Raw genomic sequence first — 252,500 nt, 5'->3', positions numbered from 1 at the left:
TCTGTATCTCGGTATATTGATCAATATAGACTCACGAAATGCTACTCTAACAATTCTGTCACATATCAATAAACTTGCAGTGTTTATAAGTTTGCCATATCAGCATATGGATCTCTTCACATAGATCTAAAATAGTTTGTGCTTCTAAATTTTTTGAAATGAGGATTAATTATTCATATCATTTGGATTCTTCAGACTACTGTTCTCATCTTGAGTGTTATTTTCATAAAACTTCGGTTGATGCAATTTACAAGCTTCTCCAGGTGTATCTTGTCAAACTCATGAATTTTTCTGTTGAGCTCTGCAAGGACCCGTGGCATAGTGGATAAAGTACTTGGTAAAATTCAGTTGTAAACTATATTCTTCTGGAGGTCGAAGGTTCAATCCTCAGTGCGGGCAACATGCAAAATAAAATTGTGAATTACTTATAACTTTTACCCAGTCATGGCTGATAGAATAAGAGCATGCTACCCCCATGAATTAAATAAATTCCTTTGGAAATTCTGTGTAAATTCCAGAGAAATTCAAGAGAGCATCACCTACTAGATTATGAAGTCGGTTTGGAAATCTGTCAAGGTAGGATAGAGTGCTCTGAACAACTTCTGTCCAAATGTGGCAACAATACGACATAATGTCTTTAAAATAGAAATTAGAAAAAGAAGACAACGCACATAGGTAGTGCATGAATAGAAAGTAAAGAAGTAGTTGTGAGGGAGATTGTCAATTTGTGGAGAATTAAAATGTTTTGCTTTCTTCAAACTATTGTCCTCATCTAGAGTGTTATTTTCATAACGGTTTGGTCGATATTTTCGTCCGACCTTCTGCATGTATATTTTGTCAAACTCAGGGAATCTTTCTGTTAAAGTTGGGAATCTGCACAGAATTTTAAACGAAACCCACGGGGGTAGCGTGCTATCATTCCGTCAGCCATGAATTAAATCCAGAGTTAGCGTTTTTCAATTTGAAAAAAAATGCTGATTCATTTCATGGTCCGTATTAATACATAAGATTAAAGATTATGTTTAATGCTTGATAAAATTCAATGATACAAATGGCCATTTGATCCCCAAAGAATGAATCTTTCTTTTTTTTCTAAATTTTACATATTATTTTTCCATTGTTATGCTGATAAAAAAAAATACTAACATTGTAGGGTTTTGTTGTGTATTTTTGCAGTTTTAGTTAAACATACAAATACACAGACAACTTCCCTTTATATAATAGACTAGCAGAGCTACCCGGCATTGCTCAGGGACGTATAAAATTAAATAGAAATGAAATTATGTGTGTAGCATATTTATATTAAAATCTGTCTGTCTGTCTGTCTGTCTCTCTCTCTCTCTCTCTCTCTCTTTTAAAATCTCAGGTGTTGGAATCTAACATTTGAGTTATTAACTTTACAGACAATCAGTTTGGGCCATTTTCCCCTCCAATTTTTGTGGAAGTGAAAGACTTAAAACAACGTCAACTTATCCTATTTGGTTGAACTTTTTCTTTTCTTTTTTTTTTTTTTTCAACTCGTTTTCCTTTCATTTCCTGCCTTCATTTCAAACTCGAAAATGACATGAATAATTTTAGCAACTGACAACAGGATGAGCACATTTACCCCTTCCTACCTACTCATCATGTGAGTAGAATTAGAACTCCATCTTTTTTTCTTCTTTTTTTTTTATACCCCAAACAAATAATATTGCCACTTTGGATGTGAAGGGTTACGAATTGGGATCATGTCTACAGGGAACTATGTGGGAATTTGAACTGCAAGATGTCTTTCCGCATTACATTTAAACTTGTGCATGTTAGTACAATCAGGGAAGCAAGAAACAGGGAGAGAATTTCAAAGTCCATCAGTATGTGGAAAAAAAAAAAACAATTAGAGTAGATTTACCAGAAACTAGGGAGCTCAAAAATGATGGAGTGTGATTTTCCTTTGTTACGGAATTTGAACACAACATGTACATCTTTCCAGTCAAAAGTTACAATATCTCAAAGTTGGTGCTTTGTAGTACAAGGATAATTAAAGATAGAAACTGTGTTCAAACACTATTTTTCCTAAAATTTGAAAAGATTTAAATAAAAACTTATGCACGAATCCATACAAGTAGTGACAATGGCATATAGTCATGAGAATTTTTGTGTGCTGAGACACGCACAAAAAAAAAATCTGTGAACAAAACGTTTGTTAACGTACTTACGAACATAAAGTATTCATTCTATTTTGTTATTATTTAGAAAACATAAGTTTTAATTATGGACAGGAAAAGAATGTTTTGAAAAAGAATAACCGACAATTAACTTTTTTTGTTGTTGTTTTTTTTTTTTTTTGTTTTTTTTTTGTTTTGTTTTTTGAGTCGCAAATACATCTCAAAGTTAACGCTTTGTAATAGAAAAATAAATATAGAAACTGTGTTCAAACGCTAGATAATAGCGAATATATTAATTTCTTTTGTCCTAAGATTTAAAAAGAATTGGATAAAAACTTATGCACGAATCGATAGAAGTAGTGACAGCCGCATATAAACATGAGAATTGTTCTGCATCGTGACACGCACAACAAAAAAATCTGTAAACAAGTTTCCGTCAACTAATTTATTAACATAAAGTATTCATTTTATTTTTGTTATTATTTAGAAAACATAAGTTTTTAATTATGGAAAGAAAAAGAATATTTTTAAAAATAAATTCTTTGAAAAAGAATAACCGACAGTGGTCCATGCTTTTAAATGAGTTAAAACACACAAACCAGTGAAACCACTTATCCAGTTAAGTAAAAGAATAACTTTTATTTGGTTTCTTTTACAATCCACAGAGGTATGAAAAAAAAAAAACAAATATATAACAAATAAATGTTACCAAAGGCAAGTTACTCTTCTACCTACTTCGATAAATTTTTGGTGTCGTAAATGTTTATTCTATTCAAAAAAACAAGTAGTGTCGAGTGTTACATGAGAATAAGACAAAATGGCCGCGATGCCTCTTGAAGTCTCGACAATGACTTAAAAATAAAAAAAATTATACAAAAGTGATAGAAACTCACCTGATAATTGTCACGGTAACTTGAAGCTGTTAAAATGAAACTTAATTATCCTAATTAGTTTAATGTACTTGAAAACAATTCTAATCTGTACAAAATTTCCTTTACTTTGATATGCTACAAGCCATATTTTGTTAATAATTTCTTTGAATCGTGTCATGGTGGCCACTTTGGATTTCTCGGTCGCCATCTTGGATTTCCTGGTTGCCATCTTGGATTTTTCATGATGTTATAATGATAAATGATAATGTTCATCAGAATAATACTTCCTATGATGATAAAGCCTTACTTACCATTTTTTCTTAGCTGTTTTTATGATGTTTCTACTTAAAGCTGTTAAAATAAAACTGGAATATGCTAATTAGTAAGTTACCAAGTGAGATGGTTGTAAATAACGCCAACTGAACCTTCATGGTATTATGATAATATGTTCAAAATTTCATCATAATATCTTCAAAAGATCTGAAAATACAAAATACAGCTTTTTAAAGATGGGTTAGTCTGTAAATTGTACGAATGTCATACCATTTTCAGTCACAAGCTTATATGCATTTGAATAGGACTGACTTAAGTGAACCACACATTTTTTTAATATTTTGAATTGTCATAAATCCAGTTCTAATGGGCCGATTTTAAAAAACTAAAGATATTATCTCTTTGTTTTTTATGCTCTTCAATAATACTTGATTTGAGTTTATTTGATCTAAAGAAAAAAATGGTGTGGTATTGTTACTAGAGTTAGATTGGACAGCTTTTGACAGAAATAACCTCGGAGCTAAATTTGTAAGTATTATCATTGAGATGGTCTGACTGGCGTCTGTGGTGATTTTTTTCAAATGGACTCAGTAACTGGACAACTTTTTGAACAAGTCCCCATTGGTAAGTTGTTAAGGTAGGAGTCTTATTATCAACAGCATACATTACAAGAGCTTTTTGTTGTTCTAAATTTCTTTTTAGCATATAATATTCTGAATTCCACTGCAGTCACATTTTAAATGTGTTCGTTTTTCCAAATTAAGTTGATCCTGTATATCAGTTAATTTGCTAATTGCTAATGGAAAGTGATTAAAGAGAGACACTATATTTCTGTTAATTGTAATGATTGTCTTAACAGCCTGTTAGGAAAATATTGAGTCATTTATTTGCATTTAGTTGCAATGTAGGTATGAGGCATGATAGTGATTCTAAACCACATTCCCTGACAGCAGCAACCATATTTGTTTGTGAATCCCGCAAAACTAAGAAAACTTTGAATATTTTATACTCATCCAGAACGTTGTGCAATTCTTCACTTATTTGTGCATCTGTGTGTATCAGTGAATGGAACAACTATAAACACAGTTCTGCACTATTTTAAGTCATTTGAAAGCTAATGACCTGTCAAACTCAGAAAGGGGGCATTATTTATAGCAGCTGTCCAAATGTCTATAGTCAAAGAACTACTGGTAATTTTTATCAAGAAATGATTGAATTTTTTGTTTTTACTGTTGTAAATATATTGGGAATTGTTTTTTCAATGAAGTATTTTTCTAATCGAATACTGTAATTTGGACAAAGTTTTTGGATAAAGCCTTTTTAATCCAATGTCAGATGTTAACGAATATGGTTGAATATCAACAGCAATCATTTCTTTCAGATAATCAATCTCTTGTGACCTATGCTCATTAATATCCCAAATTTTCTTCTTAGCCATTATTGATTATATAGTAATTTGGTGTTTTGCTGGAGGCTCATAGTTGCTGCCACTTGTTCCTGGAATGTCTGTCCTTGAATATTCATTGTGTTTTCGTTTTCTTATTTGCAACTTGGATGAACCTTTCTAAGATGATTTAACATATGAGTCGTTGCAAAGTTTTTGCTGATTTTTCACTCCTTGATATCGTGGTTTGACATAACTTGCAAACAGCTGTATTATTATTCTAGGGATTGACATCATGATAACTTCCAGCAGAAATTAGTTGTCATAATGGTTGAAGATTGTTAATATTTCATTTATTTTTTTATGCATTTAAATTACTTATGTCTGTTATTTAATTAGCTATTTATCTCAATAAAATATGCAGTATCTAAACTAGAAAAATTAAATATATATGTAATGGTAGCACAAGTTCAAAATGAGGAGCAAGAATATAACTGATAAAGAATGCTTTATTTTTGGTTCACACATCATCGCTATTTACTGTACAATTCCTCAACATAAAAACTGAATGATTAAGTAAATAATTTTCTTTCACTGATTTAAAATACAAAATAATGTTAATTCGATATCTACAACTGTTGCTTCTTCTGGATGAACATTTCGAAGATGGTGTAACATGTTAGTCATTGTAAAAGTTTTTGCTGAATTGCCACCCTTTGATACTGTGGTTTGACATAACTTGCAGACAATCTTGGGATTGACATCAAAATACTTCCAGCAGAAACTGGTTGCCAAAATGGTTGAAGATTGTTAATATTTAATTAATTTTACATATATAAATTATTTATGACTGATATTTAATTAGTTATTTACCTCAATAAAATATGCAGTATCTGACAGAATAATAAAAAACATATATGTAATGGTAGCACAAGCCCAAAATGAGGAACAAGAGTATCACTGATGAAAAATTCTATATTTTCGATTTGCACATCATCGCAATTTACTTTACAATTTCTCAACATGAAAACTGAATGATAACGTAATAATTTTTTTAGACAAATGATTTCAAATACAAAATAATGTTAATTCGATAAGAAGATAAAGTAGGGAAATTTTCCATCTGTTTACATCTATTTGCCTCAAAAGTCTACATGTCAACAGCACGTCATGCCTGTTATTTGATAATATAGTGGAAACGATATATGTCTCTTCGATAAATTTTCACTAGCAAAAATGGGAGTTAACTTGTCTTCATTTACAATATAATTTAATTAATATTAGAACCATTTATGACAACAAAAGTTGCTGATAAATCGACATTAGGAAACTTATTAATCGGCCAATTAATCAGTAATCAGTCGTTTATCAAATGTCGATTAATCGGTAATCGGCTAATTTGCATGTCTAATTCATTGCATGTTATCCATGCTGCAATAACTAAGTTTAATGTTATTCCTATTTATAATTTAGAAATCTTATTGGTTTTAGGGAAATTTTTATTATCTTAAAAAATATTTTGCCAAATTGTGTTTTTATGTTTGTTATATGGGGGATAAAACCAGATTTATTTAATTTTTTATTATTTTTGTTTTATTATTAATTTATTAAATGTTCATTTATCATCTGCTGTTCTTTTAAGCAGTTTCATATTCTTTTTGTATTGATTGAATATATTTATATTGCTTGAATAAGTGGTCTAAAATGTGTGTGTGTATGTATGTATAAAACAAATAATACTCCATTATGTATTAGTAAACACTAACCATCTACCTACAATTTTCAAATGGATTCTTATTTATTATCCCCTTTAAGAGTTATTAAAGTTGAGCACTGTCTGAGAAATAAAAACAAAAAAGTAATCAACTAGCATTATGCAATGTTCACGATTTCAGCTCGTTTGAACCCTCTCAACTGCTTACTGTTGCGCCCATATGGCATAGGTGTTAAATTTCCCTTAATTCTCATAGCAATTGTTAGTGGCTCGGAGGTAACATTTTAGCAAATGGAATCAAAGGCAAGTTTGTGGTTGGGTTTCAATCTCTTGACCAGTAGGAATTGTCACTTCCTGCACTGATGATTGCAAAAGCATGAAACACTAGTATCTATAGGTATAAAAGTAATATGTATATAATATATATATATATATATATATAGCCAGCAGTTAGTTGAACTGGTTTCCTCCAAAGGAGGAAATCTCAAGGGAATAATAAATTCAAAAGTGCTCCCCAATTAAATATATATCCAATTTAGGAGAGATGACAATGTTAGGTTTTTGCAGTTCTTACATGGAGGTGTCATGTGCTCCTACATACAGTGCCTGGTATTCTCAAATGGTTACCTATCAGGTACTGACCAAGCTCAACATTGCTTAACTTTGGTGTATCAACCAGAATATGCTATAACTATATATATATATATATATATATATATATATATATATATATATATATATGGCTTAATCACATTGACAAAGCAGTTCTTGTTAGAACACCAAAGTTAAGCAATGATGAGCTTGATCAGTACCAGATGGGTGACCATTTGGGAATGCTAGGCATTGTATGTACTGCACCTGGACGTAGAAATTTCTACATTTATACCTGGGGGGTGCATTTGAAGACCACTGTGAGAGATGCGCCCTCAGTCTTCATTAAGACATGAATTTAGGAGAAGGAAAAAACTCTGATATAAAACCTGTCTGTAGCATTTAATTGCACTGACTGAGATGAGCAGTTTTTCCAAAAACTGTGGATGGTTTTACATAAGCCTTAACAACTATAAACAGTTCATCTGTGTGGATTTCGGACAACTTAATTGCTGTGTGAGCCTCATACGTCAAAATCGATGGGAGAATCTGTTTTTTTATATAATATATATATATATATATATATATATATATATATATATATATATATAATGATGATGTTGCAGCAAAATCCTACACTTGACAAAAGGAAATGGGCATAAGTTGTACCTGCAGAGATCCGACAGTTCATTTAGAAATATTGTTATATTTTGTTTATATATTTTATAGATGCACTTTTACAAAATATATATACTCTGACGATCATGGTTTTTGTAATCAACTACAACTTGTTAAATCAACAAAGTTTTATTTATTTTACAAAATCATAATCTGACAGGCGAGAGAGTTTGGGTCGGTAGGGGGAGTGGCAGCCGATTATATGACAGCAGAAGTGTGTCACTGGCTTTGCTCCTTCTCTCTTTCTGTTTCCTTCAAACTCTAAACACTAACTAATTGTTTATAGTGCTTGTAGCTAGTCGGGTGTTTTTTGTGAAAACTTGGCAAGGGGGAACGATAGGTTGGAGTTCCATTGAGCACTTGCCTTGATAATAACAATAAAGCAGAGACAGGCTTGCAACGTCTCTTCTGTGGGAAAGAGGTTGCAGGAAAGATAAAAGAGCATCACCTACTATGTTTTAAAGTCGGTTTTAAACTCTATTAAGGTTGGACAGGGTGCACCAAGCAGCTCCGGCCCAGATGTGACATTTTAAAGCGTACCTGGCTCTTATACAAATAGATGACTGCATTGTCAGTAAGATACCTGCTGGAGCAGTAGAGTGATCTAACCATTTTTCCAACGATCTTGGTAACAGATTTGATGTATGTGTTCCATTTCAGATCAGGAGTGAAGGTCAGTCCCAGAAGCTTGTCAAGACATGGAGCTTCCCCGAGAGCCATTCATTTCAGTTGGGGTGTGATGTGGATCAGTGATTATGATGAAAGGAGAGAAGCTTGCTTTTAGATGCATTAAAATTAATCAGCCACCTTTTTCGCCATTGAATCATGTTCTCAAGATCAAAAGAGAGAGAATCAGGAAGATCTTGGTCATTGCTGACCTTTGAAGTGTTGCCATAGATTGACATATATTTTAGCTGACAAAACTTTTTGGTTTGAATAATCATAATAATTGTTGACTAGTACACCTTTTGGCATTGCCCAGTCAATATGCAACAATAATTAGTTACATATTACTAGATTATTTTTTAATGTAAACACAACTGTTGGAGATGACCATCTCAAGGTATGTATGAAATGTGTCTGACTTCTTGAAAAGGGGGTAAATAAAATGACATTCAAGATAAGAATAATCCAAGTATAAATAATAAGTCATGAATGTTACTTTATATATTCATTTCAGGCACAAATTTTTTTATTAAAGTAAGGATTTCCTTCTTTCATTCTTTTTGCAGGTACGGATTGGACATTTTTGTGCACATTCATCATTTCCTTCTTGTTCAATTGGATTGGATTCTTGCTGTCTCTCTGTATCACAAGCACTGTGTCTGGCCGGTGTGGGGCCCTTGCTGGGCTAGGACTCTCAGTTGTGAAATGGGTTGCCATTGTCAAGCAGAGCAAATGGGCCAGTGGATTTGCGGAGGAAGAATCCTGGCTTTGGTGGAGCCTCATGGTCTGCGGATTATTGCTCTTCATTCGTGGATGCGTCCAATACATCCACATCAAATATGAATGGAAAAAAATCGCAGCTCGAATCCAGCAGTTTTATTTTTTCTGATTTCTTCAAAACTGAAATATATTTTTTTTATACACAGACACACATAACTCCACATACATATGTATACATATATACAAAAGTTATCTTGCTTGCATTCACTATACAAATGGTTTTGCATATTGGTTTCATCAGTCAGTAAATTGAAATGTTGTTAGATGTAAGCAAAATAATTTATAAATCGATTAATATCATTATTAGGAAGGAATGCTAATCATTTTATTACTATTCATGAGAAAAAAAAAAAAAAAAAAAGTCAGCCGATCAGTTTCACCCTCACTTGTCAAGAGCTGTATCAAGGGATTTTTTATTATGATTATTATTAAAGGGAAGAAATAAAATAAAAATGTTTTTACCGCTCCAAAAATCATGAAATATCTTAAGGCTAGGTGCAACGCAAGTTTAATTTAGAAATTAAACTCTGTCCTCTTGGTTAAGAGTAAGATAAAATCAACATAAGAAAACATTGATGCAATTCTGAATTTTTTAGATGAGATGTGAATGCTTGTGTTATGTTGATTACTTGGACTATTATTCTCATCTTGGGGGTTTCAGTCACTGCAACCTGTGACCTTCTTCGGGTGTTGAAAACATGCTTCTTTTTCTTTACTAAAAAAAGCGGGTCGGCTCTGCATTACAAGAATTCGAAGCGTGGGTTTGAGGGTGTGTCCGTAATCATAAAGAAGGTTCAATCTTCAGGAGTCACTAAGATATTTTTTAAAGGCTTTCCTATGACTCGATTTTTCAGGATATCTATAACAATTGTTAATATTAGTGAAAAAATGAATTCTTGTAATGCAGAGCCAACCCTCTTTTCTTTAGTAGAGAAAAAGAAACATGTTTTCAACATGTGAAGAAGGTTGCAGCGACCGAAACGTTGTGCTAATAACGTCCAAGATGGGAATAATAGTTCGATTAATCAACACAACACAAACATAAGAAAACATTATTTGTACATTCTTACAGGAGTAATAATGTATGTTCTTTTATTTTCGTATTACTTGGTTTCATCAGACTACTGTTCTCATCTTGTGTCGACAGGGCTCAAAATCACATTCAAGATGAAAACAGTAGTCTGATGAATCCAAATAATACGAATAACCAATCCTTTTATTTTATTTAAAATTTTTAAAAAGTTACACGCATGGCATAAAATCAAGAATGCAGTTATCCATAATTTCTTGGACAAATTAGCATTAAATCTCAAAGTTTAAGAATAAATATGTACAATTATGGAGGGAAACAGTGAGTGCTCTTTATTGCCGTGATAAAGTTCATTTTGCATGGTATGTTGCAATTATACAAGAATGTGATCATAAAAAACTAGTTCTTCAATTTAATAAACTACAACATTTAATATAGAAAAAATTCTGTTGTTCCACAAACCCAAATGTAGGCAAAAACATCCTAAATTTATTCTCTCAGAAGTAGTCTTCTTCTGAACTTTTTGTTTTGGAATTTTGTATTCCACCTTCTAGTGTTAAACGCAAAGAAGTATTTTCAGAATTTAAAATTCGTAATTCTCAAGCAGTGTGACTCTCATCTTTTTTTGTGACTAAAATAAGGGACCTAAAAGCAAGATTAAATGAACTTGCTCACAGCTATGCGAGTACACGGGTATTTCATTCAGAGTTTAAATGGTGTAACGGACATTTTGCTGTTATTAAAACTGTATGATAAAATAAGTCTTTAGTAATAATCAGATTGGATAAAGGTTCAAGGATTGTTATACTAAATCATCAGGATTATATCAACAAAATGTTGATAATATTAAATGATACAGAAAAATTTGTTAAATTGAGCCCTGTCAATACTCATGCAACATCTATAGAAATTAAATTTCAAAAACAATTGTTTTAGTGTTGGGACAATTAATCAGAAATTGAAAAAATCAGAACTCTTGGGAGTATCGGAATTGGAAAAATCTGTGCATATTTTCCAATGCCAAAAAGGATTCTTTTATCTTTTTTTATTTGATTTTATTTAAAACAAAATCTTCCATTGCTGGTAAAAAAATATTTATTGATTTTTACATGACCAGTAAAACTTAAATCTATAGATCACTCCCCACAAGTGTGCTTTTACATTTGAAAAAAATATATACACATGTAACATGTGTTTTTTATGGTAATTGGGACAAAATAACAACTTTATAGTTGAATATTTAGAGATTTTATAAAGAATCGGAATCTGTAATTGCATTGGAATCAGGAATTTAGTACAGAATCAGTAATTGTATCGGGGGAAAAATATTGGAATTGTGCCATCACTAAATTGGCTAAGTGGATTAAAGCAGTCTTCTTCCTTCTGATATAGCTAGTGAGCTTTGATCCTCAGTCTCTATTTACCCAAAGTTATATGGTTTAATCAAGACTCCTCAAGTGGATATCCTCTGAAAGTCCATTCTTTCTATGATAGGATCATCACAATATAAAGTTGCAAAATAGATCTTCAATATCCTACAGCAAGTATTAGAGCATTATAGTAAATACTGCTTAAAAGATTCGATTTATATTGTGAATTTCATTAAAATTCTAAGGTTGTTAATAAATTTATATGTTGTTATGATACCGGTAACCTATTCACTTGTATCCCTATTTTAGGAACAATATATATTTGAGTTGATTTTTTTTTTTTATATATATATCCTAGCTAGTTGTCACCCCCTCCATTCCTGAAAACATTTTCGTTGAGTTGATGAAATTTTGCCACTACATCCATTCAATTTAGTTTTAATGATGTATACGGATGGAGTTTCCATGGGCTCATACTAAGACCAATAATGGCAGACATTTTTGTGGGTTTCTATGAGAAACAATTATTATCAGAACTCATGAAACCTTTTGGCTTCAATACATTTTATCTTTTCAGTGATCAAACTGAGGCAAATAAATTCTTCTTACTTAATAACATGCATGCTATGTTAAAATATACTTACGCAGGAGAGTATGATTCTACTTTAGCTTTCCTCTATGTACTATTAACAAAACCTCAATTGAATTACCTTACATCAATTTACTGTAAACATATATTTACAAGACTGTGAACATGCTGAGATTCATTTTGTCCTAACAAACAGAAATATAATTCAATTTAAACCCGAACACATTTGTTCTCAAACAAAAATGGATGAAAAACTAAAAACTATTACCAATACTTTATCCAATAATAGTTACACTCCTGATGTTATTACGTCAGTCGTCAAAAGAAAAAATAACTGATTTTTTCCAAACAAAGCTTAATATGGTATCTAAATGTCTAATTTAGATTCGTTTGCCATAGTTAGGGAGAGTAAGTAAGAAATTTGCCAAGCAAATCAGCTCAACAGTTGAAAATTGCTATTTTGCTTCTAACCTACATAGTTTTCTCTACGGAACCATTAATAGAATCCTCTTGAAAAGACGTTCTCTTCTCCCAACCACCAAAAAAATGTCATTTATCTATTCAAATGTAGTTGTAGTACTGACTATGTGGGTAGAACAATGTTGAGATTGAATAGTAGAGTGCAACAACACATACCTAGCAAAGTCAGGAATGGAACCCACCAACAAATGGATGTTCTAAGTAACACATCCGGATCTTTTATAACAGAGTATCTACTTAAAAACATGCCATGTGCAACAAATTTCAGCATTGACTTATTTTCCATTTTGAGTCCTGCTCATTCAAAACATGATTTGAAGATTTTAGAGGGAGTTCATGTTTATTTAAAGAAACTCTCTCTTTGTAAACAGAGGGAGTGTCTCTTGGGTCTGAACATGATTAGTTCCTAAGACAGTCCACCATTGATATCTAGATATATAGATATATATAAAATCAAGAAGTAAAAAAAAACTTTAACGATTCAAATTAATCTTTTTTCCTTGACTGCTTGCAAGGAGGATCTTTTTACAGACTTGGGTTACATACATTTTGGATTTTTAATTTGGATCTATTTGTCAACCTTATAAATCCGATTTCTTATGAAAACATTAACTCTTATGATCATTACATCTTGAAAATACCTAACCACTTCATATCCTTTCATCTGGATTTTCAATCTTTAATTTTTAATTCACTTTTTTTATTTTTCATTTCTTTTCCACATTTCATAAACTCTTTGCACTAAAACATTTTTGCATTTATGATTAGTTTTCATATAATACAGTTCCAATTTATGCTAGTACTAGCAAATTCATAGCTTTGCTATAATATTCATTTGCTAATATCTTTGCCCTGATGAGAACACATATCTTTAAAAATCTGGGGACTAAGGAAATATTAATATTTCTTATTTGAATATCCTGTTGAATAATAAATTCATGTAAAGTATAATTTAGAATCTTAAATTGTGTTTTTATGTGTGTGTGTGTGTATATATATATATATATATATAGTTCCCCACTTTTATTTTCTTCTTTAATAATAAAAACAAATCCCTCGCTCGATACAGCTCTTGACAAGTGAGGGTGAAACTAGTCGGCTGACTTTCTTTTATGCGCTCCTCTATTGCTTTTAATGATGAATACTAATAAAAAAATGTCTTCCCTTCCTAACTACAATATTAAAATTTTGTACCCTGCCCCACCAAAAAAAAATCATGAAATCTATTAATATAAATTTTAGTACTGAGTACTGGTCGGATATATACCAGCTTTATTGCTGAATTTACCATTTTATGTATATACACATGCACACACAATTATTTTGGTGTTATGAATTCTACAGCAAGCTCAGATACGATAAGGAAAGTGCCATCAAGGGACAAGCTGATTATCGTTAGTAATTTCTGTGCAAGAGTAGAAACTTAAATAAAGAAAAAGCTTGATGCTGTAAGCAGCTGTGTTATGAGGCAAGTACATCTACAATGGTGAACTTCTTGCATTCTGCGCTGTTTACGAACTGGTCACGACTTGCACAATCGTGACAGTGACTAAGTGTTATATATTATTTATTATTGGAATCCTTTGAGATGAGTAATTTGTGTATTTATTTATTTGCAAACTGTTATCTTCATCAATAACTCTGAAGATGAGGATAACAGTCCGCAAATAAATAAGTGGCTAATGGCACAGACTGAAAACCTGGATTTGCCAAGTTCGAATCCAGTTCACTCCAAAGAAACACTTTCAATTAAACCCATACTTGACCTTGTGTCTAACCTCTTGAAAATGAGATAGATAAAATAATCTTCAGGAACAATCAACATGCAAAGTTACATAACTGCACTCACACTCAAAGCATTGGCACTGCATTCACTAAACAGAGAGATAGAACTTACATTTAAAACACTCAAATTATGAGAGAAGCTGACCAGATTTTGAGATTTGGATGAAGCACGACAAATCTGAATGCTGTATTTCTGCTGTACTTAAAAAATGACACACTGATATATAAAAATATAACAATATATCTTGATTGTCGGTGACGGATGTTTGGTTGTTAGAAGGTATATGCATGCGCAGGAATTCAATGGGTTGATTCTTCTCTGGCCCAAATTGGCAATCAACTCCTAATATAATTTCAGGTTGTTATTATTTAACAATTTGAGACCACCTCAAATGTCTCCGTGGGATGGCATTATTGCCGCCATGCCTATAAGGCATTTTATTCGGTGGCGGTTGTTTCAATCAATTGACGATCTAGCCCATTTATTCTTTTTCCTTATGGAGGATACCAACAATGTTATTAAATATGTAAATAAATTTTCTGTTTGTTTGAAGAAAACAAGTATTGAATACAATATGATTATATTTAAACAATATCACTTATTTTACTACATGAATAAAAAAAATCACAAACATATTTTACAAAAAAAAATTTATTTTACTGCTAGAAAAAAACAAATTACTAGAAATTTTCATTTCAGTTTAAATTTTGATTTACAAAAACAAAAGTAAAACACGTCTTAAATAAGAATTTGAATTTTGACACAATATATACAACTGTCGCTAGCTTGGGTTGTTTAAATTTATATTATGCTCTGAGTAAGGCCAAACAAAATTCACTCAAGGGCTGGATTTGGCCTGTGGGCTGGAGGTTGCTGACCCTTGTTTTAGAAGAAACTAAAACTAATAATTTTCAATGCAGTAGAAGAAGTAGAAGCAAAGAGAGAGGAAATACGAAAACTAGTTCAATGTAAAATGAAAAGAGTGATTGGAAGTAGAATTGCTGCGTGTGAGTTCTACCATGACATCCGACACAACACGGGATTGAAGTTGAATATGCAGAAGCAAAAAAACTAGAAAGATGAAAACTGACTGGTGGTAGGAGCAAGCAGCATGGCTATAATATATGGCAAACAAAAATGATATAAAGAAATTCTATTCTAGATTGTAATATACGGACCGAGAGCAAGAGAAAGCACCCAGCTGCTGACTACAAGTAGAAGAACCATGTTACACAAGGAGATACTAAAGATTATTTGATCACTTTAATCAACTCCTGGTTATGGAAGTCTGTAGAAAAATACAGCAAAGAATAATCATCACTTGATATAGAAGATATAAGAGAGGTTATTAATTTAAAGTCTCTAGAGTGCATTGGTACACCAGAAGTTTAGAAATCCCAACGAGATCAATTCAACAGCTACCTTCACGATTTCATCCTACAGATATTGGACAAAGTGCCACAAGATTGAAAAGGTACTAACCGTGCTCCAGTGTTTGGGGGAGACAAGAAAAATGGTGTGGCAACTATATCCCTTCTGTCTGTGGCTTGTAAAATCTTGTGTTCTTCCAAATATGTTGACCAAGAACATCGCACCAGATGTGATCTGAGAGAGACAGTGTGGTTACAGAAGTTGGATAGGTACCGTCAACATTGTCTTCTTTTTCTGTTATTGTTCAAGGATTTTCTCAATTGTCAGGTTCCATCACTCGTGTGTGAATTTTATTCTTGTTTTACTCCTTGTTGTCCTTTTCACAAATTAATTGTCTCTTGAAAGAAGATGAAGATGTTGCTCAGTCAACATCTAGGGTGTCCTGAGAGTAACTATTGAATGTGTATATAATTACAGATTGTTACACAAATTCGGACCTTATTCTATATCTCTTGGTTTGCTTTCAGGCATTACATGTGCTGTCTGTTTTTTGTTTTTTTTAATTAGTTTAGGTTTGTTTGTGTTGAAGCAAAACTGCACAAATAAAAAAAAAAACAGACTCCGTGTCAGAGGCCGAGATCTAATATCCAAAGGATCAGTACCTAATTATTTAATTTTATGATTTGAAAAAAAAAACAGACTCTGTGTCAGAGGCCAATATCTAATATCCAAAGGATCAGTACCTAATTATTTAATTTTATGATTTGAAAGAAAAACAGTGTTGTGCAATCAACATGTGTGGTCCCACATGTAACCAAGTGGGATGGTTACAGTTAGAGGAAGAATAACATCTACTATTGGTGATGGTAGTGGTAGGGGTCATAAATAGGCACCTTCACATCTTTCTTACACAGCATGTGCTGTTTTTTTTTTCGAGATAAAATGCACAACATAAAAATGAACGAGCGCATAAAGAATATGACTACTTTTCTGGATTCAAAGGCCAAAATTTAATAACACGAAGATCATTAGATAACATTACTTCTGCTTGTATGGCATCTTAGATCGAACTGTTATTACTAGCCAGTGTCTGGTTAGTGCATATTATAATGAACAGCTTAGAACTCTTTGTTGTAGTTGCATGGCCCTAGGACCAGGTTTACATACAGAATATTGTATTCCTAAATGGTCAGCCATTCAACCAGGCTAAATATTGCTTAACTTCTATGATTTTATGGGAGCCAGTGTGCCAATGTGAATATAGCCATATATAATGTATAATTGACTAATCAAAAAAATTGAATAGTAAATAGTATGGCATGAGAAAAAAAATAATTAATTTGATATTCTTTTCTTTCTTTTCTTTTTTCTTTCCTTTCTTATTCCATTTTCTTTTTCTGTTTCCTTTTTTCTTTTTTGTTAGTTTTATTTTTAGTTTTACCGATGTGCATCCGTGTGTGTAGATTAAATAACAAGAACTCTTTGATCAAGTCAATTCAAATAAAACCTTCTTTTTTTTTTTTTAAAGAAACCAAAAACAAATAATATAAATATCTATATATATTTATTTATATATATAACTCTGTTCATAGATGTAATCACCCACTCAAAAGTAAACTTCAAATACAAGAAGAGAATGAAAGAAAAATGTACACTGTATGATTTATTTATACACATGTTAAAAAAAAAAGTGGCTTTAGCCTTGAAAAAACCTATAAGAGTTGATTTGATTAAAAAAAGAATTGATATGCCACAAACCACAACAAACTTGGCAGTTAATCATCTGCATTTTTTTATATTTCATTTCGTTGAGAACTAAATATTTTAAACAAAGCTTTAAAAAATTATTCACATAAAGACAAATTTAAGAAAGTCTTTTTATAAACATGTATAAAAAAAACAGTAGTATTTTAAGATACAGCCACCACCCTTTTAAAATACTTTCTGAACTACCATCACCAACATGCTCCACATTAACCATTAACAAATCTACAAAAAGATATATATATATATATATATATATATATATATATATATATATATTGTCAGATAATTTAAATTTTGCATACCTTTCTTACAGGTTTATGTGTTTTTTGAAAATTTGAATAAATTTTCAATCATAAGATTTTTCTATTATATATCTTATATATATCTTTTATATTTTAGATTGACTCAAAAAGATGTATGCACTCTTCGCATCATTAGAACACTCATTTAATTTACTGACTTTAAGTTGCAAACAAAAATGATAGAGTAAAAATACACATTTAAAAATATTGACAATAAACTTAACAAAAACATTAAATATTATCTGTTAATAAACGTAAAGGCTACTTAAGGTAATTTTAGAACATATATATATATATATATATATATATATATTATGAGAATTAGCAAAAAACTCTTAGAAACATCTTTAATAAAATTAAAAACATTGAATAAACAGACAAACTGTTTTGAAACGACGTTAAGAGGCAAATATTTTATTTAAAAGAAATCTTGCATTCTTTAGGGTTTTTTGTTTTTTTTAACCTGAAATGGATTTTTATTAATTTCAGATAGTAAAGTATTTATCATCAGAGTTGAAAACTTTTTTCTTTTTTTTTTTTTTTGAAAATAAAATGTCCGTGGCCTCATTTTGCTGTATCACGGCTGTGTGCTGGTGTTCTTGCATGCAGTACTGTTAAAAAGAACTCTTCACTTTAGACATTTTTAGCCATGCGAAATATATTCATGGCAACTAAAGTACACAAAGGTATCTAGGTTACATAAGAAGTATTAAATAAATAAATAAATAGTAATGATGATATGTGTGTGTGTGTGTGTGTGTGTGTGTGTGTGTGTGTGTATATGGTATCCCAAAATATGTCTACATCCTTTGAATCGTTAAAACTGGTTAAATTTACTGATTTTGACTTGCAAACAACATTGATAAAAAGATAAAGGAGTAAGAATAAACCTGGTTATAATGTACTTCTGGTATACTATCACTATCAGCCAAGCTTCAACCTCTGTCCCATCACCGCAATGTTGCATCATTCTGTTTTACAAGTACTTTAATGGAATATTCTCTGATGAACTCGTAACACTTTGCCCCCCCCCTGGACGTATATGTACCCGACAAACCCTTCTAGCAGCAAAATCCCACCGCATCACTTTTGAGATCCCTAGATATTGGAAAGGATCTACTCTAATAGCTTCTTTCTTAGGACTGCTATACTTTGGAATTCCCTCCCTGTTTCCTTTTTCCTTGATTGTATTAACATGCAGAAGTTTAAATGTAATGTGAACAGACATCTCACTCATCTCTTCACATAGTTCCAAGTAGACCTGATCCCAGAGAGTAGCCTGTATGTCCAAGTGGCAATATGTCTTGTGAAAAAGAGTTTAATAAAATGAAAAAAGAAGAGTGCTCTGAGAGGCATCTTTAGATCTATTTGACTCTTATACAGGGAGAAGATTACATCAGGCGTTGAATACTTTCTGGAGCAGTAGAATGATTAAAACATTTTTCCAGTAACCATAGCAACAGATTGGATATTTAGATCTGGAGTGAAAATAAGTTTGAGAACAAGGGTTTTCTTCAAGCAAAGAGCCATTTATTTCAACTCTAACAAAACAATGATCTGAGTATTGGCAGTGAAAGGGGATAATCTTTGCAAACACATCCATCAATTTGCTCGATTCACTGTTGATGACCACCTGAATTTCAACGATAAACTCTGGCGATTTGATGGTAGTAAATCATGAATCGTGCGTTTTTCACTCTGATGTCATTTCATAGTCAAATCCTGAATCTTTCAATTATTTTCTAACCTGTTTTATCATCCTCTTGCTGACACTGAAGAAGTCTGAAATCTTTAGTATTTGTCCAGAATTCTTCCTATATTAAAAAAAAAAAAAAACAGTAAATAATCTGTATTATGTATACACTGAAAATCCTGTAAATTGGTCAAGTAGTTTTATTTTTAAAACAAAAAAAAATCAGATTTTGTAGCTATGCAAACAGTGATAATATCTTGATGCCATCTTGAAAACAGGGGAGATAACTCCAAATAATTCATTTTAGAAAGCTATTCTTAACATGGGGACATTGAAAAAACTGAAATTCGCTTAAAAATGATTTCCTTAATAAAAATAAAACTACTTGATCAATTTATGTGATTTTTTGTTTTGGAATACATTTTCTTTCTGTCACGAGTGATAATATCTTGATGCCATCTTGAAAACAGGGGAGATAACTCCAAATACATATGATATACAGATCTTTATAATTTTTTATTTTTGCTTTTTGATATAAATGAAATTTTGGACAAACACCAAATCTCCTTATTTGTCCTTTTGCCTCAGATTCCAAGATCTCCCCCTGTACAAATATAGACTTTCAAAAATGTTTATAATTATTTTTTGCTGCAAAATAAAAATGGAAATATTGTCACTGCTTTTATGAAGACAAAACTGACAACGAAAATAAAAAAGAAATATGCATAAAATTAGTATTTAGAAATTAAAAATATCATCTGCACCTTGTATATATTATATATAAAAGTCAATGTTCGTCTGTGTGTTATAAACATCAATATGTTAACAGGACGTTTAAATAAGGGTTGAATTATTCATAGAATCTAAAAACATTAAAATGTATGGTTCTTGTTCAGAATTACCCTTATATTAAAAAACAAAGAAAAATCTGTGTGATGTACATACCCATGACAGAAAAAAATGTCATATTCCAAAAACCATATGAATTGATGCAGTATTTTTTTTTTTTTAACTAATAAAATCAAATTTTATGAGGAAGCAAGGATAAGATGTCTTGATCCATTATCTTGAATAAACAAAGGGAGATAACTCAATTCAAACTTCCAAAATTTTTGTTTATTTGTAATGGCTACGATTTACCATTAATCACTTAAAATCATAATAAAATGATTTTCTATATATATATATATAAAAAAAAACCTACCTGATCAATTTACGTTATTTTTGCAATATGATCTTTTTGTTCCGTGACAGGTACATACATAAAGATTTTTCTGTATTTTTGTTTTTTAATATAGAAGGAATTCTGGATAACCACCAAATTTTTCTTTGATTCCATCTGAGTTTACTAGGGGGAATTATCAGTCAGGTTCATAAAATAACTGGAATATCTTAGAACGTAAAGAAATTAAATTAATTTGTAAAAGGTAGATGTACTTCATTTCATCAAACCAAAATAAAATTAAAGAATATCTCCGTAAAGAAATAGCATTTAAGTAATTATTTTGACGTTTCTGAATTTTTGAGATGAAGATTGATTATTCGTATTATTTGGATTCATCGGACTACTGTTCTCATCTTGAGTGTGATTTTCACAACGTTTCGGTTGATGTAACCTCCAACCTTCTTCAGGTGTATCTTGTCGAACTCGGGAATTTGAACGGAATTTCGAGCAGAAGCCTTTATTTACTTCACGAGGGTAGTGTGCTCTTGTTTCGTCAGCCATGACTGGATAGAGGTTCTAAGTAATTCATAATTGTATTTTTCGGTTGCCCACACCCAAGATAAGAACAGTAGTCCGATGAATCCAAATGATACGAGTAATTATTTGTATTCAATTATTTTAAGATTTAAAATAATTGAATACAAATTCCATTTGATTTGTTAAATCCATTTGCTGTTTTACAGCTACAGGATATTTTTTTCTTTTCTTTTTTTTATTTTCAGGTAAAGTCTTTGAAGACGTTAACTTCTTGTACTTTAAATGTGCAAGAATTTTTTTTTCAAAATAAGCCTTTGAACATGTTTGTTTGTTGTTTATTTTTTTTTACCTAATACTTGTGCTGATGACAAATGATAAATCGACTGTTACTGTTGGATATAAATTCAGACAACTAGCAAGATTTTTTGTTCTCAAATTAAAACTTTGAACTCATTCATTTGTTGTTTTATTTTTTTAAGTAACTCGCAATTACGACAACAGTAAAATGTTTATTCTTTTTCAGTTATGCAACACTATTCTCAGTCCAAATATTATGCACAGTTGGGAGGCGTGTTAGAATAAATATATAATATACCACATTATAAAGACTATTGATGACCCCCAAAAGATCTGTTTGAACGTCTGCAGGGAGACCCTTAAAGTCTGTATACATAGACAAGCGCTCCTAATATATAATTTAGTAAAAGTGAAAATGGCCATTTAGGCAATTGTAAGTATAAAAATTAAGAAAATTATGGCTACCTTAAAGAATACAATACACATATATAAAAACAAAAAGACTTAAGAATTAAATAGCCTGCATACCTCCCCTCAACTATTATAAAAAAAATGATTAATTACCTCCCTTGGACCAACTGAAACATGTATTACCTCCCCTTAACTAAAACAAAGAAAGAAGAAAAATTAATAAGATAAATTAATTACCTCCATTGGACCAGCTAAAATTAACAAAAGGCAGACTGGAAACCATGTAGATCGGAAACAAAACAGAACAGTACATATTTACTAAAAGTGCATTAATTAAAAAATTAGAAAATTCATATTAGAATAAAATAAAATATACAGAGATAAGAATAAGCTATAGTTAAATAAAAATGAACATCATTATAAACCATAAATGTGGCTCTACTTTTTCCTCAGACAGAAACAACATGGCTGACGAAAGCCTAACATTATTTATGATTTACCATTAACTGGTCTCCTTTATGTTGGGCTTGAAACCGATGGTACCAATGTTTTTCTGAACTTCTGTACGATTAAATAAATAATTATACAATATATATGTTTTTTATTTTTTTTATTACCGTTTTATCTGTTTGGTTATATATGTTTCAGATGTTGGACCATGTTTATGATCTAACAGCCTCGTCAGACCTAACAGAAGTTGTCTGACGAGGCTGTTAGATCGTAAACATGGTCCAACATCTGAAACATATGTAACCAAACAGATAAAACGGTAATAAAAAAATAAAACACATATTTGCTCGGCAATAGTATTGAGCACTCTCTTCAGGTTTTTACTAATTACCAGTTTTACCATATATATATATATATATATATATATATATATATATATACTAGCAGGGTGCCCACCCCAGTCATAAGATACACATAAATATTTTAATTCATGCAGATTACACATTTATCAATTCTCTATCGATTACTATATTAAAACTAATATATAGAAGTGAGATCTAAACTAAAATATATATATGACTTGGGTGCCATCAACTAGAATCGAAACTGTAGCATACAACCTTCCACCCTTATTCCTTAGTCTCGGAACCATGCCTATATATATATATAAATACATATATACTTTCAATTTGGTTTTTACATAAGCAGTAATGTGTTGCTACACAATCATGAGCATGTTTCGGTCCTCTAGTATTTAGTAACTAGAGAATCTTCAGGCAATCACATTTATATTATAAAGATAAGTCTCTCTCTCTCTATCTATATATATATATATGAGGGGCGTGCAATAAGTAATGCCCCTGACCCACAGCAGTAGAGCAACGAAACTTTGCACAGTTATTAGTCTTTCTCTAAATAGGAACCACCCAGAGTTATGCATTTCTCCCATCGTTTGATGCAGCTCTGGAGGCCATTTTTGTAGGACACCCCAGGTTGGTCCTCCAACCACGACTGGACTTCAGAAATCAAGGCTGCATCATCTGGGAAACGCTTTCCTTTCAAAAACAACTTCATGGATGGGAAGAGGTGAAAGTCAGAGGGTACAAGGTCAGGAGAGTAGTGAGGATGGGGGAGGATTTCATAACCACACGCCCGTGCTTCTGATCTGGCGACATGCAAGTTGTGGACCGGAGCGTTGTCCTGCAGGAGGAGGGTACCTTTGCTGATCTTGCCCCGCCTCTTGATTTTGATAGCTTCCCTTAATTTCCTCAAAAGTGAAGCATAATAGGCTCCTGTAATTGTAGTACCCTTTGCCAGGAAATCTGTCATCACTACTCCTTCCTAGTCCCAGAAGACTGTGAGCATGACCTTGCCAGCAGAGGGCTGCACCCATGCCTTCTTTGGAGGTGGTGAGTCCAAGTGCTTCTACTGCATTGACTGGGCTTTGATCTCTGGATCATAGTGATGGACGCAGGTTTCATCCTGTGTAATCAGTCTTTTGAAAAACTTTGACTCATCTTCTTGGCACATCTTCAAATTCATCCTCGAGCACTCTACGCGTTCTCGCTTCTGGAATGGTGTGAGCAACCTGGGAATCCATCTGGCAGACACCTTATGCATATGCAAATGGTCATGAATGATAGTTTCCACAGACCCTGTACTAATCTTGACTTCTTGGGCTATTGGCGAATAGTTATGTGCCGATTTTCCAAAATGGCAGCCCCAACTTGACGGACAGATGCCTCATCAGTGGCAGAAGAGGGGCGACCAGGTCTGGGAGTTGTTTCCACAGACTTCCGGCCATGTTTGATTTCACAATTGCAGCGTTTTACAAGGTCATATGATGGGGCATTATCACCATAAGTTTCTTTCATTTCATCAAAAGTCTCCTGTGGTGTGCGTCCTTTCAAATACAAAAACCGGATCACTGCTCAACATTCAACAGGCTCCATTTCACACCTGACTCAGTTGAAACACCTGTAAAACAGAAACCACAATTAGTTCAGAGCTGTAATTTGCCACATAACCCGTAGAGATATAAATTATTGCACATGCAAAATTTCAGCTAGATCAGACAACTGGAAGTGGGTCAGGGGCGTTACTTATTGCACACCCCTCGTGTATATATATATATATATATATATATATATATATATGACTTGGGTGGCATCAGCTAGAATCAAAATAAAACTCTCCATCCACATTCCTTAGTCAGTGAGCCATGCCCACACACACACACACACACACACATATAATTTACCTGTCATCTTTTTTTAAAAATGGGATCATTGATTATCGAAGGCAAGATGCAAGAAAGCAAGTAAGGGCCAGATATATATATATATATATATATATATATATATATATATATATATATATATATATATATATGTGTGTTAAAATATGTTAAAATGGCATAAATATCATAAAAGTTTTTTTAAAGTTAATGAGTTTTTATTCTTCTGATTATCAGGATGGAAAATATTTTTTTTAAATTTGGCATAATAATTATATAATTGCTTCTGCGCTATGAAACAGGTGCTATTGAAAATTGAACATTTTAACATGCTGAAAGAAATAAACGGTAAGATGAATAACATATTGGAATTTGGAAATATAAGCTTTTATATATATATATATATATATATATATATATGTGTGTGTGTGTATATCATCATCATCATCATGCAGTCCGTCAATCTTGACGATGACTAGTTAGGGCCTCAGTGCTTTATCCCTTGATGTTGGCGTAGTCTCACTCCATCACTACAGGACTTTCCACCTTTGCTCCAAACTTGCTTGCGCAGTTTAGGTGCAGTATCTGTTGCACATCAGATAGACACCCTCCCAACCTCCAATGTTCATGTCCAGTGGAGCAAACCCACAACGACTGGCAGCACAGGAGGCCGAAAATAATCTCAGTGAGGTAAACAGTCGCCCTATCATGTCCACTACTATGCCTTTTCTTTCTGGATGAGGTTCCATAGCCTTTTAAGGAAAACTGCAAGGCAGCAGTAGGATTTGAAGTAAGAGTTCTCATCTCTTAACCTTTTGCTGTGATAAGGCCCACAAGGCAGTGGTGTTTGATTTTGGGGGTTGCTTCCCCTAGTCTTCGCCCAACCAAGGGCACCCACAAGACAGTGTAGGGGTTGGTAGTGTGCCATATCAAATGTAAATTTAAGGGACATTATGAAGAAATTAAAATTCATGAAATCTTGTTTAATTCATATCTAATAACTGTGGATCAAGTTTAGTGCAAATCTAATATATCTATATATGTTATATTCTCTCTCTCATATATATATATATATATATATATATATATGAGAGAGAGAGAGAGATTGTAACAAAAGTTTGGGAAAATTAAAACTTTATATTAGTTCATTTCTAATGTTTTACACCATTCAGGATATTTTTACAGCTAGTTAAAAAATTAAAATTTTATCAATGAAATCTTCTAACAAGTACATGTTTTTCTTATGTTTTTCTCAATTGTGTTTGAGATTAAATGTTATTTTTAATATTTCATTTTGCTCTTACTGCGATTTGGTTACTGACCATATATGGACCATATATGGAATTCTTTATCAAGAATCAGATATAAATAGATACAGTTTAAAAACTGTAAAAACACTGATCTATTGTGAAAGATTTACAGGAGAAATTAGACATCAATGAATAAATATTTCCTAAATTACAGATTCTTTGAAGTCTTTTAAAATGTTTTTAACAATTAAAATATTGAAACAACCTCCAATTTGCAAATTCAGATATATTAGATTTTCACTAAAGTTGATCCACAATTATTAGATATGAATTTTAATTTCTTCTTAATGTTCCTTAAATTTACATTTTAGACACTTTCTAGAATCGAAATCATTGTTTCTGAATTTTGGAGATGATAAATCATAGTATTTGGATTATTAGGATTACTGTTCTCATTTTGTTTTATTCGACTTACTCTGCCAAGGTCAACTGTTTTGTTTTCAAATTTGACCGGTTTTTTTTGTTGCTTGTTTTTGTTTAGTTGCCTCCCCATTAGGGCAGAGTTAGACCCAAGGTTAGTTTTGACCCTGTTATAGCGATCAAAGGGAGGATAACTCTAAATAAAGAGTTATCACTCTTTATAGATCCTTAAAAAGATTAGAGAGTTCCAGTGAGGAACCAGAGGAAAACATGGTGGCTTTGCTGACACATGAATATCATTCTGTAAATAATAATTTAAGGTTTCTGTCGTGAATAAATTGTATTTAAATTATAATGAGCTGGGTTACTTATTCTTTGAATATTCAATGATTCTGATATCCCATTCTCCAAACACAACAGACTCCTTAGCAGCAATTTTTGCCAGCTGAATCGAAAGTGTGCCAAATAATCAAATTTAAACTCTGTAGTGTAGAACAAATATATATAGTTTAAAGAAGCTTTGAATAAAAAAATGCACAAAATAAAAATAAAGAATGCAGTTTAAATTCCCAGAAGGAAAAAAATATATTAACTTTAACCTATCGCAGACTTAGCACCTACATAATCCGACTTCTAAAATATTTATAATGACAAAAGAGAATTCATTTATATAAGGATGAAGAAAGAAAGAAAAAAAAAGCCTTTACTAAAATTGTTAAATAGAAATAGACTTAGTATTTGCATAAGCCGATTTCGCAAATGTCTTCAATTTTAAAACAGAATTTAACTACATGAGGATGAAAAGAGAAAACCTTAACTAAAATTTTGTAAATAGAAAACGGGGATCATCAGCTGCTTACCATGTAGCTGTTTCGGAGATTTAAAAACAGGACAGCTGTTAAATACATGGTTCTCCAGTGGATAATACCATTTCCCCAATAAAAAAAAATGTAAAATAATACGGTTACTATTTTTACTAATATATGAAAAAAATAGATGAATTAAATAAAAAAATAGAAAAAGAAAAACTATTAATAAGTAAGTTTAGGATTACAAGATCCATTCTGCGACATGTTAACTAGCATATAAAAGCTATGAGAATAAAAATGCATAAAAGCTTAAGTACCTTAGGTACCAGAAATATATATATATATATATATATATATATTGTTTTAACAAAAACCAAGACTTCAAAGAATGGGTTGACAGCAACAAATGGTGTATTTCATTATTAGTTACAATTGTTTCAAGACTATTCGGACAAATCCAAACATTATGGAAACCATTTCCCTCATAAGGAAACAAGCAAAAATATTTTACCTAAATCGCTTCCTTGCAAAGTATATATATATATATATATATACTTTTTACTTGTTTTACATAAGTATTAATATGTTGCAACACATGAGCATGTTCCGGTCAGCCAGTTACTACAGACCTATTCAGGCAATGTTGCTTATACAAAAGCTTAGTCCGTAATAAAAATATTCAGGGATTCAGCAATCACAAAAAACAAATTTTATTAGGAGTTTACATTATATGTTGTTAAGAATGAGAAATGGCCATTAATATACGTGAAGAAGATGGGAAAGAAGGGGTAGGAATTAAGGTTTGTGTCGAAAAAGAGAAAAGAAACAGGAAAAAGAACAGAAAAAGAAGACAGGAGAGAATGAAAAAAGGGGGGAAGAAGTGCAGGTATAAAACAATAACATCAATTAATAAAAAATACATGTACATAATATAAAAAAAAAACGATCGGTAATAAAAAATAAAAGGAAAATAAAAGACTAGAAAATCACACAGCAGACGGATTTAAAAATTATTCATAACTTGCTGGGCCTGTGAAAATTTCACAGCGGATTCTTTCTTATGTAATATATTAATGTTGGCATTCTGTGAATATTCAGCATAAATAGAGATGCCCTGATATTATTGTAGCTCTTTTGTTAAAACTACAAAAGTATTTATCTAAGCAAGCAGGGATGCCTGGCATAGCCCGATTGTAAAATATGCTTAAATATGATATTTTAATTCTTGCAGATTTCGTATATATTATTATAGTCAATTTTCTATTGGTTCTTATATATTATAAAGTTGTGATTTCAAAAATAAAAAATATATCCGTATGACTTGGGTGCTTCAGCTTGAATTGAAACCGAAACCAAAATTTATGAAGAAAAAAAAAATATATATATAATCTGGTGATTCTCCTGATAGCATTGTTAATATTCTCCTTTAGTTGGTCTAGATTGTGAGGATTATTTGCATAAACTTTTTATCACTCACAGATAAAAATCACATGATAACAAGTCCGGGGAAGGTGGTGGCAATAACCTTTTGCATATTGTTCTCTCTTCCGTAAACATGTCATGAACTCATGTCAGTGATCTATGAGAAGTGTAGCATGTAGCGCCATCTTTTTGGAAAAAGAATTGCATTTTGTCTTGTGGTGTCAGTTGGTCGTTAAGAGAAAGATTAGAGAGATCGGGCTATTTTTAAGTGAGCCATCCTGTATATATAACTTGAGTTCCTTCAGCTATATTCGAAACCAAAACTTATGAAGAATTCTTGGTAAAATTATTTTTAAAAAGAAATAGATGACTTCAGTGCTATCAGCTATAATCGAAACCAAAACCAAAACTTATGAAAAACTCCGTACATTGTCGTATATAAATCAGTTGTGCTCTGAATGTGTATGATAAAGAATCCTCGAACATTGTCTGTTGAGGCGTCTTTGTCGTCAGTTGATCAATTCATTTCCTCGTCTGCTAAAATTGTACCCAATCTGACTCCAATCTCTCTCGGGGAAAACCTTTGAGCCGCCAACTGTGCAAAACTGGAAACTGTCCATAAAACTATCTCTGACGTCTAATTTTATTGACTTAAAATCAAAGTAGTGTGTCCGGTGTTTTGTCTAAGAGTGACCAATATGTGGAAAATGACTCACTTTTTCGGACACATCTAGCTGATTTCCGACCACTTTTGTTTGCCTCGGTCATTTACTTTCAACAACTTTTTTATGAGTATCTTCCTAATGCTGCCCCGAGGTGAACATCCATACTATCACCTCGAGAGAATGTTTTATTTGTGTTCCTCAACAGACTACAGTTTAAACAAAAATGTCAATCTCATAATTTCTCACCAGAAGCCATCTCATTATCAGGGAGAGAGTATTCAGGGAAGGTCACTCACATGGATTAAGAATCAATATATTGCTTATATTTTTTCAGCTCTTACGTTTTACTATCGGCTTGTTATGCTTTCTTTTTTAAAAACAAAAATGCTTTAGGAATGGAAAAAACATTTTTGAAATGTGTCGTGAAGATGTGATACTATGGACATCCCTCCACCAACGTGTTAAGAAATGATTTTAAGAAAGACAAAAAACTATAGGAAAAAAGGAAATATTTGATCAGCAGGACAATGGTATAGAAAGTAAGATTAGTAGAAAGACAATGAGGAGGAAGGTGGTTATGAAGGCACACAAAAGGCAGCTGATATAGGATTTGTTGTGAAGGAACATAACTGGCTATACACCGGTTACAAACTGTATATATATATTGGACTGTTTGGCAGACAGCGGCAGACAGCGGCAGACAGCGGCAGACAGCGGCAGACAAGCAGTCGCAGTAAGACGGATAGTCTTACGTGTTGATTATCAGACTTTCTTCCCCATACTTGTTACTATGTACTTCTATTTACCTTAGGCGAGCAGCCTTACGTTTCTGTATTATAAATAAACCCCATTACACATACCACTCGGTGTAACTCACGTTTGTCTTTATTTCCTAAGTATTTAGGAATATAACAGGATTGTTAATCAAGGTGTTGTAGTCACTATGACAATGAATCATACAAAGTTGTCAATATATTTAGAGTAAGTTTTCTGACAGTTTACGGTTAGTACCAGATCAAGAATGCTTTAAGAAACCAAGAAGAGCTAATATTAGTTGATGACAAAAAGGTCTTGGCAGATGATTAAGATGTGGACATTGGTGCTAAGAGGGTCATTTTAGGAGTGAGAGTGAGTTTTGCAACAGTTAACAATTTATGGACAATCTTGAGTTTGTGACAGTTTATGGCAGGTTGGAGCTTGGATCAAATCGGAAGAGCTTTAAGAGGACTAGATGAGGAAATGATTAATTGACTGATGACTATGGCCTTGACAGAAAACTAAGATGTGAATGCTAGCATTTAGAGGGTCGATAGATGGTTGATAAATGAACATTAGCATTTAGAAAGTTGATAGATGGTCAAAAGATGAACATTAGTATTTAGAGGGTCGATAGATGCAGAGTACAACAAATTCTGCAGAATGTATTCGAGTTGTGTTTTCTCAATGAGTTCTCTTTGTTTATTTGTTGTACTTGTCAATCTATGCTCATCCTTGGCACTCACCAATGTATGAGAGACGACATCCTGGCTAGAATGATAATGGAAGATGAAAGAAAAAAACCACGGAAACAGCATTATGGTCAGCGAGTATTGAGAAAGAGAACATGGTTTCACAAAGTTGTTATACATGAATCCATGTAACTTGCAGATCGTTTGTTAAATATTGATTGGACAATGCCGAAACGTGTGCTGATCGATGATTATTACGATTATTCAAGCCAAAAAGTTTTGTCAGCTAAAATGTTTTCGAATAATCAAAACATTTAGGTATTTATTTACATTTAATAGTTACCAGGAATGTTAACTTTAAAATGTTATAATAACAATTTAATTGAAAACTTAAAAACAATGACATGTAAAAACATCAGGTGATTATCTTAGTGATGTATACTAATGACGTCATTCAGAGGGGGAAATTGTCTTTCTGAGATACGTGGAAATTAGTTAGTGGTTACAGTTTGAAGGAGAAGACAGAGAGTTGAGAAACCGACTGGTCATAATGGCTCAAAGCACCTGGAAAAGCAAGGTGTCCAACGCCTTTCAAATGTAGGAATCTGGGATCAATGTTGCCACTTTCAAAAAGGGAACACACTCTGGAATAAAAAGTTGTCGAAAATAAAACCCTAGGCTCTGTCGTTCTTGGAGAGAATTTCCATTGCAGTTTTCCATCAAGACAAGATCAAAGATGAACCAGATATGTTCCCAATTGGCTCGATGTTAAAACCCCAAATAAGTTATTTGTACTTTGTGTTGTAAAGGTATTTATGTATATTATTGCTCTGTCATGAAATGTATTTAAATGTACATACACACACAACAAACTCTAGATTAGACAATCACAACGCAAGGCATATATATATACGTATACATATATATATATATATAGATAGATAGATAAAGAGAGAGAGAGAGAGAGAGAGAGAGAGAGAGAGAGAGAGAGAGAGAGATGTTATTTGTTTTTGTTTTTGCGATACGTTTTGAATGAATTCAATTATTAACGAAAAATGCATTTTTACCTAAATGCGAGTTGGGAATAATTTTCCCTTTAACCAATTTGGTACCCCCACATGGGGAGCAGTATATATATATATTATTTTATTTATTTTTTTTTTAAATATAATTATCCACTGACACGTGTTTTATCGTCTACGACTCATCAGAGTGGCTGTATCTAGCTAGATACAGCCACTCTGATGAGTCATAGACGACGAAACACGTGTCAGTGGATAATTATATTTTAAAAATAATATATATATATATATATATATATATATATATACACACATATATATAATGGAAGTTTATAAAAGCCGAGAGCAATGCGGAAAGACTGGAAAAGTGAAAGAAAAGAAAGGAAAAACAAATAGGTATGTTCGAGTAGAGAAATTTATAAATATCTATTTATTAATCACTCCTCCTCTCATTATATAAACATCTGCAAACCAAGTTGTCTTGGGTATATAAAGCCTGTTAGTGGTATAGAACTTTGATTAATTAATGTTTTCGCTTTTTCGGTCTTTCTGTATTGCTCTTGGCTTTTATAAAGTTCCATATATTTCTTTACCAGCAATGCTTCAAGCAAATCACCATTTACTTATATATATATATATATATATATATACTAGCATTTCAGCCCAGCGTTGCTCGGCTGTTTGGAGGTGTGTGTTGAGCAACAAAAAAAAAAACAAAAAAAAAACGGTCAATTTTTTTAACTTTGACTCCTTTTATGACCTCTTAACATTTATTGTTTTGGGATCAAATCAAGTTATTAAGTTAGATCCATGTCCAAGGAACCTATATCTAAAATTTCAAGTGTTTAGACCCAAAATTGTCGGAGGAGTTTGGTAGAGTTATCAAACGTCAAATCGTTGAACTTTGACCCCTTAACAGCCAAATTTCTGGGCGAAAACCGATCACAAAGATTTTCTCAAATCTCAGTACTCTGTATATCAAATTTCGAGTCTGTAAACTTAAAATTAACACAGTTATTGCGTAGGAAAATGGACATACACACACATACAGACAAACACACAGACACGTTCACTTTTATAGATATAATAGAGTAAACAAAAATATATACGTATACATATATATGGAAACAATTTTGTGTTTACTGTAAACTTTTTACGCAAATATTATGCAAGTATAAATCAAGTAGAATATCAGCATGAATATAATTACACGTAATAAAGATGATTATCCCATAAGAAAATATAGGGTTTTAATATGAAAATCAATACACACAAAAGAAAAACGAATTTATAGTATATATATATATATATATATATATATATATATATACTCTTATAAATTCGTTTCTCTTTTGTGTGTATTGATTTTCATATTAAAACCTCTCTTTTCTATTTATTTTAAAAGAAAATACAATTTTCTTATATATGCGTTGTGGGATTGCATTCACTAGCAAAAGATCTAACTAATTTTCATATTCTTTTAAACATTCATTTTAATTAATTCCCTATTAGTTTTTTCGGTTTTCTTATGAGATGATCATCTTTAGTTAACTATTACTTGTAATTATATTCATGCAGATAATCTATTTGATTTATACTTGCATATTTGCGTAAAAAGTTTATAGTAAACACAAAATTGTTTCCATGTATATCTATGCATACGTATATATTTTTGTTTAATCAATCCATCTATCTGTCTATCTCTCTCTCTCTATATATATATATATCTATAAATATATCTATAAAAGTGAACGTGTCTGTCTGGCTGTCTGTCTGTGTATATTTCCCTACGCAATAACTCTGTCAATTTTTAGTCTACAGACTCGAAATTTGATATACAGGGTACTGAGATTTGGGAAAATCATTGTGATCCGTTTTCGGCCAGAAATTTGGCTGTTAAGGGTCAAAGTTCAACGATTTAACTTTTGAGAACTCTACCAAACTCCTCTGAGAATTTTGAGTCTAAACACTTGAAATTTTAGATATAAGTTCCTTGGACATGGATCTAACTTAATAACTTGATTTGATCCCAAAACAATAAATGTTTAGGGGTAATAATAGAGGTCAAAGTTAAAAAAATTGCTGTTTTTTTTTTTGTTTTTTTTTTGCTCAGCATACAACGCCGGGCACCCATGCTAGTATATCTATAAAAGTGAACGTGTCTGTGTGTCTATGTGTGGTGTGTGTGTGTGTGTGTACATTTTCCTACGCTCTCAATTTTAAGTCTACAGACTCGAAATTTGATATACAGGGTACTGAGATTTGAGAAAATCTTTGTGATCGGTTTTCGCCCAGAAATTTGGCTGTTAAGGGTCAAAGTTCAACGATTTGACCTTTAAGAACTCTACCAAACTCATCCGACAATTTTGGGTCTAAACACTTGAAATTTTGGATATAGCTTCCTTGGGCATGAATCTAACTTAACTAGATTTGATCCCAAAACAATAAATGTTAAGCGGTCAAAGTTTTAAAAAATTTGACCTCTGCAGTCTCTACCAAATTGCTCAAACAATTTCTTTTTTAAACATTTGAAATTTTACATAAAGGGTATTCAGAGATAGGGCAAGCTTTTTAATCGGTTTGGGTTGAAAATTTTTAGTTACCAATATATAAATGTATGTACGTATGTTTGCATATCTGCCTAAAACTTTCGACAGAGGTGACGGATTTTACCAAAATCAGTATCGTTTTGAAGTTCGACTATTCAGACGACAAATATCGAAAAATTGGCTAAAAACATTAATATCTTCACCTTCAACTAGGCTTTTTTCAACACGGGGAGGTCACTTTTTTTTGGACAATATTTTTGAAAGTCATCCTCTCCTTTCGATTGTCTAGCCTTAATTTAAATCTACGTCACTTCCGGGTTGGCGCTGGTCGTAACAGCAAAGATGTCAGTTTTTTTCCCCGTTCTTTTCCTCCTTCACGGTACAGGTTCGAGCCTGCCTTCCTACTACCACTTTTTTTTTCTTATTTTGCTCAACATACACATCCAAACACCCGATTAACGCCGAGCTGAAATGCTAGTATATCTATAAAAGTGACGTGTCTGTGTGTGTGTGTGTGTGTGTGTGTGTGTATCTGTGAGTGTACTGTGACGTAATCCATGACTTCGATTACATAATTAATTAAAAATTGAAACATTTAATTTTGGGCCAACGAGAAATGTATCGTTTTTTTGTTATTTTATGTTATCTTATCACTGAGGAAAATGAACGTAGTTTCCAAAAAGAGAGAGAAAGAGACAGTGAGTATAGAAGAGAGGGAGAGAGATGTGAGAGGATCTAGTACACAGGCTAGCAGGTGGCTAGTGACCATGCCAGTGTCTAAGCGACAAATAAAGAAATGATTAAGAAAGATATTGAGAAGAGAAGAAGGAGAGAGAGAGAGACAAGGAAAAAAAAAGAGAAGAGGCCTTTTTGGTACAACAGTCGCCGCTGGGCCATAGTGCCAAGTAGATGTGCGAAATTCCCACCTCAGCGACAGAGGCAGCGATGTAGTAGAGATAGGATAGGGAATAAACTCAGTAAATCATCTCTGTGAATATTTCCCTCTCTCATATATTAAGATACTGAATTCATTTTGCTATCATTTGTTTGTACTGAAGATACATTTTTTTTGTTTTGATATATTTCTCGTTGGCATATTCGAATAGTAGACAAAAATACCCCTCCCCATCTTTATAATTTGTTCTTTTATTATAATTTTTCACTTAATTGCATTATCTTCTACCTTCCGTAGCTTAGTGTTTATAATAAAATTTAACTTTGAAAGTTACCATTGCGTGTCGTGTTTTCCGTTATTTTCATATGCTGTTCGTTCATCTATTATATATTTCTGGTTTTGAAAGAGTCTCTCCACGTTTTCTATTCCAGTGAGATGTACCGAACACAGGACATATACGTGTTTTAATGTTCATTGTATTTAATGTCTTTTATTATTATTTTATTTTATTACGAACTCACGAATATGTTGTTATTATTGTCTGTTTGCATTAATAATAATGGAATTCGTAATAGTACATTTCCCTACGCAGTAACTTTGTCAATTTAAATCTACAGACTCGAAATTTGATATACAGGGTACTGAGATTTGGGAAAATCTGTGTAATTCGTTTTCGGCCAGAAATTTGGCTATTAAGGGGTCAAAGTTCAACGATTTGACCTTTGATAACTCTACCAAACTCCTTTAACAATTTTGGGTCCAAACACTTGAAATTTTAGATATAGGTTCGTGGGAAATGGATCTAACTTAATAGTCATCCTCTCCTTTCTATTGTCTAGCTTTAATTAAAACCTACGTCACTTCCGGTTTGGTGGTGGTCGTAATGACAAAGAGGTCAGGTTTTTTCCCCCATTCTTTTCGTCCTTTGCCGTATGGGTTCGAGCCTGCGTTTCTACTACCACTTTTTTGTTTTGTTTGCTCAACACACACATCCAAACACCTGGGCAATGCCGGGCTGAAATGCTAGTATATATATATATATATATATATATATATATATATATTAGCATACAATCATACACTGGACGGTCATAGATACACTAGATAATAATGAATCTCATAAAAATATATACCATTTACCCCCCCCCACTCACACATGTTATACAGACTCCTAGAACACAAGGCCCTGTCGGTGGGGCATTAGAATACACCGACTGCCCCCTGCAGAGGGTAAAAGTCCCTCAATGGGGGTCCTGGATATGACTTTAAACTATATCCAGTGGTGAGGCCCCAGCTTGTGGGCTTTGGGGAATGTGGAGCCACCCTTTAATTACCATTGCTCCCAGGTCCACTCTGACCTGGAGTGGTAGTACCTGTTAGGGTCCCAACTATGGGTTAAATAGAAAATGACTTGAAAACAACAAATATATTCTATTAAAAATTTTTTCTTCAAAATCTTTGGATTCGGCCTTAAATAACCCAAAAAGGATTGATATGCCGTAAAACAAAAACAACCAACCAACCAACCTAGAACACAAACATCTGAACGCAATAATTACAGTTTAAACGATGCCAGTTGCTCCTGAAGATCTTCAATGTTTTAATAAAGATCTTTTTTATTTGGTTTAATGTCCATTTTACAGGTCGGCATGTGTTGAGTGATTTATAGAAACTGCTTTCCAAACTAACCTACTTCTGGTAGGTCCTTTTTATATTTCTTTCTTTCAAGTTCATCCTTATTTCATCTAATGTTTTCCTTGATTCCCCCGCCCCCGCCCCCACTGTGAACTAAACTTTCCACACTAACTATTCTACATCATCCAACCCATGAATTCTCATCTATTTTTCAATATGACCAAACGTTTCTCACCATGCAGTGGATATCCTCAACCCTAACTGGCCAGCTTTCACTTTCATACATCATCAGTGCTTAGATTCTTCCCTGCTTAACATCTATAATGATTTGCTGATTAGTAAAGACAGAAGTTCCCTGAACTCATTCCATTCACGCTTAATTCTCTAAATTATGCTCTGTTTCACTCCATCTGTTTCACTCGGTGCGCCAATCATATCAAGATAACAAAACTTTTAAACAATCTTAACAGCTTCCCATGTCACAGAGGGCAGACGCGTGCATGCAGATCAAAACAAAATGCGAAATGATGTCACTGTAAGGAAATAGACTATAAAAAGGAGAGAAAGTACATGAGAAAACGATCACAATAGAGAAGTGGGTAACGTCATATCTGTAATGAGAAGTCACACATGGCGGGAGAATGAGGAAATAAATGTTGTTACAACACGAAAAAGTGAGTTTGAGTTATTCTTTGTCATGGTTTCCTTTGTGATGTAGACTGCATACAAGATGTGTAAACGTGGGTAACATTACACCCATCCAAATATACTTTTTCTACATCTGAGTTCTCACCTGCCTCCATTGACTTATATTTTTTACACACAAACTGGTTATCATTAGGGCTGTGACAACAGTGTATTATTTTCATTGTTTTGACGCTTGAGTATATATCCGTTTTATATAGACAGATGTGGGTCTCACTTGACTGACTGTGTCTAACTGCGTTAGATATATACTTGAGAGTCAAAAGAATGAAAAGAATATTCTGTTGTCACATCCCTAGTTATCATCTCTCAACCTACCTGTAATTCCATTGCATTTCTTGTGTATCTAATGTTTACAAGCACCACAAATGATTGAACTGCTCTCAATTCCATAAACTGAGCAAACAAATTTTCCTTTTACTAAGGGATTTTCAACACTTACAACCATTGATCATCACTTTGGTCTTGGTATCCAGAATGCCCCTTTTTGGGGAGCTGGATTTTCCCCACATTAAAAACCGACCTTGTGTCTTCCTGTGCTCTCGTGGGGAGGCAAGTAAATAGGAACATTCATTCTCAGGTCTTTTACTTTCTATGGCATTCTTCCAAGTCTTTAACAACCTGTTAAAGACTTGCTTCCATGATTTCACTGGGGAGTATTAAGTTAACATAATGCAGGATTTGTATGAAACAAACTGGACAATGCTTTTAAGACACAAATAAAAAGCAACGTACAGTTCTCTGATATAACCTGACTTTAATATTAACGTTGTCACTAAATGTGATATTATGATATTATTATCCCCCACTCCCCTAAAATTGTTAGGAACTGAAAAAAAAAAAAAAAAAAGCGAAAAATCTGAGGAAATAGTTGACCTAGGTATAGGAATGTTAGTAGAAAGACACTAGGGAAATTGTTCACCAAGGCACGTAAAGGTGGTCGGAAATAGGATTGTTAATCAAGGTTTGGCAGTGACTATGATAATGGACAAGATGTCAATATATTTAAAGTTAGTTTATGGATAGTTTTAAGAGTGGGAGTGAGTTTTGCAGTAGTTTATGACTGTTAAAGATATTTTACAGTCTTGAGTTTGTGACAAGTGATGACGGTTTCCAGTAAGGGACAGTTGACAACAGGTTGCAGCCTCGATCAGATCGAGAGAGTTTTAAGAGGTTGAGATGAGCTGACATCAATCAAGGACAAAGAGGCCTCGACAGACAATGAGATGTGGATGTTAGCATTTTCTGCGATGGTGCCACTCACACATCCAAAGCCCAACTGATATCTAGGGAATGTGTCAGAGTTTGTGTTTTGGTGCTTTGGATTGTGAGAGATAACCACACCGCCAAAAGAGAAGATGTAAGAGAAGAAAACGACGGTGCACAGCATTGGGTTCAGCAATTGTTGTCACGTGGGAACACATCATCTCACATGAATAAGCTGTTAATTCTTACATGAGAATTTTTGTGCATTATTTGAATCACATTCATCAACCACTTGCTTGCTCCTAATTTACACCAAGTCCGCCAGATTTCTCTTTGCACTCTATCAAAACCTTTCCCCAAATGCACAAAAAGCAAAATACATGTTCTTTTTCTTAGCAAGGTACTTCCTTTGCATTTGTCTCAGGATAAACAAAGCACCAGTGTTACTTTGTTCATGTATAAATCAAACTGGATTTCATCTATGCTTATCTGAATTCTATTTGCTGCTTAACTATTCTCTCAATCATTTTACAGAACCTGACCAATCAACTTCAAACCTCTCCTTATTACATTGACCCAGACCTCCTCATTTATCTTTGTTCACATTATACGGCACAATCATGTTGACACACCGGTTCTCGCCAGAGCACTGAAGTTAAGCAACATTGAGCCTGGCCAGTATCAAATGGGTGACCATTTGAGAAGGCAAGGTGCTGTATGTACTACGAGGTAAAATACCAGGTTGGGAAACTGGCGCGGTCTATCTTTCTCTCAAGGGTAGATGGGACTCTCTTAAACCGTGGTAGGCCCCCCCATCTAGTGTTAGTATTAAAAAAGTACCCTTGATAGCCCTGGCAAAGCATCAAGTATTCAGCTACAGACAAGATTTGAATTACAATACAAACTTGCTGGATGGATGGACAGTTGTACTAAGATTTCAGTCTTTCAGAACAACCTTTTCTTTTATGATCTGATTTTTCACGTATGTAATCACTTGCAGCATTCAACAACATCATCCTTTTGATGATGACAAGTAACTAAGCGACTTCTACTTATTTATTCAGTGACTTACATTTCTTGTACATCCTTTGTAGCATTGTTTTGTTTCTTTTAAAACCAAACCAATTTTGAATTTGATTAATCTGGCTTTACAGTATTTAAAAACAGAAATGGTTTTATAAATTATTTAATTGGATTCATTATTGAGATGAGTATTATTTGTTTATTGTGGACTATTATCCTCATCTTTCTTAGATGACAACTAAAAAAGATGAGGATAATAGTCCACAATAAATAAATTAATAGACATGGTTTTTCCTTGCAAAATTGTCATTCAGTAACTAGCATTGTGACATTTTAACATTTACGTAACAATATAGTGATTTATTACGTTTGCCATGATCGTTGCTGTGATGGCGATATTGCATAATGCTGTTAAGCTTGTTAGCATGTCATGTATAAAATGAGATTAAATTTCTGTCCAATTTAAACTTGAAGAATTGCTTGTTGCTTTCAGTTATAAATTTAACACCTGATGTTACTGGTTTGGTGAAAACAAAGCAGAACCAAAAGTCACATTTAAGCTATGCAGTTGTTCATATGTTACTACTGATATTTTCTAAAATAATTAAAACGATCAACAAAAATTAAAAATGTTGTGTAGAAAATATTTCCTTTCCAAATGCTACACCTGTCACCTTTAATAAATTGGACAATGTTTGTTTTTATGTTTGTTATATAACAAAGTCATAGAGCATATATTTCTCAAATAAATATATGTTGTTAGAAGTTCAAAATATGTCCATATTACGGTACATTCTGAAAGACAAAAAGGAAGTGGATGTTTGTGTGGCACATTAGAATTGATTGTAAAAATTAAAAAAATACTAACGCATGGAATGAAAAATTCGGTCAGCCTTGTTTTGCATAACCGTTCATTAACTTCAATGACTTTATTTCCCAAATTCTCTGCAATAAAAATATCAACTCCACCTGTTCCCTTTTCATTTCCAATCTAAAACAACTTTTCAAAACGGATTTACTTTTCCATCTTGGTGAATATCTATGTTGTGTTCAGGAAAAATCTCTCAAGAGGTCATTCAAGGATAAGGGTTAATGAGTGTAGAGTGGTCAAAGGGAACATGTCGTAGTAATCGTTAGTAGTGGAAATTTGGTCAATTGGATTACTTAATGGGATGGCTCATCAAGAATTTGTTTACATTGGACTTTAAGATAACCATACAGTAATCAATTGAAAAGCAGGAAAACGGAACTGAGTTCCACAGGCGTACAGTTCTAAGAAAGAAGCTTTGTTCATGGAATCTATGTTTAGGTTTAAGCAGATAAAGAGTGGGAGAAATTATTGACAGTGGTTTCAGCTAGACGAGTGTTTTTCGTGAGAATTAGGACGGGCGGGGGGGGGGGACCATAGTTTGGAGCTCAGACAAGCACTTGCTATGAAAATAACGATAAAGCAGAGACAGGTTCACAACGTTACTTCTGTGGGAAAGGGGTTGCAGGGAAGAGAAAAGAGCATCCCTCACTAGATGTGGCAACAGTACTCCATCCTTAGACGTACTTGGCTCTTATAGAGATAGAGAATTGCATCAGCAGTGAGATATCTACCGGAGCAGCAGAATGATCCCACCATTTTTCCAGCAGCCTTGACAATGGATTTGATGTACATGTTCCATCTCAGATCAGGAGTAAAGGTCAGACCTAGAAGTTTGTCAAAACTAAATTTAATAGCATGAAGCAGTAAACGCGCCTTTCACTTCCTTGACACAATTGACCCTCAGTCACCACCTTCTAGTGTTTGGAAGTTACAAAGGTATGATGTCTGATCGAAGAAAGATCGAGTTGAATAATAAAATCAGACTTTTTCTTTGCTAGGGTATGTCATGATCAGCTGCTTGGTTGGATCGAGCATCACTGACCTTCAATCTAACTCAAGTATGGACCAAAGTAGTGTAGTGCTCCAAATTACGTCACCGTTTAGGCAAGCAGGACACAGAGTGCTCAGTCACCAGGAACCCATCTTTAGACATCACAGATTACCATCCATGACCAATACATAATCTTGTGAGTGGGATGGAGAGATGCAGATCTTAACCTTCTACAGCTTTACAAGACAGGACATACACAAATAATCAAATCCAAACATGGAGGGAAAAACACCACAATATAATAGATAAAAAAGAATACTCAAGTACAGACAGACATTATACTATCACCATCTCTCTTAAGTATACATTTTGAGATATAAATGCATAAATTTACTTATTGTAGTGAAATTAAAATTTTAATATAATGTTAACTTGGATACAATACATGGTTTTTAATAGCTATCATTGTTATGGATAACACACACACATATATATATTATATATATATATACCCATACACGCAAGAGGCATTCCAAAAATAATACCTCCTATTTTTTTTATTTCACTTAAATGGATCAAAGGGGATTGAAAATTGCATCGTTATGATAACTTAACTTATGTATTCATGACCTGAGAGCTTCATCTCTCTGTTGAATATATTGACAGTGTGAGACTCCAAGAAAGGAACCTTTATTATGGACGTGTGCCATGGAGCAAAGATGTGTCCTTGAATTCCTGGCAAAAGTGCACTGAAAATGGCAAAGACTATGTAGAAATATAAGTTCTGGAGCAGAAATAGTCACTTGTTTTAATTGTACCACTCCCGTCTTCATAGCTATTCAACTTTTTGATAAAAAAAAAAATAGGATACTTTCTTTTTGGAACAACCCTTTTATATTATTATTATTATATTGAAAGCATTGATGAAGGCAATTAAAAATACATAACTTTAATGGTAATAGTTGTTTCTGAGTATTTTGAAAAAAATCACTTCCTCAATAGAGAATTAAAAATTGGGTGCTTGTTAAGATAGAGTTAACAGATCGATTTTTTTTTAAATAATGTTGTTTGAAGCAAAAACAATATTACATACTTCACTGTCATGTGGAAAATACCTAAAAATTATGAAAATACATCGAGTAGAAATTATTTATAGTTAAAAGTAATTTTTATGGAAAATTGTGTAAAATTGCATTTTTCTTAGACATTATAAAATAGACTGAACAGGTGACATAACTCCGAACGAATATTTTAGATTACATGTTCATGGCATGTAATATTTGTTGTCTATTTCAATAGACTTTTTTGTACTAAAAACACAATAGAAGATTTTTACTAAAAACACAATAGCGGTTGTTCTACTGTTTGATGAATTTTCGTAATTTTTGGATATATTACTATTTTTGACATGACCATGAAGTATGTAATATTGTTTTTGCTTGAAATTACATATTTAAAAAAAAAAAAAAAAAAAAAAAATCGATCTGTTGACTATCTTAGCAAGCACCAAAGATTTTCATGGGATTAATTAAAAAAAATTTTCCTCTTCCCATCTGCTATTGTTGTTCCAGTTTTTGACAATATGGTATTAATTCTTGTTTAAGGCAGCAGAAATGGGTACAAAAATCCAACTTTCTTAAAAGCTGAATCAACATCATGTGGCTAATATCAAAACTACAAGATCAGACGTGAGAAGAAAAATCTCTAATAACAATTTTTAACCATGCTCAATACATGAGTAAAGGTTAGTAGTATGAGAATATTTGTATGGCAAGTAAGCTACACAGAAACGTTCATGTCTTATTTCTGCAGTAAATTAACAGGTTTAAGAAATGATTTCCAGCAGTAATCAAACAGGAACGTTTCTGCATAGCTCATTTGCCATAAATATATTTTCATGCCATGATAAGAAATAATGCCCTAAAGCCAGAACATGAAAACAAAAGGTAAATAATTATATAGCTAACCCTATAATGTAGGGTAATGTGTACAAATTAAGACCAGTCGCACAGAATACTGCAGAATATATAAGGTGTTGTTCGTAAAGAATCAAGTAATTGCTGTAGAAAAATCTCAAGTGTGAAAGCTCAATGGGGAGCATAAGGATTAAAAGAATAAATCTAACACAAACTTAGTCCAATCTCATTATAAATTTATTTCAAATTAGTGGGAGCCTCATCAGACGAGACGAGCTGTGTGTCAGCTGCAGACCTGACCTCTGATGAGGCTCGCACAGGGTTGAAATAAATTTATAATGAGAGTGAACTAAATTTTTGTTGAATTTTTTCTTTTAATCTTTATATATATAAGGATTAAAAGAAAAAATTTTAATTGGCTATAAAGCAAGGCTCGCTGTTTGTTTGTAAATAAACAAGCAGCTCGAGCACTGTAAAAGCAATGGCTGAGTATCTATTCAAATGGATATTTATTAAGTAATTAGTGAGCACCGATCCCATGGGCTAGAGCTTAGAACTATGGACTATCAATGCAATGGCTCTAGGTTCAATCCCTGGCTAAGGAAAGGTGCTGGTGTAGCCGCACTGATAAGCTGTGATACAGCGAAACAGTACTGTATGTGGATAACTAATATATGTATGTATGTCATAATTTATTATTATTATTATTACTAGTATTATTAGTTTCCTTTGTTCTTGGAGAGTTTCCTTCCCTGCATATTCTTCATTTTCAGAAATGTATAAAAATATACACACACACACACATATGGATATTTGATGTTTATTTATTTATAGCTGAAACTATTTTATCTATATAATAGCATTACAGACAAGACAAAGCCATATATTGGTATACATACATTTATTTGTCGATGCAATAAGAAAAAGTTATGATTGGAGGGGGGGTATAAGACCATATGCACCCCCACCCTAAATTATAGCTTTTCCTTATTACATCAACAAATAAATCTATATTTACCAATATATGGCTTTGTCTTGTCTGTAATGCTATTATTATATTTAAGCTCCACTGTACCTGTCGAGCTTTACACATCTTAATAGATCCTTATTTAAAGAAGCTTCCAATACTTCCTTAACTAATTCTCTAATTTTCAATATATATATATATATATATATATATATATATATATAATGTGTTTGTATGAGAGCGAGGTAGTTATATAAATAAAAAGTTTTTTTTTTCTTTAAACTTTCTATGGTCATAATTCAACATGAAATTTTTTTTTCCATGAATACAAAAGACAATAGAAACTTAAAAACAATGCTCTTTACCTGAACATCAATATTAGTCAAAAAACAAAAAAAAAAAAAAAAAAACAATTTTAATTTAAAAAATTATTTACAGCACAAAATCTGCCATGACACCAAGATATAAAAAAATGTAAGCTTTCATTGCAGAGAACAAATAAAATAAAAAATAAATCAGATTTCTTTTCGTTTTATCTTAAATCATCAAATTGTAATTTTATAAGATAATTCTCAATTTTGGATAATTTCAATGAAAAATCTTGTACTGATTTTTTTTCTGTTCTGTAAATTTCTATATATATATATATGAATTTAAAATAGAAAGGGAAAAAAATGATTCATCTGTTCAGTGATTTTTATTCAAAGGACAGTTTTCAAATGTAAAGTATATCACTTTAGCTTTCAGTTAGTGTTGGATATTCGAAATAGAAATATGGATCGCTTTATCACCTTATTGTAATTTTTCCATTCGTAAATTAGTTGTAGGCTCTTTTCAATTTTGGGATATCATAGTACGGTTTCCAGATAATGTTAGCTCATCAAAAGAAACCGAACTATAATACAGCACAATAAAACACAGCCTACAACTAATTTACGAATGGAATAACAGCAATAAGAAGGTAATAAAATGATTCATATTTCTATCCTGAATATCCAACACTAACTGGAAGAGATATACTTCACATTTGAAAACTGTCGTTGGAATAAAACCCAATGTTCTGGATGAATCATGGAGAATTTTGTTTCTTCCTTTTCATTTTAAATTCATATCGTCAGATTCATTATCATATATAAACATGTTTTATCAACTACTTGTTCTTATATATATATATATATATATATATATATATATATATATATATATATATATGATAGAGAGAAATGATTATAAACTTTGTGGTATGGTTCACCGTTCCAGGCATTAACATGAATTGAATTTTTGTTTTACAGCACATCAACCTTGACTGGGGGTGGGGGGAGAAGGTGAGTCTGCGTTTTATGCAAATGTTTTTTTTTGTATAGTCATTGAAGAAATTTTCAGATTTTTAGTTATTTGCTTAGTTGTTTTAGATTGCACAATGTTTTTATTTTCTTTAGCATAGTTTTCAAAGTAGTGTAAAAAAACAGAAACAAAAAAAAAGGGTTGGGGTTGGGCTATCATTCATATATTTTATTTTATTCATAAGAGTTGGAATTTTTTCTGTATTACAAGTACCCTATTATTTAAAAGGAAAGTATATTTTCAAACAGCTTTATACATGGTAGTTTTTACTGCAAGTTTTCTTAGTTTCTTTAATGTCTGTTAGGATATGCTTCACTGCAAATGAGTGATAACAAGAGAGAGTGTAGCTTATGTTTTGAATAGGTGCATGCTTGATTCATAAAGTACTTAATGCAATGTTCCATCTTTAATCAAGTCATGGTTCTATGATTCCCAGCCTATCAGTCAATTGAGAGGGATGGCGTCATAGACAAATGTGATTAAAAAGAGGCGAAGAATATGGCAATTAATTTTGAGTGGCATGCTATCATGGTTGCAATTGATTTTTGATTTGACAAAAATCAATTTTTACTAAAATAAAATTTTTGGTGTTTTTGCAAAATAGGGAGATTTGAAACCAATGCATTTTGGATAAAACACTACTATATACTTACGTATCATGTTGAAATTAGTATACATTCCAAAGATTATGAAAAATGATCCAACAGATGTGCTAAATTCATGTTTTACAAAGAAAAAAAAAATCACATACAACCAATTGACATTTTGTATTTTTAAATAGCAAATTTTAATTGAAAGCAAGGGAGATAATTCAGTTTGTCATACAGAATTGGTTGCAAAGAACTATTTCCCATTAAAACATAAAACTCTAATTTGATGAATTCTATTTTTAATTGTAATTATTTTTTCTACTGATTAATTTTTCAAAATTTTTAGAATGTATACTAATTTTGACATGATACATAAGTACGTAACAGCGTTTTTACCTGAAATGTATTTGTTTCAAATCCCAAATGCAAAAAGCACCATTTTATTTTTTTTTAAATTGGTTAACAATTTTACTTGAGAACCAATTCTTTCCTTTATTACATCCTGTTTATTTTTTTTATTTTTTTTTTCATGGGATATTTTAGGCAATGAGGCATCATTGGTTATGATGATGAAGACAAATGGTTAAGAATGATTAAGAAAAAAATCAAACTGGATTCTTGTTGTGCTAGTGTTTAGATAATGTAAGTAACCAGAATATTGTTTGGGAAGGTCAGGGAGTTTGATTGATATAACCCTAGAGTCAGTGTAGTCAAAAAGTTATCAGATTGGTCAATCAAATCAGTTAACTAAACAGAAATAGATATTTGAAAAGATATTTAACACACATATAATCCGTTTAGATGTCATGTTGGGTTCTTGTTCACAATTTCCCCTATATTAAGAAACAAAAAGAAAGAAAAACTTATATGATGTATGTACCCATGATGAAACAAAAAATATATTCCAAAAACCACATAAGTTTATCAAGTAATTTTATTTTTTACAAAGAAAATCACTTTTCAGTGATTAATAGGAATTAATAGGCATTACAACATAAATCTGAGTATAAATAATGGCGGGCGAGACAGTCATTTCTCAAATACTCATAAAATTTGATTTTCCTATTTAAAAATAAAACTTCTTAGTCAATTGACATGATTTTTGGAATACAATATTTTTTGTTTCATCGTGGGTATGTACATCATACAGATTTTTCATTTTGTTTTTTAATATAGGAGGAATTCTAGACAAGAACTTTATGTTGAGTATGGATAGATAGGAGTGCTTCAACTCCTTCAGTCAAGAAATAAGTGCAATTTTTTGTTTAGGAAATGAATCCGATTTGATAAGTGAATAATAAAGTTGCAGTACTATCGTCTCCATTTTTCCGTGTGTCAACTTTATTCCAGCTATCAACTGAGAAATACGTTGCTGAACCCCAAACAAAAATGGAGGAAAACAACCAACAACCATGCTCCTCCCCATCTCTACTAATGAGAGAAACAACAAATAATGCCCACCACCACCAAACGCCAAGAAGGAGCTATGTAACATTATGTAGTGAAAAAATTACAAAAGAAACTGGAAGGAAGGAATAGGAAAGAAAGAAAAAAATAAAGAGAAAAGGATGAAAGGAGTGATTTGGTTTATCTGTTTTATGGCATATCAAGCGTCTAGGATTAAAAGCAAAACAATAATTATTATAAACATTTCATTGAATTCAGATTACTGTTCTAAGCAATAGAGAAAGGGTTTGGAGCTTTACCAACAGTATTAGTTCAGTTTGAATGTATTACGGCATATCAACCCTTTGGAAGTTGTCCAGGATATCTCTGTCTATTAAAAAACAAAAATACATGCCCGTCTCAGAATGAAATGATATTTAAAAAATTACATAAATTGACCAAGTAATTTTTTTTTATATAGAAAAATTTTTTTTTTAACAATTTTAAGCAATTAATGATAAATTGTAACCATTAAAAGGCTGAAAAGAAACAAACAAACAAAAAAAATTGAAGTTATAATCGAGTTATCTCCCTTTGTTTATTCAAGATGGCTTAGCAAGACGCTCCATCCTGACTTCCTCATAAAATTAAATTTTCTTAGTTTAAAAAAAAAAAAAAAAATAAATAAAATAATTGATCAATTTACATGATTTTGGGAATATGACATTTTTGTTCTATCACGAGTATGCACATCATAAAGACTTTTCTTTATTTTTGTTTTTTAATATGGAGGGGGGGGAAATTCTGGACAGGAAGCAACTCTTCTTTTTCAGTCATTTAAAAACAATGAGAAATGATTCTTTGTCTATGACTAATTGAGCATCATGTTATTTATTTTACCAATGATTACAAGGTAATTGCGGATTAATTACTTCCCCCAATAGTATTAGTGTAAAACTGACCACAATAGATTCAATCAGACTTGGAGGCGTACATCGTTGATTCTATTGACTCTGGCAACATTCATTAGGCCAATCATGCATCCTCAGAAAAAGAGGAAAATAAAGAAGGTGAAAAAGAAACAAACATTGTATACCACGCTATACACATTGAATAATAGTTGTACTTGAATTGGAGCAATGGCATACGCACGTATAACATTTAAATTTCATTTAAGGCAGTATCATAAAGAATATAATGATGTTTGTTGTCGGAATGATAAAGACCATCTGATCATCCTAGAGATGATGGATTACACACGCTAGGAGTTTGTTAAAAGTGAAGCTATTTGTGCAGCTTCTTTCATTCTAACCAGACTAATTCAGCGACAAAATAGGATTGAGAGAGTTAAAGGCCAGATGGGATGCAGGAGCTGCAGGAAGTGTCAAAATCCTCCAGGTATTTCCAAATGGTCACCCATCTAGTACTGGTCAGGCTGAATGTTACTTAACTTTAGTGAGCTAATGAGAACCGGCACATCAACATGATTATGCTGTATATTAGAGAAATATGTATGACATCAATCATAAATTCAATGTGGATATTAAGGGGAGTTTCAAGCATGGTCTCTGCAAAAATTGGTTTTTACATTTTTTTTTGTCTGTTGATAAATGAAATAAGCAAAATCACAAAGTCTAATAGCAATTAGATATTTAACATGCAAATTTATGGATATAAAAGGTCAATCAGTAAGTTTTGAAAAAGAATGTAATATTGATTCATTAGAATATCATTATAAAGAATTGTTCATTCCAGATAAATAAAGATAATCTTTTGGTTCCACAGAGAGGATGACAATGTCTTCTGAGCAAGAATCATCATTATGGCACCAAGATATTCAGATTAGATTCAGTCGAAGGTTATACATGGAGTATGAAAATTTAGTAAAGTCGTTCAACAACTGCTGAAATGGAGATTAGATTAGCCAAATATATCTACTGTGAACTAATGAATCAGTTCCTCAACAAACAAAGGACTTTGTACATCAATAAATTTTATATGCACTATGAGCAGTACAAAAAGGATTTTAAAACAAACAGAAATGGTGTCATACATAATTGAATGACATAACCATAAACAAAAACATTTTCATGGCGGACTACAGCATTCAAGCATGTAGAATGCTTAAACTTTTAGATTTTAAGATTTCGTTGTAAACAGTAAGTTTGTACATAAAATTGTTAACTTAATGGAAATTAAAAGGAAAAACTTGGATGGCTGCAGAGTAAAAACTTGGGAATTAGTTTGGTTCTTATCCAGAATTCTCCCTATATTAAGAAACAAAAATAAAAAAAAAATCTCTATGATACATGCACCCATAACAAAATAAAAATAACATATTCCAAAAATCATATCAATTGACAAAGTAGTTTTATGTCTAAATAAGAATATCAAATTTTATGCATATTGGAGGAATGACCATCTCATTAGTCATTTGGAAAAAAATCTCCAAAAAAAAAAAAAAAAAAAAAAAAAGATAAATAAAATAAACAGGGTAATAACTCAACAATAATTCATACTTAATAGATTTATGTTGTAATGCCTACAAATTTCTATTAATTATTCCAAAATTATTTTTTTATGAAAATAGAACTACTTGATCAATTTGCATGATTTTTTAAATATATTTTCGTTTTATCACAGGTATGTATATCATACAGATTTTTCTTTACTTTTGATTTCAATATAAGGGAATTCTGGACAAGAACAATTAGTTTGCATTTAGTATTAAAGGAAAAAGCAAAATCCACACTATACATCCTCGGCCAGGATAAACAATAAAATATCAGCATCTCAATGTTTCATCTTTATATTTTTGGTTGGAAAATAAACATTAATACTCGCTCTCCACAACAAATGAAGGAGAATTGTTATAATTACAATGTTTTTCCTTTTGTGAAGGTGGTTTTTAAACATGAAATTCTTTTTTGCCATCCACAGTAGGGGAGCGATTTTGTTTTTGTTTTGTAGTTTTAGATTTTATGTATAAGTTTGTTTCATTTTAGAAAATCTGAGATGATATTTGCATCAGTCTTTAAAAAAAAAAAAAAAAAGAAGGCTTTCACATTATGTACTTAGTAACTTTTCTTATAAATTTGATGAAGGTTGTTGCAATTTATGAGGACATGTTTTATTGTAAGGTGCAAATTGATGGGGTTTCATTTTTTTAATTGAACAAGCGAAAATGAGATGAACATGTCTGATGCAAACAATCTCATCAAGATGACTTCTTCCTTAGATTTTTTTGTGGCCCGCCAGAAGCACTTACTTTTAAACAAGCAATAACACCCGACATGAGATCCTTAATAGTATCCTGTAATTTTGCAGTGTAGTGAATTTTCAAAGAGGTGCATTTCAGGTAAAAATACTATTATGTACTTTTGAGTTATGTCAAAATTAGTATAAATTCTAAAAATTACTAAAAATGATTCAGTAGAAAAAATAATTACAAGTAAAAAAAAAAAAATTATCGAATTATCACGTTTTATTGTAGATTTTAAAATATTAAAGTTGGAGAGTTCTTAGCATCTTATTTATGACAAACTAACTTATCTTCCTTGCTTTCCTTGAAATCTGCTATTAAAAAATAGAAAACGTTTGATTGCTAATATATCATTTATCTATATCAAATAGATCTAGCACATCTATTGGATTATTTTGTTTTGTTTTTTGTAATTTTTGAATTTCATACTAATTTATGTTTTTACCTGAAATGCATTTGTTCGAAAACCTGGTAGTATACTGCATAAGCACCCAATTGAACCATGTAAGTGCGTAAGTTGGCAGAATAATCTGCCTCCTATGATCAAAAGAGCTGACATCAGAAGGTGGGAATCAAAAGGTCAGTGCATAGGAGGCCTAAAAAAGAATATGTTTAAGCAGCTCCCATCAACATCACTCCGTAGAGGTGTCTCAGGAGGTTATCAATAGACTAACCACTTCTCAAAACGATAAGGTAAAGCCTAGGAGAGTGGACCTCCTAAGATAACTCAAAACCATACGTCAGCCTGACAGAAAGAAAACCACTACACTCATAATGGCCCACTCTTTGTCGGACTGATTGTCAGGAACTTACCTTTGACTGGTATTTTTTAGGCTCCTAATATACATCATAAAATAGATTTCAAACAGTGTTTTCTTTCAATAAAAGTGAAAGCTAACGAATGAGAGCCAATGGTGGACTTGAGTTGTTTTTTTTTTATTAGCCTTGTAATTCTTGCTCCACTTATTTTTTCCTTTTAGTCGTCACATTTTATGAGCGACAAAGGGGAAAAATTGCAGTTTTCTGGATCAAAATCTAGCTATCTAACACTTATCATTGGCTGGTTTTTGATCATTAAATGGTATTTTTTTTCCATAAAAAAAATAAGGAAAAAGAAAAAAATTGAGTGCTAGATATTGTACTTTTTTTTTTTTTTTTTTTTTTTTAAAGTTATCCCAATTTTCCTGCCATTTGCTGATGATCGAATTACAGATGTCTGATTTAGAATGTTTGTAAAATGAGAATTACAGAGATTTTGTGGCAGCTGGTTCTGCTCTTTTCATATTCATGAATATCAACATGGCTCAGAATCCAACAGCAGATGATGTTGGCACTATTAAAAAAAAAAACAAGTTCATCAATTCTAGTTAGCTGTTTTGCAATCAATTAGTGTGTACATACATGTGCTTGTGTGAACTGAATGAACCCTATATATTAAAAAAAAAAAAAAGAAAAGTTTGGGTTCAATTCTTTCATATCTGCACAAGGATAGAACAAAAAGACAGGAGTTTTAATTTCTAGCTTTATGAGACAAGATATTGTTACAAATGAGGGCATTCATTTTTTTGTTTGTTTTGACAAAAAATAAAGGCTGTCGGTCTGAAAAGGTAGATACACTCTTCTTAGATGGAAAAAAATAAAAATTAAAGAGGTGAGCGAGTGAGTGAGGTTAGTCCAGAAGTTTTTTTGTACTTTTAGAAATTGGGAAAAATGGCATCTTCCAAAATATGGGAGAAGAGAGTGTTTGAATAAAAAGAGAATTTTTGGAATCAAATATTTAAAGTGATGAAAAAAAAAAAAAACCAAAAAAAAAAAACCCTAAATTGTTGAGCTTAATTTATTTAGAAAAGAATTATTTTTTAAATATTCACTATTTTACCAATTATTAATTAGAGAATGAAAGGGCAAAAATAGAATTTATACTTAGTTTTGACCGGAGAGAAAAGAAATTGAGTCTATTTTTCAAATAGATTTCTTTTATTCTCTTTTTTTCTAAAAAGTAATGATGAAAAAAATAATAATGCTACAACCAATGTAGTTTATCTAACAATTTTATAATTTTGTGTAGAAAAAAATCTTAATTGTTAAGAATAAATAAAAATAAATTTAAAATGTAAAAAGTTAAAACTAAATAAATAAATTTATGATTGCCCCACCCTTAACATTTAGCTTGGTCCTCTCCCAGGCCAAGAAATTTGTTTTTTTATGGCAGACCACAGCAATCACAGAACTACAAAGCTCACCAGTGACAAGTTGTTTGCCTTTCTCCTGTTTTCATAAAGCTCCCCATCAGCGATCAGTGGGAGGTACTGCCAAACTGAAGGACAGTCAGTATATCATTTATGGCACCTCAACAGCACGCAACTAATCGCCCAATGGAAAGAAGTGAACTAAAGGGGAACAAAAAAGTCAAAGGATCTTCACGGATAGTTTCGGAAGAGCTCCGGTCGGGGGGGATCTTTTCATTTTCTCAACGCATCAAGTTTACTGTTTTAAACTCTTTGTTTCTAAAAGTGTTTTGGTTTGTTTATTTTTTAAATTTTACTTTTTTTTTATGATTTTTAATCGATGTTCCCCTATGAAGACCTTGCTGACTTTGAATAGTAATTTAATCACAACTAATTTCTCAAGTGTCATCAATTCATTTTGGCCCTCTTGCGGGCAATGGCGTCTTCAACAGCCTTAAGCTGTTTGAGAAGTTCCTCCCTTCGTGAGGATGTGCTCTTTTTGGCTTTAGCTGAACTAGCAGCAGCAGGTGTGACAGATGCCCCAGTATTTGCAGAGCCCGTAGCAGGAGTTGTAACAGCTCCGGCAGCCATGGCCCCGACAGAGGCTTGTCCTGGTCTGGCCACGCCACCACTGGCCTTGGCTGCCGATGACAGACCTTTGCTAGGAACCTTTGATGGAGGACTTGACGGGACTGGCAGAGATGCAGCAGACTGAGAAACAGATGCAGCTTTCATTCGAGGTAGAGGAATGTCGGTCTTTTCTATTCGGGTTGAACCAACTTTCACGGATTTATCTGAAATGTACATGAAACAAAGATTTTTAATAGAATAATAAAGGGATCAAAACACAAACTGAAAAGTTATTTTTTAAACAAAATTTAAATTTCTCTTTACATGCATAAGAGTTAAACATATTTCACAACAAGATCATCATATTCAGTTTTATGTCTGTTTTACATGCTGGCATGTGTTCGACAACTTTAAGAAACTGACTTCTAAACTAGCCTATCTCTTTTCAGGTATTTATTTATCCCTCTTTCTCTCAATTCCATTTTTATCACCTCCTTCTACATTTTTGCTGACTTTCCCTTGTCAATGAGACCTGTTCCATACCTGTTCTACACCTGTTCTACATCTATCGACCCCCAACAACTCATCCATTCTTTAAATGTGGTCAAATCATCAAAGTGCCCCGTTTTGCACACATCTCTGTATATTGTTCAGATTTCATTTTCATCTGAGATCATCAGAACTAAGTCTGTCTTTAAGATTCACCTTACACAGCCATTGTATAATTCTCATATCATTTCTTTCTATGCAATGCTTATTCTCCACTTTTACTGACCAGGTTCATCTAGAGGAAAATGAGTGATTAATGAAGGTTGTGCGAGCTATGTATAAAAAGGCAGAAAGTTGTGTTAGAATTAATGGCAAATTTAGTGACAGCTTTACATCACACTGCACACACACACATCTGATAATCCCTTTGTCAATAGTGATAATGCTTTGCTGGCTAATAAAGGCAAAAGTTTTGTAAACTCACTCTTAACGCTTGCAATCACACTAGCACCTGCTCCACGCTGTGCTCCAATACTATCACCAAGTTAACAAAACTTTGATAAACTCAATATTTTGTCGCTCAGAGTTCTTATCCATCTTTGTTGTCTTATACTTCCTGCATATAAATTTGGTTATTTTCTCTCAACTCATAATTCCACTGCTCTTCTTGCATATCCAATGCTATAAAAAATTGAATTGTACTTGACTCCGTTTCCACAAACTGAACAGGGAAACTTTTTTCTTTTGAGAAGTTTTCCATTACAATCATTGGCCTTAGTAACCTTCACTTTCAAATCTTTACTTTCCATAACATTCTTCCAAGTCTTTTAACTTTACAAATGGACCCCCCCCCCATTGTTTCATAAGCAAGTACTAAATCAACATACAGTATCTCTTCTGGATAATTGGTATGAAACAACCTGGACAATACTTCTAAAACACAAATGAAAAGCAACTGACTCAGTATAGAACCCCAATGCACTCTAACTTTAATATTAAAGCTGTCACTAAATGCGCTGTGAATTCAAACAGGACTTTCAGCATTTCTGTACATTACTTTAACAATGTTAACTAACCACTGATTTGCCACTAGTTTAAGCAAAGCCCACTAGACAACCTCTCTTGACACTTTGTTAAAAGCTTTCTTTAGATCCACAAAAGCAAAATATGGGTTCTTCTTACCAAGGTACTTGTGTAATGTTGTGACCCTTTGGCTGTAATCATAGTGTAGTAGCTGTGTTAACTGTAGCAATTATTTAATTCAGGTTTGTGTAGTGTTATTTACATCTATTAAAAAGAACTGTTTGTCTACAACTGTTTTGATACGCCCACGTCAATCGTTTCCTGTTAGAGCTGTTGCATAAATGTTAAAATATACACACTAGATGATCAACTAAATGATATGACGTACACACGTATACATGCATTTACACGTACATGAATATGCAGAAAAAGATAAACCAAACTATTCAACATGTACGTTGTTATGGAACATACTCACATATACACCCAATATATAACATACCCACCTTTTTTTAAATTTATTTATTTATTTTTATTTTCAATTATTTACAAACATTTATTTCCATGATTTCAGCTGACATCTTCAAAGATTACGTTTTTACATCTTGGCTGCCTGAGATGACGCCGCTCCCCGTATCATGGAGAGACCAACTCCCCTCTTGAGTCGTCTGTTCTCTCTGATGTCCAACTAATGACTGACTAGAATCTCCCCAAATCTACATCTCATTACGTGTCTCAGACCAACAGCTGATCTAACCTCAATCTAATTACTTGTTTATGCAAACCAAAATCATGTTTACATCTATTTTCTATTTCACATTCCTTTTGTAGCAATATCATTATTTCAGCTGTCAATTACTTTTTCCCAATCTAATTGTTTATTTCTCTAATCATAATAATCGATCCAGCGACCCGCCGTCGCTCGAATCAATTAATAATAATGTTTTGACCCTTGGCCCTGTTTGCCACAGTTAACACAAATACAACACTATGATCACAGCCAAAAGGTCACAACATTACACTTGTACATTTGTGTCAGAATACATATACCACCAGTGCTACTTTACACAGGCATAAAACTGCATTTCACCTATGCTTATCTAAATTTTTATTTGCTGCTCAATTATTCTATTATTTTCAGGGTTATATATGGGCCCTATGTCAGTAGGAATTTAGTTAGCTAGTTTGAATTTTGACAAGGAACACATTGAGTGCATGATAACCCAGATCAGTAAAACAGAATTATTCCCAGAGTTGAATAAAAGATGGATGACAAGGCAAAGGTCAAAAGTGAAACACCATAGACAAAACAGACAAATGATATGAGAATAAGACGAATGAGTCACATTTTTGAGTAACAGAAAACTAAGCATCTACTAAGTTTTCTTAGTAGATTCCATGCAGACATGACACAGACAAATGATCTGTGTCATATATTTCTAAAGCTAGGTAGTTAAGAATGAAATAATTATTTAGTTTCGCTCTTCAATTTAGTGTATTATCTCCAAGAAGAAATAAATGTTGTGAAAAATTCTTACCTGAAGGTTTGGCAGTGGGTGGAAGTAGAGCTTGTCTTTTGGCTGAAGAAGAAGTCAGACTTGATTCAGCTGGTCTTTTTCGACTTGGAGCCGGAGATTCCTTATCTGTAGGCTAAACAAAAAGAAGAAAAAAGTTTATATTTTAATTAGCAATTATTTAATTGGTTAAAAAATATTAAAAAGGTCTTATTCAACAACTTTTTATCTGCATCTTACCCAGTATTTCAAGTAATTTTTTATAATTTGTCGAAATCTGCATAAAATCTACATAATGAAAATTATGTTTTTACTATACTAACTTACCTCCCTTAGAGACAAAAGAACATGGTGTTTGTTTACATTAGTGATCTTTTAAACAAACATATTTCAGGTGAAAATATTATTACATACTTATGTGTCATGGTGAAATTAGTATAACTTAAAAAAAAAAAAAAAATGATTCAGTTATGTGCTAGTAGTATTTTAAAAAAAATTAGTGACAATTACATTCCAAGATATCGTTTAAAGATAGTGGCCCTTAATTTAAGTCAAAGGTTATCTCCTTTGTTTGTCATACTGAATTGGTTGCACAACTCTTTCCATTAAAATATATAATAAAACTTGATAATTTAATAACATCTATTTTTATTTGTAATTATTTTTCTGCTTTTTTGTAATTTATACAATTTTGCCATGACACAAGTATATAATAATGAAATGTATTGGTTTAAAAGATCAACGATGTAAAAAGCCCCAAGAATATATATATATATATATATATATATATATATATATATATGTGTGTGTGTGTTATAATGGAATAATTCCAGGAGGAAATCCGGGTATGAGAACTCTCAATGTGGTAAACAGAGCAATAACATAAAAATATAACACGGAAATTACATAATTGTCGATGCAATAATTAGATTAGATTAATTAGATGCTTGAAAATACCATAAGGTTGAAATAAATTATTGCATCGACAATTATGTAATTTCCGTGTTATATTTTTATATATATATATATATATATATGTGTGTGTGAGTATACATGAGTGTGTGTGTGTGTATGTACTTATAGGTATGTGTGCATAAACAGATATAGATAAAAATGAGAGAGAAGTAAAAAATAAATTGAGTGTATACATGTTATGTGAATAATATATGTATATATAGGTGTTAATTATTCTTAAAAAGCTGGTTGAAGTCTTTCAACAGACCAAATAAATTTGTTTTTCTAGAACAATTTGTCTATAAAAATAACTCAATACAAATATTAATAAAATTTTCATAAGACATGCATGACTTTCTTCTTTCCAGCATGCCATTGATTTTTTTTTATTTGCTTCTATATTTAACAATATTTTAGAAACAAAATTCTGCATAAATCGCACAAATACTGGTAATCCGGTTGTGTTTTTTTTTTAAACAATTTTAAATATTTCTGTATTCATTTTAACTAAAATTTGTTGCATCTAACAAAGATGGCTTCCATCTGAAAATGTTTGTAGCAACCGGGCAACATCAGGTAGCACATCTAATTTATTGTTATATATAATTTGGAACTTCACTCTAATCCAGTCATATCTTGAATTGCAGATGTTTCTGGACTTTACAGGGTATACATTCATTAATTGGTTGATTATTTACTTTGACACTTATTTTCCTTAATTGTATTGAGGATGCCTTTTAATTCACACAAAAGGTTTTAAATATATTTTCAAATTGTGCTAAGCAGTAATACAGCTTTTTTACTCATTTTTATCCTCTGATGAAAAGAGTCTACCTTTGAAAATACATTTAGTTTCTTGTTTTAATGGATTAATATATATTGCAATTCATTCAATTTTTATTTTCATCATCAATTTGCATGTTTAATCCCCAAAACCTCTGGCCTTGATGGCGGGGAGACAAAAACTTGTTGCCATGGTTTCAAATGATCTGAAATAACAACAAAGGGAGACTTGATTCCAAATATTTCTCGTATGTTATACCTCCCCTCTTTTGGAAATAAGGCAAGATTATGAATATCTCCAGTATAAAATAATACACATGAATTCACTTTGGGTTTGGAAACCAAAGAGGGAAGATATAACATAAGAGAAATATTTGGAATCAAGTCTCTCCTTGTTATTTCAAATGATTTGAAACTATAGCATCAAGTTTTAGTCTCGTCTCGTTTCCCCTCCATCAAGGCCAGAGGTTTTGGAGAAATATCAGATATTTTGTAATTCATATGCAAAACTAGGAAAACAAATGATTATGATTGAAATATTTTATGGCTGTAAAAAAGTGCCAAAAATAGGCTCTGAATTATAGATGATCCCCTTAATGTGCAACTTTAAGGGCAAATATCATATAGTCCACTACACAATTCTACAGGTCATTACCTTTCCAACAAATCATTTGTTAAATTCTGATCAACAGTCGCTGAGATTTGGAACTTATAAAATTGCCAAAAAAGATGGTATATATATATATTATACACACATACATACTGATAGCCAAATTGAATATTGGAATGTTCATATCTTTGGTTCTATGGGATGAAACTATATTAAATTTTGCAGACTTTTTGAAGATTATAATACTATTCTATGGTTAAAATTTTATGACAATTGGTAAAAAAGAACCTTTATTTTCAAACCAATAAAATATGCTCAAATTTGCCTACATATGTATACATAGTGTCTTGCAGACCAGCTTCAGTTTTGCTGCTCTGGCTGTCTTCCTTGTGGCCTTGCCAGGTCATTAATATATATATATATATTGTTTGACAGCAGTATTGACTATATGCACAATGAAAAGTATTTAAGATGCTTATGGAAAAGTAAATATAAAAATTTGCCTATATATATATATTATACACACACACTTTTCAAGCAATGTCTATACGTAAAGCCTTTTAAGTGAGAAGTGACCACAACGATTGAAACGATCAAAAGCGTTTATGTAACCAAACATGCAAAGAGAAGGCACTTTGTATGACCACACCAAACTCTATTGTTAAGTATCTATTATTATACTAAACAAGAGTTAATCAACATTTGTTTCTCTAAGGCTTTTAGCTATATACTTTAATAGCACAAAAAAAAAATCCTTTTAAACTGTTCTAATTAGTCGCAATTTGCAATTAATTGAACAAGTCATCAATTTTTCTCTTAGCCATTTATGAATTTCGTTTGGTTCCTCTTACTATTTTGATTCGATTACTGTCTACTATTTCTTAATGTTCGAGGATTAAAAAAAAAAAAAATTATTTTCTCAACGATATTAGTCAATTCACATATGCATATTTGTGCATACCATAAACACATATGTAAATTAGCTGGCAAAATAATAATTTTCTTTAGCTCTATAAAAGAATATTACACTACAATACTTTAATATAATAATACACACACACCCAAGACATTCACCCTAAGCAAGTTTAATCAGCTTTCACCTGAAGTAGGAAATGTTTAGGGAATATCAAATTCATATGTAGTCCCCAGTCGCATGTATGTCCTGGGTAGGGGAGATGACTATGTTAGGTTTTGCAGGGAGTTCCTGATGTTCTCCAATAAATTGCGCCTGGGATTACCAAATTGTCACTCATCTGGTACTGACCAGGCTAAATGCTTCTTAACTTTTGTGATTTAATGAAAACCGGTGTGTCAACGTGATTAGGCCATATAATGATATCATAATAGAAGTAAAGAGATTTATCATTTTTAGTTATGCAAGAAGGTCTTAAAAGACATGTCACAGTTTATTAAAATTTCAACTAAAATCCAAGTGGAGTAAATAGTCGCAATGGTTGTGCCACAACTAAAGGACATGGTTAAAAGATTCATAATTGCAGAATGGGATGCTTTGTTTATATATATATATATATATATATATATATATATATATATATATAGTTACCTTATTAATAAGAGTCAGTTTAATGTTGGACTTTTGTCCAACCAATTTCAAAGGATCTTTAGTTTTGGAAATGACCGCTGATGTGCTTCCGCCCCCGCCAGGTGGTCCTGCATTGACTGTTCTGGTGACGGAAGATTCACCAGATTGGTTATGGTGGTGGTGATGGTGATGGTGGTGATGATGATGCGGTGGATGTGACGACTGTTGGCTACCTCCCTGTCGACTGTCAGGTTTAGGTGGTTTGGAAGGTAAAGGGGGCAGAGAAGAATGGGGTTTGGAGGAAACTTGACTACTCGACGGTTTACCACTGCTGGTGCTGATGCTGTTGTTGCTGTTGTTTGTGGTGCCACCGCCGCGTACTGCTTTCTGGCGTCCTCTCTCTTTATCTACGAAAAGAAAAATACAAATATGACTTTCTGAAATTCGAGAACAAATGTTAATTGGACAATTCCTCTAAATGGTCTTCATTTCAAAGAGGTAAATTTTATGGTTCTTCTGCAGAATTTCTCCTATATTAAAAAGTAAGAATTAAGAAAATTCTGTATGATGTTTGTACTCGTGACAAAATGAAAACATCATATTCTTAAAATCAAGTAAATTTTAAAAATCTTTTTGATCAATAAGAAAATCAAATTTTATGAGTAATCCGATTACCATGGCTAATGGCAGCTTGCCTGAGAGTTCAACATTCAAATACCCAGCCTAACATTCAGATAATATCCATCTATAGCCCTTGAGCCCATGGAGGGGAATAGGCCATCTACAACTTTTGTAGATATTTTTGTAGCAAGTTCTTTTTACAGGGTGAGGGTGCTGGCCTCATGCCCAACCTTCCCAGAAGGTACATACAGCGCCTAGCCTTCCCAAATGGTCACCCATCTGGTACTGGTCAGGCTCAATGCTGCTTAACTTCGGTGATCTGGCGAGAACCAGTGTGCCAACATGATTGTGCCGTACATCAGATAATATAAATTGGAACAAATATATAGAAAATACTGCCAAGTCTGCTGTAAGAAAAGTGGGCTCCTTCTACCATGCTAGAAAACTTTTCATTCATACCTGCTAGTATTCAACACCACTACAAAGCCACTATGCATGGAGCATTGTTGTCACATTTGGACTGGTACAGTAACAACTAGTCTCTTTCTCTTGGACAGTGTTAAAAGTGTTTCTAATTTGATAGCTTACACATTGTCTATTAAGCTCAACTCCTGTCTATCGCACCCTTGTGCTTGTTTTGGGATGTGCTTTGACAAACTTGCTGCTCTGATGTCCCCCTCAGCATAAATAAACCTGACAATCTACTAAATCTCATCTATTCACAGATTCCCAGATGCCAAAAGGTTTTCTAATCTAATAATTTGTCCTTGACTTGATAACATTTGGAATTCCTTCTCTGCTTCCTGACCGATTTAAATGTAATGTGAACAGACATCTTGCTGCACAACTTCCCACTTAGCCTGCCTCTATGGATACCCTCCCCCCCTTATTTGCAGTAAACACTTACCTCTCAATGACAACATGTCTTGTTTGGCATGAATCAAAGTAAATAATAAAAAAGAAAATAAAGACAAGAAGAAAAGGAAGAAATGAAACAAGAAAAAAAGAAACAAGAAATTAACAAAATAGCTAAAAGAATAAAAGAACAAGAATGAAACAAAAGAGAAAAGGAAACAAGAAAAAGAAACAAGAAACACAAAAAAAGAAACAAGAAATAAAAAGAAACCAGAAAAAACAAGACAAGAAAAAAAAAATAAAAAACAAGAAAAGGAAAAACGAAAAAAAGAAACAGAACAAAGAAACAAAAAAGAAATGAGAAAAGAAATAGAGACAAGAAAAGGGAGAAAGAACAAAGAAAAAAGGAAGAAAAGAAACAAGAAAAAAGAAAAGGAACAAGAAAACAAAAAAGAAACAAGAACAAAAAAAAGAAAGAAAGAAATGGGCCTAAGAAATTTTTCTATCTGAGAGGTTATCTTCCCCTTTGACATTTGAATGTTTCCTCTTTTTTTTTTTTTCTTTTGATAGAGAGAGAAAAAGAAATCAAAAGAAAATAATAAGTAAATGTATACCTTTAGGTCTGTGTGAGGGTGACTTACAACGTGAGCTTGCAGGACTAGCAATGTCACGATAGAGATGCTCCGAGTCTGCACTTCCACTGGAGGTGGAAGAACCCGTGCTACTAAAGGAGCTGACGCTGCTGGCACTAGGGGAACGAGAGAAGGATGATGATGATGACGACCGGCTTTGCGATCGAGATCTGGAGCGCGATAAGGAACGAGATCGAGATGGTGAATGCGAGAGGCTGCTGCCACTTGAACTTCCACTCCAACTCCTCCGATTTGGCCGACTGACAAGAGAGAGAACGGAAAAAATTATGAGTTAACAACAATGTAAAAAATAATTTTAACATCCAAATCAAAGATTAAATAAATTTTTTATTATATGAGCTGATTTACATATAACTGCTGAAATGTCAATTATGTTGAGCATAAATTTTTTTAGTCAAAAGTTATTCTTGATATTGTAAATTATTTAACTTTGGAATTAATTCATAATCTATATACATAAAAGCGAAAATGTATATATGTATGTGTGTATGTTTGAATGTCTGCTAAAAACTTTTAAACAAGCTGTATTAATGGAACTGTGTATGGGCTAATATTGTACAGAAATCCAATTTCGCTACCTTGGAGAAGGACGCTCTTTTCTTCGCCCTCGATCTGATTGTGGCGTAGATTTAGGAGGTGCTCCACCTGTTGACTGTGATGCAGGCATTTTTCTCTTTTCAGGACTGGCATGCAGTTTGGGTCTTACAGTTACTGCACTCTTAGGAGCTTCACTGTAACATTTAGAGAAAGAAAAGAAACAAAAATTATTTCAAATAAAAAATACAACAATAAAATTTCAGAAAAAGAATTATGAAAACAGAAAAGAGAAACAATTGCATTTTTTTTCTTTCTCTTTCTACAAATATTTCAAATGTATAGAACAAAAGGTGGTAATTTTTTATAAAGCGGTCGTCTTATGAAGAGGAATTGTTTGCAATAAAACTAAGCATTTTAATTGTTGCGATATCAGAATTTTAACTTTGATATGATACTAATATAAAAACATATTCAATATAAGTTTTGATGTCATGGCAAAGATATAACAGCACTTGTAAATGGCCAGATATGTTGCATGCCAACCGTTTCATCTTAAATTTCATTCACTAGACATGGGTTGACCTGTCATGAGTTTTCACACACATATACATATAACTAAATTTTATTGTAGGCAAGAGTTTTATAGGCTGGATGTCCTTCTTGACACATACACAATAGTGATAGAGGAGTAGGGCTTTTATCAAGACACCCTCTCTAGGTGATTGCCTACTAATGCTAAAGAACGTATCACTTGCTTTTATCTATAATATAAATCTCACCTGTCTAAATGTATATATGTATGTATGCGTAAAACTCTCAACAGAGGTGACGGATTTTCACGAGATCAGTATCATTTTGAAGCTCGACCTTTTGGACAACAAATATCAAAAAATTGGTCAATAACATTAATTCCTTCACCCTCAACTGGGCACTTTTCTACAGGGAGGGGTCACATTTTTGCCAATATTTTCGAAAGTCATCCCCTCTTTTCGATTGTCTAGCCTTAATTTAAACCTATGTCACTTCCAGTTTGGCAATGGGCGTAACAGCAAAGACATAACATTTTTTTTTCATGTTCTTTTCCTCCTTCGTGGTACGGGTTCAAGCCTGCCTGCTACCATTTTTTTTTTTTTTTTTTTGCTCAACACACACCTTCAAACACCCGGGCAACGCCGGTCACCCAGGCTAGTTATTAACTGATTGTGTTCCATCATGCCCCACGGAGTCCAACTTCTGTGGAGAATATATCAAGGAGGAATTCCGAACATCTTGGTTGAAACAGATATGCAACTAGTATACTTGCACCAAGAACAATTTTGAGTTACTGCTAGTCTCAGAATTAGTATCCAAAAACTAATTCAGTAACATGGAACAGTGATCAAGCCATTCTTTTCTTCAGTACAATTGACCCTCAGCCACCATCTACAAGTTATACAGCCACAGTAAAGGAACAATTGAGAGATTAATAATATTTTGTTTTATAACACATCAAACTTATAAGTCATTTTGTGCCACACAAAAAAGATAAATTCGTGAAAGTTATTTAATTGTATTTTTGTTTTCTCCTATAGGAGTTGAAAGTGATTGATTTTTTTTTTTTTAAATAATTTATTATTTGAAAGATAAACACATTTTTGAATGGCATGGCGAGGTTTGGTATAGAATAGTATTTTTTGCAGGTATTCCATAAGTTTTTATGGTCGATTGAAATATGTTTGTGTATGTTATAGAATGTGCAGTTTCCACTATGAATAATTTTGTTAGATATATCTGCTCAATTAACTAATTATGGAGAACAGAAAAAGAATTGATGAAGCAGAAGAATAGTTGACACAAAGTCCGCAGCAAACAGTGTCAAAGAAAAAAATTATTTTATTTTTCTTAAAAAAAAAAATAAATAATAAATATTTCACGGAATAGTATATTTTTTATAATACTAAAAACAAATTCAAACTAATGAAACAATAACATTTTATTTATTATTTTATGCGAAAAATATGTATATATCTATATATATAAAAGCGAAAATGTATGTATGTTCGCTTTTCCTCGATGTCCACGAAAGGCTTCTTTCAAAGAAGCGCTTGCTCGCTTCACAACTTCTTAAAACTGTTTATATCATCTATAAATTGTAATATCTCAGAGTTACCCACGGAGCTCGCCTGTCTATTTAATTTTATTGACTTTCAAACGTTAATTATTCCACATATTTCAAAAGCGAAACTCGACTCTAATCACAGGCCGCAAGCCAGTTGTCTCAAGAGAGCTAAGTAACGTTTGTTGAATTCGTCATATCAGACTGTAGCTTTCATTTTGCTCCTCCTAATAAACAGGGAGCGAGTTTTTAAAAACAAACAAACCGATTTATTCAAAACTGTCCCGCACAAAATCGTAATTGCTGAATACCTATCGCCGTCACGTCAATCAAAAACGCACACCTGTTTGTTTTTTTAACACTTTACTATTTTCCAACTGTGCGTCGTCAACGCTTCGGGTTTTTTTCACATACCCCGAAAAACACCCAGGCAACGCCGGATACCCCTCGCTAGTATATAAATAAAATGCAAATTTTTTCTCTGAGATTGTTTACTACCAAGTTTGTGTTGTCTATTCTTCTTCGTCACCAAAGAGTCAGTAAAATTATGCCTGCAATATTTGATAAAATTTTTTACCTTGATTTAGAAAGCAGCAATTTCTTCTCAGCATTTTGAGGCACCGGTTTCTGTGAAACAGGTCGTTTAGCAGATTCTGGAATACTTCGAGATCTGGATCTGGAGTTAGAAGATCTGAACACACACACAAAAAAGGAAAGGAATTGAATAAAAAAGCATAAAACTTAACAAATATCAAAATAATCAGAATCAAAAAGAGTAGATTCATATCTATGAACCTTTGAACCTAACAATAGTTTTTTTCACTTTTTTTTCATGGAAATTGCCTTCAGACAACATGAAGCTACTTGATGTAAAAAATACTGCTTTTAGATCAAAACACAGCCAACAATAAGTGGGAGATGGATAGATTCTGGCTGCTCAGAAAACAGCAATTCTTCTCCCTTTGTCAGAAACATCGCTCATGAAATGTGAGGGCTAAAGGACAATATAAGAGAAGCGAGAATTACACTAACTATGATGAGTTAGTAAACACTTGTAAAAAGAACAGAACAAAAGCGTCAGAGAAGAGGGAGAGAAGGCAGAGGGAAAGAAAGAGAAAGGGAAAAAAGAGGAATGAGGATGGAAGAAGTTAAAAAGGAAGAGAGCAAGGAAAGGAAAAAAAATGTATCTTTTTATTAGTTCATTAATTTTCTGTTCAATTGGATCATCTATTCTAAGAATTGCAAAAAGAAACTGCTTTTAATTGTTTAATTATTCTTATAGTCTTTTTCCTATATCTATATAATACTAAAACACCAATGACCTTGTATGTTTGTTTGACAAACGAAATGGGAAATAACCTATTGAAGAATCATCTCCCTTGATATCAAGTACAATATCAAAAGTCAAGGCAGAACCAATGGAAGTCAAGTCATTCAAGAGTTAACTCCCTTAACACAAGTAGAAGCTGGTGATATAATTCATTGAATGTGTTTGGCCATTTTTTTTTAATGCTTAGTTGATATTTTCAAAAAATGGAAAATCTTTCTCAGTCAGTTAGAATGGATATTCAATTTTATCTATAAATTGAAAATTATAGAAATTAAAAAAAAAGTAATAAAAATAGTAACAAGGGAGCAAGAGTGTGCTTGGATCATCGTTTATTTATAGAAAGAGAATTTGCATTTTCATTTTGTCTTGATGTGCACAAATACTGCATAGAGGCTTTTCAATCATAACACTGAAGTTATCCCTTTGTTTCAGCATTTTATTTGCTGATAGAAAGTGAACATATATCGTCTTCATACCAACATATCTGCTGAAAAGAGATCAACAGAACCTTCAAGTAGAGGATAATATGATAAAAACGTATATCCTTAAGTTACATCCATTCAGCATACATGTTTAGAAGTAAAATTGCTATTTCAGACTGAAATGTGGCAGAGTAATCAAAGACGCTCTTATACAGATGTGTGGATGCATCTAAAAAAAAAAAATGTTTTTTTTTTTTTTTTTTTTTTTTTTCAGAAACTCTTGTTGCATATTTCAATTTTTTTTTTTTTTATCAATTCAGCAGCAGTATACAACAAAAGGTCAATGGAGCAATCAAAGAAGTGGACTAACTGCATGACAAAAAAGATTGAAGTATGCCATCTCTGAAATTGCAACTGTGCTATATTTTTCATCAGGAAGTATCTTTGCAAAGAATATCAGAATTCCAGCAACACAGGAAAATTGGATACAAAAACAAAAGTGCTGGTTTGTTTAGTTTATTTATTTTTAACCTTTTCATAATAATTGTCATCTATATATAAAAAAGCAAAAATGTGTGTATGTATGTTCGCTTTTTGTGTATGTCCAAGAAAGGCTTTTTTCAGAGAAGCGGTTGGTCGGCTCACAACTTCTTAAAACTTTTCATATCACATAGAAATTATAATATCTCCGAGTTAACGGAGCTCGCCTGTCTATTTAATTAGCTCGACTTCGGGAAGATAAATATTCAACATTTGTCGCTCGCCGCATGTGGATTAGTCTTTTTCCTATAATAAAAGCGACACTAATTCTGGCGGTATTTTCCGTCTATCGGCGGAAATGTCTGAAAGCAATCAGATTTGATCAATGTGGAAATATTTTCCTTATATCAAACAATTGCTATTCAAATTGGACAATGGGGAGCTTCCCCCCCCCCCAACATCTTGGGGAAACAAAAATTAAAAAATGCTTTCTGCAGTAAATGAAATACTATCCCGCAGTCAAAGTTGACCTCATTAAGTCATTAAAACGTGCACCTGCCAAATCTAAGTAATTAAATAAATTCAAACGTGTTTCCGTTAGTATCTCGCGGTGGGCCAATGGTTAAAGTCGCACACTTTTTTTTTTCACACTTTAATTTCCAACTTCGCCTCATAGGGTTCAGGTTCGATCCTCATACTCACCTACCAAAACTTTTTTTTTTTTTTTTTTTTTAATTAAGATGATGTTACAGAGTCTTAGCTTTGTACGACAGCTAAATCTCTCTCTCGGTTCAAAATGTTGAGATCCAGCAACAAGCAACAGCAAGATAGCCAGCAACAAATTAAACTGCAGACCAGCTTAATGCGGGTATTGGTCTCTCACTTTATGGTTTTTTTAAATCAAAGATTTGCTTCTCCTAGAAAGCTTGCCTTCACCACGGCTTACGGGAGCTCTTTCCACCCCAACACATATATACATACACACAAACACACATGGTGCTAGTTGGCCATTGACCCCGAAAAAAGGTTCATTCGTCCTTTGAAAGGTCTTAGGTTTTAATCCTTCAGGGAGACTAGCCGCTTTCCTCACCAAACAAGTCTAGTGGGGGAACCAGTTTAGTCGCCGGTGACCCAACCATGAGGCAGGTAGTACTGGGTTGGTTACATGGTACCAGTAGTATATGACATGACCTGACATTTTATATATATATATATATATATATATATATATATATATATATATATATATACACACACACACACACACACACTATAAATATATCTATCCTAGGATGGGTTAAATTCTCTAAACAGATTAGTTTTGCACCACTTTTATGAACAAGGCTTTACGTTGCGAGTAAAACAGTCGCATTTGCAAGTGATTTTTCCAAGTGACGACTAGAAATAATGAAACGTTTATCTTTTGGCGTTTGTGCTTTTTTCCCCCCACACCTTAATGGAAACCCTTATTTCTAGCATGCCCCAAAGAATTTTTGAAGTCATCAAAAGCAGTAGAGGTAGAACTCATTATAAAGTTTGATTATTGAATGTTTTCATACACTTTTTGTACAATTTAATAGAATTTTTGTCTCTGGTCTTATAATTTTTGATCATGTGTAAAAAGCCTAATTTAATAAAAATGTAAATTTTAAAAATAAATCTTTGGAATGTGGCTTTTTGTTTCCATAATCTTTTAGATTGTAGTATTGGTAACCTTAAGTCGGAAGAGATTAAAATCTATCCTAAAAAAAAAAAAAAAAGAAAAAAAAAGGGTTTTTTGTTCAAAGATTTTTAAGTGGTCTTAAATTTTGGATCAGCAGTGTATCAACATCAACATGGAAGAATTCGACGAATAGTACCATCACTTCTGCTTAGCCCTCGAGCATTGAAATCGTCGAACAATGTAGAGAAGATAACACAAAGGATAATTATTGCTACTTTCAGTGGTAATCCTGCTTCTACTGTGACTTGTTGCTACAGTTTACCAATTCAAGTGATCTTGAATTTCTATGATGATCTCTCAGCAGTAGTGCGCTCAATTCCAAGACATAATTTATCGGTTATCAGGAATGACATGAATGCGCGCATAGAACGCAGCAACAAGCAGTTTTTTCCATGATTCTACAAACCGAAACGAAGAACATCTTCAAACTTTTCTCTTCGAAAACAACCTACACTGCATGAATAACCCATTTTCAGAAAAGATCCGGTAAGCTCTGGACCCATCAATACTCAAATGGAGTCAAGGCACAGTTGGAAGATATGACCTTTTCTTTCTTGTTAGAAATCTCTAACTGGATAGATATCCATCCCTTTTATGCGTGCAAAGTGTGCCGTTTTGAATCGGCTCTGTTCTGATTTGGAAAAGTGGATTTTTATGAAATCTAATGAAATCATGTCGTAATCCAGAAACATTTTCTAGTCTTATTTAAATTCAGTTTTGTTTTAAATATTTTGTCTGTTCAACAGTTTTCTTTGTTCAGTAATTTCAGTGTGAAAGTACCGAGTAACCTCCTCTCAACTCTCCAGTAACAACAAGATTCGTACAGATTTTCAATGTCCTTTTTCAAGGCCTTCTCCAGACAAAATTAAAGTTTCAAGAAAATTTGGGGTTTGTTTTATAATCTAGTGATTCGAAAAAAAATAGTAAGAAAGAGGAATTCGCCATTCAAGAATCCTGTCCACAGAAAAAAAAAGTTTGTTGGGGGAGGGAGATATTTTTATTTATGGCGACCGCTAAGGAATGCTAACTATTATTAAAAGATGAAGAGTTATTCCTGTAGCCAATTTATTTTTTTTTTAGGTGTGATGAAAAAAAATCTCCATATTAGCTACCTGTTGAACCAGATTAATCTTTCTTTTTTTACTTTCATAAGCAGACTTTCTGCTAGAAAATCCACAATAACAAAAGGGGGATTCAACTATATATAACGATTGAATTAAAAAAAAAAAAAAAAAATTGTTAAATAAAAAATGAGGATCATCAGTTGCTTACTATGTAGCTGTTTTGGAGATAAAAATTATGTATATATATTTCAAACATGGTCGTGTTCTGCTAAAAACTTTTGACAGACAGAACAAAAATTAAACTCGGTATCATATTGAAGCTCCATCCTTCGCCCGAAAAGTATCGAAAAATGAACCAAAAACGTTAATTTTTTCACCCTGAAATCGACAATTTTCTACAGGTGGGGTCAACAAAAACCGTCCTCTCATGACGAAGACCAGTTCTACGCATGCGTCAGATGACATCATGACCTGATTTAGTTTAAATAGTTGAAGAACTGACTAAATTTCATGTACGTCGTGTTAGCTCAGTTGGTTAGCGCGTTGGTTCATTATCTAAACGATTTGAGTTCGAATCGTGGTGTGAGACGTCTTTTTTTTTTTTTTTTTTTTTTGATTTGTTGAATTTAAATATTGAACCAGCGTTATTTAAGCAATTTTTCACGTAACGTTCGTTTTTCTGGGTTTTTTTTTTTTTTTTTTTACTTCGTTTATTCTTAGGTTTTCATTAACCCTCCTCCCCCCGTACAAACACACACCCAAAAACATCCTGGTATCCACCGATTTTTTTTATTTTAATATCGAAACAGGCCATTTTTCACATTTTTTTTTTTTTTTTGGTTTTTAGTTTTAACGTTCGTTTTTCTATTTTCTTTTTTGTCTTTTTGATTTTTACATTTAATATCGTTCGTTTGCCTTACGTTAGTTTTTTTTGTGTTTTTTTTTTTTTTTTTTACTTCACTTTAATTTACCCGACTTTTACAAGCTATTTTCGAGATATTTTTTGATCGCTGCGTAGCGGGGAAAACAGAAACTGGCTTCCAGCGCAAAACTAAGTCAAAGATCACTCAACTTGACGTTGTCGCACCGGCTAATTTCGGTTTATAAACATCAACTTAACGCACTTATCAATTCATCTGTTCCCGTGGTCAAGATGGTTAGGTCGCAGGTTTTTTTTTTTCCATTTCTTTTCCACCTCCGCGTCAAAGGTCCGGGGTTCAAGCCTACCTTTCTACTAAAACTATTTTTTTCTTTTACACCTCCAAACAACCGGCCAACGTTTTTTTTTTTTGTTTGTTTTTTAAACAGGGTTATTTTAATCTACCTACCAACACACACCTCCAAACACCCGGGCTACGCCGGGTACCCCCGCTAGTCTATTATATAAATCTCACCTGTCTGTTTAAATGTATGTATGTATGTTTGTATATATGCCTAAAACTTTTGACAGAGGCAACGGATTTTCACGAGATCAGTATCGTTTGGAAGCTCGATCCTTTGAACGACAAATATCGAAAAATTGGCTAAAAACATTAATTCCTTCACCCTCAACTGGGCAGTTTTCGACAATGAGGGTTTTTTTTTTTTTGCGTCACCAAATTTGTTAAGTCATCGTATCGGTTGGAATGATGTTACTAATTTCAATGTTTCAAACTTCCGGTCGCATCATGGAGTAGGGGTAAGACGTCAGGTTTTCTCTCACTTTCTTTTCTGCCTTCATGTCACGGGTTCAAGCCTGCCTGCCTACAACCACTTTTCCCTTTTTTTTTTGCTCAACACACACCTCCAAACATCCAGGCAACACTAGGCTAGTCAACTAATAATCTATCTATCTCATTAGTCCTTATCCTCAAGTAGTTTTTGATCTTGATAAGTGATAACTCATTAAAAAAAAAAAAAAAAAAAACTTTATAAGGTAAGGACAAAATCAAATGCGAAACTGGACAAACTGCAAAATCTAAACGACAAAATCACAAAAAAAAAAAAAAACATGCAATAGACTAACTTTTTCTTTCTTTTATCGAACAGAAACTTTATCAGAGTTATAAAAGGTAGTATCAAATATACCACTGCTTCACGCTGACAAAACTTCTGTTCGATAAATGAAATGTTAATCTCCTACATGTCTTTTTAGTGTGATTTTGTCTTTCATATTTTAACTAGCAATTTGGTAGGTGAGTATGAGGATCGAACCCAAATCCTTGATGCAAAGTTGGAAATTAAAGTGTGAAAAAAAAAAAAAAAACATGCAACGTTAACCATTGGGCCACCGCGACATACAACGGAGACACGTTTGAATTTATTTATTTAACTATTAAAAACAGGTGGCCGCAATAAAAGTTAACTCTGCTGCTTCCATTTGACCTAATTAAGAAGGTCAAATAGAAGTCACACAGCGAGGCACCGTTTGGGTTTGTTTACCCAACTTTGACTGTTTTTTTCCCCAACAGATGTTGGGGAGGGGGAAAACAGCTCCCAATTGTCCAGATTGAATAGCAATTGTCTGATATACAACATTGATCAAAGCTGATTGCTTCTGGACATTTCCCGGCGCGATGCCGAGAAGATGGCGTTAGCTTTGAATTAGTTTCGCTTTTTATACGAAAAAGCCTAAACACACAAGAAGCCAAAATAGCAATAATTTTGTAAAAGTTGATGTAAATAAATTTATACGCAATGCGCTTTCCCAAATCGTAGATATTATTATATAGGGGGTATATAAACAGTTCTAAGCAATAGTAACCTCCCCGAGCGTGTGCGAGAAAAGCCTTTGCGAGACATACACGAAATGGTCACGCACATTTTGCCTTTTATATATATAGATACTTTGTGGTTTTGCTAGATAGTGAAGGGAGTTTGACAGAAGGGCACTCCAAAAAGGGGAATAAGAAATCACATAACTTTTGTCCAAAAGAAGAGTTTCCTTCTCTTTGGCCAATGACAACTGAGCAGAACATATGCAAAGCATTGTTGTTTAGCCTCAGGGAGAGATTGTGTGTACAAGTGGCTAAAAGTAAGTATGTATAAAAATATGTGGCCTCCCTCATTCCAATTCATTCCTCCTGTATCTTTGTCTCATACAGATGCAATTCAATTTTCTGCATTTGTTCTAATAAAACAAAACAAGTATCATCATGATTTTCATCATGAGTTTGGCAGAATCAACAACCTGAGCAGATGCACAAGTCTATAATGGTTATACACCCACAACAGTAGGCAGTATCTTACCGCTTGTACAGTTTTGTATATTTTTTTCATACATAAAGTTTTGTAGTTGATGATTGGGAAAAAAATTGAGGAGGGAAGTGATTGCATTTCTCCCCTCCCCCATTACTCAGAGAACCATTAAACTAATGAATAATAATGCCACTATGACACTTCATCCAGGTTTCCAAATGGGAAGATTGCTGAATTCATGTACACGGAAGAGATTACACGACATTTTGTTTCCAACCTATCAATAGGTTGGTTGTTTTTGCTTTACGGTATATCAACCCTTTTCAGATTATTTAATGGCAAATCCAGTTATTTTGAAGAAAATGTTTTTAATAGAACATATTTTTTTTTCAAGTCAGTTTCTATTTAACCCATAGTTGGAACCCCAACAGGTACTACCACTCCGCATCAGAGTGGACCTGGAAGCAAGGGAAATTAAAGGGTGGCTCCACACTCCCCAAAGCCTGCAAGCTGGGGCCTCACTATCGGATATAGTTTAAGGTCATATTCAGGACCCCTATTAATAGGGTTTTTATGCAAGCTGTAAAGATTTGTAACAGAGACAGGGATATGGTCAACAGTAAACGGACAGAATCATATCACCATCTTGACAAGCATAATGAACAGATCTTATTACACATAATTTAGACACATTTCTCCACTTATGCTCGATTATAGAAGATGAAGAAAAGGATGGCGACAGAAAAGATGATCTTTTGTAGGATTTTTGCCTCTATGCACGGGTGATAAAATAGATCCTAATTATTCTGGGAACAGAAGGCGGAGAAGGAGGTACACATTATGAAGTAGATATCTATACATGTTTTTGGAACTTCAGTTTGTTTATTAGTTTAAGTTTAGAAATGTTTATATTGAGAATGAAAAATATCAAAAAGTTTTGTTAACTTTAGTTAAGTATTAGTAAGATGTTAAGAAATATTCCAACTGTAGACAAACATATTTGTTGTTTTTTCTTTTTCAAGAAAATTAAGTTAACCTTTTTGATATGGAATCAGTGTCCAACTGTCTGACTAATGGATCATGACTGGAATGCGTTTCTTCATCTTGTAAATAAACCAAAACAATTTATGAGCCAACAACTCCCTAAAATTTTGGCTAACAGAGATAATAAATAATTTTTGCAAATTTAAAAAAATATTTTAGAAAATCCAATGCTTAAATCATAATTTTTGTAAAAATATTGAATAAAAAATTTGTTTAAGTCAATGACAATAGTTGTTCTTGAATAGCAATCTAAAATCCACTCAACCAAGTAGAAATTCTCATAAAGCAGTCTTTTTTTTTTTTAAAGTGGTGGTGGTGGTGGAGAGGGAGGGCTAAGAAGTAGATTATAAACACTTCTGCAAAAACAGTATTTCAACATGAAGTTTCTCTCTTCTCATTTCAATGAATCAAAAGCAGTTTACATTAGATCACCATAAATGGTTTGTGAGAGGGAGGTAAGGCTAACTTATGTTAATTGTATAAAAAGTTATTTCAATTTTAAAAATGTTTCATTAGCCATCACATTACCAAAGATATGGATGGATAAGTTAAGCCATCACATTAACAAAAATATGAATGGAGACACTTAGCCATCATATTAAAATATTAATGAAAATGCTTAGCCATCACATTAAGGTATGGATGAAGATGTTTAGCCATTACATAAACAAAGATATACTTTGACAAATTAAAGGATTCTGCAGCTCAAGGATCATGAAGGTGGGAGTCATGAAATACTTGTCTTCTAAAGATTTTTACTTCTTTAGAATTTTTTTTAATATTTAGTGAAGATTAATAAATATCGTGTTGAAACAAAATTCATTTTTAAATGTTACATGTTGGGTTGGTATTCATTATACATATTTGGAAATTATCATTACAGTTACTTCTGAAATATATATTAACAATCTGAGGATGTGTATGATGACATTATAAAGGATAAATAATGGTAGTTTTATGTTATCCATTTTCAAGTATATATATATATACACACACACACACACACACACAGACAGACACACACTTTGTGATAAGTTATTTTATAATCTTTTTGTTTTAACAGATGACATAACTGTGCATTGCTGTTCCCACATTTGTTTTAGTGGACTATGTCATTCCATGTGCATGGTGACAAACAAGATCCACAGAGTTTTAGTTGTATATAGATTCAGTAAAAAATTATGTAAACGAATAGACAAGAACATTTTTTTCTTCTTGAGGAAAGAATGACAATCCAAACATTTTGATATATATTTAAAAAAAATTTTTTTTTTGGTTTGGTTTTGTTTCATGGCATATCAACTCTTTATGGGTTATTTACTGCAGAGTGCAGCAATTTAAAAAAAAATAGTTTTTATGCTTCAAGTTCTTTATATTTTCAAATATTTATTCATGATGTTTTGTTTAGTTGTTTTGGAGAAAAAAGTTGTTTTTGGCTTTCCAGAAAATGATCAAGTTTTGTAAAGGTAAGGGTAAAAAAAAACAAAAAACAAAAAAAAACAATAACATTAATGTTTGGTGCATTTAAATCAGGAAGCAGATATCCTTAGACAGCCTGATCTGGTAGCACCATATTTTATATTTTACAAGGTTAAAACTTGTGGATGAGTCTTCGGTTTTATGAGAAAAAAGTAAATGGCAAAATTTAAAGAGGTTAATCAGATGTTAATTCAAAATATATTACACTGATCTGGAGGGTTTGAAAATACCTTCTCCAGCCTCTTCGACTCCAACGACGGCGATGGCTACTCTCACTTGACCTCCTCGAACGACTTTTTCTTGACTTAATGGATCTAAAGGTAAACACGATCAAAAAATATCCAGTGGAAAACTACATTTGCAAGCATTCAATGCAATTTTAAACAACAAAAAAAAAATTTCAATATAAAATGTGCCGGTGTTTGCGCATTATAATTGGATATCAAAAAAACGTATTTTAAGTAAAAACACTCTTATGCAATTACATGTCATGTCGAAATTAGTAAAAATTCCCAAAATCATGAAAAATGATTGAGTAGAAAAATAATTGCAAGAAAAAATAAAATTTATTGAATAATGCAGTTTTATCAGTTTAGTCTATTTTGTATGACAAACTGACTTATCTCCCTTGTTTTTACTTATTTTTCACTATTTTAAATTAGAAAATGGTAGATCGATAATAATGTCTTTTTTATAAAAAAATAGTCCTAGCAGATCTATTCTATCTTTTTTGGAATTTTTACTAATTTCAACATGACAAAGTAATTACATAGTGTTTTTACTTAGAATTAAATGCTTGTTTTTAATGTTTCAGATATCCAATTATAATGCACAAGTACCTATATGCTCATAAAAAAAAGTGAAGAAAAAATTTCTAAAATAATTCAAGATTCTGTAAAATTCTAAATAAATCATACATTAGCTTTCTTCCATTTTAACATGGGAAAAATATTTGACATAAAAAGTTATAGGAAAATCGTGGTAAGCAAAATATAATTTATTCAATTCATATGATGTTTTGCTACAATTTATAAGCTCTTTATATATGTAAAAAGAGAAAAAAAAGTTTTTATATTGGAGACTGCACTATACACACAGTAGCTATAACTACCCATGTACCCCATGGATCTTTTACTTTCATTTTTGCTTTGCTCCCTGTTTTTTTCCTTTAATTTCTTTTATGAAAATATTTGAATTTTTGGAAAGATAATCCAATGAAAGAATATGTTATTTTAAAAAAAGAAAATTTGGTTCTTATCTAAAATTTTCCTTATGTTAAACAACAAAAAGAAAGAAAAAAAAAACTGATGTACAAACGTGTGATGAAACAAAAACATCATATTCCAAAAACCATATAAATTGATCAAGTAGTTTTATTTTTAAATAAGAAAATCAAATTTTATGAGTAGCTGAAAAGCGCCGGTCTTGCCTGCTATTTTTAAAATACAAGCAAGAAACTCAACAATAATTATAGATTTATCTTGTAATGCCTACAAATTCCCATTAATCGTTTAAAAAGGATTTTCTTTATAAAAAATGAAACTACTTGTTCAATTTACATGACTTTTGGAATAGATTTTTGTCTTGTCACAGGTGCATACATCATACAGATTTTTCTTTATTTTTGTTTTTTTTAATATAGGGAGGAATTGTGGGCAAGAACCAAACAATTTGATTGCTTTAGTAATAAAATCAATTGGACATTTGAAAATTCCATAATTTAAATTTCTCCTCTTTAAAAACAGTGTTTCATTTAATTATTAAGGTATGGCTTGGCACATTAAATTATTAGTTCAAATAAATTGCTATAAAACTATGACTACAACAGAGAAAAGACAGGTTTTCTTGTCTCAAAAGATTGATTAAAGCAAAAACAAAACAAAGGAATGCACTTGCAGCTCTTAATAAAGTCGAAAGTTAAAGCAGTTAAGCATAAGGTTTGGACTTACATTAGCAGATCATTCAAAGTCTGAATCAGTTTACCTCATCCCAAAAGACTTGTATTTGGAATTGGCATAGATTTACAATTAGGAAAAGACAAAATATCCCAATCAAAAAACATAATGCAGTTAATTATCTTAGACTGGCATGTTCACAAAATCAGCCAGCAGGCAGATAAAGGAGGGGGGGTGTTAAGTAAGCAACAAATGCAGGGAAGGAGAAACTGGCTACATGCTATCAATCTGGTATGCAAACGAAGGAAAGGGGGAACATTTTTCTAACTTAAATAAATTCTGGTAAATTTTTTATAAAACTGAGTTTTATTTTTTTTTCTTTAAATATTTTTTAATTTTGTGTTCTTATATTAAAAAAAAATCTGATGTACATATCAGTGATGAAACGAAAATATAATATTCAATAAGTCATGCAGAATCAAGTAGTTTTATTTTTAAATAAGAAAATAAAATTTTATGAGTATCTGAAGAGTGACTACCTCATCTGCTATTTATAAAAAAAATAAAGGGAGATACCTCAACAATAATTTATACTTATTTATGTTGCAACGCCTACAAATTCCCATTAACCATTTAAAAATGATTTTCTTTATAAAAATAAAACTAACTGATCAATCTACATAATTTTTGGAATATGATATTTACGTTTCATCACAGGTACATACAGATGTTTTTTAATTTTTGTTTTTAATATAGGGGGAATTCTGGGCAGGAATTAAATTTTATTTTATATCATTGCATTTTTTATTTCAAATATTTGATTAAAAGTAAATTTAAAAAATTTTAAATGTAATTATCAAAGTTACATTGAGGCGAGACAAACATGTTTATTAATATATAGATATATGAATTACATGTGGCAAACAGCAAATATATGAACATACAATTATGTAGAAAAAAAGGTATACTAATATAAAGTAGCAACAAAGACAATGATGCACTATGTATTAATTCTTTTTTATATAGATACGTTTTTCCTAATATTTTGGGAACTTGAAAATCCATTAAAAAACCAAATAACATGATGCAGGATTTTTTTGCAAATAAATTAATTTTTTCTTTTCTTAATTCAAATTTTTGGCTCTATGAACCTTCCTCAGGGGAATACAGACAACTTTCCTTTCTTTTTTTTTCATTATCATTGCTAAAGATTGATGATTTCTTCTGGTCTTGTTGAAAAAAATTGTTTTTTAATGTCCAATAACAGTAGTGAAATTAATTTTACTACAGTAGAAACTTGAAAATCTGTTAAGTAAAATTGAATTCAATATTTGTACATACTAACTAGCACACCTCATCATGGCTATTGGACATTAAAAAACAGTTTCTTCAACAAGACCAGAAGAAATCATTGATCTTTGGCAATGCCATGAGATGAACTCAATAATAATAATAAAAATTGTCTGCATCACCTGAGGCTCATGAAGCTGAAATTAGATTAAAAAAAAAATTTTTTTTTGCTTGTTCGCTCCTTAGGCTATATGTTATGCTTTGGCCAAATACAAAAGAAACCAAATTTACAAAATTTGGCTTTAAAAAGGCCAATCTGCCAACCCTGGGTAAAAGTATGAAAGTGACTTCCCTTTGATGTATCCTTGTTTTCAAATATCATAATAATAATATACACAATCATTGCTGTAATGGTGTGAGAAAAGAACTTGTAATTTTGATATGCAGTATTTCTTCACCGAAAAAAATTAGTGAAAAAAAAAAAAGAAAAAAAAAAAGGCAAAAACGAAGAACATTGTTTGCCAAGAGGTGCTAATCTGAAGGAATAAATTAAAGATAGTCTCTTACAATATAATTTTATTATTTATATGCATTATATGTGGAAAATATTATTTTCTGAGTATTTATTAGTATTTATTAATTTATCTCATTTGGGTCAGTTCTATATCTAAAATACAATGGACACTATTTTCATAGAAATGTTAATAAACTCATATTTGCCATGTATTATTAGGTTTTCTGTCCAAAAAGCTTATTTTTTTTGTACTATCCAGAAAAATATCAGCTTTATGTTGATTGAATATATTTCTCAGTCCATGGAATTCTCACAAATCCTGCTAGTAAATAAATGATTTATTTGGGGGGAAAAAAATTCTGCTTAGTGTTATCTGGTTTTTTATCAGATTTTCCAATTTTTCATTAAACATTTTAAGGATGTGCAAGGAAGAAGCAGTTATTTACAAAAAAGAGTAAGGATACAAATAATAGAAATGCATACTCACCGTGACGAGAAAGATGATGAACGGCTGTAGGACGATCGACTTGTGTAGGAAGTGAAGGAGGAGGAGGATCTGGATCGAGATGAATCAGAATATGAACTATAAAAAGTGAACAGAAAGTTTCTGTTAATACCTCATATTGCCAATAATTTTAGAAAAATATCCTACCCTCAGCATATTTGGACAATAAGGATTTTAATGTCATGCAGCACCTAGAAGGAAGAATTTAACTTAAATAAACTCTTCTGGTTTTCAACAACTGTTGATAACAGTTGCTTGCAACCATCAAATTAACATTTTTAGAGAACATTATTCACCTCTGTATATAAATGCATATATATATATATATATATATATATATATATATATATATGTATACTTTTGTTGTAAGCTAAAATGTAATTTCTCCACATTTAAAAAGTTTAAAAAACAAAAACTTGTGGAAAAAATGTAAATTATTAATCACTATAATTTCAATATTTAAGACAGTCTGTATCTATTTTTCAAATGTGAGAAAACCTTTCATTTTTATTAAAGATTAATATATATATATATATATATATATATATATATATATATATATATATATATATATATATATATATTAGACTACCTGTTGGCCTTTGGAGAGTAAAAGAAATAATGTTCAAAATAAAAAGTGATTTTGAGATTATATTGTCTTTTATCGTTTTGAGAAAACATTTTTTTTAAGTGATGAAGAAAAACAAAACTCAGTAAGCCTCCAGAGCACTACTGCGAGCACTAATTAAAATTAAAGAGGCCCCTAGATCACTACTAAAACCAAGTTTCTACCCCCAGAAAAGAAAATATTTTTTATGTGACAACTGAAAAACAGTAAAACTAAAGAGGCTGCAGAAAAAAAAAAAAAAAACAAAAAAAAAACACTAAATAAAAGTAAGGAGGCCTTCAGAGCATTACTTCAACCAAGATTAACCTCCATTTCTAGAACAGAATTTATTTTTGAAAAAAGAAAAATAAATAAATAATAATAAATAAATAAATAAATCCCAAGAGGCCTTCAAATTGCTACAGGAAATTCTAATTAAAATTAAGGCGACCTCTAGAGGACAACTAAAAGCAAATTTTTACCCACCCCTAAGAAGTGAAAATATATTTTAAGTGAGCAGTTAAAAATAAAAATTCATGAGTACTCCAGAGTGTTACAGAAAGCACTAAATAATAGTAAGGAAGCTTCTAGAGCAATAATAAATCAAACTTTCTAACCCCTCCCCATTTGCTTTATTAGATATTAAAATATGTCCTTAAATAATGTATACACTTTGCCTATATCATCTTTTGTCAGATATTTTTAGACTCCTTCAAATATGATGTAATGACATTAAAATTTGAGACAGTGACATCATGACAAGCAAATTCAGGGTTTTAGTATAAAATATTTTTAGTATATCTATAAAAGTGAAAGTGCATGTCTGTGTGTGTGTCTGTGTGTGTACATTTCCCTATTCAATAACTCTGTCAATTTTCAGTCTACAGACTCGAAATTTGATATACAGGGTATTGAGATTTGGGAAAATCTTTGTAATCCGTTTTCAGCCAGAAATTTGGCTGTTAAGGGTTCAAAGTTCAACGATTTGACCTTTGAGAACTCTACCAAACTTCGACAATTTTGGGTCTAAACACTTGAAATTTTGGATATAGGTTCCTTGGACATGAATCTAACTTAACTTTATTTGAGCCCAAAACAATAAATGTTAAGAGATCATATTAGGGGTCAAAGTTAAAAAAAATTTGACCTACCAAATTACTCAGACAATTTCTGATCTAAACATTTGAAATTTTGCATAAAAGGTATTTAGAGATAAGGCAAGCTTTTTAATCGGTTTGGGTCGAAAATTTGAGTTACCAATATATAAGTGTATGTATGTATGTATGTTTGCATGTCTGCCTAAAACTTTCGACAGAGACAATGGATTTTTATAAGATTAGTATCGTTTTGAAGTTCGACCTTTCAGGCGATAAATATAAAAAAATTGGCTAAAAACATTAATATTTTTACACTCAACTGGGCACGTTTCTACAGGGAAGGGGTGGGTCGGTTTTTTTTTGCTGATATTTTCAAGAGTCATCCTCTCCTTTCGATTGTCTAGCCTTAATTAAAACCTATGTCACTTCTGGTTTGACGGTCGTAACAGTAAAGACATCAGGTTTTTTCCTGTTCTTTTCCTCTTTTGCGATACGGGTCGAGCTTGCCTTCTTACTACCACTTTTTTTTTATTTGCTCAACATACATATCCAAACACCCGGGCAACACCGGGCTGAAATGCTAGTAATAATAGATATATGCATATATTAAACATATACACATACATGAAATTCATTAGGATCAGTTAATTACCTTAAACACAAATCCTATCCATCCATAAACATATATACATATAAAAATCTCAATGATCAATTAATTAGTTTAGGCACAAGTCATATCCATACAAATTAATAACCATATACACATACATCAAATTCATAATGATTGGTTAATTAGTTTCTGAATGCATCCTGTTCCTACAAATATATAACAAATACACATACAAAAAATTCATAATGATCAGTTAATTAGTTTAGGAATGAATCTGGTCCATACAAATATATAAGCATATATGCATACAGAAAATTTATAATGATCAATTAATTAGTTTAGAGAACAACCAAACAATGACTGGTGATAACCAACTTATTAGTATTGTGATCTCCACCGACAAAACACTGGCTGGCAATAACATATTCGTATTATTGTTGTAATTTGCACTGAATAATCGATGGTTCACCAACCAAACTCTGGCTGGAGATTAATTTGTTTTTTCTTTCTCTCTCATTTCCCACTTTTAATCATAAACATTAAAACGGGTCTTCCTGTCATGATAGCAATAATTAAATTTTGTACTCCGCATAAAATTATGATGTGTGGGTATGGCTAAAAGGCTAAGGAATGAGGGTGGAGAGGTGTATGTTTTGGTTTCAATTCTAGCTGATGCCACTGACCTCATATATATATATTTTTTAGTTTTTTGTTTTTTTCTTATCTTCCTACAATGTATTAGATTTAATATAATAATCGATAGAGAATTGTCTATATAAATATATAATCTGCATGAATCAAAATATCACATTTAAGCATATCTTATAACCAAGCAATATCGGATGGCCTGCTAGTGTATATATATATATATATATATATATATATATATATATATATATAGAGAGAGAGAGAGAGAGAGAGAGAGAGAGAGCTTCTTTTCAGCATTGACAAATAATGGATACTCCTGTAAGGTTGCAATGCAGGGAATCTTTACTGAACCAAAGACTGGGCATTTTCCAACCACATTTCTAAACTGATATTTCGAGAGATCAGCGACAAAGAAAAGTCCAGGACAATTGAAAACAGTGGCTGAACCCAGGGCACAGTGGTTAGAGTATTTAGAAAAATCAATTATAAAAGTAATATTCTCCTGAAGGTTGAATGTTCAATTCTCGTGAGCGATTAAAAAATGCAATTATGAATTACTTAGAACCTCTATCCAGTTATGACTGACGAAACGAGAATATGCTACCCCCATCAAGAAAATAAAGGGTTCTGTTTTAAATTTTGCCCAAATTCTAGAGTTCAACAGAAACATTCCTGAGTTCAACAAGATACACCCGGAGAAGGTCGGATCTTACATCGACAGAAATGTTGCAAAAATGACATTCAAGATTAAAACAATAGTATGGAGAATCTAATATGAAAATTTGATGACTTATGATAAATATTTATTGACATTGGATTTGAAGATGCTCATGTTATAGACCACAGAGAAACAATCCTATGGTAACATATTCTTAGAAAGAATTAGGTACATAGCAGAGAAAAATTTTTAGCGGTTGTGGAAGGTAGGTAAGTTCTTGCTGCGAATGTCTTACAAAAAGGAACAAGAGATTGAAACTTAGTCAAGCACTTTCCATGGAAATATTGGTAAAGCAGAGAAAGACTAGCAATGACTATTCTAGTTGAAAGGAGAGCATGTTACATATATGAACGAGTTGTAATTCAGTTTTTCTCGCCCGTATCAACAAAGTTATTTTCGTTTTAAATGAATACGAGACACTTTTTACGATTTCAACTATGGCTTTGTTCATTTTACACTCGTCAAAATACAATAACAATCATACATCAGAGCACGGTGGAGGTTAAGTGGAGTAGGGTGGGTTGCAGAACTCTCTCTCGGTCTGTCTCTCACTCTGTACCTCTGACCTCCCTCTTTGACTAGTTGCTTGTCCTTTTATATTGTCACTCTGACCTCATCCTTTTTGCCCAGCTTTATGATTATTGTTTTCAGCTGGATTTTTTTATTATTATATGGGTCAGAATTTCCGCTGGCGATTGATGTCATCACGACGCATTTCTTTGGTGATCCCGGCTTGTTCCAGGCACCATGAATATCAGTCAGCTTTCTCCTGAGATTATGACATCATTATGTCCTGGGTATTCCAGGTTTACCTTGCTCTCTCTTACAAGAAGCTTAAAAATCAAGTTTTTTCTCCATTGCACAATGTACTTGAGAAAATATGAAAAACTTCTGTCCATCAATAACTACTTTTATAAGCTTATTAGAGAGAAAGTATTTGATAGTTGAGAAAACATTGACAGATATTTTATAACTAGAAAGTTTGTTAAAGTTAGAGGTTACATCATCGATCAAACATTGTGAATATAACACGATGAGAATCATAATTTGAATAATCCAAATAAAAAAACTTGGTAAAATTTTAAATTAACACCCTCTGCTGCCTATCTCCCTCCAAAAAATAATTTATTCATTTTTAAAAAAAATTTTTTATTTACATTATTACAAGTTAACACCCTGAAAAAAATTTTTTTTTTTCCTGTGGGGGAACAAAGAACTATTTAAAATTTACAGTTTTGCATAAAAATTTAATGTAAAATCTCTACCTCATTCTAGGTTTTTAGGGCAGTTAATCAAAATATGTGATCAGCATTTATAATAGAACAAATACCAGACACAATAAATCTTCATAACTTTTACATATGAATATATTCTCCTTTTCTCGGTAACAGCCACTGGTTTTATTATTACTTTTTTTTTTTTTTAAATTTCAGATGGTCAAATTGATTAGATAATAGTTTAAATTGTTTCATGAAATTATTTGCTTACTGAAGATGAATACTATTATTAGGTATTGGGTTTAATTTAATATTTTTAACACTTTTTAATCAAATTTTTTATTCAACTTTTTAACTGGATGCTTTCGTCTAAGCAAAAAATGATTTTACAAATAGTTTATATGTTTGTGCTTTCTCAATTTATGCAATCAAAATTGCTGGGAAATCTTGCAAAATTTATTCGTTCAGTCACAGTAAAGTGCCACTCCATGAAAGTAAGCAATATGAGGGGTGTGCAATAAGTAATGCCCCTGACCCACTTCCAGTTGTCTGATCTAGCTGAAATTTTGCATGTGCAATGATTTATATCTCTACGGCTTATGTGGCAAATTATAGCTCTGAACTAATTGTGGTTTCTGTTTTACAGGTGTTTGAACTGAGTCAGGTGTGAAATGGAGCCTGTTAAATGTCGAGCAGGGATCCGGTTTTTGTATTTGAAAGGACGCACACCACAGGAGACTTTTGATGAAATGAAAGAAACTTATGATGATAATGCCCCATCATATGACCTTGTAAAACGCTGCCATTGTGAATTCAAACATGGCCGGAAGTCTGTGGAAACAGATCCCAGACCTAGTCGCCCCCGCCCTGCTGCCATTGATTAGGCATCTGTCCGTCAAGTTGAGGCTGCCATTTTGGAAGATCGGCGCATTACTATTCGCCAAATAGCTCAAGATGTCAAGATTAGTACCGGGTCTGTGGAAACTTTCATTCATGACCATTTGCATATGCATAACATGTCTGCCAGATGGATTCCTAGGTTGCTCACACCATTCCAGAAGCGAGAATGCGTTGAGTGCTCGAGGATGAATTCGGAGATGTGCCAAGAAGATGGGTCAAAGTTTTTTTAAAAGACTGATTACACAGGATGAAACCTGGGTCCATCACTATGATCCAGAGACCAAAGCCCAGTCAATGCAGTGGCAGCACTTGGACTCACCACCTCCAGAGAAGGCATGGGTGCAGCCCTCTGCTGACAAGATCATGCTCACAGTTTTCTGGGACCAGGACGGAGTAGTGATGACAAATTTCCTGGCAATGGGTACCACAATTACAGGAGCCTATTATGCTTCACTTTTGAGGAAATTAAGGGAAGCTATCAAAATCAAGAGGCGGGGCAAGATTAGCAAAGGTACCCTCCTCCTGCAGGACAACACTCCGGTCCACAACTCGCATGTTGCCCGATCAGAAGCACGGGCGTGTGGTTATGAAATCCTTCCCCATCCTCCCTACTCTCCTGACCTTGCATCCTTTGGTTTTCACCTCTTCCCAGCCATGAAGTTGTTTTTGAAAGGAAAACGTTTCCCAGATGATGCAGCCTTGATTTCTGAAGTCACATGGTTGGAGGACCAACCTGGGGTGTTCTACAAAATCTGTCTCCAGAGCTGCATCAAACAATGGGAGAAATGCATAACTCTGGGTGGTTCCTATGTAGAGAATATAATAATAACTGTGCCAAATTTTGTTGCTCTACTGCTATGGAAAGTGGGTCAGGGGCATTACTTATTGCACACCCCTCGTATATTAAGACACCAGCTTCTCCAAGCCAATGACAAGGCGGATAAAGAGTGTGAATATAAAAGATAAAAAGAAGAAAAAATACCTTGAAGAATAAGAAGAGACACTGTAAGAGCGTCGAGTCCGTCGTCTGCCTCTAGACCAACTCCGAGGTGGGGAGCTACGACGTTTACTCTTGGGAGATTTAGACCTGGAAAGAATAATTTTAGAGTATTTTTTTAATGTTGAATACATAAACAAAATTAGTCATTCTCATAAAATTAGAGGAGGACTCAAAATTAAAGTTAATGTTTGCAAGCAAAAAAAAAAGAATTCTTACATTAAAAACAAAATTAAAAAAAAATCTGTACGATGTACATATTCATGACAAAACAAAAATATCATATTCCAAAATTTATGTAAATTGATCAATTAGTTTTATTTTTATAAAGAAAATCATTTTTAAGCGATTAATGGGAATTTGTAAGCATTACACCATAAATCTTGCAAGTTTAAATTACTGAGTTATCTCCAATTTTTTTTAAAGATTATTTTCAAAATAGTGACCAAGACAACAGCTCTATTGTTACTCATAATCAAACATTATCAATTTATGTGATTTTTGGAATATGATATTTTCATTTTGTCATCGGTATGTATACCATACAGATTTTTCTTTACTTTTGTTTTTATATATGGGGGAATTCTGGCAAGAACCAAAAAATACTAATCAGTTAGGATCCTTGTTTATTGATGTAGGAAAATATGTAGGACTCCTTAATGACATTTATCTAAGATTTGATGTGTTTTCTGCACAAGTTGCAATGGCAGTGAAATGAGTTAAAATACAAAGTTATTAAAAAAGAATGAATCATTTTTATTATACAATATTTTAATAATGAAAAGCAAGCATAAATGTTCCTGACCAACCCAACAATTAAGTCCTATTCCTTCACTGTAGAGATCCCCCAAATGCTGGAAGGCCTTCTACTTTATAATAGCTTCTTTCCTTTAACTGCTAACCTTCGGAATTTTCTCTCTGCTCTGTTTCCCTGACTGTATCAACATGCAAAAATTTATATAAAGATTTAAATATAATATAAACAAATATCTTAGAGCTCAACTTCCCACTCGGGTGCCTCTATAAGTCTGACCGTTACATCACAGTACCCCCCCCCACACACACACACCCAGGTCTCAGTGACAGGTTGCTTTGAGATGAATTTAAGTAAAAAGTAATTTTTAAAAGATACATCGAAGTCATTCATATTTTGCTATCAACTTTTTTTACTTCTTGTTTTACAAGTGTTTAATGTGGCAGGTGTTGTGATATTATCACTGTTTGTCCACAAAATTTGATTTTCTTATTGAAAATAAAATTACTTGATCACTTTACATGATTTTTAGTCTACAATATTTTCTTTCCGTCACAGACTTTTCTTTATTTTGATTTGTAATATAGGGTGAATTTTGAATAAGCACAGAATTCTTCCCTGGACACATAACAGCATATCACAAGAGTTGATCACTGTTGGCATTCAATGTTTATAGTCGAGATTAGTGCATGGCAGTTAAATATAAACATTTATGCATTCTCATAAGAAAGAAAGCAAAAAAGAGAAAAATTACACCTGATAATATCTAGAGATCGCACAGGCCAGACATAATGAGCATCAAACTGCAAAATTTCATCAGTTTCCTCTTGTTGCCATTGGTAAGTGCTTGAACGAGCATAGTCTCAAAGCACATGCCAGATAGTGGAGTGTTGGGAAAAACAAGCTCATTGGAATCTGTATTTTCATAAACTCCTCTCAAATGCGGCACTGATTCTCTTGTTCCTCAAAAAATTGAGGTTATCTTGGACTTTTTTCCTTTACATCCATTCTCAAAACCATTTAAACATCTATTGAATGTTCTGAAAAATGTCAAATTGTCTTCAAAAAGCCTATCGTACCATGATAACCAAATCTATTTTTGCAAACTCAAGATCGCTGAGGAGTTGCCACTTCAATGGAAAATAACCTAACGTCGCCAGAGGAACAATTTGTCGACAGTATTCACTGTGGTTCAAAACATGGAAAGCTGCACTTTCAAATGGTCACCGACTTATTTCCATAATGATGTTTGAGAACTAAAGCAATGCATCATGAAATCAGTTCATTATTTTGGAGTAACCTTGCATTTCTAAATTGTTAGTAATTTATTTTAGATTTTATAAAATGTGTGTTAAAACTATTACTGTAAGTAAAAAGATTAGTTTTGGTAAATTGTTGAAAAAATATGGAAAATATTTTGTTTGGTGGGGCTTAATTAATACTGCCATTACATTTGGATGAATTTATGGTGGAAACTACCATACGGTCACATAGAGAAAGATACATTTAACATCAATTAGAAGTAAAATGTTAAAATTAAAACAAACATTTTTATTTTAAAATTAATACTACATAAAACAACTTGCATTCTATTGCAGGAAATAAATATCAAAAATAAAATTACAGATTGTTGTAATTCCTTGTTTTGTTTAACAACTCTGGCTGTGTTTTTTTAATTAGATTTAATGAGTTGCAGTGATTGTGAATAAATTCTTAAGAATTCAATTAAAACAATAAACAAGCCGAGCACACAAGGTCCCCCCTCCATGAGTGAAAAATTTATTTTCACCATGACTAATGTTTGGGTAATTTTTTAAAAAATTCCAGGAGTGGTTATTGCGAAAAGTGTGAACAAATGAACAGGAATGAATTACTAAGTCTAATCCCTCCGTTGTCAGAGGACCAACAACTGTGTGTCTATGTGGTGATGGGGGGGGGAGGTCATCATGTACCTCTTCTCAACCTTTTCTTCTTCCAAATCGATGATATGGTATAAACAATTTAAACTAAAATTTAAAAAATAAGATTTTAATTTTATAGACTTGTTTTTTTATTTTTTGTTTTATTTCTTTTTTTTAAATTTTCCCATTTTCTAGAATAAAGTTGTAAAAATGATAGACTTTTTACCATCTTAGTTTCTGTACATAGAGTGAAGCAAAATTTAGAGTCTCGAAAACCACTTAAATTAGGAGACAAAACTGAATTTACACTCTTGACCCAAACTCCAGCATTCTCAACCGTCATCCAAGACACACAAGGTTAGTATTAATGAGGTGCATATTTTTGTCTCCATCATCAAGGAAATTTCAGGTTCATCATAAAAATGATAACATATTCTCAAATATTATGGTACTTTGCTTGGAAAGCTAGAAACATTTGAAAATCTATTATATAAAAGGGCAAATATCTGTATGTGTAACTAACATTTGAAAAATACATAACAAGCATCCACAAAGTTGGTATGATCATTATTTTGTTTAAATTGGCATCATCTTAAATGTACAATAACTAAACTAAAAAAAATAAAAATATCTTATTTGGAGGTCAAATAACTATTTATATCATTTTATGTTATCAAGACGTACACACATCTTTTAAGGTTATCATATAAAGGGAAGTAATTGATGTTTTTCATAGTTATTTTCCTCTGAGGCCAACTCAGGTTATATGTGTATTCGTCCAGAGAGAGGAATTGGCTGAGCAAATAATAAAGAGAGGGGGGAAAGGGGAAATGAATGAGGGATGAAAAAGAAAGGGATAAAAGTTATGTTACCCTTTTATACTGGGCAATGTTGGGTAGCCCTACTAGTCTTAAATAATAAAAAAAAAACCCTACTTGTTTGCATATATGCTAAAACTTTAAATGATACTTATCTACACAATATCAAGATTATATTAGTTTAAATTAGAATCTTAATTAAAACTTTTGATTAGCAACTTATGTAAGCCACAAAAATTAAGAATAAAAAATGATTGTTATTAATTTACCGGCGCCATGGGTCTCTCCATTCATCTGCTCTAGGTCTTTGAGAATTGACATCTTCTGAATTCCTTTCATCACCTCTTCGATCATCTCTCCAGCGCCCACCAGGCTCCACTCTGCTATCTACTCTGGGTCCAAGACCAGGTCCATCACGTATCTCTCGCATTTCTCTGGGATCTCCTCGCGGATCTCCCCTGGGATCTCCTCGCGGATCACCTCTGGGATCTCCTCGTGGATCACCTCTCGGATCTCCACGTGGGTCACGGTTTTCTCGCATATCACGAACATCTCTCACGTCTCTGACATCTCTCACGTCCCTGACGTCACGGACATCACGCATATCTCGCATGTCTCTAGTGTCCCTGACTTCTCTCGTGTCCCGGATATCTCGAATCTCTCTTATATCACGTCTATCATCTCGTCTCTTGTTTTCATATCTAAAAAGTAAAAATTAAAAATATATAAAACACAAATAAATAGAAAGTTTACAATACTTTAGAAAATAAAATGATTAGGTTATTACAAAAAGGTGCTCACCTGAAATGCTGAGTTTTCAAAAGTTATTTTAATATTGAATTTATAAAAATTTTAACATAATAATTAATGATTTCTTAATAATTTGTAAAGTATCTTCAGATAGAAAGTATTTTTGAAGCATAGTTCAAACTTGAGCACAATGTCTTTGAAACTTCTGCCAATATCAATAGAGCATGGGGAGATTGATTCAGAAATTCTGTAGAGGAGATAAGAGCACTGAAGATGAAGTACAGAACAGCGGTGTAATCTTGATAATGAACGATGCAAGTTGTAAAATCCACATCAAAGTGCCAAAGAAATGTTTTAAAACAGTAGCTGTCCGCATTTCAACAGTTTTATGTCATTTAGAAAGTATTGAAAAAAAAAAAAAAAAATGAAAAAGCTCAATAAATAGGTTCCTGATGATCTCAATGAGCATCAAAAACTCACATTGTGTAAAGTATACTGAATGTTCTTTCTGCGAAATACCAATGACTCCTTTAAAAGATTTTGTTGCATCACAGCCAACAACTTTTTATCAATGAGGAATAAATATAATCTCATAAGCAGAGATGTACAACTGCTCAAGGCTCATATTGTAACTAATTTTGACATTTCTACTGTTAATTTTTCATGAATAAAATGTATATTTCTGAAATCGGCCATTATTTTTGCAACAACCTAATAAATACAAAACACACTTCTTTTTTCTCCTTTATAGCAAATGGGCTATTTAATGTGAAAGTATAAGTTATTGTAAATGATTGGTTGAACACAAGTTGCTATTTTCACCCATAATTAGAGAGAAATTGCTATTTCATTCAACAATATATGAGCACAATTGATCCCAAGGGATCCATAAGGATTGAAACTCTGCATAGACAGCTTCATAGTAAGACAATTTATGCTACAGGTCAGGAGAAAGAGAATCAGTAAGATTTTGATTACCAATGCTCTTCGAAATGCAGCCATAGACAATTGTATAATCAACATAAATGTCAACAAATGACATCAGAATATAATTTGAAAGATCATTAATGGAAATCAGAAAAAGAGTTAGGTATAAAATAAATTCTTGAGGCACACCAGCATAAATATTATCAATGACTATTTTAATAAACCTATCAGAAAAAAGGATTTGATGACTATGAAGACCTAGCCAAATATTCCACAGTTACCAAGTTTGTGAAACAACCCTTTGTGTTGGACCCTCTGAAAAGCTTTTATATGTTGACAGCATTTACCCTAGAAACAAATGTCCCATCAAGAGATTCACTAATCCTATGTGATATTACAGCCAGCACATCAGCAGTTGATCTTGCAGGACAAAATGGAAATTGCTTGAAAATATGTAGATTGCTTTTGTTGAGGTGATTGGTGACTTCTTGATTCATCACAGATCCAAACAACTTAGAAGACATAAAAGACTTAATGGGAGAGATGAAAAAGATGTAGCACTGCATAAAGAGTATCTTTACTAGTTTGGTCATGTCAATCAAAATGGTATGCATAAACAGAACCTGCATCTTGAAAGTTGAAAGCTTGTCTAGTATTGACTGCTACTGCAAGACCTGGGTTGCAACTATCAAGGCAGTTCAACAACTTCATGAGGGGGATACCATGGATTGACCTAAACGCAAATAGCTGTCTGAGCAGCAGCTAAAACACAGACCTGTGTAAGCCATGGAAACCTGTCATCTAGACAAGTGTCAATTGTATTAGACCATGATCTGCAAACTTAACCTGAATCATAGGTAAAGAACAGTTACCTATGCATAAGCATATCTATCTATATAATTAAAATACTCAGATCAGCTTGCTTGCTGGGCATTTAAACCGTTTATTCGGTTTCTGACTTCCAGTTAAAAAAAATTTGTCTGCTTACATATTTCATGATTGCCCTGTTTAAAAGTCCGATATTAAAAGCCACTGTTGCTATTCAAAACATACACAAGGTCAACAATATTTTTTGTTTTAACTTATTTTAACGTGTTTTCCTTACAAATAGATGTAATTTAATCCCGTTGAGTTAAAAAACCTATTTAAATATAAATATACAATATATCACTATAATCATATTTATAACCATATTTACTGCTTTTAGTAGCGCTTTTAGTAGGACCTTCTTAATTTTAATTGGTGATTAAAACAGTGCTCTGTAGGCTTCCTAAGTTTTATTTTTTTCACTCATCACTTAAAAAAATGTTTTCTTAAGACAATAAAGGACAATATAGTCTCAAAATCACTTTTTATTTTGAACATTTTTCATCTTACTCTTTAAGGGCCAACAGGTAGATTAGTATTAAATAAAAGGGTTACAGAAAAAGTGTGTCAATTGAAAAATAAATATTTGATGATGCTAAACAATTGCAACATTGCTTACCTGTCCATTCTGTCTGGTCGGTCCATGCGATCCATTCTTGTATCCATGCGATCCATCCTGTCTGGTCTGTCCATTCGGTCCATTCTTTCAAAAGGTGAAATGTATGGTTGTCGTTGAACTTCTCGCTGAGGAGGCAACAAAGCAGGATGCCGTTCGCGCTCTCGTTCTCCTCGGTCCTGAAAGTCAAACAGCATTAACATTAAAAGATTGTAGCCAATAACATTTGTTTTTGAAGAATTAAATTCAAAAGACCAAAATAGATGGTAATGTAACTGCTGTGAGAAGAAAAGTGGAAGTTCATTTTAAAGTGTTTCAAATCTTGTAGGTGATTTTCTGCAAACTTATTTACAATTTTGAGCTTTCCAGTTAGTTTTAAGTTCAACCAATTTTAGAATTAGCTAAACCACTTTTTGAAAGCTTCATAAAGAAGGAAGGCAGTATGTACTATGAGTTGCAGTGCCGGTTAGGTAAGGCCTCAGCAGTACTTAACCAACTCTGTAAAATCTGGAGAAACAAAAAATTTAACCTCAAATAAGATTTTATAACAGCAACATCTTATTCATGCTGCTGTCAGTTTCACTTGAGATGTTAAGTGAAATTTAACATCTCAAAATCAACTAAGAGAAGCAAATAAATGCATTTGATTTCAAGTCTCTTAGAAGGATTCTAGGGATCAAATAGAATGATCAAATTACCAACCAAAAAGCCAGAGACTGCACTAACCAGCAGGTAGCATAGTCAATAATTTGCAAACGATGTCTAGGCTGGCTCAGTCATACTTTAAGATTAGCCCCAGAGAGAACTGCCAACCAAGTGCTCCAATGCCCCCCCCCCAAAAAAAAAGAAAACGGAGAGTTAATATTAAAAATGAACTGGAAACAAACAATCAAAAGAGATTTGATTACAACAGGAAGAAATTGGAAGGATGTTGTGCTTCAGATCGAAAATAATGGCATACTTTAACTGCCTCATGTGTAAAAAAGATGTGGGAATTTTAAAATCTAAGTAGACCACCTTTGGGTCAGTATTTGTTATATACATTATTAAATCTTTGGAAATTCGAAATATTATATTAAAACATTTAAGAATTTCAAACAGTATTATACTTGACTACTCATGATTCATTATATTTTTCATATATATATCAAATATTGCTCTCACATGCAAATAATTATCATCAAAATATATATTGTTTGATTTAAAGATTCAATCATTGAGCTGATTTGAGTATTATCATAATTTTATTCCATTTTCCATTACATTTGAAGTTGTTTTTTTTTTTGACCATTTATACTCCACCAAAGTATATACTTTTGACTTTACACACACACACACACACACACACACACACACAAAAGATACCTTCAATATGTTTCCAGAAATTTTTGGTATGGGTACCTTTATTGATAGTACACACAAAAAAATCTTCTTGTTCTTCAAAGTAACTTCCTCGGACTGCAATGCACTTATACCGTTCCAACAACTTCTGGAAGGCCCCCATCGAAGTCTTCTTGTGTGAGCGTGTCAATTATCCTCATCACAGCCTCTTTAATCTCAATTATCACATAACAATAGCTCCAAAGGTTTTCCTTCAGCTAAGGGAATAACCAAAAGTCACAGGGAGCAAGGTCTAGACTATAGGAAGGGTGAGGAACTGTCTTGATGCCCATCTTGATGAAATAGTCTGCGACAAGGATGAAGCACCTTTAGGACAAACCTTCTGCATCTTCAGTTTCTCGCGAATAATTATCTGTACAGTTCCCACACTAACATCAAACTGTGCATTTATTGTCTCTATAGACACACAAAATCCATGAGATTTTTTCATTTGGCCAATAAACTCCAATATTCTGACTTCCTTACTCCTCCCACACCTCTCATCATCCCTCACAGACTCCCTGCCTTCCTTAAATCTCTTATGCCACTCAAAAACTGATGCTCGATTAATGCAAAATGTTTCAAAAGCAGTTTGAAGCATTCCATAAGCTTCTGTGGCATTTTTTTCAAGTTTAATACAGAATTTTATTGCATAGCGTTTATCTTAAGTGTCTTCCCATCCAGATTGCATCTTTGAAATTTACCAGCTGTGACAATCAGGCTTTAGTAGGGTGTATTCCAACTCCTGCTGTAGCTGTTCATTTGAGCCTGAAATCATAAAAATTAGTCATTTCATAAGATGTATAACAATAACATACTGAATTTTCAAGAGTCTACAACAATTTTAAATGCGTGTACAAAAAAAGTCTGCAAACTTATTGAAGGCTCCTTGTGTATATACATATATACATGCATAACAAATATGAAAAGTCTTTTTTGATAATTATCTGCAAGAATTCCTATGGCAGCAGAGAATCAAAGCCAACTATTTAGGGAATATTATGTATTGGATGTTTTTATATGATGTTTGAAATTTCATGTTGATTTCAATATTTTAATTTTTATACTTTCATAAACATATTTATTATATTTTAAAAAAATATGTTGATTCTTGTAATTCTATAAACATATATTTCCTATAATATTTTAAATAAAATAAAAACTTATGTTTTAAATTTTGTTATTAAAAGTGCAAATAAAGACTAATTGTGTTATTTTTATTTGTATAATTTTGTTAATCTTAATCATATACTTTTCAATGATGTCCTATTCTTATATTTTATTTGAATAAATCGCTTTACAATAGAAATTCTGAAGAATAATAAAAGTGAAGGAACTTTCTGGTAGCATTATGCCGGAATTAGGAAGTATGTTAGCTGACTATAACCGACAATGCTTCTATCTAATATCCAATCAAATGCTGTACTATTTGTGTGGGTAGAGAAGTGGGTTGCAGTGTCTTACCAATCGATATGCATTGTTCGTATGTTCAGGTTCTCGAATCCAACGCACTTCAAAGTTTTCATACTGCCCCGGTTGCCACCCATGAACATGAGATTTATAATAATCATCTTCATCTCTGAATAAGAAAAAAATGAAAACAACATTTGACATCATTCAATCAATTCCATCAATAAAAATAATCATGAAAGTTACAAAAGTTGGATATGAAACAATAGATTTTTCTTTTTCAAACTTTCTATAATTTGTTACACTTCCAAGAAAAACAAGGGTTCTTGTCCAGAATTCTCTATAAAAAGAAAAATTTGTATGATGTACGTACTAGTGATGAAATGCAAATTCCAAAAGTAATTGATCAAGTAGTTTTTATTTTTTAAATAAGAAAATCATTTTTAAGTATTAATGGGAATTCATAGGCATTACAACATAAATCTTGCAAGTTTGAATTATTGAGTTATCCCCTTCTTTTTTTATAAAAAAAGATTATTTTCAAAATGGCGAACAAGACAGACACCCTTATGTACTCATAAGAAAATAAAACTTCATGAGTACCAGAAGAACGGTTGTCTTGTTTGCCATTTTGAAAATAATAAAAAAAAAAAAAAAAAACAAAGGAATATCACGCAATAATTCAAAATTGTGAAATTTATGTTGTAATGTCTATAAATTCCCATTAATTGAAGATTGGCTTTACATTGTTTTCAAGATTACCTTATCTTAGCCTATTCCATAGATGTTGCATTTTACCAATACACCAATTAACTGTTATAAAATGACAAAATTGTTCCCAATTAACTAAATTTCTTTTCAGCAACCCAGAAATATATCTTGACTTATTGAATTTAATCATTTATTAGACTTCAGACTCAAGTGGAAAAAAAATAAGAAAAAAGGATTTTCGGTTAAAATTTTTGCCAATTTATGAAACTATAATCCAAAATTTAATTTTTTTTTTTCAGCGAAAATTCAACAGAAAACCACAAAAACTTCAAAATGCCACAAGCCAGATTTGCTTCAGAGTATATCTTCTGAAAATATAGGTTTCAGAAAATCTAAAACTTAAATCTGATTTGTACCTATTTACTATGCCTCCCCACGGGACAGAGTTAGACACCAGGGTCGTTTTTTAACGTGGAGAAAAGGTACAAAAATAAAAAATTGTCTCAGTCGTGAAGGACCGATCCTCCACTGAAAGAGAACAAGAAATGGAAGTGCAGCATCTGAAGAACAGACATCTTCTGATTTGTAGCAGAAAAAAAAAAAAAAAAAAAGTTATAAATATGTTCTCACATATTTAAAGTTTTGTTCAAGTTTTGAGGCTGAAAATTTGCACAGGTAGGTTTTTGAACCTGAGAAATTAAAAAAGAACCTGAGAAATTAAAAAAATGCCACCAGAATTACCCTAAAACCAACCCTTTACAAAAAAAGTGATACAGAAGCAAGTCAAGGTGATAGGAGAGACGTGAGACTTCCCTGATGAAACAAACAAAGGAGGAATCTCCACAACCGAAAACGATGCTAGACATAACTTGTATCATGGTGGAAGAGAAATCATCATCTAGATGTTACTCGATTGACTTCAAAATATAATGACACAGATTCAGTTATTTAGACTAGAAAGTAAATGTCTACTGAGTTTTGAGTTTTATGTAAAAACTGAAACTGGAAGAAATCTTTACTCCACATATAAATTATAACAATAATATTTGTAAAAGTAGAGTTCTTTGTGTTGAATGACAAAATACATCTTTTGAACATTTCCATCTCTAACCATCAACTGACTGAATAACGATTCAATGCATATAGTACATTAAAGATTACACACCTTCAAGAATTGGCTATTAACTGATGCTTGGCAATCCATTTAATCATTTTGAAGTTGTCAATCAGCTTCATGACAAGTCAGATTATTGTTATTTTTTCAGTCCACCTGAAATCATTGTCATAAATATAATTCACCAGACTTATTGGGATGCACTCTAAGAACTCAGCAGCCATTTTCTTTCTAGGCTGCTGTCTACACATTTCCCTTTTTCCATATAAAGCTATTGAAAAATATTAGGGTATTAACTATAATCAAGGAATTCTTTCATGTTGCTAATGCTTTAAAATATTTCTGTTGTAAGAAATAGATAGAACATTAATTCTATAATATATACAAAATCTGCAAAACTTAAAATATCATATTTAAGCATACTTTATGACTGGGCATTGCCGGGCATTTGTGCTAGCTTAGATAAATACTTTTGCAGTTTAAAAAAAAAAAGCTACAATAATATCAGTGTCTCCATTTACGTTGAACATCTACAGAACGCCAACATCAATATATTACATATGAATGAGTCCCCTGTAGAATTTCCATGGGTTCCGCTAGTTGAAAACTATTTCTATATTATCAGATGTTCAAGAAGGACTACATCAATTTTTAGATTATCTCTTAGAAAGATTCATTATTATAGTGCCAATAAAATATAATAAATGAAAATGAGGATCAAGGTTTGATATGTCAGCTTAAATGGCATTAAGATCTAAATTTTAAAATCTCAGAATATAACTTATAATATATTTGATTTCATTACTGACAAAAATGTCACCTTTACTGTTGCATACTTATGTGTCATAAAAATAGATTTATCAAATTATGAAGTTTTAGTATTTATTAATTTCGAAGGGTTCTTAAAATCCAGGAGAAGTAACTGTAGTCTATAATTTTGACAAAATATTAAAATCAACCATTTGAAAATAGAAAGTTGTAGAATGCCAACATGTTTTTTTTTTAAATAGTTCTAGCAGATCTACTACTCTCATCATTATTCTTTTTTTTTTTTTTTCATTTTTACTAATTTCAAGCAGACAGGTTAGTATGTAATAAAAAAATCATAAGACTGCATTAATAGAAGCAGCTGATGATGTTGACAGCATCATGGACATTTTTTTTTAATGATAACCACCATTTTAGAATAGCACAAGAATTTTGAAAAGCTGAGAATCTCAAAACTTACTCAAGATCATAATACGGATCTTTCAAGGCCCTTTTCTGTTCATTCTCTTTATTTTGTTCTCTTTCTTCCTCTAAACCGAGATTCAACCGCTTCTCTTCAAAATTCGTTTCTTGCTCTTTTCTTTGATTAGCTTTCTTCATTAACTAAAAAAATAAAATAAAATACATCTTTAATAAAGATATACAGTTTTATTATTTTAATCTTTAAAAAAAAAAATGTCAAAAATGTTTATATAAAAAAATAAATAAATGAAATCTATTTCTTGACTCATCAATCATGATAGGATGTGGCATATTGGTATCTATAACATTTACACAATTTAGATTTTTCTACTCATATCGATTGTTGCTATTCTCACAATGTTTTGTCTATTGAACTTTCTCACCTTCTTCAAAACAGTGTTATTGGCATATTACAGTTTTCCTCATTTTTGCTGTTGCTACATTTGCAATATTTCAGCTTTTGTATGATTTAATCATATTCAGATAATTTTTATTGAAGCCAGAAATCAGTCATTTCAAAACAGAAAATTGATGAACAAAACTTATCAAAAAATAACAAATACACAAGTTAAATTTTTAATTAAAAAACAAATAAATGGGTTGAATTTTACTTTAAAAAAATAAACAAATTCTAATTCTGCCTGCCTATAGATTAATCCTTATTTTAGTCCAAAAAATTATTAAGAACACGGGAACTTCTGTCTATTAAAAGTGAAAGAAATTATTTCCTTTATTTTCTACTAGCAGGATTATCTGGCATTGCCAGGAGCAAAAGTGTAACCTATTTACATTAAAATTTCTATCTCTATATCTTTCTCTTCCCACCTTCCTTTTTTTCTTTCACTCAGCCTATTCCTCTCTAGTTGGAAACACACACATTTTCGTTTTTATATCTTAGATTGCTTGAGGAAGAAGTCAGCATGGCCAAATTAGTCCATAATGCTGAAAAACTGCCACCCCTGATAAAACTTGACCTAGCTAACCCTCCAGAGAACGAATAATGTTTTTCTAAATTTTAGATGTTATTCATCCAACAAAATGCTGATCAAACATATCAACTTTGTTGGTGTTTGCTTTGTACTTGTTTTACTTTTAGCTGGAAATATACACACAGCAAGTTCTGGGAACATGTTTATCAGAAAGAACAGTTGGAAATAAGTCATACACCATCCACTAAGTTAGTGTCCTCAATGATGCTTGGTTAAACAGAGCTGAGAGGGGAAAGATAACAAAATACCAAAAGAAAAGAAACTGGAATCTTAAGATCTCTATTATTTTAGTAATTTTAGGAGCAACTGAACTCATATAAAAGAATTTGAAATATATCAGGTGAACCAAGTGCAATAGAAATACAAACAATTGCACTTAAAGAGACGGTTAGAATCTTAAAAAGATCTCTCGGTGGGATGTCTGAGATAGTGAGTGAATGTTTGGCATCCAATAGGATGCCTCATCCCCAGCTAGAACAAAAAAAAAAAAAGGAAGTCTTTTATATAATAAACTAGCAGGGCATTACCCAGGGCTATATAAAACTAAATAAAAGTTAAATAATATATGTAACATCTTTAAATTAAAACTTTACATTCTCTATCTCCAGCCTTCTCTTTATTTTCCTCTCTTCCCTCTCCCCCATTTTTCTGTCCTTCTCCTTAACCCCTTTCATCTTCCACCCAACCCATTCCTCACTTTTTTTTTTTAAATGTGCTGAAAATGTATATACATAATTCATATATTGGAGCTATCCCTTTTAAATAAAGCTAGTAGACAGACCCGACATTGTCCGGGATTGAATTAAAATCAATGAATGTTCCAAACTTCCAATGCTTTTATTGTCATGAAAATCGGTGAAATTGCCAATTTTTTTCAATTGAATCAATTGATTGCCTACTCTAATCAGTGACTCATGATAACTGGGAGGAAGCTTCACATGCCTCACTGTAGTAACTTAGTCCACAATACACTATAGTCTACATTGCACTGTAGAAAACTGACTGTTGATTTGTTAAAATTATTTTTATATAATTGCTTGAATTACAGTTTAAAATGCAAAAGTTAATTATCATGGTTCCATTGTGCTCTAAACAGAAACATTCATTTCAAATGCGCTCCTGTCTTATCAAGGAACCTACTGTTGATTTTATATGCCACACTCTTCTGCTTATGTGGAGATAAAAATTCTGATATGTACTTGTTAGGCTGTATCAGTATTAAGTTTGGACTGCACCTTCTTTAATCTAATTTTTTCAATTATCGATTTTTTATACTTATCAGGACATTCGGATACAAAATTTATCAGGCATTCACATTAAATTAAATTAATGTGTCAAGCAGAAAAGTTTGAAAAGTGATAGTAAACTGCTTGAGTCAGTTAATAAATTACATAATTTATTGAATAAGTGCAAGATAATTCTCAATTTGGATGACAAAAAATATTGACAAATTTGTTCACTAATAATGGGCTGCCATACAATAGATTGAGAGGATAAAAAATGCGCCGTATATATTTAATGTATGTAGCGATTGAAGAGATCAATCTTAAAGAGGTAAAACAGATAAGCACTAACCTCTTTAGCATAGCGTAAACCTCTTTCCCAAGCTGATTCTGCAGGTGGCTCTTCTCGAGGAGGAGGAACATCAGGTATTAGAGGAACCTGAACAAAGAAAAAAAGGATGTAATTTTTACAAATACTAAAAAGGATTTAATTATGAAAAGCAAAGCAACATTAATTCAAAATATATATTAGTGCTTGTGCATTATAATTGGATATAAAAAAGTACATCTTAAGTAAAAACACCATTACGTTTCTGAATTTTTGAGTTGAGACTGGCTATTTATATTATTTGGATTCTTCGGACTACTGTTGATTTCGATAAAAATGACCCTCAAGGTAGGAACAGTAGTCCAAAGAATCTAAATAATACAAAAAAGAACACTATTACGTAACTACGCTTTATGCTGAGATTAGTAAACAATTACTAAAAATGATGGAGTAGAAAAATAATTATAGGAAAAAATTAAATTTATTAAATAAGTTTTATTAGTTTCTCCTATTGCGGTCAATTCCATATGACAAACTGACTTATCTCCCCTGTTTTCACTTAACTTTCACTATTTCAAATTAGAAAATGGCTGATCGAGAATACATGGTAATAACAATGTTTTTATTTTTGTAAAGAATAGTTCTAGCAAATCTATTTAATCATTGTTCATAATTTTTGGAATCTTCACTAATTTCAACATGACACAATTATGCAATAGGTTTTTTTTTTTTTTTTAAAACTTAAAATGCATGCCTTTTTTAATTTCCAATTATAACGCATAAACAGTTATATATTTTACTAGGACCAATTTTTCGCCTCAAAAACAAAGTGTGGTTTATTATACAAGAAATATTTTTGAAAGGAAACAAGGAAAATTTGACATTTCAAAAACATGTGGGATCATGGATGACTGTTATTTTCGAGATGAACAAATCATTTTAAAAAGGTTCTTTCCTATTAATATACACAGGATTTTTTAAAATTTAATAAATTAGTGAATACATTTGAAAAATTCAAGGTGTCTTTATGAAACTTGGCATTAGAGCATTTTAATGCAAGCCATTACAAATTGTTCCCTACTGAAATTACAATGAACATTTGTATCGTTTTTATCAATATTCATGGGTGGATAATTACAAGAAACACTTAGAGTTGGGAGAAAAAGACATTAATTTGCATCATCTTTGTTTATTCTAAAAAATACATTTTACTGAAAGAGGCAAAGAAGACACACAATCGAATAATAAAATAAGAAAGGGGGGGGGGGTTATTATATATTTTTAAATATACAAACTTGGTTTAGCCAACGATACTGGGTTAAACCCATGCATTTTCAGCTCGACACTACCACCATCATTTTCTTATAAAATCATCTCCTCGTATCAACTTCTGCCTTTTCCACTTTAGCAGATTTTCTCTTGATGGTCATGGGACTACATGTTAAATGGCTAGTTTTTAGATTCATTATCATTCAACATTGTGGTTTCAATATTGAGCACTTATACTCATTATGCAACTTTGAATAAGGCCAATTAATACATAAGAAATTGTACTTAACATGATGCTTTATTAAAGTTTCAGAGAATTATCAATAATAATGTAGCTGACTGGATCTCTCACGCCTGGCATTGAAAAGCAAAATCCAAAAATTAACAGGATTTATCATATGTTGCATATTTTTTTATCCTTATCTAGTAGTGCAAGTTATGTTGAGCATTTTTATTTTGTTTTATTTAATTAGGCAAGTAAATGGTTATGGTACTTGTCCAGAATTCACCCCGTATTAAAAAAAAAAGAAAAATCTGTATCATGTACATGTTAGTGACAGAAAGAAAATTGCGTACACCCAAAATCACATCAATTGATGAAGTAGTTTAATTTTTAAATAAGAAAATCAAATTTTGTGGCTAAGAGAACAGCAACACTATTGTGATACTATCTTAAAAACAAGCTGAAAATAAGAGAGAAAACTCCACATAATTCAAACTTGCAAGATGTTAGAAAGCGGTTTTTAACATTGGGAAAACTCGAATTCACTTAAAAATATGATCGGATCAATTGACATTATTTTTTTGATGTCTGATATTCATTCCGTCACTAGTACATACATTATACAGATTATTATTTTTTTTTTTTAATATAGGGGGAATTCTGAACAAGCCTCATAGCGTTTTTTACATGTCTGCATTTGGTTGCAAGTCCTTTTTTTATTTAATAATTTAATTTAGTTTTTAGATTTTATAATTTTCTATTTTTTTCTTAAAAAGGAGCTAATTTAAACACTTCTCAACTTATAGTTGATGTTTATATTTTATTTATGCATAAGATTTTATGTATTTATTTTCAATATTTACTTCAACAGTGCACAATATGAGAGTAGTGCTAGATAGTAAGTTATGAAAATATATATATAGCAATTAAGCTACACAGATTTTTTCCGCATTTCATCCTTGTGAGGAATCATCAGGCTATTGCATGGAATTGATATTGTTTGTTTATATACAGATGGTGTTAAGTTTGCTAGTTAGCCAATCAAATTCTTTGTTATTCCTGCTCTCTTTGCCTAATAATAAACGTGCGAATATCGCAAAGAATCTAGCAAACTTAATACCACATATATCTTTATGAGGATGAAACGAAGAAAATTTTGTGTAGCTTAATTGCCATATATATATTAAATCAGTAAATCACAATTTTTTTTTTTTTTTACTTTCTACATTTAAATGTTGGCATGAGATGATCATAGAATCATATACTCAGATGAGAGAGCACATAAAGGTTATCTCATTATTTCTTAAAGTTATGCAGAAGTTCCAATAAAAGAAAAAACTCAATGTGGTGCGCCAATTTCAGTTTGTGTCGGTAAGCACTAAACTATTGCCACATCCTGTTAAAAATGGTCAACTTATGTGCGTGTAGATGGGGAAAATTTAGTGGCCGATTTATTTTCATTTAAAGCTGATAAAAAGGCCATTTCTTGATACACAGAAGAAAAACAAAAAGCAGACAAAACAGTCGCCAAGTGCATTGGATAAAGAATTCAACAATGTATTGGAAATAGTGTATACCTTGGTGTATTCATGCAGTTGTTTCTTAACTTTAGGTTGAAACATCTTGAAAGAAAAGATTAAGAAATTTCAGAATACAATAAGGTGAGAGAGACCCAAAGTCTTTCTCTCAATAAAATACAGTAAAAAAAATAAAATAAATGAAAATAAAATCAAGAAGCAAAATGGTTTGCTACATCAAAAATAGTGCATGCCATTCTTTGAAACAATTCATGCAAATGTAATTTTATGAACAATCAGCCTTATCTGCATGGAAATCTTTTTGAGCCTCCTACCTCTTAAATAGAATTTTGAAAATTCATATTATTTCAATTATTCAAACTACTGTCCTCATCAGGAGTGTTATTTTCATGTTTCATTCAATGTAATCTCTTACCTTCTTCAGGTATATCTTGTTGAACTCAGAGAATCTGCACAGAATTTCTAACAAAATCTTTATACAATCCACGGGAGTAGTATGCTCTTGTTCCATCAGCCATGACTAGATAGAAGTTCTAAATAATTCGCAATTGTATTTTGATTGTCGCCTGCAACTAGGATTGAACCTTTGATCGCCAGAAGAATGTAACTTACAACTGAATTTTACCAAGTACTTTACTCCCAGAGTTCAACAGAAAGATTCCCAGAGTTTGAGTTGAAGAAGGTTGGAGGTTACATTGACTGAATCATTATGAAAGTAACACTCAAAATGAGAATAGTACTCTGAATAATTCAAATAATCCAAATTATCAATCCTTATTTAAAAAATTCAGGTTTTGGAGAGTTAAATTTAAGTATTATAGTATTAAGAGATTAAAGTAGTTCGTCATTAAATTATTAATTGAACCAAATTGTCAACTAATTTTGTTAAAGCAATATTTTTTTAACCTCCATTTATAAAATTATTGGATGTAAACTATTTCCAATGCTTTCATTCATGCAATACATAAGGATTTGCTAAGAATTTGCAATTTTTATTTGCCAGTTTAAATGCTTACAATTTACTAAAGGTCACTAAATAATGCATTCTTTGTTTTATTTTGTTTTTCATTCATAAAAAGATTAAAATGGTTGATTTATTTACAAAAACATTGAAATGCATTATGGTTGATTAATTTTTGTAATTAAATATTTTGTTGAATAGGATTTTAAACAATGTTTTATTTTACCCAATTGTATTTTTTATTTCAATAAATAATTAGTTAATAGTAAATAAAATATGGCATAAATCATGTAGATACAAAAAAAAAGTGGTCACAATTTTATTGATAGAGATATAGATCTTTATGTATAAATGTGTAAATATTACAAAAATTTTACATCAATGTGTGATCAAAATGGACAGTATTATTTTTAAATAATTACTCTAAATTTAATTAAAATATTCAAATCGTATTTAAAAATGTGACAATGTTGACAGGTTAAAAAAGGTTGATATGCCATGGAGACAAACGTCAAGATTCAGATGATCGAAAAGAAAAGTTTGAACTGTGTTAAATGCTTGTAGGGTCAAAACAAAACCAGGATTGATAACAAAACCTGTTTTTTCTCAAAGAAAACCTTTGAGTTATTTTGGGGCAATAAAACTAAATGGAATTTGATAATGGAAAGAAGAAGAAATTCACATCTGTGAGGATTTATTAAATAAAAATTGACTGACGTTTTGATAAAAAAAAAAAAAAAAAAAAAAAAATGGTTTTTATCGAGGCGTATTAAATATTTCTTGTCAAGAGTGGTCTTGCCAGAGAATCATGTCCAAACACAAACATAAAGATCTTGATCTTGATCGATACCGGTTACAGGGGTAATCAATAGCATGTTATTACTCAGACCCCGATTAAGGGTAAAATCAAGCTGAGCAGACCAATCGGCACCGTTGACAGAGTTTTCTGAAATATGTCAAGTGATCAATTGCAAAGCTGAGAATGGAGGATCACACTCAACGACGCCAATAATGGATAACTGGATTTTATGTTAAAGGACCCTTATCTGTGGTTGAGGTTTTGATAACAAATTAAACAAAGGGGGGTTATATTTAATGCAAATTAAGGAAACGCATTTATCATCTTTGGAGAAGAAAATCTTCCCATTCATGGTAGCAGATAGAGATGAAAAACAGATGAAGAAAAGAGGGGCCTGGACCTAAAAGTCCATTGGCAACTCATGATCTGATAATGTGTTCAAAGTTGGGAATTGTAGATCATGTATTATTGAGAATTATGAGTTGAATTCTCAATATGTCAGTGCAGGAGTAAACTTCAGTGACTTCACTCTTTTCATTTGCCGAACTCCATGCCGTTAAGAAACTGATCCTTGGGCATGAATATTTAGAGCTTAAGTTGATGATTCACAAATCTCTAAAGTTATAAAGTCTTTCTATGAATAATTATTGTTACTTTATCCAAAAATATATACATCAAAGTGTTATTCTTTCTTCTTTTGGCTTGAAATGACATTTGCTTCCCATTGATACAGATTTTAGTGACCAGTGCCAATTTGCCCTTTTGATCTTTTCACAACTTGAGGGAAGTTCGTCGAACAGGACCTTAATGACCGCCGAGTGCCAAGAGACTAACTGGGACCCAGAACGTCCAAATTCATGACATAACTTACTGGACTTCATTGAGGAATAAAAGGGGTACAAAATATAGAATGAAAGCTACATCTCATTTGCATAAAATATTAAAAAATCAAGAAGTTTTTTTTTTTTTTTAATTCTTAGGTATCCTATTTTGTGATTCAAATTAAAAAAGTTAATTCAATTTTGTTTTTAGAGTGGAGGGGCTTTGTAAGGTGAATATGACCCTATGGACATTTTTTTTAATTAAAAGCCACCGAGAAGTTGGATTATTTTGTGCTAGTGTGTGTATATATCTGTGCTTATATAAAGTTATATGTGCATATACATTTACATATTTGTATGCAAACATGATACATCAATAAATGAAATGCAGGAGAGACAGGATGTGTGAAAAACGACAAAATGATATCCACTAGGATGCTTTATTATTTCTTAGGCAACAAGCCAATCATTTTAAATATGATTTGAATTTGAATTTTATGGCTTTAAATTACTTTGCTATCACTCACATATTAAAACATCAGAAATTTAATGCACAAACTATGAAAAGTAAAGACAGCTAATTATAGAATTGTTAAAAAAGAATAAACATGGTGACTAATATGTTCCCCATTGTAGAACTGATCGATTTTCCAATCTAAATATTAGACACTGGCTTTAGATTGATCAAAAGTAAAATACTTCTCGTTTAAAATCTATGTAAGAAATAAAATTGCTTTTTCTCTCTTTTTTTAAATTTTATTTAGCAAATATTTGACTTTTCGCATTAAAATGTATAAATTTACTTTACATTTCAATTTAATAATAAAAAACTAAATTTAAATAGACACTATCTTCATTGTCAATATGCTTATGACATTGTAGCACAAATATAATCAAATCTGTTTTGTATCTTTTATATTAACAAAAAATAATTATCAATAAATATTATTTATTTAGTAATAAGTAATTCAACATTAGTGTTTTTTTTTTATGTGATAATTTTTCAATGTAGTCATTGATTATGTACATTACTCCTATATACTTTTTTTTTAAAATTTCAAATCATGTGTTATTCCTAACATTTTAAGTAAGTTTGACCAGTCAACTTGCAATAACTATGTTAAACAGTAAATTTAAAACTCGGTTACATTAAAAAAAAAAAAAAAAAAAAAAAAAAAGAAAGACTTCTGAAATTTCAAAGATTGCAAAGGAGATCAATATGAAATCATAATTCTAAAAAAAAAACGGAGTTAACCAAACTATTATTATTTAAAAAACACAATATAACATTAATGTTCTAGCTATTGTCCTGAGGTGATGACTTCTATAAAATGCTGGCAGCCATATTGAAAAGTTATAAGTTGCAGACATGGAACAATAAATATCAGAACTTATGAAGGATTCATGATTACATTATAAGAACTGACATAATAAAAACTATAATTATTCAGTATAAACTAGAAAAAACATTCTAAAAGCATTTAAAGCATTTTTTAAATGCAAGTTTTTTTTTAAACTTTTATTTTTTCTTCTAATTATGAATATATTTAAAAAATTATAAAGATCATGGTTTATTGGTTTATTTCACTGCAAATTAATTTAAGAAAAACACTTAAATGTTTGTAATTTAATATTTTAAAATGTTTGTAATGTGTGTTGTTTTTGTTTCTGAGAGAATACAGGAAATTAAAATTAAGTTAATTAAATAAATGTTGCAAGATTAAATAATTCAAAGTCAAATGAAAAAAAAAATTAAGTTTTTAATTGTATAAGAGATTTTTGCAATTTCAAAGAATTGGAGAAATGAAATCAAGAAAACAATTTCCTAAGTTTTCTGCCAAGTTTCATAAAGTAAGCCTTTTAGTTTTACAAAGAAAAAAAACATTGGCTGAAACAAATAAAGTCTCTTAATCATTAGGCAATTTTATTTTTAAAATATTTAGACAACATACATGTCAATGAAACAGAACAGTTGCCACTTAAGGAATAGAAAATTTACAAAAAGGTAGTAGTATCTTTAGACAAAAAGGATATCACGTTTAATTTTATTTATATGACACAAGGAAAATCAACTGTTTTTCAATATTTTGTAAATTTATTTTTGCTGAGGTTGGGAAACATACAAACTTATTTTCAAATGCCTCTGAATGTGCCTAATACCAAAAGATAGACATGCTTTCGCTTGACCATGTTCTTCAATTGATGAGTTTTCCATTCAATTCATGCCAACAGATCCACTTCAATATTGACGAAAGCATCGAACATGACAGATTAAAATGTGACTGGCAACAGCGAAAATTGATTCTAAGGTGATCATTAAGCTTCATATTTACAGAGTTCAACAATGGAATCTTGAGTAACTGGAGATTGCCAGGTGAGATGTCAAGCAGGAGCATCACTCTAGATTAGAGAAGACACACACTCAATCCATAGGTGATAGGCAATGTGATAGAGTACTAAACGAGCTTGCTTGATATTTATTAGTTTGATTCTTTTGTTTTACATCCTCTTAACCATTTTTGGGTTATTTAATGCCAAGTCCAGTAGTTTTGGAAAAAGGTTTTATGCTTCAAGTTCTTTATATTGTTAAATATTTATCATGGTGCACAGTTTGGTTATTTTGTAGAGGAAAATTCTTGTTTTGATTTTGACTTTGCAGAACATGATTGACTTTTGCAAAGAGAAAAAAGAAAAATAGCATCAACGTTAGGTGTATTTTAGGCCAGGAAGTCAATATCTTCAGACAGCCTGATCTGGTAGCACCACAGGAGCACTGGGTTGAATTAATAATAAAAATTTTCAGTCTAGAAGGATCTTTCCATTCACCAACCAACAACAGAAAAGATGAATTGAAGCAGCACAACAGATACTACAACTTGCTCCTACCCAGTGTCAGTTAAGAAGCCAGTATCTTCAGACAGCCTGATTAGTAGCACCAGATAGATTAGAAAAGACACCACTGACTCAATCCTTAGGTATAGGCAATGCAACTGAGTACTAAACGATTTTGTCTGATCTTCCTTGGATTTTCCTCCATAACCCGAATTCCATGGTTTTAGTTCCACCTGATATTGCTTGACCATTGAGGTTCTTGAAAACCCTACTGTGATTCATCTTTCACATAACAATTGTTTCTGGTTGCTTCCTGAAATAGACCACGTTGCACATTCATCTCTGCAGTTTTTCACATCACTCAGAATGAAGCAATACGAATATGAGTGCAACGATTACTATATGACCAACCATAGCAAAGACACTAGCTCTCACCACTACTCAAATTGTTTCAATCATGTGGTAAACTTGAACATGTATATATATTGTACAATTTGTGATTCGCCCTTGTATAATTATTATTTAGAGATTAATTTAGTGTTCAGTATTTTGTAATTTTCCAAATGATTTATCAACAAACACTGAAATTAGTTAATGAATGAGATCTCTGTCCTAAACAGTTTCTTAAAAAATTCAAATAAAATTAGTGTAAACGAGATTTTTTTTTTCTTTTTTAGACATGATCAATGTTTTGTAATTAAAATCAATTTAGTATTATGTAGAAACAAAAACGTTTCAACATCAAAAATCAACCATGGTTCCATGAGCAATACAAAAATCTGAAACGTAAACAATGTGTGATGAAACTTGTAGTCAATTACAAAACTAATTTATTTAAAAACTTGAAGTATTTATAAAAATATTTCTTCCACAATGGTTTTTATAGATAATTTGCAAAAACTTTGTATATTATCTCAATCAAAAACAAATATTAACAACTTTCATTTTATAATATTTTGGAAATAATTAAAATTGTTTTCTAGGATAACCAAAGTACTTACTTCATTTCAGTTAACAGAAAGTCAGTTTGCTTTTTACATAATACCCTACTTTCTGTTCCCACAAAACACCATTTTGTAAAAATCTTGATTATGTTGGCATATATATATATTTATTAAACATTTTTTTCTTCAGATTTCATGCATAATACTAAATGGATTTCAACTGAAAATGATTAATGTAATAGTATATAAAACAAAAATATGAAACCATTTTATGGCATCTGCACAATTTTTGATTGCATTATGTTTAGGACAGTGATCTCATCATTTGTTGATTTGTTTATATGAAAATATTTTTTATCAAAAAATTAGAAAAATGTATAACACAAAAATGGAGACTGAACAAAATGAATTTGTGGGATAAAGAATCATGCACTAAATCATGATATAAAAGAAAGAAGCCAATCAAAATACAATATGTTAAATAAAATCATTCAAATTAACCATGGAATGAAAGCAATGTCAAGTTTTATGTTTGAATAATAAAAAAAATATGCATAAAATATCAAAACTTCATTCATCCCCGACACAAAAAGATGTTGTTTAAGTACACATCCTGTAACAAAAATCTATGTAGCCATACACCAATGGAACAGTTATGAGATAATAGCTAAAAATTATCAATTCCTTTTTACTAAGTAAACATTAAACATGGATGTCAGTTCAATGATTTGTGCATAGACAATTTAAAATAAATTTTATAGCGTCTGTTGACGTTAGCATGAAATTTAAGTAGAAATGTGCAAAACTAAAAATGTCATTCATTAGCAATAACCACCAACTATAAAATGCTTTGGATAGTCACAGATTTCAAGGTAGTTCTAAAATAGTCATATTTTAAAAATCAACCATTTTAAGTCCTCAAAATATCACCATTTTGCTAAAATGGTCCCAAAATGGTGGATTATTTTACATGAATTTATATATATATATATATATATATATATAACTAATCCCTCACTCTAAATTCTAAAATAATTTTACTTTTTTTGCCAAGTTTTCAGGGTGTTCACATATAATTGCCTTAAAAAAGGTAGAACATATTTTAGGGAAACAGGTGGTGGGGGTGTTACCGGAAGGTATTAATCTACAATAATATCAAAGAAACCTTGCAATATATTCTTTTTTAAACAGCCATAGTATTAGATTTCAATTTCTTATAGATAAAGTGCATTACAATTAAACTTTGAGTTCTAACTTCTATTTTTAAGGATACGTGGATATTTTAAAGGTACTGCAGCATAGTTATGTGCATTATTTGCAAATCATTAATTTCTGGTGATTTTCGGTGGCATATTCTCATTACTTGCACAAAAAGTACACTTGTATGGCAAATTTCATTGCTAATCTTGTGTTTTAAAAAAGTCGTGCAAAGAATGTGACAAAAGACATGATTTTAAAACGGGAAAATATCCAAATGTGTGAGGCACAAACAGTCAGAACTTCTTTATTTTTAGACAGATTTTAAAAAATTCTTAGATCATCAAGCAGTTTCTAGGTATGCCATTATTTAGATGTTTTAAGCCATTTCAATTTTTTCATGTGTATTGCTACATTTATTATTTAGACTACTGCTGTGATATTCATATTTACACAGATTTTATGCTCGACCTTGTTCAGGTGCATCTGAATCTTTATGTCGAACACAAGAATCTATATTGAATTTCAAACTGAGCCCTTCATTTAATCCACAGGACTAGATTATTCTGAAGAAGATTGGAGGTTATATGGTTGAAACGATGTGAACACAACAACCAAGATAAGAATAGTAGTCAAATAGAATTTATTAATCCTTATGTAAAAAAAATTGCGAAACACAATCTCATTTTCCTACTTCCAATCCTGCTTATTGGCCATATATGCAAATGAATATAAGTTTTTATTAAATTATCTTATCTTGAAGAATAAATTGTTTTTAAAAAAAAACTCTTTTTCACCCCAAACAAGGTGTGTTGCCATTTGGTATCATGTATACAGCGACTATGTGGGGAGTTGAGCTGCTAGATGTCAGTTCGCATTACATTCAAACCTGCATAAGTAAGAGACAGAGAAGGAATTTCAAAGTCTAGTAGCTGTCTGTGGAAAGAAACTATTACAGTAGAACGTTTTCAACATCTAAAAGACATCCACACTGAGAGGGTGGGATTTTGCTGCTTGTCGGTTTAGTTGGGAGTATGTACATTGAGGGAGCAAAAGTGATAGGAGTTCATCAGAGCATATTCCATCAAAGTAAAATTGTAAAATAGGCTCAAGGATGCAACATTATGCCGATAAGACACAGGCTGACACTGATAGTGAGGGATGTATTAGATTGGAGATTCTTTTTTGTATCCTGTCTGAAAGAGAGAGAGAGAGAGACTAGTGGTAGATGTACCAACCCAGATATGGCAACAATACTCCATGCATAGGTGAATGGTAGCTTTGTAGAGATGCAAGATACTTTCAGGTGTGAGCAATTTTCTAGCATGGTAGAGAGAGCCTGCCTTCTTTGCAGCAGCCGTAGCAATGTCGTCAATGTATTTATTCTGATTCAGGTTGCCCGTGAATGTTAAGCCAAGGAGTTGAAGAATAGTTCTAATTCTAAAATATATTCCAGTAAAATTACTAGTTTTTTTTTCAATTTATTAATTTAATAACATCTTTGTAAACTAAGAAACAAACTGTATAATAAAATTTTATTCTGGAGTCATGCAGTTTAACAGTAAAATTTATATAATAGAGGTCAACTGAATTTGTTAAATACCCAATAAATCACCATCTGTGGTACTACATTAAAAACCTATCAGAATCACTGCATAAATACTATTAAAATAAAATTTCATTTTTGAGTGATAGATGTTTTAAACTTTTCAAATATATATAAAATATTTGTCATCTAAAAATATTACAAATGTTGAAATTTATTTCATTTAATAAAAATAATAATTAAAACAATTCTTTTAGTGTTTTACAACTTTACAGTTTTGCAATAAAAAACTGAAATATCAAAAATCAAACTTACTTCTGACCCCCACGGAGTTGGTCCAAATGGAGGCCTGCGTCCCCGTAAATTAGTTGTTATACCAAATCCATTGTTAAAGCCAGGACGCTCAATTAATCGATAATTTCCTAGAGAGAGAGAGAAGAAAAAAAAATGAGTTTATAATTAATAGGCAGTATTAATTAGAATTGAAAAACACAGACAATCATTAAATTAAAATGCTGGTTTTCTGACAAACAGAGTTGGAAGGGGAGGATCATTACTCTGTACTAGCATTAGTGAAACACTCTGCAAGAACCACTCAGTTCTGCAAAGCTTGTACTTTAACCGAGACACAATCATACTGTTGCAATATTTTTGGCATTCTCTAAGGGTATGATCACAAAGATTTGGACAATTATATGTATAACAAGGGGATAAGAACGAATCAATCAGATATCAGAATTGTTTTATAAAATATACTGAATTTCTTGGAATTTCTCAATCATAGCTTTCTTGGCATGAAAAGGGAACTATGCTCTGCTGATCCTGACTAGATTAAGATCACTGCATTTTAACCTCGAATTCTTTACAATTCAAAGCTTCTGACTGGATCGATGCTGTCAATTTTGCTTGGACAACTACATTTAATATTCGCAATTGGATAATTTTCTTTTCTCTATGATAGTTATTTCTTTTGTCATCCCTTTTTAGGTCATTTTTCTATTACTAGAATGGCTCTCCACTCAATTCTACCCGAATTCATAATAGAAGTCTCCCTTAAATATCCCAAATACTTCCTTTTAAACTGCTAGAAAAAAGGCACCCTTCCATAACACAAAATCCTCCACCCTCCTAGCAAACTATCACTACTTTATAACATATAACAACCACTTTTAAACCGTCTTCACCAGATACGATTTTAAGGCAATACAGTCTACCTGGTTCATAATTAAAAAATCCTGGCACTACACAAGCAGACATATACACAATTCTATGTGATGACTAACAATTTCTAAAGTGTGAAAATCAAACCATCCTTCAACAAAAGAATAAACTAACATAAGAGGTCCATAAAAATAAGTGACCTACAAAATACTTTATGTTTGCACATGTTAATTTTTAACCACAAATTTAATGATTAAATTTGCATATGATGCAAACAAATGACGTTGCTTAGAATCAAACTTTATCTCACAATTCGAAAGTCAGATCAGCAGTGTACCAGTTTCTTTCAGTTTTCCAGCCTCATTGCTAAAAATATAGTATTGGATTACTTTTTTGAATTCCAACTATGGTTAAACCAATCTAAATTTTCTTCAAACTTCACTATATACACATTATTCTTACACATCAACCTCTTGACTACTCTCACATTTTTATTCCTTTGCTACTATAGCCACCACAAAGTTCCCACTACCATACCTCTATTTACAAACGCATCTCCCATTATGAATCTGTTATCATGTGATTATGCTCCTAACCCCTTATTTCCCACCTATCTCTACCATCTACTCCCTGACAACATTACTAGCAAATTGCTACAGAAGTTTTTTTTTCAAGAATTCCCCCATATTAAAAACAAAAATAAATCTATGATGTACATATCCATGACAAAATGAATATATCATATTCCAAAAATAATTTTATAAAGAAAATAATTTTTAAGCCATTAATGGAAATTTGTAAGCATTACCACTTAAATCTAGTAAGTATGAATTATTGTTTAATTATCTCCCTTGTTTCTGCAGATTTCTTTTCAAAATGGTGGGTGAGACAGTCACTCCTACAATCCTTATTAAATTTGATTTTCTTTTTAATATTTTTATTTCATCACAAATAGGTACACCATACAAATTTTTCTATATTTTCATTTTTTTTAATATAAGGGGAATTCTGAACAAGAGACAACATTTTTAACTAACCACCAATTTCATGTTAAAGCATCCATCACATCAACATTACCCACACACCAGTCTTCAACTCTAACATTCTTCCCTATCTAGCTACCTCGCATTTGAACCTGTTAATCCCTTAATGGTATTGAATGCATTGATTGATTGTTATTTCATCACAATTATTCTTGATAATACTTGTACTTGGGGCAAGATATTAAATCAAACTATGACTGTTTTAATCTCCTTTTGTTCAAATAAATCTTTCTTTCTGGGTTTTCCCACTATCTTTATGTTTATTTATATATAATGTTGGATTATCATCCCCTAAAGATATCTGACATGCACACAGAGGTACTTCTACATTATTAGGACAAGATTTTGTAGTTGATAAATGGAGTTGTCAGATAAAAAACAATGGTTTCAACTGATTTTTTTTGTCAATCCTAATAAGTTACAATGGTAGCTTCCAAGTTATGCAGTAGAAATTACCTGAATATTACTGAATTATTAAAAAAACAACTTTAATCGTGTTAGCAGGTGAAAAATTGCTGCCATATTTGTTTAATGTGAACGGAAAATTACCTCCCTGTTGAACTTTCCTGTGTTTTACGATTGTTTTCATTAAATTCTATTTTTTTTCTTTAATAAATAATTTTCTACCTCATCAATTTTCGTAATTTTTGGATATAATCATCTTAAAAATACAAGGAATATGTAGATAGCATTGTTTTCATGTGAAATTCAGTTTTACGATTTCCAAAATCTCGTCCCAATTCTGGAGAAGCACCAATATATATAAGTTATGAAAATATATAAGGAATTTAAGCTACACAGAAGATGAAAATTCTGCTTAGCTTAATTGCCATATATATTTTTATAAGTTACTATGTAGCTCTTCATATATTGAAGTAGATACTGAAAAATCAATAGAGCAAATATATCTCCTTATAAAATTTTATGTGAACGTATGCACAATCTCTATAAAATTGGGCCATCTACTATATAACTAACAATGAAATTAAAACTAGTGTTGGGACGATTAATCGAAATTAAAAAAAAAAAAAAAAAAATCGTACTTATTTTCTGATGCCAGAAATGATTCTTTTTTATTTGATTTTGTTTCAAACAAAATCTTTCACTGGTGGTAGAAATAATAAAAAAAAAAAAACAATATTTATTGATTTTAAACTCCCAGTAAAACTAAAATCTATAGATTACCTTCCCACAAGTTTATTTTTATGTTTGAGAAAATATCTGTGCATTTAACATGTTTTTATACTAATCGAGAAAAAATAGCAACTCTATAGTTAAATATTTAGAGATTTATAGAATCGAAATCGCTAATTTAGTACAAAATCAAGGAAAAATATTGAAAGTGTCCCATCACTAATTAAAATGTCAAATTTATATTCAGGATAAAACAATAGCTATCTAATGTATTAATCAGGAATATGGGATTAAAATCTTAAGGTTAAGTAATTTGCATATTGCATTGCAAAATAACATCAATAATGCACTATTAGTTCTTATTGTTTTCTACTGCAATGATTTCCATTTTATTTTAACAGTCTTTTTATGCATATTTCTTATATTGTAAATAGAAACTTAGCATTTTCAATGAAAGGAGTCTTTCCAGTCCTTTTCAGCTCGTGTATTTCGCTTGTTATGTCTTTATAAATAAATAAATAAATATGTCTATATAAATATATATATAAATAAATATATGTCTATATAAATATAAGTTTGTACTCAAATATTGTTACCTTTATCATTGACTCCTGGGTGTAGAAATCTACAAGAAGCACCCCAGGTACAATGTCCTTTGGAAAAAAAACGGCAAAGGGGTTTCTGAAAAGGTTTTTTACTGCCTGGTTCTCTGATTTCTCCTTCCTCACAGTCATCATCCTAGATTTAAAAAAAAAAAAAATAATATAAAGATAAAAAAGTGTGGATTAGAGAAATTTTAAAACTGAAATTGTGGAAAACACATTTTAAAATACTTCAAGACATGAAACAAAAATTTAGCGTTAATTTGTAAAATTATACTATATTTTTTTATGCATCATTTCTAAAAAAAATTTGAATTAAGTATTTTTCTTGTTTAATTTGAGAAAAAGTTGTTTTTTGTTTTGAATTTAATTATTAAAAAACAATGGTGCTTGTGCAGTATAATGGAATTTCGAAAAATGCATTTCAAGTAAAAGCACAATCACATACTTGCATGTCATGTTGAAATTACTATAAACTAGCAGGCCGCTCGGCATTACCCAGTCGTAAAATATGCTTAAATATGATATTTTAATTCATGCAGATTCCATACTTTTTATTATAGAGCAAATTCTCTATTGATTATTATATAGTACTCAATATATAGTAATGATTTCAAAATTAAAAAAAAAATGACTTGGGTGCCAGCAGTTAGAATCGAAACTAAAACATTTACTGCTCTAGCCTTGGTCGTTACTGTTTGAACTATCGACAGATGGATAAGAAGACATTAAGAATTAAGCAAATTTAAGGTATAAATGTATATTTGCACATGTGTAGGAGTAATAGCTTCAGTCAACCTACTTCTACCAATTATTATTGTTTAAGATTTTAAAAAGTTTTCTGGAAAAATTCTTTTAAAAGGATTTTAAAAAGATTTTTGTTATAATAAAATGCCTGGTTGTTGCTTGTAAGCAAATAATGATAGTTAAAAATGGTACAAACTTCTGATTTTGTGCAACATATAGAGTCCAGTCACAGATAAAAAAAAAAAAAAAAAAAAAAAAAAAAAACTGCTGTGTGTGTGTCTCGTGAAAAATAGTTAACAATTTATTATTTAATCACATATGGTTTTTGAAAAGATTTTAGAGAAATCTTTTGAAGGAGATTTCATTTGGGGTGAGGTGATTTTCAAGTTTTCTAAGAATTTCTTTTAGAAATTTTTGAGTTTTGGAAGATGCTTTTGAGGTTTTTAGAAAAGCCTCTTTGGAAAACATTATATATATAAAGAGAGAGAGAGAAAGAGAGATACGTCTTTCCCTCAGATAAACTCTCCTATAATCAAACTGTAATTGCCGATAATGAAAATCTGAATACACCAGGAATCAATCTGAAGATTGCCATTTGTAAGTTATTACACCTTCATAAAAATATTGAATAAGAAAAATTTAGATAGGCCAAAACAATTGTATGCAAATAAAAACTGTCATTTTACTGAATTTATGTAAATTTGTTCCCTGAATTTGTTAACGCTAAATTAAATGAGCTCCATTTATACACCATCAAGTTATTACATGAATCTTTGTTATAAAATTATATAATATCATCTTAATATTGAAAAGAGAAAATTTTGCCTTTAAATAAATTTTTTTAAAATTTTGTTTCTTAGTTTACCTTTTGTAAACAATATATTGCACACAATTTGTGGAATAAGCTGCTATATTATTCATAGCATTTGAGAGGGAAGTTAGAGGTTTATACCTTTCCTAAAAGCACAATAAATTTTATAGGAACTCAACCACGGCTACTGAGAAAGGAGGCCGGTGAACATGACAGCGTGACGTCATTACCAGTACGTAAAGGGTGCCTAAAGTTTCTGGTGTTCAACCATGTGGCCATAAACATACTTTTTGTTGCCTTGAAAAATGGCTGGTAATTTTATGAAACTAGTCCAAACATGCATGTTTTTTTCCTCCTAAAGAGAAAAAACAATTCTCCATTTGGATGATTATATAATTGCACATTGGGATAATTTTAATCTAACAAAATACAACAGTAAATGGACTTGTTTTTGAATTTTTATTTCTATCGAAGAAAATTGCATATTTCATTTTATTTATGTTTTTAAACTGCAAAATAAACAATTTTTATATGAGAATATTTTTCATTCCATTTTTTAAATAATAAATAAAACTTTTCATTGAGTATTTCCAAATATTTTAAAGTTACACGCATTTTTCACAACAGTTTTTTTTTTTAACTAAAATGATCGATGAATTCAATATTTTAGCACAGGGCGTAATTTATTTCTTTGAGATATATTTAAAGGTTTGTTTGTTTGTTTTATAACATTTTATCTGTAAATAATTTACATGACTGAAATGGGAAATGAAATAGGAAATTCTCTATTCTCTCCCGAGACATACAAACACAAATTCATTAACTAATCACTTTTAATTAAAGTTTTGATATGAACTAAAAATAAAGAGTACATTAAATTTGAGGAAAAAAAAGGCCAAAAGCATTATTTGAATATGTATGAAATAATAAATATAACACAAAATTTAAAATATTTAGTGTGGGAAATATAATAATGAAAATAAAATAAATAAAAGTATGAATCAAATTTAATTAAAGAAATAAAAAAAATTTAAAAAATTAAATAAATACACGCTCAATTACAAAAAAGTGTATGAAATATATACGAAGAAAGTTAAAGAAATCCTCAGGGAGCAGCCATCAAATCAAAACCCGTTTACGTAGGGTCCACGCTCCCCGTGAAGTGCAAAAAAAAAAAAAAAAAAAAAAAAAAAAACTGCATATGACATCAACTGGTGCCATACCAACTAGTTGTGAAGGGTCAGGGAAGATGGAAAGTCCGAGGTGGAGATCTCCATTGGAAATGTGCAGTTCAAATCTGGTACCTTGGGGAAGCATTTTGTCCCCCCCCCCCAGGAAACAACAATGGCCAATGCCAATGAGAAATCAATGGCAAACGGCTGTTGCAATAACATGCAATCATCTGCACACATGGTCAAGAGGTGAAGAACACTGGAAATCTGGGGAGACTTGTCACTCGATCTCCAGCGAATACCACAGGTTACTGCCAGTGAGTGATCACTGATGATGGCCTGTGAGACAACTAGTGAGTGAAATAATAATAATAATAATGTCTCCTCCCAAATTTACCACCATCCTGATTTAATATCGTACATGTTTACTATATTTTTTTAGTTTTTAACCAATGTTCACATTATGATATGATTGTCTTTTAGTAGTTATGTGAACTTCATTTCCATATTAATGTATTCTGCATTGATATAAAAATGAAGACTATAGCGGAGTATAGGATTCCTAAACATGTAACTGATGAAAATAAGCTTATTTTGATGAAAAACATGGGGGAAAAATGGACATAGAAGAACAGTATACCAAAACTTTAAATGTAATTTCTGTATTAAAAGTAATAGTCATTTAAATATTTCAACATATAATCTTGTAGGGAAAATCTAGCTCCCCAATAAGGGGCACTCTGGATAGGAACAAACTTCTTCACTATCCATGACAGCATCCATTAATCCAATTATGACACCTTCACCCCAAATGAAAGATAGTACTAAAAATACTTACATCTTCAACTTCACCATCATCTCTATCAGATAAACCATCATCCTAGAATTTAAAAAAATACATATGGTTGCATTATATTAATTTAGTCTTTGACAACAGAAACATTAAATTTGTATTTACTGCAACTGATTTTCTATACTCTGCAAGTGCTTACTCAACAGAAAAAAATAATATCATTAGCACTTTATTAAAACCTTTCTCCCAATCGGTAAAAGAAAAATACAGATTCTTCTCACTAATACTTCTCTTACATGCCTCGGGATAAATACAGCACCAGGAATAAAACCAAACTGCATTTCACTTATTTGACTTCAATAGCATATATAAAAAATACAGAACCAACAGGTGATCTATTAAATGCTGATCAAATTTTGCTTATTTTAAAAGCCATAATAATAGCTCAACTCCACATTAGTACAACGTTTTTAGATTCATGTTCTTTATTTATTAAAGCTCTATTTGAGTCAGTGATTTCTAAAAAAAAAATCCTTATTTACTTGCCTCCCCCAAGGTTTGGTTTGGTTGGTCGTTTTGTTTTGCAACATATGAACCCTTTTGGAGTTATTTAATACCGAATCCAATAATTTTGGAAAAAGTTTTTATGTTTCAATTCTTTATATATCTTCAAATATGGTGCTTGGTTTGGCCATTTTGTAGAAGAAAATTTTTTTTGTTATTGACTTTGCAGAACATGATTGAGTTTTGCAGAGGGAAAAGAAAAAAAGCAATAGCATCAAAGTTTGGTGCATTTTTGGTCAAGAAGCCAGTATCTTCAAACGGTCTGATCTGATAACACCAAGCCTCCAATGAGGGAAAAATTAGAAGTCAGGATGGTTTTTTAATGTGGGGAAAATCAAGCTCCCCAAAAAGAAGTACTCTAGACAGGAAGAAAAAAATGCTTTAGTCTAGATTCCTCCTCCACTTCCCCCTTTTAAGATCAGAATAAGATTAGTCAGCTAACATACTTCCTAACTTCCGGCGTAGCTGCTACAGGAAATGGTGACAAGGCAAATCAGTTCCTTCGTTTTTTTTTCTCTCGCGTCTATATCTCCCCTGTGCATGTACCCTTTTTTTTTTTATTACGTTTCTCGATCATCGTTTTTTATTTAATAATCATTGAAAAGTTTTTTCAGTCTTATTTTAATTAAGAATTATTGAAATTAGTTTTTTTTGGGGGGGGGGGGGGAATTATTAAAAACTCTTTTTTAAATCTTTTAAAATTATATGAGAATGTTTTGTATTGGATAGGTTTTTGTTTTACAATGTTTGAAATTTTGTTATTTTGATTTCAATAATTTCATTTGTTATTTTGATTACAATAATTTTATTTTTATACTGTCATAGACATATTTATTGTATAAACTAAAACAAAAGAACTTTTATTTTAGAATAAAAAAAAATGTATATTTATAACTTTATAAACATATTTTTTATAAAGTTTCAAATAAAATAAAAACTTTTAAATTTTGTCATTAAAAGTGCAAATAAAGACTAAATGTGTTATTTTTATCTGTACAATTTTGTTAATTTTTATTGTATATTTTTCAACAACGTCCTTTCATATTTTATTTCAATTGATTGCTTCACAATAGAAATACTAAAGAACAATAGAAGTGAAGGAACTGATTTGCTTTGTTGCCGCTTCTGGTAAGTTGCCATGCTGGAAGTTAGGAAGTATGCTAGCTGACTACAACATAGAATGAGTACTACATTTTATTTTAGCTCAAAAAATATGAAAGTCTGGAGTCTTATCAATGAAGTTCATGAAGACAACATGATAAAAATTACTTACTTTTCTCTCCTCACCCCATTCTCCATCATCCTTATCATCTTTGTCTGTCTTTGCTTCCATAGAAACTGTCCGTGTGGAGGGCTGCTCTTCCATGTCTTCCTCATCATAATCCAGTTCAATGTGTTCTTCAGACAGAGAACCTTGAGGCAAATTGGCGCTGTCTCTTATTTTGACCACTCGCTTTTCAGTTAGCCGCTCTTCAATCGGGCTAATCTTTACTTTGTCCTCGATGACTGTCCGTTCGCATTCATCACCAAATTCGGGCGAATTATTCCTGTGACAATCAACAACTGCTCTGATTGGACTTTTACATTCCATCGTCACTTGTAGAGAGACAGGCTTTAAGTCATCATCCCCTTCGTCCTCATCGGATGCCTTTTCACCTGTACTGTCTTCAGGTTTTTTTACAGTGGCATCAACTTCCCCCTGTTCACTGCATTCTTCTTCATCTTTTTTCCCTTCCTTTTCTACAACAGTTGATGCATCCCCAGCTGTTGGAGGACTGGACACATTTTCTTCAGATGACAAACCTTTGTTATCATCTTTCGTTTCATCCGACGTATCTAAAAGACCTTCCTCGTTATCAGCACTATCATCCTCAGCCAGCAAACCCTCTTCATAGTCCTTTTCTGCACTTTCGTTTTCTAAGTTATTTCCCTCATCATCTAACTTATTCTTATCGTCTTCATCATCATCATCCTCCTCATCATCATGAATATTTGTCTCCCCCTTCCCTTTGTCATCTCCTTGGGAACTGTCCAGATCAGAGAGGTCTGCCGTGTCTTCTTCATTTGGCTCACTTGCCAGAGCATCTTCTTTACCCATCTTTACCGGAGATGATCTATTCTCATCAATTTCTTCTTCATCTTCGTCCTCCTCCTCCTCCCCATCTTCTTCACTATTGTTGTTGCTGTTGCTAACATGTTCACTCTCATCACTGGAAGCTGCTCTGTCTGAATTTGCCTCATCTTCCCAAGAATCATTACTCGCAGATGCCTCCATCGGGGTTCCGTGAGGGCCACCAAAAAAGTTCCACCTACAATGAAAAAGAATGCATTATTAATAAAAGCACAATAAAGATTCCACTAAAACAATTCATCTATCTTATATAGATAAACTAGTACAGATACATCCAGCATTGTTCAGGAAGAAATGTAGAAAAGTGGATCTCTATACACTTCAGCTCTCAAAATTAAAGATTTTAAAAAGACACTTTTTATATTCTACTTTTTATTTAATCAACAATAATGTTTGATAGTATTTTTCTTGACAAAAATGTTTTATTTAGCTTTTAACATTTTTTTTCAGAATCTTGTAAATAAACTGCATTCTTCGAAAGGTTATCAGTGAATTAATGCAAAGTTTCAATTTTTGATTTGTTTGTTTTACACAAATAAAATAATTTTACATTTTATTTTGATGTTATTATGATTTAGAGATTTAAGTTTTACAAAAAGTTTAAAAACAATAAATATTTATTCATCAGTACGTGAACCTGCTGGACTACTTTGTTTGGTCATATGTCGAGAACATCATCAGCATATATACAAATAAAGTCAGCTGGATGTTTGTTTTTGGATTTTAGACTTAAATAGCATTGCATCTAATAGATCGATCTTTGATTCTGATGAGTGATATTTCCCTTTTTATTCTTACATTATTTTCTTTGCACACATAAAAATTGACTTATCCCTCGCTCAAATTCATCCTTATCACTTCTGCCAATGTTTTCCTTGGTTATCACCTGATACACTCATCCCTTTGTCAACAATGATAGCACCTTGTTGGTTAATAATGACAGAAGTTTCCCAAGCTTACTCCATCCATTCCTAACTCTTGCAAACACACTGTTACCACCTACCATCATGTACTACAATGGTATCCCTAACAAAAGTTCTGAACCATCTCAATAGTCTCCAAATATACTTTTGCTAAAGTTTTTATTCCTATCCATTGTTTTACACTTTTTGAACACAAATTAACCTACCTATAATTCCATCACAATTATTGTGAACTCAATTGAGTTGCTCCAACTCCCTTTCCAGAAACTAAACTTGTCCTTTTTCTAAGAACTTTCCAACACTACAAGCATTGTTTTGTTTTGCTATTATTCACTCTTAGACCTTCACTTTATATAGAATTCTTCCAGGATCCCAATTTAATAAATAAACCTTCCAGTGCTTCACAGGAAAGTATTAAATCTAGAAACCGATATGAAATTTTTTTTTTTTTTTTACAAGGAGGTCACCACTTATCAAGGCCCGGAAGCCATTCAGGGATAAGGGTTATTGCATGTACAGTACATTGTACGTTAGTGTTGAGATTTCATAAAGTGTCTACTTAAGGGAGCGGTTCATCAGGAATTTGTTTACGTTGGATTTGAAGACATCCAAGTTGTAGTCAGGTGGGAAACAGGCAGACGGAACAGAGTTCCACTGGCGTGCTGTTCTAAGAAAGAAGCTGTGTTCATGGGATCCACGTTTTGATTTAGGCACAAATAGAGAGCGGGGAAAATTTTGACAGTGGCTTCAGCTAGACGGGTGTTTTTCGTAAAAGATTGGCGAGGGGGGGACCAGAGATTGGAGCTCAGACGAGCACTTGCCATGGAAATAACGGTAAAACAAAGACAGGCTCGCAACGTCTCTTCTGTGGGAGAGAGGTTGCAGGGAAGAGAAAAGGGCATCCCCCACTAAGCCACAAAGTCTATTTTGGACTGGCAGGATAGGCTATTTTTAGCAGCTCCTGCCCAGATATGGCAGCAGTATTCCATTCTTGGACGTGGTTTTTATATAGATAGAGAATCGCATCAGTAGTGAGATATCTTCTGGAGTGGTAGAAGGAATCCACCATCTTTCCAGAAACCCACCACTCCCTAGCCAATGGTCTTAAGATAAATGAAAAGCAACAAAATCCAAAATCATTGTCTTTCTGCTTACTACCTCTATCTCTTTCTTTCCCCCTTCAATTATGGGTTAAATAGTATTACTATGTGTGGTTATATTTTCTATAATGGTCCATTCCAATGAGTTTTATATTTGCTTATCTTTTCACTGTCTCAATACAGAGAGGATGAAAATTAAAGGAAGCAACAACGAAAGGAAGTGAGAGAACAACTCAGAGAAAGTAGAGTGGACACTTTTGTTGTTACTTGCACTCTTCTCTTTTATTGTCAATATAAGCATAAAGAGATGAGGTGGGTTATGACCTTTCATTTACAGAAGCAACATGTGATAAATACCTTATAAAATAAGAGTGGGAACAGTGAAACAACAGAGTGAAGAGGGTGAGTGATATAAACTTACTAAAAGAAGGGTCACTTGGTGAGTTATTTTCAAATTGTAGTTAACTAGCAGTTCAGCCCGGCTTTGCTTGGGTCCTATGTACTGTTCATAACTTTATGTGCATATGTATATATATATTAAAAAGTTTGACTCATGTCCAGGTGATCTACATCTAAAATTTCAAGTGTTTAGACCCAAAATTTGTGGAGGAATTTAGTAGCTCTTTCAACTTTGCCCCTTGACAGCCAAATTTTTTGGCCAAAAACCAATTAAAAAGCTTGCCCTATGTCTGAAAACACTTTATGTAAAATTTCAAATGTTTAGACCAAAAATTGGCTGAGTAATTTGGTAAAGACTGCAGAGGTCAATTTTTTTAAACTTTGACCTCAATTTTGACACCTTAACATTTATTGTTTTGGGCTCAAACCAAATTAAAAAGTTTGATCCATGTGTTCAAATGTTTAGATCCAAAATTGGCGAAGGAGTATGATAGGGTTTTCAAAGGTCAAATCATTGAACTTTGACTCCTTGACAGCCAAATTTCTGGCCGAAAACCGATTAAATAGATTTTCCCAAATCTCAATACCCCTTATGTCAAATCTCGAGTCTGTAGACCGAAAATTGACAGTAGTTTAGTAGGGAAATGTACATACACAGAATTTCACTTTTATAGATATATAGATTACAACAATTCAATGAAATTTTATTTAAACATAACTCAATCCCAAAAATAAAGAATATTTTAGCAAGCACTTTTTATGATTAAAATATATAGGGAAAAAACCTTAAAAGAGACAAAAGTTGATTGATTCAGATTTAGTATAATAGATACTAAAAAAAAAAATAAATATAATTTTATAATCTAGTAACATTGCTAGTTTCTGGTCAAATTACTAAATTGTAACATTTGTTTAAACAAGTCAGTATTTCATGTGTTAATATATGATGTGCTTATCTTTACAGGTATAGAAATTCCATTCATTGGGGGGGGAATAGATTTAGGTGTTGGGAGCATGTTTAAACACAGTTGAACAAGACTGTAGGATACATTAGTAACAGAGTTCTATAAAATTCACTAACAGTAACGTAGATTTAGACAACACAGAAGACTCGTTTCGAGTCTCTCTGCGCAAATGAAAAATATTCAGATAATCAATAACATTGGAAGGTGATCATGTATCAAGCAGTGCACAGATTGAACATTTGCAAAATTGTTTAGAGTCCAAATTTGGAGGAATCAACCTTATGTCAGCCAACTTTAATCCTGTTTAGTTTCAATTGTCTTGATAATGTCATTTCTGTAGACATTTGCATGAAACTACTTGTTAAAATGGCACCAAATTTGGCAGGAAACATCACTGGGCTGTGAGGTTGATCACAAGAATATGATTAAATACTACTTTTAAAACCAAGCTAAGCTATAAGATGTACTTACTCAACATTGTCTAAGAGTATTTGATATTTTTGTTGACCCCACTCTCTTCTTTTCTTTAAATTAATTTTGGTTCTTGTCCAAAATTCCACCATATTAAAAAACAAAAAGAAAAGAAAAATCTGTATGTATGTGCCCATGACAAAATGAAAATATCATATTCCAAAAATTACATAAATTGATCCAGTAGTTTTAGTTTGAATTTGAAAAGAATGAGTAACCAGGAGCAACCGTCTTGCTGTCCTTTTGGAAACAATCGCAAAAAAATGAAGATAACTCAATAATTCAAACTTGCGAGATTTATATTGTAATACCTACAAATTCCCATTAATTGCTTTAAAATCATTTTCTTAATAAAAATAAAACTACTTGATCAATTTATGTGATTTTTGAAATATACATATCTTTTTTTTTTTTCGATAAGAGTACATATATATATCATAGATTTTTCTTTATTTTTTTATATAGAGGGAATTTTGGACAAGAACCTTAATTTTTTGATATAAGGAAGAAAGTAGTTATTTATTTGCTTCCCACGGGGAAAAAATGTGACACAAAGTTGTTTTTAATGTGAGGGAACCAGCTCCTCAAAAAGGAGCACTCTAGAAGTATGCAAAAATAAAATTGCTTTAGTATAGAAGGGTTTCCTCCTCCATTGATTAACGACAAATTAACTTGAGTGTAGCATCAGAACAGATAATACACTCTGATCCTAGGAACTGACAATCCAATGGAATGATGCTCTACTATTGACCAATCAGAAACTGGAATCACTCAATAAAACATACTGGATATTTTAGAATTCTGCACATACTTTTCATTCTTCACACGAGAAGGAACTTTTCTCTTCAAGAATTCTGGGATTAATTATCTACCGGAAACTACAGGGTAGTCAAAAAGTCAGGTAACATTTTAAAGAAAAACGATATTAGCAATACACGTATATTTAAGTACCATACATTGAAATATAAAATGAAACAAACATGAAATATGTTTATTTTGTTAATTGTCGTCCATTTCTCTCTATCAATCGCTGGAAGCGATTAACCACTGATTGTGTAACACGTGTAATCATGTCAGCTGATATCCACGCAATCTCCTCTTCAATAAATAACTTTAAAGACGCTATTGTATCAGGCTTCTTGCCATAAACGCTATCCTTTACATAGCCCCAAAGCCAGAAATCAGGAGGGGTAGTTTATATATTACACTCAAATATTTAAACAAATAATATTAAACGAATAGAGATTATAATGGATCATATTGTTTTTTCTACTTTTAACATGTTACCTGACTTTTTGACCACCCTGTATTCTTCATTTTTATCTTAGTTTTTACAATTCAAAACTTCTCTAGATTGACTGCCATTTTGTTTGGAACAACATTTCTTGTCTTTTTCTGAAACCAATATAGCTGACAACTCAAAAGAAATTATTTTTAAAAATCAGTTTTGTAATGAAATCAAATCAATTGGATATCTTATAAAGTGTTGAAATTTAAATATCATAAATACTTTTGATTATAATTTTTTTTTAATTGTTTTTGTTTTTATTTTATTTTTACAGAGGATGCAAAGACAGTATTCGACAATGGTACGAACAAGAAATTGATAAACTTAGATTTTTTGTAGCTAGCTTAATTTCTCATGTGGACCACAATGGAGATTGTAAACAGTAAAAAGCAAGGCAAGCATTTCTAATATGGCCAGTTATATCTTCCTCTCTCTACTCCTCCCCCTTAGCTATTGCAATGATGACAGGTGTGAGATATTTCGAATGTTCAACCTCCTCAAAAATTCACACAGAGCATGACAATTGGCTGCTTTTCCGAAGGAAAAAATCCTACTGTCAGCAGCTTGAGTTTTACCACATTCACAGGAAAAGTGCTGCAATTTGTCAGTTACTTACTCGACGCCAGCAAAATTGTCACCTATGATCAGTATGTTGCCGGCATAGTCAAAATGACTAAATACAAAATCTGAACTTCTCAAGAACATGCAATGTAATCAAATTGACAGAAAGCAAAGTTATGACTAATTATTTTACTTTTCCTTCATTTACATCATCATAATACATTCAGAGATACTTGCTCATATGTTTTAGCAGGGCTCTACGGACAAATTTATCTTTAGTTGACCGTTGGCAACTAAATATTTTCGTTTACTAGCCAAATAGAAAAGTTACTAACCAATCCCATATGATCTTTAGAATATGACATCTTTATTCTGTGACAAGTATGTACATCACAAAGATTTTTCTGTGTTTTTTTTTATAAGTGTAATTCTAAATATACAACAATTTTATGTTGATACTTGGAGGTATAAACATTCTAGTTTCTTGAGATGTTTTTTTAAACAGCCTTCGTGTAAATAAAAAAAAAAAGGGAGTATATTGTTCTATTAAACTTTTATTGTTTAAGTAATTTAACTTTTTCCGTTTTATAAAAAAAAAAGTTGAAAAGATCTTTTTCACTCAGCAGTGAGCTTTGGAAGATTGAAAGAAATACAATCGCCAAAAGATAAGTGTTTCATTATTTGTAGTTGTCACTTTGAAAAATCACTCACAATGTAGAGCCCTGTTTAGGCAAAGATAGTTTAATTTTGCTGTTGTTAATAAAAAATCAGAGAACATAAATTAGTGAGGGAGATGCACATGATTCCAAGAGTATGTGTAGGGGGGGGGTGCTTTTAAAAAAACTTCTGATTTATGAATAGCAAATCACAAGTTTATTTTCAAACAACCATTGCTGTTAACAAGCTACAAAACTATTGATTTCTATTATTATGAATCAAGAAAGACATCTGGGAAAGTCAATTCGAAACCAGTCGGGCCTGAAATATTAACTTCAATGAATAATATGTTAAATGTTACACGCCTAAAAAATAATAGCAATACCAACGCCCAAAACATGTATTATTTTTACATGTTTTTCATTTTCTTTTGATTATTGTCTATAAATATATTTTCCACAAAGTAAAACAAGGCATCCTTAATTTTATGTGTGTTTAAACACACTGTCACCCAGAACTTTTGTCTTTTTGTTAGTGTTGCCCAGGAGCCATAATCCTTGGTGCTCAATAGCCTGCATAGAACAGCTAGTAACTGAAAAGTTAAATTACATGAAAAACAGAAATTTCCATCATGGGGGGGGGGGGTTAATAGTGCTTTGGAGGCACAAATGTTAGACATTATTTAACATTTTCTATTTTGGTTTTAATGGCCTCAGGCAATGCCAGGTAGTCCTGCTAGTTTGTGAATAGAACAAACATCGACGTTTTCAGAAAAAAAGAGAGAGCGATTCGTTAAAATGAAAATAATGTTATTTTACAGCTGAAAAAAAAAAACAAAAAAAAAAACGAAAATTGTAAACTATGTCTCTCTCATATTACACTGTTAAAAGCAATTCTTTATAAACATGCAACTGAATAATAATAATACTAGAATAGCAAGTCTCCATTCTGTCAAAAATAACAGAGGTAAATTTTAACATTTTTCAAACACATCTGACTTGACTTAAGGTGACATTCACCCAGAATGGGTTGAGCTGACTCCTCCCATAGAACATACAGCGTCCTGGGTGAATGCAGAAGGTATGTTCCCTGTTTTTGGCCTGAAAGATGTTATTTGCCACTTTATTAAAAAGAATTGTTCTTGTACATTATTGTCTATGGTTAGTGAACTATTATTGAATGTATATACATCCACTCACACTCAGCCATTTATTTGAACCATTATATTAATACAAACCGACATATATATACACACTAGATGTAATCATGCGTATCGACATGTGGATACACTAAAAAAAGAACACTAGCGACAATCACAGACACACACACATATATATGTATATATACACAGTATATAACACCCAGATGTACTCGTATTCATTAAATCATTCTCCAAAATAAAACCTTGAAAAACTCAGCAAACGTTTCTGCATAAAAAAATGCTTATTGTATAGCAACCAGAGACAAAACAGTGATGATGAAAAGAAGCGACTATAAAAAGAAGTGAGATAATCAACACCCCACATTATGTATAAAGAATTTTCTTTTGTTAAATCTCCCCTGGAAGTTCTGAATAGTGTCCATGCAATGTATTGTTTTTTCTTTCTCTCAAAAGCATAGAATTGGTCAATATTTTTAAAATTATGTTTTACATATAGACCGACAAGTTGTTCCAGACATCGAAAGAGCTCAAATATTATGTTTCATTTGTGTTTATTACTATCATGAAACTTTGAAAATAATTTTACAGCTTTTAAATTGCCCAAAGCCATTTCTGGTTTGAATTAGAATATAGAAAGTAGGTTCTACCATATTTCTAAATGAAAGTAAAACACACACTTTGTCACACACTAATTGATGTGTTAGTGTTAACTTGAACAGAGGTCATACAGTGGACTTGAGACAAAATGGACTCAGAAAGGGAGTAAAGTGGGCATCTATATATAAAAGCGAAAATGTATGTGTGTATGTGTGTTCGCTTTTTCTGTATGTCTTCAAAAGGCTTTTTTCCGGCGGATTCTCGAGGCCGTCGCTCATTTTTAAAACTTTTTATATCACGTCTAAATGATAATATCTATGACTTAACAACGGTGGTTGCCTCTATTTAATTTGCCCGGTTTTGAAACATTAATTATTCAACATTTTCGGATCTGCACGTGTTGCACTTGTTTTTCGGTATATAAAAAAAGCGAAACTCGATTCGAAATACTGGCCCACGGCCAGTGGTCTCTAGAAAGCTATGTAACGTTTAGTCAATGTCGGCTTCGTCATATCAGACGGTTGCTTTCATTTCAAGACAAGACACTCCCCCTAATAAACAGGGAGCAGTTTTTTTCCAAAGTTAGTTAAAAACAAACAAACCCGTTTATTGACCTCATTAAAAACTGTCCCGCAGAAAATGTTAACTGCTGAATAGCTATCGCGTACCATTACCGCATGTGCATTAAGTATTTTCGTATTAAAAAAAAAAAACTCGCGTTAAATAAAACACTGTCCCCGCACTCAAAGTTCATGTCAATAACTCGTCAAAAACGGGCACCTGTTTTTTTTTTGTTTTTTTTTTCACACTTTACTATTTTCCAACTGAGCATCAAGGCTTTGTTTTTTTGTTTTTTTTTAACAACCAACGATTTTTCTTTTTATTTACCCAAAACCACACACACTTCCAAACACCCGGGCAACACCGAGTACCCCTCGCTAGTTTATAATATAAATCTCACCTGTCTGTTTAAATGTATGTATGCCTCTGTTTAAATGTATGCATGTTTGTATGTCTGCCTAAAACTTTTGACAGAGGCAACGGATTTTCACGAGATCGGTATCATTTTGAAGCTCTACCTTTTGAACAACAAATATCGAAAAATTGGCTAAAAACATTAATTTCTTCACTCAATAGGGCACTTTTCTACAAGGAGGGGTCGCTTTATTTGCAGATATTTTCAAAAGTCATCCCCTCTTTTTGATTGACTAGTCTTAATTTAAACCCTCATCACTTCCAGTTTGGCGATGGACACAATGGCAAAGATGTCACATATTTTTTTTTTCACTTTCTTTTCCTCCTTCAAAGTATGGATTCGAGGTTTGGAATGTTTTGTTTATTGATGATGGCGAGAAGCTCATTGAAAGCATACAAGGAAGTGGAATATAAGGGAATCAATTATATTTATTTATTTTTTTAATCTAAGTTTGGAGAGATATGAGGGGCCTAAAAACCCTAATGAGGTTATCAGGCCCTAAATTAAAAAAAAAAAAAAAAAAGAATTTTTAGACATATCTTGATAAATGATAATGCTATGATTGATGATTGTTGAGTGCTCATTGGATGCATATAAGACAGAAGGGATAGAGAGAAATCAATCGGATTTTTTTTTTAATTCAAAATTTTGGAGAGCTGAGCGTCAAATTCTAATTTAGGGATATTTACTTGCATTTACTCAAATGCTTATCTGAAAAATGCATTTTATGATTTATGTCAGTGATTGGTGGTTTGTTATTCAAAGAATATAAGGAAAGACAATGTTGGTAAGGAAATCAAATTGATTAAAGAATTCTAAATATTTGAGAACATCAAACTGAAATCCTTAAAAGCATGTAAAATATGATTGCACAAATTTATGAAATGTTTAGTAGATATAATTGCACTAAGTAGTATTTATTCTACTTTACGAACCAATCGGATTCATTACTATTACTGCTTCTTGAACTATTATTTTCAGAGGTCAATGGGCAAACTCTTCTCATGTACATATATATATATATATATATATATATACACATACATTCGAGCAAACAGTTAATAAAACATGTTAAAAAACACTTTGAAAAAGAGTTAAAAACATATTTAATCTGAAAAGGAAACACTTGATAAGTGGATAGTCCTTAATCTGCGGAGTTTCGAAGAAATACTTTCCTTCTCATCAGAGGGTAGGAATTAGCAAAATGTAGGATCAGATTTTGCATGCAAAAGTATTTGATGAAACAACAAGTAAGTCAAAGATTTTACTTGATAAGAAAAAAGTGAAGCAGAGGGAATACGGTGAAGAAAAAGGTGATTACACGTGAATGGATAGTCTGGTGGAAGATAAACAATCCAGTGACGGTAAAATCCAAATATATAACTTCAAGAAAGTTAATTGAATTTCCATTTGCACAAGTAAACTTCAAGGAAATCCCGTAATTGGAAGATGGTTCAAATTAATCCAAAGGCAGAAATCCATGGAATAATTCACAAAAATATGTACAAGGGAAAAAAGGGAAAAAATTCCAATAATATTAATAAAAGAAAAATAAGATATGCTTTTCACTCTACTGCCGAGACATAAATATAAATAAGAAAGATCAAAGAAGAAGAGGAAAAAAAAATTAAATAGTGATAGAATTAAATATAAAATAGAAAAACCAAATGTCAAAATGACCCAGATAGGAAATGTTAAAAGGCGCAAAAAAATATATAGGGCAAAATAATATAGGTCAACTGAAATGTACAGGTCATCACTTAAAAAAATGTCAGCAAGAGTTGTTAGAAGACACTAAATGGAAAATAAATAAATTAATAAATAAATAAATAGAGAATAATAAATAGATAAATAAAAATAAAAAATATAATTTATTTAAGGGGAGAGGATGGCCGGTATTTGCAAATTCAGGAAAAAGCAAGAAAGAAAGTAAGTAAATGCATATAAGTAAATATACATACAAGATATGAAAGTGTGGGTAGATTGATATACTAGATAGATAGGAAAGATATTTTTTTTATTTTATATATATATATATATATATATATATATAAAAATAAATAAAAATAAAAGGAACGTGTGTGTGTGTGTAGTGTGTGTGTGTGTGTGTACGTGTGTGTGTATGTGTTCCCTATGAACTCCGAAATGGCTGGGCCAATTTTTTATGAAATTTTGCACAGATCTACTTCATCTGACAGTGTTCTTAGATAGGTTTTTATCAGAAGGTCTTCAATAAATATCGATAATAAAAAATCTGATGAAAGAAGAAACAGGCGATTTTGACCAAAGTTAACACTTTATACAGCCTAGTATCACAAGTGTGTGTAAGAAGTTTTATTATCACACAAGCAGAAAGGCCAGGCATATAAAATCAACAGTAGGTTTCTTGATGTGACGGGTGCGTTCGAAATGAATGTTTCTGTTTAGAGCACGATACTTCACTTTTGCATGGTAAATATTAATTAAAACCATTATAAAAATAATTTTATAAAATCAGTAGTAGATTCTCTACAGTGCAATGTAAACTATAATGTATCGTGGACTTAGTCATTGCGGGAAGGCATATGAAGCTTCCTCCAGGTGCACTGTAATTGGCCCTCAACCAGAGCAGGCAATTAATTGATTTGATTAAAAAATGGGCGATTTCACTGATTTCGATGACAATGAAATATGGGAGTGTGGAACATTCATCAATTACCATTCAATCCCGGTCAATGTTGGGTTCCCTCCTAGTGTATGTGTGTATATATATATATATATATATATATATATATGCCCACACATTCAGCATAAATATAGTACAATGAGCGAAATCAATAAGTTAAAAAGATATCAACTCCTCATATTCATTGTTACATTTGTGATGATCATTCTCCAACATTTAGAAATTCATGTTGTATGACCTTTTGCTATGCAATAGGCATACTGTAAATGTATGCAAACTTTTAACACCACAGTCACTTCCACAACAAAGTCAAAGTTAATGCAACCTTATAGGTTAACAAACTGGCTTGTTTTCCTTCCATAGTTCAAAGAAATTGTTTCCTTCAATGTCACACTCTAAAATTTAGCATGCCAGCTTATCATAGTGCTCAATAAGGTCGGGATTGTGATCAAGTATAATTTGCACACCAGAATTAATCACTATGCATGGAATCGATTTGATTATACTCTGCAACCTTTACTTTAATGCATGAGTTAACAATGATAAGACTGACTGCCATATTAAGAATGATGCAGTCAATCTTAGACTACAATTCCATATTGTCAATTAATAAAATGAAAAAATAAAAAAAGATTATCCTATAAATAACATAATGAAGATTAAAACTCATTACTGATTTTTCTATTTAAATGAGAAAGATTGGAGAAATAATAGATAATTTGAATTTTTCAAATACTCCCCGCAATCGAAATAATTAGTTTTATCCTTGAGAAAGCCCTGTTTTGATAAGCCCCTAGGAAAGACCTTTACTCTAGACGTGAAATTTAAGACTCACATTAAATCTATTGCTAAGGTTACTAAAATGGTTTGATCATTCTACTGCCACAAAAAGTACTAGTCTCCTGATGCGATCCTTTACCTATAATGTATCTAACTCTTATTATAAAATAAGAGTACTGCTGCCACATCTGGGATCAGAGCTAACATTCTATCAATTTCTTTTTATTCTTAAAAACTTTAGAAAATGAGAATGGAAAAAAAAAAAAGAAAGGTGCTTCTTAAGATCAGCTCTCATGGTTGGCAATATTGGCTTGGTCAAGAGTCACAAAATGAAACTCGGGTTACTGAATCAGAAATTCATTTACATTGCATTTTATTTTACCAATATATTTACATTGTAATTTTTTGTAACTTTGATACTTTTCAATGTGTAATTATTGTTTTCAATTATTGTTTTCTTCACAGTGTTTATTTGTTCATGTAATTTGTTGCATTTTATTTTAATTTACGAAACCAAATAAAATGTTCACTTGATTAAAAAAATTTTTAAAATGATACTCATTATGAAATGTTTTCTTCACATTCTGCAGAATATGGTTCACAACATATCAACTGTCTCCAAATTACATTATCACACCATCTTCTCAATAGTTTAGTTTTCTTCTAGACATTCTGCAGTATTGTATTTTTCTTTTACTTTTTCACCCCAAACAAGGACTATTGTCACTTGGAATGCAAGGGCTACTATTTGGGATCGTACCTAACAAAGGATTGTGGAAATTGAACAGTGAGATATCTATTCATGTTACATTTAAATCTGCAAGTTAGTACAGTCAAGGAAGCAGGAAACAGGGAAGGGAATCTAAAGTCTAGTTCAAGGGAAGAAACTGTCAGAGTAGAAGGTTTTGCAACATCTATGGACCTCAACAGTAAGGGAGGGGTAGATTTTGCTGCTTGTCGAGAGGATGTACATCGAGGGGTGTTCAAGTACTAATAGTTCATCAGAGCACATCCCATTAAAGTACTTGTAAAACAGTCACAGGGATGCAACACTGGGACAGAGGTTAGAACTTGGTCGATAATGCAAGATCTATTAGATTTGAGGCTCTTTATTGGATCTTATCTAACAGCTGATTTTGACCAAAGTTAACACCTTATACAGCCTAACATCACAAATGCATGTGAGAAGTTTTATTACCACATAAGCAGAAAGGCCAGGCATGAGCGAGAAACTAGTGGTAGATGCACTCATCTAGATGTGGCAAAAATTAGGAGTATTTTGGTTTTGTAAAGATATAGGATACTCTCTGGCACAGTAGAAAGAGCCCACCTTCTTTGCAGCAGCCTTGGCAATGTCCTCAACGTATTTGTTCCAATTCATGTTGCCTGTGAATATTAAGCTGAGGAGTTTCAAGGATGAGCCCTCAGGTAGGGTGCTATTTATCATGGCAATCAGTGGTTGCAAAGATTTTTTGTAGTTTTTAAAGGAAAGAAGTCTTAGCAGCATTAAATGTTATCATCCACTTGGAGCCCCATTTCACTATCGACTTTAGGTCGGTTTCTAGGGTTCCTACCATTGCCTTTGATATGTGTACATTCGTTTACTCTCAACTATCTGAAAGACCTACGTCTCACAACTTTATTTAGTGGACTGATTTATCAGGAAGTTCAGGAACATGTTATCACACTCAATCTGCACTGATAGAAATGTGTACAGGTGAGAGTTAGTAGAAGAAACAGAGCATGCCATAGTCTGTGGAGACTCTCATAAACTTTACCGGATGGTGAAGTGGGCAAACCATAGAGCATCAGGTGTTAGTGAAACAATTTGTTTGCATGACGGCACTATCATTAGAAACCACGATTAAAGCGCTGGAAAGAACATAAGCTGCTTAATCACTCTGTCCCTGCGGCGAATGTGGATGTGACCTGAGGAATATGATTACAACATCGTCCTGAATGAAGTGAATTAACCGCTTGCAAAACAAAAAGGCTGCTGGTGAGGATGGGATACCGGCAGAAATCTACAAGGCTGTGCTTGAGATACTTGCTCTGTGGGTTTTAAGAGTCTTTGAGGTAATTTGGTGCACTGAAACATTCCCTTCTGACTGGAACGAGACACTGCTTCTCCCATTCTCCAAAAAGGGCAACAGAAAAATCTGCTCAAATTACCAGGTAATAAGCCTCATTGATGCTGTCACAAAGGCCTTTGCAGTCCTACTGCGTCGATTTCAAAATTTTTGTGATTCCCATACACGTCCCTAAGGTGGTTTTCAACCAGGCAGGGGTTATACCAATCAGATCTTCAACCTTTGGCACGCCCGTTAAAATTGTTGGGCATTTCAGCAACCCACAGTCCTCTGCTTCATTGACTTTGCAGTTGCATTCGACTGTTGATCGAGGCTCGCTCTGGTAAATCATATAGGCAGATAGTATGCCAAAAAAATTGTTGAGTATTATTGAATGTTACTATTGGCTTATAAGGACCCATATATATGGGTCTATGGTGAGGAGTAAGACATTTGAGGTGAAATCAGGCATTCGACAGGGCTGTGCTCTATCCCTCACTGTTTTTAACTATGCAATCAATTATATAGTCAATGAAGCTCTTCAAAATCATGAAGGGTTGTTGTTGGGCAAAACGTGAACGTGTCTAACCTTGCTTAGGTAGATGATATCATCCTACTTGGATTGATTGGCGAGAAGATGCAACTATGTTTAACTTAATGCAGAGTATTGCTTGCAGATTATTGATATACATAAATGCTTCCAAAATAAAGCTTATATCATTGCTGATTGACCAGAATACCTGGCAGCCACTCATGCTGGATGGAATTTATCAAAAGGATGTGAATTCCTTTGTCTATCTTGGCTCTACTAACATGTGGACTGGGTAGGCAGCTGATGAGATTAGACGACAAAAAGGAGCAGCACAGTCCAAATTCTTCTGTCTTAAATGGTCTCTGTGGTCTCAATGGGAAATACGCTTGAACATGAAGAGACACATCTATTGGGCGATGATGAGAACCATTCTTCTCTTTGGATATGAAACGTGGCCTTTGAGAGTAGTGGATTTCCACAAATTGGAAATCTTTAACAAGAATTGTCTTTGCAACATTCCGTGTTGCTGGCATGGAAATTGTTTTCCGATTTCTGTTCTCTGCTAAAGCCTAAACCTATGCCCCCTACTGTCCTTCCTTCTTCAACGTTTCTGATGATTTGGACATGTGTTGACTAGAGGAAGAGCTCATTCACAAAATCCTCTCTTCCCCATCTCTGCCTGAATGGAATAAACATGTCAATGGGCAACTGAAGATCTAGGCCACAACAATTAACGACAACCTGGTGGTACTATCGAGCTTACAAGTAGTTGGTCACTGGCATTGGAATTGGAAGTAGCTAGTCATTTCTTGTAATCATAGAAACTGGACTGTGATGGTTCGAGATGCAATTCGTGCTCAGGAGGAAGCCAATTCAATCCAACCAGGATAATAGTTGCTTCAAGTACAAATAATCTTCTCTATAGTTTACTTATAGTTAAATTCTTTGAGGAATGAAATCAACATTTTCTTTCCAAATTAATACACAAAATGACCGAAAAAAAACCAACGCCCATCCCAACATAACCTAACCTGGTCCAGTTGGCCTCCAAAGAATTATTTTTTTTGATTTTAAATACTATTCATCTTGGGCAATGATGATCAATAATAAACGAGCTTTGTAGGTGTTTGTTTTGTAGCTTTTAATTTTTAGCTGGACACATATACAACTGTCCTTTATACAATAGAAGTGATTCATTAATTTCACTGTACATATTACTCTCATTGCATTATTTTTGAAAAAAAAAAAAAAAAAAAAAAAGCATTGATTAATTCTTCCCTAGTTTGTCTGTTCATTTGATATACTCAAAATACAGTACTATTAACAGTATTTTTTATTAGAATAAATTAGTCAAGTCTTCTCAAGGTCCAAATGCCACTCAAGGACAAAGGTTAATGTGATTGTCAGTTGACAATGAACAATAACTTGAAAGAATTAAAAACAATAGTTGAAATTGTCAGAATTTGATTAAGTGGACACACAACAAAAATTTGGCTACATTTGACTTAAAGACAACCAGCTAGGAGGTAGAGTATACTATAGATGGGAAGTTCTTGGAAAGAAACTTTGCTCATGAAAATTTTGTTTAGTTTTAAGTACAGAGGAAGAAAGGAAGATTTAATTTTTATTAAAAGAAAGGGAACCACCGTTTATCAAGGCCTATAAATACCCCTAGGATAAGGGCTAATAAGTGAACACTAATAATCGGTAATGGCAGAGATTGGGTAGTATTGATTAGGTGCTTATGAACTTATGTTACCATGCTATTTTTAAAAATCATATTTTCAAGTTAAATTCGAGTTTTACAATATCTTTTTTTATTAAATTGTTCGGTAAAAGTACAGAATAGTTACAAATCTGCCTCCCTATGTTATGAATGGATTTCTAAATAATGTTATTTTAACACGATAACATAAGTGTGTAACCATTGATTATTTACAAGGGTAAGTCAACAAGAATTTGTTTACGTTGGACTTGAAAACAACAATGTTATAATTAGCTGGAAACCAGCACAACGGTATTGTGTTCCATAGATGGACAGCTTTAGGAAAAAAGCTTTGCTCATAGATTTTTCTTTTAGTTTTAAGTACAGACATGCAACATGCAATCAACTGAGATGCAACTCTAGGATGCATAGATTGGGAGTTTGCAAGTTCATTATAGATTTTTATGTGTCTGCGACACAGGAGTTACACCTGGCAGCATCTCTGCAATAAATAGAGCTCTAACTAAAAAGGTTTTAAAACTTTATTTTACTGCAACCCACAGGCAAAACAACAATTTGAATTGCTACTTATTAACCGTGTCACAATATAAATATGTTGGCAGTGGTTGTAGCTAGATGAGGTTTTATTGTGAATGTTTTGCAGGGGGAAGGGCTATAGCTAAAGATCAGAGAAAAACTAGAAACGTCTCTTCTGTGAGAAAGGAGCAGGAGCGGTAAGGAGAAATCATTCCCTCCACTAGACTTCAAAATCGCTTTTGTGTTATCAAGACAGGAAAGAGTGTTCTGAACGATACCTTCTTACATATGGCAACAGTACTCAAAAGGTTTTAAAACTTTATTTTACTGCAACCCTTAAGAAAAACAACAATTTGAATTGCTACTTATTAACCGTGTCACAATATAAATATGTTGGCAGTGGTTGTTGTATTTTTCATTTTGTTTTGATTTACCCCCCCCCCACACACACACATACACACACCTCCAAACACCCGGGCAACGCCGGGTATCCCTGCTAGTTTATAATATAAATCTCACCTGTCTGTTTAAATGTATGTATGTGTGTATGTTTGTATGTCAGCTAAAACTTTTGACAGAGGTGACGGATTTTCACGAGATCAGTATTGTTTTGAAGTCGGACCCTTCGGATGACAAATATCGAAAAATTGGCTAAAAACATTAATTCCTTCACTCTCAACTGGGCACTTTTCTACAGGGAGGGTTTTTTTCGCCGGTATTTTCGAAAGTCATCCCCTCTTATCGATTGTCTAGCCTTAATTTAAACCTACGTCACTTCCGGTTTGGCGATGGGCACAACAGCAAAGACGTCAGATTTTTTTTTTTTTTTTCACGTCCTTTGCCTCCTTCGCGGTATGGGTTCAAGCCCGTCTGCCTACTGCCACTTTTTTTTTTTTTTGCTCAACACACACCTCCAAACACCCGGGCAACGTCGGGTAACCAGGCTAGTCTGATATAAAGCGGTTTAAAGTGGGAACCAGGCCGTTTTTTGTTGGAAACTGCTCATTAAGGATCTAGATGATATTGTAATGCGTCATCAGGATTTCTTGTATTTAAGGCATCTAATTTCTCCTACATCTCCGTAGTTGATGGGAAAATAACATTTGAAAAATTACAAAGAATAAATAAAATAAAAAGAAACAATTTGCAATCAAAAATACAATGTAACAATGTAAATACAGCAATAAAAAAAAAAAAAAAAAAAAAAATGAAATGTAAATAACTCGACGTGTTTTGTTTTCTGCTTCAAGAAACCAGTTTTATTTTGTGAGGTCGCCTTTCGGCTGTTGTAACTGGTTATCGAATTTTACCACGCCAATATCGGCAGACATTGGGGCTGATCTGTACAAGCACCAAAAATATATTATAATCAAATAAAAGAGAAAATAAATGAAAATTAGTTATTTATAACAAAAGCTAAGTGAGAATTTAAGTGGAAGTAAAATTTAACCCCAAATACAGAAGAGTGGAAAATAGGAGATAACTCGTTTTTACCCATTAAACATCTCGTGGAACACAATTATTTCTTCAGACCCTTTCCCTTTTCAAATAAATAAAATAAACACAAAACAAAACACGTACAATTTTATACGGTACCAATATTCATATTAATTATTCTGGAAAAAATCAGAAGTAAATATAAACTAAATCTAAATATTAAAAATTTGTCTTTTTATTATTTTTTTTTAGTATTTGAAAATGTTGACCAATTGAACACACGGCGTTTATAAAAATTAGCTAACTAGTCTCTTAAAGACAATAAGGAAAAAAAAATGTGTTCATAATAAATTATTTTTTTTGTAAACTTTAAAGGAAAACTGTTTAGGAAAACGTGGATTAAAAAGTGAACGACTATCTTAAACAAAACAGGAAAATGATCATCAATGCCGGTTTGAGTGAAAATTATAACACATTGTATTCTAGTTCACGTTTTTCAGACCATCTCACACAATAATATAAAAAAGAGGAAGAATAATCGATCAAACAAATTTTTTAAATAATCTCTTACCAATATATAGGCTGGCAGTCTAGTTATTGCACAAATATCGGATAACTTGTATGCTAAAAATCGTCTCGTAGGTCCGAATATTTAGGAGAGAGAGGTGACGATCTCGTCAAAGAATGCTACGCTCCTCTCGACGGAGTCGCCATTGAAAGACGACGATTGGTCAAACTGAGTCACGTGATCAGTCCACGCATGCGCACATCTGAAAAAGAAAGTTTTGCCAGTAAAGATGGATGTTGTTGAGTTGTTATCTTACAAGGTGAGTGTAGCCGACCCAAGAAATAATAATAATTGCCACACAAACCCACAATGATGGAAGTATCCACCTATTTTCATTTTTTTTTTTTTTTTTGTTAAATTAATATTTAAAAAAAAAAAAAAAATCTATTTTATGAATTTGTAGCTCCGGAGTAGATATTTAATTTGAATAACAGAAGTTTAAAAAAAAAATAGCACTCATTGATGAGAACAATAATGACGTTTTAAAACAATGTTCTGGATTTAAATAAGTTTTAAAAATTATACCTCGATAAAAATGAAAGATAAATAGAAAAACTTTGCTAAAAAGATAGAAGTGTAAAATTAAAATATATATTTTAATCATGCTTTAATTAAAGACCAGATTAAAAAAAAATTCATGTGTAGGAAAAATATCTACCTTATTTTCAAACCAATAAAACTCAAAGGAAATTTTTTTTTTTTTAGCCTCTAATAAGAATATACAGTTTAAAGATTTTAAAATCACTTTCAAATTTCCCACTACCACGGAGAAATCGCCGTGACGACCCTCCCCCCATCCGAAACGAAAAAAAAAAGTGTCCGATCAGTATTAATTTGGATATTCGAAAATGATTTTTGAGACCTTTTGAATTGTCGGGGAGAAAGTAATTTTTGATGAAAACTTTAGTGTCTTTACAATTCAAGTATTATAGTTTATTTGTTTTCTTAAAGAAAAAAAAAAGATTTTTCAACCGCGCCACTATTCTACAAAATAGTAATTCGGAATCTTAACTCAATTGTTCGAAGGGAGGTAACTCTATTTTACTAATGATAGGGTTTGTTTGCGCATAGATTTGAAATAAATAAATGTTATCAAAAGCAAGATAAGTTACTTTTTTAGCTCAATTTTTACAACGTGCTCCAGCGTATTATAAACACCCCAACCTCATGTTAAGAACGGCTTTCGGAATAAACACCTCCCCATACTAAGAAGGCTTTCGAGGTTGGAGGGGGGTGTTTATTCCGAAAGCCGTTCTTAACATGGGAAGGTTGGGGGGGCACGTCGTAAAAATCCCCCCCCTTTTTTTTAAACCTAACTGGATAAGTTTTTAGTGTTTTTATTTAATGTAAAATGTTTATTCGGTTAGGAAAACGAATAATGCTGAACGCTGCCGGAGAACAAGAAAAGATGGCCCTGATCTCTTTGAAGATTCGATAATCACTTCCAAATAAGAAATAAAACAAAATGGTGGTAGAAACCCACCGAATAAATGTCACTAGGCACGACCAAAAAATGGAAGAAAAACCAAATTGTTATTATTTTTTTTTTAAACGAATTAAAATTTATTAAAATCCATTATTCTCGAACTATTTTTTCCCCCAGAAAGATAAAAGCCTGAATTTTGTCGTATGAAAAGCAGAATAATATGAAACTTTTTCTACTAGTTTTATAATAGAATTGTAAATTTTCCCAAAAAGAAAACAATTCACAGCCATTTTTGTTTCGATGGATAACAATACATATTTAAATATTGTTTTAAAAAGTTTTTTTTTTTTTTTGTCTAAATAAGATTTAGAATCGTTTGCCATAAAAACATGCAAAAATATTATAACATAAGTACCTGAATTCCAAATAATTGCCATTTTGGGAGTGCTAGTTGCCGTATGTGTTGGAGACAACTCTTTCATCTAGTATCACGTTTGGTCGTCTTGGCCTTGTCTTGTCATTAGGACCAAATGTTTCTGGACGAGAGAGTGTGATAGATGCAAGTCTCCTACACTTTAAATTAAGTCAAGCGCAAGTCACAACATCATCAAATAGTTGACAAACCAATAATGTTCCTATTTACTTGCCTCCCCAGGAGGGCAGAGTTAGACACAAGATTGGTTTTTAATGTTGGAAAAATAGGCTCCCCAAAATGGGGCACTCTGGATAAGAACAAAAATAAAAAATGCTCCAGTTTAGAAGGATTTCAAGCTTTAAATTTTTCCTAGTAAATACCTGTAAATAAAAATAAACTAAAACTGATTTGTTTTCTGATTTTTTTGTTTTACATCAGCCATAAATTCTTTTATTTTACAAAAATTGAATATTGTTTTTAATTTCAAGATTACAATCATTTTCCCTTTTGTAACCTGTGAACCATACTTGTTCCATAAACCTTATAAAACTTTTTTCCATAAACCATATAAAATTGTATTTTCCCAAATTTTTTATTGCATAATTTGTGAAAAAGGCTTTCATTAGAATTTAGCATAATTCTGGATAAGGGGAAGATAATGGCTGTTTGTAATACGAACCCCTGTTTGTAGGTTTTGTGGTCTACCATAGCTAAGGTAATATCACGTAACGATATACTGCCAAAAGAAATTATCATATTTTTAGCAAAATGCGCAATTATTTTCTTTTTTTTTTCTTTTTTGGTATCGATTCTTCAAAGCATTTCTTATTTAATGTTATATTAGCAATATTGGGCCCACTAAAAGAAAATTATTTAGTTTCAAAGATTTAAGAGTCATGTTTTTCGTAAAAATAATGAAAATATTAGTGATAGGATGATTCCAAACTTTTTACCAATTCTGATACTATTATCGATTCCGTTCTAAATTTCTGATTCCGATATGATTCTCGATTCCGATTCTTTTAAAATTTATAAATATTTAATTAGAGATTTGTTGCATTTTGTAAATTTTCAAATTATTACATAAACCCCCGGGTAATTTCTGCCTATATTTTTTTTCTCAAATGTTTTCCTAGTAATTGAAGATTTTGATTTTAAAATAAAATCAGATTGTATCAGTTCATCGTTAGTGTATAACATGCTACGTGGAAGTTTTCATAAACAGTTGAAAATAGTCGACGATTTGTAGGCAAAATTAGAAAACGATGTAAGAACAAAATATTTAACAATGCCCCCCCTCCGGTTGTTATGAACGAATTTCTAAATAATAATGTTACTATTTAGATAGCCATTTTTAACATGAGGAGGGTGTGGGCTTTGTTAACTATTCTGTGATTTCTCTCTGAATGTAGTTAAAGTTTTATTTTAATTATAAAAATTTGGTGGGTTATTAAATTGCTTTGCTTTGCTGTAAAAAATAAAAACGAAATGCAAATAATAATAATGATAATAGTAATAATAATAATAATGACAAATTTGTAGATTAACACTCTCAGCTAAATTCCTCTTCGAAAATGAAATATTACTTTTGTAGGCGATTATGTGTAAAACCCTTAAAAAACTTGAGGAAAGAAAAGCAATCATTTTAGTATTTAGAGTAGAAGATCAGTTTCGAATCTAAATTTAATGTAAAATAATTTGTAATTCTTCTTTGGCACGCCAGCATACAAGATTTTAATCTGCCATTTTGGTTTGCACAAAAAGTACGCCAATGCTTACATCATTTGTAGACATTTATGCTGACGACACTACCATTTATGGTTGCACCTCTAAGACAGTAAACGACCAAGTTCTCTCTCCTCTGATCTTGAGCACGTAGTACAATGGGGAAAGGAGTGGCTGGTTACTTTTAATGCATCTAAAACCAAGCTTCTCTCTTTACATCATCAACATTCTAATCCACGTTTGGCATCAATTGAAATGAATGGCTCTCGTCTTCAGGAGGCCTCAAGTTTTGACAAGCTTCTGGGCTTGACCATTACTCCTGATCTTAAATGGAACACGTACATCAAATCTGTTGTCAAGGCCGCTGGAAAAATGGTGGGATCTTTCTATCGATCCGGTAAATATCTCACTGCTGATGCTATTCTCTATCTATATAAGAGCCAGGTACATCCAAAGATGGAATACTGTTGCCACATCTGGGCAGGAGCTGCTAGAAAGGACTTGTCCTGCCTTGATAGAGTTCAAAATAGACTTCGTAGCCTCGTAGGAGATGTCCTTTTCTCTTCGCTGCAACCTCTATATCACAGAAGAGATGTTGCGAGTTTGTCTCTGATGTATCGTTATTTTCATGGAAAGTGTTCGACTGAGCTTCAATCTATGGTCCCCCCTCGCCAAACTTTCACAAGAAACACTCGTCTAGCTGTAAACACTATCAATAATTTCCCCCACTCTTTATCTGTGCCTAAACCTAAACGTAGATTCCATGAACAAAGCTTCTTTCTTAGAACTGCACGCCTGTGGAATTGTCTTCCGTTTTCCTGCTTTCCGGCTGACTACAATGTGGTTGTGTTCAAGTCTAAAGTAAATAAGTTCTTGATGAGCCGTTCCATATAAGTTGATAATGTGGTGATGCCTATGTAAAAAAAAAAAAAAAATGCCCCAAATTTCATTCCATCATAAAAACAAATTTTTACAGAAAAATAAAACTTATTTGTAAATTTTTATCTAGCGAATAAACATAAAATTACATATGAAAAACCATGTTTATTATTTTTAAGTCCAACAACAGGGTTAAAGTCAATGTTTTGCTTCTAAAACAAAACTAAATTTTTTGAGAAATCTCTGTGTGGCGTACCGGAAAAAAATATGTTTTTTCTAAAGAAAAAATTGAATAAAGTTTATTTTTGCAAGAATATTTATATATTTATCTAGCTAATAAACAATAATTTAAATAATATTTTAATACACTAAACAGAATTTTCCATTTTTAGATGATTACATGTAAACAGCTTGAAAAATTTAGTGGTAAAAATAATATAAAACACCAAATAATAAATTTTGTATATAAATTTAATGCAAAATGATCACCTTATTGATCAGGCCATGTTTTAAGGACATGTAACCAACTTTATTTGTTTTAAATATTGTGAATCTTAATGTTCCAAATCAAACTTTAGTATAAAATATGTGATTGATAAAATTCATAAAAGCCATGTTTGGGTTGTAATACGAAAAATAAAGCAATTACATGTGATTTTATGATTTTGCTGATCAAACTAAGAATTAGTCGTAAAAATTACTTAACAGCTTGAAAATGGAAATGGAATCATTTTACATTATATTTATATGCACAACTGAACCCCCATTCTAAATTCTAAAATAATGTCTTAGTGTGTTCACGCATAATTGCCTAAAAAGTAGAATCTCATATGTTTGGAGTATTTCAAAAGTAAATAAAAGTTTTTTTTTAATTAACAAACTTCTAAATGTTTGCTCTTTATATATTCTATCCAAGGTTTCGATAAACTTGTGAGATGTTCATCTATATTTTTTCACTTGTGCCAAAAGCAAACAAAATATAAGGAAACATGAAATATTTCAGAGGATGTGGTGATCAGACAAGACCAAGGTAAAAGCAGTGCCAGAAAAAAATTCCAAGCATGTTAAATCTTTTGATATTAAAGTGTGAAGTCTCTAATAGGCACCATATGGCCATTCATCAAATAGGTGTTACAAGCTTTTTAAAATTTTTGATATTGAATAGACAAGTGAACTCTACAACATTTACTTTACTTACCATAAAAACTAACAAAAACGAACTAAGAGGTGGATGTAGTTTGCTTGAAGCATTTTATAGTATGTAGTTAAATGAAATATGTAGAAGGCAATTACTGCCTTCTACATATTTCATTTAAAAACAAATTAAATTAGGCTTGGAGAATCAGTGCTACATCTGTGAATAGAATACATTTTATTAAGGTTTTCTTCATTAAATATGCTTGTAATAACAATTAAGTATTTAAGAAGCCGATGACAGACACTGCCAATGTATAGCTGGCACCAACAAAATTTAAAACCCCTGTCCAGTGCATTTAAAACCTTTTAATAATCAAGTGAACTCCCTCAGATGGAGGCATATAGACATTTAGCGAATAGAGGCAGAAAGTTTTTAAAGGGAATAGGCAAGTTTTTTTCTCGATAAATGACCAATAAATAAAACTCTGTGAATCAATGTTAAATCTGTAAATGAGATTTATAACCCATTCTGTGGCCCTTCTCAATCTTATGTTGTAAATGAACAACTTCTAATAAAAAAAACAATTTGTGCTTGTTTCACTTTTATTGTCAAAAGAAATTAAAAGAATTGGTTTGGAATCAGAAATTAGGCTATAATTTTTCCGATTCCGGTACCCCAAAAAGTTCTGATTTTTCTGATTAATCGTCCCAACATTAGAAAATATATATATTTTCCTTTTTGCTAATCTGAAAGATGATAATTATTAACATATTCAACGAATTTCACACTTCAAATCACAAAAAATGAAAAAATTTGGATTTTCAACCATAAAATCTCATAGGTACACAAGTGTTTTTTTTTTTGTTTGTTTTATCTATTACAATCTTCATCCTCCCAATAATACAATATATTTTGTTCAGTTTCAGCTGATTATTTTAAGCATATTTGTAACCACAAATAAAGAAGGGGAGAGGGTTGTAGACAAAAAAAAATATATAAATAAATATCGAATATGAAAAAAAAGTACACTATTATAAAATTCATTCTTCATTTAATGATTGGTGAAAATTTTATAATGATTAGATAATTATGTGATTTTTGGTAGATTTAAATTTAGAGAGAGTCCGTCAAAAATTACTTACTCTCACCTTCCGTTTTGGCTGTGCCTAAATGTCACGGTAACATTTATTGAGTAGATTTCTACCACCATTTTATTTTATTTCTTATTTTGAAGTGATTATAGAGTCTTCAAAGACATTGTGGTCATCTTTTTCTCTGTTCAATATTATTTGTTTTTCGAACCAAATAAACATTTTACAATAAATAAAAGCACTGAAAACTTATCCAGTTAGGTATAAAAGTAACTTATCTTGCCTTTGGTAACATTTATTTGTTATATATTTGTTTTGTGACAACTTTTTCATATCTCTGAGTGTAGTAATACAAAGCCAAATGATTTTTTTCAACTATTTCATTTAATGTAACAAAGTTTTATAACATTAATAACAAAAAAGGGGCTTGTTAAGATAGTCGAGAGATTGATTATTTTAAAATATGCTGTTTTAAATAAAAACAGTATTACATACTTAATTGTCATGTCGAAAATATATCCAAAAATTATGAAAATTCATTTAAGTAGTCTTGATATTGTTTTTAGTAAAAAGAAAAAGAAAAGTTTATCACTAGGCAACCAATATTACACGCCATGAACAAGTAATCTAAAATAATCGTTCTGAGTTATGTCACCTCTTCAGTCTATTTTATTGTTGGAGACGCCCCTCCATGGGATTAACGGACTATCTCATGACGTCACTTCCGGTATCGAGTACCGGTGCACGGAGTCAGAGATTGGCACGCGACCAAGGAGGAATGGTATTGCTCAACTCGCTTTGCCTGAAATCTATGCGAATACATGTTTTGTTCCTAAAACTTCTGTGTTCCTTCGTTCTTATTACCACTTAACCCCATAACAACTGGCGACGTCGGATTCGACTTTCACATGGGTTAACTCCACAAAAAAAAAAATGAACTTAATTTGACTTCAAAAGAACTTCGGATTTACACGCTAAGAATTCGGCTGGCAATTACATTCTAAAAACAAAATTCTAAAACCAAAACAAAAAATAGAAAACAAACTCATGGCAAAGTTATTGACTCTATTGTAAGTTAATATTTTTGTCTATATTTAAATTGAAAAGAACTGTGCTAGACGCATTTTTGTTAAGGCAGTAAAAGTTAATTAGGGTTGTTTATTGAAAGAAGAGAAAAATGTTCACCCAATTTCACTGTGAGAACAATTCTATTGTAACTTGTCCACTGTTTATTCGTATGCAAATTTGAACATTTTTCAAATGAAGTGAAAAGATTTTTTTTTGCCTTTGTTTTTGCTGCTAACTTTATGCAATATTTTAATGGGAGAGAACTGTTTTTTTTTTTCGTTTTCGTTTTACTTGGACTAACAGAAACTTTTTCATTAAATGGAATTTTCTGAAATATTCTATTTTTAACTGTTGGTTCTAAAGTGAAAACTTTTTTTTCTGACGCGTGGTGACAACTTCCCTCTGCAGACACACAAATAAAAAAAAAAAAAAAAACTAGCCATTTTGGTTAACTTCCAGCCAATTCAACAATTATTTTTATTCTTTTGCAACTGTAGTGTATCACTACATTTTTTTTGTTTTTGTTTTGCAAGTAAAAAAAAATAATTTTTTTTTGTCCAGCCTCATATTGGGTTATCTCTAAGGTTTTTACCAAGAAGTAAGGGATACATTGCTCCATCGTCATACACGCACACTCAAAAAAAGGACATTTTCTTTTTTTTTTTTTTCTTTTTTTTTTATTGTTTTATCTCTCTTCTCCAGTCAAAGACGGAAATAAATTTTTTTTTTTTTTGTGCATTTGGAAAAGCCATTACAAGATGGAGAAGGTTAAAACAATATTAATACAGCTAATCAAGGCCCAGATGGACCAGCAACAGAAGGGTGAGGAAAATTTAAAGGAACGTGATAAACAGCTCCAGTTACAATTTCAAGAGAGGCAACAAGCGTTGGAGGAGAGAATGCTACTTCAACAACACAGACAAGAGCTATTGTTAAAAATATTCGATAAAACGGAACACAGGGACGACAGTTTTGCTTTTTCCCAAAGTACAATATGGAATGCTATAGAAACGTTCAACTGCCAACCTGAGTTGGATGGGACGTTTGATGCTTTTTATCAGAAATATAAGGACCTATTCACAGTGGATTGTCAAGAGTGGAGCAACGCTAAGAAAGTTCGCCTATTTTGAGGAAATTAGGGATCACAGAACATAGCAAGTTTGTGGATTATATTCTCCCCAGGAAGACGAGTGAATTGGAATTTTCTTAAGCGGTCAAACTTTTATCCAAACTGTTCAGCTCGAATTCTACGTTCTTTCATAGAAGATGGAAGTGCTTGAACCTGCAAAAAAGTGACGACTACAATTACCTAACCTTCGCGTCCATGGTAAATAAACACTGCGATAATTTCTGTCTATCTGACTTATCGGCAGATGACTTCAGATGTTTAATTTTTGTGCAGGGTCTGGTCTCATCCAAAAACGCTGAGATTAGACAACGTGTTCTCTCTAGACTTGAGAGCGAACAGGGCCTCACACTCCAGAAGTTGGCCGAGGATTGTCAACGGGTAGTCTGCGTAAGGAACAACTCAAAACAAGTCGAGGAGTCAGGTGCAACATTCATTAGAAGGACGACATTCAGACTGGAAAAATACTCACCCCAAAGAAGCAAAGCTGGAAGTAAGAAAACTCGGGTTACACCTAATTAGTATTACCCATTCACAAGACCCGGATCCCCTACAAGCCCGTGCTATCCCTGCGGCGGGAAACATTGGCCGAGTCAATGTTTTTACAAAGATAAGTATTGCAACGCATGTGGCAAGAAGGGCCACAAAGTGACCCAGTGCAGGAAGAACAATGTCAAGAACAGCGTCCGACAGTCTAGATCCGACTTGGATTTGGATAACAACCGGCGCAAATATGTCACAGTTAATAAAACTGTGCATCTACAATTGGATTTTGGATCAGACCTGTTCATCATTAACCTTAAGACATGAAGAAGCTAAAGAAACCAACCATGCGGAAGACGAACAAATCAGCTCGAGCTGTGACAGGCGATAAAGTGGAATTTGAGGGAGAGCTCACACTCCCGGTGACCTTAAATAGTATTACTAAAAAAGTGAAAATGTATGTACATAGGGCATCCGAAACCTCTTATTGGATGGAGCGATTCGAATTGTGGGACCAACCTATGAATAAATTCTGTCATAGGGTAAAAGACTCGTTTACAGAGGAGCAACAATCGAAGGATGAGTTAAAAGAGGAATTTCCAGAAGTATTCTCACCAGGACTAGGAAAATGTACAAAGGCTATAGCAAGATTCGAACTAAAAGAAAACACGCTGCCTGGTTTCAAGAAGAAATGTAACGTCTCGTTCGCAGCAACAGAGAAATCGAAAAAGGAAGGTTCAATGGAAACTGCAAAGCCGGAAGCTAAAAAAAATGTGCCAAAAGAATTCCCCAACACAAAGCAACCTAAGGAGGTTGACAAAACTGATGAGAAACAAATTAGCCATGCGGATAACATATCTAGGTTTATACTATTGAAAAGGGATCCGTTTGAAGATTTCATCATTGCCACTCTTCGGGCGGACGGGGAAATAAAAACGATGATGGGCAACACAATCAGAAAACTCCCGGTGTCTCTACCGGAGATTAAAAGGGAAGCACTTCAACAATTTCCACACGTGTATAGGATCACACCCAACCCGAACACACCAACAGCAGTCTCACCTGCAGAAACGATGTTTGCGTGGAAAGTGAGTTCCATTTTTGACAAGCTCTTACCCAAACAGTCAAGGCCACGAGTGACCACTTGTGTACCCAGTAAACATTTCATACCAGGTGAAAAGAGTGTACCCAGTAAACATTTCATACCAGGTGAAAGAGTGTTTTTCAAAAGTTATAAAAACAACACATCATTCTGGGAGGGGGGTACAATTACTAAGAGAATCGGTGACATGGTATATATATCGTTCAAGGACCAACATATAATGGACTATCTCATGACCTCACTTCCTCTGTTGACGTCACCTCTGTTATCAAATACCGGTGCCCGGATTCAGAGATTGGCACTAAGGAGGTCGGGTGCAAACGCCCTACCATTGAGGAATGGTATTGCTCAACTTGCTTTGCCTGTAATATATGTGAATACATGTTTCGTTCCTAAAAATCCTGTGTTCCTTTGTTCTTATTACCATTTAACTCCATAACATTTATAATGTCTAAGAAAAATGCAATTTTACCCAATTTTCCATAAAGATTATTTTTAACTTTCTATTCAATGAATTTTTGTAATTTTTAGATATATTACTATTTTCGACATGACAATTAAGTATGCAATATTGTTTTTGCTTAAAACGACATATTTAAAAAAAAATCGATCTGTCAACTCTAAGTACCCCCAAAAATGTAGAATTGCAGTGATAGGAACCTCCAATGCGCACCAAAGATTTAACCTCCCCCTCTCCTATATGTAACATGATGCAACTATAATCTAATTTTAGGTAGTCTTGACTAAAGTCGTATGCAAGATGATCGATTCAGGCAGAATAAAAAAAAATAGGAGGCATTACTTTTGGAACACTCCTCGTCTACTCAAATGTAAGCTTCTATAGATACAATTCAAAGAATAAAGCAACACTAAATAAAAACATTAATCACATTGTATTTAGGAATCTCCTGTCGTGTAACCGAGCGTGTATCGGCACATGTGAAAATATCAGCAGGAGCCAAAGAATAGCTGGTTAGCAAAAATATTAGCAGCAGCAGCCATTAAAGCATGTATGCAAGTTAGCAAATGCGTGTGAGCTTGTGTCTAAGAAAAGGAGAGAAAAATACTCCACATGGTCGAGGGAGAAACAAAGTGTGCGCTGAGCAGTATGGATGTGTGAAAGTTGAGGGCGAGAAAACGCTGTTTGGCACCGGTGTGGGGTGGTCGGCAAAGAAAGAAAAACATTAACTGGGCGAGATGGACGTGTGGCTCTGTGGTGGCGGCGAGAGACTTTTAAGCTGGTGTCGAGATGGCAGGGTTTTGTTAATCTTATGGCAGACGAAATGAACAGTAAAAGAAAACAAGAAGCATTGTTTGGAAAGTAATGGTAATAAATGCCTTTTGTTAAAACAGAAAAAAATGCGGAGTCGGATTTATTTTTGTGTGTTTGTTCCTTTGCAACAGTACCAAAGATGTTTGAACTGTGATGTGATGAAAAAGTAACGGCCATGCCACGTTACAATTGTGGAATGTTTGAAGAAGGCAATAAGTTATAAGTGTATATCATTCAAACACTACCGTGTTTGAATATATAGTTAAGTGGCAGTTTTAGTCATTTAGAACTGCTTTAAACCTTCACCGCTCACTAATTTTTCGACCAAATTTCAAACAATTATTACAGTTTATAGATCACCTTCTCAGCTATATTGTGAAAAAAAATTTTAAATTTTCATTCAGTAAAATAAAAGTTATGATGAATTTACTGGTGTTCAAAATCATAAAAAAAAAAAAAAAAAAAAAAAACGTAAGGAGGTGAGCGACTTTTTTTATGACTAGTTTCCATAGCAACCACACCGCTTCAGCAACTACTGTTGCTACCAATTCACCGCTCTCGCGAAAAGAGAGAAGTAACAGAGAGTGAAATGGAGATAATTGGGGGGATTTTATTGAAAGCAGATGAGTGCCATATATTGTTATTACATACGTGTATGTTATGTTTATGGGGGCAAAAAAATAAGACTAAAATTAAACAAAGAACAAGTGAATTTACTGGATGGAGGCTTCCTCTCTAGGGCAATTGCTCTTGACATATCAAAGACCTTTGATAAGGTATGGCATAAAGGTCTACTTCACAAGATCTCCAGTCATGGTATAGCTGGAAATGTCTTCTCAACTATTAAATCATTTCTCTCTGAAAGGTTCTTAGGAGTATTGGTGCATGAGCAGAAATCAGAGACTCTCAGTATTAATGCTGGAATCCCTCAGGGATCCATTCTGGGCCCATCTCTCTTCCTGATCTACATCAATGATCTTCCAAACCACATCCTTAGATCATTCGTAGACATTTATGCTGACAACACTACCATCTATGGTAGCACTTCGAAGACCGTAAATGACCAATTCTCTCTGACTCTCTCCTCTGATCTTGAGCACGTGGTACAATGGGGAAAAAAAGTGGCTGATTACTTTTAATACATCTAAAACCAAGCTTCTATCTTTACATCATCAACGCTCTGTTGCCCAGCTGCCATCAATCGAAATGAATGGTTCTCATCTTGGAGAGGCTTCATATTTTGACAAGCTTCTGGGCTTGACCTTTACTCCTGATCTGAAATATATATCAAATTCATTGCCAAAGTCGCTGGAAAAATAGTGGGATCCTTCTACCGCTCCAGTAGATATCTCACTCCTTATGCAATTCTCTACCTATATAAAAGCCAGGTTTGGCCAACGATGGAGTACTGTTACCACATTTGGGCAGGAGCTGCTAGAAGCAGCTTATCCTGTCTTGACAGAGTTCAAAATAAACTTCGTAGCTTAGTGGGGGAATGCCCTTTTCACTTCCATGTAACCTCTTTCCCATAGAAGAGACGTAGCGAGCTTGTCCCTGCTTTATCGTTATTTTCATGGCAGGTGCTCATCTATGCCCCCCCCCCCTTGCGAGACTTTCACGAAAACACTCGTCTGGCCAGAACCACTATCAACAATTTCCCACACTCTTTATCTGTGCCTACATGTAAATGTAGATTCCATAAACGGGGCTTCTTTCTTAGAACTGCTCCCCTGTGGAACTCTATTCCGTTTGCCTGCTTTCCAGCTGACTACAATCTGATTGTCTTCAAGTCCAACGTGAACAAGTTCTTATTGAACCGTCCCCCTAAGTAATCCAAGTTACAAAATTCCCATTAATGTTTACTACGCTAAAATCACAATGGCTAATGTATACTCATTAACCCTTATCCTCGAGTGGCCTCTATGCCTTGATAAGTGGTGACTCCCATGTAAAAAAAAAAAAAAAGCCTGGAAAAATCATGGATTACAATTAAAAAAAATGCGAGCATGAAAAGTAATATGGTTAAGCTTAAACATGGAAAAGTAAAGGACTTGTTGTAAAAACTGGAAAAGAAAAGGACAAGATATTCTAGTAAAAAATATAAATTTATAACTTAAAATATTGCAACATTAAGATTTTTTTTTTCAAATTTGATTTATAACCTTATATAATCAATTCTTAATGCTGCAGTATTTTAAGTTATAAAATTATTATATTTTTTACTAGAATATCTTGTCCTTTTCTATTCCAGTTTTAACAACTAGTCCTTTACTTTTCCATGTTTAAGCTTAACCATATTGCTTTTCATGCTTGCATTTTTTTATTGTAATGTCTATATGTTAACTATCTGTCAATGCGTATATGCATGTAACATTACAAAATAATTAGACATTGTGTGCACATGCATGTGAAAAGATGTGTGCGTTTAGAATAGTGATTTGCCTTCCCTGGCCCCAAGGAGGCTGAGTGTAATATTGTGTTAGCAGATTCTCTTTTCATTGACCCGACTGATGGAATGTTGAAATTTTGATTCTCAAAGTTTATATAGAAAGATTAAATCCATCTTTTGAACATTTCCATCTCCATCAATTGACTATGAATAATAATTCAATGTGCATGGTAAATTACAAATTTCACATCTCTAAGAATTGGTTATTAACCAACGCTTGGTAATCCATTTAATCACTTTGAAATTGTTATCCAAGTTAATGACAAGTTTGAATATTGTTACTTCTTCAATTCTCATGAAATCATTGTCATAAACATCATCTACAAGACTTGTTAGACGCATTATAAGGACTCTGCAGCCATTTTCTTTCTAGGCTGCTGTATGTACGCATTACCAGAATAGGTTCAGTTTGGTCTCCTGTAAGTTGATTTAAAAATCTGGAAGGTTGGAATCCAATTCCCTCAGATTGGAAAAGGAGGAATTATGCCAAAGACTAAAAAAAATAAGACTTGTCCTGCCTTGATAGAGTTCAAAATAGACTTCGTAGCCTCGTAGGAGATGTCCTTTTCTCCTCCTTGCAACCTCTATCTCACAGAAGAGATGTTGCGAGTTTGTCTCTGATGTATCGTTATTTTCATGGAAAGTGTTCGACTGAGCTTCAATCTATGGTCCCCCCTCGCCAAACTTTCACAAGAAACACTCGTCTAGCTGTAAACACTATCAATAATTCCCCCCACTCTTTATCTGTGCCTAAACCTAAACGTAGATTCCATGAACAAAGCTTCTTTCTTAGAACTGCACGCCTGTGGAATTGTCTTCCGTTTTCCTGCTTTCCGGCTGACTACAATATGGTTGTGTTCAAGTCTAACGTAAATAAGTTCTTGATGAGCCGTTCCATATAAGTTATCAAATTTACCAAATTTTCATTACTAATGATTACTATATTGTCCAATTTCTAATGTACACTCTTTAACCCTTATCCTTGAGTGGCCTCTTGGCCTTGATAATGTGGTGATGCCTATGTAAAAAAAAAAAAAATTATAAGATTAGAGTCAAGGGTAAATGGAGCATATCCAGGAAAAGAATGACACCCTAACCTACATGTTGATTTAGTAACCAATGAAAGGGGAGCTTTCGAATCCCAATCAGATACAATCAACCCATTAACATCCATGACAGTAATTACTAATTTCTTTCTGTATCATTTTATTTTATTTTACTTTATTTCTAGCCAGAAAAGCCTGGTTTCAACCATAAAAGACGAAGAGATGCAGAAGAAGATGATGACAGCGAGAATGTTTTTCTTAAAAAGAAGAAAGATCTGGAGTTGCTACGAGGCCAACCTCATCTGTCGGAAGAAACCCAAGCCAAAATAGCTCAAATGGTTGAAGATGAAGAACCAGAGGTAGAAATTTGCTAAATGCACCTTATTTTCATTTTTAAATGCAAATATGGTATTTCTGTATTTTCTGATGATCTCCTTATTCTCTACATCTCTGGATGTAATTTCAAAAATCTATTTTATTGTCACAATTAATTTAGCTTACTGTATAGCCTAATTACCATTTCATACTTTACTAAGTTGTACCTACATATGAAGTATTGTTGAAGTAAATATCTAAAATTTATACACAATATATTATTTGACCTTATAATTACATGTGTACATAACCAAAATAATAATATACTGCTCCTCAAGTAATTAAGCACATTGATAAGAATTTATTCCACCACATGAATATATAAACATTCGAAAAGTTAACCTAGAAAATCGCTAAAAAAAAAAAAAAACTTTCAAGCACCTAGCAAATATGGCTGCATTAATAAATTAATTAGAAATAATATGCCGTAAGCACAATTCTTCCTTAATAAACATGAACGTTGAGATATAAAAGAATTCTACAGATTCAAAAGTCTAAAAAAAAAAAAAAAATGCGTCCACAATAAAACTCATGATTAAGTTTGAAAATTACTTAATATAATTCAAGACTTAGAGTTCCGCAAGATCATAATAATTTTCAAAGACGATTAGACAATAGTGTTAAGCATAAAGACCTCTAACAAAGTCTTTGTAAAAGCAGATAAAACTAGAAACTGCTATAAAATAAACAAGAATATAACAAATTAATCATAGAAAACATGAAAAACTTAATACAAATATTTGCTACTACATAGATATAATAAATTCTGAAAGTAAACAGAAAAAAGACTACAAAAGTGATTTTAACAATAACTCCAGCATTCATGTAATCCGACCAACCCCAAATAGGAAGAATTAGTAAAACAATCCTATCTAGAATTAACAAGAAAATAATCTTTAATATAAATCTCACCTGTCTGTTTAAATGTATGTATGTCTGCCTAAAACTTTTGACAGAGGTGACAGATTTTCACAAGAGAGTATCATTTTCAAGCTTGATCCTTCGGGCGACAACTATTGAAAAATTGGCCAAAAACATTAATTCCTTCATCCTCAACTGGGCACCTTTCCACAGAGAGGGGTCGCTCTTTTCGTCAATATTTTTGAAAGTCGTCCCCCTTTTTTCGATTGTCTAGCCTTAATTTAAACCTGCGTCACTTCCGGTTTGGCGATGGGCACAACAGCAAACCGGTCACGATTTTTTAATTTTTTATTTTTTCACATTCTTTTCCTCCTTTGCAGTACAGGTTCAAGCCTGCCTGCCTGCTACCACTTTTTTTTTTTTTTGCTCAACACACACCTCCAAACACCTGGGCAATGCCGGGCACCCAGGCTAGTAAAAAGAAATAGATCTCAAATTAATCCAATAGGTTAATACCATTGAAATAATCACTTTGTTTAATAATATTACAAATAAAAATAAATGTACCTTTCTTAGAATTTGACATCATGAATTTCTATCCATCCATATTCAAAGAATTCTTTATCATTGCTCTAGATATATACTGACATATCCAAAGATGAAATCCACATTATTAAAAAATGTTGAAGATCAGTCTTAATCAATAATAATTACTCATGGATAAAAATTAAAATAATAAATTCCTTTGATTAGAACTCTGCAGAGACATTAGATCTTCTGGGGTTATTTATTTTGTATACCCTCACAAATATATTTGATCATACAGATAAGATCAAAAGTGAAAACTTCATGATGTTTGGAAATTAAAAAAGTTGGCCAAGGAGTAGACATCTTAGCTAATGTAAAATTAATGCATGTTTTAGATTTTACATTCAACTTAAATAAAAATACATGTGAGCCATATCTAAAGGATAACACCAATCCAATATATATAAACCTAAGGTCCAATCAGCCCCTCTTTTAATTGTAAAACATATTCCTAGTTCTATCGAATGTAGACCTAGCAATAACTCGAGCAACAAAAATATATTTATGAAATTGAACTACACTGTAACACAACTCTAAAAAAAAAAATAGAGGATGTAATAATATCGAGATTAAATATAAGCAATAGGATACAAATAATTATGATAATAAAAGACAGAAATATCATCTGGTTTATATCTCCCTGTAACAAGATGCTTAAAATTAAACTTGGTAAGAAGTTCCTAAATCTCATAAAAACACTTTTCTTTAACTAACTCCTTGCACAAAATATTCAATAAAAGTATTAAAAAGTGATAAATATAACAATAATAAAAATAACATGTAAGAACAATAATATAACCACTAGAAATACTAATGACTTAAACTCTAATAAAAAAAACTCTGCTCAAAAAGAAATAGAAAGTTAATAATTAAAAGTAAAAGCATGACTGTAGAACTTGTGCACTTTGTCCACTAAAAAATAATTGCTTAACCAAAGGCATTGTTTATCAAGCTGCAATATTTGTCAGAGAAAACATGAATAACATAATGCCATGTAGATATAATCTCCCTAGATTTTAAAACCAGTTATAACAATCATAAAAGCATATTCAAGAACAAAAAATGCTGATTTAAAACATCACTAGTAAACCATTATTGGGAACTAAAACAGAGACATGATGTTGCTAGTCTCAGTCTTTTTTTTTTTTTTTAATATAAATACTATGACCGCATGTGTTCTTTAGAATTATCAGACCTATTCCCTGCTTTCTTTATTCCAGCTTCTTTGACTAGTGGTCTCTATCAATTCACTGTTTAGATACCTCAGTGTAATACAATTTCCTATTCCAATAGTCGTGTGATGTTAGTATTTAAATAATTGATGGAGAACACAGCAACAGTTAAATGAATATATATTAATGAAATACATGAAAAAGGTAAATTGAGCAGTATCTTTGCTCAACAACTGGACTACTTGGTGACTGTCTCTGACTGACTTTGTCTGTCAGTCCTCGTTACCCAGAAGTGATGACATGGATGGAAGTGACGTCATGGAATAGTTCATTATTCCAGGCAGTCGGAGTGTGTCTTCAACACCCCCCCCCTCCCAAGCTTTTTGTTTGTAAAAGCTGTTAATGCTTTTTTCTGTTTAGGATCAAACATTAGTAGATTGGTGATCTTTCTTTTCTGAACTGACCGTCATTGTTCAGGTGTTTTTTAGGGAGGTTTGAAATCAAATGTCTTGAAAATAGTGTCGATCACCTCTTCCTGCAACGGTGGTGTGTTGCTAGTGTCATCTGCGCAGCATCTTAATTGGTTTTGGTGATGTTTATGGGTATGTTTCGGTCCTTGCATGATATATACCATATCACCGACTCTCTTACTGATCGTACCCACATCCCAGAATGAGGTGTTATTTTTGTAACTTTTGAAGAAAACTCTCTCTCCTGGCATGAAACATTTACTGGGTATGCAAGTGGTCACTTGTGGTCTTAACTGTTTCGGTAAAAGTTTGTCAAAAACAGATCTCACCTTTCATGCAAACATAGTTTCCGCAGATGAAGCCACTGTTGGGATGTTAAGATTAGGTGTAATCCTATCCACGTGTAGGAATTTTTGGAGGGCTTCATCTGTTGGAGTACCTTGAGCCTTCTTCAGTGCTCTTTTGAGAGAGTCCACAAAGTGTTCTGCTTGTCCATTCAATCTCAGGTGATATTGGGGGATAGAGAGGTGTTTAATTTGGAACGTGTTGCAAAAATTTTGAACTCTACAGCCGTGAACTAAGTTCCATTGTCGCTCACAATGCAATCTACTACACTGAAATAAGCATGTAGGAAATTTAATGTTGTCCCAGTTGTCGGTCTTTTGCAGCTTAATACCTCCGGCCACTTGGTGTAGCTATCAACTGCAATTAAGTAATAGTAGTCATCAAGCAGACCTGCAAAGTCCATATAAATTCTAGACCACGGCTGGTCAGTCTTCGGCGAGGGTTTGAATGTAATGGGTCGTGCTTTTGCAGTGAGGGCGCAACCTGTGCAAGAGTCTGTCTCCATGATGTTTTTGTCCATGTTAGACCAGAAGACATAGCTTCTCATCAAGCTCTTCATTCGGTTTTTTCCGGGGTGTTATGTGTGAAAATCGCGTAGAATTCATTTTGGAATCATCACTTTTCACTATATTGTAAGACCTCATCGCAAAGTGAGAATACTTCAGGAATGTTGTCTTTTATGGCAATTTATTTTTTTTTTTGATGTCACAGATAGTCATCCTTATCTGCTTCCCTTTTAATTTCAGGTAGAGATACTGGAAGCTCTCTAATTGTATCACCTATCATTGTTTTTATTTCACAGTCAGTACGAAGAGCAGCAATGATGGAATCCTCAAAAGGTTCCCTTTCCATAAGTATTAGTCTAGATAGGCTATCAGCATGGCTAATTTGTTTTGATGACAAGTACTCCAGTGTAAAATTATAATTCTGTAAGATTGTACTCCCTCTCTGCAGTGTATGTCGGTAAGCCTTTTTTGGATCTGAAGATCATAAGCAATGGCTTATGGTCAGTTTCCAACATAAAATTTTTGCCATGTAAGTATCTATGAAATTTTGTTATGGCAAATATGATACTTAGTGCTTCCTTTTCGATCTGCGAGTATTGTATCTCGGCTGGTAGTAGCGTTCTGGATGCATGGGTGATTGTTTTTTTTGGTATCGTCGGGCATTGTATGAAGTATACAAGCTCCAACACCATATGACATTCACTACTATTATTTTCAGCTTTGGATCATAGTGTGTAAGAAAAAGATCTGATGTTAAAGTATCCTTGATTTCTTCAAACGTCGCTTGACATTCAGGCGTCCAATCCCGGGCTTTTTCTTTCCTAAGTAATTCATTCAGTGGGGCACGCAAGTCATGTATATTTTTTATGAAGACTTGGTAGTAGTTAACCAGTCCCAAAAAGATTTGGAGTGTTTGCACTTTATCGGGAGCAGGTATGTTCTTTATGGCTTCTGCCTTCTCAGGGTCAGGGTGTCTACCATTTTTATGAATTATGTGACCTAGGTATTTTATCTCGTTCATGAGGAAGTCACAGTTAGCTTCTTTCACTTTAAAACCGAAGCTTTGAATTCTTTTAAAAACCTCATGTATGTGTTTGCGATGCTCACCTCTGGATTTACTGACAATGACAATGTCGTCTAAATAGGTGCAAATGAAGTCGAGGCCGCCTAGCATGGTGTCTATGACCTGCTGGAAGATCACAGGTGCTACCTTGACCCCGAAAGCTAAGCTTTCAAACTTGTGGAGTCCCCTGTGCGTATTAATGCAGAGGCGTTTAGAATATTCCTCCTTGACCGGGATGTGTAAGTACGTGTCGCTTAAATCCACCTAAGAAAATATTTTATCACCATTTAATTTGTTGAATACCTCCCCTGGTGTGGGGAGAAGATAGTGGTAATCTTTTAGAGCTGCATTCGGGCCTGTGTAGAAATCTGCACATACACGAATCTAATAGGTCTGTTTGGTCACATATAGTAGGGGCTGCCCAATCACTGGTGCTCACTTTTGATAGTATTCGTGCCTTTTGTAGCCAATCGAGTTCATTATCAATTTTCTGAGTTTCCGCAAGCAGGATGTTTCACTTCTTGAAAATGGGTAGAGCATTTTCCTTCAGTTTGAATCTGGCTATAGCCTTGGTACATCTTCCGAGACCCACTGAGAAAACTTCTAGAAAATTTTTCCTATAACTTGTCTTGCAGTCATTGTGCCCATGTAGAAGAGTCTTTTACCTTATGGCAGAATCTATTCATAGATTCAAATCGCTCCATCCAATCCATTCTGAAGAGGTTTTCAGATGTCTTATGTACATAAATTTTCATTTTTTGGTAGTGCCATTTAACCTCACAGTAAGTGTCAGCTCTCGCTCAAATTTTACTTTATCACCTGTCACTGCTTGAGCTGACTTATTCGTCTTATGCATGGTTGGTTTCTTCAACCTTTTCCATATCTGTAGGTTGATAATGGACAAGTCTGAGCTGGAGTTCAACTGTAACTCCTCTATCTTATTGAGAAGGTTGACAGTGACGTATTTCTGCCAGTTTTTCTCCACTTTCCTGTCGGATCTTGTTTGTCGGTTCCTTTTGCTATGCATCGCTTGGTGGTTTTTCTTGCCACATTCATTGCATATTTTTTTTTAGTAAAAACATCTAACAGACCAATGTTATCCACCACAACGGTTGGACGGCCTTTTGGGTGAATCAAGATTGGAGATTGGATTGCCACTCTTTGGTTGTGCCTGGTTTTTTCTTATTTGTTTGTTTTTTTTTCCCATAAGAGTAATCCTTTGGTCTGAAACTAGTCCTTCACACATGACATGCCTAATTCTTCGATGTTTCGTGAGTCATTCTTTACACTAAATACATGTTAGCAATCCTTGGCCAACTTCTGGAGAGTGAGCCCTTGTTCACTTTTAAGTCTAGATAGGACTTGTCGTCTTATCTCTGCGGCTTCTGCTGAGACGAGGCCGACCCTTTGCAAAAATCAAACATTTGAAATCATCCGTTGATAATTCAGCTAGACAAAAATTGTCACAGTGTTTGTTAACAATCAACGCGAAGGTGAGATAGTCTTTGTTGTCGCATTTTACCAGGTTGAAGTACTTCCATCTCTTGTTAAAAAGCATTGTATTAGGGCTGAAGAGTTCAGATAAGGGCTTTGCCGCGTCGGAGAATTCCAACTTGCTAATCTTCTTGGGTAGGATATTTTCTACTTCAACATATGTTACCGCTGTGCTTGTTGTTGCATTTGGTCTTTAAAACTTTCTTCCATCTTTTGCTGGTGATCCATTTGAACCCTTAGTAATTGCGTGATTATGGCCTTGATGTCCTTCCCAGGCGAATGACAAAAAATTTTTTTTTTTTTAACTGAAAAAAAAAATCTCAAAGGGAGGAAAAAAACTGAAAATGTCCTTTCTGTTTTTTTTTTTATATATGTGTGGAGGTAGTCAGGTCTCACTTGATATTTCCATATGCAAAACTTTAAAGACAATAAACTAAAGATGGGGGGGGGGGAAATTTACTACAACAAAAATGGCTTCTTAGCTTTTTTTACAAGGAAGAGGAAAAAGAATGTTTGCAAGTTGTCCAAAAAAAAAAAAAAAAGGAAGAAAAATGTTCACTTTGAAAACAGACAGTCAACCAAAAATAAAAAGGCATTTTACAAAATTAGTAACCAAAATTAATAACCAACTTAGGAATAATGAAATATGTTTCACTTTCAGCTGAAAAGCCTAATTTGCATAAAAAGTGGACAGTTATATTTAGAATTTAGATCAATTCTTTTTTCCCTAGTCCCCACAAAATACAGCGTAATGTTTTTTCTTTTTTTTTTTTCTGTGATTCAGAAACAAAAATTATTTTTGGCACAACTTAACAAGAAATACAAAAAAACATTACCAAAAAACGTCTGGTTTACAGTTCTTTAACTTTTTTTTTCGTAAAGAGACAAGGAGGGTTTACTTACGACTTTCTCGTATTTAAGTCGGAGCTTACTTGCATTGTTTCTTTTTTTTCTTTAAGGGTCCTAGTGTAAGTTATTTTGGTGTAAAATCGAATTATCTTGCTGCCAAACAGTTGTTTTTGGGTTCCTCGTGTGAGTTTGAATACTTGTTCGCCAGTGTTATAATGTTAGTATTTGAATAATTGACGAGGGAGACCGCAGTAACAATTAAATAAATATATATTAACAAAAATACATGAAAAAGGTAAATTGAGCAATATCTTTGGTCAACTGCTGGACTAGTTGGTGATGACTATATTCTCCGCGTGTCTGCCACTGACTGACTTCGTTCACTGGTCCTTGTTACCTGGAAGTGACGTCATGGAATAGTACATTATTCCAGGCAGTAGGGGGGGTGTCCCCAACAAGTAGCTTTTTTTTCCAAGAATTGCAAGCTTGTGGAATTTTCTTCCTGCTGACTGTTTTCCGCTTACCTATAGCATTGGTCTTTTCACGACTAAGGTTAATTGGCATCTCCTGTCTTTGTCTTAATCATCTTTTATTCTTGTTAGCTCTTTACATCAAGTGGCTTCATGCCTTGTCCAGAGCGATTTCCATAAAAACGTATAATACTCTATATAATTTTGTAATTAAAAATCTTTTTAGGAAGGAGATTTGATCTAATACGAGAGGTAATTCAATGTACAGGTTTTTTTTTTTTTTTTACTATTATGATGTTTACTCTCAAAAACATCTCACTTAGTTTTATTGAAACTTTTTTTCTGTACAATAATCAGTGTTTGTCCAAAATTCCCTCATATTAAAAACAAAGATTAAAAAAAATTTGATGTATGTACCTGTGATAGAAAGAAAATATCATGTACCAAAAATCACATAAATTGATCAAGTAGTTTTATTTTTAAATAAAGAAAATCAAATTTTATGGCTAAACGATGAGCAACAATCTCACAACGCCATCTTGAAAAACAGGTTTAAAACAAGGGAGATAACTGCAAATTCAAACTTGCAAGATTTTAGGAAGCCATTCTCAGGTCCTGGATATGACCTTAAAGTATATCCGATGCTGAGGCCCCAGCTTGCGGGCTTTGAGGAGTGTTGAGCAACCCCTTAATTGCCATTGGTCCCAGGTCCACTATGGTCCGGACTGGTAGTATCTGTTAGGGTCCCAACTATGGGTTAAATAGCAACTGATTTGAAAACAAAAACAATTTTCTTCAAAATCACTGGATTCGGCATTAAATAACCTGAAAAGGGTTGATATGCTGTAAAACAAAAAACAACCAACCAAGCCCTTCTCAACATGGGCCGGGGGCATTAAAAAAACTCCAATTCGTTTAAAAATTATTTTCTTTTTAAAAATAAAACTATCGGATCAATTAAGATGATTTTTGGTGTACAATATTTTCTTTCCACCATGTTTTTTTTTTTTTTTTTTAGATATTGGGAATTTTGGACAAGCACTCAATAATCTATACAGGATATTTCAAATAAAGTATTTGTTCCAATTATTTGATTACTCATAGACTGGTTATTTTTTATGATAATGTTGGATTATATAGTTGTATTTAAATTTTAAATATGATTCTACTATATGGAATTTTTAAGATTTTTTTTTTTCTCCACATGGAAATTTTATTGATTTGACTTTCTAAGAGGATTGTATGTTTTTTTTTTTGTTTGTTTCTTTCTCTATACAGGTAGAAGGTTTGGATGATACGTCACTAAAAAGATTGCTGCTTCAATTTGAGAAACGAGCCTACAAGAATCAAGAAATGAGAGTGAAATTTCCAGATATGCCAGAAAAGTAGAATTTTTATTTTATTTAAAAAAAAGAAAATGGTTTTGTTCAAAATCTTCGATATTAAAGATAAAAATAAAGAAAAATCTGTATGATGTACATAACTGTGATAAAATGAAAATATATTTAAAAAATCACATAAATTGATCATGCAGACTTTTAAATAAGTATGAGTAGATATACTTTATGAGTAACCAAAAAGCAGCTGTCTTGTTGACCATGTTAAAGAAAAAATCTAAAAAAAAAAAAAAAACCAAAGGGAAATAACTCAACAATTCAAACTTGTGAGATTTATATTAATAATGCCTATGGATTCCTATCAATCGCTTAAAAATTATTTTCTTACTTAAAAATACAATTTCTGAATCAATTTATATGATTTTTGGAATATTTACGTTTCATGGGTACGTACATCATACAGACTTTTTTTTTTATTTTTTGTTTTTTACTATGAGGGAATCTGGATAAAAACCAAGAAATTTTAGATTTTATCACCTACTCCATAGTTTGTTATATATTCAACCTTTGTCATCCTCTTATTACATTAGTGTTTTGTTTAAATACATTTTCAATAGTTTGTACTATCGCTAATATGGTTTTCCATAATTACCATCAAAATTGTTATTTAATCTTTTTCATTTTTAGATATGTCCTTGCATCTTGAGAGAATTTTTATTTTCTGTTGGTCATAGTTTTTTTTAATAACTCTTTAATAAAAATAAAAAAAACAGTAAAATATTATGAAAATTGATGCTGATCATAATAATAGCTAATAGCTATATGTTCCCAAAATAGATTGGGATCCTGGATTTGACCTTAAAAGACATCCTCTAATGAGGCCCCATTTGGGGGGTTGTGTGGAATGTTAAGTTATTTCTTAATTATCATTGCTCCCAGATCCACTTTGATCTGGAGTGATAATAACTGTTAGGGCATCTGGAACTACCAGATACGACTGTCTGAAGATACTGGCTTCCTGACCAAAAATGCACCAAACATTGATGTTATTGTTTTGTTATTTTCTCTTTGCAAAACTCAATCATGCTCTACAAAGTCAAAAACATTTTTTCTACAAAACAATCAGACCAAACACTATGAATAAATATTTAATGATATAAAGAACTTAAAAAAGGTTGATATACCATAAATAAAAAAAAAACAAGCAAACCAAATTCCAATAATTATTTGAAAATATAAAGGATTTGAAGCATAAAATCTTTTTTCGAAAATTGCTGGATTCAACATTAAATAACCCAAAAATTGTTGATATGTCGTTAAATGGAAGCACCAAACCAACCAAGCAAAATGGGTTGGATTGAGATGATCATTTTGAAGGTATTCAAAGAATGCAATAATGTCTATGTCCTGTTGCCCCCAATCAACTCTGAACATGCACTTGTGTGTTCACTACATTGGCCATGATTAGTCCACTTGTGCTGGTCCAAACTTATTGTTCAATTCAATTATTGCTGCAACAAAGAATTTTAAATTCAAGCAAAACTTCAATTCCAGTTCATAAACAAATAATAAATGTTTATTTCCTTGGAGATTATAAGTTCAACAGCAGATTTGCAAAATGAGTTTTGCCTGACTAAATTGAAACCCATAAATTCCATTAACAGTTTTTCACTTACCCGCAGAGGAACATGCTACTCAGCAGCTCTCAAAAAAAAAAAAAAAAAAAAAAAAAAAAACAACTCCCTTTCTTGAATATTCAACTCCAATTTGTCCTCCTCCTCCTTGCTGTTGCTGCTGCTGAAGGAAGGCAGGCTCTGACTGCTTCCTTTCTCCATCTTCTGGAATCTTTTCACCTCTGACTAATTCTGGGCTTTGTTAGTGATCATCATTCGACCACCCAGAGCTCAACCATTTGAGATATCCACCTAAGATAACATCCAAACAGTTTACATTCATGGAGGCTTGTCTGTATAAAATTTAGGACATCACTTTTCTTAAACAGCATGAGCTTCCAATTTAATAAGGCACTTATTTTTTTCAAAGAAAATATCTTTTGGATGGTCAGATTCCAGCCAGAGATGTTCTCTGTATACCTCCCTCTTCCTTGGACCAAGCATCTATAACCTATAATGTCTGCAATTTATATGCGACACCAAAACCTACTGTGCAATATGTTTACATCCATAACATCAAAGTACATTTTTTTTTTAATTTTTATCTTTTCACATTTTATAATATTTAAGGGGTGGGGGATTAAGTATGTACTTGACATTTATTGGATAGGAGGGGGGTATAAGTAAAGTGATAAAAACAAAATATAAATTTCAATTAATTTATAATTTTTAACCATTTCATGACATATCCATTTTTTCTCAAGAATGAATGAGAATCTATATGCACTCTTGTTCCAAGCCATGAACACTGTATTAACATTTCTATTCATATATTAACATTTCTGTAATACAATTATGGAGAAAAAAATATAACTGCAAAATTAAAGTATATTGTCCTATATAGAATAACTGCATAACTAAAGGCATAAATGGTACTTGTACAGTTTAATCAAGACACTAAAAAATGAAAATATCGAAAAAAAAAAAAAAAAAAGGTTATATTGTACGTATCCGTTTTGAACTGAAGATCTCCGAAAAAAATTCACTTAATTTGATAGAGTATTTTTTTTTTTTTTTACAGCGGAAAAAAACTTTTTTATTGAGAGCGCGTTGAAGGCAGACATCTTGGAATATTTTTCATTTTTGTTTGGAGTTTAGAACACCACGGGGAGATAACTCCAGTTCAAGCGTCGACACTCCCTCCCCGTCTTTAATAATAACTTTTCTTCCTAAAAATCGAACCTTTTGCTCGGTATCATCACAAATTGTTTTTTCACTGTAAAACAAAAACTGCTTGATGAAATTAAGTGAAACAGATACGTACAATTTAAACTTTTTTTGATATTTTCATTTTTTAATGTCTTGATTAAACTGTACAAGTGTCACATAATCTAACAAGCCACAACATGTACACATGAAAACTCAAATAACAAAAAATACTACAGTGAAACGAGATTGGAATTCTAAAAAAGCTATAACCACTAAATCACATTCATTCAACAGTAAAAACACATAGATTATATCATTGTCAAACCATTACCAGTATATTTTCCTACTAATTTATACTAGCAGGCAGCTTGGCATTGCCCGGTTGTAAAATACACATATGATAATTCATGCAGATTTCTTATTTATTATTATAAAGCCAATTCTTTATTGATTATTATCCAATATATAGCAATGATTTCAAATGTTATAAAAAAATATAACTTGGGTACGATCCCCTAGAATCGAAACCAGAATGTTTAGCAATCCAACCGTAGTTGTGATTTATCTGTCCAGTGTCATGACTGTCTCAGCTATTGACAGATGGATACGAAAGGCTAAAAATTAAGCGATTTTGAATGTTTAATTTTGTGCATGTGCAAAAGTAGCAGCAGGAGTAATGTTTTATTTTACTTACCTTGCCAAGGTCAACTGTTTTCCTTTCAATTTTGACCGTTTAGCAGCAATTTTGCTGGATAAAAATCAAATCGAAAGTGTGCTGCAGGTTCAAATACCTTATATATCAAATTTCAACTTTGTAGACCGAATATTCAGTGAGGAGTTTAGTAGAGACTTTTCACACACACAGTTACAAGGTCACTTATATATATATATATATATATATATATATATATACTAGCAAAGATACCCGTGCTTCGCACGGAGCTTTGTTGCGCACTCGGGTACCAAAATCTGTGGGCACCTTTCCAGTAAGTTGATGTTGTAAGAGCAACGATTGCATAAGGTGATTAACATTTTAACTACCTCTTGTAGTGACTGAAATTCAATCAGGAACTTCACAAAACATTTTCATCAAAAAGGAAGGTTACTTGATGTTACATAGTAAATTTTTCATTGAAGTAATTTTCAACTCTTGCTTAAATTTTATCTTGCACATTCAATACTAAAAACTTACCACAATCAGATCATGTCAGTTTTTCCTCATATCCATTTCTCGAACTTTTCACTGAAGAGCCTCAGGGTAAACTACATTTCTGCTGCTTTGATTTGGAGCCAGAATGTAGAGTTTTTCTGAACTTCCTGTCCAGCTGATGGAGACGTAGAACATACCGTGACTGAAGCAGTCTGATGTCAAGTCTACGCCAATGGTGTTAAATGTCTGACCTTGACTTTTGTTTATGCTCATTGCAAAACACACCTTCACAGGAAATTGGAGTCTCCGGAATTTAAATGGAAGTTCTGAGTCCGATGGAACTAAGGGGATCCTTGGCAGTAGAACGGTTTCACCTTTGTAGGGACCACAGGAAATGGTGGCCTCAAGTACATTGGTGTGCAATCTGGTGATAACACATCTGGTTCCGTTTGTTGTTTTTGGCGGTTCCAAGGATCGAAGAATCATGATTGGCGATCCAATTTTGAGATTTAAAATGTGTGGAGGCATTCCAGATATCTCCAAAGAGTTTAAAAACTCCACAGGGTAGTGAACAGCTTCATATTCATTAGTAGCCGAATCAACTGACTTGTATTGCTTTGTGTCTCCTGGAAATTCATCCATTATTGAATTGTTCAAATGATTCACATTGCTGTTTAATGGCGAAATAATAGCCCTCTCAGCAAGCCAATCCGGTGATTTTCCATTGTTTTGCAGGTCTGGGTACACTTTGTCTTTCAGTTGCTTCTGATTACCGACACATTTACCAAGCGCAATTGGAATCTTAATTGTGTCAGGTGAAGAAGTGATAGGAAACTGACCATTACTGATTTGGAGAAGCAATTTTGAGAAGTCTGCTGCAGCTGTGTTATCAGAGATATAGGCTCTCATATTAGTAGTCAGTCTCTTTACTATAACGTGCCTCCAGAGATAGGATTGTTTCAAACTTGCATTGACAATGTTAGCCCTTGTGCCATTTTTAACCACTGGGAGGATTTGACGGAAATCACCGCAAAATAAGGTTGGAATGCCACCCATGGGATTCTTGTTTCCTGTGATGTCTTGCAGTGTTCGGTCAATTGCTTCATAAGCACTCTTGTGCGTCATTGGGGCTTCGTCTACAATGATTGCAGAGGTGTGTCTAATTACATTTGCCAAGGCTGAGTTACCAGTAATTTTGCAAACTGGCTGATCCATTCGATGAGTATCCAAGGGTACTTTAAAAGTGCTGTGAAGAGTGCGGCCACCTTGTAGTAGAGTAGCAGCAATGCCACTGAATGCTGTTGCAAGCACAATCTTTCTCATGGATCTAATCTTTGCAAGGATCAAATTGATTACAAAAGTCTTGCCCGTACCACCTGGAGCATCAAGAAACATCATGTTTTTGTTCATTTCACCTTGTGCTTCCAACATTGCCATGAATGAATTGTAAACTTCTCTTTGAGAATCGGTCAGTTTTTCTTGCATATTTTCTGCTTGTAGGGAAAGTTCTTCAAGATTATAAGTAACTTCACGTTGATACTCTCTCGCGAGTCTTTCATCTCTCCCTTGCGTTGGTGCAGGTAATCCATAGCTTGCCAATGGTTGACCGCACATAAGGAGAACTTTTTCTTCAATTAGACAAAGAGTTTTATTGTAGATGTCCTCATTAAAATCTGCTTCTGGATTGTTAACTTCTTGCCTGTATCTGTGAAGAATGTCTTCAGATATTACATCACGAAAAGCCATCCAGATCTCAAGAGGATTTCTTGGCTCACAGGCTGTTAAAATTATCACAAATAGGCTTCGCAAATTTGAAGGTGATTGAGTGGCACTTGCCTCTCCTACTGCTTGATGCAAGTGATGGTCATTTTCTAGAAGGCCTCGAGCAAGGCACGCTGCTCTGTATGTTTCAAACACCTGACCATTGTATGCTCGCAAATTTTGAAATGAAGTTGGACCAGCAACCTCATTGAGCAACAGGCGTAAGAAATAACACTCCCCTGCTTTTGGACTAATCGTGTAGATTCTCCCAATGCATGGTGCCTTCCATACATCATCATTTTCAGTACCTTCAACTTGTACCCCACGCATTCTTCTCATCCATTTCTTTGTCGATTTGTTCCAAGTGTAAAACTCAGGGACTTCTACGTATTTGAGACCCCTTGCAAAGTCATCCTCATGGCAGAGTTGAAAAAATGCTGTCAAAGTTGTGGCAGGCGGTGGACCTTGGGCTCGTTCCAGAGCAGTATCAGCTGAGAACATGACACGCTGCCCATTTTCAAGATGAACAGAAAGTTGTACAATTGGGGGGAAATGTTCATGGATGGGATGTTCCAATATCCTCCAGGCCGCTTCTGAATTGCCGACATACCTTGCATTCTGGAACTGCTGGATCTCATCCACAATGTGACTTTGTACTTGGCCTTGTTGGTTAGCTGCTCCATCAGTTCTTTGTAGTTCAAACACTGCTTGATCACATCCTTTATTCACGTATTTGAGGACATATTTGATGCTTTGGATCGAACTGCAAATTTCTACGTTAATGTGAGCGTTGAACTGCTGAAGGAGGACCTTGTTGTACGGAACAATCCACTGGTTTGTTATTTCTTGATTAACATACCGACCATTTCTCTTCATCCTTATTGTACCAGTCTGGCCTCCATCTTCTGGTTTTCTTTGCCTGTACTTGGGGTAAGAGTCTTGGCCTTGCTCGGCACACTGAAGAAATTCTTTTGGGTATTTTTTGGAACATTTGTTGTCAATCATACATGGACAATTTGGATTAAATGGTCCACAAGGTCCATGCACCATATGTGCCATCACTTTAGCATGAAGATCAGGATCTTCCTCTTTGTCAGGGATCTCTGCAGTTATGCAGAGATCCATTTTTTCTGGTAGAAGTTTGTCCTCTGGGGCCTGCCAGGTGAGGATGTGTGCATGCGACAGTCCTCTTTTTTGATATTCAATACTGTACAGGAAAGCCCTCAACCTGCCAAATCCTCCCTTTTTAATAAATTCAAGTAACTTTTTTAGCTTCTGCCTGAAAATCCTGGCAACAATATCTGGACGATCCTGAGGGTCTTGCCCTTGAAGACAATTTTCTGTAATTTCTGTCCACTTTGGATTTGTTGTGAACGTGATGAAGAGGTCGGCTCGGCCCATTCGCCGAACATATGCCATGGCATCACTTTGACGCTCAAACATGTATCGAGGGCCTCCTGTATAAGTTGCCGGAAGTACAACTCGTTGACCAAACTGTTCTGGATTCCCATCCTCCCTAAGAATTGAATCTCTCAAGTTGCTATAATTGTCAGCTCTCAGGGTCTGTTGCTCACGCCTCAGGAACTGTAAACGTTCTGTTTCAATCTTGCAGTACACATCCACCAGCCATTGTTGAAATAGCCTTCGGTACCAGAGAAAATAGTTTCCAGGCCGAGTCATTAAATGGTACAAATAAAATTGCTGTTGGGTAACTTTTCGCCCATTGGATGCCTTCATGTAGATGTTGTAAGATGGAGAACCATAGGGGTACATTAACGGGTACATTAAAGTATCGTAGAGGGGATGTAGTTCGGAGATCCATTTTAATGTATCATTTCTAAAACGCAAGACAATATCCCGGTTAGCTGTTGGTTCATTCTCCATTAATATTCCAATCTCATACGTTGTTGTTGGAGCATTGAATCGCCGTGGATGCTCTTCTTGCGGCCTTCGGTCTTCCCTTATGACAACTTTATGTTCTACCAAGTGTTCTTCTTCAATCCTCTCCTTTGTTGTTTTCAGCTGACAAATAAAGCTGTTGTTCTCATGTAAAAATTCAGTCAGACTTTGGAGAATGTCTCTATTGAGTCTACTGTCACGTCCCCGATTATGTAGTTCCTCTTCCAGACTATCCAAGAAGTAGACTTGAATAAACTTTGCTGTTTCATCTTCAGGTGGTAAAAGACTCCCAATCTGGTGGTAAACCTGGCCTCGAATTCTAAAAGAAGGATTCCACCCATGTACTGACGCAATTTTGTGACCAAATGATGTCATTGCAAAACAATTGTTATAACTGCGTAGATTTTGCAGAAAATCTTTAGAGATGGGACCATTGCCGGAGAGCAAATCTTGAAGCAACTGAGGCAGTGGTGGAAAGCTATCAAGCACAACTTTGCCAGAAGAACAACAACAACCAGGGGTTTCTCCTTTAAATTTTACAGCTGAGCAATGTTGACATACTTTGTCCATTTTTCCTATATCAGCTGTAGTGAGAGAGTCATTTTTGTTGTAGAGCAATCCTTTTCTATTGCAGTGTTCTATTTCATGGTGTCTCAAAGCAGTCATTCGTTGTCTAGCTGCCTCATTTTCTGTCAATTGCTGGGGCAAAGTCATACTCTCTCTCCATGCAGCCTCTCGTTGTTGCCCTTGGTATAGGCGAAAGCTTCGTTGGGTTTCCGATTCATTCTGATGTCGTTGAGCCACTCTCAACTGACCTTGTGTACGTCTACTTACCTCATATAATTCATTCGATCGTAATATTGCTTCTCTTTCCAGTGCATATCTTTGCCTTTCTTGAATTTCATCTTGTGATGAATTTAACGGCCTTACAGCATGTCTAGTTCTGTGAGCTTCACGTTGGGTTTCTCTTTCCAAATCTGACAGTCTTGCTCTCCTTTCTCTTTGACGTATCCTGTTAAGTTCTAGACGTCTTTCTCTATCTGAATTGTTTTCATTGGAGCGAATTGCAGCAACTCTTAGTCTATTAGCTTCCAATCTTTCCATTCTTTCTTCCTCACTTTCGTTTCTACTTCGTTTGGGTGGCATAATTTCGGTTTTAAACGGAATTGTTTAACGATATTAATGATTGTAAATTAATTAAGCGTAAAGGAAATGTATACTAACTGAAATGGACGAACTATAAATAATATTTCTGAATAGTACAATTATAAACAATTATATTGTACCTATTTACTATGCCTCCCCACGGGACAGAGTTAGACACCAGGGTCGTTTTTTAACGTGGAGAAAAGGTACAAAAATAAAAATTGTCTCAGTCGTGAAGGATTTCTCCTCCACCGAAAGAGAACAAAAAAATGAAGTGCAGCATCTGAAGAACAGATACTACACTTTGATCTTGACCAAAAGGAATGAATAAAAGCGACCTACGTGTGACTCATTACTTCCGGGTGTAAACGTCACAGTCTAAAAGTAATAATTAAAAAAAAAAAAGTAAATGTAAAATAAATGTAATACCAACTTAGGTTAACTAAGTAAACAGTACAATTAAAACAGTTCTATTAAAACAAATAATTACTAAGATCTAGGTAATTGTTAGTCTCATTGTTATGGTTTTAAAGAAAAAAATGTGTAAAAAAAGTTCTGCTTTTGTGAGTACGTGTATTTCTTTTAAATTACATAACCTTTTTATTTTATTATTTATATCTCTTTTAAATTTATATATTTTGTTAGTAAACTGGAAGAAATTCAGTTGAATAAAACCTTGTTCGTGTTCTTTACGTTAAACTCATATTTTTATAAAAGGTTCATCCGGTTTAAAGAAAGCACTAAGTTTAAATAAGACTGGAAATAACTAATTCAATATATAAATAGAAAAATGAAATAAATATAAGCTTTAAGTTTTAAGATAGTAATAATCAAAATGTAATAAATTATTTGTAGTTCAAATCTATGATAAGACAGGCTTTCGAAATAGGCTCGACCAGAAAGATTAAATTGGAACGAAATTATAATCTCCGTGCCATTTTCAAAACAACCCCACAATGGTTGTAAGAAAAATGTAAAAGAAAATGCGCTTATCTGTTTATTTTGACCTGTTTTATTTAATTAAAAAAAAATTGGCTATAACTGGAAGAGAGCGTTATGTTTTGGGGGTTGTTTAAAAATAGAATGGAAATAAAGTTAGTTCCGTTTTAATTGTCTTTAATTGCGGCAAGCGCTAACAAAATCGAAAAATCACTGTTTACATTCGAAATGTTAACTTTTATAGGTTTACAGGTTTGCTGACAAGGCTGGGGGTGTTTAATACAATTATTTTACTAAATTGATTTTTTTTCATTTAAAAATAAAATTATTTCTTTTTTAATAAAGTTTTATTTTAAAATATTTGTTTTTGTTTATTTATATAAAATTACGATAGTTGAATTGTATTCTTTCAATTATATTGGCAAGTAAAAGATTAAAACGGAACGAAATTGAAATTTCCATTACATTTTCAATACAATCCCAAAACATAAAGCTTTGCTCGCCAATGAATTGTTTTGATAATATACGTAAAGTGAAATAAATCGAATATAAAATTAAATGAAAATATATTAAATAATTAAATGTTAAATAGATTTTGTAAATAGTACAGTTGAAATGATTAGAATATTTCCAATATGTAATAAGGTCGAGGTAATTAGTTAAAGAGATTTAATATAATGTGATATGCAAATGAGCATAAGTCATTCGATATGGGGGTGGTTTGTAGACTAGTATATAAAGAAATTAGGCATAGATTCTTATGTCTCCTATAACAGAAACATCCTAAAATGGGTTCTAATGTTTCTCTACCAGGAGAGATCTACCCTCTTACCTCCTTTATATTTCGTTGATGGTGGAGAGCTGTACACAAAGACAGAAGCACACGAACCCTATTACTTTATAAAAATATAGATATCCGTGTACTAGAATGTTTTCATCTACACAATTATGCAGACTGTGGAAACTATGCATAAATAGAATTCACTGTAATAGTGAAATGAAATCAATCATCGTCCTGGGCCCAACTCTTTTCCTGATCTACATTAATGATCTTCCAAATCATATCCTTACATCATTTGTAGACATTTATGCTGACGACACTACCATTTATGGTACCACATCTAAGACAGTAAACGACCAAGTTCTCTCCAATTCTCTCTCCTCTGATCTTGAGCACGTAGTACAATGGGGAAAGGAGTGGCTGGTTACTTTTAATGCATCTAAAACCAAGCTTCTCTCTTTACATCATCAACATTCTAATTCACATTTGTCATCAATTGAAATGAATGGCTCTCGTCTTCAGGAGGCTTCAAGTTTTGACAAGCTTCTGGGCTTGACCATTACTCCTGATCTTAAATGGAACACGTATATCAAATCTGTTGCCAAGGCCGCTGGAAAAATGGTGGGATCTTTCTATCGATCCAGTAGATATCTCACTGCTGATGCTATTCTCTACCTATATAAGAGCCAGGTACGTCCAAGGATGGAATACTGTTGCCACATCTGGGCAGGAGCTGCTAGAAAGGACTTGTCCTGCCTTGATAGAGTTCAAAATAGACTTCGTAGCCTCGTAGGAGATGTCCTTTTCTCCTCCTTGCAACCTCTATCTCACAGAAGAGATGTTGCGAGTTTGTCTCTGATGTATCGTTATTTTCATGGAAAGTGTTCGACTGAGCTTCAGTCTATGGTCCCCCCTCGCCAAACTTTCACAAGAAACACCCGTCTAGCTGTAAACACTATCAATAATTTCCCCCACTCTTTATCTGTGCCTAAACCTAAACGTAGATTCCATGAACAAAGCTTCTTTCTTAGAACTGCACGCCTATGGAATTGTCTTCCGTTTTCCTGCTTTCCGGCTGACTACAATATGGTTGTGTTCAAGTCTAAAGTAAATAAGTTCTTGATGAGCCGTTCCATATAAGTTATTAAATTTACCAAATTTTCATTACTAATGATTACTATATTGACCAATTTCTACTGTACACTCTTTAACCCTTATCCTTGAGTGGCCTCTTGGCCTTGATAATGTGGTGATGCCTTTGTAAAAAAAAAAAAAAAAAAAAATCATCTAATAAGAAACCATAAAAAATGAATAAGTAATTAACGCTTGTTTTTTTTAAATGAATATGCAAATTAGTTAACCTTTAAGTAGTCGCTCACATATCCATAAGTAGTTCATTTTAATAATTTTGAAATAGAAAAAGTAGGCTTTTAATATCAATGTTAAGGTAAGAAAAAAAAAAAACAACCTCCACTATATATATATATATATATATATATATATATATATATATATATATATATATATATATATATATATTTACACACATTGACTGGCCTCTCAAGAAACAATAGATATCTTCTGAAAGTGTACCTGTTCAATGAAGAGCTAATTGTAATTCATTGATCACACAAATTCTTATTTGAAGAATTGTTTTATTCTAGTAATAAAATTACTGTAAAAGATCATTTTTAATTGTTTTTATATTCTGGTTATTTTATTTTTATTTATTTTCTTTGATAGATTTATGGAATCTGAGGTGGAATTGAACGACATTCTACACGAGATGCATGTCATTGCTACTGTCCCTGAATTATATCATGTTCTGGTGGAACTAAACACAATCCAATCCTTATTACAACTGCTTACTCATGACAATACGGATATCCTTTCATTTTGATAGAATGTTTTATTTTTTTTTCATAATTTACCTCATGAACCACTTTTATCTCTTTCTTTCTCAGTACAAAAATTATTTTTATTTTGATGAATAGTTTGAAATTTATTTAATTTATATCATATTCAGAGGGAGGCTCAGATGACCTGGAGAGTTTTGAGGTCATGATTGGTCTAATGGATACAATCGCAGACAATGGAAGCATTTATGCCATGTTCAAATCCCATCACATCTATTGCAATCATTTATATACTACTGAGATACTTTAGCTATGAGTAATATAACGACTTATGTTCAATTAATAATATACAATAGTTTGTGGATTAAAGCAGTGAAAACAGACGTGGAATTGGTAGCTCCTCCACATACATATTTTGTCATTAGAAATGGGAATGGCTGAAGCATTTTATTTATCTTCTCTCCAGGAGGTGTTGTTTTGAAAACCCAGTGCACTAGGATTAGTGTGCCTACAAAAAATACCCAAGTAGTCCGGTTAGCATTCCCCGATAGGGTGTTTTTAGTGATTAGCAACAAACCGATCCTTTTTCAAAGAGAATGTAAAGCCTGTGAGGTATGACCTTCTGAGATATAACAGAGCCATACCATAGCTCGGTGGCAAGTCATTGTTGGACTAATGTCGAAAACATATCCTCCAACTGTTAAGAGCACACTTTTTCAAACTGCACCAAGTAATATCTGAAGTATATCGAAGATTCAATGGCTGATCGACATGGGGAACCACCTTGATGCAGTGCACAGTGAACTCATTTTGAGTCAGTTCAACATATCCCAGGTGAATACTGTTACAAGTTATGATTAATAGTTTCCAATAGGTATTGGCGTTCTATAATTAAATGATCCAAAAAAGATTGATTGGTCGTGAAATGGACAAACCATGCAGAACCATTTTATACTCTTTGTCAGATTTTTTTTTTTTTAAACACTTTTACTTATGTGTTATTTGGGCTATAGTTCTCATTTTGAGTGTTATTTTCACAACGTTTTGGCCAATGTAATCCCCAACCTTCAGATGTTTCTTGTCGAACTCAGGGAATCTTTCTGTCAAACTTTGGAATCAAGCATAACAGATAAAGTATTAAGTAAAATTCAGTTGTAAGTTACACTCTTCTGAAGGTTGAATCCTCAATGCAAGCAATACAAATAATATAAAATTGTGAATTAAAACTTCTACAATATTGTAGCTGATAAAATGAGAGCACACTACACCCCTGAATTAGATGAAGGGTTCCATTTGAAATTCTGTTCAGATTCCTAAGTTTGACAGAAAGATAACCTAGTTCAACAAAATAGACCTGAAGAAAGTTGGGGTTACATCAGCTGAAATGTGCAAATAGCACTCAAAATAATCTGTGCTGGATTTATGCTTAAATTGAAGCGGAAATTTTTTAAATATGTTCTTTTAAACAAAAACAATACCACTTACGTAATTGTCATCTCAAAAGTAGCAATATATCTAAAAATTACAAAATTTTATAAAGTAAAACATCTGCTACTTTTATTTTTTTAAATGCCTAGGAATTATTGTAAGAATTGATGGCCGCCATTAACGTTGCAAGGGAGATAATTCAATTTTTTTGTTTACTATGATCTTCTCACTTTGAGTATGAACACAACAGCTAAATATGCAATTTTCCATAAAAATTACCTTTACGTATAAAAAATTATTTACTTGATCAAATTTTGTAATTTTTGTATATATTGCTATTTTTGAAATGACAATTATGTAAGTGATATTGTTTTTACTTAAAAGGACATATTTAAAGAGTGTTTGCTTTAATCTAACTGTAAACAAGCGCCAAATAATTCAAATTATCAATCTTTATCTAAAAATTCTGAAATAATGTTTTTATTTCAATTTAAAAAAACAACAATTCTGATTCCAAATATGACATGGGTGTGACGGTATTATTTCTAAGCTGCTAAACTCTGAACCTTTTATTTATTTATTTTTTTCCTTAATTTGATCACATATTTCCATAGCAGTTGTGGATTTGATCCAGGAATTAACAGACGTTGATACTTTGAATGAAAGTGAAGAACAAGCCACTTCACTTGTTGATGCTCTCGTAAGTGAATCATTTTCTTTTGTATCTTTTCTATTTAACACCATTGTTTATTTGTTTGCCGCGTTTTGCTGCTTCATGAAAAGATATATATGTGGCTATAGTTGGCTAACATACTTCCTAACTTTCAGCATAGCACTGCCAAAAGTGGTGACAAGGCAAATGAGTTTCTTCACTTTTATCTCTATTATGAAGCAATTTATTGCAATAAAATAAAAGAAAAAGATATTGAAAAGTATATGATAAAAATTAACAAAATTATACAAATAAAAATAACATAATTAGTCTATATTTGCACTTTTAATAACAAAGTTTTTTAAAAAGTTTTTATTTTATTTGAAATTTGATAAGAAATATATGTTTATAAAATTATAAAAATAAAATTATTGAAATCAAAATAACAAAATTTAAAAGATAAAAAAACGTATCGAATACATATTTCCAAAATAGTTTAAAAAATGTTTTCAATAATTCTTGATTAAAATCTGGCCAAAAAAAGAAATTTCAATGGTTATTACATAAAAAAAAAAGAAAGATTGAAAAATATAATAAAAAAAGAGTGCACACACAGGAGAGATATAGGCATGGGAGAAAAAAAGCAAAAGAACTGATTTGCCTTGTCACTGCTTCTGGTAACACTAGGCTGGAAGTTAGGAAGTATGGTTGGTTGGTTGGTTGTTTTTGTTTTACGGCATATCAACCCTGTACGGGTTATTTAATGATTTTGAAGAAAAAATTTTTTTAATAGAATATATTTGTTGTTTTCAAGTCGGTTTCTATTTAACCCATAGTTGGAACCCTAACAGGTACTACCACTCGGGGTCAGAATGGACCTGGGAGCAATGGTAATTAAAGGGTGGCTCCACTCTCCCCAAAGCCCGCAAGCTGGGGCCTCACCACTGGCTTTAGTTTAAGGTCATATTCAGGACCCCCATTGAAGGACTTTTACCCTCTTCAGGGAGGCAGTCGGTGTATTCTAATACCCCACCGACAGGGCCTTAGGAAGTATGTTAGCTGCCTAAACCATATACCTAATATATAAAAGGCTATATGTCTGTCTGTCTCCATATTTTCAAACTCTATCTCTTCCGAAACTAAAAGTTGCAGAGCAGCACTAGGGGCTTCAAATGATTGGATTTTTTATGGACCATTCTTTTATGAGTCTTTAGCTGGTTAAAATAGTTTTTAAAGGGTTAAAATTTTAAAAAATCATAAATTTTGTACGTTTATCTTAGTTTATTTTTAATCAGTTCATATACGTGTCATCTTGGTACAGTAGTAATGTCACCAGCTTTGAATGCTACAGTTTTGGTTTCAGTTTCGATTCTAACTGATGGCACCCAAATGCTTTTTTACTTTTGAAATCATGACTATAATAATATATCTGAAATCTGGAAAAATTAAAATATCTTGTTTAAGCGTATTTTACGACCGGGCAAAGCCGGACACCCCTTTCCCTCCGCTATCTATCTATATATATATATATATATATATATACATTTCAGGTTTGAGATGTTCAAAAATCGGGACTAATGAATACAATGAGGTTGTTAGATAGTGCTCAATAACAAGAGCAAAATAGTTTTTATTTGAGGGTAAACAGTTACATATGGTCACTACAGTCATCTGTTTCAGTCAATGAGACTTTTTCTTTGTGGTGTTGATGGGTTCAGGGTTGCCCGAGGAAGTCTCATTGACTGAAACATTTGGCTGTTTGTAGCGACCATATGTAACTGTTTACCCTCAAATAAAAAATCTGTGTGTGTTTATATATATATATATATATATATATATATATATAAATGATGCTTGTGCATTGTAAGTGGCTATCTAAAATCTCAAAACAATGCCTTTTAAGTAAAACCACTAGCACATAGTACGTGTCATGTCGAAATGAGTAAAAGTTCAAAAACATTATGAACAATGACCAAATAGATGTGCTAGAACTGTTTTTATAAAAAAAGAAACATAATTATTCTAAATTCAACATTTTTTAATTTGAAATGGCAAATTTTAACTGAAACAAGTGAGATAAGTTTGTCATACAAAATAGAAGAAACTTAAATGTGATAAAACTGCATTATTCAATAAATTTATTTTTATACTCTATCATTTTTCATAACTTTTTGGAATTTTTACTTATTTCAATATGACAAGTAAGCACGTACTAGTGTTTTTATTTAACATGCATTATTTTGATATTTTTTTCGATATTCACACTTATAATGCACAAGCACCATATATTCTGAGTATGAGATAGTTGAGGTATTTAGCAGAATGTAAAAAAAAAAAAAAACTTTCACATAATCTTTCATATATCAGGTTGTTTTGTTCTTATTTAGAATTTGATGTAATTAAAAAATAAAAGTACAGAAAAATCTTTGATGTATAAATAAATAAACGGAATGAAGATATCATTTTCCAAAAATTATATAAATTGATCAAATAGTTTTTTTATGTATATAGAAAATCATTTTTTTATGATAATTTAACAATTTTAAGAGTAAATTATATCCATTACAAGGCTTATTTTGTTCTCAGTAGTTCGAATTGAGTTGTCTTCTCCTTATTTATGAAACATGACAGAACAAAAGATAGTATCTCACTTCATAATAAAATTTGATTTTCATGGTTAAAAAATACTTGTTCAATTTACATGATTTTGGGAATGTGACATCTTTGTTCCATGATGAGTACATCTCTATTATTATATAAAAGGAACTTTGTGTGTGTATTTGTCTGTGCCTTTGGACTCAAAAATGACTGCACTGATTTTTATGAAATTTCACATGCAGGTACTTAATGTGCTTAGCAGTGTTCTTACATAGGTTTTGTATCAGAATGTCTTCAATAAGTATAAATAATCAAAATAATCCAATGAAAGAAAAAACAGGTGTTCACACCTTACACAGCATACCATCACAAATGCATGCAAGACGTTTTATTACCACACAAGCTGAAAGGCCCAACATATAAAATCAACAGCAGGTTCTTTGATATGACAAGGGCGTGTTCAAAATGAATGTTTCTGTTTAAAGCACAATTGAACCATGATACTTGACTTTGTATTTTAAACTTTAATTCTAGCCATTATATAAAAATATTTTTATAAAATAAACAGTATATTCTGTATGGTGCAATGTAGACTACAATGTATTGTGGATTAAGTCACTCTGGGGTGGCATGTGAAACTTCCTCCCAATACACCATGATGGGTCCCCAACTAGAGCAGGCAATCAATCAAATTGATTGAAAAATGGGTGATTTCTCTGGTAATAAAAATATGGGAGTGTGAAACATTCGTTGATCATCATTCAATTCTGGGCAAAGTTAGGGACCCTACTCGTATATAATTTACATTTGTCTATTTTTTGTATTTTTTGTTTTTAATAAGGTTGAACTCTTAATAAGAACTGTTTTTTTTTGTTTTTTTTTTAAGGCACAATACAAAAACACTGTCAGATTTATTTACCTGTTAATGTAGTCACCATTCTTCTTTTTTTTTTTTACCTATTTCCATGTTAATAACATTTGTGATCCTTCATTTATAAAATTCTGTAAATTTTCAACTGAAAAAGGGAACTAACTCATCTCAACTTATTCTCCTGAATAATGAATCTGCAAACCACAAAGAAGGGAAGCTAGAAAACTTCTCACACCTGCTAATATTCTATTTCCTATATGTTTATAAAGCCATTGTTTGATCATGCATGGAGTATTGTTGCCACATCTGGATTAATGCAACCACCACCTCTTGGACAGGGTGCAAAAAGGAATTTCTAACTAAATAGGTCTTGCACTATCTACCAAGCTCCAACTCCTGTCACATCGCTGTAGATTTGAGATTTTCTTTCCATCACGGATACCTACATCATACACATTTCTTTATTTTTATTTTTTCGGTGGGGGGAGTTTTGAACAAAGGCATCACTTATTATTGTTGTTCACATATTCACTCCATAATATTTAATGTAAAAATATTTATTTTGTTCTGCTTCATCTTTTAGCTTGATGGTCAGATTGTTGCTCTGTTGGTTCAGAATTTGGAAAGACTTGATGAAACGGTGAAAGAAGAAGCTGATGGTGTCCATAACTCTCTAGGTAAGAAACTTTTCTTTATGATTAAGTATACCTTCAGCCTACAGTTCTCCCTCTTTTGGAAATGTCAGGCTTTTACCCTGTTCTGATATTTAAAGAATTTACAAAAAACAAACAAAACAAAAAAAACTGAGTTAATACGATGCTGGAATCAGTACCTCAAATATCAACATTATAATTCTCATATCATATCTGTTCATGCAACGTCCTCAACCATCACTAGTCACTTCTATACATCATGACACTGTTGCCATAAAACGAATCAATTTTTATAATAATGGATAAAATATATTATTAATCTTTGCAGGTTATTATTGTATATGGCATAATCATGTTGCTACACCAGTTCTTGTTAGATCATTGAAGTTAAGAAACGTTGAGTCTGGTCAGTACCAGTTGGCTGACCATTTGGAAATACCAGGCACTGTATCTAAGAGGATATCAACACCTCCATGCAAGAACTGCAAAAATCTAATGTCATCTACCCTGACTAATATACAAGTGACTGGGGACTGCATATGAATTTCATATTCCGATGATACATCCTCCTTTGGAGGAAGCTGGTTCAACCATGTCCAAATTAAATAGAAGGCTGTTTGATTAAAGTCATATGACCTGGTGACATCACAGAATAAAGTATAATGGTCATGGTTTGGCAATTGACAACTGTTATGAGGATAGTCATTTTCTGTTTCAATTCTCAAAAAAAGTTGCTGAGGGATTTATAAAACTGGTCTAAAAGTGACTATTTTCTTTTCCGAAAAATAAAAAATTCTTTTACATTTAAACACGCTGAATTAAGAGGAGTACTTTTTTTTTTTTTTTTTGGTAAAAAAAATACTAGAGTGAAATTTTATTTTTTAAAAGTGTATATAATTATTAATTTAAAAATGCCATCGTTTTAAAATATTTTTCAAATGAGATTTTTTTTTTTTTACAATCTTTTTTATTTTATCCCTATATATATAAAATGAACTTATTTTTTCCCCTCTGATTTTGACCTTAATAGGATTGAAAATCAAGACATTTCATGCAAATGTAATATACACAAACTGCAGCACATTACACTTCCTCGATAATCGCAGATTCCTATATTTTTTCTGGTGAGAGTTCATGGCCAAAATCGGTTAGAATCAATGGAAGTTGTAAAATCTTTTCTCTCTTATAAATTCCTCCTACCCCCGCTACCACTTACACCGTTGTGGATCTGTTCACAAGGGACAGTACGAAGAAACACCGGTTTGGGTTCATAGTTGCTTTAAAAAAATAGAATGGCATTTTAACGTTCCTTTTCGTTCTATGTTTTCTACTGAGTGAAACCCACCATTGGATTTAAGCGAATCGAAGGTTTATTTATGCCATTTTTTATTTCGTTTTGTACTTGACTAAAAAAACTCAAAGGGAATTTCGCTTTATTTCTTTTTGTAGTTGATTAAAAAAACTGGATGAAACGCACCATTGGATTTAAGCGAATCGAAGGGTTATTTATGCCAGTTTTTCTTTCTTTTTTTCTTTTTTCGCTTTTCGCTGCGTTCTTTTGTTTTCGTTTTTCAGAACACGTCCATCATCTTTTTCCCTGATTTATGCTTTCTATTTTTTTTTATTTCTTTTTTAAAGAAGTTTTACGTTTGTCCACTGTTTTTTTTTTGTTTTGGTTTTGCCGATTTTTTACAGAAGTTTAACATTTTTATTTTGATATTTAAACGGTTATTTCTTTGCTTATTCTTTACTTTAACCCCCCCCCTTTACAAACACACCTCCCAAACAACCGGGCAATGCTGGGTACCCCCACTAGTATATAATACAGCTGACATCATCTATTTCCTATGAGGTGTCGTAATGTAGACACCAAGCAATGGCTCAATTAGGTTAATATGTATGATCGTCAAATAGTAACTTTTTGACCAGTTTTATAAATCCTTCTGCAATTTCTATGAGAATTAAAATAGAAAATAATATGTAATAGTTGTCTTTCGCATAACCGTTGCCTTTGTACTTTATTTTGTGATGTTAGCAGGTCACATGACTTTAATGGAATGGTCTTCTATTTATGTAGGCCATGGTTCAACCTGTCTAGGGTGAGTGTCTCTGCTTGGGTTAGGTAGGTTAGGTCTCTGATTCCAATTTGTGAAATTGTAAAAGGTCTGACTAGAAGAAATCTTCTTCCACTTTGTACTAATTTATATATGTTACAGATTGTTTATGCTTTGATTTTAAATGGAATAGACATTTTTGTTGCAATATATTTAAACCGGGAATCATTTCTGCTTCTTTTAGGAATCATTGAAAACCTCACAGAATTTCGTCCAGATATTTGCCCAGATGTTTCTCAGCAAGGATTAATGCAGTGGATCTTGAAAAGACTTAAAGTAAAAATTCAATTTTTTTTTTCTTGAGAAATGGATGGGTGTGGAGGCATATTTTTATTTAGCCTTAAAATTATTAAACACAGGTATAAATCTGAGTTAAAATGAAAAATAATGGTCGTCTCATTACAGCCATTTAGACCTTCGATAATTGTTTGAAAATGAAACAAAATACTGGTAGAAATAGATGCAATAAATCTCATCGATCATATGAAAATGTGATGTTTGATCAATATTTTCAAGTTTTGTGCAATTACCAAGAGTCCACATGGCTTTAATGAAGCTGCCATTTTTCCTTGTTCTAATTCAACCGACTTGACACTACTTCTGTTTCAAAATAAATAAACACTTTAAAATAAATTTAAACACAAAAATTATCCAGGTGGGTAGAAGAGTAACTTATCATAGGCTTTGTTAACATTGATTTGTTATATATTTGTTTTCTTCACCTCCTTTTTTGTTTTGTTGTCTCTTGAAATATCCGCTGTATAAAAGTAATGTTTTTGTTGATTTGATAAATTTCTTTGAATAAAACAAACAAAATATTAAATAAAAAAAAAATTGTTTCATTTTTGTATTTAGCTGTTATCTACTTTTCCGTTCATTTTTTCTCTACATTCTGTCAGATTTAATTCATACATATTTTTCTACGCACAGCATATATAATAAAACATACAACATATAAAACCTAACATAAAAGTTATATAACATATAACAAATTGTGCTAACTTCTTTCTTCTTTTTATTCTTAAAGGCAAAGATGCCATTTGATGCAAACAAACTGTATGGCAGCGAAATTCTTTCAATACTTTTACAAAACCACGATGGTAAGTTATATCAGCTATTGGTTGTTATTTTTTTAATTTTTATTGTTCGTCCCTTTTAAATCTGCCAACCTCAGATGAGCAAACACCTAGTGATTCATACAAAACAAATCTGAAGTTTTCAACAACATGTTTGGAGATTTGGGAATGAGACTGGGAAGTCAAAAATTTTTAAAAAATGAAACAAAAAAAAAAAACACGTCTTGAAATAAATTTAAATTCAGGATATCAATTTTTATGAGCTTTATTATAGTTCACAATTAAAATTTTTGTAAAAAAAAAAAAAAAAAAAAAAATCTATGACAAAATATGAAAGTTAATAGAACATTTGAATGTCTAAGATGGAGGAGACAATAACCATATTCAACAGAAATGATATTCCTACATTTTATAAAAATTTATATACACTCGCTTGTCTGTTTCAGGTGTTTTGATAATATTGTTCTATAGCAATAAATTAATTTCTAACCTCCTCCTTCTCTCATAGCTGTTTTATTTGTTTCATGCACAGAGCATTCTTTATTTTTCTCTTCTCTGTTAATTTGAAACAATCTGCTGACAATTTGGATTATTTGGACTACTGTTCTCATCTTAAGTTATTTGTACACAGTTTCGGTCGATGTAACCTCTGGCCTTCTTTAGGTATATCTTATTGAAATTGAGAATCAATCTATCGAACTCTGGAACCTGCACGGAATTTCCAACAGAACCCTTTATTTAATCCATGGTGGTAGCATGCTCTTGTTCAGTCAGCCATGACCAGGTAGAAATCTTAAGTCACAATTGTTTCCTTCGTATTGCCAGCACTGAGGATTGAACTATCAACCTCCAGAATTATGTCACTTACAACTGAATTTTACTCAGTACTTTATTCATTACAACATGGGTTGTTGCAGAAACATAATGTATTGACAAATTGTTTATCTGACTAAGATGAATTAAACCAGAAAGAATTGTTCAGAGTTAAAAAAAAAAAAACACAAAGAAACACGTAATAAACACTGAATCATGAAATCTGGCGATTGTCATAAAAATCATGAAATTCATGGCAAAATGATAAATTTCGAGATCTGCCGTTTTATGGGGGAGGGGTATGAATGGATTTTGCTTTTTGGGATTAGGCGGGGGAGGAGGGTGCAAATGTTCTTTCTTCTCCTTGACAACAGGTAGCTGGAATTTCTGAAAAAGGGAAACATTTCATCAAATAAACCATGGATCTATTTTGTATAATTGTGAGTGTTTTCTGAATAAATCATCTGCAATATATGTTAGAATTTAAAAAAATACATATATTAGAAATATAAAAGAAATTTTAAACTGTAGTTGTTTTAACTTTAAATCCCTAATATCTGATTAAACCCGGCCAATGTTCTCTCCTCGTATCCGGCAATGAGTGAACATGATGTCAAACCTTGCCAATCATACCTGATAACTTGATTGATATTTAAAGTATGTTTAAATTATATTACTACAAATGATGTATAGACACCCCCTCGTTTTTTTTTATGCATCTAAACAACAAAATTTGGTTATATTTTTTTTCTCCATGAAATTTAGAATAGTTTTTAGGTGGCTACTTTTATTGTGACTCTAGCAAAATATGTCAGTTCAAGGTAAAATAGCAGGAAAACTTTTGAATGTGCTTATCAGTGATACCATAATTATTCAATAGAATTTTAATAAAAAACAAAATTATGTCAATATTCGGAGTCTATCGATTCTGAACAAGGAGATTCACTTTAGGCCAAGCTTGTTATAGGAAATTATCTCCTTTCTAAAATGAAGCCAACACATTGGGTTGTCATTCAGACTTCAAATAGTAAATTATTTTCTTTTTTATAAAAATTCTATTTGCTTATTTTCTGTAATATTTGGTTTACACTAATATTTTTTTATTGATAAGTAAGTATATCCACAAGTTTTTCTGTTTTATTTTGAATTGAGCACCTATTTTTGTTTTCATTCAAAAATTGTCTCCTTATGTTTTCTTTATCAACTACACAGAAAACCGGCAATTGGTTGGGGAACTTGATGGAATTGATGTTCTTTTACAACAACTTGCTGTGAGTAAATTTTTTTTTTCTCTCTCTGTTCATCCATCTGTTCAGGTTATTTTTAAGAATTATAAGTAGTGTTAGGACGATTAACTGAAATCGGAAAGTGTAAAAATCAGAACTTTTTGGAAAATTGGAATCGGAAAAATCTATGATGCCGAAACTGATTAAAATTTTTTTTTTTTTCACTTAATTTTCCGTTGCTGGTACTAATGATAAAAGATAAATATTTATCAATATTAAACTACTAGTAATAGACTCCCCCCCCCCAGTCTTCACAGGATTAACTTCTATTGGGGGATGGGGGTTTAATGTACTACCTATTCTGTTGTCATATTATCCACCCGGGCATTAGCTCCTACTCTTGGAGGGTGTTATTAGTTCCCCGACAAAGAAAGGATTGGAGCTAGTAATTCACTCCTGTTTGTTCGTTTGTTTGTTCACATTTTTCTCAATAATCACACCATGGATTGTTTTGAAATTTTGCTTGAACATTAGTCACGGTGAAAGTAAATTTTTTATCAGAACAGATTTTCGGGATAACTCTGGTTGTTACCCCCCACCCCCCACCCCAACCATAGGGGCATTATAGCAGTAAAATTGCCCACAAATTGTTGATCTGTTCATTTGTTGCACTTTACTCAATAACCATTCCTTGGATTTCTTAAAAAAAATTTGCACAAATGTGAAAGTAAATTTTTCATCGGGGTGGGGTGGGGGCTTGCATAATCGGCTTGTTCATCATGATATCTGTTTTTTAGTCATTATCTCCTTCTTTAGTGGAGCAGTGTATGTAGTTTGTTTATCATTATATCATCCTCTGGTCGCATGTATTTGCTAGTTTTAAATACAAGAATGATGAGAATGGAAATCTCATTACAAAAACTAAAACAAAACAATTACCTTTTTTAAATTCAATCATACTCATTCAGAACTTAAGATCAAGGTTAAAGCAAAGTGAAGTGGGGCAAATTAGACACTGTCTGTTAAAGATATGCAATTTCTGCATCTAAAGAAACTTTCAAAATAAACTCAGTATTATAACCTCTCTTTTTTATTTCATTTTATTCTAGGTGGCTTTTTTTCTAATATAAATGGTGAAATACTTTTTCCTCCTTTTTTTAGTCTTACAAGCGGCACGATCCAGTCAACCGTGATGAAATTGAACTGATGGAAAATCTTTTCAACTGTCTTTGTTCAGCATTAATGATTTCAAGTAACCGAGCGAAGTTTCTCAAAGGTGAAGGATTACAATTGATGAATCTTATGCTCAGGTGAGAACGACTTTTTATCCCTCCCTCCTTGTGTATCATGTTTGGCAAGATAAGGACAAGTAAAGTATTTTACCGACATGTTAAACCACTGCCTTTCCTTCTCTACTTATTTGATTTCACTCTTTTTCTTTACCTTCTTTTTTTCTTCCTTTTAAAAATTCACAGAAAAATGGAAGTGGAATGTATATAAAGAAAAAAAACATTTTCAAATAGGTTTACAAAAAATAGGTCACGCAATTAAACAAGTAAAATGATGTTGATTAACCAATTATAACGGTTCATATACGATTTATCACACGTGTGTTAACCGCATGATTTTGATAAACAAATGAGATTTCTAATTAACAAAAGATTTTTTTCCAACTGATACCACAGCATTGACACAATTGAATCTTAAAGAAAAACCATGAGTTTTCAGCACACACACACCTGATGCTTTCAGATGAGATGCTAACATAGCTGCATCAGAATGTACTTGTTTTGATATTCACCCTGGAGTAGTTGGGCTGGCTCTATCCTGAGAATTTACCGCATCTTGAACAAATGTTGCCCAGGCATGTGATAGTCCACTACAGTAGCAACTATGAGTGTTAGCCAATCTTGGTTCCAGCAGAGGCGAGGGCTCAGGATTAGTTTGGTGGTATCCTGTTTCACCGTCCTGAGCCAGGTTTTCAGTTGGTCTCTATGTTGTTTTTTTTTTTTTTTTACAAATCCTAAGGAGGATTTGGTTCAATAGTTTTGTAAATGAAATCATCTGGGTGACACCGAAGAGCATGAACAACCAAAGAAGACATCGTTGTAGAGAGGATATATTGCAACAAAAATGAACAGTAGCATTTAAGTTAAACTGTTGCCAACGAATACGAAGGATGCGATATAAACAGTAATGATGAAACATCTCAGGTTTTTGTAGGTTGCTTGCTCTCATCAGCAAGGTTTTACAGCTGTACAATAGAATGCTAAAATTGACATCCACACACGTTAAATTTATATAACTATGAACAGTATAAAATAAAATGATGACATGAATCTTTACCATAGAAAAGAAAAATATGTAAATTTTAATACAAATGTACCCATGACAAAACAAAAATGTCATATTCCAAAAATTATGTAACTTGATTAAGTAGTTTTATTTCTATGAAGAAAATCATTTTAAGTAATTAATAGGAATTTGTAAGCAATTGTAACATAAATCTAGCTAGTATGACGAATTATCTTCCTTGTTTTCTGCAACTATTTTCTTTTTTTTTTTTTTTTTTTTTATGTGTGGGCACGACAGCCACTTTTCAGATACTCATAAAATTTTATTTTTCTATTTAAAAATGAAACTACATAATCAATTTACATCATTTTTGGAATATGATATTTTTATTTCATTACAGGTACGTGCATCGTACAAATTTTTCTTTATTTTTGTTTTTTTAATATGGAGGAATTCTGGATAAGAAGCAAAACTTTATATATTATTTAATTGGAATTCATTATTGAAATGAATATTATTTATTAATTTATTTATTGCTGATTATTATCCTCATCTTTTTTAGTTGTTGTTTCACAACGTTTCGCCCAATTATTCCTCTGGCCTTCCTCAGGTGGTAACCGCGACGGGATAGGAACTTCAAATCTCCTAACTGCATTCTCAGCAATCACTGCCATCCATAGTTGTTGTCTCACCACGTTTTTCGGGGCCCGTGGCACAGTGGATAGAGATTCGGAGTTCCTATCCTGTCCTGGTTACCACCTGACGAAGGCCAGAGGAATAGTTGGCTGAAATGTTGTGAAACAACAACTAAGAAAGATGAGGATAATAGTCCACAATAAAATAAATTAACCAAAACTTTGTATGAATTTGTTATAATTTGACTGATTATTTTTCTTTTAAATTTCAGAGAGAAGCGTATGTCTCGCAATAGTGCTATAAAAGTGCTCAACCATTCCATGACTGGTATCGAAGGTGCAGACAATTGTCAAAAATTTATAGATATTCTGGGATTATGTACAGTATTTCCTTTATTTATGAAAACACCCAAGCAAAGTAAAGCCGGTCCGTCACCTGAAGAACTTGAAGGTAAGATCTACATAAGCAGCGATGATGCTGATGGGGTTTTAGTAGTGTTGGAATGTTTAATAGGAACCAAAAAAATCAGAATTTTTTGGTGTATCAGAATTATAAAATTTTTAGCTTAATTTCTTATTCTGAAAACAATGCTTTTATTTATTTATTAATTTTCACAATGGCATATATGAAAAATATAGATAAAAATTTCAGAATGAGTTTATCAAAATGTTGGATACAATACATAAAAAGGAAATGCATGAAAAATTTGTCAAATGAGAAAGAAAATTATATCTAAATTTAAAAGTTAATAAAGACTTTGTTCTAAATTCACAAAGATGAAATTCTACTTTTTAGGCAATTTTAGAATTTGAATCGGAATCAGTAAATATATTGAAATTAAGAATTTAGAATACAATCAGTAATTGCATTAGAATCTGCAAAAATATTGGAATCGTCCCATCACTAAGTTTTAGTCTAATTCATTCACTGTGCCAAAACCAAGGGATGATCTGTTAATGTTAGATCTTGTACAGTTGAAGAAGTTGAAATTTAATGGCTGTGTGATCTTGTGTGAAATCTGAAAACAAAACAAAGATATGACAGTGATTCTTGTTTGATGTGATTATTTTGTTTTTTATTTTTTATTTACTATTAGTCAGTTTCTTTGTTTTGCTTTTATTCTTTGGAAGTAGCATTTCATGTAAAAACATTTTGTTTGTTCTCCTTGGGTAATTGTGTAAAATGATAAAATGGCAATACTGTTTCTTTTCGTAATTCTTTGATTTTTTTTATAATAAAGTGTATTTTGTGTAGCTAATTTGAAGTCAATGTACACATTTCTACTAGTGATGGGACGATTCCAATATTTTTACCGATTCTGATACAATTACTGTTTCTGTACTAAATCCCTGATTCCGATTCTTTATAAATCTCTAAATATTTAACTACAGAGTTGTTATTTTCCCTGATTTATAAAAAAAAATGTGTTAAATATGCAGGTATTTTCCTGAATGTGGAGGATGATCTATCGATTTTAGCTTTACTGATATTTTAAAATCAATAAATATTTTTTATTTTATCATTATTACCAGCAATGGAAGATTTTACTTAAAAAAAAAAAAAATCAAATGAAAAAAGACAATTAAAACAATCGTTTCGTCATCAGGAAATAGGCACCATTCCGATACCCCCAAAATTGTCGATTTTTTTTTTTTTTTTTTTTTTTTTTTTTCCCCCCCCCCGATTCCGATTCTGATTAATCGTCCCAACACTAATTTCTACAAATATTATATATGATCTGAATTACGACATTCATTTAATGTCACTCTTGACAAACGATTATGAAGGTTACTTGAAATTTTCAACTGCCCGAAATTATTATATATATATATAATAATTTTTGGTGATATTACTAATGACACATAAGAACATCAATGTGTTTTTACATGAAATATGATTTTCAATCATGACTGATTTTTTTTTTTTTTTTAAAGAAAGTTATTTTGTGAAGTTGAGATTCTAATACAATATTTTAATTTTTTAACCAATTTTTATTGTGTCAATCTTTGACTAACTCACTAACATTTTCTAATCAAAACATCGAAAAAAAACCCACAAAAAACTAATGTAAGGCAAACGAACGATGAAAACAGAAAAATGAACACGTGAAAAATGGCTTAAATAAGCCTGTTTCGATATTAAAATTTAAAAAATCGGTGGGTACCTGAGTGTTTTTGGGTGTGTGGTCGGGGGTGGATAAGCGAAGTAAAAAAAAAAAAACAAAACGAACGTTACGTGAAAAATGGCTTAATAACACTGGTTCAATATTTAAATTTAAAAAATCGAAAAAAAAAAAAGAAGACATCTCACACCACGATTCGAACCCAAAACGTTTAGATGATGAACCAACACGCTAATCAACCGACCTAACACGATGTACATGGAATTTGTTCAGTTTTTCAACTATTTAAAGTAAATCAGTTCATGACGTCAGCTGGCGCATGCGTAGAACCACTCGTCGTCATGAGAAGACCGTTTTTGTTGACCCCCTCTCCCTGTCGAAAATTGTTGATTTCGGGTTGAAAAAATGAACGTTTTTGGCCAATTTTTCGATATTTTTTGAGCGAAGGATGGGGCTTCGATATGATACCAAGCTTGTGAATTTTCGTTGTCTGTCGAAAGTTTTTAGCAGACACACAAACATACACACATACATTTTCGCTTTTATATATATATAGATAAGAAAATCAAATTTCATAGGGAACTATATCACCTGCCGTTTTGAAAAAAAATCTCCCAAAACAAGGACGATTACTCAACAATAATTCAAATTTGCAAGATTTATGTTGTAATGCTTATAAATTCCTCTTAATCGCTTAAAAATGATTTTCTCTAAAAAAATAAAACTGTTTGATCAATTTATGTAATTTTTGGAATATGATATTTTTGTTTTGTTATAGGTTAGTATGTCATACAGATTTTTCTTTATTTTGGTTTTTAATGTTTGGGGAATTCTGGATAAGAACCTTTTATTTTTTCTTTTAAGTACAGCATAAATGCAATATGTAATTCTTGTTTATTTTAAATGCTTTTTTTTTTTTCGTTTTATTCCCAACAGAACATATCACATCAATCATTTCTAGTTTGTTACGGAATTGTCAAGGGACTCAAAGACAAAGACTTTTGAACAAATTCATAGAAAATGACCATGAAAAGGTAACCCAAACTTTCTGTTCTTTCTCTCTTTTCTCTGTTTCTCTCCTCCTCTCTTGTGAATTACAAACATTTTGTTGTATAAAAGCCGCCATTTTCTATTAAATCATGTATAATTAAGTGTTTTTTACATTTCAATTTTTTTATTTTCATATAAGTTTTCAAACAGGGTAGTTCCTATTTGAGATGATGATTCAAATGTATAGTATTGACTTGAAAGTTTTGCAATACTCAGCAACTCTAGACGATTTTGTTGAGGATGTAATAGTAATGAACTAATCTCTTTTGTCTTTCTCAACTTGTACCCCTTTCTCTCCAGCAAGTGATGTCACCAGATTTGTCCGATCTGGGTCCCGGTTGGCCACTGGGACTAGGCTGTTTTTTTGACAAAAGTCCTGGTTGATGAGAGGATCCGGTCAGACATGTTGCTACTCTCCTCACATTGCTTTTGATAGTGTGCAAACCGTCCAGCCCTGGTCTCCTAGGTCGGCATCACTGGAAAGTAGAGATCATTTTGAGCCAGAAGAATAACAAGTCGATAACTGGGCTTGTTGTATAAAAAGAACAGGATAATCATTCACTGAAAGTTGCAAAACTGATCATAAGTTTCTGACTCAAGTTACAAATGATAGGGGACTGGCGGCTTCTAAGTTGGGGCAGTCGATCCTAAGTCTGGGAGCTTGTCTCTTGAGCTTCATTTGCATAATCAAGGGTTTTCCCAAATTTTATTTTGTATAAGTAAAAAAATAAGTAAATTGGGTATCTTTTTGGATAACTGAGTTTCTTTCTCCAAGGCCTGGAGAACAATTAATGGCCACTTGAATTAGTATCCATTATCTTGTTTTTCCTATCTAAAGAAACCCATAAACTTTGACCTGTATTTTGGGTGACCCTTAAACAAATTGAACCACCCCAAGGAATTAGGTTAACTGTTTTTTCTTAACAAGGGTGGCATTGAGATGGGACTTGTAAAATTGCCAAGAGGTGTAATTTCTGACATTTTTGGAGACATTTTCTAATCCAAGATGCCAGCTTTTTCAGCTAGTGTGTTTTTAATGGTTGTTGAGTCTCATCCCAATTATCAGGCAAGAAAACACATTTCTTCTTTATTAATTCGTTATATCCATAAGTAATTGTGTGCGTGTATTAAATCAATACCATTAAAACTTTTCTTAACAACCAGGGTAGCATGTGTCAACCAGGGTAGCATGTGGTCATATCACAGATCTACTTCAATCAATTAAATTTTTTTTTTTATTCACAGGTTGAGCGGTTATTAGAATTACACTTCAAATATCTGGAGAGGGTTCGCCGAGTGGATGACCAAATTGAAAAAGAGAAAATGGTAATTATTCAACAGTTATGCTGATGGAATCTGAAAGTTCTGTTCAAGCGAGCTTTTGTAGCTATAAATTTTATTGTTACAAGAAAAGGGGACCTTTTCTTGTAAGTAAGAAAAACATTAGATGAGTAAAAATGAGATTAGATAGATCGAGATTCGAACCTTGTAAGCAAGGTTCAGAAATAGGGTCAGAAATGTAATGTAGAATTTCGATTGTTCAGTTTTCACATAAAATAGTTTAGATATGTTGATTGTTCAATTCTTTTATGAAAACGGAATTAAAATAAGGTCAGTTAGAAGAACGTACACTAGAAAATTAAAAACATATTGAAAAAAATGTTAGGTCGATAAATAGGTTAGTAAGAATTCTTGTCTGCAGATATGTGCGAAGCACGCATGTTCAGACCATGTGTGTCATGCACGATTTGGACATGCGTATGACGTCATGGCAGAAATGAATTCTCAATATAGGAGCTAGAGTTGAAAATGAGTTAGACAGAGTTGGAGACGGGAGACAGAGCTGACATTGGTTAGAAGAGGGTGTTCCTTTAGAAGCGAAAAGTTTTAATTACGTAATCGACTTTGAATTCCTGGAACCATCATCATTGCAACCAGCCGAATGTAATACAAGAACACATATTTTGTAACTGCGACTTTGTGTCGTCGATTCTACCAAATTGGAGGTAATGTGAAATAATCGTTAATATGAACTTGTATCCTCTCATCTTAATGAACTTTGTTTCCACTCATTCTTAATAATGAACTATATTAAAAAAAACAAATATAAATAAAAATCCCTATGATGTGCATACACATGATGAAGCAAAAATATCTTATTCCAAAAATCACGTAAATTGATCAAGTAGTTTTATTTTTAAATAAGAAAATCAAATTTTATAAGTAACTAAGGAGTGACTATATCTATTCTCTGTGCTTTCCCTCTCCTCTTGGCCAAACATCTATCTGCTATTCATATGCATAAGTAAAACATGCTGCACAGTGAATGTTTAGAAAGATGTTTTTTCTTCTCTAATGTTAAATTTCGGATTTTGACTGTGAAATTTTGACATCTGATCACCTTTGAACATCTGAACTTGTCTAATATTTCAGAAATTGTCAGAGGAGAATGACGAATTAGACGAAGATCTGGAGGACCAATTCTACCTAAGACGACTCGATGCTGGCTTGTTCACGTTACAATTATTAGACTGTGTTATGTTGGAAATCTGTTCAAGTGGAGCAGCTTCTGTGAGAATTCCTTTTTTTGCTTTTTTTTTTTTTTTTTTTAACCATTTTATTAAAAAAATATATGACTCGATAATTGCCTTTGTGATCACACTTTGGCCATTTGGCCAAGATCAAAGTGTAGTATCTGTTCTTCAGATGTGGCACTTCCACTTCTCGTTCTCTTTCAGTGGAGGAGAATTCCTTCATGACTGAGACAATTTTTATTTTTGTACCTTTTCTCCACGTTAAAAAACAACCCCAGTGTCTAACTCTGTTCCGTGGGGAGGCACTGTAATATTTACAATGCCTCCCCACGGGACAATAAAAAGGATACAACATGAGCTTTTGACATGAATCAGCTCTGAGCGTATGTGATAGGAAACACCCAAAAGGTTGTTGCTAGCTGTCTGTTCGCATCAGTCTTCTCGGTCTGACCTACTCTTACCGGAATTTGACTCCAATCTCTCTTATATCTCTCAGAAGCCGGGAGGGGGGATCTCTGCGTCATCCACTGTTGCCAACTATCCCTAAAACTAGCTCTGACTCCTAAATTTATTGACTCAAAATCAGAAAATCCTGTCTGGTCTTATGCCTTAGTCACTGCCACATCCGATTAATAGAAACTGACTACTTTCGCCCTATCAGCTGGATATGACTGATTATTCTGGAACTGACCACCAACTATGAGGTGTCTTCCTGTCTCAAAACTTTAAAAAAATTCCCCTCCACATTGTCTTTTTCTAATTTCACTTTCTATACTTTGCTAATGAATCAAATACAGCTTTCTTTGTATATGTAAGCAAGAACCAGACTATTACTATTTGGGGGGTGGGGTTCAAGCTTATATAATTATACCATTTTTAGTGAAGAAAGATATATTAATAAAAATTTGTAAAAGAAAAATGGGTGCTTGTTAAGATAAAGTAGACAGATTGATTTTTTTTTTAAATATGTGGTTTTAAGCAAAAACAATACTTGCCAGATTGAAAATAGTAATATATAAAAAAAAAACTAGGGGTACCCGGCGTTGCCCGGGTGTTTGGAGGTGTGTGTGGAAACTCCGGGGGTGGGGGAATTTAAAAAAAAAAAAAAAAAAAGTAAGTATAAGGATCGAACCGTTGAGGCAAAGTTGTAAATTAAAGTGTGAAAAAAAAAACGTGCGACGTTAACGATTGCCCCACCGCGAGATGCTAACGGAAAAACGTTTGAATTTATTTAATTACTTGGATTTGGCAGGTGCCCATTTTAATGAGTTAATGAGGTCGAGTTTGACTGCGGGATAGTATTTCATTTACTGCGGAACGCTTTTTTTATTTTTATTTTTCCCAAGATGTTATAGGAAAAAGACTAACCCACATGCGGCGAGCGACAAATGTTGAATATTTATGTTCCCGAAATCGAGCAAATTAAATAGGCAGGCAAACTTCGTTAACTGTGAGATATTACGATTTATATGTGATATAAAAAGTTGTGAACCGACCGACCGCTTCTCTGAAAAAAGCCTTTTGTAGACATACAGAAAAAGCGAACACACATACATACATTTTCGCTTTTATATATATATAAATTACGAAAATTCGTTGAGTAGAAAATTATTTATAGTTAAAAGTATTTTTTATGGAAAATTGGGGGAAATTACATTTTCCCTAGATGTGAACACCTTGGATTGCGAATACAGGGGCATACTTATCTCCCTTTTTGCCACTTTGGCTGGCGTACTATAGTGATAGACTTTTTTTTTTATTAAAAACATGATAGTAGTTGTTCTACTTGATGAATTCTTATAAATTTTAGATATATTACTATTTTCGACATGACATGTAGGTACTGTTATTTTTGCTCTAAACAATATATTTAAAAAAAAAAAAAACGATATGTTGACTCTATCTTAACAAGCACCAAATTTACAAATTCAAATTATATTTTTTTTTTTATTAAGTGAAATTTTACTGGATCATTTTACTAATAAGCCGGGAGATTGGTGTTCAATCCTCCAACGACTTAAAAAATGGTGTTTGATATTTCATGTACTAAACACTCAGCATTATAAGGTGAAAGATCAAGGGCAAGTTGATTAACCTTGGGAAAGAAGTGGTAGGCTCTCTTGCACCTCAGTGTTGTAACTAATGAAAAACGGTCACTTTACTTTTTTTTTTTAAGCGGAATATGTTTTCATTATTCATAAAAAGTGTATTAATAAAAGTATGTTACAGAAGTACACATCATGATTCTGGGGCCACAGCTGCTACAAATCGCAGTATTTACTTCCTTCCCACCGCAGGAAGATGTGGCACAAGGTCAGAGGGTAGAGAGAGTCAAGCCAGTGCCTATAGAGGTGGAGCACTCTAGCCTATTAAATTGCGTGGGCGATTTTGTTAGCATTCCCTGGTAGGACGTTTCAGGCAATAAGCAATAAACTTACTCTATTCCAAAGAGAGGAGGCCTGACAGATAAAAGGTCACTGAAATAAGTTTCTGCTGGACTGATTCTCAAGATTAGAACCTCGACCGACATGTATCTGCAATCTTGATCTAATGCCAAATGAATGGGGTGAATTGTTATCACAAAGTTTAGATATAACTGTAGTTATTGTCTCTGGGGAAGTCCATTATTTCTGAAGTGGGTAGATCAGCTTTACCCCATAACATTTTTATAAACTGAAAGGTTGGTGCATAAGAATAATAATCTAAAAATTATTTTGGAAAGAATTTCTATCTCTGTTTCTACTTTTATATAAAAAGAACTGTGTCTGTGTGTATTCCCATGGACTCCTAAACGACTGGGCCGATTTTTTTTTTTTTTTTTTTTTTTAATATATTTAACACAAATGTGCTGTATGTGTTTGGCAGTGTTCTTAGATAGGTTTTGTATGGGAATGTTTTCAATAAGTATCAATAATTGGAAAAAAATCCAATGAAAGAAGGAACAGACGATGTTGACTAAAGTTAACTCTTTATACAGCCTAACATCACAAGTGCATTTGAGAAGTTTTATTACCACACAAGCATATAAAATAGTAGGTCCTTTGATATGAGAGGAGCGCATTCAAAATTAATGTTTCTATTTAGAGCACAATTGAACCATGATACTTGATATTTGCATTTTTAACTTTAATTCAAGCCATTATATGTAAAAATAATTTTATAAAATCAACAGTAGGTTCTCTACAATGCTGGATTTTGCCAGCATTAAAAACCGACCTTGTGTTTAACTCCGTCCTCGTGAGGAGGCAAGTAAATAGGAACAGTAAAAATATGGGAGTGTAAAACATTCATTGATCCTCATTAAATCCTTGGCAACATCAGGTCTCCCTGCTAGTTCAGTAATAAAAAAAAAAAAAATGTATTTTATGTTTTGGAATTTTTGAGAGGAGGAGTGATAATTTGTGTTATTTGATTGTTATTCCCCCCTTCCCTCCTGGTTGAAAAATTTTTTGATTGATCACATTATTTTTGTGGCTCTTTTTTCATATTTCTCAACAAAAACTGAGTATATAGTAGTTTTTCACAGTGGTCAACTCAAATATACATGTGTTAAGGCCTGAAACTGCACCGTTATCCATTTACACTGGGATTCGGCCATCCCCAGAGGCTTAAAAGAGGTAAAAATGGCCCAAAATGACACTTTTTACCCCATAGCGTTTGATCCATCCATTAAATTTTCCTGAAACTTGGCCAAAATATGAAGGCCATTGTTCTTAATATAAATTCAGTATGGGTGACCCTGGCAAAATTCTGGTTCGCATACATTTGGGACTTTTAAGGCTAAAAAAAACATGCTTTTTTGGAGTTCTTTTTTCATATTACTCCAAAACTTGATATGTATGTCTATATAGTGGTTTTCCATGGTGCTGAATTCAAATATACATGTCTTAAGGCGTGAAACTGCACTGTTTGTCCATTTTCACTGGGATTCAGCATTCCCAGGAGCTCAAAGAGGGTCACAAATGCCCCAAAATTGCAAAAAATGACACTTTTTAACTCCATAACTTTTGCCCCATCCATTAGATTTTTCTGAAACTTGACGAAAATGTGGAGGCAACGTTGGCCCTTCACAATTCTCACATTCATCATTTCTTTACTATTTTTTGTGGCATCATCTCACATAGCACACCAGAGACGTACCATACACATGCAACTTGTTTTATTTATTTCTTTTTGTATTTAGATAGAAATCAAATTTTAAATGTTTACAATTTGTGTACATCATCTCTAATCCTAAAAATCCCTGAAAGTTAATCTTTGTGTTTTAAATGTCGCCATTATTTACTTTCGTCTTTTTCTTTTACAGGTGAAACAGAGAGTGATGCAAATCCTGAACATGCGAGGTGGATCATTAAAGGCGATTCGTAACATCATGCGAGGTCAGTTACTAACATTTCAACTTTGGCTTTGTTTTACTTTGGTATCCCCGTTGTTCTGCGAGACTGTGAACATGGCAGTGTATGTGAAAAAATCGTCCCCAGCAATGTTTTATGTCAAATGTTAGTTTTATTTTTTTTAATTTTTTTTACAATTACATTACAAACTTTATTTAAACTTTTTAACAAATTTTTACAAACATAAAAAAAAAATAGACTTTATAGATCTTATATAATATAAACTTTTGACATTTATTTAACTAAAATATATGCTGGCAAATCGTCCCCGGTTTTTCTGGCGGCAGCTAATCAAAGACAATTATTTTTGGGAATATCATGTATTGGATACGTTTTTTTTATGATGTTTGATTAAAGTACATAAAAAAAATGTAAAAAAAAAAAAATTAAAAAAAAACAAAACTTTTTGTTTAAGAAATTTTAAAACTTTATATTATAAAATATTTATAAAGTCTGTTTTTTATGTATGTAAAAGTTTGTTAAAAAGTTTAAACAAAGTTTGTTATGTTGGAAAAAATAATACCTCATCTTTTTATTAAAAACTAGCGGGGGGGGGTACCCGACGATGCCCGGGTGTCTTGAGGTAAATCAAAACTCCGGGGGGAGGGGGGGGTTAAATAATAAAAAAAATGTTTTGGTAGGTAAGTATGAGAATCGAACCCGTACCCTCGAGTTGGAAATTAATGTGTGAAAAAAAAACCTGCTACGTTAACCATTGACCCACGGCGACAGCAGACAATGTTAAGCAGGTTATTTAACTATAAAAAGAGGCGTGCGCAATAAAAGTTAACTCTGCTGTTTCCATTTGACCTAATTAAGAAGGTCAAATAAAAGTCACACAGCGTTTGGGTTTGTTTACCCAAATTTAACTGTTTCTTTTCCCAACAGATGTTGGGGAGGGGTGTCTGATCAAAGCTGATTGCTTCTGGACGTTTTTCCCAGCGCGCAATGCCGAGAAGACGTCGTTTGAGTTTAGTTTCACATATTTATACTAAAAAGCCCAATAATCAACACGCGAGAAGCCAAAATAGCAATAATTTTGTAAAAATCGACGTTAGTAAATCTATACGCTACGCGCTTTTCTAATTCCTAGATATTATTATATAGGACCTATATACACAGTTTTAAGCGATAGTAACAACCCCAGGAGCGTGTGCGAAAGAAGCCTTTTGAAGACATACACGAAATGATCACACACATTTTGCCTTTTATATATATAGATAAACTGACATTTGCCGTTTGACTTAAAACATTGCCGGGGGCGATATTTTTCGCATACACCACTATGTTCAGTCTCACAGAAACAACGAGGATGCCAAAGTAAAACAAAGCCAAACTTTGTTTTTTATTATAAAATTAACACTGCAAAAATTTTTCTGTTAATTTTTTCCACAATTAATCTCATTTTATTAATATAGTATTAGACTTTTTTGTCAACTATAGTCTTGTAACTTTTTCCTTTCCTTGAATGGCTAACATATTTGGAATCCAGAGGATTGAACATGGTTGATGGGGTCTCTTTCTGGCTTGGTTTGTTTCATAACTGACAGATAATGAACATATCCTTAGTAGAGGACAAAGTCATGGTACTGTTCTGGTCGTCACTTTCTCAGGTGATAAAACAACAGACCAAATTCTGGTAGCTTTTTTGAGTGGCTTCTCCATCAACACTTCATAAATGTCGGTATATTCTCACGTGCCATGTTATGCATGGATACGTGATCTTTTGATGTATTTCCAGTGTGGGTGACTAGGTCCATTACTGCCATGCTAATGTTTTGGCTTTAGATTCAACTAGCTTGGGTGCTTTGGAGGTGTGTGTTGAGCAAAAAAAAAAAAAAAAGTGGTAGTAGGCAGGCAATACTTTACACAGAATAGCCAAACAAATACCCGAGACGATGCCACGGTAGGAATTTTGTTTAACTCAATCACAAACAAAGGAAAGAAAGGATATCCGTTGGCGAATGTGAGATATTATGATCTGGGAAGTATGCGAAAACTTCTTGTGGAATCTAACCGATGCGAAAACCACGTACACAAATGCTTGCGCCCATTTTTGCCTTTTATATATTAGACTAGCATGGATACCCCGTGTTGCTTGGGTGTCTCAAGTAAGGAAGCCCCAAAAAATAAATGGAAAGTAGTAGAATAAAAATAGTAGGCAGTTTGGGTGAAGAGAGGTGTTAAAAAAAAAAAAAAAAAGTGGTAGCAGGCAGGCAGGCTCAAACCTGTAATGCAAAGGAAGAAAAGAAGGTAAAAAAAATAAACGTGATGTCTTTGCCGATGCGGCCATAGCAAAACCGGAAGTCGCGAACGTTGAAATTAAGGCTAGTCAATCGAAAGGAGATGATGACTTGCAAAAATGTTGGCAGAAAAACTGACCACGCCTTATAGAAAACTGGCGAGTTGAGGGTAAAGGAATTAATGTTTTTGGCCAATTTTTCGATATTTGTCGTCTGAGATATCAAGCTTCAAAACGATACTGATCTTGTAAAAGATCAGTCGCGTGTGTCAAAACGTTTTGGCAACAAACACCCACACATTTTGCCCTTTATATATATATATATATATATATATATATATACACTAGCTGGGGGGGGGGTACCCGGTGTTTGGAGGTGTGTGTGGTCACCCGGGTGTTTGTGTCTGGAAGGGTGGGTTAAAATAAAAAAAAAAAGTTTTGGTAGGTAAGTATGAGGATCAAACCAGAACCCGTGAGGTATAGTTGGAAATTAAAGTGTGAAAAAAACACGTGCAACGTTAACCATTGGGCCACCGCAACATACTAACGGAAACACGTTTGAATTTATTTAACTATTTAGAATTTGCAGGTGCACGTTTTAATGACTTAATGAAGTCAACTTTGACTGCGGGGTAGTATTTCATTTACTGCGGGAACGCTTTTTTTATTTTTATTTTCCCAAGATGTTGGGGGGGGGCAGCTCCCCATAAAAGGGGGATTGTCCAAATTGAATAGCAATTGTCTGATATAAGGAAAATATTTCCACATTGATCAAATCTGATTGCTTTTGGACATTTCCGGCGATCGCGACAGGAAAAATACCGCCAAAATTAGTGTCGCTTTTATTATACAAAAGAGCTTAATCCACATGCGGCGAGCGAAAAATGTTGAATATTTATCTTTCGAAAGTCGAGTAAATTAAATAGACAGGCGACCTCCGTTGTTAACTCGTAGATATTATGATTTATATGTGATATAAAAAGTTTTAAGAAATTGTGAGGCGACCAACCGCTTCTCGGAAAAAAGCCTTTCTTGGACATACACAAAAAGCGAACATACATAAACACATTTTCGCTTTTATAGATATATATAGATAGAAGACTAGCAGGTTAATGCCTGACGTTGCCCATGGGCTAGAACACCCCACACTCCCTCCTCAATAAATCAAAACAACTTTTCTTTCAATCAATATAGCAGAGAATGTCCGTGCAACCGGAAAAAAATAAAAAATAAAAATGACCCGCGGTGGGCAGACTTAAATGTGAAAGAGGGAAGGAGGAAAAAAAACATGGGCAAACACTTTTGCCCACACAGTTATGATGTCATAACGTTACAAAATAAACATAGTTTTAGTTTAACATGTGTGTGTGACTTGCGGAAAAAGAGACGTGATAAACAGGACCCCCCCCTCCAAAAAGTTGTCCAGTTGATCCTCATAGAATAAATCATTTTTTCTAATTTTCTCATATTATGCATCCGAGGTATTGCCATTTAGAATAATACTCCTTTTGTGCTGTTCTGATGCGAATGACAGAAGTTTTTAGCAAACATACAAACACACACACGTCTGAGATTTATATAATAGAAGAAGATATAAAAATATAATAAATTTTGAATTCCAATCTTTTGATGTGACACCTAGCATAATATACTTTGTATCTTACAATTTCAATATGTACATTTTTATCTTATAAATATGAAATATTATAGCTAAGTTACAATTATTTTTTGTTTTAATTTTGATAAAAATAAAATGTGCAAGCAATAAACATTGGAAAGAAAATAAAGCTTAACGAAAACAATTTTTTTATTAAACATGGTTGAATAAAAGAATGCTGCCTAAATACATGGAGTATGATTGTCACATCTGTGCTGCTGCACCAATCTTCAACATCTCCTTCTTGAACAAAATGTAAAACAGAATTGTTAACCTAATAGGTACCACACTGTCTGCCAAGCTTCAGCCTTTGTTGCATCACTGTGCCTGTTTTACAAATACTTCCACAGAACATGCTTTGATGAACTTGATGTATTTGTACTCTCACAATAAAAACATACCCGACTTTCAGCAAAATAACACCCTGTCACTGTAAAGATCCCTAAATGCCATATTTTCTATGCTAATACTTTTTTCCTTCCCCCCCCCCTGCTATCCAATTCTCCAACTGTAGAAGTTTAAATGTAAGGTAAACAAATACTTTACATCCTTAGTCCTCATCCAGGTTGCTCCTTATCACAGTAAGCTTTTACTTTTCAGTAGCACTTTGTCTTGTTTAGGGATGATCAAAAATTAAACATTGTATTTTTATTTTTTTAAAATAAAAATACAATGTTCAGAACACAAACAACCGCATTCATTCTTTCTGTTGAATTACTGTCTATGCTTTTATTTGAAGAAAACAATATTTGATTTCTATTTTTATTCTTTTTTTCCTTGCAGAATATGCCGGTAATATTGGTGATGCCAAAGATTCTGAAACGAAAGCAGCTGAACAGAACAGAATTCTTCAATTAGTTGACAAATTCTAAAGACTTCATAATCCATTTTTACAGACGCCATCATCAAACCATTCTTGGATGTACATAGAAATCTGAAATAAAAATAATTCCTAACCTTTTCTTTTACTATGATTTTCCAATTTGTTCAGTTCATTCTTAAAATGTTCTACATTTGTGCAATTTTTTACTTGATTACGAAATTTGATCCAGAAATCTAATTGTAACCATTTGACATGATCGTAAAAACGTTTGCTAATGAGCCAGGAAACAAGGTTCAATCTTTGGTCGAGTCATATTAACACTCAGAATTCTAAAAGGTGGATCAAGGACAAGTGGAGTAATCCTAGGAATGGAGTGACACTCTTCTCTTCACCACAGTGTAATAGCTAATAAAAAGGAAGCCTTTGGGTTGTTCTCAACTAGAGTCAACCACTTGTGACATTTGATTTAGTTTTTCAAATCTTTCTGGTCAGTGTTAAGATAGATATTAAAAACAGTGTTCTATATTTAGAAATGACATTTTGAAGGTTTAAAATTTTTCTATTTAGTAAAGTAGTTAAACCTCATGATCTTAACCTACTTTTATAGTTAAGATTAATTTTGTCACTATTTTTTTTAAGTCTTCTAATTATATTCCAATTCTCATGTTTGGCTGCTGGTGCCCAGTCTTGATCACAGTATTCTATATGAGATCTTATATTCTGACAATAACACTTAAGTGATTTTTGGTGTACAATATTTTTTTTTTACATTACAAATACAAAATTTCTTTGTTTTTTTTTTGTATGGGTGTTGAAGTTATGGACATGCACCAAAGTTTTCATCAAATTGCATTTTTTTTCCATCAAAATGGCCCAAACAGAGATTTCTTCAGCTTTCTTTCATGGCAAGTGATAAAATTTTTAAAACTGAGGCATCTAAATAAATTATTCAAAATTTGGTTGTTTACTTAAAACTAAAAGATAAGACTTCCAAGGATAGAAAGTCCTTTACTATCTAGCTGAGGTTTGTGGGGAAGAGGGGGGGGGGAGCAGTAATGAAGTTTCTACTAGAATCAGGGGTGTTTTAATGTTCAGCCTAAAAGGTTAATAATAAAATTAAACAGATAATTGTTCAAATATTCAAATGCATGAAAGAAATGAGATTTTAGTAATGCACAGAAAACAATTGTCGGCATTTTAGGTTTTAATGGATTAATGCATTCAGAGATATAGCAGTTTGTGTTGCCAGACATAGGTTGTGATGTGATACTTATCTGTCATTTTGTTTATTAGTATCATTGGGTCCGTTCTCTGGTTAATGAAAAGTGTCACACTCATTTTCAATAGAGATAAATGATATACAAATAAAAGTGGTCATACAATTCAGGCGCAGTTTTACAATCATTCACTGTGCCAAGGGAGACAACTTTCTTATACTAAGATTCGTTTATTTTTTCATCTAATTTAGGATGCTCGATGCAGCAATATTTCTTATTAAACCAAAACATTAAAAAAAGAAAGCTGCAACATTTTTCTTTAATGTAACAAAGTTGATAATAATGATAATAATAATACAAAATGTAGTCTTTACTTTTTTTTTTTTTTTTTTATAATTAAAAAGTAAATATTATGGCAAGGTATTTAATAAATTATAGTTTATAACATTTTTTTCTTTAACCTAAAAAAATACAAAGAATGAAATTCTTTAATAAAACAAGGATGAAACCTTTAAAGCTGCAGTAACTTTTTTTTTTTTACTGTAACAAGCTTATAATATCAATAACACCAACATCTAGTTTTTAACATTACAAAAAATGAAAATGCGACGATTATTGTAGATGAATTGTAATTGTTTTTTAAACAAAACTGTGATTTATTTTATACTAGCGGGGGTACCTGGCATTGCCCTGGTTTTTAGAAGTGTGTGTATTGGTGGGGGATAAAATGAAAACAAAGCAAAGTCATAACCCTGTTTAAATATGATAAAAACAAACAATGTTAAAACTATAAAAAAAAAATTTTTTTTAATGAACGTGATGCAATACGAACGGTCTGGTGGTGCCCGTGTGTTTGAAAAATCCCAAAAAAGTTTGAAAGGGGGTGGGGTGGGGGGCTGGAACTCGAATCATTGAGGCGAAAGCGCCAAAAAAAAAAAAAAATGTGATGAATTAACTAAAAAGTGAATTATGTCAAATATCAATTCCGCAGTGAAGTTTTTTTGGTTTAGTTTCAGTAGTCACATCACACTCAAATTCTAAATGAATTTATTTGTTTAAATTTTAATTTAAGTGTAATGCAAGTGAAATCACAATATTGTTGCGTTGTAATCTTTGTAAAAAATAAATGTTGAGTTGAAAGTACTAATAAATAAAGGTCATAGTTAGATTTCATGGTTAGTAAAATCCAGTTAGTCTCGCAGATTGTGTCTTACACTAACGAAAAAAAAAAGCAAAAAGAAAATAATAGTAATCGTGTTTTCGCGTTTCTTTTTTAAATGTTTTTTTATTTGTATTTTATTATGGAAAAAACAGAAAGCATAAATCAGGGGGGAAAAAAAGAAACGGCATAAGTAACCTTGTATGATTCCAAACTGGGTGTGTTTCTTCGTAGTGTTCCTTGTGAATGCATCCGCTGCGGTGTAAATGGAGAGAGGAGAAAGGAGGAATCTAATAGAAAAGATGTTGCAACTTCCATTGAATCTAAGTGATTTTTGGCCGTGGATTCTCACCGGAAAAAATATAGGAATGTACCATTGTCGAGGAACTGTAGAGGTAATAGGCCTATAGCAAACCTCAGATAATTTGCATGTAATGTCATGATTTTTAATCCTATTAAGGTCAAAGTTGGAGGGGAAAAAATGAGTTCATTTTTTTTATATAGAGATGAAATATTTTTTTACACAAATTTAAACAAGATATTGCTCCTTGATAGAAATTAAAGAAATTAATATTCTTGGGAATATTTGACCAGTTTCTCGTTTTCACCACAATTTTCATGCAAAAAAAGTTGTTTCTATAAAATAAATCGCAGTTTAATGTTAAAAACTAGATATTGGTGTTATTAATAAGTTTTGTTCAGTAAAAAAAGAAAAAAAGCCACCAGAACCTTTTTCATATTTTCATCCTTGTTTTATTAAAAAGTTTTGTTTGAAAAAAAATAACTTCCCATCGTCGCATTTAATCTCATAGTAAGTGATGAAAAATGTAGAAAAGTTGTAAAGACATCTTGTATTATCAATGTTATCAACTTTGTTTACGATTCCTCTACAGCTCTTGTTGCATTTTCATTTTTTGTCATGTGAAAAACTAGATGTTTTTTTTATTTATTTTTTTTATTCAATTTTCACCCCAAACAAGGCACAGTGCCACTTTGAAGCAGGGGGCTATTATCAGGGACTTAATTAGCGGGGTCATTATGAAGGGAGATGAGTAGAAAGATGTTTGTTAACATTACACTTGAACTTCTGCATATCATTGCAGTTGGGAAAGCAGAATCCCGGAAGGGAGTTCCAAAGACCCACAGTTCTGGGGAAGAAACTATTGGAGTAAAAGGCTTTCTTGCACCTAGGGGTCTCTACTGTAAAGGGATGAGACTTAGTAGCTTATCGGGGGGAGGTACAAGTGTTTGCAGTTCGTCAGAGCATTCACCATTAAAGTATTTGTAGAACAGGCAGAGGGATGCAACATCTCGTCGCTGGGACAGAGGCTGAAGCCTAGATGACAGTTCAGGACCTATCAGGTTGGCGACTCTCTTTTGAACCCTGTCCAGGAGTGAGAGACAAGCAGCAGATGCACCAGCCCAGATGTGACAACAGTACTCCATACATGGACAAATGGTTGCCTTATAGAGGTATAGGATACTGTCAGGTGTAAATAGTTTTCTAGCACGGTAGAAAACTACTTACGCCTGACATGTTTATGTTATTAATATTATAATTTTTGTTACAGATAAAAAAAAGTTGAGTTTCATTCTTTGTATTTCTAAAGGTTAAAGACTGATTTTTTAAAACCCTTACCATAACATTTACTTTTTAATTAACAAAAAAAGTTGACACAGCTTTTCTTTTTTTTTTAAATGTTTTCATTTAATGAAAATATCGTTGATATTTTTTCTTAGTAGTCGCGGAAAGACTACATTTTGTATTATTAATGTTATCAGCTTTGTTACATTAAAAACAATTCGTCGCAGCTTTTTTTTAATTCATTTTTTTTTTTTTTGCTTCGATTTGCCCCCCCCCCCCCCAGACAAGTTGCAATATGGAAAACTTAATCACTTGAAAATAAAGCTTGAAAAGGTGTTACACATGCACTTGTACAAAGTAAGTTGTGTTAGGATAATTAATCAGAAATTGTAAAAATCAGAACTTTTTGGGGTATTGAAATTGGAAAATTTTCCATTGCTAGTACTAATGATAAAGGTTAAAGGTTTATTGATTTTTAAACTATCAATGAAATTAAAATCTCTACCCCACCCCTCTCTATATTTTTACGTTTGCGAAAATATATGCATATATTGTGAGTTTTTACGATAATCTAAAAAAAAAAAAAAAAAAAAAAAAAAAAATCTAAATATTTGGAGATTTTAAAAGAATCGGAATTAGGAAAAAAATTAGTCCTCCTATCACTAATAGGAACCATCATTTATATATTAATACGATAGCGTGTGTGTTATTTTCTGTGTCATGCTTACATCCGGGTCGTTCAATTATGTACTTCCATTTACCAAGAATTCTTTATAAGTTTTGGTTTTGGTTTCAATCATAATATTTTTTTATAAATAATTTTATCAAGAATTCTTCATAAGTTTTGGTTTCGATTATAACTGAAGGAACTCAAGTTATGAAATATACTAGTGATGAGACGGTTCCAAAATTTTTCTCAATTCCGATCCAATTATCGACTGTTCTAAATTTCTGATTCCGATTCTTTTAATATTTATAAATATTTAATTAGAGATTTGTTGTAATTTTTTTATCTGTAAATTTTCAAATTATTACATAAAACCTCAGGTAATTTCAGGGTATACTATTTTCTGAAATGTTTTCCTTGTAATGTATTGCAAATTGAAAGACAACAAAAGGTTTATTTTGATTTTAAACAAAGCCAAATTGTATCAGTTCGTCGTTAATCTACATGCTACTTAAAAGTTTTCATAAACAGTTGAAAATAGTCAACGATTGGTAGGTAAAATGAAAAAACGATGTAAGAACAAAATATTAACAACGCCCCCTCCTATTCTTACGAACCAATTTCTAAATAATAATGTTACTATTTAGAAAACCATTTTTCACATGGAGAGGGCGTTGGGCTTCGTTAACTATTATGTGCCTTCCTTCCATGAATGTTTAAATTTTATTTTAATTATATAAATTTGGTGGGTTATTAAATTGATTTGCTTTGCTGTAAAAAAAAAATAAATAAAAATGTAAATAATAACTAGCAGAATCTGTGGAAATTCATATGTAATATATTGATCTTGGTATTGTGGCGTAAATCGAGATGCTTTGATATTATTGTAAAACCTGCAAAAGTATTAATCTAAGCTAGCAGGGACGCCTGGCGTAGCCAGGTCGTAAAGTATGCTTAAATATCTTCTAATTCTTGCAGCTTTCGTATATATAATTATAGAGTTAATGTTCTATTGATTTTTATATATTATAAAGTTGCAATTTCAAAAATAAAAAAATATGTCCCGATGAGTTGGGTGCATCAGCTTGAGTTCCTTCAGCTGTAATCAAAACCGAAACCAAAATTTATGTAGAATTCTTGATAAAATTATATAAAAAAAAAAAATAGATGACTTAAGTGCCATCAGCTATAATTTAAACCGAAACCAAAATTTATGAAGAATTCTTGGTAAAAATTATTTATAAGAAATAGGAATCCATAACAATTAAACAAGTCACTTGGATGTAATCGTGACACACAAAATACATAACACACACGCTATCGTATTATATAGTATTGTTAAAAGTCATAAAAACCACTATTAACCCTAAGTACGGGTGGCAATACGAAAAAGATAGCAATTACATGTGATTTTATGATTTTGCTGTTCGGCCTTAGGATTACTGGTAAAAATTACTTAACTGCTTAAAGTTTTAATGTACCGAAATGGTATCAGTTTACATTATATTTATATGCACAACTGAACCCCCATTCTAAATTCTAAAATAATGTTACTGTGTGCTCACACATAATCGCCTAAAAAAGTAGAATCTCATAAGTTTTGGGTATTTTAAATGTAAATGAAAGATTTTTAAGTTAACAAACTTCTCAATGTTTGCTCGTCTTTATTTTCGCTCGCGCCAAAACCAAACAAAAATATAAGGAAACATGAAATATTTCAAAGGATATGGTGATCAGACAAAACCAGCGGCAGAAAAAAATTCCAAGCATATTAAATCTTTGATATTAAAGTATGACGTCTCTAAGACACCATATGGCCAAAACGAAAAGCTTTTTAAAATCTGTGATATTGAATCGGCAAGTGAACTCTAGAATATTTACTTTGCTTACAAGAAAAACTAATAAAAACAAATTAGGCTTGGAGAGTCTACATCTGGGAATGGATTTTCAAATATGGTTGGTATAACAAAGGGAGGATTTCCTGGTGTCCAAAGAGGTGCCAAAAAACTTTAATTATTTCAGAAGCCGATGACAATCTGTGCTTGTTTCATTTTTTATTTTAAAGAATCTGTTTGGAATCAGAAATTAGACTGTAATTTTCCCGATTCCGATATCAATTCCGATACCCCAAAAAGTTCTGCTTAATCATCTCAACACTAATATATACATATTTTTTTATTTCTATTTCGATTTAAGCTAATGCACCAAAGTCATATTGATATATATTTTTTTATTTTTGAAATCGCAACTCTATAATAATATATACAAAATCTGCAAGAATTAAAATATATTTAAGCATACTTTAACGGCCGGGCTTTGCCAGGCGTTTGTGTTAGCTAAGGTAAATACTTTTGAAGTTAAAAAAAAAAAGCTACAATAATATCAGAGCGTCACCATTTACACTGAACATCTACAAAATACCAACATCAATATATTACATATGAATGAGTCCCCTATGGAATTTCCACAGGTCCCGCTAGTATCTAATAATACTTGAATAAACAATAAAATACAACCATTTTCAGAAATGTCACCATTTTTATTCAGCAAAATTACAAGACTATCAAGTTGAAATTCTGTACTAAATGAACTTTTGGCGAGAAGAGTCTCATCATGTTTTTGCCAATCATATGAACAAACCCTTAAAAAAAAATGGTAAGGGTATTTATCTTTTTTATTTTTTACAATTCTTAGATATATTTAACATTAACCAACAACTAAAGTTGTTTCATCTTTGAATATATAAGGTGGAACTTCTAGATTAAGAGGAGCAGGTCCTTTTCTAATTCGGCCAGCTGCGTCATAATGTGATCCATGACATGGACAGTAATAACCTCCAAAATCGCCAATGTTGGAAACTGGTACACACCCTGTCAAAAAAAAAAAAATAAATAAATAAATAAATAAATAAAAATAAAATTAAAATAAAAATGAATAATTCACTTTTAGTTAAGAAAATAGGGTTCTTGTCTAGAATTATCGCCCCTTAATTCTGGCAATATGATTTTTGTCAGAAGATGCTTATGCTCTCTCGCTCTCTCTTTCTCACTCACAGACACAGATAGAACAATGTGGCTGCATAAAAATAACTTTCCCATATTTGCTGCACATATGCAAGTACCCTTTTTTTATACCTTGTAACGGTATGGAACCGTTTCTAAACATTTGTATTGTTATCATTAATAAATATTTGGTTGTATCATATATCTTGGTTATCCCCGAAAAAGTTAGCCCTGGCCCGCTCAGAATTTCAACGCATGATGGATCTCGGCATCATACGGTCCTCAAGCAGCTCATGGTCATCCCCACTTCACATGGTACCCAAGAAATCGGAGGGAGACTGAAGACCTGTGATGACTACTGTGATCTCAACGCTGCAACTGTTCCTGACAGGTATTCCATTCCACACCTGCATGATTTTTCTGCTTTCTTGTTTGAATTGACAGTTTTTTTTGCATATCATCTTAGTCCGTGCATATAATCAAATTCCCATCACCGAGGAAGATATTCCTAAGATGGCAATAAGCACGCCTTTTGAACTGCGTGATGCCCCACAGGAATTCCAAAGATTTATCGATGAAATCCTTTGTGGACTGCCTTTTGTTTTCGTGTACATTGACATTCCAATTGCAAATTTATTACAGGAAGAACGCTTAACCCACATAACTAACGTTTTTCAACGTTTACAATCCTTCAGATTAAAAATCATTATTGCGAAGTGCTGGATTTTCTTGGACACCTGGACTTACACCCGTGCCTTCAAAAGTGCAATCAATCCAGGATTTTCCTGTACCCACTTCCTTTCGTCAACTACGCCGTTACATTGGACTTGTGAACTATTACTACCAACTGTTTGCATCAACTGTCCAAACTCACGGATTCACTTCACACAAATAAGAAGACCTTGTCTCTCTCAGACAAAACCCTGGCATCTTTCCACGCATCCAAAACAACTCTGGTGAATTTCACGAAGCTATCATACATCAACCCTGACCCGACAGCTAAACTCTTTCTTTCAACAGATGCTTCTGATGTAGCTGTTCTCAATCAGGCAGTAAACGGTCAAATGTGACAATTGTCTTTCTTTTCCACTAAGCTAAGTACACCTCAACAAAAGTATAGCGTTTTCAGATGAGAACTACTTGCTATGTATTTAGCTATGAAACATTTCCATTTTATATTACAGGGGAGACAATCCACTATTTTCACTGACCACAAACCACTGATTGCTTCCCTTACATCTTCCATTTCTGGGAAACATACAACCAGAGAATGGATTTTGTGACAATATTTTGCCAACATTCAGTATTTACCAGGCGAAATGAATACTGTAACTGACACTTTCACGTTTTTGTGATCTCGAGTTTTGAAAGGACTCTAGACTTGGATTACGTCGCGACTGAACAAGAACGAGATATGTCATTGATAGACTTTATGTCGAGTTCAACTATTCTGCTGAAAAAGGCACCGAGCTCATTTTCGGACAAGCTAATCTGGAGCAATACGTCTGTGGCACATCCAAGACCATACTTGCCTCCTTGCTGGAAGAAAATTTTTCGACACTTTCATGACTTAACACATCAAAACTCGTTTTTTTTTGGCCAAACAGGAATGTCGATGGACTCGAGCATGTATTTCCTGCCAAACTATGAAAGTTTATCGCCATATTAAGTCCACCCTAGGCAACTTTCCTGTAACTGATGCTTGTTTCTCGCATATCCACATGGATATCGTTGGTTCGCTGCCACCTTCCGCTGGTCATCACTACAATATCACTATGATAGACCACTTCGTAGGCCAGAAGCAATCTCCTTGCACAACATTTCCACAGAAGCAGTAGCATGTGCATTCGTAGATCTCTAACTTTGGTATACCCACCACTGTTACCACTGACAGAGGTTCACAGTTTACGTCACATTTTTCAAGACCTTTGCCAATCTTTTGGAATTTCCCATGTAATGACAAATGCCTATTATCCTTCTGCCAATGGGATAATAGAACGCTCGCATCGTTGAATCAAACCTGCTCTATCCGCATAACGCAAACTGCATCGCTAGACCGAACATTTGCCGCTCGTTCTTCCCAGACTTTGATCCATTATTAAAGAAGACCTGAACGCTACTTCAGCAAAGAGGTTTTGGAACCACCTTTCGCCTTCCCAGTGAGTTTTTTACAGTCAATTAATCCATACCTGCAACCATGCCTGGTTATGAAATCCGTCTGAAACTCACTATGTCACGCATGCTGTATACTCCAGCACATTCTGCGACTTCCAAGCCGTACTACCCACCTCATCTTCAGTCATGTAAGCACGTCTTTATCCGTCTTGACTTGATAAGCAAACCATTACAGCCATTTTACGATGAATGTTATCTTGTGTTGGAACGCTCTGACAAATATTTTGTCATCAATCATAACAGCAGACATGACTATCGCGATAGATCGTCTTAATCCACGCAAAATAGCAGAAAATCTTTCAATACTTCTTTCTACTGTTAATATAGTGGTCATACAATTCACAAGAGCGGACAAAGAGTGCACAAAACCTCATCCAGGTCGTCCCGGGCCCTCTGAAAAAACCTTGCGTCTTGTGAAAAGAAATGTTGAATGGAGCCTCGATGCAAAGCCTCTGATATTGCAAGCTGGTGCCCATCCCCGAACAGCTGTCACGTATCTTCACAAGCTGGACTACTAGGGTAAAACGGTGAGGAGGAAACCTTTTCTTCGTCCTGCCAATATCAAGTGCAGAAAAGATTGGGCTGGTGAGATGGTGGAGAGACCCATGACCTTTTGGATCAATGTCATTTTCACTGATGAGTCATGATTTTCATTATTTCCCAGCAGTGGAAGAGTATGGGTATGAAGGCTCCCTCAGCAAGAGTTTGCCTTAAAAGGTCTACAGATGATATGGGGTGCAATTTGGAATGATGGGCGGTCAAACCTGGTGAAGTGCGAAGGAAACATCAATTCTGCTAAATATGTTTCAATATTACATGAAAGACTCCTAACAATATTCTCACTTGATAAAACAGACTGAGTTAATTCCCTTTTCATGGAAGACGGAGTTCTTTGTCACTCTGCAAGGGCAACACAACATTGGTTGAGCTAAAATGGGTTGGTTGGTTGTTTTTGTTTTACGGCATATCAACCTTTTTCAGGTTATTTAATGTCGAATCTAGTTATTTTGAGGAACGATTTTAATGGAGTATATATATATATTTTTTTTAAGTCAGATTCTATTTAACTCATAGTTGGGACCCTAACAGGTACTACCACTCTGGGTCAGAGTGAACCTGGGAGCAATGGCAATTAAAGAGTGGCTCCACACTCCCCAAGGCCCGCAAGCTGGAGCCTCACCATTGGATATAGTTTTAGGTCATATCCAGGACCAGCTAAAATGGAATTAATAAATTTCCATGACTAAGATAGTCCCCAGATATGAACTAAATTGAAAACTTTTGGAGCATATTAAACCGAAACCTTCACAAAAAGAAAAGGAAGCCATCTTCTAAGCCTGAACTTTTAGCATTATTGCGTTAAACATGGCAAGAAATTTCTCAAGATGATATTCGTCAACTGATCAATGCCATGCCTGGAAAGGTTCTAGCATTAAAAACAGCAAAGAGAATGCCAATCAAGTATTAGTTATTAAATTTGTGACCTTTTATTTTTTATTTTGTTCTAGAAATTATGTTTACAGAAATAAACTGTTTCTATGGGTGTCTATTCTTTTCTGCCATGTCTGTGTATACTCATATTTGGAAGAAAAAGAAAACTTACCTAAATGAGTGCAGACTCCCAACAAAACAAGCCATTCCGGTTTCTGGCATCGATCATCATCATGTTGAGGATCTCTAAGGCTGCTAACATCAACAGCTCGTTCTGTCTCAATTTCTTCACTAGTACGATGCCTGACAAACAAAGGTTTGCCTCTCCATTTGAACGTGACGTTCTTGCCCTCAGGGATGTCACCAAGTTTTACTTCAATTTTGGCCAGAGCCAACACATCAGCCGAGGCACTCATTGATGAGACAAACTCGTGCACCACAGTTTTGGCTGCATATATGCCAGTAACGGACCCACCTGGAAGATGAGAAGGAGGATAAAATATTTTTTATACATAAAAGCAAAAGCTCTGTTTTGAGCAAGTTCATACACTACTGATATCACTTATATCGATAATTTATAGGAGGCGATTCCAGTGCAGAAGTATAACAGGTTATAAACAGATTGAAAATAAAATAAGAGATACAAAAGTAAAAGTGAAACAAGTTTTTCAATTTCTTCTATCACTCTCTGCCCCCCCCCCCCGATTCTTTGTTTTTTGCCCAGGTAGCTATTGTAAAGTAAAAAAGAATCCAACTTTGAAAACAGAAAGGAAGCTGTCACATATCCTTAATAAGAACAAGGACTTAATACCACCTGAAAAAAAACAAACAGTTTAGCATTACAGCAAGCTACCAAACCTATATGACCTTCCTAACATTCACAAAAACTGTATTCAATTAAGACCCATTATCAGCGCCTGAGGTTCAGCATGTTATCCATCGAGCCGATTCCTAGTAGATGTTTGGTTTGGTTGTTTTGTGGCATAGCAACCCTTCTCGAGTTATTTAATGCCGAATTCAGTTATTTTGTAGAAGGTTTTTATTCTTCAAGCTCTTTGTATCTTCAATCGCTAGTTTGTAGTGTTTCGTTTGGTTGTTTTATGGTGCACTAGCGGCGTTGCCCGGGTGTTTAGAGGGGGGTGTGCTCCAGGGGGGGGGGAATCAAAACAAAAGAATAAGTGAAGTAATCACCCTGTTTAAACATTATAAAAAAAATGTTAAAACTTAAAAAAAAAAAAAAAAAAAAAACTAACGTAAGGCAAACGAACGATGTTAAAATTTCTTAAAATCGGAAAAACAAAAACAAAAAAAGAAAACACGAATGTGATGGAAAAAACCCAGAAAAACGAACGTTAAAACTTCTTTAAAAAATCTGAAACAAAAAAGAAAAAAAAACATAGAACGTGAAAAATGGCTTAAATAACCCTGTTTCAATATTAAATCTTTAAAAATCGAAAAAAAAAAAAGAAAAGAAAAGACACCTCACAGCATGATTCGAACTCACAACCTTTAGATAAAGTGTGCAAAAAAACCTGACACGTTACCCGCTCTGCCAACAAAGAGCAACTGAAACATGTTTGAATTTATTTATTTAAGTATTAAAAACAGAATTGACACATGCTCGCTAGTTCTATTTGACCTCATTAATGAGGTCAAGTCGCAGAGTTAACTTTTGGGTTTGTTTACCCAACTTTGGCTGATTGTTTCCTCAAAATGTTGGGGAGGGGGAAACCAGCTCCCCATTGTCCAGATTGAATAGCAATAGCTCACTTTGTGGGGGGGTAGGGAATCAACAATGCTTCTATTCGTTCCAAGTAAATGTATGGAAGCAAGTTATTGGCACGTCACTTCACAAAAGTATCCACGGATGAGACTCTTACTGTGGTATAAATTGATTTTAGATACTTCACTGGAGGAACACACTTGTATCCCAATTCATAATATAATGGACTACATACTTTGTGATCGGATCTGATATATATTGTCAAGAAAATGGTCTAGTGATGAAATTACCATTATTGTCAGTACGGACCAATGGTTTATGGAATACTATGAGGAAATGACATTAAGATCAACACCACTAAAGTTAACAATGTGGCTATGATATGTAGATGACATAGCTTCACCAGGAAGATGTTCAAATATTACAGAATCTTGTGAACTATCTGTCCATCGTTCACAGTGGAAAAGGAACACAAGTTATCATTCCTAAATGTACTGATAACTCGCACTGATCAGGAAGTTTAGATTATTTGTATACTGAAAGCCAACTTTCATTGAACAATATCTAAATTTCAACTCCCACTATTCATCTAATATAAAGGAAGGAATCATCCATTGCCTACAGCGAGCAAAAGCAATATGTAGTAACAGCAATACATATCAAGAGAAACCCTCTACCAAAACAACTATCCAGAGAGCATGACAACAGCTCCAAGAAATCCGAACCAAACACCAAAAGACTACCCCAAAACAAACAAGAGTTTGTATACCATACGTGAAGGGCTTATTGGAAAAACAAGGCCGATAGCCATTAGTCGCGTGTTCTCATGTAATGGATGAATGTGTGAATGTAGGATTTACATGAAATTCTTAAAGATAAACTAAAATGACCAAAAAATGGGCTGAAATGACTTAAATAAATAAAAAGTAAATGACTTTAATGAACTTAAGGATGAATTAAATGACCTTAAGAATGACTTGAATGCTTAAAAAATGACTGGAATCTTTCAAAAACAACTTGAATGATCTAGAGAATGACTTGAATGGCTTTGAGACTGACTGGTTGTAAAGTGGGTGATCATTTTACATTAAATTAATACAAAAAAGTGATCCCCCACTTTATATCACAAAGTTACAAACATAAGTACAGCATGTAGAAAGAACAGATACTACACTTTGATCTTGGCCAAAAGGCCAAGAAAAGGGTATTTATTTGCTCCCCCACTGAGCAAATTAGGCACAAGGCCGATTTTTAATGTGAGGAGTGAAGGGGAAATGGGGACCAACTCTCCGGGGAGTAGGGGAGCTGGATAGTGACAATTGGTGGGAAGGGTTTCCCCTACATTAACCAAGGTCTTATATGTGGGGTCGCCCCCACACATGGTCTTTGCTTGCAGTATCTGCCGGAACAGACACTACACTTTTATCTTGGCCAAAAGGCCAAGCACAAAAGTGTTAGACAGACCGACCGACTTATAGAGTCGCTTGCACGCGACTAAAAATAATATCAAAGAATATGTAATTCATATGATATCAAGACAGTATTCAGGAGAAACTCAATCTTGTGCAAGTCAAACCCACTATGGAAAAAAATCATGACTAAAAACTGTGTGTATGAGATTCCATATACATGTGGAAAACTATACAAAGGTGAAACGTGTCAAGGAATAGTGGAGACTAAGACGATTTAAAGAAACCGTGCATCATCTGCTGAGTATAGAATTTAATACAATATGAGAACCATTAATTATAAATAATAGTCCTAAGTAATATATATATATACTAGCAAAAGTACCCGTCGTGGACTGGGTTCAAAAACAGCTTACAGAAAATGGACTCTGATTTATGAAAGCATGATAGGTTATGAAAAGAAAGGGTTGTAAAGAGATAGCTTTGAATTTGGAGGTATCAAAACCAAAGCAAAATATGATGAAAGTAAAAATAAAATAGATAAACCCCATAATTTATTATACCAAACCTGTTCACACTGAAACACTTATCACAATATTCTGTGGATCTATATTAAAAAAACCTTGTTAAACTTTGTGACATATTTCCATTCTATGGAGGTCAGGTGTGAACGAAGACCCCATAATTTTATTATACCATATTTCTTCAAACTGAAACATAATTATCGAAGTATACTTACACAGATAGATATGAAAAGTCTTTATTAAAGTTTGTGCCTATTTCCATTCTATGGAGGCCAGGCGCGAACGCAGACCCCACAATTTTATTATACCATCCATATTTAAGTTAAAACATACTTATCAAAGTATTCTTATATACATCTATATCAAAAACACTTGTAAACGTTTTTTTAATTTTAAAATTTTTTTTATTTCCATACTTGTGGACCAGGCGCATACGCAGACCCCACAATTTTAATGAATCATCATCATGCCAGATCAAACATACCCATTCCTGTGTCTCGATACATCTTCTATCATTATATGTAATTAGTTTTCTATAATATTCAACCATATAGGAGCCTATACGTGACCAGACACACACACAGACGTTCAGCTTTAGTAATAAGTAGTGATGTATAGTGATAAGTAATTGTATATCTAAAAACAAGAGTAGACTTAAGGCCCTAAAATTTCATACTAGAATTGGTCACAAGAGGCTTAGATAAAAACGTTTCTGGCACCAATTGAAATGAATGGTTCTTGTCTTGGGGAGGCCCCATGTTTTGACAAGCTTTTGGGCTTGACCTTTACTCCTGATCTTAAATGGAACACGTACACCAAATCTGTTGCCAAGGCGTGATCGAAAGTGTTGATGTAACTTCCAAAAAAAAATTTTTTTTAAAGACATGGATATCCCATGATTATCAGCTGAGTTATATATTTGTTAATTTATAAAATCAAATTATAATCTACTAGCCTAGGTGCCCGGCGTTTGTAGGTGTGTGTTGAGCAAAAATGGTAGTAGGCAGGCAGGCTCGAACCTGTACTGTGAAGGAGGAAAAGAACATGAAAAAAAAAAGTGACGTCTTTGCCGTTGCATCCATCGTCAAACTGTGAAGGTTTAAATTAAGGCTAGTCAATCGAAAAGAAGAGATGACTTTTGAAAATATCGGCAAAAAAAAGCGACCTCTCCTTGTAGAAAAGTGCCCAGTTGAGGGTGAAGGAATTAATCTTTTTAGCCAATTTTTTCTATATTTGTCGTCTGAAACTTCAAAATGATACTGATCTTGTGAAAATCCGTCGCTTCGGTTGAAAGTTTTAGGCAGACATACATACGCACATACATTTAAACAGACGGTTTGGCGATGGGCGCAAAAGCAAAGACTTCACGCTTTTTTTTCACATTTTTTTCCTTCTTTGCGGTGCAAGTTCGAGCCTGCCTGCCTGCCTGTCTACTACCACTTTCTTTTTTCTTTGTTCAACACACACCTGGCAACGCCGGGCACTCAGGCTAATTCTTACTATAGGGAACACACAGAGTTTTATACCTTTAGATTAAAAATACTTGCAATTTAATATTAATTAAATATTCTTTCCAGAGCAATGGTCTTTCTAGTTATTTATTAGTTTCTATTTAAGAAATCTATTTTATCTCGAGTCATAACACTGCATAAAGAAGGTGGGGGAGAGACATAATATTTTACTTACCAACTGAGAGGAGGTACGTAAATGCCTTGCGGCTTTCATCAGAGTTTTTGTTTGATTTTTTAGAATCCTTCACCGATTCGCGTCGATAAGCACTGAAGTCTGGGACTTGAATGTCAGTGTGGGCAAAACGCACTTGTGATGGACCTGAAATTTAAAATAAGAAAACACATTTTTTAAAAATCTGAAATCGACATTATAATCCTAAAAAGAGTGAACTACCATTACATCTGGATCCTCAGATATTATGCATCGGATCAGCGCAAAAGGTTTTGCCAGTCTGTAGAAGGATCATTATTTTAAACCATTGTAATTTATTTTATACATATTGTTATTACTTAAACACATCACCATGATTAATTTAAAACTTTATTTCATGTTATCAAAGCACCATTCATGTTTTTTTTATAATATTCTCACTCCTGCTGACCCAAAAACTACGTTCTTTAGTCAACAGAAAGGGAGTCATTTTCCATCATAATAATGCTTATCCTCACACAGAGCTACTGACCAAAGATTTCTTTAAAAAATTTTGTTGAGAAATCTTGCACCATCCTGCATATTCTCCTGGTCTAGCTCCCTCAGATTATCACATATTTCAAGGATTACAAAACCATTTAGATGACCTTAGGTTAACATCACAAGGAGATTGGACAGGAGTTTGATTCACATCAAAACCGAAATAATTTTATAAGCAGGGATTTATAAGCTCGTTGATAGATGAATTAAGACATAGATGGCAAAACATTTTTTTTTTTTAATACACAGGAGTCACCGCCCAGAGGCTACTCGAGGATAAGGGTTATAGAGTGTACAGTAGTCAATGGGATAATATTGTAGTAATCGTTAGTAATGGAAATTCGGTAAATTGGATTACTTAAGAATTGGTTTATGTTGGACTTGAAGACAACCAAGTTGTAGTCAGTTGGGAAGCAGACAAATGAAAGAGAGTTCTTGTTATGAATAAAGATTTTCGAAAATAGTTTTTCACTTTCAAGATTAAATTTTAAACCTGCAAAAACTTCTGCATGAACCTCATATATCAACTTTGATCTACTAATATGTTATCTTTATATGACCATAAACGTCAGCAAATGAATGAATTTATGAATATTATAAATGAACGTGTACACGTAAACTTATTTCTGCTGTTGTTACAAGGTTCATAACAGATTTCCACATGATGTTGCTCTTGCAGAAACCACTCGTCTATTTCATGTATTTCCAGATGCTGTAATCATTGGTTAATAAAGAAGATTGACTAAAGAGTTGAAGCTCATCTATGATTACAGCATCCTTTCGTTTTCCTTTAGGCATTATTCTCCTATATGTTGTGCCCTTTTATAGCTAAACGATCTTATTAATTGGTCAGGCATGCATATATGGAAATCACATTCATATAAGTAATAAAATTTATGAATTTTATTAGCCAAAAGGAGAATACACACGCCGCACAGAAATAGGAGTCAAGTGTGTCAAGCGACTTCTCACAGACAACACCGACATTGACGGTTCCCTCAACACAGACGCATTCCAGCGAGCCATTCTCCAATACCGCAACATTCCAGACTATAATACCTTGCTGTCTCCGGCTATGTGTGTATTTGGAAGGCCAATCCGGGATTTCATACCCATACACCCCGGAAAGTACCAACCACACAGCACCTGGCGTGAAACTCTGACATCAAGAGAGAGGAAGCCCTCCACAACTGCCATATGCGCAAATCCGAGCGGCTAACAGACCACACTCATCCCCTGCCACCGCTAGTTGTTGATGACTGTGTGAGGATCCAGAACCAAACAGGACCTAACCCCAAGAAATGGGACAAAACTGGCATTGTGGTGGAGGTCCGACAATTTGACCAATACATTGTTCGCATCGACGGCTCTAGCTGCGTTACGCTGCAAAACCGGAAATTCCTGCAGAAATACATACTGGTAATTGAACGCTTCCCACTCCTGAGGCTACCCAGACCAACACCTGCGTCCCACAGCCCCAGCAGTGCAACTGAACAGCCACATCCAAACCAACCAACACTGCTCACTAACACACCTTCCGAGCCTCCCGAGCAAAAGAAACACCCAGCAGATACCACTGTCATACCTCCCAACCCGAACCCAGCATTTGTTCAGCCAGCTCCTGCGACTACGGAGAAACCAGCGGCCGAGCACAAACACATCGCCCCCCCCCCCCCCCCGGCCTACAGGAACGTCTGGTGTCTCTGCCTGACACAGACACCGCACAGGAGCCAGTGGACGCGTTGCCTCTATGTCGGTCAACCTGCCTCTCGCGCCTACCTGCCCGACTGAGTGTAGACTGAAACAGACTTTAAATCTCTAAATCTACTTTATGTACCAAGACATTTTATTAAGTTGTCATGCCCAGATGGACATTCGCATCGAGCTTAACTGATTACCTGGAAATCTTACAACACTCATACTCGTCTTTATGTCTTAAAGACTGGGGGGAGGGGGTTATACATGATGTTGCTCTTCAGAAACCACTCTTCTATTTCATGTATTTCCAGATGCTGTAATCATTGGTTAATAAAGAAGATTGACTAAAGAGTTGAAGCTCATCTAATTTCTTTGATACAAGAAATGTCATGACATGGCGCAGTGATTAGAGTACTTGGAAAAATCAATTGCAAACAGTGATATTCTTCTAAAGGTTGAAGATTCAATCCTCAGTGTGGGCGAGCGAAAAATACAATTGTAAATCACTTAGGACCTCTACCCAGTCACGGCTGATGGAACAAGAGCACACTACTCCCATGAAGTAAATAAAGGTTCCGCTTGAAATTCCATCCAAATTCCCAAGTTCAACAAGATACACCTGTACACCTGAAGATGGTCGGAGATTATACCGACCAAAACGTTGTGAAAATCACACTCAAGATGAGAACAGTAGTTCAATGAATCCGAATAATATGAAGTGGAAGCTTAAATAGATCTGAGATATTAAGTAGTGTTGGGACGATTATCAGAATTGTAATTGGGAGTCTGAAAAATCGGATCATTTTTTGGGTATTGGTATCGGAAAAATGTGTGCATATTTTCTGATACTAAAACGATTCTTTTAATTGTTCTTTTTATTTACACGTGTTTAAAGCAAAATCTTTTTTTGTTGATAACAATAATAAAATAAATATTTATTGATTTTTAACCACTATTAAAACTAAAATTGATAGATGATCACCCACAGGAGTATTTTTTCGTTTAGGAAAATATCTCCAAACTTAACATGCATTTTCACGGAAATCAGGTAAAAATAACAACTCTATAGTTAAATATTTAGAGATTTATAAAGAATCGGAATCGGGAATTTAGTACGGAATTGGTAATTGTATCGAATCCGGAAAAATATTGTAATCGTCCCATCACTAATAATAATAACTGTCCAGGGTTCAAAACTGACACCGAGGAGAATAGTGTGGGTAAAAGACAAGAGATAAAGTAAAACAATCCCGCAATGATTAGCAGAGGAGCTTTTTAGAGACAGTAGCTGATTGGTAGTGAATCTGTGTAGATTAAAAGAAAAAAGACCTCTTAAAATATTAGCTAGAGCAAAGTTGAAGCTATATGCTTCAAGAGTTGTTTAACAATGATGCAGCCACACAAATGATCCATAGAATATCAGTATCATCTAACACCGTCAGAAATCAAACCAACAATCCAGCCATGGAAGTTCTTTATTCTTTCATCTAAGAAATTTCTAGATGACCAACATAATAGGAGGTGATGGTGACTGTGGTTAACGAAAGGGACTGAAACCTTAAGTGTGCCAAGTTCTAATCTAGTATGTTCCACAGGAACAATTTCATGAAACCCACATTTGACCTTGTGTCTAACCTCCTGGAAAGGTGGTAAATAAAATAACTGCTTTATCCCCTCCCCACTTCTGAAAAGGGAATTGTTCAAACCAATATTATAACTTCTAGAACTTTCAATCTTTTAATTAAATGAGAATTTAATAAGGATTTGAAAGTAAAAAATGACTTTATATTCAACACTTCAACAGCTACTTCAAAATTTCTTTCAAATTTTGAAGTATCATAATTCATTCTTTTTTTTTTTCTATTTGTCAACTATTAACAAAAGATTAAAATAGTTGATCTTTTTCCAAAGAAATCGGAATGCAACATAGTGGACTTAATTTTGTAATATTATTTATAAAACTAATTATGTCTGCCTCCATTTTTATTAAAGTGCATCTTTTGCAAGATGCAAGGTCACACAGTAGCACATCAAATGATTGCATTTGTTGTGGACCATTGTTTTTTTTTTATATATATAAAAGTGACCTTGTCTATCTAACGAACAATCTCTACCAAACTATTCTGTCAATTTTTTGTCTTGAAACTTGATATATAGAGGATTTAGATCTGTAGAACAAATTTGATTTGGTTTATAGATGGTAAAAATAGGTTCCAATGGGTCAAAATTGAAAGAAATTGGAACTAAGTATAAGTCGACTTAAAGTGCTCATGTATGCATGCACAAATATACATTTATATGTTAAAGTCGGTTAAATTTTAACCATTTCTTTATCAATTTAACAATAGCTCAAACAGTAAGGATTAAGGCTGGAATGCTAAATATTTTGGTTTCAATTCTAGTTGATGGCACATAAGTCACTTTTTTTATTTTAACTTTTGAAATCACTATATATTGGGTACAATATAATAAATTTCAAAATCAGGTTTTAGCTTGCAGCATAGAAACATTTGTGTTAATATTGTAATACATTGTCTTATTTTACCATTCATGTCATAATGTCATTAAAAACACACACACACTCTTCCTTAATCTTACCAGTAAGCCTAAGTGGTAATATGAAAAAAGAATCATTGTCATTCTCTTATACTTTTTTGGTTGTAGCACATGATTAATTTCATAGGAAGGCATGTTTTGATTCTAATTGTAAAACAGTAAAATAAAATTAAAAAAAGATAACACCCTTAGCTTAATCACCCACCTAAAAAGTGAGATTCTATTTCTTTTTTAGGCGATTATGTGTGAACACCCTAAAAACTTAGTGAGAAAAAAAAACAAAAGAAACCATTTAAGCATTTTAAAATGGAGGATTAGTTTTGTCTATAAATTTAGCATAAAATGATCCCATTTCTGGGCTATTCTAGCATTTAGAACAGTTAATTTTTTTTTTGGGGGGGGGGAGTACAGTGAAAGATTCTCAGGCATGACGTAAGCAGTCCCAACTATGAATACATAAAGACAAATCAAGTTATGATGTTCTGGATGTTACTAAAGTGTACAAAATATATTGTGCAATTTTTTAGGGACCAGACGACTTTAATGAAATATAAGGTGATTGATTTCCGGCTTCTACCACTGTTCATTTTTAAATTAGAGATTCCAGACCCCATTTGTAAACAAGTAGAAAGATATTAGTTTTGCTGCATGTAAATGTTTGTCTTTGGGTTTTTTGCTTTTTGACAAAAAGATACAAAGTAAATTTCATGTATTCAAAATATCTTCCATCCCCCCCCCAAAAAAAAAATTAAAAACAGTTACTTAACATAAGTACCAACATTTTCTTTGATACATTTTGCAAAACAGTATGCTTAACTGCTAAAAACAATATTTCTAGTGTTGTCTTAAAATTTTATTTCATTAAAATTGTTTAATTCTAAAAATAAAAAAAAAAGAAAAAAAAAAAGAAATAATAGTGTCTTCTATATTTGTAATACTTTGGTGGTAACATGTAGTTTGGTTTGGTTTGGTTTGGTTTTACGGCATATCAACTTTTTTTTTTTTTTTGTTATTTAATACTGTGTTCCATAATTTGGATTTTTTTATCATGGGTTATATATTTTAACTTATTCAGTAAATCAAGTCACCCTTTTTTGATGATTAGGTGATGTGGGTTTTTGTTGGGGGTGTTTAAAGTTGGATTGAGTTAAAATTATATTCTTTTATACAAATTTACTTTTTTCATAAATGTTAGTATTTTGTTGGAATTTTTTTTTTTTTAAATAGTTCTTTCATATTGTTGACATTGTAATAATTTCGCTGGATATGCACGAGATCGCCACAATCCAAAAGTGTTTTACCATAAAGGGTTTTTGGCATGCCAAACATTCTGGAGAGTTTTCTTTTTTTTAGCAGGAAGAAGTGGGTTATGTGCTTCTTGTGTCCTAGTAACATATAGAATATCATAACACAATTCATATTTCTCCATTTGTAATACTCAGTTACATCGTGCCTGAATCTTGGGACACATTATCTGAAACATCACCGTTTTTTCTCAAAAAGATTCATTATTTATTCTTTGGTACAGAAGGGGGGGGGGTCTTTTTTTAGTAATTACATGTGATTTTATGATTTTGCTACTCAGGGTCAGTGGTAAAAAAGATTTAGTTAACAGTCCTAAAAAGTTAGAATGATCCAGAAATGAAGGATCATTTATGTCCCCCCACTCTAAATTCTAAAATTTCTAACAAGTTCTTCAGGGTGTTTCACATGTAATCAGGAAATTAATTTATACAATATTATTAGATGGATATGATATAATCAGATTCTTCACAGCTAACGGAAAGATCCTGATCTCTGTTGATGGCTTTATATTCAAACAATATCACATTAATGCGGACGTACCTAAAGAGTCAATACTTGGACTATTATTATTCCTGATTTTATTAAACGATCTCCCTAATGCAATAACATCTGAGATGGACATATTTGCTGAGGACACCATGTTCTGTTCTTCACATGCAAGCAAATGGAAGCCACATGCATATCCAAAGTAACGGCTAAAACATTAAAAAATTACCTCGAATCTGAAGTAGAATGAAACTAAAAAAAAAAAATGGATGGTCATATGTAATGTTACCAAGACAAATCTCTTTTTCTTTAACATGGTGGTGACCTGACGTTGTCCGGGATTGAATGATGATCACCGAATGTTTCACACTCCCATATTTTTATTGTCAACGAAATCAATGAAATTGAACAATTTTTCAATCAAATTAATTGATTGTCTGCTCTAGTTAGGGAGCCATTGTAGTGCACCGGAAGAAAGATATCATGCCTCTTGTTGTGACTTATTTCACAATACATTATAGTCTATATATTTACTGTAGAGAACTTCCTGTTGATTTTATAAAATTATTTTTATATATAATGGCTTGAATTAAAGTTTAAAATAAAAAGTCAAGTATCATACTCCAATTGTGCTCTAAACATAAACATTCATTTCAAACACATCCCTGTCATATTAAAGAGTTCATTTTCAAGGCTCTACATTGCGAGTTAAACAGTCGCATTCGCAAGTGGTTTTTCAAAGTGACGACTAGAAATAATGAAACGCTTATCTTTTGGCAATAGTATTTCTTTCACTGACAATTTTCCAAGGCTCACTACTGAGAGAAAAATATCTTTTCAACATTTTTAATAAAATGAACAAAGTTAAATTATTTAAACAATAAAAGTTTAATAGAACAATATACTTTTTTTTTTTAACAAAGGCTGTTTAAAAAAATACCTGAAGAAATCAGAGTGTTTATCCCGTCAAGTATCAGCATAAAATTTGTTGTATATTTAGAATTACACTAAAAATATACAAAAAAAATCATTATGATGTACATACTCGTCACAGAACGAAGATGTCACATTCTCAAAAATCATGTGTGTTTGGCTAGTAACTTTCTATTTGGCTAGTAAACGAAAATATTTAGTTGTCAAAGGTCAACTAAATATAAATTTGTCCATAGAGCCCTGATTTTATATGTCAAGCTTTTCGGCTTGTGTGGTAATAAAACTTCTCAAACGCACTTGTGATGTTAGGCTGTGTAAGGTGTTAACTTTGGTCAAAATCACCTGTTCCTTCTTTCATTGGATTATTTCAATTATCAATACTTATTGAAGACATTTTGATACAAATCCTATCTAAGAACACTGCCAGGCACAAAGTTCCTTTGTTTGAAATTTCATAAAAATTGGCCCAGCCGTTTTCGAGTCCATAGGGAACAAACTCCCTGACTCACAGACAAAGTTCGTTTTATATAATAGTAGAGATGAGAAATCTTTCCAACCATCGATTGCCATGGCTGACAGCATCCTTTAAGAATCCAATGTTTAAACTTATCGGCTTGACATTCAAAGGCAATATAAATTGGAATAAATACATAGAAGATACTGCCTATTTGCTGCAAAGGTTGGCTTCCTCTATTAGACTAGAAAATTTCTTATACCTGCCAGGGTCATCTATAAATATAAAAGCGAAAATGTATGTATGTATGTATGTATGTATGTATGTATGTGTGTGTGTATGTATGTGTGTGTGTTCGCTTTTTCTGTATGTCTACAAAAGGCTTTTTTCAGAGAAGCGGTTGGTCGGTTCACAACTTTTTAAAACTTTTTATATCACATATAAATTGCAATATCTCAGAGCTAACAACGAAGCTCGCCTGTCTATTTAATTTGCTCGATTTCGGGAAGATAAATATTCAACATTTGTCGCTCGACGCATGTGGGTTAGTCTTTTTCCTATAACATCTTGGGGGGGAAAAAAAAAGCGTTCAGCAGTAAATGAAATACTATCCCACAGTCAAACTTGACCTCATTAACTCATTAAAACGGGCACCTGCCAAATCCAAGTAATTAAATAAATTCAAACGTGTTTCCGTTAGCATCTCGCTGCGGGGCAATGGTTAACGTTGCACTTTTTTTTTTTTCACACTTTAATTTACAACTTTGCTTCAACGGTTCGGGTTCGATCCTTACCTACCAAAACATTTTTTACCCCCCCCCCCTGGAGTTTCCACACACACCTCCAAACACCCGGGCAACGCCGGGTACCCCTCGCTAGTATCTCTATAAAGCCAACATTTGCCCATGAATGAAACATTGTTGCCATATCAGGTTTATTTTTTTTGTTTTTTTCAATCTTTCTCATTTAATTTAATGCTGAAGCCACATCTGGCCTAGTGCACCAACCACTAGTCACTTACACTAAGGTGTAAGAAAGAGTTTCTAACCTAACAGATCCCACACTGTCGAACAAGCTCCAGCCCCTGTCTCCTCATCACAATGTTGCATCCCTTTACTTGTTTTACAAGTACGTCCACAGCATGTGCTTCGACAAACTCATTGCACTTGCACTCACTTCCATGTTTTTCGACTAACCCAACTAGTAGCATAATTCCCATGTCATCGCAGGATTTCCCAGATACCAGAAAACTTTCTACTCTAATAGCTTTTCTCGGATGGCTTGCCTTTGGAATTCCCTTCCTGTTCCAACATGCAGAAATTTTAATGCAACATGGATAAACATTTTGATTCAAACTCTTCACTTAAGATGCCCCTAATCACAGTAACCCTTTACATGTCACTGGCAATATGCCTATTCTGACATGAATAAAATAAAAAAAATAAACAAGTCAAAAACTTTTTAAACTGCCTAAAATCAGTAGACTCCCATTTTGGAGGAAAATGATTTACCGAAGAATGTTAATCTACAAATTTACCAATTATCATCATTTTTTGAGGCAAGAATTTGGTAACCTTTTTTTTTTTTTCAGTTTCTTTATATTTAAATTTTTCTTTTTCAAGGGACTTTTGTCAACTTTCTTTTTCAAGAGACTTTCGTCAACTTTCTTTTTCAAGAGACTTTCGTCAACTTTCTTTTTCAAGGGACTTTCGTCAACTTTCTTTTTCAAGGGACTTTCGTCAACTTTCTTTTTCAAGGGACTTTCGTCAACTTTCTTTTTCAAGGGACTTTCGTCAACTTTCTTTTTCAAGGGACTTTCGTCAACTTTCTTTTTCAAGGGACTTTCGTCAACTTTCTTTTTCAAGGGACTTTCGTCAACTTTCTTTTTCAAGGGACTTTCGTCAACTTTCTTTTTCAAGGGACTTTCGTCAACTTTTAACCTAGTGTCATCTGCCTATGTTTACATTCTTTTTACTTATTTTTTTTTTCACAGCTTTCAAAGCGCAAACTGTTTTGGGTATTTCCGGTTTGATGTTTCAGAATTTTTTTAGATGAGGATTGACCTTGGATTGTTCAGATTACTGTTCTCATCTTGGTTGTTATTCTCAACGTTTCTGGCATTGTAATCTCCAACCTTTTAAAATGAGAACAGTAGTTCAAACAATCCAAATAATTCGAATCCTCATCTCAAAAATTCAGAAACATTTTATCAAATAGACACAAACCTGAATCAATGCAAAAATGGAAACGATTAGATGTTCTTTCCATTTCATAAGCACATTATACATTTTGAACTCTAATAATTATGGTTTGTTTGGGAGTGGATGGGGGTAAAGAACAAAAATATCCTTTCCACCATTCACCAATAAGAGCTATTGTTAAGATACGCTTGAAGAAGGTCGGAGATTAGATCGAATAATAGTAAATACAAATACATTTCCGGATTGTTCCATCAATCGCAATCAGAAACATTTGGGATAATTAGAATGACTAAATTATCATTATTTCTTTAACTATTTTTAAATTTAAAAAAAAAAATAGACACAAAGTTTATTGTTGGTGCAAGTTTAAAGAAAGACCTCAATGAATGTGACATAATTATTGAAAACTTTATTTACCTCCTCTCTAGATTGGACACAAGGTCAAATGAAACTTTGAAAAAAAAAAAAAAAAAAAAAAAAACAACACAGAAAGTGCACTATGGCTTACAAAAAATGCCAGAGCAACCCCGTCTGCATTTCAAACGATTAACAATAAAATAACTGATTCTCGCAGAAGAGAAGGTAAAGGCTGGAAGGTCGACCTCACGAGACTAAACAGAGCCATACCTCAATCTGACAGCAAAAAAGCCACCGTCGGACAGATTGTCGAGGACGTATCCTCGATTGAAATGAACAACCTCGGATTGACACTGAGGATTTCAATAATTATTAAGTTACAATTTATTATGGTTCAAAGTTAACCATTTAAAACAATTTAACATTAAAAAACTAACGTTGTTTTCGTGACATTCATTAAGGTCAAAACTAAACTTAAATTACGTTACTTTGTTTATTTTTTTATAGAAATTACTTGAGCGTTTTTTTTTTTTTAGGTTAAAAAGAAGCAAACTGCAATATTTAAGACATTTTTGGTGCTTATGCACTTTTGTTACCGCGCTACATTTTTTTATAGTATTTTCAAGCTAAATTTAAGTTTTACGATATTTTTTTTTATTAAATTGTTAGGTGGAAGTACATAATAATTACGAAACACTCTCCCTTCCTCTTGTTAAGAATGACCTCCTAAATAATAACGTTATTATTTCAGCACGGTAACAAAAGTGCATAAGTATCCTGTTTTTAATTTCTTAATTTTCATATGAGATTTTTTTTCCCCTTAAACGGTCGGAACTTGAAATCAACAACTGAAGATAATGGCTACAAATTTCTGGTGAATTTAGGGAAAATGATAAAATGGTGATTTTTAAAAACTTAGGGAGATTTTGTTTTATATTTTTGGCAATATTGTTGAATGGGTAGAAATTGTATAAACAAATGAATGACGTTTATGTGCATGCGATGCTTGTTACACAATTCCGAATCAAACACATTGCAGGAGGACCTCAGGCAGGACCACACATAAACCAAGATCGCAATTAACAGGAGAACCAAGTTTCACTGTCCTTTGAGCTCTTCATCAGAATAAATCCCAAACCAGAATTGTCACATTAATTTAATATATGTAATTGGAGGTGTGTATTGTATTTACGCAGAATACGCGCGTGTGGCAATATGAAAGTTATTCTTAAACTAAGGAGGACGTTTTGTAACTATACTGTACTTTCACCTAACAATTTAATAAATAAAAGACAACGGAAAAATTGAATTTAATTTGAAAATCCTATCTAAAAATAGCACACTCCGTATTTTTCATAAGTACAGTATCATATTGTAAAGCCATCCAAATGTTTTCCTCTTTCATAATAAGTAAAACTAAAACATTGAATTTTTTTTTTTTAATTCAAATTATTTTTAAAATCATTTTTGCATTTTTTTATCCGAGTCAAAAGCTGAAATCAATTCAAATCTGTTTTCAAAGAATCACCAAAAACTTTCATTATCAAAATAATTAAATAATCGTTTATTTTCGAACTGACCCTGGTCGTTTACCTAGGAGGAACAAAGTGTAATAACTGTTTTGATGCTCACTTCATCTTTTCTGTCCTTGGTCAAAATAAATATTTCTGTTGAGTTTTTTTTTTATTTTTTATTTGCCCGAATCATAGCTGTCCCCTTTTGGAAAAGCTGGATTATCCCCACTTTAAAAACCAAACCTTGAGTCTAACTCTGCCCTCGCAGGGAAACAAATATATAGGATCAAATCAAATCAATAGACTGTTTACAATATATTTTTTTAAACTTACTTGTGAGTCCAAAGGAAGCAACGATGCCATTATTTGGGATTTGTCTGCAAAGGTTACCTGGCGAAGTATCTTTCGGTGGAGGGTTGATTACTATTTTCGCGGCTGCAACCGGTAATTCACTGACAATTGGTCGGGATACATGAGATACAACCTGTTTTGTAACCGTCCCCGTTAATTTAGGGAGTAAATTGATCATCTTGGCGACTTTCTAACAGTGACCTCCACGAAATGTTCTTTAAAAGACGGAAGTGAGGAAAACGAAAACCGGTAGTGACGTCAAAACACGATATCAAAGGGAGATAATGCACACACTCGAAAAGAATCTGTAGAATACAAGAGAGACAACCTATATTTCTAGACCTAGATTAAATGCATATGCTATACGTTTTTTTTTTTAATTTATTACTGTAGACAACAAACCGAAAAAGTGGCAAAGAAACAAATAAATATTACCAAAGGCAAGATAAGTTACTTTTCTACCGATCGAGGATAAGTTTTTTTTAAGCATTTTAACTTATTTTAAAGTGATTTTTTTTAGTTTGAAACACAAATAGTGACAAATTTTTTATATATGAAAATCGCCTCAGATAAGGCATGAAGCCATTTGATGTAAAGAGTTAAAAAAATATTACGTAATGGTCAAAAACTTGTGAACAGTACGCGTCAGATGAATAGATCCCGATCTGTAAGAATTTTCTTTTCACCTATTTTAGCTCCAAGACAGTGGCAGAAAATTAACCAATTACAACAAAGCATACCTCTAAAATTTGACGCTATAGGAGGGAAATGTTGTGCACTTCTTTCCTAATAAATACTTTAATAAACACAAGGCCAAACGACATTGCTTTTAACAAAACAACAACAAAGGGTTTATTTAGAAAAGGTTAGATTGTATCTCAGACTGAAGAGAAAGAAAGTGTAAATGTCTGTTTGGAGGTGTCGTCTGCCATCAGACTGCAGTCGTCTGCAAGTAGCAGTGGAAGGAGTGTGTGAGAGAGGTCTGTATAGGTCGCTTGCTGGCATCCCTCTGATGATCGCAGCTCAGATCCCAAAGGGCTAAAAATAGTCCTTAAGGGGACAGCTAAAATCAATGCACCCTTCCAATCGATTGGTCAGTGTGGCCGAATCACTTTGGCACCGGGCATTGATCCGCTTATAGTAAATAGTTTGTTAACTGCTACATCACCCCCTGCTTAGGCGAAAAGCCGATGAAGAAAAAAAAAAAAGGTAGCAGTCTTTAAAAAATACAGAACACAAGGCAACATAATGTCTGGAAGTTATGTTGCTGAAGAAAGAATATATAAAGGGGTAATGAGAATAGAAAGTTCCAGCTAAAATTTTTTTTTTTTTTTATATTGAAATAAAGGAACTGTAATTTATTTCATGAAGAAACAAATAAAAGAAAAGGGTACAGCACGTGTTTAGTTTGGCGTGCGTCTCTCACTGTTAGCTGGTGAGAGGAAAAGTCTATTGTTGTAGAGAGAGAGAAAGTGAGAAAGTCAATCCGGGCTATGGAGAGAGAAAGCGTATAAGGTGTACGCACTGTCTGTTGGCTCTTGGCCCACACATAGTAGCAGAGGACGTGAAATGTGTGCGCGGGTGCGGGCGCCCCGAAGGAAGCTTTAGGTCCTTCAACCACTCAGGTCGGAAGCCGGATCAAAAAGAAAGAAAAAAGCTTAGGTCTCTTGCTTTGTAGTTGTTTCCGGTGTCCTTCGCGCATGTGGGAATGGGTGGGCGTTTCTTGGTGTGTCTTATGTAGGAACGGTGATGGAGGCTGGGACTTTGTTGGTAATGTTGGGGGGGAGTTCTTTAGAGTCTGAAGTGGGGAGGCAAGAGGTTTTTGAGGAGCTTAGTTTTTTTGTGTGATTGGCTGAGAGGAATTAGCCTGCAATTATGTTTTTTATCGGTGCTGTAATAAGTGGAGAGGCATGATCTTTGGTGATGATTGTGACATGCTTATGAGACTAGTGATTAATTTTGAGGAAGTACTTGGGCCTGGACATGGAGGTGAGTGGATACTAGTTTTTGTAGTTTTCAACTTTTTCTCCAAATATTTTAGCTGAAGAAATCCCCCCTCCCTTGTCTTTTTTCTGACATTTTTAGTATCTTTTCTTCTTTGTTGTTCTAGGTTTAGTCTCTTGGGAGTCTTTTTCCCAGTGACTAGTACCCACTTATCTTCTCTATGGGGTTTAGTTGTTGTGCTAAGGTGGGGGAATTTGTTAATGTTGTTCTTTTGGGGGAGTGGTCTTTGGTGAAAATTGTGTTCTTGCGTGTACCTCGACTTTAGTGCGCATGTGAACCTCCACTTACTTTTGGGGTTCACCGTTAGACCTGCTGTTCTGTTGATTTTTTGGGAACATATGTTAGTTAAGTGTCCCACTTGCCCACAGATTCAACACGAAGGCCTCCTGCCTGACTGATACCTAGTCTTCCTCTATTTCAAGGAAATAGATTTCATTAAAGGCTTGGCAATCTAAAATGATTTCGAACTGTCAGGTTGACAAATGTTCATCACAGGCGATCTTAGTGATATCTCCGTATTTCATTAGGAATGCTATGATGTGTTCATCCTCTACATGGAATGGCACATGAAATATGGAGACAGAGGTCCGTCGTTATTATTTCTTTTTGCGATAGTTCTAAACAGTCCTCGGGTGTTGAAAATAGTAAATTGCACGTGTGTAGTCCTTTATACAATTCTAAACGATTTTATACTAGTTGCTCCAATAAGTTTGTTGAATTTATAACTTTTTTCATTTTTGTTGAGACTGAAAACTTGTATCGTTCGTTTGGAAATTAGTTCCAGCGTGGGTAAATCTATTAATGGTCCTTTTTTCCATGACTAAATGTTGGTAATTTTTTTGATTTTCCAAGAATTCTTGCATGTCTATAATCATTTTAGGGGGTTTGCTCCAGTTAGGTGTGCGTGTGTGTGTGTGGGGGGGGGGGTAGACATCTCCCCCATCCCCCTTGTCATTTTTGCCTCTTGATGGCTTACAGTCTCCATGGCCAGAAACGTAAAGTTAAAAATTCAATAATAAATTACCAAAAGGATAATGAAGAAAAACAGTGTGTAAAAAGAACCCGTTGTTGAACAAAACAGGAAACAGTAATGAGTAATAATAGAAGTCAATAATAGCAACCAGTCAACAGAACGACATCTAAAAACTAAGACTGCCCTGTGCTTTCCCCATTCATTCTTTTTCACAGCAGTCATTGTCCTCATATGCAAATTTAGTACTTGATTCCGTCACCCAACAGGATAGACAAAGGCTTTGTCGCTTGTGTATGTCATGTTTTTCATTACTTTCGCCTCATATTTGTTATGTATTTGTTTCTTGACCTTTTTTTCAGTTTGTTGCCTCTCGATAATAGGTAGGTATCAAAATAAGTTTTTTAACAGCAACTACAGTCAGTATCACAGTTATAATTTTGCCCATATACTCCTCAAATATTTCTGTGTAAATTTTTATTTTAGCTTTGGTAAATACATTCTTTCTCGGCATATGTAATTTTATAGGTTAAAGTAGTTTGCTTGAAGCATTGTTTAATGTGTATATATAAAAAAATAATGTTTATACAGGGTGACCTACTTAAAAGTAGCCCAGAAAATGTAATAGAAATAAGGAACATTCTTTAATTGTTTAAATTACCTGTAGCATTGTTTAAATTACCTGTAGTGTTGTTTAAATTACCTGTAGTGTTGTTTAAATTACCTGTAGCATTGTTTAAATTACCTGTAGTGTTGTTTAAATTACCTGTAGTGTTGTTTAAATTACCTGTAGTGTTGTTTAAATTACCTGTAGCATTGTTTAAATTACCTGTAGTGCTGTTTAAATTACCTGTAGCATTGTTTAAATTACCTGTAGTGTTGTTTAAATTACCTGTAGCATTGTTTAAATTACCTGTAGTGTTGTTTAAATTACCTGTAGTGTTGTTTAAATTACCTGTAGCATTGTTTAAATTACCTGTAGTGTTGTTTAAATTACCTGTAGTGTTGTTTAAATTACCTGTAGCATTGTTAAAATTACCTGTAGTGTTGTTTAAATTACCTGTAGCATTGTTTAAATTACCTGTAGTGTTATAAAAGATGCTGGAAGTGCTCCCCATTGACATCTATGCATTTCTGGGCACATTTAACGTTTGCAGATACTGCCTGCAGATCTCTGGTGATTCTTCTGATAGCGTTGGTAATGTTCTCCTTTAGTTGGTCTAGATTAGTAGGTTTATTTGCATAAACGTTTTGCATTAGAACTTCCCTAAAGATAAAAATCACATGATGACAAGTCTGGGGAACGTGGTAGCCATAACACTTTGCTTATTGTTCTTTCTTCCGTAAACATGTTTCATGAACTTGTGTCAGTGATCTGTGAGACATGTGGCATGTAGCGTCATCTTGTTGGGAAAAGAATTGCATTTTGTCTTGTGGTGTCAGTTGGTCGTTAAGAGAAAGATTAGAGAGAGTGGGCTACTTTTAAGTGGGCCGCTTAATCTGAAAATAAAAAGAATGATTAGAGAAAGATTAGATAAGACAGCCTACTTTTAAGTGGGCCATCCTTTAGAAGGCAGAACAATGCAAAGATGTAACGAATAGATTCAAACTAAAGCAACTTAAAGTATAATGGAGGAACCAGCTATGCATTATCACTTTTATTCAATACATGAGTTTTAATTTTCATAAAAGTGAAACTGCATAGCTGGTTCCACCATTATATTTTAATTTGTTTCAGCTTGAGTCTATCCGTTACATCTTTGCATTGGTCTTTCTACTATAAACCTAATTTTCTTTTTATATACATGTCATTTTATCAGAAAGATGGTATGCAGAAACTCAAAAATTGTATATTTTTAAAACGATTATGACATGCTGAACGTATTGACGTATGTCCAGATACACATATGTAAATTAGATGACTACACTGAAAAAAAAGAGTCACTCTTTCTCTAAATGCTCACCTTAAAAAATATTACAGAATTTTTTTTTTTTATTAAAAGACTACTACAAAGAAAACACATACGTATATAAATTAGATGACTACACTGAAAAAAAAAGAGTCACTCTTTATCTAAATGCTCGCCTTAAAAAATATTACAGAATGCTTTTTTTTATTAAAAGACTACTACAAAGAAAAAAAAAAAAAAAACATGCTCTTGTGTGAGCATAAACACCCAAGATAAGAAAAGTAGTCCGGATAATACAAATTAATTTTACAGAAGGATTTGTAACAATATTTTTCAATAAAGCATTATCCATTTAAATAAATAAATAAATTTATTATATTTCTAGAGTTATGCTGTATTGTTTTTAGACTTTTTTTTTCCCAAATTTGGTAAAGTATAATTTGAATGTAAATAGTAAAAATTAAAAAGGTTTAGTGAAACCATAAGACTAGGTTCGGGGGTGGTTGCCAGTAAGGTTAGGGTAAGCCTTTATTATTGGCTCACATGGAGCTTTCACACAAGTCAACAAACGATCTGATTGGAGACCTGTGGTATTCTCTGGAAGCTGAGTGACAACAAGTCTCCCCAGACGTCCAGACCTCTCCACCTCCTTCGATAGCATTTGCAAATGAATTTGCATCATCGCAACAGCCGCTTACCATTGATTTCTCGCTGATAGTGGCCATTGGTTTATGCTGGGATTTGAGTGGCACTCAGCCTCCCCTAGGTCCCAGTTCTCTTTGCGCTTGTCCAGCCGAGGTCTGGTTGGCACTCGCTCCTTAGTCTTTCAGTCCTTATTGACCCTTCTCGGCCCTTTGGTATCATTTTTTTGGGGGGGGGATCGGTGATGAAACAACGGGAGGAGTGCATGATGGGGGGTGTAGAACTTGTAAATATGCAGTTTCGGTGTTCTTCATTCCCTGTAACATTTATTCGTTATATTGTCTTGTATTATTCTCCGCATTCAAGGGTTTTCCTTAATATTTCAGTCGTTTTCATTATCGTTAGTCGTTGTACTTTTGCAGTTATTCCTCTGATTCCAATTTCTGACATTCTTTTTTCGAAGTTTTTCGGGATTGTTCCTAGTGCTCCTACTATTATCGGTACTATTTGGACTTTCTTCATCATCCAAATCCCTTTTAACTCTCTGGCTAGCTCTGTGTATTTGCTTCGTTTCTCCTTTTCTTTCATACTCACCCTGTGATCAGCTGGGACTGCAAAGTCCACGATTAGACAGGATTTTTCGTTCTTATTAATTATTATGACATCTGGTCTTCTTGCTTGGATGGGTTTGTCCGTCTGTATGTCCATGTCCCATAGGATTTTGTGGTTCTCGTTTTCGAGTGCTGTTGCAGATTTATGCTTGTACCATTTGTCTGTACGCTCAAAATGCAGTCGTTTACACAATTCCCAGTGTACCACCCTCCCCACTTGGTCATGCCTGTTTTTGTATTATTATTATTATTATTATTATTATTATTATTATTATTATTATTATTATTTCAACCCTATACAAGAAATTGAGCACTATTTTGGAAGATGACTAATATATATAATTAAAATGTACACGCATGAAACTCTTAAACTACTGGTCACATAATACTGAAATTAACAGGAAATAGTAATCATACACTATGAAAGGTTTATGACAAGTAAAATCTTGGATGGATGAATAATGCATACAAAAAATATATCGGCAAGTTGAAATGCAAAATGTTCAGTTCATCTTGCCAACGTATTTTGTAGTTTTACACATGCACAAATTCAATCATATCATAGCTAGAAGTGATTTAATGTTAAATATTTCTTATCTATCTGTTGGGTTAGCTCAAATGATATGGGAAGCAACTGAAGTACTAAATGTTTTGGTTTTGATTCTGGCTGATAGCACCCAAGTGATTTTTTAAAAAACTTTTGAAATCAATTCAATAGAGTAATAATAAATATGAAATCTGCACATATTAAAATATCATATTTAAGCATATTTTATGCTGAGTACCCCTGCTAGCTATAGATTAAAAGTGATGATAACGAATTCATAACTAATCAATTTTACAATCAGTTTTTGACATTCGAAACGTATCATTATACATTGGAACTATATGCTAGTAAGTAGAGATTATGTTAACTAGTATGAATTTCTGCAAGGGTTACACAGCACATGGCAGGATAATCTGGTGTCAAACGGAAATTGACTCAGTTGCAGCTGAAGTGATTGAAACGAGGGGGTGTCAAGGATTAGCTCCCTAAACAAAACATGCTAGAAATGCAGGCATCAAATGATATAACATAGATGACGTCACATGTTCATGAGACAGAACAAAGTTTTTAGTCAGTTAGAGTCAAGAGAGGTGACATCCGTCTGACAATCTAGAGAGAATGTAAGTGAATGTTGCCTCAAGACTCTGCCGGTGCATCGCAATCTTAAGACTAAGTTAGCAAAGACAAGTTAAGAAGTAATTAGAATTAGATATTGGTCTCTCCTCACTTGGACAAATATTTTTCTAAATAAAATCTTTAAAAACTCAGCAGGTCTTCAATGTGTTTTCATGCATGAGTACTTATCTGTTTTAAGTTAAAAAGACAATCAATAATGACGATGGAATCAGAGAATGAAGACCAGCAACCATGCACGTACCCCCGACCCCCATTCTTCTACCTCAATTCCCTTTCGTCTTCATGCCACATTGTTTTCAAAGACCTCCGACCCCGTCATTCTTTATAAAATATTTTTAATAAAGTGTTGTATAAAAAATGGGGGCGGGGTCCTTAGCAATAAATAAAAAAAAAAATGATTTTATTTTGCATGAGTACTTATTCTTTTTAAGTTAAACAGACGATCAATAACGGTGATGGAATCATGGCCCATTCATGGAAAAGGAGCGAGAATGGGTTGAAGCTTGTACATTTCTGAGATAGAATGGCATGTCTCAGGTTGGTCTGGGTCGTATAGATGGGATCTGATATTGGAAACTGATAGATGTTGACAAGTGCTGGAACTGCTAGCTGGACATCACTGGGCACTGGAACAGATATCTAGACGTCAATGAGCACTGAAGCAAGTAGCTGGACATCAGTGGACACTGGAATGGATAGCTGGACATAAGTGAGGACTGGCACAGATAGCTGGATGTCAGTGGACATTGGAACAAGTAGTTAGATGTTGACGAGCACTGGAGCTGGAGGCTGGATGTCAAGGGCTGCTGGAAGCTGCAGGAGTGAGCTGGAGGTTGCTGGAGTTACTGGAAGCTGCAGAAATCTGCAGGAGTGAGCTGGAGCCACGAGTCACTGGAATAAGCTGGAGCTGCTGGAGTTGCTGGAAGCTGCAGGAAACTGCTGGAGTAATAATAAAAGAAATAGTTTATATTTATGAGAAATAAAAATTAATGAAATAACCACTAAAGTTAATTTAAAAAAAAAAAATTTTCTGTCTACAAACATAGTGTGAGAATGTGAAAATCCATGTATAAATTTATCATTAGGATTGACATACATCCCAATCCTATAATATTAACCAATGTTGTGGGCAAAAAAAAAAACCACACACAAGCTATTTCCATAAAAAAAGAAATTAAATTTTTTTTTCAAACTCGGCTTCTAGTGACATATTTATCAAAAAAGCAAAAATAGCTGTCACGTGATGTGTTCTGTATTACATTTGCCAAACCTCGGGAATCCCGCCCCCCTTTTTTTTTTGCTAAAATGAAACCATGCACTGTAGTTGATGAAAGTTAATTTAAGCCAGATTTTCGTCAACAAAGCTGTTAGAAAAGATCAGCAAACGGTTAACAAATGAACAACTTTTCTTGGGATTCAGACTGATATTTTCTACTCACACACATACTTACCCACCCTGACAAAAAAAAAAACGATACACGCATGCTTACATTGTCCTAAAGTGGTTAAAGGACGTCATATCATTTCTCAACTCATAAATCCTGGAAACATCAACCTGAAAGAACAGTTGGAAATGACTTATATACCATACATTATGACCATGTAATCCCTACAACGACCTACCTTGAAAATTCTGCTTTCAAACCTGACATAGTTATATAGAATAAGTTAGAGAGAGTTGCAACATTGGTTGAAGTAAATGTCCCTTATGATGGAGGTCTGAACAGAGCTGAAGGGGAAAAACAGACCAAATATCAAGGTCTCGTGTACGATATGAAAAGAAACTGGAATCTTAAGGAGATATCAATCATACCAGTTATTATAGGTGCCACAGGGCTTATGAAGAAAAACTTGAAGTCTTATCTAACTAATATTCCTGGTGAACCAAGTGCAAAAGAGATCCAGACAATTGCACTTAAGGGAACAACAAGGATACTAAAAAGAGCTCTCGGTTGGTTTCAATAAAAAGCAGGGCAATGTTGGCAGCTGGTTTGGCTACCACATACCCAGCATTACAATCTCCAAAGAAAAAAATAAAAAAATAAAACGTACGCTTATACACCCTAACATAAAGTTCAATTCACACACCCATGTGCACTTACACACAGTCATATGCTTACACATTCTAATACAAAACACACTCACACAAATACTCACACCATCATACACATTTACACACTCAAACAACAGCCATAAAAATACATTTTATTATTTTTCTAGGTGAACATTTCAAATGTTACAATGTAATTTTATATATATCATTCAAACAATGCCGTGTTTGAATATACGGTTAAGTTGCAGTTTTAGTCATTTAAAACTGCTTTAAAGCTTCACCACTCACTCATTTTTCGACCAATTTTCAAACAATTTATAGATCACCTTCTTTACTATATTGTAAAAAGAAATTTCAATCTTCGTTCAGTAAAACAAAGGTTATAATGAATTTACTGGGGTTCAAAATCGTAAAAATATATAAGGAGGTGAGCGACGTTTTTTATGACTGGTTTTCATAGTAACCACATCACTTCAGTAACTACTGTTGCTACCAATTCACTGCTCTCACGAAAAGAGAAGTAACAAGTGAGAATGAAAGCATGAAAGGGAGATAATTGGGGGATTTTATTGAAAGCAAACGAGTGCGGTACATTGTTATTACTTATGTGTATGTTATGTTTATGGAGGCAAAAAAAAATAAGACTGAAATTAAACAAAGAACAAGTGAATTTACTGGAAGCCTGGAAGAATCATGGATTACAATAGAAAAATGCGAGCATGAAAAGTAATATGGTTAAACTTAAACATGGAAAAGTAAAGGACTAGTTGTTAAAACTAGAAAAGAATAGGACAAGATATTCTAGTAAAAAATATAACAAATTTATAACTTAAAATATTGTAGCATTAAGAATTTAAAAAAAATTCAATTTATAATATTATATAATCAATTCTTAATGCTGCAATATTTTAAGTTATAAATTTATCATATTTTTTACTAGAATATCTTGTACTTTTCTTTTCCAGTTTTAAAAACTAGTCCTTTATTTTTTCATGTTTAAGCTTAACCATATTACTCTTCATGCTTGTATTTGTCTATTGTAATATATATATATATATATATATATATATATATATATATATATATATATATATATATATATATATATATGTGTGTGTGTGTGTGTGGGGGCATAGCTCAGAGGCTAACGAATGAAAGTGTATGTTTTGGTCTTGATTCTAGGTGATGGTAGTTAAGTTATATATATATATATATATATATATATATGTTTTTTAGTTTTGATCTCACTACTATATATAAAGTTTAATATAATAATCGATAGAGAATTGTTTCTATATCAATAAATACATAATCTGCATGAATTAAAATATCATATTTAAGCGCATCTAACGACTGGGTAACACTAGTCAGCGTGTTAGTATATATATATATATGTATATATATATATATATATATATATATATATATATATATATATATATATATAGCCTGTTTATTATACAAACATTGGTTACATATGTGCATACATCTTCGAGTGGAATCTTAATTCAAAGAGACCACCTCATCAGACCAAAAAGGGGGCTTTTTATGAAACTTTCATTTCATGAATGCCCCCTTTTTTGTTTGACGAGGTGGTTTCTTTGAATTGAGATTCCACTGGAACCTGTATACACATATGTAACCAATAATGTTTGTATAATAAACAGAATATATACCAGCTCTGTCCTCAATTGACCACTCTTTAATAATCACATGGGTTTCATTGGATTTACATAAAGGAAACCAATCTTTACAACCATTATATATATTATAGTAAAAAAATAATTATATATATATATATATATATATATATATATATATATATATGACAAAAGTATATATTCCAAATTTCAAGATGTTGACCATCTTACAATTTATTCCTTTAAGTACATTGACATGTGCAATTCTTGACAGTATCTTTTTCATAGCGTAAATTGTAATTGTAAGATGGTCAACATCTTGAAATTTGGAATATAGACTTTTGTTATTTATTTGTTAAATGCTCTGTAATTACATTGTGTTTCATAAATTAAAGGATTGGTATAAATAAAAGGTGAAATATAATTGAAAAAACATATTTCCACACACACACACACACACACACACACACACACACATATATATATATATATATATATATATATATATATATATATATATATATATATATATATATATATATACTAGCATTTCAGCCCGGCGTTGCCCGGGTGTTTGGAGGTGTATATTGAGCAAAAAAAAAAATGGTAGTAGGAAGGCAGGCTCGAACCCGTACCATGAAGGAGGAAAAGAATGGGGAAAAAACGTGACGTCTTTGCTGTTACGACCACTGCCAAACCAGAAGTGACGTAGGTTTTAATTAAGACTAGACAATCGAAAGGAAAGGATGACTTTTGAAAATATCGGGGAAAAAAAGCGACCCCTCCATGTTGAAAAGTGCCCAGTTGAAGGTGAAGATATCAATGTTTTTAGCCAATTTTGAGGTATTTGTCATGTGAAGGGTCGAGCTTCAAAACGGTATTGATCTTGTAAAAATCCGTCGCCTCTGTCGAAAGTTTTAGGCAGACATGCAAACATACATACATAGATTTATATATTGGTAGCTCAAATTTTCGACCCAAACCGATTAAAATGCTTGCCATATGTCTGAATACCCTTTATGTAAGATTTCAAATCTTTAGACCAGAAATTGTCTGAGTAATTTGGTAGAGACCGAAGCGGTCAAATTTTTTTAAACTTTGACCCCTATTATGACTCCTTAACATTTATTGTTTTGGGCTCAAATCAAGTTATTAAGCTAGATCCATGTCCAAGGAACCTACATCTAAAATTTCAATTGTTTATACTCAAAATTGGCAGAGGAGTTTGGTAGAGTTCTCAAAGGTCAAATCGTTGAACTTCGACTCCTTAACAACCAAATTTCTGGCCGAAAACGGATTACAAAGATTTTTCCAAATCTCAGTACCCTGTATATCAAATTTCGAGTCTGTAGGCTGAAAATTGACAGAGTTATTGTGTAAGGAAATGTACACAGACAGGCAGACAGACAGACAGACGGACGGACGGACGAACAGACAGACAGACAGACAAACACTTTCACTTTTATAGATATATATATAGATATTTCTTGTGTTCTTTAAATAATGTTTTCTTCTTTCATTACATATCGATGTTTTTATTTGCTTGTTATATATGTTTATAACAATTTAATTGTCAGTGTAGACCTTAGCATTTTCTCTAAGATGCCACATTTTAATAAGCTAGAGTCTGTACTGCTAAAACATATCTACTTGATACCTATTTTTTTTTTATTTTGTGGAAAAAGATATCATTAAATGTGTTTTATTTTATTTATATTCTCACAAAAACGTCACAAATTTTGTGATACTCCGAAATATAAATCAGATGGGAGTTACTTCCCTTGTTCTGCAAACTTGAAATTTGTTTAGTCAAAAGACGAACATTTAAATTTGGCAAATCTCCATAACGAATCTCTATAATTCAGAAATGTAGTTTTTCTATAGCAAAACTGTAACGTATTTAAATCATTATTATACATTTTTTTTATTATTAAAATGGAATAAAGATGTTATTTTATTAAATCATTTGAAGTAGTACAAATAGCTGAAATCTGTCTCATATCAACATTTAGTTTCGCTTCTTCAGAGAGGTATTTGGATTTTATTTAATTACTAGCATGGGTGCTCGGCGTTGCCCGGGTATTTGTAGGTGTGTGTTGAGCAAAAAAAAAAAAAAAAAAAAAAAAAAAATTGGTAGTAGGCAGGCAGACTCGAACCCGTACCGCAAAGGAGGAAAAGAATGTGAAAAAAAAAAAAAAAAAAGTGACGTCTTTGCTGATGCACCCAATCGCCATACCGGAAGTGATGTAGGTTTAAATTAAGACTACACAATCGAAATGAGTGGATGACTTTAAAAATTATCAGCGAAAAAAAGAGACCCCTCCCTGAAAAAAGTGCCTAGTTGAGGGTGAAGGCATTAATGTTTTTGATTATTTTTTTCATATCTGCTGTCCAAAT

General features: G+C 32.9%; 4 protein-coding genes and 2 pseudogenes across 11 annotated transcripts in view; 3 read left to right on the top strand and 3 right to left on the bottom strand.

Annotated features, from left to right (window-relative positions):
- The window catches only part of LOC145246738 (uncharacterized), a 38,907-nt gene extending 17,262 nt beyond the window's left edge, over nucleotides 1-21,645 (top strand). The window contains exon 2 of the mRNA XM_080108498.1: nucleotides 8,889-21,645. Coding sequence (XP_079964624.1) covers nucleotides 8,889-9,211 — 323 coding nt within the window. The 3' untranslated portion in view covers nucleotides 9,212-21,645. The remainder of the gene's footprint in view (nucleotides 1-8,888) is intronic.
- Nucleotides 21,646-53,492: 31,847 nt separating this feature from the next.
- On the bottom strand, nucleotides 53,493-144,027 carry LOC145246729 (uncharacterized). 7 transcript variants are annotated; one of them, XM_080108479.1, is made up of 20 exons: nucleotides 143,856-144,027; nucleotides 123,603-124,638; nucleotides 121,811-121,852; nucleotides 118,237-118,378; nucleotides 114,618-114,724; nucleotides 105,242-105,286; nucleotides 102,197-102,283; nucleotides 99,631-99,773; nucleotides 96,632-96,746; nucleotides 93,791-93,966; nucleotides 90,897-91,328; nucleotides 87,140-87,244; nucleotides 80,343-80,438; nucleotides 76,387-76,470; nucleotides 66,015-66,128; nucleotides 63,384-63,536; nucleotides 62,767-63,044; nucleotides 60,698-61,083; nucleotides 56,811-56,922; nucleotides 53,493-53,984 (listed from the first exon to the last, which is right to left on the bottom strand). In XM_080108479.1, the coding sequence occupies exons 2-20, from the start codon at nucleotides 124,602-124,604 to the stop codon at nucleotides 53,599-53,601; spliced, it is 4,005 nt and encodes a 1,334-aa protein (XP_079964605.1). In that variant the 5' UTR covers nucleotides 124,605-124,638; nucleotides 143,856-144,027; the 3' UTR covers nucleotides 53,493-53,598. The 7 variants fall into 7 exon arrangements, with proteins under 7 accessions (XP_079964605.1, XP_079964606.1, XP_079964608.1 ...); XM_080108480.1 differs by having other exon boundaries at nucleotides 80,343-80,411; XM_080108482.1 differs by lacking the exon at nucleotides 76,387-76,470.
- LOC145246730 (beta-catenin-like protein 1) lies at nucleotides 143,953-210,292 on the top strand. Of its 2 annotated transcripts, none has more exons than XM_080108487.1 (16): nucleotides 143,953-144,111; nucleotides 159,259-159,432; nucleotides 168,545-168,651; nucleotides 180,845-180,984; nucleotides 182,988-183,085; nucleotides 187,090-187,183; nucleotides 189,458-189,549; nucleotides 190,301-190,373; nucleotides 192,375-192,433; nucleotides 193,550-193,698; nucleotides 195,591-195,769; nucleotides 198,378-198,475; nucleotides 199,737-199,817; nucleotides 200,925-201,062; nucleotides 205,332-205,404; nucleotides 210,102-210,292. In XM_080108487.1, the coding sequence occupies exons 1-16, from the start codon at nucleotides 144,082-144,084 to the stop codon at nucleotides 210,188-210,190; spliced, it is 1,674 nt and encodes a 557-aa protein (XP_079964613.1). In that variant the 5' UTR covers nucleotides 143,953-144,081; the 3' UTR covers nucleotides 210,191-210,292. The 2 variants fall into 2 exon arrangements, with proteins under 2 accessions (XP_079964613.1, XP_079964612.1); XM_080108486.1 differs by having other exon boundaries at nucleotides 180,845-180,988; nucleotides 182,992-183,085.
- LOC145247011 (U2 spliceosomal RNA) lies at nucleotides 201,147-201,366 on the top strand (annotated as a pseudogene).
- Nucleotides 210,293-217,287: 6,995 nt separating the features above from the next.
- On the bottom strand, nucleotides 217,288-239,397 carry LOC145246727 (cytochrome b-c1 complex subunit Rieske, mitochondrial-like). The gene is made up of 4 exons (XM_080108478.1): nucleotides 239,073-239,397; nucleotides 226,720-226,863; nucleotides 221,550-221,852; nucleotides 217,288-217,639 (listed from the first exon to the last, which is right to left on the bottom strand). The coding sequence occupies exons 1-4, from the start codon at nucleotides 239,266-239,268 to the stop codon at nucleotides 217,476-217,478; spliced, it is 807 nt and encodes a 268-aa protein (XP_079964604.1). The 5' UTR covers nucleotides 239,269-239,397; the 3' UTR covers nucleotides 217,288-217,475.
- On the bottom strand, nucleotides 224,169-224,306 carry LOC145246943 (U2 spliceosomal RNA; annotated as a pseudogene).
- Nucleotides 239,398-252,500: the final 13,103 nt, after the last annotated feature.

This window comes from Euprymna scolopes, chromosome 24, assembly GCF_053919585.1.
Source record: "Euprymna scolopes isolate OS-2025 chromosome 24, ASM5391958v1, whole genome shotgun sequence".
NCBI classification, from domain to species: Eukaryota; Metazoa; Mollusca; class Cephalopoda; order Sepiida; family Sepiolidae; genus Euprymna; species Euprymna scolopes.
This window is presented reverse-complemented; position numbering and strand designations above follow the sequence as displayed.

Coding starts and splice junctions, on each gene's coding strand:
- LOC145246729 (XM_080108479.1), bottom strand. CDS start 124,604: ATGGAGGCATCTGCGAGTAATGATTCTTGGGAAGATGAGGCAAATTCA. Junction 114,725..118,236: donor CCCAGGAGTCAATGATAAAG/GTAACAATATTT, acceptor CTCTCTCTCTAG/GAAATTATCGATTAATTGAG. Junction 80,439..87,139: donor GTCTCTTCTTATTCTTCAAG/GTATTTTTTCTT, acceptor CACTTTTTATAG/TTCATATTCTGATTCATCTC.
- LOC145246727 (XM_080108478.1), bottom strand. CDS start 239,268: ATGATCAATTTACTCCCTAAATTAACGGGGACGGTTACAAAACAGGTT. Junction 221,853..226,719: donor TACGTACCTCCTCTCAGTTG/GTAAGTAAAATA, acceptor CTCATCTTCCAG/GTGGGTCCGTTACTGGCATA. Junction 217,640..221,549: donor GGGAGTCTGCACTCATTTAG/GTAAGTTTTCTT, acceptor TTTTTTTGACAG/GGTGTGTACCAGTTTCCAAC.
- LOC145246730 (XM_080108487.1), top strand. CDS start 144,082: ATGGATGTTGTTGAGTTGTTATCTTACAAG. Junction 159,433..168,544: donor TTGAAGATGAAGAACCAGAG/GTAGAAATTTGC, acceptor TTCTCTATACAG/GTAGAAGGTTTGGATGATAC. Junction 193,699..195,590: donor TTGATGAATCTTATGCTCAG/GTGAGAACGACT, acceptor TTTAAATTTCAG/AGAGAAGCGTATGTCTCGCA.